Source organism: Artemia sp. Qi Xiang Cuo, chromosome 14 (genome assembly GCF_049724085.1).
Source record: "Artemia sp. Qi Xiang Cuo chromosome 14, ASM4972408v1, whole genome shotgun sequence".
NCBI lineage: Eukaryota > Metazoa > Arthropoda > Branchiopoda > Anostraca > Artemiidae > Artemia > Artemia sp. Qi Xiang Cuo.
Genome location: NC_142807.1, coordinates 34737392 through 35002694, shown reverse-complemented (window position 1 = coordinate 35002694; position 265303 = coordinate 34737392). Strand labels below are relative to the sequence as shown.

At 35.8% G+C, this 265303-nt stretch overlaps 2 protein-coding genes across 3 annotated transcripts; both read left to right on the top strand.

Annotated features, from left to right (window-relative positions):
- The first annotated feature begins 83603 nt into the window (after positions 1-83603).
- LOC148944404 (uncharacterized) lies at positions 83604-194356 on the top strand. Of its 2 annotated transcripts, none has more exons than XM_089099663.1 (8): positions 83604-83733; positions 107815-107990; positions 149466-149720; positions 173015-173191; positions 180057-180709; positions 182907-183128; positions 189978-190100; positions 194124-194356. In XM_089099663.1, exons 2-8 carry the CDS (start codon positions 107850-107852, stop codon positions 194218-194220), a joined length of 1668 nt encoding a protein of 555 aa, XP_088955789.1. In that variant the 5' UTR covers positions 83604-83733; positions 107815-107849; the 3' UTR covers positions 194221-194356. The 2 variants fall into 2 exon arrangements, with proteins under 2 accessions (XP_088955789.1, XP_088955788.1); XM_089099662.1 differs by having other exon boundaries at positions 149466-149828.
- Positions 194357-196668: 2312 nt separating this feature from the next.
- On the top strand, positions 196669-261005 carry LOC148944403 (BTB/POZ domain-containing protein 2-like). The gene is made up of 4 exons (XM_089099720.1): positions 196669-196765; positions 211070-212200; positions 240445-240639; positions 260389-261005. The coding sequence occupies exons 2-4, from the start codon at positions 211105-211107 to the stop codon at positions 260535-260537; spliced, it is 1440 nt and encodes a 479-aa protein (XP_088955846.1). The 5' UTR covers positions 196669-196765; positions 211070-211104; the 3' UTR covers positions 260538-261005.
- Positions 261006-265303: the final 4298 nt, after the last annotated feature.

Genomic DNA, 265303 nt, shown 5'->3' with positions numbered 1-265303 from the left:
TAAACTGACAATGCACATTCCTTTGTATTTTTTTCAGTAAAGTGCCAATTTTATTCTGGCCTTGGGAAGGCATAGGGGTTTTGAGCTTAATCTATGTTAATTTATGCTCCTTTTGAGTTTGACTCGGTTATTTATTTTAATTTCTGTTCGTTTTGGGTTTTATTTATTTATCGATGCTGATTTGTGGTAGTTTTGAGCTTGGTAGATTATTTTATTTTTGCTCATTTTTTGTATAATGGAGTTCTTTACTTTTCTTTGAAAAATTTATTTTGTTGAAAAAGTTTTTTTAATTAATAAGTAGTAAACATAGATATACTTACATTTGAGTATGACATTTTGGCCTATTTATATATTATATCAATGTTAGCTGTCTTTGAACTAAAATTTGACTGGAGAGATTTCATTATAAATTAATAATTCAAGTTTTATAACAGAATAAAATGAATTTTTCATTAGTTGTGAAAGAATTGTCTTTCAAACATTTTTCTGATTTTTTGTTGTTGTTGACATAAAACTTAGATCAAGGAATTAATTTAAATTCTAGGACAATTTAAATATCGATTTTAATTAATGTACTTTAATTTTCAATTTATTTCATTTAAATTTTATTTATTATTATTTTTTTTGTTTTTTACCAGAATGAATAAAAACCGAACATAAATTAGATAAACATGACATTAGATATGGCCGTAGCCTACTAGAAAAATTCAGAAATAAATATGTTAATTATGATTTTAAAACTTACTTTTGTTTTACTAATTAAAAATTCATGGCTTATTTAGATATCATCTGATATTAGATATCAGATATCAGCATGTCCTAGGATGAAAGGATTAGAATGGATTTTGAGTCTTCGACGGAAAGTTAATACAAAACAGAATGCAAACAGGGGTTAATGCTAAACCGTATGAAAGGGTTTAAAAGCCAGAATATAATTATTACTTTATTGATAAAAATTCTTTTAAATATTTTCACTTTTATAACTTTAAGAAATCAAAAATTAGTTAATATTTTAAGGAATAAATATCATCATGTCTATAGAAAATGCATCTAATAGAAATTTTGAGATAGCCGTTCTATTCAAACAAGTCTATATATCATATAACCTGGCTTTTGGGGTTGAAACAAACCCCACAGATAAGGGGCAAGGATTGTAAGTTATGCCCAGGGGGTATTTAAGGTTTTTATGGAAGGGATGGTTGGTTAAAATTAGAAGAGGCTTTGTCTTTCTCTCTGAAAAAAACTATGTCAATATAAAACGAACAGAAATTAATTAAAAAAACTTTTCCACGAAATAAATTTTTCAAAAAAAGTAAAGAACTCCATTGAACCAAAAATGAACAAAAATAGAATCAAATTATATACCAAGAATACAACTACCACAAATCCGAATCGATAAATAATTGAAACCCAAAACAAACAGAAATTAAAATAAGCCAAACTCAAAACGAGCAGAAATTAATATGAGTAGGGTTCTAAACCCCATGCATTCTAAAAGCTAGAATATAATTTGTATTTTACTGAAAAAAATTCAAATGAATTTACTGAAAAAAATGTGTATGGTCAGTTTAATGAACAAAATAGAATCAAATAATCTACAAAGCATGCAACTACCACAAATCAGTATCAATGAATAAATGAAACCCAAAACAAACAGAAATTAAAATATGCCAAACTCAAATCGTGTAGAAATTAATCTGAGTAGGGTTCTAAACCCTATGCTTTCTAAAAACCGAAACATAATTTGTATTTTATTCAATTTTTTTTTTAATGTTTTCACTTTTATAACCTTAAGAAATCAAAAATTAATTAAGATTTTATGGAATAAATATCAGCATATGTAGCCTACATTAAACTGACAATGCATATTTTTTTCAGTAAATTCATTTGAATTTTTTTTCAGTTTTTTATGCGTTTTTTGACTTTTTTTGTAACCCCCCCCCCTCCCCGAAAACAAATCTTTGAGTAAAACCCCCTTCAAAAAATGTCCTGGGTACGGCCTTGGTTCCCAGTCCCCCGACTAATATTAGTTTCTTTTAGGAAAACATTACGCTGCTGAACACAATTCAGAAGAAAGAAGAGAGCAAGTAGATTCTGAATGCTGGTTCAACACCCCAGTGCTTATCCAAAGTCAGTTCTTTGGCTGGTTATTTTACTGTAGTGCTTCACCTGAATTTTAATAGGTTTTGTACTAGAATTTGCTACAAAACAAAGATTAATAGGCAGCGCAATAGCGCTACCTAAGTAAAGAACGGTGTTCGCACAATGTATTATTATTATTTTTTTATATATATATATTTATTTAATTTTTTGTTTTAGACCAGGACACTTTGCCTAGAAGGAGTTGTCGTAGAAACTTCAAAAATGGCTCATTCGTTTGAAAATTGAGAGGGCTAGCGTCCTTTTTAATATTCGACAGTGATTGGAGGGCAGATAGTCCCCCCCCCGCACTCATCATTTCCCCTAACACAATCAATCAAAATCTTGAGATAGTCATTTTGTTAAGCGCAGTTGAAAGGTCCGAAAATTATGTCTTTGAGGATTACGACCCCCCCCCCACCACAGCCCTCAAGGCAAGGATTGTAAGTTATACCCTGGGGTATTTAAGGTTTTTATGGAAGGGATGGTTGTAAAAACTTTGGAGGAGGCTCCTTTGGTTGAAATTGGAAGTTCTAGCTCCTTTTAAAGTCAAAAATGATGGAGGGCAACTAGCTCCCCTCCCGAATACTTTTTTTGTCACCAACGCATCTGATTAAAATTGTGAGATATCCATTTTGTTCAAAATAGTCCAAAGAACATACAACTATGCCTCCAGAGATATACCTTCGGGGTATATAAGGTTTTATGAAATGGCTGGTCGTATAAACTTCAGATGGGGCTCATTTGATTTGAAATCGAAAGCTACAGTGTCCTTTTTGAGAGTTAAAAGTGATTTGAGAACAACCAGCTCTCCCCCCCCCCCCCACGCCCATCATCACATCCAATCAAAATTTTTAGATAGTAATTTGGTTCAGCGTAGTGGAAGCGACCGTAAATTATGTCTTTGAGGGTGACAACCCTCCCAACAGCCCTCAGGGCAAGGGTTGTAAGATAAGCCCGGGGGGCATATAAGGTTTTTTATAGAAAGGGTGGTCGTATACACTTCAGAGAGGGCTAATTGGATTAATAACAAGAAGTTCTAATGCCCTTTAAGAGTCAAAGTGATCTCAGGGCAGCAACCCCGCACACACACACACTAGTCGTGTTTTCCCGAAATGCATCCAATAGAAATTAAATTTTGGTACGGCCATTGTATTCAAAATAGTCCAAATATTATACGACAAGGCTTTTGGGGTTGATATAAACCACCAGATTCTAGGAGCAAGGGTTCTAAGTTATGTTCAGAGGACATTTGAGGTTCTTATGGAAGGAATGGCTGTATAGACCTTGGAGATGGCTCAGTTGGTTGAAAATTGGAAGTTCTAGTTCCCTTTTTAAGAGTCAAAAATGATTTGAGAGCAACCAGCCCCCTTCCCACGCCCGTCATTTCCCAAAACAGACATCCAAACAAAGTTTTGAAACATTCATTTTTTTTCAACATTTTTAAATGGTTTAGTAATTATGGCTGCAAGCTGTGCAATTTGTTCATTGTTTACATATAGTATGTGAAAATTTATAGTATGTTATTGAGAAAAGGTATGCATGTTTGACTTCTACTTTCCCAAAATAAGAAGGGAAGTGTTGAACTAAATCAAAACATGTTATGTGTGTATGGGTTGTCAAAAGGGTGTAACTCAGGAATATCAGAGTATATTATTTCGGAACATTCAGGAAATACCTCTACAACCCAGATTACAAACAGGAAATTCTCTTTGAATTCTTCTTTGAAATAGTAAGGGACGATCCTCAAAGAATCAGGCAGCTAACTAAGTCCATAATTTTCTCTTTAACATGAACTTCATTAATCAGATATTTTAATATATCCTATATGGTCTAGTGGTTGGGATAGCTGGCTCTCACCCAGTTGGCTCGAGTTCAATTCCTGGTATGAGAAATTTCTACTTATGATGGTTTCTTTAGGAATATAATTAAAATAATCATCTATGTAATAATTCCTTTTATTACTTCAGTTACTATGGGCTACAGTTCCTTTCTTAATTTAAATATAATTAAAAGATTCAAATTATTGCTCAGATACCAAAAATATTTTTGTAGTTTACATAATAACTTTAGCGTTCCTGAACTGAGAACAAAAATAAAATAAAAATCTCTTGTCAAAACATAAACGTGTATAAATATTGCATTCACTTATTACGCCATATATGGTTATACGATAAAAATAAATCCCTTTGTGTCTTTTGAACATATTGTAAAGAGTAAGCTTTTCAATGTGATTATAATAACTTTATACTGAATTTATTATCATGTCTTATGCGTAACTTATTTTTCATAAGCCTCCGATGGTACAATGGTAAGCATACTAGTGGATAGGATAGCTGGCATTCATCATGATTGGCAATACAAATTCAGTTTTTAGTTTAAAAAAAATTTTCAATTTAATTTTTTTTTAAATTAATTAAAAAAGACACTATTAGACACTATTATTTATAGGCTCAAGTATTTTATTATTTTTTTCCCTGAGGCACTTCATATAGAAGGGTTGTATAAACCTCGGAGGTGGCTCATTCGATTGAAAATTGGAAGTTCTAGCGCCCTTTCAAAGAGTCAAAAGTGATCGGATGGCAACTAGCCACGCCCTTTTTTCCCAAAATACATCCCGAGAAAATTTTGAAATAGTCATTTTGTTAAAAATAGCTCAAAGATCAGATAACAAAAACTCCGGTGTCGACACAACAACCGATTGGCCGGGGCAGGCGTTGTAAGTTATGCCCTGGGGCATATATGGTTCTTATGGAAATGACGAATGTATAAGCTTCTGGGTGGGCTCAATTGATTGGAAATTGAAAGTTCTAGTTCAATTTTTAAGAGTCAAAAGAGAGCACAGGGTAACTAACCCCACCCCACGCCCTTTTTCCCCAAACCCATCCGATAAAAAATTTGAGATAACCACTTTGTTTAAAATAGTTTGAAATTAGATAACTAAAACATCGGGGTTGGCACAAACCCCCAGAGCCCGGGGCAAGTGTTTTAAGTTATGCCTCAGGGGCATATAAGGCTTTTATGTAATAGTTCGTCGTAAAAACTAAGAGGCGGCTCTTTTAATTTTAAATTGAAAGTTCTAGTTGCCTTATTATGAGTCAAAAGGCATCAGAAGGCATCTACCTCCCCCCCCCTCACCACACGCACACTCACACCCTTGTTTCTCCAAATGCATCTGATCAAAATTCTTAGTTTGCCAGTTTGTTTGAAATAGTCCAACGATCAGATAATAAAAATTTCGGTGTCAAAATAACCCCTCCCCCCGAGCCCGAAGGAAGGGTTGTAACTTATGCCCTGGGGTTATATAAAATTGTTATGGAAGAAGTGGTCGTATTAACCTCGGAGGGAACTTAAATGTTTTGAGATTGAAAGTTCTAATTCTTTTTTTAAGAGTCAAAAGTGATCCGATGGCAACTAGCCCCCCCCCCCCAACCCTCTTCCCCAAATGTTTCCCAAATTTTTTACATAGCCATTTTGTTCAAAATAGAGCAAAGATTATATATAAAAACTCCAGGGATGACACAGCCCTCCAGAACCTGGGAGCAAGTGTGGTAAATTATGCCCCTGGGGATACAAGGTTTTAATGGAAGTCGCAAAAACTTCGGAGGGGGCTCATTACATTTTAAATAGAAATTTATATAGCCCTTTTTAAGAGTTAAGAGTGGTCGGAGGGCAGTTAGCCCCCCCCCCCCCCAAGACCCCTTTTCCCCCAAAAGGATACGATCAAAATTTTGAGATCGCCATTTTGTTCAAAATAATTTAGAAATCAAATAAAAAAACTCAGGGGTCGACATAACCCCCCAGAGCTCGGGGCAAGTGTTGTAAGTTATGCCCCGTGGGTATAAAAGGTTTAATGTAAGGGATGGTCGTATAAACCTCAGAAATGGCTTATTCGATTGGAAATTGAAAGCTCTAGGTACCTTTTTAAGAGCAGTCAAAGGTGATCGGCGGGTATATACCCCCTCCTCGCACCCTCTTTTCCTCAGATGCATCCGAACAAATTTTGAGATAGCAATTTCATCTGAAATAGTTCAACAATCAGATAGAAAAAATTCGGGGTCGACATGACCCCCACCGAAACCAGGGAGAAAAGTTATAATTAATGCCCCGGGGGCATAGAAGGTTTTTATGGAAGAGGCGGTGGTATAAACTTCGAAGAGGACTCAAATGATTAGAAACTGAAAGTTCTAGCTCCCTTTTTAAGATTCAAAAGTGATCCAAAGGCAACTCCCCCCCCCCCCCAACCCTAGGGCCATTATGCTCCAATATTTATTTATTTTTCCCCAGAGCCACTTTATATGGAAGGGATGGTCATACAGACTTTAAAGGGGGCTCATACGATCAGAAATTATATTACCTTTTTAGGTATCAAAAGTGATAAAAGCAGAAAAAGCAAGATCTTGGATTTTATCTGCGGTGCTGCCCTATGGATCTTTCAAAGAGCCAATGTTAACATCTTTGGTAGGATCTCACTTGAGTAGGATGTTGCGTCTGTAATACCCCTAGTCCCCATCGTCTTTGTATTTTGCTGACTTTTATGGAGGCTGACTTCCAAGGCTTTGGCACCATATTCTGGAGTCTGGACCTATGATACCACAGTTGATTTCCAATAAAGCTCTTCTTTAAAGATAAAGGCTGTAAGATAAAAATAACTTTTCAGTAATGGTTATATGAAAGTGTTTTCAGGAAGCAGTGTAGGAATACTTTGGCTGGAAATACTACCGGTAACAAACTTTTGCAATCCGAGCGGAGACTAAGGCCAGTGGATAGTTTGAGGAGAAAAAATAAGGCATTATCTCAAAACATTGATATGAAAAGGGCCGAATTTGAATTTAAAAATCAATAAATAAAAACAAGACAAGCAAAAAACATTAAAAGCAACAAAAAGGAAAGGCTGATAAGAGAATGTGCAAATCAAAACTATCAGAATGAAAATCCGTTCATCAGACAGTTCTTCAAGCTATGACTAATCAAAGAATTTCAAAAAATAAAAACTTGCGTGTTTTTTTTTTTTTTTTTTTTTTTTTTTTTTTTTTTTTTTTTTATTGTTCAGACAGAAGTTTCGCCTGTTATTTTGGATGTTTGTCACATTCAAAGGTTTTTCTTTCCTCGCTATTTGTCCATCTGCGGTGGCAACGCTTGTGATAATGCATCTGAACTTATTGAACGAGAAGTACTTCGTTAGGCGGTGGAGGGCATGCTAGAAAGTAAAACAAACAAACCTGTTCACTTTTTTGAATGCATAAAGAACTAATAGTAGCAGGTAATTATGGTTAGAAACAAGATTGACAGCTTTAGGAGCAAAAACATCATTCCAAATTTATTACGACTGTTGCTAGGCCAGCAACCTTAGCCGAGAGGATAAAACGCTGAATTTCTGATCCCTTGTCTTTTGGGACGAAGATTCGATTTCTGTTGTCGATAATCCTTTGGCTTGGGATGGGGTAAGCGGCGCGACTACGCAAGTTCAGCCACTTTAACTCTGGGGAGCTTTCAAGCAAACGAATTACCACGTAACTTCTGAGTCTCTGATGACAGGTTAGGTGGAAAAACGTATGTTCGTGTTGCAAGTAAACGTAAGTATATTGCATAATTTTTTGCGACTAATTACGACTAATTGACAATCTTTGCATACCTTACAAAAGTGGACAATATCTTGTCTTAGTCCTTTCGACCAAAAACGCTGCAAGATTCTATATCTTGTTTTTTTGGGATCTCATGAGTAGAATGGCCTTATTGAGTCCCACGATGACCCCGTGGTTTATGGTTTTCTCAGTGAGAATGAAAAAACAGGAATTTTCTCACTTTGAAAAACAGGAATTTTGTCACATTTATGGTTGTTTTCATGGATGGTTATGTGTGTTGGTAGATTTATTTTATGTTTTTCTCGGATGTCAACATCAAATTATGGATGTTTTATGGTTTTTGTCAGTGAGAATTTGAAAAACAGGAACTTTGTCACATATATGGATGTCAACAGCAATTCATTTATGTTATATGGTTTTCTCAGTGAGAATGGAAAAACAGGAATTTGCTCACTTGGATTTACATAATCGCTAGGGGAAATTATTGATTCACGAGGGGGGAATTAAGAAACAAACATGGCTTCTTTGATCTTTAGGTGACTCTAGCCTGTAAACTTGATTTACATAATCGCTAGGGGGAATTATTGATTCACGAGTGGGAGAATTAAGAAACATTATGGCTTCTTTAATCTTTAGGCCTGAGGGATTTATTTATTATTGTTGTTTTGGACAAGTGCATGCTAGGGGTGAATGTCAAGGTGTCCTGGAATAGGAAACAGTTAGATCACATGCATCCTTCTCAGCCAATCAGAGAGTCGGATACATCCTCCTTCTCAGCCAATCAGAGACGTGCTTACATATGATTTCCCCGTTACATAACAATTCACCCTTGAGATTTCGTATATAACGGACATGCAATGTGATTAAATTATCAGAAAGTTCCAGAACACAATGGATAGAACACATGAAATTATTGATAAACTTGAAGCATTGGCAGCCAAAATTAGTAATGTAATTTCTGTTTTCATTTTTTATTTTAAAAATAAATTTGTTTTCCGAGGTCACCCTATAACATATTGGGTTAAACCCCCCCCCCCCCTATACAACCGTCCATATATGATGTTCATACTCGATAAAGTGTAAAATATGCTCTTTTTTCGTTACGTAAACCCCATCCTTCCTTCCCACTCTGTTTACGACCACAATTCTGTTTTTGATAAATTCCGTATCTGATCTAAAAGCAACTTTCAACTTTCTATCAACCCCTTAATATAGTATTCGCTATGGCTTGACTTACAGATTTCTCGCAACGATTTAAATATCTGATAATTACTGACACCCCTTTAAAGTACATCCGGCTTTGATAAATATACAAGAATTTGGATAGCGGCTTAACCAAAGAGTTTCTATGAGAAGGTTAGTTTTTCCCAACGAATTAAAAAAAACAGTTTCGCGTGAAAAGAGACATTATTTTTAATTAACATTGTTTGGTTACAGGCTTTGCGTAATTCTATGTGGTATGGTAGCATGGAAATGAGTTATTTCCAAAATTAATGCCTAACAATATTTTTAGGACATTGGTGAATGGGAGGGGGAGGGGGGTTTGACAATGCCTCAAGTCTAACACCTCCATTGTAAGGTGAAAACAAACTGTTTCTTCGCGTGAAAAGTAAGGGGGATGAGTTTAAGAAAAAGATACATTGCTTTATTATGCGTAAATTGAAGAGCATTTGGACCCTATCTTGCGGGGGAGGGAGGGGGAATGGGCCCATGTCTGTTCTCAGGGATATTTTCCGTGGGGGTTATTGTCCGTGGGCTGTTTTTTCTGGGTGTGTGATAAATACCAGCTATCGTAAAAGGATATGGAAAGATAAAAAATACCTTTAATACTTTAAATGCATCAAACAAGGCGTGCACAATGCAGATTAAAACCAGAAAAGAACAGAAACGCCTAAAAATAAGAAATTAGGCCGATTTATATAGGCCGGCTGTTGAATGGCTCAGTGAGCCGTAATTCTCAGATTCAAGAAAGGATACAATTAGTATATTTCACGAAATTTTTTACGTTGTGCATTCTTGGTTATAAATGCTTTGTCTAAACAAAATTGTAGTTACTAACTTTCTTTCTGTAAATAAGGGGCAAATTGTTTAAATACTAACTTTTTTCTCTTCTTTTTAATTACCATTGTGAAGAATGCCCATCGCCTCAACTCGATAATAAAGAGAGGTTGAATAATGCGAAACCTGTAAAGGTTAGTTTCCGGCAATATGGTAGCTGGCAGAAGCCTCCAAAACACGTGCAATCCTCTTTACAAGAATGTAACGACACCGACCCGTCCACCTTCCATCATACGTTGCCTGGGCATTCAAGAGCTGCCCCACTTATGCAAGGTCAGGAAGTGGCCCTCCAGCACGCACTACCTGGTCCTTCGGATGCCCAAGTGCAGCCAGGATATGCAAATGTAAGCATTTTTTCCTACCTTTCTATTTATTCATTTTTCAGTCCTTTTCAATCCCAATATAAACTTATCTCTGTGAGATATTAACCCCTCACCCTCAACCAGTGTTTTAAATTTATATCCCTCGGAGATATCTAAATGTAATTTTTTACAATGAAACCACTCTTTTCTCTGCTCCCCCCCTCCCTCGGAGATATCTAAATGTAATTTTTTGCAAAGAAACCGCTCTTTTCTAATCTTTGCTATCGCTTCGATATCTCATAAGCGAATATTTTAGGTAATTTCTATTAATAATCACTGCCTTTGAAACTCAAAATGCTTTTTTTTCTAATCTTTGCTATTTTCTATGCATTCCCCCCTATCTCTTCGCCGTTATCTCATAAGCGAATGTTTTTCATGTGTAATTTCAATTAATGCTCACCATTTGAAACTCAAAATCTCCATATTTTTCACAATTGATTATCACAAAGTTTCAAGAGAAAGAACTGAGTGAGATGACTCATATTTATCTATCTGTCACATATAAATCCCGTAATTTGTGCAAGGATATTTTAAAATAACTTTTAATCTTACAAACCCATGCCAATATTTTAGTGATGGGGAAACATTGTTGACGATATACTGAGTTAACAGTTTACAGCATTTAATTGTACTGTTTCCTCGTCTGAAGTTCAGGCTTGGAAATCGGAACACTGGTGTTGTGGCCTACAATAATTGTGAGCTAATGAGGAGTTCACCGAACCTGTATGGACTTAGAAATATTTCAACTTTTTTGGGACATTTTGTAAATACCCGGAGCCCGGACTGCGCCGATGGGTCGGGGAAGCGCTGTGGGGCATGGTTAGGGGGGGCGCTGGGGGGAGCGCCGAAAAGAAATTTTTTTTTAACACTTTGAAAATAAACGAACAAACTGTCTCCTTCCATGTCATATCTTAGATTATCTTCATTTGAATTAACCAAATTTTATTAAGCAATAATAATCCAAATTTTAAAAACAGTAGGGGTGATTTGAACACTTTGAAAATAAGCTATTTTTTCATCTATAGTTTGGGCGAGCATTGGTCTCTTATTCGCTGTTCAGTGAAGAAGTGGACGGAGAGGCGGCATACGTGGAGTCCCCAAACAAATCACTATGGAATGATTTACATCAAATTTCAGATCGTATAGACTAGTTTATTGATGATTTTGTAATTTGTGATAATAGTGCTGCTGTGGTGGGAGATTTGAGTCCAAACACTTTGCAATTTTTCGTTCATTTTACCGGGTAATTACCTGGTAACCCTCAAACATCCTTCCCCAACCCGACTCCACTTCGAACATCTGAAGTGGAGCATTCGCCAGATTTTATTGAACAGCGGGGAGGAGGGGGTAATATACAAGAGGGGGAGGGGGGTACAACTCTCCCAGACTTTCAGTTGTCCAACAGAATTTTAAATAATATAGTTGTTTTCACTGCAATGTTTGGTGACCCTTTTAAGTCGCTTTTGTCTGGTAAATTTGTTTATAATCCTATAGAGATTGTACACAACTATGTAGATAAAATTTGTGCACTTATGGAGAATCAGATTAAGTTGTGGGGAGGGAGGGATTCAATTAAGGTGTCCATTGTTCTAAAAGTGTTCTATTTAAATGAGGGAAAAAGTGAAGTTTATTATCATTTTATACATTCCGAGATGCGTTTGGTTTATTCAAATTTAGAAAATTTTGAGGTTGCTCTCATAGATTAGGTCGATCAAATTATATCGCATCTCGAGAACTAGAATGAAAATGGAAGTGGCTCTCTAGTTCTTTTTGTTGAAAATTTAAGCGTAAATATTGGTAAATTTAAGAAAGATTTTATTTTAAGAGGGGGGGGCAGGTGGGGAAAGGGCAGTAGTTTTAAATTATAATCCAGATCTAGTAGGTTGTCGTGGTGTCCAGCGGATCTGTTTTGAAACAGATCAAAAGTGTTTTCGATATGCTTTCCTCATATCAGCCTTTCAGCCTCTAGCAGATGACGCTACCAAGACGAATTTAGACAATTGGGCTATACATGGGAAGGAGGGGTCCAGTTTTCCAGTTGTAGATTTTTCTTGTCTAGAAGCAAAATACCCAGTAACGCTTCGATCTATTAATATTTTTTAAAGGGCTAATGCCCATTTACATATTGGCGTTACTGTGGTACAATACAAAAGTGATTTTGAAGATGGGGTTTGTTTAAAAAAGAAGGGGGTGGTCTTCCCCGTAAGGGGTCCCTCAGTTGATTTGGTTAAACACTGGGTTTGGTTGCTATACACGCCACCTAGTCAACCGAACACAATCGGTCAATTTACCCCTAGCACTGACATGCTGAGAGGTCGGGGGGAGGGTAAGCTGAGGGGGGACTGTTTCTACTGTCCAACATGCCTCTCTAGATTCCGTAGTGATATAAAACTATGGGGACATATGAAGCATTGTAGATAGCATGGCTACCAGACAGTGGAAACGGTTTCATGGGGTAGGGCCATTCTACGTTTCACAAATTTCCAGAATACCTTTCTCCAAAGCAGCAAAATCTCATTATTCTGTGAGGCTAAAACGGTGGAAATGAACGATCCCAAATATCAAAACCGAGTAAAAGAACATCTGGCTATTTCAGTGTCCTTCGCTCACGCGAACAGAGATAATTCTAACACCAGCTAATTGTTAAAAATAGTCGAAACATTGGATGAGGGGCCGGAGTGCATGGACAAGGCACTGACTAAACTGATTGGCACGGCTAATGGTGCTATTTCTTGTTTGAGAAATACCCATTATCCAATGGTGCTGTCTGCAGAGGATCGTCTCGCGATTAAAAATCAAAAAATATGTTGGGTTTGTAAGGGAGAGTTTGCAGAGGAGGGGGATAAGGGGACTAAAGGGAAACGTGGGGGGAGGGGTAAAGTCAGAGATCATAATCACTTGTGGCAGGAAATATCCTGGGGGGGTAGTAATTTTAGGGGGGTTGGGCATCAATCGTGTAATTCAAATGTTAGCCAGCAGTTTTTTATCCCTGTTTTTATTCATAATTCTAATTATAATTTAAAATTTATTTTACCGGCACTGGCACGTATGCATAGGGAGGGAGGGGGAGTAGATTGTCCATGGGTAAATAGTTCATTTATCTACAACATTATTCCCAAATCAGCTGAGAAGTTGTTGCTTCTCGAACTGAAATGGCAGGCAGTGGATAATGAGCGTTTGTGCTGGAATAAAATCAGGTTTTTAGATTCCTTTAGTTTTTTCCCCAAGGCATTGAGTCAATTGATTCAAGTGTAAAAAAGCGACAATTTTGATAGCTTTCCCTTGCTTAAACAGCACTTTCCAGACAGTGAAATGTATGACCCGTTGACCTGCAAAGGTATATATGCATATGACTATTACTGTTCTGGCGCTCGCTTAAGTAAGGAGAAACTACCTCCAATTGAAGCTTTTTACAATTCACTGACCAACAGTGAATGCACAGCCGCGGAGTATGAGTTTGCCAAGAAGGTGTGGTCCAAGGGGGATTGTAAAAATGGGTGGGATTATTATAGACTGTACTTGGCCAGTGACGTTCTAGCTCTGTTGGATATACTCTGTAAGAACACAGACCAGATCCATTCAGACTTCGGGTTAAATATTGGCTCTTATTTTTCCACACCCCATTTAGTGATGGATTTAATTTTAAAAATTAGTAGGGAGGAAATAGGCCTAATCACCGACGTAGATCAGCACCTTTTTGTAGAGCGTTCAATGAGGGGAGGGTATGTTTTTCATGGGGACTGCGTCTTATCAACCGATCCGAGCGGACAAAGCACCGGTGCAAAGTCAAATGCAGTGTTCTTGGACATGAACTCATTGTACCCCTCGGCAATGCCTAACTACTCTTTGACGTGGGGGAACTATCAATGGCTTGAGAATCCTTGTGAGTTCCCCGACATTACCACCGTCCAGAACAATGGGCCACAAGGATGGTTCTTTGAAGTTGACGGTCACATTCCGCTGGCGCTTCACGACTCAGTCAAAGATTTTGTCTTTCCCTGTATCAATCGGCTCGTGAGCAGGGACTCTCTGAGCCCCTACAATCGTTCATTGGTTGAGGATATGGGGATGCATTGGACTCCTCTAAACAGAAACTGATTGCTGATTTGGACCCTAAAGATAATATCGTTGTTCACCATGTGCTTTTGCACTGGATGGTGAGCAACGGCTTCAAGATCACCAAAATAAATAGGGTCCTGCAGTTCAATCAGCGACCCTACTTGAAAACGTTTATCGACACCTTTGTCGATAAACGCTCTAAGGCAAATTCAAAGGTGGAGAAGAAAATGTCGAAGCTTATCCTAAATTCAGCGTTTGGCAAAATGTGTGAAAGTGTACGTAATAGATCTCGCTGCGACGTCGTGACTGACCCTCTAGAGTGTGCACGAATTATTGCCGACCCCAATTTTACATCGTTCACGAGCATAGAGACTGGCATGGTTCTTCTACACAGGCGAAAGCGAAATGTGGTACTGAACAAGAATATTGCAGGCGGCAGTTCAGTACTGGAAATTTCAAAAAAGCTCATGTTGCCGTTCTTTTACAATGTGTGCAAGGTGCAATGGCCACGGGAGAGGGAGGTTCAAGTTTACTAAGGTGATACAGATTCTCTGCTGTTAAAGATAAATGGGACTGATTTGGATTTATTGGGTGATGTGCAAAAGGGGGAACACATCAGCTCGCGAATGGATTTCACCAACTGGAATCCATCTCTCTACCCCGAGCTGGTGAAACGTCAAGCCCCCAACCAACTATTAATGTTAAAATCAGAGACGGGGAGTGATTTGATATCCAGGGGGGTGTTCCCAGGTCCCAAAGTTTATTGCGTTGAAACTCATAGTGGAGAAGAAAAGCAGGCGTGTAAAGGGGTGCCTAAACATTTTGTAAAGAGCAATTTTAACATGAGCGTGTATAGAGAGTGTGTAGAAAGTAGCCTAGTGCCGAGAGCACAAGTGCTTGCAATTCGCTCTCTATAGTATAGAAATTATACTGTGAGAGTAGAGAAGAATGCAATGTCATGTATATCCGACAAGGTCTATGTGCTCGAGAATGGTGTGAGTGTCCTACCCCACAGCCACTACCGTATTTCAGACCGAGTTGAATGCATTGACTATCGCAATCAACTTGGTCTGGATAAATTAACCTAATCTGACTAACTACTAACCACCCCCAACCTGTTCATAAATTAACTAATCCCAATCTCACTACCTTAACCTAACCCATCCACTAACCTGTAGCAGCCGTCGCAGTGACTGGACAACTATTGTAGTGTTTTTTTCGACCGCCGCTCCCGGGGGCTGGAGGGGGGGGGGGTCCCGCCCTTGGCCGGCAGGCCTTCGGCCCCCGTGGCCCTGGGGGGTGGGGGACCCACACCTTTAAATTCACCATAATCATGTTCATCTGTGCTACTTGTTCCCTGAGTGTGTATTTTCTGTTGTACAAAAAGTGTCAGGTACAGAAAAGTGTTTAAGTTGGCAAAAAGTGTTGTACAGAAAAGTGTTGTTGATGATGGACAAAAAGTGTTTTTATTGTACATAAAGTGTTGTACAGAAAAATGTTTTTAAAGACAATAAGTGCTTATTTATAAAGTGTTATCATTGCCCTGTGTTCATGTTGAACAAATAGAGTTTTCATGTTGACCACCATGAAATTTTGTCAATTGTTCTTGTTGAACAAGTGTTATTATTTTTATCGTTTTTCATGTTGACTGCTAATATTTGTTTTAATGCAGTGTCGAAATAAATGCTTCAATTAAATATTGTTTTTTTTTTGTTCTTGAATAGATAGATCTATGGGGAAAATTATTGCTACTTATTCATTGAGCACATATGATTTACAGTTAGTTGTAGTCCGACTGTTGTCAGCAGCATGTATCAATTTAAAACACCCTTCAGATCGTTTCTGTGTGGTCTCTCAATGTCGGGGAAAACAACGCTTTTAGTTAGAATAATTCAAAATTGCAATATAATGCTTTTGAAGAAGCCGAAAAAAATCTACTATTTCTATAGTATTTGGTAGGAATCCTATGATAAAATAAAAGGTATTGCCACAACCATACCAATACAATTCATACGGGGACTTGATGTTTTCAATAGTATTAAATCGAACTCGTGGTTGATTATTGATGATTTGGCTGAATCCATTGAACAGTTCTCACAGGAAATGCTACAACTGTTCACCGTTCGCTCCCATCATGAACACATTTCCGATACTCTTTTTCTACACAATCTGTTTCATCAGAGCAAAAGTATGCGAACCATTGCTTTGAATTGCACTGTCTATATTATCTATCGAGTCGTTCGTGATTCTAGCTCACTCATAACTCTCAATAAGCAGAAATACCCCGGCGCTCCTAAAATTCTTTTGTCAGCATACACTCAAGCGACTAGCAAGACCTATGGTTACATTTTACTGGATCTTAATCAGAGCACGCCCGAGGATCTTCGTGTAGTCACCGAAATTTTCGACAATGAAATTACAGTGTATCTTCCGGTGAACAGTAGAAAAGGCTATTAGTCGCCATTATGACACTGAAGAAACTACACGAACAACAGCATCTGTTTTCCGTTTTAAACACTTCAAAACCATTGCTTATGAAGGCCATACTCAAACATGGCGTTGACAATGATTTCATTAATATAATATCTGAACTTTGTTTAAATTTAACTGAGGGCATTGTTCAACTGCCATAAGGTTTTATAAAACATAAAAAGCAACATCGTTCCAGTTTACGTGCATGGGCTTTTAAAAAAATGGTGAAAAAATTTAAAAGAAAACGGCTCCTTCAAGCAGGCGGTAGCTTTTTCACACTTTTACTACCGATAATTGCAGGACTTGTAAACAGTTTTCTCTAGAGAGATAGAATGGAAAAACCCTATAAATTGACAACATTTGAACTTGTCCTCTCGCCCATCGAACATTTTGAGGACAATCTAAGCAAATTCATTAACGATGAGAATATTGCCGATGACAAAAAACTGCTTTTACTTCAAGATGCATTGCGAAGTGTGGACAAACATAAACCATATCGTGAGAGACCCACTGTCGTCGCCGATCCCCCTAAACATGAAACATCTGCACATGATTCTGCAGCACTGCAATCAAAGGAGAAGGAATTGAATTCAAATGTATTGAAAAGTGGAAACCTATTGCCCCTCACCTATCGAGAACAGAGTAAAAGAGTATTATTATATCTTATGTTGGAAACTGGCGGTGATCAAGTTCAAGTCGAGAGCACAGGGAAACGAATTATAATTCAGGGAAAGAGTTATAATCTAGTTGATTTAATTTGTGATATGGTGACGAATCGTAAAGGCCTCTTATCCTTTGACGATAATCTATACACCTTTCTATGTGTATCAAACTTCCCCAAAAGTCTTATTGGCAATAAGCAAATTCTAAAGAAACTAAGAGAATATAGTCCTCCTCCTTCAACACCATTTAAAAAAGAAGAAGATTCAATATTTGAAGATACTATCAGCAGCAGCAATTATTTTACAACACATGTGGCTGCTAGTCAAAAGCGAAGACGAATTGATTCACCCGCCAGTGTGCACAAGGGGAGTGGACATTACACTACGTGTTTACGCTCAAAATGGATGAAGTTTTGAAAGGTGTCTATGAAAATATTGGCGAGGCGGGGAGTTTAAGTTCCCCCAAAACTCTTTCCAAAGCTGTCTCTGGCACCACCACATTGAAAAATTCAAAATAGTATCTAGAGAGTGAACCGAGTTACACACTGTATCGAAATCACAGGCTTCGCAGTAAACAATATCGACAAACTAAAGCCTTTTTCCCTCTGCATATAATGCAAATGGATCTTTTAACTTTAGACGCAGTTCAACGGCGTCACAATGCCCCCTACAAATATATTCTGATGGCAATCAGTATCTTTAGTCGCTACGCCTATGCCATTCCACTACGATCAAAGAGAGGTGTTGAAGTTGCTAGGGGCATTGAAAGTATTCTTGAACGTGATTCGTGGAGAATAATTTTATCAAGTCGCAGTAATTCATTCTTTACGACCCATTTACAAAAGTTTCTCTTTATATATTATAAAATACTCAATCGTAGTCACAATCCAATATTAGCACATTTGTATGAACGATTAATATGGGCGATATTCCTATTAATTCAAATATCTTGTGTATTGAAGAATACGTTGGCTGTTTTTCATGATTTAGATAAAATCATGTTGATTTATAATCAACGACCCCATCGATCTCTGTCCAACTCAACACCCCCGGATGTTCACTACAATGAAAATACATTTTCTGTTTTTCTAAAGCAATGCTCCACTGACAATGAGAAGAAGAAAAAGAAGAAATTCAATGTTGGGGATACCGTTCGAATTAATAGAACCACCAATATTTTTGAAAAAGGGAATTATTTATGGAGCACTGAACTTTTTAAAGTGTCCAAAATAATGGACACCGAGCCCACGACATATCAACCGCGAGACACCAAAGATGATAAGATTGTCGGCGGTTTTTATGAATATGAATGGCAAAAAGTTAGAAACACTAGTGAAATGTATCAAATTGAAAAGATATCAAAGAGTCCTACACGCCATGGCAAGAGACAGTTGCTTTTTCGCTGGCTAGGATACAACTCAGATTTTGATTCTTGGGTCAGTGCTGAAGATATTGACAATGCCCAATGATTTCTATGTGACTTTCATGTCCAAGGTTTCTGATCCTCTCTACAACGACTTGAATAGAACAAGTGATTTTTGGACGAAACTCTCCCCCACCATCAAATTCGACGGCAATAGAAAGTATGAAGTGGCTCTTGTCGACTGTATTCTCAAAAATACCTATGACATCCTGGGAAAAGATCGTAAATATTATATAAAAATTAGACCATATGATTGGCCGCCGCCACCAACTGGTGATCAAGAACAAATTCAAAAAATCAATTGGATGGATTATCCATATATTGAATTACCCTACGAGGAACTCACCTGTATGAATGATTTATGTCGTTCTATTAATAAAATAATTTCCGCTCGTAAAAAGGGAGCTTTTCATTTCAACTATTCGAAGGAGGAGGGCAAGATCTACATTAGTTCACCTATTGCCAGTGAAAAGGTTATTCTCAACGATAATCTAAAGGATGTTCTTGGTTTTAAGCTCAATATAATCAATGGTAAAAGTGCCGGAAACACTAATTTCATTTTTGCTGACTATCCGCCTGCCTTCTCCACAGATACCTGTATCTTTCTATATGCTTCATTTGCGGAAACATCTTGGGTTGGTAATTCAAATGTTCCACTCCAACGAGCTTTTGAACGAAAAACCACTCAAGAACATATTCACCACTACAATATAAAGCATCTTCAGTATATTCCCGTAAACACTTCCTATCTGGAACTCTGTCAGTTAACACTAAGAACCGAATTAGGTGATCCCATAGCAATATCAAAAGGGTTGGCTGTGATTACATGCCATTTTCAACCCATCGTTGAACAGCAAGATGTCTCATAAAAAAGTGGTATTCACTTGTCCCGATATTGACTGCTATGTTAATACTCTTGGTCCCAGACAACAGGGCAATAGAATGGACTACTACAAAGGTCGCTCGTCAATGTCTGGCTATGGTCTTGGCAGTTGGTTTGCTAAGCTGTTTCGCTCTTCACTACCTCTGGCTAAAAAACATCTTGTACCGGCTGTGACAGATTTTGCATCCTCTACACTATACGATATGGGCTCTGGCAAGGATTTTAAAAAAAGTGCTTCGAAAAATCTTAGGTCCAGTGCGCGAACCCTTGGCGAGATATTAAAACAAAATGGTAAAGGCTTAAAAACGTCAAGAAACAATGCATAACTCATCAGTCTCCACTCAGGTCGGAAACGAAAGACATCATCCCTCTTGTCAAAGAAAAGAAGGAAAAAGCCGACACATGCTGTAAACAGAAGCCCCAGAAAGAGAATTGTTAGATCGAAACTAGATTTCTTCTCCTAAAATGTCCTACCTAATTCATAAGGATTCTCAACCTTCAATCACCGCCTCATTGAATCTATTCAACGCTGAAAATGTTGATGTGAGTGTCAAGCATGGATACTATGAACAATTTTATCCAAAACAACCCCTCTCCGATAATATCCACTTTCAAATTTATTCTAATGAAGACTACTTTATGGACATGTCTTCAACATTTATAGATTTGCAAATGAAAGTCCGGAAATCCGATAATACACTGCCAATTTGGGGCGATGGAATATACTATGAAAATAGTATATTACATAATTTATTTCGTCAAATTAGTGTCTACATCAATGGCACGCTGGTGAGCACAAGCAACAATCTCTCAAATTATACGAGCTATATGCAATTCATGCTGATGACACCCAAGTCATACAAGGAATTGAGAGGCACCTCCAAGGAATATGAATATATTACTAATACTAATAGTACAGATGAACTTAAAAATGCTACAACTAGTGAATTACATCTAGTTTGAAAAATATATCATGAAATATGTAATATAACCCAATGGATGCCAAACAATATTAAAGTATAAATAAAATTGAAGCTTGCACCATCCAATTTCATATTGAGAATAGAACTTGCTGCCAATCCCGATGTAAGTCTCTCTCTCACCTCAGCAATAGTACATGTACGCAAACAACAGGTTATGAGTTCTGTTGCTTTGGCCGTGGAAAAACTGAGAGCCAATGGCAACAATTTTAAACTACTTGTTCCTCATACAATCACCAATCAACGTCATATTGCAATGGGCTCACGCACCTTCACCGATTCATCCTTTATCAATGGCGAAATTCCCTCGAAACTTGCGTTGGCATTTGTAAAAAGCGCCAGTGCAATAGGATCATGGACTGAATGCCCACATAAATTCGAGATGTTTGGACTTTCATCTCTTGTGTGCAAAGTAAACGGTATTCCACTCTACAATCTATCTTTTGATAAATCCTATAGAACATTGTATGAGTTGACCATGCAAACCCAAGATCATGACGCAACTATTTGAAAATGGTATAACCGAAAATATGTTTGCTAAAACACATGGTATCATTGTATTGAATTTGTTGGGCACACAGGATAGGAATATAGTAAGTACAGGGACTGTGCGTTTATAATGTAAATTTACAGAGCCATTGACAGAGATTATTGAATTACTCTCACTAAATCAATCTGACCCCTATTGGGAAATCACCCCCGAAGGCAGTGTTCTACTAGACTTGGCGCCATGAACACCAGTCAAATAATCAGTGTATTTAATATGGACCCCTACATGTCCCAGTACAAATCCTATTGTCTGCCCTCGGACTATCTTGGAAAAATTCAAAGTTTCAACAATGCCTTGATTATTGTTAATAGCAGTCCGTCGACTGTGCTGACGGGTCATTGGCTGTGCATCTTTGAAACAATGAAGACGATTGAATTTGTTGATCCTCTTGGTCTAACCTATACATTCTACACACCCCACATCAGCAGCTATAGTGAAAGCAGCGGGAAAACTATTATTCAAAATTGAACTAGAATGCAGGATCTGGCAACATACAGCTGCGGATCTAATGGAAATCGATCTTGTTTATTCCAATGCTACAGTAATACTTACGTGCTGATTCTCCACAGTTTTGCTCACAATTCAATTCTGACTTACTTTCTAGTAGATAGAATCCTCTCAAACCTATCTGGTACTGATTTCAGTGACATAAGAGTAAAGTGCTTAAAAAATGCTGTGAATTTGTTTATTAATAAAATGCATATATATACAACAATGTCTTTAAATCTTCACTTTAGATTTCTTCCTCTTCGATGTATAGGCAACTGTCGTGAACCACTAATGCTGGTAAATCATTTGGATTCACTGTATATTGATCTTGATTGACTGCAAAGTCAGGGTCACATTTTCTACAGTACAATGTAACTTCACTCTTATCATATCTCTTTGTATAGTCAATGATACTATTTGCATTCATATCATGAAATTCAAGAGTTTCAATCTGTCTATTTGAAGCAATATCACATACAATATTTTCAAATAGTGAATCACATTCCGTCACAGCCAAATAAAAATTACTTGGTTTATAGTCATAGTAGGCAGTGTCATCAAAATGATGACGTAGAAACCAAATTGTATTGTTACCCCAACAGTTGAATCGTAGACCAAATTCCTCTTCCCAGAATAATTTAAATTCGCGACGATACCAATCTCGTAGAAATATACTAAAATCACGGTTGGGATTCTTTCCAATCATAGCGGGGTAAGTATTCTCCCACTGATCAAATTTATCATAGTGACAATTGGAGCACAGGTGCCCTCTAGGATGCGAGTCACACACCTCCTCAAGACATGAATTACATCCTCTAATTTGTACTGCATAGCCTCTATGTAATTTACAAGGATTACATAATTTACACTTTTCACTATAGTCATCAATAATTTTACAATGCTCAAATTGAGTCCACCGGCAAAGAGTGTACATGCAAACTGGACATATAGCGAAAATTTTTTCGGTTTCCGGGGTCAACTCACTCACAGCTAACACGAAACTAATCCTCTTCGTTCGATAAATTCAAGGTGGTGGGAAATGGTGGGAGAGAGGAGTAACTCTGTGATGTTACCTCTTTTGAATGATGGGGGGAGCCATCTACATTGAATCCACTGGCAATGTTTTCAAAAGTATATCCACAATATGATTCTGCATTGTTCCAATTAATATATCAATAAATTGACTATAAGCATTTGAATCACATTTTAAAAGTTTCATACAATAGTCCAATGGAGGAGAATCACTCCTCATTATATTGTCAAGTGTTCCCTGACATGATAATATCCCGCGTTTAAGAGATAACTCGAGAAAATCATCATCCAAAATCAAATGTTTTTCCATAAACACTAGATTTGATCTAATTCTCTCTTTCTCAAATTTATTCATTTTTCAGGCCTTTCACTCTGACTGCTGACTCTAGACTGAGCCTGATTCGTTAGCCCTAACCAGAAAAGAAAGAGAACATTTTTGATTTCGAAACAATTTCATTGAATAATTACAACAACATCAATAATACAGAGCATGTACAATTAGCGATACTGTTTATTGTCTTCAATATGTTTCACCAATGCACTTAAAACACATTGAAGTCTATTCACATGTGCTATATCAACTTTAGCGGCGAAACATAATTGATCCTCCATTTTAAATTTGCTCAAGGATATCACATATCTTGCATATACTGCATCCCATTCCAGACGAAGCCGCGATCCTTTCGTGATTTCCACCGCAATGTTTGGTGCTCTTGTACTATTACCATCAACTCCACTATCAACTTCTAAGAGGGTAAACATTCCACTCAATTTCACAAATATATGTTCGAATGAGTAAAGTCAAAACTATTCTCTTTGAATTCTAATCACAAGCTAATAAAACTATAGCAAAAAACCCCTTCCTCATATTTCCCACCACTACTCCTATGTAACAAGCACTTTGATTGGTTGAAAAGGGAACACGTGATCTAACTATTTTCGGGAAACCCATAACATTTGGCTGGAACAACAACAACAAATACTATTTCTGAATCATCCATAAAACAGACATGAAAAACATCAAATAAATCGAACAACACACATAACCATCCATGAAAACAGACATAAATGTGAGAAAGTTCCTGTTTTTCATATTCTCACTGACAAAAACCGTAAAACATCCATAATTTGATGTTGACATCCGAGAAAAACATCAAATAAATCGAACAACACACATATCCATCCAAGAAAACAACCATAAATGTGAAAAAATTCATGTTTTTCCAAGTGAGAAAATTCCTATTTTTTAATTCTCACTGACAAAAACCATAAAACATCCATAATTTGATGTTGACATCCGAGAAAAACATCAAATAAATCGAACAACACACATAACCATCCATGAAAACAACCATAAATGTGAGAAAATTACTGTTTTTTCAAGTGAGAAAATTCCTGTTTTTTCATTCTCACTGAGACGTGGTCATCGTGGGACTCAATAAGGCCATTCTACTCTCATGTGTCCCCCCGGTGGAATTGAGTGCTCCAATTTTCTTACCACTTTTTTCAGTTCAGGCGGTACCAAAAGTTGTAATTTTCTAGGGTTTTTCCTAGTCTCCACTATTTTGTAAAGAAGCTTTCCATTACTGGAAAATTGAATAGCTTGCAGATTATTTTTATTCCTTACGGCTAGTTTTATTTTTCTGCAGTCTCAGTAGTGTCCCATCACTGCTTTTTACGCCATGCCCTCACTTTTTCCATAGGATTTCTACGGCATGCCCTGTGACATCACGACATGCCCTCCCTTTTCCCATAGAATTCCTTTGGCATGCCCTCTGACGTTACGGCAGCCATAGGGAAATTAACATTGGGTGTTATTGTTGGTTGTTGGTTAAGATTGTTCGTTGTTGGTTATGTTTTTTGCTTGTTGATTATGATGTTTGTTGGTTATGTTTGTTGGTTATGTTTCTTGATGATGATTGTTGCTTGATGCTTATGTTGTTTGTTGGTTAAGTTTCTTGATGATGTTTGATGTTTATGTTGATTATGGATGATGGTTATGTTTGTTACTTGTTGGTTATGTTTTTCATTGATTGTTATTTGTTAGTTATGATTCTTGATGATGTTTGTTGATGGTTATGTGGTTTGTTGGTTTTGGTTGTTGGATGTGATTGTTGTCTGTTTGTTATGTTTGTTCGTTATGTTTGATGGTTATGCGGTTTGTTGGCGATAATTGCTGGATGTTGTTTGTTGGTTATGATTAATTTTTGCTGGTTATGTTGGTAATGATTAATGTTTGTTGGTTATGTTTTGTTGGAGGTGATTGTTGGTTATGTTTGTCGGTTATGATGGTTAGTCATGTTTGTTGGTTGTTGGCTATGTCTGTTGGTTATGTTTGATGGTTATGTTGGTTATGATTAATGTTTGTTGGATGTTGTTTGTCGGTAATTTTTGTTGTTTGTTGGTTGTTGTTTTTTGGTTATGTTTGTTGGTTATGTTTGTTGATGGTTATGTGGTTTGATGGTTATGTTTGTTGGATGTAATTTTTGTTTGTTGGTTATGTTTTTTGGATGTAATTGTTGTTTGTTGGTTATGTTTGTTGGTTATGTTTGATGGTTATTTGGTTTCGTTGGTTATGATTGCTGGACGTTGTTTGTTGGTTATAATTAATGTTTGTTGGTTATGTTGGTTATGATTAATGTTTGTTGGTTATGTTGGTTATGATTAATTTTTGTTGGTTATGTTTTGTTGGATGTGATTGTTGGTTATGTTTGCTGTTTGTTGGTTATGTTTGTGTTTGTGCGTTTGTTGCTATGGATATATTTTACAATGAATGATGTTACTAGCCAATGCCACCCCTTGTTTCTATGCAAAATTCCCAGGTGTTTTTTCCCCTATACATCTCTATCTGAATTTCCAGGTGCTAGAAGCCATTTTTTTTTATCGAGAGTCAGTTTCTTTCTTTTACTATTTAGTTGTTTCTTTTTTTCTATAGTTCTTGAGTTCTTGACCCCGCCAGGGCTCGAAAGGTCAATTTTCTTCCATTAGAAATGCGCCTTAATCAACTCGTCCATGAAAACCTTTTCAATATTGCGTTCCAAGAAATTCTTTTAATATGATATACATTACCTTGCAATAACTCAATCCCCTTGACGTCAAAGGTGTTCCCTTGCAAGTTCCTTTGTTTTTTCATGCACCTACAATAATTGATACGCAGATGGGAATATAGATTACTAGAATTTGCCTCAATTTTGTATCATCTGCTTGTTAAGTAATGCTTTTAGAGAGTGTTTCCTGATAATATTGCGGCTTGCTCATAGCGTATATATTATTAAAAAGGCGAGAGAGGCTAGAAGATGCTTAAATTGCTTAAATGCTAACGTATTGAAGAATCATCCTGGAACAAGGGATCTAAAGAGACACAGAACCTTGTAAATAAAATTTATAGTCAAAAACGCTATAAAATAATGAAATCACAGATAAAGCGCTTAAAACTCAACAAAAGAAAAAAAAACATGAAAGGGTCTATAAGGGATACAAAAAACTATAAAATCATGAAATCTTATAAAAAGCATTTAAAACTCAACAAATGAAAAAAAAACATGAAATGGCCTATAAAGGATACCAAACGGTATAAAATCGTGAAATTCTAGAAAAAGCAGTTAAAATTCAACAAATAAAAAACAAAACAAAACATGACAGGGTCTATGAAGGATAAAAAACGCTATAAAATCATGAAATCATAGAAAAACCCCATAAAACTCAACAAATGAAAAAAAAACATAAAAGGGCCTATAAGGGATACAAAACGCTATAAAGCATGAAATCCCAGAAAAAAACAGTTAAAACTCAACAAATGAAGAAAAACACAAAAACGTTAAAAGGCTTATAAAGGATAAAATATAAACAAAAATATACGTGAATTAAAGAAAGGCGGGGGTCCTAGCAGACAATTCCAGAGGGGCGAGCTGATACTAGTGGTATATTTAAGCCCTGTTATGATACTTTGAGAACTTTTTAATGAAAATATCCATTTCTTTGAGTTAAATTTATAAATATTTCACAATATCCTGACATTATACGGTAGCCCCTGCCCCTTAACAATCATTTTGAGAGGGCGTACTGTTATTAGTGGTACATTTAAAACCATATTAAGAGGTATTTTTGAAGGACTTTTAACGAATTACATCGTTTCTTTGAGCCAAGAATACGACTCTTTCACCTTATCGTGACAAAACACCCCCCACCCTCCCCCAAGAAATCATTTCCAGAGGGCAGGGTTGATATTAGGTGCAAATTTTTAGGCACTATTGAGGTTTTTCAGAGAGTCCGTAACAACACTGCATCGTTTCTTGGAGGACTTGTTAGATTTTCACCCTCCTCCATGGAAAAAATTCTTTAACACATCCAACTTAACTTTCAAGCTGTGGAACATGATATTCCATGTAATTCATCCCTTAATGACATTACGTGATTGTCCCCCTCCCCCTGACATCATGTTTTATTCCTAAGGCATTTTACGTTATTTCATAATAAAATTATGCATTTAAATCCTGTGATTCAAGTTTTTGCAACCCAAGCCTATCATGATGCCCCACAAAACACTCCCCCCCCCTCATTACCCATGTCACACCAGTCCCCCGCACCGAGCGAGCTGTTATTAGTAGTACATTTAAAGCTTTTTAAGATATATCTTTGAAGGACTTTTAATAAAAATATCCTGAGTACTTTTGAGCTTTCAGTCCCCCTCTACCGACAAATTCATTTAACACCTACCACCTTATCTTTAAGCTCTAGAGTGTACTAATCCAAGGTAATTCCTCCCGTAATGATATTACTTGACTGTCCCCCTTGACTTGACGTCGTCATTCCTATGGAATTTTAAGTTATTTCGTAATAAAAATTATGCATTTAAATCCTTTGATTCGAGTTTTTGCAGGCCATTCATACTATATTTTCAACATTCTTCAATATTTTCTCTATGAACCGTACCTGTGTCGATCTCAGCTGGCTTGGCTTTGCCGGGAGTAGTATTTTTATGTTTTCTGCAAGCCATTTTACTATATCCCTATCATTTTCAAATATTTTCCTAATAATACATACCTGTGTTGATCTCAGGTTACTAGTAGTAGTATTTTTGTGTTTTGCAAGCCGTTTATACTATATCATAAACACTCTCCTATATTTTCATGATAAACCATACCCATGTCGACCTCAGGTGACTACTAGTAGTATTTTTGTGTTTTTGCAAGCCCCCCCCCCTCCCCTAGCAGGTGATTCCAGGAGATCTAGCCTTACCTACACAAGCTAGGTTATGTTAAATTAGGTTAGGTTGACATGCCACCTAACCTAACCTAATCTAACTTAGCTTGTGTAGGTAAGGCTAGATCCCCTGGAATTGCCTGCTAGGGGGGAGGAGCTTGCAAAAACACAAAAATACTACATGAGTCACCTGAGGTCGACATAGGTATGGTTTATCATGAAAATATTGGATAGTGTTTGTGATATAGTATGAATGGCTTGCAAAACACAAAAATACTACTACTAGTAACCTGAGATTGACACAGGTATGTATTATTAGGAATGTATTATTAGGAAATGATACATTACACAGGTATGTATTATTAGGAAAATATTTAAAAATGATTATGATATAGTAGAATGGCTTGCAGAAAACATAAGAATACTACAAGTACAAACAGCACCCCACAAAGCCAAGCCAGCTGAGCTCGACAGAGGTACGGTTTATCAAGAAAATATTCAAGAATGTTTAAAATATAGTATGAATGGCTTGCAAAAACACTAAAATACTACCACTAGTCTAGTGCACTAAAATAATACTCCACAAAAATACTACTAACAGTCACCTGAGGTCAACAAGGGTATGGTTTATCATGAATATGTAGGAAAGTGTTTATTTTATAGTATAAACGGCTTGCAAAAACACAAAAAATACTACGACTAGTCACCAGAGGTCGACATAGGTATGTATTATTAGGAGAATATTTGAAAATGATTAAGATATAGCAGAAAGGCTTGCAGAAAACATAAGAATACTACTAGTACTAACAGCTCCCCGCAAGCCAATCCACCTTAGCTCGACACAGGTACGGTTCATCAAGAAAATATTGAATAATATTTAAAATATAGTATTAATGGCTGGCAAAAACACTAAAATCTACTACTAGTCACCTGAGGTATACATGGCTATGGTTTATCATGAAAATATAGGGCAGTGTTTATGATATAGTATATACGGCTTGCAAAACACAACAATACTACTACTAGTCACCTGAGGTCGTCACAGGTATGTATTATTAGGAAAATATTTGAAAATGATTATGATATAGTAGAATTGCTTACAGAAAACATAAAAATATTACAAATACTAACAGCTCCCCGCAAAGCCAAGCCAGCTGAGCTCGACATAGGTACGGTTTATCAAGAAAATATTGAAAATGTTTAAAATATAGTATAAATGGCTTGCAAAAACACTATAATACTACTACTAGTCACTTGAGGTTGACATGGGTATGGTTTATCATGAAAATATAGGAGAATGTTTATGATATTGTATGAACGGCTTGCAAAAACACAAAAATACTACTACTAGTCACCTGAGGTTGACACAGGTACGTGTTATTAGGAAAAGGTGAACTTCTTGCTTATACTTCTGGTAACACGTTGCCTCTTGATAAATCATATCGTCATCTTTCCGGTATTACCATTCAAAAGAGTACAAGAAGAAGATATACATATTGTTGTAACCGTGTCATAAGTCATATCATATCCAAGTGTCAAAACTGTGGCCTATGCAAAAATAATGTTGTAATAGACAATGAAACTGCAAGTAAACTAAAAAGGATATTGATGGATAATATCACCAAGTGGATTAAAGATGAATGAGAAAAAGCAAAGCATCAGCAAACGTTACTGTTATTATCATGTGCTTACCACAGATGCAGTTCAAGAATCCGGTATTATCGTCAGTAAAATGTATGATGAGGTTGCTAAAAGCTGTGTATACCCCCCCCCCCTCTCCATAAAAATTGAAATGTTTGACATCTCATAAGAAAACACGATGACGTATTTTATGAGTAGATTTAAGATGTTCATTTTTATGACGATATTCAACATGCAATTATTTCAATAAAAATATGTTATTGTATTACTCTGTATTGTTTCCACTACTTTTAGGGTACTCTATCAACTCCGGTGGAAATTCAGAGTCGAAGTATAACTTTTCTATCTTCTACGCAGAAATTTGTTAGTGTTCAGAAAAAGTGGCGTGGTGTTGTGAGCGTGTTTTTTGTGTGTGTGTGTGTTTTGTGTGTGTGTGTTTGTGTGTGTGTTTTTGTGTGTTTCTATGTGTGTATTTTTGTGTGTTTGTGTTTTTTTGTGGGTGTGAGTTTCTGTGTGTGTGTGTTTTTGCGAGTGTGTGTGTTTGTGTGTGTGTGGTTTTGTGTGTGTGTGTTTTTGTGTTTGTGTGTGTGTTTTTGTGTGGTTTTGTTTTTGGTTTTTTGTTGTGTGTGTTTGTGTTTGTTTGTGTTTTTGTGTATGTATTTTTTTGGGTGTGTGTGTATATGTGTGTGTGTGTTTCTGTGTGAGTGTGTGTTTCAAACGTTAGAAGACGCTTACAATGATGATGACGGGTGTCGTAGGAGTGTAAGAGAGTAGCTATAGTGTGGTACTGTGGCGTCTGAAAAGTCATTTCATGATGAGGATGGGTGTCTTAGGGGTGTTAGAGAGTACTTAGTGTGGTACTGTGGCGTCTGAAATGTCTGAAAAGTAAAACATATAACAAGAAATGTCTAAAAAGTTCTTTTGGGGAGATGGGACGATGTCAGAGGGGTGTCACCGAGCAGTAATAGTGTGGAATTGTGGGGTGAAATGCTTAGAGTATCAAACACTAGCAAAGAAAGGGGGGCGAATATCACCAAGGTAATATCACCAAGGGGGTTAAAGATGAATGAGAAAAAGCAAAGCATTAGCAAACGTTACTGTTATCATCATGGGCTTACCACAGACGCAGTTCATGAATCCAGTATTATCGTCTGTAAAATGTATGACGAGGTTTGCTAAAAGTTGTGTATACCTCCCCTCTCTCCAGAAAATGGAAATGTTTGACATCTCATAAGAAAACACGATGACGTATTTTATGAGTAGATTTAAGATGTTCATTTTTATGATGATATTCAACATGCAATTATTTTAATAACAATATTTTATTGTATTACTCTGTCTTGTTTTCACTATTTTTAGGGTATGCTATGAACTCCGATGGAACTTCAGAATCGAATTATAACTTTTCTATCTTCAACGCAAAAATTTGTTAGTGTTAAGAAAAGGTGGCGTGCTGTTGTGTGTGTGTGTATTTTTTTGTTTGTTTTTGTGTTTTTTTCATTGTGTTTGTGTGTGTGTGTTTTTGTGTGTGTGTCTGAGTGTGTGTGTTTTGTGTGTGTGTGTGTGTTTTTGTGTGTGTGTGTTTGTGTGTGTGTTTTTGTCTGTGTGGTTTGTGCGTGTGTGTTTTTGTGTTTGTGTGTTTTTTTGCGTGTGCAGTTATATGTGTGTGTGTTTTTGAGTGTGTGTTTTTGTGTGTGCGTGTGTGTGTGTGTGTGTGTTTGTTTTTGTGTGCGCGTGTGTGTGTGTGTTTTGATCGTTAGAAGACGCTTACAATGGTGATGGGTGGCGTAGGGGTGTTAGAGAGTAGTTATAGTGTAGTATTGCGGCGTCTGAAAAGTCATTCCATGATAATGATGGGTGTCGTAGGGGTATTAGAGAGTAGTTAAAGTGTGGTACTTTGGTGTCTGAAATGTCTGAAAAGTAAAAATTTTAACAAGAAATGTCTAAACAGTTCTTTGGGGGAGATTAGGCGATGTCAGAGGGGTGTCACAGAGCAGTAATAGTGTGGCATTGTAGGACAAATGCCTAGAGTATCAAACACTAGCAAAGAAAGGGGGCGAAAATCACCAGGGTAATATCACTAAGGGGATTAAAGATGAATGAGAAAACAAAGCATCAGCAAACGTTACTGTTATCATCATGTGCTTACCACAGATGCAGTTCAAGAATCCGGTATTATCGTCAGTAAAATGTATGAAAAGGTTGCTAAAACCAGGTTGCTAAAACGAGGTGCATACCTCCCCCTCTCCATAAAAATTGAAATGTTTGACATCTCATAAGAAAACACGATGACGTATTTTATGAGTAGATTTAAGATATTCCTTTTTTATGATGATATTCAACATGCACTTATTTCAATAAAAGTATTTTATGGTACTACTCTGTTTTGTTTCCACTATTTTTGGGGTACGCTATCAACTCTGGTGGAACTTCAGAATCGAAGTATAACTTTTTCTATCTTCTACGCAAAAATGTGTTAGTGTTAAGAAAAGGTGGCGTGGTGTTGCATGTGTGTTTTTGTGTATGTGTGTGTTTGTGTGTACTTTGTGTGTGTGTGTGTGTGTTTGTTTTTTTTTGTGTGTGTGTGTTTTTTTTTGTTTGTGTTTGTGTGTGTGTTTGTGTGTTTTTGTGTTTTTTTGTTTTTGTATTGTGTGTGTGTGTCTGTGTGTGTCTGTGTGTGTTTATGTGTGCATGTTTTTGTGTTTGTTTTTGTGTGTGTGTTTTTGTGTGTGTGTGTGTTTGTGTGTGTGTGTTTTGTTTTGTGTGTTTTTTTATGTGTGTGTGTGTTTTGGTGTGTGTGTATGTGTTCTTGTGTGTGTGTTCGTGTTTATGTGTTTTTGTTTTTGCTTTTGTGTTTTTGTGTGTTTGCGTTTTTGTGTGTGTGTTTGTGTGTGTGTGTGCGTTTGTGTGTGTATGTGTGTATGAGTGTGTTTATGTGTGTTTTTGTGTGTGTGCGTCTGAGTGTGTTTGTGGTCGTGAGTGTGTGTTTCAAACTTTAGAAGACGCTTACAATGATGATGAAGGGTGCCTTAGGGGTGTTAGAGAGTAGTTATAGTGTGGTACTGTGGCGTGAATTGCTTGCGAAAATTCGAATGAATGAGTTGAAGTAAAACTTTTAACAAGAAATGTCCTAAAGGTGTTTTTGGGGAAATGGGGTTATATCAGAGGGGTGTCACAGAGCAGAAATAGTGTGGCATTATAGGGTGAAATGCTTAGAGTATCAAACACTAGCAAAGAAAGGGGGTGACTTCTCTGTTTTCATAAATATAGTGTTTAGTGCGATTCTTTAGCCTATTTTCTGAGCGAAAAAAGTCAAACGAATTCTATGGGAAAAGGGAGGGCAGGTCGTGATGTCACAGGGCATGCCGTAGAAATCCTATGGAAAAAGTGAGGGCATGGCGTAAAAAGAAGTGATGGGACACTACTGAGACTGCAGAAAAATAAAACTAGCCGTAAGGAATAAAAATAATCTGCAAGCTATTCAATTTTCCAGTAATCGACAGCTTCTTTACAAAATAGTGGAGACTGGGAAAAACCCTAGAAAATTAAAACTTTTGGTACCGCCTGAACTGAAAAAAGTGGTAAGAAAATTGGAGCACTCAATTCCACCGGGGGGACACATGAGATTCCAAAAAACAAGATATAGAATCTTGCAGCGTTTTTGGTCGAAAGGTCTAAGACAGGATATTGTCAACTTTTGTAAGGTATGCAAAGATTGTCAATTAGTCGTACACAAAAAAAAACAAATTAAAACGTTCAAATGAAAAAATACCCATTTTCGGCAAACCGTTTGAGAGAATTTCAATGAACATTTTGGGTCCACTTTCGAAATCTAGCGCAGGAAATAGATTCATTGTAGTTATTAATGATCTGGCTACAAGATACCCAGAAGCTATCCAAATGCGAACAGTAAAATCATCCAAAAGTCACAGAAGAATCAGCGAAATATTTCTCACGTCACGGAATCCCAAAGGAAAATTTAGCAGATAGTGGAACCGATTTTATATCGACATACATTCAAAAATTATACAAAATTCTCGGCATTAAAAAAGTATTAGCTTCTCCGTACCATCCTCAGGCAAATGGAGTGACAGGAAATTTAACAGAACCCCAATTAGTATGTTCAGAAGTTTTGTAAGAAATGATTGGAACAAAACATTGGGACAAAATTCTCCCTTATGTCCTTTTTGCATATAGGGAAACTCTACTTCCAGGTACAGGGTTCTCGCCATTTGAATTACTATATGGGACAAACCCGAGGGGGTATAAGATATTTTAAAAGAATCATGGGAAAATAATGAGAAAAATGAAGAAACCGTGATAACACATTTAGCTATCGCTGTGAGAAAAATTGAATAAATACCATGAGCTTGCCATGCAAGCACAGGAGGAATGCATGGAAAAAACAAAATATGGTACGATAAATCCACCCGAATGCGTGAATTCACGGAAGGAGATGAAGTCCTCATATTGATACCGGACAGAAAAAATAAATTGGAAGTAAGATGGAAAGGGCAACTTAAGGTGAAAAAGAAAATAAATGATTTAAATTATATGATACAATTACATAGAGCAAGAAAAAAGGATAAAGTTCACCTGGTGAATTTACTATGGAAATTTAACAAAGAGAATAAAATTAGAAGCCAGAAAGTTTCGCAGGAGCGCGGCCTCATGATTTTGACCTCAGAAATTGACGAGGAAAGTGTCCCTTTGGGTACAATAGACCCGGCGGAAACACATATAAATGCCCTTGAAAGAGTTTTGTCAGAAACGCATCTGAGCTGATCTAAGAAATACCAATTAAATAAGTTATTCATGGAATTTGCGGACGTATTAACAGACCGAATCCGAAAAACGGAGATTGCAGTACATAAAATACCAGTAAAAGACAACAAACGAATAAAACAATACCCGTACCGAATACCAGAAGCCAAAAGAAAGAAAATGAAAAACAAATAGACCGAATGCTCGATTTAGGGGTTATAGAACCATCAAACTGAGATTAGTCAGTGCCAGGCGTATTAGTTATGAAGAAGGATGCCTCCATTCGATTTTGCATAGACTACAGAAAACTGAATAGTGTTTCCGAATCAGACGCGAATCCAATACCGAAACTGGACGAAATTTTAGAGTCAGTAGGCTCCGCAAAATGTATATCAATTTTAGACTTGAGAACGGGATGTTGGCAAGTAAAGATGCATCCAGAAGGTTCAGCTAAAAATGCTTTTATTACGCCTTTTTCGTATATGCAGTTTAGGTATATGCCTTTTGGACTAAAAGGGGCACCAGCAACATTCCAAAGACTAGTATATTGTATCTTTAAATCCTTACCATATACAAGAGCCTACTTGGATGACATTATACTATTTTCAGACTCGTTCAATGAACATATAACCCATATGAAAAAAAGTGTTGACCAGGCTTAGGAGAGCAGGATTAACTTTTCATGTAGAAACAAGTAGATTGGTACGGACAGAGATAGAGTGCCTGGGACACAAAATAGGGAACGGTATCATAACCCCATTAAGGGAAAAAATGAAAAAAAATAGAAACGCAGTGGTCCAAATACAAAGAAAAAGTTTAGTCATTTTTGGGATTGGCAGGATATTACCAAAGATTCATACCAAATTTTGCTATCATTAGTAGAAAAGCCTCATGAGCTCGTACGCGACACCCCTGCTGCCATCTACAATTTATTTTAATGCCGACGGGGGTCTATATATGGGCATGGAATCCCCAGGGAGAACACATTTCCGAGAAATTGATTGCGTAACCTAGCCTAACCTCATGAGCTCGTGACGGGGGGGGGGGGGGCACCATATATGGGCATAGTCCCTAGGGAGAACACCTGTGCTGTCAGTTCGACGGGGCACCATATATGGGCATAGACTCCCCAGGGAGAACATGTGTCCGAGAACTTGATTGCGTAACCTAGCCTAAACTCAAGAGCTCGTGACGGGGGGCGCCATATATGGGAATAGCCTCCCTAGGGGAAATGTATTTCTGAGAAATTGATTGCATAATCGATTGGGAATTTTATTGAACCGATAACTCATGACGGGGCTCCATATATGGACATAGAATGACGTAATCGACTAGGATAAATGGATTTCTGAGAAGATTACATAATCGGTAGAACCCTATCAGGAGGTCGTGATGGGGCTCCATATATGGACATTGAATGACGTAATCGACTAGGACAAATAGATTTCTGAGAAATTGATTACATAATGGGTAGAACCCTATCAGAAGGTCATGACGGGAATCCATATATGGGCATAGAATGACGTAATCGACTAGGACAGTTGGATTTCTGAGAAATTGATTACATAATCGGTAGAACCCTATCAGGAGGTCATGACGGGAGTCAATATATGGGCATAGAATGACGTAATCGACTAGGACAGTTGGAATATTTTAGTAGTGGTTTGTCGTGGTTTATCATTTCACAGTTACATTCTCTTGATTTTTCGAAGTTCATTTTCGATTTCTTTCGTTGAAATGCAAGAGTTGGAATATTTCAGTAGTGTTTTGTCGTGGTTTACCTTGCCAAAGTTACATTCTCTTGATTTTTAAAAGTTCATTTTCGATTTCTTTCGTAGAAATGCAAGAGTAGGAATATTTCAGTAGTGTTTTGTTGTAGTTTACCTTGTCACAGCTACATTCTCTAAATTTTAGAAAGTTCATTTTGAATCTCTTTCATTGAAATGCAAGAGTTGGAATATTTCAGTAGTGTTTTGTTGTGGTTTACCTTGTCACAGTTACATTCTCTTGATTTTTCAAAGTTTATTTTGAATTTCTTTCGTTGAAATGCAAGAGTTGGAATATTTCAGTAATGTTTTGTCGTGGTTTACCTTGTCACAGTTACGTTCTCTTGATTTTTAAAAGTTCATTTTTGATTTCTTTCGTTGAAATGCAAGAGTTGGAATATTTCAGTAGTGTTTTGCAGAGGATTACCTTGACACAGTTACATTATCTCGATTTTTCAAAGCTCATTTTGAATTTCTTTCGTTGAAATACAAGGTATGGAATATTTCAGTAGTGTTTTATTGTTCTTTACATTGTCACAGTTACATTCTCTCAATTTGTCAAAGTTCATTTTGGATTTCTTTCGTTGAAAGGTAAGATTTGGAATACTTCAGTAGTGTTTTGTTGTGCTTTACATTGTCACAGTTACATTCTCTTGATTTTTCAAAGTTCATTTTGAATTTCTTTCATTGATATGCAAGAGTTGGAATATTTTTCAGTAGTGTATTGCGTGGTTTACCTTGTCACAATTACATTCTCTTGATTTTTCAAAGTTCATTTTGGATTTCTTTCTTTGAAATGCAAGAGTTGGAATATTTCAGTAGTGTTTTGTAGTGGTTTACCTTATCACAGTTACATTCTCTTGATTTTTCAAAGTTCATTTTTGTTTTTCTTTCGTTGAAATGCAAGAGTTGGAATATTTCAGTAGTGTTTTGTCATGGTTTACCTTGTCACAGTTACATTCTCTTAATTTTTCAAAGTTCATTTTGAATTTATTTCATTGAAATGCAAGAGTTGGATTATTTCAGTAGTGTTTTGTTGTGGTTTACCTTGTCACAGTTACATTCTCTTGATTTTTAAAAGTTCATTTTCGATTTCTTTCGTTGAAATGCAAGAGTTGGAATATTTCAGTAGTGTTTTGTAGTGGTTTACCTTGTCACAGTTACATTCTCTCGAATATTTCAGTAGTGTTTTGTTGTGGTTTATCTTGTCACAGGTACATTCTCTTGATTTTTCAAAGTTCATTTTGAATTTCTTTCCTTGAAATGCAAGAGTCGGAATATTTCAGAAGTGTTTTGTCATGGTGTACATTGTCACAGTTACATTCTCTTGATTTTTCAAAGTTCAATTTGTATTTCTTTCGTTGAAATGCAAGAGTTGGAATATTTCAGTAGTGTTTTGTTGTGCTTTACATTGTCACAGTTACATTATCTTGATTTTTCATAGTTCATTTTGAATTTCTTTCGTTAAAATGCAAGAGTTGGAATATTTCAGTAGTGTTTTGTCGTGGTTTATCTTGTCACAGTTACATTCTCTTAATATTTCAAAGTTCATTTTCGATTTATTTCGTTGAAATGCAAGAGTTGGAATATTTCAGTAGTGTTCTGTTGTGGTTTACCTTATCACAGTTACATTTTCTTGATTTTTCAAAGTTCATTTTGGTTTTTCTTTCGTTGAAATGCAAGAGTTGGAATATTTCAGTAGTGTTTTGTCATGGTTTACCTTGTCACAGTTACATTCACTTAATTTTTCAAAGTTCATTTTGAATTTATTTCATTGAAATGCAGGAGTTGGATTATTTCAGTAGTGTTTTGTTGTGGTTTACCTTGTCACAGTTACATTCTCTTGATTTTTAAAAGTTCATTTTCGATTTCTTTCATTGAAATGCAAGAGTTGGAATATTTCAGTAGTGTTTTGTAGTGGTTTACCTTGTCACAGTTACATTCTCTCGAATATTTCAGTAGTGTTTTGTTGTGGTTTATCTTGTCACAGGTACATTCTCTTGATTTTTCACAGCTCATTTTGGATTTTTTCGTTGAAATGCAAGAGTCGGAATATTTCAGTAGTGTTTTGTCATGGCGTACATTGTCACAGTTACATTCTCTTAATTTTTCAAAGTTCATTTTGAATTTATTTCGTTGAAATGCAAGAGTTGGAATATTTCAGTAGTGTTTGGTTGTGGTTTACGTTGTCACAGTTACATTATCTTGATTTTTCATAGTTCATTTTGAATTTCTTTCGTTAAAATGCAAGAGTTGGAATATTTCAGTAGTGTTTTGTCGTGGTTTATCTTGTCACAGTTACATTCTCTTGATTTTTCAAAGTTCATTTTCGATTTCTTTCGTTGAAATGCAAGAGTTGGAATATTTCAGTAGTGTTCTGTTGTGGTTTACCTTATCACAGTTACATTTTCTTGATTTTTCAAAGTTCATTTTGGTTTTTCTTTCGTTGAAATGCAAGAGTTGGAATATTTCAGTAGTGTTTTGTCATTGTTTACCTTGTCACAGTTACATTCTCTTAATTTTTCAAAGTTCATTTTGAATTTCTTTCATTGAAATGCAAGAGTTGGATTATTTCAGTAGTGTTTTGTTGTGGTTTACCTTGTCACAGTTACATTCTCTTGATTTTTCAAAGTTCATTTTCGATTTCTTTCGTTGAAATGCAAGAGTTGGAATATTTCAGTAGTGTTTTGTAGTGGTTTTCCTTGTCAAAGTTACATTCTCTCGATTTTTCAAAGTTTATTTTGAATTTCTTTCATTGAAATGGAAGAGTTGGATTATTTCAGTAGTGTTTTGTCGTGGTTTACCTTGTCACAGTTACATTCTCTTGATTTTTCAAAGTTCATTTTGAATTTCTTTCGTTGAAATGCAAGAGTTGGAATATTTCAGTAGTGTTTTGTTGTGCTTTACATTGTCACAGTTACATTCTCTTGATTTTTCAAAGTTCATTTTGGATTTCTTTCGTTTAAATAAAAGAGTTGGAATATTTCAGAAATTTTTTGTTCCGGTCTGCCGTGTAGCAGTTACGTTCTCTTGATTTTTCAAAGCCCATTTTGAATTTCTTTCGTTGTAATACTAGATTTGGAAAACTTCAGTAGTGTTTTTTTGTGCCTTACAAGGTCACAGTTATATTCTCTCGATTTGTCAAAGTTCATTTTGAATTTCTTTCGTTGAAATACAAGAGTTGGAATATTTCAGTAGTGTCTTGTCGTGGTTTACCTTGTCACAGTTATATTCTCTTAATTTTTCAAAGTTCATTTTGAATTTCTTTTATTGAAATGCAAGAGTTGGAATATTTCAGTACTGTTTTGTTATAGTTTACCTTGTCACAGTTACATTCTCTTAATTTTTCAAAGTTCATTTTGAATTTCTTTCATTCAAATGCAAGTTGGAATATTTCAGTAGTGTTTTGATGTGGTTTACATTGTCACAGTTACATTCTCTTAATTTTTCAAAGTTCATTTTGGTTTTTCTTTCGTTGAAATGCAAGAGTTGGAATATTTCAGTAGTGTTTTGTTATGGTTTACCTTGTCACACTTACATTCTCTTAATTTTTCAAAGTTCATTTTGGATTTCTTTCGATGAAATGCAAGAGTTGGAATATTTCAATAGCGTTTTGTCGTTGTTTACCTAGTCATAGTTACATTCTCTTAATTCTTCAAAGTTCATTTTGAATTTCTTTCGTTGAAATGCAAGAGTTGGAATATTTCAGTAGTGGCAAAAACATAGAGACCAAACACAAGGATTATTTATATAAATTTGCTTTTTCCCGCTTTTATCTTTTTTAAGCAACTTGAAAGCAGCTCCTTGTGTATGTTTCACAAGAAATTTGTGTAAAGTGATGCTGATCCTGGATGTTTGTACCTGGGTGAAGCTTGGCAAAGGTGCAGATTACCTATCCCTTATGAAATCAAATTATTATTTACTGTATGTTATCAAGTTCATTTGGTTGTAAAGTTGTGCAGATACAGCCCAGTTGAAAGAAGGTAAAAACAAGACAATCTTTACTGCATGTCCTGGTTCTAATGCCAGGAGCTTTAAACCAGGGAGCTTGGCAAATATGCAGACTAGCTATCACTAGTAGAATTGAATTATTCCTTACTGTATATTATTCAGTTCATTGGACAGTAAAGTTGCATAGATACAACCTAGTAGAAACAGGATATAAGCAAGACACTTCTTAATGTAGGCTACATATTGATTCTTTTGACAGGGCCAAAATAACACATTTCTCCATAACATCAATCTAATCATATATTAAACTAATTTTTTTCTCAGCTTAAAATATATCTTGTCATTGGGCACATAATTTACCAAAAATTTTATTTGAAATAATTTAAAGTGAATAATAGCCAAATGGAAAGAAACATGCTAACATGATCAGTAAAACAATCCTCCATATTAAAAGTATGAATTGCATAGTTTTAGTTGTTTTATATATATTCCTTGGGCTATACTTGAGAGTATCAGGAAGAAGGGTACATTTTCAATTGAATTGGTTATTGTATTAGTATTAAGAATGACCATAGGCTACACAAAGCAATTCAGCAGTTTCTTCACCTTGCCACTATATAAGTTATGGGATCTTGTATAAAATTACCCTACTGTTTTAACAACTGGCTGAAATCATTAGAGGACGGTTATATCCCCCTGTGTGTGATATCCCTCCCTGCAGGTGACCATTTGATTTGGTTACACCCTTTGATAACTTAAAAGCAATATAACTAGCCAATATTACATAAACAGGAAATACTGTGACTGTAAATTCTGAAGGAGACTACCAAAGAAATGTTATCTAAAGTAACAAACTATAGCAGGTCAACACAGCCCACAACCTATTCAATATGTCACAACCGCTTTAAAACTACTCAGGCTGCCAAATTGAAAATGTGCATGTGTCTTTAGCTCAATATAATCAACAAAACATGTTATTTTTTATTTTGTACTTCCAAAAGTGTTCACATTAAATATCATATCAACTATAGACAATTGAGGCATGCATCCTGAATATAAAAGCTTATTTAAAAGATCTAATTTGAAAACAAATTTCATTGCCTCATCTTATTTATGAGTTGAGTAGGGTCACATAGCCCAAGGAATAAATTCATTTCTATTCTTTGCATGACTTGGATTTATAATCCCAATTTAGCTGGTTGTTTGATTGCCTACTAACCTGAAATTTCTCCTGGGAATTTCCTCTTGCTATATATTTTTTGGTCAAATTCTCTGTCGTCCAGTCAACCAAATTACTTGCCACTATTGAGCATTTTTCTTTTTGCTTGTTGGTTCAACAGAGCTCTAAAAATTCACTTACAAGCTGATAAGCCTTAAGTCTACACACATTGTTCATGCTAAATGGGCTGATTCTGTCTACTTAGTTGCCTCTCCAGTCATACATCATCTTTAAAGCTTCTAGTGCAATTTCTAAGATAAATCTTTATCAGAACCTCTGTATTCCTTTCTAGAGACTTTTCTTTTTAAATACACATATGTACAAGCTGAGACTGAAGCTCCTGCAGGTTGTTTTTTCTGTCTACCCTGTATTTAGCCTATTAACATAATCTCTGTCTTTTCAGGATCAAAATGGATTTATCCTTCTATGCTCTTGTGCAGTTCTTTGGTGATGAACACTCCTTAATTGAAAGAGGAGAGAAAGCTCTGAAAGCTAGCCATCTGCAGTCCTTCTCTTACTCAGGTGAGATAGGAGTGGCTAAAGCTATGGTCAAAGCATCAATGAAACAAAAAACATATGCAGTGGAAGTAAGTATAAATGACAATGGTGTTCCTAGCCGGAAATGGGAGTGCCCTCGTGGCAAATATAGATGCCACCATATGGCATCAGTGATGCTTCATATGGTCAAGAACTTGACCTGTACAGATACTGTATGCACATGGGAACAAAAAGGACAAACTTCAGCTGAAAAAAAAGTGCTAGTGAAATTTTCGGAGGTGATCAAACTAATCTAACTATTAATCTACCTGACAATTTCTTGGACAGAGTTTCAGAGCGGATAAAGCCTTTAAGATCAAAAGTTTTGTGAATTTTTTGCTCAATACTCCAGAGCCTACACTGGAGATTAACGAACTTGAGTTAATTAGGATTATCAAGGAAGCCAAAGCTTCAGATCAGCTTCAGATCAAAGCTTCAGAATAAAGAAATTCAGTTTAAATATGTTCTGGAAAAGCTTAAGGTTCACCAGGAGACGATTGTTAGTGTTGCTACTATGACTAAAGGACAATCAAAAAATAATCTCCGGTGCCGTTTGCGTGAAGGGTGGATAACAGCAAGCATGTTCAGTGAAGTTGTCTTGTTGCAGTGAAAAATCAAAAAACTCCAAAAAATTGTTGGTGGAACAAATCATTGGGAATAAATGTCCTAAATCAACCATTGCAGCTCTTGAGTGGGGACGGACCCATGAACCAGTTGCACCTGCTGTGTATTGCTCCCAAAAAAAAAGATGTCTCATTGACAGATTTGTGGCTTCATAGTTCTGGCATCATTGGTGTCTCTCCTGATGGCCTTATTGGCAATGACGGTATACTTGAAATTAAGTGCCCTTTCTCAGCTAGGAATAGCTCTGTTATGACTTTAGTTGAATCAGACAACTTTTATATTTGTAAAGACAGCAGTGGTGGTATCTGCTTCAGAGAAAACAATGCAACTGCGCGGAAATACTACCACCAAATTCAGGGGCAGATGTACATGACAAACAGAAAGTTTTGTGATTTTTTTGTTTGGTCACCAGCTGATTCTGTAACCATGCATATAGAACGAGAAGATTCTTGGTGCATGTTTGTACCACACATTGAAGATTTTTATGAACATGAGGTCTTGCCTTCTTTGATGGAATAAGTGCTGGCTGTGTCTAAAATTTTGCTAATTTCTTTATTATATTTTTTATTTATTGTTTTAGACTTGATTAAAGTATTCATATTAATTTGTAATCTTGGAAAAAAAATTCGTGAAACTCATCTAAGTTGTATCAGATTGAAACATAAAGTACATCATTGGAACTGCCATTACTAAAATGATTCTCTGGAGGTTTACCCCCCCCCCCCCTCCAATATTTTGAATGATATTAATGATTCTTTCGGAAGATGAACGTTAGTGGTAAATACTTTAAAAAGCCTATTACAATTTAATTTGATTGCCTGCAGTATAGAATATCTTGTCCCTTGTCAGTACAAACGTGTTAAAAATGTTTTCTGAATAAAACAATATCAAAATTTTTACACGAATATCCTTTATTCAGCAATCAATGCTAAGGTACTAATAAAAACACATAGCAGTTTTATGACCACATAGATGATTTCTGGTGATCCAAATCGAATTTAAGGTACTGACTATTTAAGTAAACAAAGCCTTATAAAAGTTATTGGATAAATAAATTGGATAAATGACTAATTCAGAGATCCTTTGACCTCTTTAAGGTAAAATATTATAGGGCTAGACAGAAAGTGCAAACATCAGTAAAAACTAAAGAGGCACCTAAAATGCATCTGACATGATTAACTAGTTTATAGAAAAAGCTAATAGTAATAAAAAAACCGTATTGGTGCATTATGTGGGCACTGCTATATACTAACAAGAAACAAAACCCGCCAAACGGGTTATTTGCAAGAGACAATTATAGAGAAATGGAGTGCAAAGCGTGGTTTTCATGGTGTTTACAATGTTTAAACTGTTGTTTTTTGGGTTATAGGGGGGGGGGGAGGTACCTAGGTTAGGTTACATATTTAATATATGCTATGCTTCCCCCCCCCTCCTCCACCTCTTAATGTGCAAATATATAGCCTAAATTTTTTTCTAAACTATTACATATTCATCCCATTTTATTTGGTGAAAAAAACACTAGATTCTTTAAAAAAAAACTAAATCAGCACATAAATAACTTGATTATTGAAGAAAATCACTAAATCAATCTAATAATCACTAGAAATATAATACTATTCATCAGTGTAATTAATAGTTATGTTTCTTTACCTATAGGAAAGAGCCGAAATCACTCCCTCCCCCCCCCCATAGATGTGAAAAAATACTTTTAGAAGTGGGTTTTGTTTTTCATCAAGCGAAAATTACCCTTAAAACTTATCAAAATGTCTTCTGGCATCTTTTGTAGAGAACATAACTAAGTCCTTGCTTTGTTCCTCTACTTTCCTGTTTTGGTGGTACTCTAGGCTAATCCTCTGATTTGTGGAAATTGGTTATTAATGATCTCATCAATTATTTCTTTTTTACTTTTTTCTAGAAATTATTTCTTTTTTACTCTAGTTGAGCTAATATAATTAATGGGATACCAGCAACAATTTTGAAAACGACCTTTTTTATATGTTCATGGAAAAAAATTTGTCCCACCCTTCAAAAATTTCAATAAAAATTGGGCTTGTTGTTTCTTTATTAAAAAAGATCCATAGAAAATCTTTTTCTCCCAATACATTTTGTTTATTAGTAACAGTTGTACATTCTATTACGTAAGCTATAAAAGAGTCTGGACTGCTCATCTGAATCTACATTACAGTAAAACAACATAGTTTATGTTTTATCACAATAAAAAAAAACTTTTTATCAATTCCATCCTTACTAAAAATTCCCTACTATCTTCCATAAGATTTCTTGCAGACAACTCAGCCTGAAAAATTCTCATTAGCATACTTTCATTTCAAAAATAACTATAAGCTTTAATCTTTTTCTAATCACTTTGGAAATTTTATTTCCATGGAAATCTTTTCCCAGATATCAAAACATGCTAAAAGTTTTCTTCCTAAAAAGTTAAGGTTATTGCTGATAAAAGTTAGTACATGAAGCTAAAACTTAAAGAATAGGATGTTATATGGGCATATTAGGAATTTGAATCACAAATAATAGAATTTGGAGAATTATTGGAGTTTTGATTATATATTAGTAGTAAAGATTAAACCATTACTTACATTAAAAAGATTAAAATCAGTAGCCAGGAAAAAATCCCTAGAGAACATTAAAAATCACTAGAAACAGTGATGAATCACTTGGGGGGGGGAGGGGGTTACTTTGGTTTTTTAGAGTTTTGGTTACTATTGAGCCATGTTGCTCCATTCTTCCATTTCGTTACCACAAACTGTTTGATATTTGCATAAATCCGAATTAGAACATATTAGGAAGTTAAATGGACCACTATTTTCTGTTTTTTTATTAGTTGGCTTCCTGTATGCTTTATTCAACTGAATTATAATTCTACATGCTATATAACATTGATAAATCGCTAGGGGTGGTAACCCTGGTTATGAATTAACATTCTGTTCCAGGTTGTCAAGAAATATGGTCATTTTCTGTTTCCGCTTTGAAACTTTTGCTTGTTCAGAAGTAGATTCAGTGCTGGGATTTATGGTTGGCGATTGCATGTTTACCAAACTAGCACACAGCTGACATATTGCTGATGAATCACCTCGGAGCTGGTAAGGGACATTAGAGAGAATTTCAAAAGTTTTTATTCTTTGAATCACTCTCTCCACATGAATTCGAGCTCAAGCTATTTTGGTGGTCAGCTTAACCTGTTCCTCTGAAAATTGTCTACCAAACAGAAATGGAGAAATATTAAGGTCTACACCACCAGGTAGCATGTCATGGATGGTGAACCCCTTATTAGCAAGGATCAGGTCTCCGCTTGAAACTTTTTCTAATACTTTTGACTGGCGTGTCGGTTCCTTGTCACTGACAGACCCAGGAAAAGTTCACTTACAAAAATCACAGCATTGGAAGGGGCTATTCTAACAAGGCCTTTGAATATGTTACGCTGCTTGTAATTTGAAAAAGTAAGTTTGTTTTGGTCAAGATTTTTTGGTATATCAATCTCTACCTCTGTTGCATCCAGTATAATACGGCATTGTGGAAAAGGCTTGAAGCATTCTGGAAGTTCCAAGTTATTTTTGGCAACTGATGGTAATTCTCTTTTCTCAATGGCCTCAACAAAGAAGACCCTGTGCAAAACAACCATCAGTGACTCAAACAAATTCTTACAGGTTGTGTTAGACACTCCAAACCGGACAGCTAGGTCGAAAAACTTGAAATTTTGCTTCAACTTCATTAAAGTAAGTAAAAGTTGGTATTCAATTTTAAGAGCTACGACACTCCAGTCCATAACATATTTAAACTTACCAAGCTTCACAACATCAAGAACTGCAATGAATACTTCTGTTGATGGTAATCCTGTATAAAAACATACAAGCCTGTCATCATGCTTGATTTAATTAAAAGTCATGTGGCAGGACTTGTATTCTCTGCTGTTTTGTCTGCTCAGTATTTTCAATCTTCAACTGGTCCAGTTCATGCTCTAAGATACACTTCTCTACTCTTAGCTTGGACTTTCTTGGAGATGGACCTGGGTTCATCCTTATTACTCCAAGATTACCAGTTGAAGTTGAGGGAGAAGGTGATGTTTCAACTAACTCAGTGCTAGTGGCTTCACTAGGACTGAAGACTATATCCACTACTTCTGACTCCTCTCTTTTTCTCTTGCTTTTTCTCTCTTGATCAGGATAGTTCAACTCAAACCTCTTGTTCAAATTCACTCGAAGATTGTAGGTCCATTACTTTTCTTACCATCAACAAAGTGACAGGAGCACAACCTAGAGTCTTGATTTGGTTTGACACCTTCGCGTCGTGTGGCACATTCCCAGAGCTTGTATGAAGCATTGTCCTCTTTAGGGAATCGATAAAAGCTGCAGCTGAAATACCTTGAATGGTGTGTGCATTTAGGAGCAAAACAATGAGGCATCCTGAAAATAAAAGGCCAATTAGAATCAAATAGTCTCTATGACGGTTTCAGTGCATCTTTTTTTTAGTTTCTTTACAGGATCCTGTACATCCCCTGGACAAACTATAAGTATAATTTTGTAAACAAAGTAAAAGTATAATTTTTCGATTTTCACCAAATCACCCAGGACAAATCCTCTGATACACACCCATCTATGAATCAGACCTCTTATGACTTCCACTCATCTTGCATTTCTTATACCTTTATCCCCTCCTGGAGACTGGTTGCCAATCCATTTGATGATTATAAGAAATTAGCAGGGACCTGATACTGGCAGAGCTGTATTGGATTTACTTTTAGTTAAAACCAATTAGCATAGAATTCTAAAAAATAACAGTAGTTTTATACAGTTAAATAAAAAGTCCATACCATGGTAAACCAAAGAGGTATTTTATCAAACAAAAAATTGAATGTCTAAAAACACCTTGACAATTTTCTTGCCAAAATATTTTTTTGGCACTTGCCATCTAGTATTTGTAATTTTTGGTGTTTAATCCATAAAATAAATCACAAAATAATCATATAACAACTGTCTTGTCCTAGAAAAATATAATTTAATTCCATAATCTGGACTCTAAAATAGCAGTTAAGAATGTTCCATAAAAATCAAAATACACTAGCACAGAAACCCAAAACACTCTTGAGTAAGGGAGTAGTGTGTTGGTATGTAAATCACCATTCCAGGTTTATCAATTTTTCCTGAAATATTAATGCATGTAATATAAATCAATGTGTTACCAAGCCCCTAACTCAAGGCTTACCTGCTAGTAAGACTTGGAGATCCTGTTAATAGCTTGATAGGTCAGTTACCAGGCCTCAGGTTAACATAGTGAAAAGCCACTATGCTGTACTTATTATTTGGTTATAGCTTTAAAGATAGTCAGACTGCCACATTGAAATTTTGCATATGTCTTAAGCTCACTATAATCACCAATATATTTTTTTTTAACTTGGTATCTCCAGAAGTGTTCACATTGCGTATCATATCAATCAACTGTAGACAATTGAGGCATGCATCCTGAATATAAAAGCTTATTTAAAACATCTAATGTGAAAACAAACTTAATTTCCTTATCTTATTTATGAGCTGAGATACTCTTTTTTCTATCTTAAATCTATATTTTTTGAAACATCACTATTTTAAATAGCTCAAAAGATAAACTGTAAATAGCTACAACAGAAAAACTGAAACTTTTGCAAATAAACTAATTTCATATCCTACAGTAAGGGGTGTCCCAACGGGGGTCAGGGAGGGGCGCGCCACCTTTCCAACGGTTTTGGCATTCGGTAAAATTTTTGCTGAAGGCGAAAATTTCAGCAGAAATTTTGCAACATTGCCCAAAATTTAGCAAATTTATTGATTTCTGCAAAAAATTTGGCATAAATCAGGTAGTGATTTGGTAAAATTTACAGATTCCCCCCCCCCCAATAAAATGAGTCTTGGAACACCCTTGCCAACAGTCAGTGCAAAAAATTTCCTGTGGGTATGAAAGATTGCAGACTGTGTTGACCTGATATAGTTTGACCCTTTAGATAACATTTGTTTGGTAGTCTCCTTCAGAGTTTACAGTCACAGTATTTCCTGCTTATGCAATATTGGCTGGTTATATTGCCTTTAATTTATCAAAGGGTGGAACCAGACCAAATGGCTATCTGCAGGCAGAGACATCACATAAGCATTGGAAGGGGCTATTCCAACAAGGCCTTTGAATGCGTTATGCTGCTTGTAGTTTGAAAAAGTAAGTTTGCTTTGGTCAAGATGTTTCTTGGGATAACAATCTCTGCCTCTGTTGCATCCAGTATAATATGGCATTGTGGAAAGGGTTCAAGCATTCTGGAGGTTGCAAGTTATTTTTGGCAGCTGATGGCAATTCTCTTTTCTCAATGGCCTCAAAATAGATAATGATGTGCAAAACAACCCTCAGTGACTTGAACACATTCTTTATTACTCATGAATTTATAAGTCAAATTTGATTTTTTAGCCTAGATTTGCAAGTAGGCCTAATTTTAAAGCTTTTGATTTGACAATACCAAGATACTGTAAGCTTTAACAAGCTTGTCGCACAAAACAATTATAAAAAAGTCTATAACAATATCAATGACATAACAAAAACATACAGTAACTGAAAAACATTGGAAAAACAATATTACTGAAACATACAATAACATACCAACTTAACTGATACATATCTGTTAATAATTGAAACCTACGAAAATGTAAGCCTACAAAATAACTGTCACACTGTAAATCAGGTAATACAAAAGTAAAAATAATCTCAAAATGGATTGTGATAGGACCTAGTATAGAAATCTGCAGAGGCTAAACTACTTATCAAAGACTGGACCGTGGTACTTGCAACTATTTCTGATGGAAGTGAATTCCAAGTCTTCCACACTCGGCTAGACAAAGAGTTTTGGCCTAATCTTTTCTGTGAACATGGTGGGTAAATTTTGTGTTGGTGTTGACAGGTACTACTGTATTCTGTAAAAGTGAAAAAGTGAGTTGGGGTGATATTATCAATATTCCTAACAATGCGAAATGTATTTATTACGTCGGCTCTATCACGTCTGAACTCGAGAGAAGGCAACTGTAGTCTTTCCATTTTCTGGTGGTAAGGTAGATGACTCAGGTATGGTATGAGTTTGGTGACCCTACGTTGCACTCTCTCAACCCTCTCTCTATCTCTCTTATTAAGGGGATACCATACTGATGAGCAATACTCAAGTACTGGACGTACAGTGGATACATAAAGTGAGATCAGTGAATAAAGATTACACTTAGAAAAAGTACGCCTTAGACGTAATAATTGGTAATTAGCCTTATGGGTGATATCTGATACATGTTTATTAAATTTGAGACTTGAATCAAAACAAATCCCAAGGTCACGAACATATTCTACACTTACAATTAATTTACCAACAACAAAGTAATGGTAATGCTGAGGCAGTCTATGCAAATAGTGCACAGCATTGCACTTGGTTTCATTAATGAACATAGAGTTTGCAGTACACCACTGGCCAAGAGCAACCAAATCCTCTTGAAGTAAAGAAATCTCATGTTCACTCATGACTGGCTTGTAGATTTTTACATCATCTGCAAACATTTTTATGGTCAAATTCCTAACAACGCCTGGCAAATCATTGATAAAAAGGCAGAAGAGTACTGGCCTAAGACAACTGCCTTGTGGAACTCCGCTTATGACAGACATAGGTGATGACAAAGCATCACCTACTGCAACCTCTTTGGTTCTATTTGTAAGATAATCTGTTATCCATGCTTTAGTTTGTGGGCCTATACCATATTTTTGACATTTGTTTATCAGAAGTGGAATGGAAATTTTCTCGAATGCTTCGGAAAGGTCAATTTAAATACAATCAAACAAAATACCCTTATCAACCATCAATTGAAAATCACGAATCACCTCAAGAAGTTGCGTGTTACAAGATTGTTGTTTATGGAAACCATGCTGAGCAGAATGCCATAAGTTGTTTTCCTCAAAATGTGCTTGGATTCTTCTCACCACAATTTTCTCCATTATACAGGAAAAGATTGATGTATTTGAAATTGGTCAGTAATTATTGAAATGGGACTTTGAACCATCCAGGATCCAGGTACAAACATCCAGGATCAGCATCACTTTACACACATTTCTTGTGAAACATACCTAAGGAGCTTCTTTCAAGTTGATTGAATAAGATAAAAGCAGGAAAAAGCAAATTTATATAAATAATCCTTGTGTTTGGTCTCTATGTTTTTGCCTGCTGCTACATCTTTGATGTCACACTGGAGGTACATTAAAGTCTACACCACTGGGTAGCATGTCATGGATGGTGAACCCCTTATCAGCAACAACCATCTGTGACTTAATCAATTTCTTACAGGTTATGGCAGACACTCAAAACCAGACAGCAAGGTCCAATATAAATATATATATATATATATATATATATATATATATATATATATATATATATATATATATATATATATATATATATATATATATATATATATATATATATATATATATATATATATATATATATATATATATATATATATATATATATATATATATATATATATATATATATATATATATATATATATATATATATATATATATATATATATATTTATATATATATATATATATATATATATATATATATATATATATATATATGTACAATATGAAGTATTACTCATTAATTTATAAACTAGATTTGATTTATATATATATATATATATATATATATATATATATATATATATATATATATATATATATATATATATATATATATATATATATATATATATATATATATATATATACTGAATGATATTTTAATATAATTTCTCGCAGGTTGAGTTTCTAGGGGTTTCAAACAAGCTTGAGGATCTTTAAATTGGTAATTGGTTCCAGATACCAATAAAAGATACATCTGGAAATGTCTTCATTTGTTCCAGAATGGTCTGTTTCAGTGACCTCTGGGATTTGATTATGGAAACATTGAAACACTTTTTGTATGTAATTTTTATTAGCTTGACTAGTATGCATGTATTTCATAGGTTTGACCTGACATAGGGTTACCATATAGATCTTATGGGAGAGGCGCCACCGTGCTGGGTAAAGAATGTAAAGCCTCGAAACCCGTTAAGGCCGGTGGTATTCTTCTGATGAGCCCTAAATGGAAGGTTTTACTTGGAAATATTTTGCTAGATTTAAGGTGCTTTTGCTGGTAATTTTACATCGACTTACATTTATTGATGACAACTTTGCATGGATCTGGACTTTTCTATTTGGTTGATGGTTTGGGTATACTGTTTGGTCCTAGGTAGTTGGATGGATGTGTAAGGTGAGAGCCTCGTTCAAGTGCACATTTGTCTCAATTGCTGGATTAGGACGACAGTTTTTTTTTTTTTTTTTTTTTTTTTTTTTTTTTCTTTTTTGCCAAGTAATTACCTCTTAAACATATATATATATATATATATATATATATATATATATATATATATATATATATATATATATATATAATGAACCCTCACCTACAACAGTCTAATTACCCCTCCCCCCAACTAAATACTTCTATAAGTAAAACAAAACAAAATCTTAGTAATTATTGTCAAATCAAAAGCTTTAAAATTTGGCCTACTTGCAAATCTAGGCTAAAAAAATCCAATCTAGTTTATAAATTAATGAGTAATACTTCATATTGTACATATATATATATATATATATATATATATATATATATATATATATATATATATATATATATATATATATATATATATATATATATATATATATATATATATATATATATATATATATATATATATATATATATATATATATATATATATATATATATATATATATATATATATATATATATATATATATATATATATATATATATATATATATATATATATATATATTTATATTGGACCTTGCTGTATGGTTTTGAGTGTCTGCCATAACCTGTAAGAAATTTATTAAGTCACTGATGGTTGTTTCTGATATGGGGTTCACCATCCATGATATGCTACCCAGTGGTGTAGACTTTAATGTACCTCCAGTGTGACATCAAAGATGTAGCAGCAGGCAAAAACATAGAGACCAAACAAAAGGATTATTTATATAAATGTATTATATATGACACTTATTTATATACTATATATAAGACACTTCTTAATGTAGGCTACATATTGATTCTTTTGACAGGGCCAAAATAACATATTTCTCCATTACATCAATCTAATCATATATTAAACTAATTTTTTTCTCAGCCTAAAATATATCTTGTCATTAGGCACATAATTTACCAAAATTTTATTTGAAATAATTTAAAGTGAATAATAGCCAAATGGAAAGAAACATGCTAACGTGATCAGTAAAACAATCCTCCATATTAAAATATGAATTGCATAATTTTAGTTGTTTTATATATATTCCTTGGGCGATACTTGAGAGCATCAGGAAGAAGGGTACATTTGCAATTGAATTGGTTATTGTATTAGTATTAAGAATGACCATAGGCTACACAAAGCAATTCAGCAGTTTCTTCACCTTGTCACTATATAAGTTATGGGATCTTGTATAAAATTACCCTACTGTTTTAACAACTGGCTGAAATCATTAGAGGAGGGTTATATCCCCCTGTATGTGATATCCTTGCCTGCAGGTGACCATTTGGTTTGGTTCCACCCTTTGATAACTTAAAAGCAATATAACTAGATAATATTACATAAACAGGAAATACTGTGACCGTAAATTCTGAAGGAGACTACGAAAGAAATGTTATCTAAAGTAACAAACTATAGCAGGTCAAGACAGCCCACAACCTTTTCAATATGTCACAACAGCTTTAAAACTACTCAGACTGCCACATTGAAAATGTGCATGTGTCTTAAGCTCAATATAATCAACAAAATATGTTTTTTTTGTACTTCCAGAAGTGTTCACATTAAATATCATATCAACTGTAGACAATTGAGGCATGCATCCTGAATATAAAAGCTTATTTAAAAGATCTAATTTGAAAACAAATTTCATTGCCTCATCTTATTTATGAGTTGAGTCACATAGCCCAAGGAATAAATTCATTTCTATTCTTTGCATGACTTGGATGTATAATCCCAATTTTCCTCTTGCTATATATTTTTTGGTCAAATTCTCTGTCATCCAGTCAACCAAATTACTTGCCACTATTCAGCATTTTTCTTTTTGCTTGTTGGTTCAACAGAGCTCTAAAAATTCACTTACAAGCTGATAAGCCTTAAGTCTACACACATTTTTCATGCTAAATGGGCTGATTCTGTTTACTTAGTTGCCTCTCAAGTCATACATCATCTTTAAAGCTTCTAGTGCAATTTCTAAGATAAATCTCAATCAGAACCTCTGTATTCCTTTCCAGAGACTTTTCTTTTTAAATACACATATGTACAAGCTGAGACTGAAGCTACTGCAGGTTGTTTTTTCTGTCTACCCTGTATTTAGCCTATTAACATAATCTCTGTCTTTTCAGGATCAAAATGGATTTATCCTTCTATGCTCTTGTGCAGTTCTTTGGTGATGAACACTCATTAATTGAAAGAGGAGAGAAAGCTAGCCATCTTCTGTCCTTCTCGTACTCAGGTGAGATAGGAGTGGCTAAAGCTATAGTCAAAGCATCAATGAAACAAAAAATATTTGCAGTGGAAGTCAGTATCAATGACAGTGGTCTTCCTAACGGGAACTGTGAGAGCCCTCGTGGCCAATATATATGACACCATATTTAATCAGTGATTCTTCATATGGTCAAGAACTTGACATTTACAGATACTTTATGCACATGGCAACAAAAAGGACAAACTTCAGATAAAAAAAAAGTGCTAGTGAATTTTTCGGAGTCGATAAAACTAATCTAAATATTAATCTACCTGACAATTTCTTTCACAGAGTTTCAGAGCAGATAAAGCCTTTAGTATCAAAAGTTTTTTTTGAATTTTTTTCTCAATAATCCAGAATCTACACTGGAGATTAACAAACTTGAGTTAATTAGGATTATCAAGGAAGCCAAAGCCTCAGATCAGAATAAAGAAATTCAGTTTAAATATGTTCTGGAAAAGCTTAAGGTTGACCAGGAGACAATTGTTAGTGTTGCTACTATGTCTAAAGGACAATCAAAAAATAATCTCTGGTGCCGTTTGCGTGAAGGGCGGATAACTGCAAGCATGTTCAGTGAAGTTCTGTCTTGTTGCAGTGAAAAATCAAAAAAGTCCAGAAAATTGTTGGTGGAACAAATCATTGGAAATAAACGTCCCAAATCAACCATTGCAGCTCTTGAGTGGGGACGGACCCATGAACCAGTTGCACTTACTGCGTATTGCTCCCAAAAAAAAAGATGTCTCATTGACTGGTTTGTGGCTTCATAGTTCTGGCATCATTGGTGCCTCTCCTGATGGCCTTATTGGCAATGATGGTATACTTGAAATTAAGTGCCCTTTCTCAGCTAGGAATAGCTCTGTTATGACTTTAGTTGAATCGGACAAGTTTTATATTTGTAAAGACAGCAGTGGTGGTATCTGCTTCAGAGAAAATGATGCAACTGCGCGGAAATACTACCACCAAATTCAGGGGCAGATGTACATGACAAACAGAAAGTTTTGTGATTTTTTTGTTTGGTCACCAGCTGATTCTGTAACCATGCATATAGAACGAGAAGATTCTTGGTGCATATTTGTACCACACATTGAAGATTTTTATGAACATGAGGTCTTGCCTTCTTTGATGGAATGAGTGCTGACTGTGTCTAAAATTTTGCAAATTTCTTTATTATATTTTTTTATTTATTGTTTTAGACTTGATTAAAGTATTCATATTAATTTGTAATTTTGGAAAAAAATTCGTGAAACTCATCTAAGTTGCATCAGATTGAAATAAAAAGTACACCATTGGAACTGCTGTGACTAAAATGCTTCTCTAGAGGTTTACACCCCCCCCCCCTCCAATATTTGGAATGATATTAATGATTCTTTTGGAAGATGAACATCAGTGCTAAATACTTTAAAAAGCCTATTGCAATTTAATTTGATTGCCTGCAGTATAGAATATCTTGTCCCTTGTCAGTACAAACATGTTAAAAATGTTTTCTGAATAAAACAAAATCAAAATTTTTACACAAATATCCTTTATTCACCAACCAATGCTAAGGTACTAATAAAAACACATAGCAGTTTCAAGACCACATAGATCCAAATTGAATTTAAGGTACTGACTATTTAAGTAAACAAAACCTTATAAAAGTTATTGGATAAATAAATTGGATAAATGACTAATTCAGAGATCCTTTGACCTTTTTAAGGTAAAATATTATAGGGCTAGAAAGAAAGTTCAAAAATCAGTAAAAACTAAAGATGCACCTAAAATGCATCTGACATGATTAACTAGTGGATAGAAAAAAGCTAATTCTAATAAAAAAAAAACGTATTGGTGCATTATATGGGCACTGCTATATACTAATAAGAGACAAAACCCGCCAAACGGGTTATTTGCAAGAGACCCTTATAGAGAAATGGAGTGCAAAGCGTGGTTTTCATGGTGTTTACAATGTTTGGGGTATAGGGGGGGGGGGGTACCTAGGTTAGGTTACATATGTAATATATGCTATGCTTCCCCTCCCCCCTCCTCCACCACCTCTTAATGTGCAAATATATAGCCTAAATTTTTTTCTAAACTATTACATATTCATCCCATTTTATTTGGTGAAAAAAACACTAGATTCTTTAAAAAAAAAACTAAATCAGCACATAAATCACTAGATTATTGAAGAAAATCACTAAATCAATCTAATAATCACTAGAAATATAATACTATTTATCAGTGTAATTAATAGTTATGTTTCTTTACCTATAGGAAGGAGCTGAAATAACTCACTCCCCCCCTAGATTTGAAAAAATACCTTTAGATTTGGGTTTTGTTTTTCATGAAGCGAAAATTACCCTTGAAATTTTTCAAAATGGCTTTTGGCACCTTTATGCAGAGAACAGAACAAAGTCCTTGCTTTGTTCCTCTACTTTCCTGTTTTGGTACTCTAGGCTAATCCTCTAATTTCTGGAAATTGGTTATTAATGATCTCATCAATTATTTCTTTTTTACTTTTTTCTAGAAATTATTTCTTTTTTACTATAGTTGAGCTAATATAATTAATGGGATACCAACAACAATTTTGAAAACGACCTTTTTTATATGTTCATGGAAAAAAATTTGTCCCGCCCTTCAAAAATTTTAATAAAAATTGGGCTTGTTGTTTCTTTAATAAAATAGATCCAAAGAAAATATTTTTCTCCCAATACATTTTGTCTATTAGTAACAGTTGTACATTCTATTTCTTAAGCTATAAAAGAGTCTGGACTGCTCATCTGAATCTACATTACTGTAAAACAACATAGTTTGTGTTTTATCATCATAAAAAAACTTTTTATCAATTCCATCATTACTGAAAATTCCCCACTACCTTCCATGAGATTTCTTGCAGACAACTCAAACTGAAAAAGTATTATTAGCATACTTTCATTTCAAAATTGACTATAAGCTCTAATCGTTTTTCTAATCATTTTGGAAATTTTATTTCCATGGAAATCTTTTCCCAGATATCAAAACATGCTAAAAGTTTTCTTCTTAAAAAGTTAAGGTTATTGCTGATAAAAGTTAAGTTAGTAAAAAAGTTACTATTGAGCCATGTTGCTCCATTCTTCTAGTTTGTTACTGCCAACTGTTTGATACATTAGTACATGAAGCTAAAACTTAAAGAATAGGATGTTATATGGGCATATTAGGAATTTGAATCACAAATAATAGAATTTGGAGAATTATTGGAGTTTTGAATAGATATTAGTAGTAAAGATTAAACCATTACTTACATTAAAAAGATTAAAATCAGTAGCCAGAAAAAAATCCCTAGAGAACATTAAAAATCACTAGAAATAGTGATGAATCACTTGGGGGGGGGGGGTAACTCTGGTTTTTTAGACTTTTGGTTACTATTAAGCCATGTTGCTCCATTCTTCCAGTTTGTTACCACAAACTGTTTGATATTTGCATAAATCCAAATTGGAAAATATTAGGAAGTTAAATGGACCACTATTTTCTGTTTTATTATTAGTTGGCTTCCTGTATGCTTTATTCAACTGAATTATAATTCTACATGCTATATCACGAGAAATCACTAGATTTAGAAAAAAATCACTAGAGAAAACTAATAATCACTAGAAACATTGATAAATCGCTAGGGGTGGTAACCCTGGTTTAACATTCTGTTCCAGGTTGTCAAGAAATATGGTCATTTTCTGTTTCCGCTTTGAAACTTTTGCTTGTTCAGAAGTAGATTCAGTGCTGGGATTTATGGTTGGCGATTGCATGTTTACCAAACTAGCACACAGCTGAAATATTGCTGATGAATCACCTCGGAGCTGGTAAGGGATATTAGAGAGAATTTCAAAAGTTTTTATTCTTTGAATCACTCTCCCCACATGAATTCAAGCTCGAGCTATTTTGGTCGTCAGCTTAACCTGTTCCTCTGAAAATTGTCTACCAAACAGAAATGGAGGAACATTAAGGTCTACACCACCAGGTAGCATGTCATTGATGGTGAACCCCTTATCTGCAAGGATCAGGTCTCTGCTTAAAACTTTTTGCAATACTTTTGACTGACGTGTCAGTTCTTCGTCACTGACATACCCAGGAAAAAGTTCACTTACAAAAATCATAACATTGGAAAGGGCTATTCTAACAAGGCCTTTGAATCTGTTACGCTGCTTGTAATTTGAAAAAGTAAGTTTGTTTTGGTCAAGATTTTTTGGTATATCAATCTCTACCTCTGTTGCATCCAGTATAATACGGCATTGTGGAAAAGGCTTGAAGCATTCAGGAAGTTGCAAGCTATTTTTGGCAATTGATGGTAATTCTCTTTTCTCAATGGCCTCAACAAAGAAGACCCTGTGCAAAACAACCATCAGTGACTTAAACACATTCTTACAGGTTGTGGCAGACACTCCAAACCGGACAGCAAGGTCTAAAAACTTGAAATTTTGCCTAGACTTCATTAAAGTAAGTAAAAGTTGGTCTTCAATTTTAAGAGCTAAGACACTCCAGTCCATAACATATTTAAACTTAACAAGCTTCACAATATCAAGAACTGCAATGAATACTTCTGTTGATGGTAATCCTGTATAAAAACTTACAAGCCTGTCATCATGCTTGATTTCATTAAAAGTCATGTGGCAGGACTTGTATTCTAACTGTTTTATCAGCTCAGTATTTTAAATCTTCAACTGGTCCAGTTCATGATCTAAGATACACTTCTCTACTCTTAGCTTGGACTTTCTTGGAGATGGACCAGGGTTCATCCTTTTTACTCCGAGATTACCAGTTGAAGTTGAGGGAGAAGGTTATGTTTCAACTAACTCAGTGTTAGTGGCTTCGCTTGGACTGAAGACTATGTCCACTACTTCTGACTCTCTTTTTCTCTAACTTTTTCTCTCTAGATCAGGAAATTTCAACTCAAACCTCTTGTTCAAGTTCAACTCGAAGATTGTAGGTCCATTACTTTTCTTACCATGAGCAAAGTGACAGGAGCACAACCTAGACTCTTGATTTGGTTTGACACCTTTGCGTTGTGTGGCACATTCCCAGAGCTTGTATGAAGCATTGTCCTCTTTAGGGAATTGATAAAAGCTGCAGCTGAAATACCTTGAATGGTGTGTGCATTTAGGAGCACAACAATGAGGCATCCTGAAAATAAAAGGCCAATTAGAATCAAATAGTCTCTATGATGGTTTCTGTGCATCTTTTTTTTTTAGTTTCTTGACAGGATTCTGTACATCTCCTGGACAAACTAAAAGTATAATTTTGTAAACAAAGTAAAAGTATAATTTTGTGATTTTCACCAAATCACCCAGGACAAATCCTCTGATACACACCCGTCTATGAATCAGACCTCTTATGACTTCCACTCATCTTGCATTTCTTATACCTTTATCCCCTCCTGGAGACTGGTTGCCAATCCATTTGATGATTATAAGAAATTAGCAGAGACCTGATACTGGCAGAGCTGTATTGGATTTACTTTTAGTTGAAACCAATTAGCATAGAATTCTAAAAAATAACAGTAGTTTTATACAGTTAAATAAAAAGTCCATACCATGGTAAACCAAAGAGGTATTTTATCAAACAAAAAATTGAATGTCTAAAAACACCTTGACAGTTTTCTTGCCAAAATATTTTTTTGGCACTTGCCATCTAGTATTTGTAATTTTTGGTATTTAATTCATAAATCAGAAAATAATCATATAACAACTGTCTTGTCCAAGAAAAATATAATTTCATTCCATAATCTGGCCTCCAAAATTGCAGTTAAGAATGTTCCATAAAAATTAAAATACACTAGCAAAGAAACCCAAAACACTCTTGAGTAAGGGAGTAGTGTGTTGGTATGTAAATCACCATTCCAGGTTGATCAATATTTCCTGAAATATTATTGCATGTAATATAAATCAATGTGCTACCAAGCCCCTAGCTCAAGGCTTACCTGCTTATAAGACTTGGAGATTCTGTTAATAGCTAGATAGGTCAGTTACCAGGCCTCAGGATAACATAGTGAATAGCCACTATGCTTTGCTTATTATTTGGTTATAGCTTTAAAACTACTCAGACTGCCACATTGAAATTTTGCATATGTCTTAAGCTCACTATAATCAACAATATATTTTTTTTTAACTTGGTATCTCCAGAAGTGTTCACATTGCATATCACATCAATCAACTGTAGACAATTGAAGCATGCATCCTGAATATAAAAGCTTATTTAAAACATCTAATGTGAAAACAAACTTAATTTCCTTATCTTATTTATGAGCTGAGATACTCTTTTTTCTATCTTAAATCTATATTTTTTGAAACATCACTATTTTAAATAGCTCAAAAGATATACAACAGAAAAACTGAAACTTTTGCAAATAAACTAATTTCATATCCTACAGTAAGGAGTGTCCCAACGGGGGGCAGGGAGGGGCGCGCCACCCCTCCAACGGTTTTGGCATTTGGTAAAATTTTTGCTGAAGGCGAAAATTTCAGCAGAAATTTTGGAAAATTGGCCGAAATTTCGTAAAATTCTTGACTTTCGCAGAAAATTTGGCATAAATCAGGTAGTGTTTTGGTAAAATTTACATATCGCCCCCCCCCCAATAAAATGAGTCTTGGAACGCCCTTGCCTACAGTCAGTGCAAAAAATTTCCTGTGGGTATGAAAGATTGCGGGCTGTGTTGACCTGATATAGTTTGACCCTCTAGATAACATTTATTTGGTAGTCTCCTTCAGAGTTTACAGTCACAGCATTTCCTGCTTATGCAATATTGGCTGGTTATATTGCCTATAATTTATCAAAGGGTGGAACCAGACCAAATGGCTATCTGCAGGCAGAGACATCACATAAGCATTGGAAGGGGCTATTCCAACAAGGCCTTTGAATGTGTTATGCTGCTTGTAGTTTGAAAAAGTAAGTTTGCTTTCATCAAGATGTTTTTTGGGATAACAATCTCTGCCTCTGTTGCATCCAGTATAATATGGCATTGTGGAAAGGGTTCAAGCATTCTGGAAGTTGCAAGTTATTTTTGGCAGCTGATGGCAATTCTCTTTTCTCAATGGCCTCAAAATAGATAATGATGTGCAAAACAACCCTCAGTGACTTAAAAGGTGAATATGTAGTTGTGATTTACAATTTTGATTTGACAATAATCACTTTGATCATAATTTGTTTTATTTATAGAAATATTCATCATAGCCTATAGCCTATGATGACCACCATTGCCCCCTCTCAATCAACAAATGGTTGCTGCCCACCCTGTATCTGTGTAGCTACTGATTCTTGAGGAAATTAAATCATCACAGAGGAATCCTGGTACAATCTTGAAGATTTTAGTTGAGAAATGTACCTTTGCCAAGCTTGACCCAGGTGCAAAACACCAATGATCAGTATCATTTTGCATACATTTCTTGTGAAACCTACCTAAGGTGTTGCTTTAAAGTCAATTGAATAAGCTTTAAGCATAAAAAAGCAAATTTATGTAAAATATGCTTGTATTTGGTTCCCATGTTTCACCCAGATTTTGAATTTAACACGTCAAGCTAGCTGTGTGACGTCACACTGACCAGCCCTATTCCACCTGAGAAACAGTAAACCTGGTAACAGGGTTGACAAATATCCCCCATTGAGAGTAAGTTTCTGTTTTTTGCTTATTTATTAGGCTACGAGATGACAGAAGTTATTTTAGCATCGATTCAGGCATTATCCAAAAAGTTACAAGCAATGGATTCGAAGCTAAATAGTCTGCAAGAGGCTAGGAACTCAGCAAGTGGGGCAATACAACATTTTACAAATGAATTAAGAGTTGAAATGACGGTAATAGAATCGGAAATATCTGCATTAAAAAATAGAGTCCAAAACACTGGGAAACTATATACACTCCAGGACTCCCGTACACGAATTCTTGAGAAGGAAGCCCGAAGGAAGAAGTTAGTAATTTATGGGTTGCAGGAAATCAAAGCCGATATTTCTTTTAAAAAAGAGTTAGCACATTATCTTGCAAGAAGGGTGCCCCAAATTAATATCCGGCCTCACGATTAACAGGTTGTTTTCACATTGCCCTCAAAATCGGAACCTTGTCCTATACTTATTCTGTTTTCAAATGCATATCAAAACGACCTTATTTTTAGCAAGGGGATAGTTTTTGGACAGGAAGGGGTGTTTGTGACTCCGGATTATTCACCTGAAGAACGAGAGATTAGAAGTAAATTAAAACCAATTCATCAAGAGGCATGCACCAAGAACCTGAAACCTAAGTGGAAGAGAATGAAGTTAATAGTTAATGAAACCCCCAACGAGTATCATAGAGAAACTAGCACTCTGTGATCATATAATTGACGTACCCAAGTTAAAGCCACAAACAACCCAACAGAGGGAACGAGCTCCCAAACTTGTAGGGAAAGAACAATCAGTTTCCGGTCTCGATCAGGAGACACAAGAATAAGATCCTAGTCAATAGAGACTGTTGTGTCAGAATCTAGCTCATATTCAAACGAATATACTTGGAAACTTATGTCTAAGGAAATGGCTGCTCTACGTTTGAAGTACCCGCGCATGGGATTTATATTGATGGGGGATTATAATGCGTACACGGCCGATTTTTTAAAACAACGTGAAACGTGATGATTTTAATTTTGCGTGATGCTTTTAATTTTGCAGATCCTTCAATTCAAGAAGAAGAAAGTTTGGGGAATTAAGGGGAATACATACAAAGGACAAGGGAAGGAGATAGAACACTTGGGGAAGTACGCTTTTACATTTTTGTGGGGAGTATGGTTTGATTATAGTTAATGGGAAGTTTGGAGAGGATAAGGGGATAGGAGAGTTTACATTTTTGTCGGGTAAGAACCCAAGTTTAATTGATTATATTTTTGTTGATGGTTGTCTCTTGTCGTGCTCTGCGGATATTCATGTTCTGCAAATAGTTGGCTCCGACCATTTGCCATTGCTGTTAGAGATGAGAGCGGAGATCGTCGACAAAAAAATAAGATTATAGAAAAGGTTTTGGAAAATAGTGTACTAGATTTAAAAAAAAATATAAAAATTGAGAAAGTAGTAGACATTTATGATGAAGATTTATTTAAGGTTAATGTAGAAAACGAAAATTTAGAGAAAGAGATGGAGAAGATTATTGAGTTAGTTGAAGTGGGCAAAGTAAGTGAAGCAGTATATAATTTAGAAGAATCACTGAGGCAGATATGCGAACTACGGAAAGAGAAGAAATTTACAAAAACATTTTTCGATTACGAGTGTGAGAGTCTTCGATTCATTGTACAAGAGAGTCTGAAGAAAGTACGCTCATTCCAACCAGAAGGAATAGAGAATAATTTAAGGAATTACAGACAGAATAGAAAACGATATAAGAGGATGATAAGAGAGAAAAAACAATGCGAAGCAGCGAAAAAAGAAAAAGAACTTGTTAAACGATTCAGGGAAACCAAAATACACATCAATTTATAGGTCGCTGAAGGGAGAGGCACACTAGACATGTTCGTTGGAACCTGAACAGTGAGAATAGCACCTCAGGACACAATCGGTAAATGGAAACCGAATGGAAGAAGATCTTCAAAACATTTTACCAGAAATTATACCTTTTGGACTGCTGACAGCAGGAGAAACGAAATTGACAGGCTATGAAATCAGCTAAAGAAAAAGCTACAGGAAGAGACGGAATTCTACTATGAGTATGAAAAAAGGCAAAAGAAAATGCATACCCGCTTTAACTGTCGTTTTCAGCCACATATTTTATTGTGCAGCTGGCCATTAGAATGGACAACATCTATAGCTGTAAGACGAAAGAGGAAGACGGACGACGGAAGAGGGGCATTTGATAATGTGATCAGAGCTATGATAGTTAAGCGAATTCTGGAGATCGGATTGCCAGTAAATTTTGATAGATTTATAATAGGAAAATATAGTTCAGTAGGTCTAGTTGTTAGAATACTAGGTAAGATATTCAGGAGAGTTTTGACGCGAATAGGTTTAAAACAGGGATGTCCATTGTCACCGATTTTGTTCAACGTGTATGTTAATGATATAGTTGATTTCTTCAAGGAGATTAAATAAAAAAAAACAAGTTTTTTTTAACTGAAAGTAAGGAACGACATTAAAACTTAAAACGAACAGAAATTATTCCGTATATAAAAGGGACTGTTCCTTCCTCAACGCCTTGCTCTTTACGCTAAAGTTTTTTATTGTTAAAAAAAATTAGAGTTGTGAGAAACTCAAACTGTAGCGTAAAGAGCGAGGCGTTGAAGAGAGGACAGCCCCTTTCATATACTGAATAATTTCTGTTCGTTTTAAGTTTTAACGTCGTTCCTTAATTTGAGTTAAAACTTGTTTTTTTTTATTTAATTTTTGAATTAATACAGGTTTTGATTTTGGCTCATCGTACATGAATAATTAATATAAAATTTGAATATTAATTTTACTTTTATTTGGTTAAATGACTTTCTCGAAACTTGTTTAATTTTATTTACTAACGTTTTTATTAGTTTTTTTCTTTGGCTTAAAGAGAGAGGTATTGACTAGGGGGTGAATCCAATTATATACGTAATACTTTCTGTTCGTTCTAAGTTTTGATATTGCTCCTTACTTTTAGTTGAAAAAAAAACATGTTTTTTTTATTTAATTTCTGATTTTTTTTTAAAATAACGCTGGTAAATCCGGCACCCCCTTCATAGCAATGTCCCTTCCTCCATGAAAACTTCCTTCGTGGAAAGATCCTCCCGCATAAGCCCAACCAACGACCCTCCCCCACTACCAGAAAAATCCCCCCTGAAAACATCTGCTCCTTACCTTCAGTTAAAAAAACTTGTTTTTTTATTTAATTTTTGAACGTTTTTGAATTAATAAAGGTTTTGATTTTGGCTCACCGTAAACGAATAATTAAAACAAAATTGGAATATTAATTTTACTTTTTTTTTGGTTAAATGGCTTTCTCGAAACTTGTTTAATTTTATTTACGAACGTTTTTATTGGTAATAAATATACGTAACTTATGAATTAACTTACGTAACGAACTTCTATATTCATATATTTTTAATACGTATATTAGGGGGTTCGTCCCCTAGTTAATACCTTGCTCTTTAAGCTAAAGTTCGGATTTTGTTCCCATTCTTTAAAAATGACCCCTTAATCACAAAGGCATTTAATTAGAATAAATATCTCTTATTAAAGTACTAAAAAATCTTTGGCTTAAAGAGCGAGTTATTGACTAGGGGGTGAACCCAATCATATACGTAATATTTTCTGTTCGTTCTAAGTTTTGATGTTGCTCCTTAACTTCAGTTGAAAAACTTGTTTTTTTTTATTTAATTTCTGATTTTTGTTTTAAATAATGCTGGGAAATCCGGCGCCCCCTTCATAGCAATGTCCCTTCCTCCATGAAAACTTCCTTCGTGGAAAGATCCTCCCACATAACACCCGATCTGCGACCCTCCCCACTACCAGGAAAAATCCCCCCTGAAAACGTCTGTATATTTCCCAATAACCAATACTATATGTTAACATTGGGTAAAGTTCATAACTTTCAGCCCTCCCCCAGGGGACTTTGGGGGACTAAGTCATCCTAAAAGACATTTTTATCATATTTCCGACCATGTTGAAGAAAATGGCTATCTCAAAATTTTGATCGGATGATGTTGGGAAAAAATGAGCGGGGTAGGGGGCCTAGTTGCCCTCCATTTTTTGGTCACTTCAAAAGAGCACTAGAACTTTTAATTTCCGTTCAAATGAGCCCTCCTGCGATATTATAGGTTCACTGGGTCGATACGATCACCCCTGGGAAAAAAAAAAAAAAAAAAAAAAAAAAACAAATAAACACGCATCCGTGATCTTTCTTCTGGCAAAAAATGCAAAATTCCACATTTTTGTAGATAGGAGCTTGAAACCTCCGCAGTAGGGTTCTCTGATACGCTGAATATGATGGTGTGATTTTCATTAAGGTTCTATAACTCTTAGGGGGTCTTTCCCCTTTTTTCAAAAATCAGCCAAATTTTCTCAGGCGCCTAACTTTTGATGAGTTCGATAAAACTGGATGAAACTTATATATTTGAAATCAGCATTAAAATCTGATTCTTTTGATGTATTATTTGAAAAAAACTACGTTTTCTAAAGAGTTAAAGAGGCTGAGTTACAAGGTCGAACCTTAAAACGTACAGGGACTAGGACGCACAGTTGAGGGGGCTGCCGCCCCCCAAACCCCCCGCTTTCGGAGCCTTTAAATAAAAAAAAGTTCTTTAAACTGAAAGTAAGGAGCGACATTAAATCTTAAAACGAACAGAAATTATTCCGTATATGAAAGGGCTGTGCCCTCCTCAACGCCTCGCTCTTTACGCTAAAGTTTTTATTGTTTAAAAAAAGAGTTGTGAGAAAGTCAAACTTTAGCGTAAAGAGCGAGGCGTTGAGGAGGGGACAGCCCCTTTCATATACGGAATAATTTCTGTTCGTTTTAAGTTTTAACGTCGTTCCTTACTTTCAGTTAAAAAAAACTTATTTTTTTTTATTTAATTTTTGAATTAATAAAGGTTTTGATTTTGGCTCACCGTACATGAATAATTAAAATAAAATTTGAATATTAATTTTACTTTTATTTGGTTAAATGACTTTCTCGAAACTTGTTTAATTTTATTTACTAACGTTTTTATTAGTTTTTTTCTTTGGCTTAAAGAGAGAGGTATTGACTAGGGGGTGAATCCAATTATATACGTAATACTTTCTGTTCGTTCTAAGTTTTGATATTGCTCCTTAAATTCAGTTGAAAAACTTGTTTTTTTTATTTAATTTCTGATTTTTTTTTAAAATAATGCTGGGAAATCCGGCACCCCCTTCATAGCAATGTCCCTTCCTCCATGAAAACTTCCTTCGTGGAAAGATCCTCCCGCATAAGCCCAACCAACGACCCTCCCCCACTACCAGAAAAATCCCCCCTGAAAACATCTGCTCCTTACCTTCAGTTAAAAAAACTTGTTTTTTTATTTAATTTTTGAACGTTTTTGAATTAATAAAGGTTTTGATTTTGGCTCACCGTAAACGAATAATTAAAACAAAATTGGAATATTAATTTTACTTTTTTTTTGGTTAAATGGCTTTCTCGAAACTTGTTTAATTTTATTTACGAACGTTTTTATTGGTAATAAATATACGTAACTTATGAATTAACTTACGTAACGAACTTCTATATTCATATATTTTTAATACGTATATTAGGGGGTTCGTCCCCTAGTTAATACCTTGCTCTTTAAGCTAAAGTTCGGATTTTGTTCCCATTCTTTAAAAATGACCCCTTAATCAAAAAGGCCGTTAATTAGAATAAATAGCTCTTATGAAAGTACTAAAAAATCTTTGGCTTAAAGAGCGAGTTATTGACTAGGGGGTGAACCCAATCATATACGTAATATTTTCTGTTCGTTCTAAGTTTTGATGTTGCTCCTTAACTTCAGTTGAAAAACTTGTTTTTTTTTTATTTAATTTCTGATTTTTGTTTTAAATAATGCTGGGAAATCCGGCGCCCCCTTCATAGCAATGTCCCTTCCTCCATGAAAACTTCCTTCGTGGAAAGATCCTCCCACATAACCCCCGATCTGCGACCCTCCCCACTACCAGAAAAAATCCCCCCTGAAAACGTCTGTATATTTCCCAATAACCAATACTATATGTTAACATTGGGTAAAGTTCATAACTTTCAGCCCTCCTCCCGGGGACTTTGGGGGATTAAGTCATCCTAAAAGACATTTTTATCATATTTCCGACCATGCTGAAGAAAATGGCTATCTCAAAATTTTGATCGGATGATGTTGGGAAAAAATGAGCGGGGTAGGGGGCCTAGTTGCCCTCCATTTTTTGGTCACTTCAAAAGAGCACTAGAACTTTTAATTTCCGTTCAAATGAGCCCTCCTGCGATATTATAGGTTCACTGGGTCGATACGATCACCCCTGGGAAAAAAACAAAACAAAAAAACAAAAAAAAACAAATAAACACGCATCCGTGATCTTTCTTCTGGCAAAAAATGCAAAATTCCACATTTATGTAGATAAGAGCTTGAAACGTCTCCAGTAGGGTTCTCTGATACGCTGAATATGATGGTGTGATTTTCATTAAGGTTCTATAACTTTTAGGGGGTCTTTCCCCTTTTTTCAAAAATCAGCCAAATTTTCTCAGGCGCCTAACTTTTGATGAATTGGGCAAAACTGGATGAAACTTATATATTTGAAATCAGCATTAAAATCTGATTCTTTTGATGTATTATTTGAAAAAAACTACGTTTTCTAAAGAGTTGAAGAGGCTGAGTTACAAGGTCGAACCTTAAAACGTACAGGGATTAGGAGGCACAGTTGGGGGGCTGCCGCCCCCCATACCCCCCGCTTTCACAGCCTTTAAATAAAAAAAAGTTCTTTAAACTGAAAGTAAGGAGCGACATTAAATCTTAAAACGAACAGAAATTATTCGGTATATATATGAAAGGGGCTGTGCTCTCCTCAACGCCTCGCTCTTTACGCTAAAGTTTTTATTGTTTAAAAAAAGAGTTGTGAGAAAGTCAAACTTTAGCGTAAAGAGCGAGGCGTTGAGGAGGGCACAGCCCCTTTCATATACGGAATAATTTCTGTTCGTTTTAAGATTTAATGTCGCTCCTTACTTTCAGTTTAAAGAACTTTTTTTTTATTTAAAGGCTGCGAAAGCGGGGGGTTTTTGGGGCGGCAGCCCCCCCAGCTGTGCCGCCTAATCCCTGTACGTTTTAAGGTTCGACCTTGTAACTCAGCCTCTTTAACTCTTTAAAAAACGTAGTTTTTTTCAAATAATTTCTGCATGTTTTTGTACAGTTTATTACTTATTATTGCTTGACTAACTGTTAGCTGATCGTGTCAAGAGTTAAAGTTGAGGGGGTGCCGCCCCCACCACCCCCCGCTCTTGAACATTCTTGTGTTAAGGCTTTTAATTCCTGAATACTCAAATCACGTCGTACAGGGTGCCTCCTAATCCCTGTACGTTTTAAGGTTCAAACTAGTGACTCAGCCTCTTTAACAGCCCCCCAACTGTGCCTCCTAATCCCTGTACGTTTTAAGGGTCGACCTTGTAACTCAGCCTCTTTAACTCTTTAGAAAACGTAATTTTTTTCAAATAATTTAAAAAAGAAACTGAGTTTCTTTTTTAAAGATTAAATTCAGTATATAAAAAATTTGCTCTGACGGTAAATCGAACCCGGGTTTTACGCCTGACAGTCTGGAGTATCAACTGCTGGACTAAAGAAACATAATTGTAATTGTTTTTTAGTAAATGGAATCTATTTTCGACTCAAGCAAAGTCCCACAAAACTTGATATTTGGTTTTTGGAAAAAAGGGAAGGAGTGATCAGATTGAGCTGAAATTTCGAGAATAAGCTCCCAGGCACCAGGAAAGCTTATCCTCTAAATTTCAGCCCGATCAGACAACGTTAAAGGGGGGTTGTGGTGGGAAAAATTAACATGGGCTATTATAGGAAAACGAGGTTTTTCGTAAATGTAAATTCGGGGGATAATTTTTTCGGTCTGAAAATATCAAAAGGCCCTAACAGGTCAAATTATGCTTCGAATGAGTCCTCATTCACCCGGATCAGTTGCCAACTGTGGCCTCTAGGCGTGGCTAAGAAAAAAAAAGAAATGAATTGTAAGTGGCTATATTTGGTTTTTTGAAAACAGGGAAGGAGTGATCGGATTGAGCTGAAATTTCGAAGATAAGCTCCCGAGCCTTAGGAAAGCTTAACCTCTAAATTTCAGCCCAATCGAACAACGTTAAAGGGGGGCTGTGGTGGGAGGGTTGAAACTTCCGGCCCAGTTTACCCCATGAAGATAAAGTCGGAGGAGGATGAAATTTTGCAAGTTTCTTAGTTTCAGCTTGGGCTACAAAATGCGATTACCGCCATCTCTCTGCGACCTCTAGGACCTGAAATCACTTAACATTGTGGTGGGTCGCCTCTTTATAGAGGCACAAGTGTGCCTCCTTGATCTATTGGTACAGTTTCCTACAGTTTATGTTACCATTGAGCCGGTACGCTCCTTACTTACAGTTCGTTACCATGAACTGTTTGAAAGGCGCTCCGGAAGTACTGATAAGTGTTTCGAAAATATGCATATTTTTGTTTACTGATGATATTGCTCTCATAGCACAATCGGCAAAAGAAATGCAAACATTATTAAGCATAATGGAGGAATATTAGGATGTGAAAGGATTAGAATTAAACAAGAAGAAAACAGAAATTGTAGTTTTTAAGAAAGGTGAAAAATTAAGGAAAGATAGTGAATTTAGATTTAAAGGTGATTTTATAGAGATTAAAAAAGAATTCGTGTATTTAGGGGTTAAAGTTTTTTTTCGAATGGTAGGTATGCACAGGAGATTAAGCATAGATTACAAAAGGGACATATGTGTATGAATTTAATTCTAAAAAGTGAGGTTGGAAAGATTTGGGACTTAGCAATGCATAAATATTTATTTAGGACTTAACTACTCCCAATCATGCATTACGAGTGTGAGCTGTGGGGTTTTAGAGAAAGTGAGGTGTTGGAGAGAATGCAAATAAATTCTTTGAAGAGAGTTTTTAGGGCCCATAAATCCACTCACAGTGTTGTACTAGAGGGATATTTAGGACTAAGTAGGTTTAAAAAAGATAGGTTAATAAGAATGGTGAAGTTTCGGATAAAAATTTTAAGAAGTAAAAATAGGCTAACGAAAGAAGCATATTCTAGTTTGTTGGAGAGGTAGGGTGGTCGCAAGAAATTAAGAAAATTTTGATGAAGTAGGATGTTCGTATATTTAGTATGAAGGTCAGGGATCGAATTCAGATACAGTGGTTGATAAGGTAAAAGAAAGGTTAAATGAGCAAGCAATACAGCAGTGGAAGGCTCGGAAGGAGACCTCGGGATCGCTGAGTCTACATATTACTGTGAAGGACACGTAGGGGGAAGAAGTTTATTTTAAGTTGGGGTTGAAGGAGAAGATATAAAATGGATTTTGAATTTAAGGGGAGGGTTGATTGATATTGAAGAAAAAGAGAGGAAATTTAGGGGTCATAGTGTTAACCCGGTCCCTTGTACAATGAGTGGGGAAGATGATGAGGATATTTTTCATTTTTTGGAGAATTGTAAGGAATTGGCGGATCTGAGAAATGAGTGTTTTTCGTTAGTGTTGGCAGATAGAAGGTGGGTAGAGGGGATTGCAGTATCACAAGTAAAAATCTGGACACAAATAGTAGTGTTTAATTTAGTTTCACACCTCCTCTAGTTGACCTAAAATGGAAAACTTGATATCATTCGCAAAAAAATCTGTTACAGAAAAATTCCATATCGGAGAACTTGTGATAAGGATACCCGCTTGAACCGTTTTCCTACATGCCCCGTTAAAGTAATAGCATTTCTAACATTTATAGCATTTTTTTTAAGAGAGAGGATATGATGGATTGGTAACTCCAATATTGCTGTACTTGTATTATATAGGACTGTCATAGGAACGCAGGATATGTGTGTCGTCGGAATGATGGCTATGTGTGCCGTCGGAATGATTGGCTATGAGTTTTGTAGAAATGTGAGGTATAGGCTTTCTCAGGAACTTGGAGTCCGTGCTATTGTTGAAATGTGGGGTAGGGCTGTCGTCGGAAAGATTGGCTATGTGTGTCGTAGGAATGATTGGCTTTGTGTGTCGTCGGAATTATTGGCTATGGGCTGACGTAGGAATGTGGAATTTGGGCTGTCGTCAGAATATGGGGTAGGGCTGTCGTCGGAATGGTGGGGAGAGTGGCCCACAAGAATCATTAATACAATACTAATAATATAAACTAAATGATCAGAGGATTGAAGCTGATACGTAATCAAAACGAAATTTCCGATGACTTAATTTTTCATTTTAATTCTCTGAAGTTTCGTCCGTAAATACCAAATATTCAGAATACTTTCTATTAACAAGCTGTGTCTTTGAAAACTTACTAAAGAAAATGAAAAAGACGAGCACAATTACTATATTTATCGGTTACCGAAAATAACTTAGTTGGACATCCATATCATATTCTTTTTATTAATGGTTAGAACCTGTTAGGCCTGAGGGTGGTTCTCGTGAGATTCCCAGAAACACTTTTTTCTCTGTTGTGCTTCTCGAAAACTGCTGGAAAGCGAAAACAAGAGATAATATAATATTTTAGAAACAACATTATGGAAACGACGACAAAGAATTGTAGAAAGCAGGCCACACCAGACGCATTATATTAAAAACCCAACATAACGTAACCTAACCCTTAACCACCTTTATATATCAAACATTTAATAAAAGTATACATACATCGTAGTTTTCCCACTCAAAATAATCAAAGCATAACCGATCCACGAAGGGAAACCGGTTTCTGTTAGATCTTACACGGCATAATTCTAAAGTGGGTTCCATTTCCCTAAACACTTCCAATCAAAATTTTGAGAAAGCCCCTTTTTTCAGCGTATTTGATTTCCAAACAGAAATTATTTTTTGAGGAGAACACTCCCCCCCAGCCTTCAGAGCAAGGGTTGTAAGTTATGCCCTGGGGGCATATAAGTTTTTTACAGACGGCGTTGTCGCATAAACTTCAAAAAGGCTCATTCGATTGGACATTCAAAAGGCTAGTGCCCTTTTTAATAGTCTAAAGTGACTGGAGGGCAACTAGCCCCCCCCCCCCCCACGCCCATCATTCCCTCAATCACATTCAATCAAAATTGTGAGATAGCCATTTTGTTCAGCGTAGTTGATTTCCAGATAGAAAATATGTTTTTGAGGAGGACACTCCCCCACAACCCTCAGGGCAAGGGTTTTAAGTTATGTCATGAGGGCATATAAGAACGCTGTTGGCACAATGTATTATTATTATTATTTTTTCTTTAGAGCAGGGCACTTTGTATCGAAGAAGTTGTCGTAGAAACTTCAAAAAGGGCTCATTCAATTGGAAATTGGAGTGGCGTTTGCCCTTTTTGATAGTCGAAAGTGATTGGAAGGCATCTAACACCCCTTCCACGCCCACCATTTCCCGAAACACATCCAACCAAAATTTTGAGATAGCCATTTTGTTCAGCGTAGTTGATTTCCAGATAGAAATTATGTTTTTGAGGAGGACACTCCCCCAAAGCCTTCAGGACAAGGGTTGTAAGTTATGCCCTGGTAGTATATAAGGTTTTTATAGAAGGCGTTGTCGTAAAAACTTCAAAAAAAGCTCATTCGATTGGAAATTCAAAGGGCTAGTGCCCTTTTTAATATTCGAAAGTGATTCGAAGGCTTGACATTTTTATAGTTAAGATCGATGTGGTTATAATGTATTTTGTTGTTTTTGTTGTTGTTGTTTAGACCAGGGCACTTCGTATCGAAGGAGTTTTCGTAGGAACTTTGAACAGGGCTCATTCGATTGAAAATAGGAAGGGGTGATGTTCTTTTTAATAGTCGAAAGTGATTAGAGGGCAACTAATCCCCCTCCCACGCCCACCCTCTCATTTTTGCATTATGTTTAAAAACTAAATGTTGCCTTAAGATTAAACCAAAATGCACTGTGTTAATGCTAATTCCCAATAAGGCATCTCAGCAGTATCCCAAAAATGACTGAGGGTATAATGTTCAAACTTTCGGGGCTACTTCTGCTATTAAAATTTAACCAAATCAAAATAGCGAAAGTGTGTCCAAGCTATCAAAGAAAGTAAACAGATTTTTTTGCGAATGATGTCAAGTTTTCCATTTTAGGTCAACTAGAGGATGTGTGAAACTAAATTAAACACTACTATTTGTGTCCAGATTTTTACTTGTGATACTGCAATCCCTTCTACCCACCTTCTATATGCCAACACTAACGAAAAACACTCATTTCTCAGATCCGCCGATTTCTTACAATTCCCCAAAAAATGAAAAATATCCTCATCATCTTCCCCACACATCGGACAAGGGACCGGGTTAACACTATAACCCCTAAATTTCCTCTCCTTTTCTTCAATATCAATCAACCCTCCCCTTAAATTCAAAATCCATTTTATATCTTCTCCTTCATTCCCAACTTTAAATAAACTTCTTCCCCCTACGTGTCCTTCACCGTACTATGCAGACTCAGCGATCCCGAGGTCTCCTTCCGAGCCTTCAACTGCTGTATTGCTTGCTCATTTAACCTTTCTTTTACCTTATCAACCACTGTATCTGAATTCGATCCCTGACCTTCATTCTAAAAATACGAACATCCTACTTCATCAAAATTTTCTTAATTTCTTGCGGCCACCCTACCTCTCCAACAAACTAAAATATGCTTCTTTCGTTAGCCTATTTTTACTTCTTAAAATTTTTATCTGAAACTTCCCCATTCTTATTAACCTATCTTTTCTTAACCTACTTAGTCCTAAAAATCCTTCTAGTACAACACTGTGAGTGGATTTATGGGCCCTAAAAACTCTCTTCAAAGAATTTATTTGCATTCTCAAAACACCTCACTTTCTCTAAAACCCCACAGCTCACACTCGTTATTCATGATTGGGAGTAGTTTAGTCCTAAATAAATATTTATGCATTGCTAAGTCCCAAATCTTTCCAACCTCACTTTTTAGAATTAAATTCATACACATATGTCCCTTTTGTAATCTATGCTTAATCTCCTGTGCATACTTACCATTCCTAAAAAACTTTAACCCCTAAATACACGAATTCGTTTTTAATCTCTATAAAATCACCTTTAAATCTAAATTCACTATCTTTCCTTAATTTTCCACCTTTCCTAAAAACTACAATTGCCGTTTCCTTCTTGTTTAATTCTAATCCTTTCACATCCTAATATTCCTCCATTATGCTTAATAATGTTTGCATTTCTTTTGCCGATTGTGCTATGAGAGCAATATCATCAGTAAACAAAAATATGCATATTTTCGAAACACTTATCAGTACTTCCGGAGCGCCTTTCAAACAGTTCATGGTAACGATTTGTAAGTAAGGAACGACCCGGCTCAATGGTAACCGAAACTGTAGGAAACTGTACCAATAGATACATCAAAAGAATCAGATTTTAATGCTGATTTCAAATATATAAGTTTCATCCAGTTTTGTCCAACTCATCAAAAGTTAGGTGCCTGAGAAGATTTGGCTGATTTTTGAAAAAAGAGGAAAGACCCCTAAGAGTTACAGAACCTTAATGAAAATCACACCATCATATTCAGCGTATCAGAGAACCCTACTGCCGAGGTTTCAAGCTCCTATCTGCAAAAATGTGGAATTTTGCATTTTTTGCCAGAAGAAAGATCACAGATGCGTGTTTATTTTTTTTTTTTTTTGTTCTTTTGTTTTGGTTTTTTTTCCTAGGGGTGATCGTATCGACCCAGTGAACCTAGAATAGCGTAGGAGGGCTCATTTGAACGGAAATTAAAAGTTCTAGTGCTCTTTTTAAGTGACCAAAAAAATGGAGGGCAACTAGGCCCCCTACCCCGCTCATTTTTTCCCAACGTCATCATTTCAAAATTTTGAGATAGCCATTTTGTTCAGCATGGTCGGAGATATGATAAAAATGTCTTTTAGGATGACTTAATCCCCCAAAGTCCCCTGGGAGAGGGCTGAAAGTTATGAACTTTACCCAATGTTAACATATAGTATTGGTTATTGGGAAATATACAGACGTTTTCAGGGGGATTTTTCCTGGTCGGGGGGAGGGTCGCGGGTCGGGGCTTATGTGGGAGGATCCTTCCACAAAGGAAGTTTTCATGGAGGAAAGGACATTGCTATGAAGGGGGTGCCGGATTTCCCGGCATTATTTAAAACAAAAATCAGAAATTAAATAAAAAAAACAAGTTTTTCAACTGAAATTAAGGAGCAACATCAAAAGTTAAAACGAATAGAAATTATTATGTATATAATTGGGTTCGTCCCCTAGTCAACACGTCACTCATTAAGTCAAAGATTTATCAGTAATTTCATACGAGCTATCTATTCTAATGCCCGACCTTTGTTATTAAAAGTCCATTATTAAAGAATCGGAACAAAATCCAAACTTTAGCGTAAAGAGCAAGGTATTGACTAGGGGACGAACCCCCTAATATACGTATTAAAATCTATGAATACAGTAGTTCGTTACGTAAGTTAATTCGTACGTTACGTATATTGATTACCAGTAAAAACGTTCGTAAATAAAATTAAACAACTTTCAAGAAAGCCATTTAATCAAATAAAAGTAAAATTAATATTCAACTTTTGTTTAAATTATTCATGTAGGGTGAGCCAATATCAAAACCTTTATTAATTCAAAAACGTTCAAAAATTAAATATAAAAAACAGGTTTTTTTAACTGAAAGTCAGGAACAGACGTTTTCAGGGGGATTTTTTCTGGTAGTGGGGGAGGGTCGTTGGTTGGGCTTATGCGGGAGGATCTTTCCACGAAGAAAGTTTTCATGGAGGAAGGGACATTGCTATGAAGGGGGCGCTGGATTTTCCTGCATTATTAAAAAAAAAATAAGAAATTAAATAAAAAAAACAAGTTTTTCAACTGAAATTAAGGAGCAACATCAAAACTTAGAACGAACAGAAAGTATTACGTATATGATTGGACTCACCCCCTAGTCAATACCTCTCTCTTTAAGCCAAAGAAAAAAACTAATAAAAACGTTCGTAAATAAAATTAAACAAGTTTCGAGAAAGTCATTTAACCAAATAAAAGTAAAATTAATATTCAAATTTTATTTTAATTATTCATGTACGGTGAGCCAAAATCAAAACCTTCATTAATTCAAAAATTGAATAAAAAAATAAGTTTTTTTAACTGAAAGTAAGGAACGACGTTAAAAGCTAAAACGAATAGAAATTATTCCATATATGAAAGGGGCTGTCCCTCCTCAACACCTCGCTCTTTACGCTAAAGTTTGACATTCTCACAACTCTATTTTTTTTAAACAATAAAAAACTTTAGCGTAAAGATCGAGGCGTTGAGGAAGGGACAGTCCCTTTTATATATGGAATAATTTCTGTTCGTTTTTAAGTTTTAACGTCGTTCCTTACTTTCAGTTAAAAAAACTTTTTTTTTTTTTATTTAATCTCCTTGAAGAAATCAACTATATCATTAATATACACGATGAACAAAATCGGTGACAATGGACTTCCCTGTTTTAAACCTATTCGCGTCAAAACTCTCCTGGATACCTTACCTAGTATTCTAACAACTAGACCTACTGAACTATATATTCCTACAATAAATCTAGCAAAATTTACTGGCAATCCGATCTCCAGAAGTCGCTTAATTAGCATAGCTCTGATCACATTATCAAATGCCCCTCTTCCGTCCAGGAACGCTACGTAAATCCTACCCCCTCTTTTCATGATTCCTTTTCTAACTATACTATGCAAAATTAAAACCTGCTCTATTGTCCCCCTTTCTTTCCTAAACCCGCCCTGCTCCTCTATTAGTTTTCCTAATTCTTCTAGCCATTTTTTAGACGACTATCTATTATCTTATAAAAAGTATTGCTAACTGTGGGAGAAATCTGGATCAGTCGGTAATTTGAAAATTCTTTGCTGTTTCCTCTATTATATAATGGTATAGCTTAAGATGTTGTCCATTCTATTGGCCAGCTGCACAATAAAATATGTGGCTGAAAACGACAGTTAAAGCGGGTATGCATTTTCTTTTGCCTTTTTTCATACTCATAGTAGAATTCCGTCTCTTCCTGTAGCTTTTTCTTTAGCTGATTTCATAGCCTGTCAATTTCGTTTCTCCTGCTGTCAGCAGTCCAAAAGGTATAATTTCTGGTAAAATGTTTTGAAGATCTTCTTCCATTCGGTTTCCATTTACCGATTGTGTCCTGAGGTGCTATTCCCACTGTTCAGGTTCCAACGAACATGTCTAGTGTGCCTCTCCCTTCAGCGACCTATAAATTGATGTGTATTTTCGTTTCCCTGAATCGTTTAACAAGTTCTTTTTCTTTTTTCGCTGCTTCGCATTGTTTTTTCTCTCTTATCATCCTCTTATATCGTTTTCTATTCTGTCTGTAATTCCTTAAATTATTCTCTATTCCTTCTGGTTGGAATGAGCGTACTTTCTTCAGACTCTCTTGTACAATGAATCGAAGACTCTCACACTCGTAATCAAAAAATGTTTTCGTAAATTTCTTCTCTTTCCGTAGTTTGCATATCTGCCTCAGTGATTCTTCTAAATTATATACTGCTTCACTTACTTTGCCCACTTCAACTAACTCAATAATCTTCTCCATCTCTTTCTCTAAATTTTCGTTTTCTACATTAACCTTAAATAAATCTTCATCATAAATGTCTACTACTCTCTCTATTTTTATATTTTTTCTTAAATCTAGTACACTATTGTCCAAAACATTTTCTATAATCTTATTTTTTTGTCGACGATCTCCGCTCTCATCTCTAACAGCAATGGCAAATGGTCGGAGCCAACTATTTGCAGAACATGAATATCCGCAGAGCACGACAAGAGACAACCATCAACAAAAATATAATCAATTAAACTTGGGTTCTTACCCGACAAAAATGTAAACTCTCCTATCCCCTTATCCTCTCCAAACTTCCCATTAACTATAATCAAACCATACTCCCCACAAAAATGTAAAAGCTTACTTCCCCAAGGGTTCTTTCTCCGTCCCTTGTCCTTTGTATGCCTTCCCCTTAAATTCCCCAAACTTTCTTCTTCTTTAATTGAAGGATCTGCAAAATTAAAACCATCACGCAAAATTAAAATCATCACGTTTCACGTTGTTTTAAAAAATCGGCCGTGTACGCATTATAATCCCCCATCAATATAAATCCCATGCGCGGGTACTTCAAACGTAGAGCAGCCATTTCCTTAGACAGAAGTTTCCAAGTATCTTCGTTTGAATATGAGCTAGACTGAGGCGGTAAATATACGGAACCTAGCAGAATATGCATTACTGAGCACTTTAAACGAAGCATAATCCACTCAACATTCTCAGATTTACTAGGTAGCCTTTTAAATGAAGCAAACGTTCTTTCTTTCACGAACACAGAAAGCCCCCGGACGTTCTACTATTTTTACTTTTTTCCAGCATGCTTTAAGCTCTTCATATCCCTCAATATTCACACTTTTATCTACACTTTTCCACAACTCTACAATACCCAACACGTCTAAATCGTCTGTTTTTTTAATCCTTTCCAACTTCTCACTTGTGAGACCTTGAATATTCCAATGACCAAACAAAAAACATTCGAATTGGTTCCCATGCCCCGCGAGTTCCTATTTTTCACTGTTTTTTCTATCATTCTCTATTTTTGCTGCCTTACTTGGCTCTTGCTCTACACTACTATTAAGGCTTAGTTCTCATTTATTCGAGTTCTGACAGTCGTTATCTTCACCCTCGCTCCAAAAAGCTGATCCAAATTTCCAAATTCTGACACAACAGTCTCTATTGACAAGGATCTTATTCTTGTGTCTCCTGATCGAGACTGGAAACTGCTTGTTCTTTCCCTACGAGTTTGGGAGCTCGTTTCCTCTGTTGGGTTGTTTGTGGTTTTAACTTGGGTACGTCAATTATATGATCACAGAGTGTCAGTTTCTCTATGATACTCTTTGGTGGTTTCATTAACTATTAACTTCATTCTCTTCCACTTAGGTTTCAGGTTCTTGGAGAGTGCCTCTTGATGAATCGGTTTTAATTTGCTTCTAATCTCTCGTTCTTCAGGTGAATAATCCGGAGTCACAAACACCTCTTCCTGTCCAAAAACTATCCCCTTGCTAAAAATAAGGTCGTTTTTATACGCATTTGAAAACCGAATAAATATAGGACGTGGTCCTGATTTTGATGGCAATCTGAAAACATCCTGTAAATCGTGAGGCCGGATATTAATTTAGGGCACCCTTCTTGCAAGATAATGTGCTAACTCTTTTTTAAAAGAAATATCGGTTTTGATTTCCTGCAACCCATAAATTACTAACTTCTTCCTTCGGGCTTCCCTCTCAAGAATTCGTATACGGGAGTCCTGGAGTGTATATAGTTTCCCAGTGTTTTGGACTCTAGTTTTTACTGCAGATATTTCCGATTTTACTACTGTTATTTCAACTCTTAATTCATTTGACAAATGTTGTATTGCCCCACTTGCTGAGTTCTGAGCCTCTTGCAGACTATTTAGCTTCGAATCCATTGCTTGTAACTTTTTGGATAATGCCTGAATCGATGCTAAAATAACTTCTGTCATCTCGTAGCCTAATAAATAAGCAAAAAACAGAAACTTACTCTCAATGGGGATATTTGTCAACCCTGTTTCCACGTTTACTGTTTCTCAGGTGGGTCCAAATATCCATAAATCAAACAATTTTGCGCACTTCTTTTGACAGAAAATAATCAAGTCTTTATCACCCACAGCCAGCTTATCATTTCCACTAATCTGTTGAAGTTTACTACTACACTTATTGTGAAACTTCTATAACTGCTGAATTAATTAAAGTTCATGGCAGTGAAATAATGAAATTCCGAATTGAGTTTTGTTTTTTTAGAATTCTACATTCTAAGACCAAACTGGCTATACATGACATATCATTCATAGCAGATTAGGACTCTTCGATTCATAAGAAATATGAATTCAAATGCGCGGTTTAATATATATATATATTTTTATATTTATATATATATATATATATATATATATATATATATATATATATATATATATATATTTTTATATATATATATATATATATATATATATATATATATATATATATATATATATATATATATATATATATATATATATATATATATATATATATATATATATATATATATATATATATATATATATATATATATATATATATATATATATATATATATATATATATATATATATATATATATATATATATATATATATATATATATATATATATATATATATATATATATATATATATATATATATATATATATATATATATATATATATATATATATATATATATATATATATATATATATATATATATATATATATATATATATATATATATATATATATATACAGAGAGAGAGAGAGAGAGTGATCTCAATATATATACATTGAGATAGAAGGAGGTATTGGCTCACGAGATAAACAACAGTTTTTTGTCAGTACTGCTAGTGGTTACATGACAGAGCCGTCCAAAATCCCTTCAGTGGAAAGAAATTTAAGTTCTTCTAGTGAAGATATCAATGAGGAATCTGTTATTCCAAATTGTCACTCTCAAAGGTAAAGAAGAAGTTAAGGAAAAAACAAGGAAAAAGTATGCCTTTGATTCTCAAGACCTGCAATCGCTAATACAGTAAAGCTTAAGAAGAAGATAATGACCTTAGAGTATTTATTGTAATATTACCCTATGACAGAAACAAGCCTTGGTCCAGTTTCTGTTTGAAGGAAATCAAAGGAACAAAGTCCAATATGTTGCTTCAATTTCGTAGCAACTAGCATTTAAGAAAAATTCCTGTTGTACAACTCACAGCCAGTATTTCTGAATTTAGTAGAAACAAAATGGGCGCAGAGTCTGAGATCATTAACACTCAAATAAGACTGACAGTATGGTTTTTTAATAAAGACATATTGTTTTTCAAGGAACACAGTTTACTTCCAGTTCTCAATGCTAGTGTTCCTTATTCCCAAATTGTGAAGGCAATGAAGATGAAAAGGACGGTTACTACTGAAACTATTAAGTACGTTTTATCTCTATATTAAAAAGAAGAATTTCTGAAGTTTCTGAGAGTCTCAAAATCCTCCCTTATTGTTGATGAAACAACTGACCAAACAGCTACAAAGTACCCTGTATTAATTGTTAAATATTGGTACTGTTCAACTGAAAAAGTTCGTGAGGAATTTCTTTGTCTATTAGAAGTAGAGGACGCTTCAAATCACCGGCTAAAAACTATCATCAACAATTACCTATAAAAAGAAGAGATGCCAAAAAACAACACGATAGGTGTTGCTTTTAACAACGCTTCAGGGAACACTGGAACTGTTGGAGGTCTTGGAGTAGAGCTTGAAAATAACATACCGGGCTTTTTTTTTTGGTTTTACCAGCAATTCAATTGCACTGTGTGCAAGTTAATTAATGCAAGCTCTATCTGATGGTCTGGAGTCTTTTCTCAGGGACTTGATAATGCATGAGTCAAGAAGTAGTAAGAGGTAAAAAAAAAAATTCAGGAAATGTAAGAATTTACTGAACAGGGGGTCCATAAGCTTTTTCTAAAAACTAGTACACGTTGGTTTTCAATTGAAAAAGCTGTAAACAGAGAACTGGAGAATTTGGCATCTCTTCTGCTCTTATTTACCAAGCATGCGTAAGGTACAGAGGCTCTAAATACACTCGCCAAGGAAAGAGCTGCAAAGATTATGAAGTATATGCAAGACCCACTTGTAAAACCTTACATGTATTTTTTTTTTAGTTTTATGCTACAGAAAGTCCATAGCAAAAATACTGAGTTTCAGTCCTTTGACATGCGGTTTCATCTGCTTCTAAAAAGTACCTGCACACTTTTAAAATCAATACTTAGAAGTTTTATCATAGCTTCTGCGATTGAGAGACACAGCCCATTTTCAGTGAATCTCACCAAAGAGAATTCTTTCATCATGCAAGAGAAAATTTTGGACCAAACACAACGTTGCATTTGGAAAAGCATAATAATGAATTGGGTCCTATGGAAATTTCTGGATTTAAGGAGCGGTGTTTACCGTCCATGTTAGAACTTGTTAGTCAAATCAGAAGTCGAACTGACCATAAAGACGAAACATTGAAGGCACTATCGCTTTTGGATTCTGGATTCGTCCTTGGTGGAGACCATGACAGGAGTGTGTCTCTGACGAGTCGGTTTTCCCACTTGCTCGGAGAAACCGAAATTCAACAAGGGAAGGCCTGTAGCGATCTTGATTAACTTTGGATCTCTATTTTTTACGAAAAAGAACACGATACTCGCCTATCCACTGCAGAAGTGAATCTATCAGTTTTCTTATCTTCCCTAAGAAAATGTAAGGATACCAAAAGGAAAGAAAAATAACAAGGATCTTTGTAATTTCATGCTGACGTTATGTGACCTGCCACACTCTTTGGCAGCTGCTGAAAGACAATTTACGCTACTTGGTAACATCAAGAACAAATGACGCAATCGCCTTCTAACGCAAACAACTAGTTGTTTAATGCATGTGAAGCAATTAATTTTTGGCGTTCGGGAATGTCGCTGGAATTCTGGATTTTACACTTTTTGATATGCACAAGAAATACCCTGACTGGCAAATAGCAAAGAAATAAAAAGGCTGACTCTCTTGCTGAGCGTAATTTACAAGAGGAATATTTTGTTAAAACAATAATCTTAAGCTCCTGCAAGCTATTTTTCAGTGTTTACTTGTTTTTATGAGTTTTGTGCTTGTATTAAATTATGTTTTTGTTTTCATTATATTTGATGTTAACTGGACGCTTTGAAAGAAGGTGCCAAAGTTTCTTTTGGTCAATATCCCAAATGATAAGAAAAATAACATTTAGCTTTTGAAATATCAAAATGGACATATTAGGACACATTTTAGACCAAATATAGACATGTTTTGGCTAAAAATGACATATTTTTGGATGCTCAGGGACATATTTATGCGCCAAAACGTAGGCAACCTTGCAAGTGACACTATATATCGCAAAACGTTTAAAATAAACCAGGACCTGACTCCAAGTAGCTACAACTATAAAGGAAATTGTCAAATCCATGGTTAAAATTAATATTTAGAAGCTTTTTGTCAACTCATAAAGTCGTTGACGGAGGTAATACAGAATTTTAGGAATCATACTACAGCCTAATTTACAGCTTAGGAAGGTAGGCTAGTCTATGGTAAATTTGCAGCTTTCAACATAATTTAGCTAGGATGAAAGTGAATACATCACTTGATGCATTTCTTTACACTATTTTATAATTTGATAATTGCCTCTAGGGGACATAATATTTTGAGTCTTAAAACAGCCCATAGTAAACTAAAGCTAAAAAAATGTGTTTATAAAAAAAATGGCTAGTTTATTGAAAAAAAACCACTGGTAAAATTCTACTTTAGCTACTTTTGGCTATCTTGGGAAGGGGTTAGGTTAGGACAATGAGACTTTCAGGGATGTGTCTACAGGCTAAAGTATGTCCTGGAAAAGTATTTTGAAGTACCTACCTCCTCTCCTTCTCCCTCTAGGGGGTCCTGAAATTTGCCTACATGACAGGTCTATACCTATTGAAATTTTGACAAAACAACATTTTACCTTAATTTTCACTTATCAGTTTCTTTTTCTCTGGCTTTAGCTCTGAAAATGCAATTTCAGTTATTTGAGCTGAATTTTAAGACATATAAATAGTTTATTTTCAAAATTTAGGAAATGTATTTGCATATCTCTAAAACCTTATAAATTGGGATTGAGCAAAGTTGTGAAGCTGAAAACAATTTTGTTGTACTTCGTTTAAGCAGAAGATCTATTTTGCAGGGTTTCACTTCTATAACTCACATATTTTTAAAGGTCATCAAAGGTCGAGACCCTCTAGAGGGAGAAGGAGTGGAGGTGGGTACTTCAAAATATCTTCCCAGGACATACTTTAGCCTGTAGACCCATCCCTGAAAGTTTCATTTTCTTAACCTAACCGCTTTCCAAGATAGTCAAAAGTAACTAAAGTAGAATTTTACCAAAACCACCCTTTGTAGCACATTTAGGGATGTTAATTATTATTTTCATGGTAAATATGTACCAAATCATATTATTGACTTATGCATAAAGTGACTATACCACTCAATGCCTTTTTTTATGCTGATTACGAATATAATAATCATTTCTATTGGAAATGAATATTAGCCCCCCCCCCTATATATACTAATTCTGGGTATTTATTTGTACAGTAGGGGAGTGGGCAAATTTTATTTCTGTTTTAAATGGTACTTAAGTTTAAACTTTAACCCCACCCCACCCCACCCCTCCCCCTAATGTAGAAATATATACCCTGAATTGGCATATATAGGGGAGGGGCTGAAATTCATTTCCAATAGAAATGATTATTATATTTGGAATCAGCATAAAAAAAGGCATCAAGTGGTATATTCACTTTATGTGTAAGTCAATAATATGATTTGGTAGATATTTACCATTTTCATTAGTTTTAATAGGGTAAAAATCAGTAAAATTCTACTTTAGCTACTATTGGCTATCTTGGAAAGGGGTTTGGTTAGGAAAATGAAACTTACAGGAATAGGTCTACAGACTAAAGTATGTCCTGGGAAGGTATTTTGAAGGGTAAATTTTTACCAAGTCATATTATAGACTTACAAATAAAGTGAATATACCACTCAATGCCTTTTTTATGCTCTTTCCAAATATAATAATCATTTTTTTTGGAAATGAATTTTACCCCCACCCCTATATAGACCAATTCAGGGTGTATATTTGAACATTTGGGGGGTGGGGGCAAAATTTATTTCTGATGAAAATGGGAGGTAAGTTTAAACTTTACCCCCACCCCCCTCATCTGCAAATATATACCCTGAAATTGTATATATAGGTTGGTTTAAAATTAATTTTTGACAAAAATGATTTTTATATTTGGAAAGAGCATAAAAATGGCATTGAGTGGTGTATTCACTTTATTTGTAAGTCAATAACATGATTTGGTAAAAATTTACCTTTTGAAGTATTTATCTCCACTCCTTCTCTTTCTAGAGGGTTCTGACCTTTGGTGACTTTTAACAATCTGTGTTACAAAAGTAAAACCTTGTAAAATAGATCTTCTGCTTAAATGAAGCACAAAAAAAAAATTGTTTTCAGGTTCACAACTTTGCTCAATCCTGATTTATAAGGTTTTAAAGATATGCAAATACATTTCCTAAATTAAAAAAAAAATTGATATAGCTTAAAATTCTACTCAAATAACATAACAGGAATTGTATTTTTAGAACTAAAGTCAGAGAAAAAGAAACTGATAACTGATAATTAAGGTAAAATGTTGTTTTGTCAAAATTTCATTAGATATAGACCTGTCATGTAGGCAAATTTCAGGACCCTCGAGAGAGCAAAGGAAAGAGGTAGGCACTTCAAAATACCTTCTATACTTTATCCTGTAGACCCATCATGAAAGTTTCATTTTCCTTACCTAACCCCTTTCCAAGATAGCCAAAAGTAGCTAAAGTAGAATTTTACCTAAAAATCTAGATTGAGGGCTGTAGAAAAGGAAATATTTTGAGAAAACAATACTTACTTCATAATAGCCTATCCATAATAATGTTGCTAGCATATTTTGTATACAACTCTGCTATACTTTGTCCCCAACCTCTCTAAGTTTTACAAACTAATGTTGAAGTAATTCAATAAATAAGGCTAGATATTAGTTTTACAGTAGTTTTATGTTAGTTTTACAAGCTAATGTTGAAGGAAATCAATAAAACAGACTAGACATTAGTTGTACATTAGTTCTTATATTAGTTTTGCAAGCTAATGTTGTAGTAAATCAATAAATTTGGCTAGACATTAGTTTTACAAGCTAATGTTGAGTTATCATAGGCAGCACACTAGCACTACCTAAGTAAAGAACAATGTGGGCATAATGTGTTTTTTTCTCCATACCTGAAAATATGCTTTTGAGGAGGACACTCCGCACAACCCTCGGGGCAAGGGTTTTAAGTTATGCCCAGAAGGCATATAAGAACAATGTTGGCATAATGTACTTGTTATTATTTTTTTCCTTTTGAGTAGGGCACTTCATATAGAAGGGGTTGTTGTAGAAACTTCAAAAGGGGCTCATTCAATTGGAAATTGAGAGTTCTAGTGCCTTTTTGAAAAGTTGAAAGTGATTGAAGGTAGAAGCCTTCTAAGTTTTTATAGAAGGCTTTGTCATAGAAACTTCAAAACAGGCTCATTTGATTGGAAATTCAAAGTCCTAGTGCCCTTTTTAATAGTCAAAAGTGATTGTAGGCCAACTAGCCCCCCCCCCCAACACCAATCATTCCCCCAAACAAATCCAATAAAAATTTTGAGATAGCCATTTTGTTCAGCATAGTTGATTTCTGGATAGAAAATATGTTTTTGAGGAGGACACTCCCCCACTACCCTCAGGGCAAGGGTTTTGAGTTATACCCTGGGGGTATATAAGGTTTTTAAAGAAGGCGTTGTCATAGAAACTTCTAAAAAAGCTCATTCAATTGGAAACTCAAAGGCCTAGTGCCGTTTTTATTAGTCAAAAGTGATTGGGGGGCAACTAGCCCCCCCCCCCCCACGCCCTTTGTTCCTCCAAACACAGCCAATAAAATTTTGAGGGCTAATTTGATTTGAAATTCAAAGGGATAGTTCACTTTTTAATAGTGAAATGTGATTGGAGGGCAACTAACCCCCCTTTTACACCCACCTTTTTCCCAAACACATCCAATAAAAATTTTGAGATAGCCATTTTGTTCAGCATAGTTGATTTCCTGATAGAAAATATATTTTGAGGAGGACACTCCCCCACAACCATCAGGGCAAGGATTATAAATTACGCCCTGGGGGCATATAAGGTTTTTATTGAAATCTTTGTTGTAGAAACTTGAAAAAGGGCTCATTCAATTGAAAATCAAAGGGCTAGTGCCCTTTTTAATAGTCAAAAGGGATTTGAGGGTAACTAATCCCCCTCTGACGCCCACCTTTTCCCCAAACACATCCTATCAAAATTTTTAGATAGTCATTTTATTCAACATAGTTGAAAGTTTTGGATTTTAGGTCTTTAAGGATGACAACCCCTCCCCCCATAGCCCTCAGGGCAAGGGTTGTAAGTTTTGCCCTGGGGGAATATAAATTTTTATTGAAAGCAATGTCGTAGAAACTTCAAAAGGGCTCATTAAATTGGAAATTGAAAGGGCTAGTGCTTTTTTTAATAGTTCAAAGTGATTGGTTAGTGACTAATGCCTGTCTCACACCCACCATTTTCTCAAACACATCCAATCAAAATTTTGAAATATCCATTTTGTTCAATGCAGTTGAACGTTCTGGAAATTAGGTCTTTTAGGATGATAACCCCCTCAGAGCCCTCACTGCAATGGTTGTAAGTTATGTCCTGGGGGCATATAAGGTTTATATAGAAAGTTGTTGTATAAATCATAGGCAGCATGATCATGCTGCCTAAGTAAAGAATGTGGACACTTGAGAAAAATACAAGAAATGGGGACTAAGTAAAGAGGAGGACACTCCCCCAGAACCCTCAGGGCAAAGGTTTTAAGCTATGTCCTGGGGGAATATAAGAACGATGTTGGTGCAATGTATTATTTATTAATTTTTTCCTTTAAAGCAGGGCACTTTGTATCAAAGAAGTTGTTGTAGATACTTCAAAAAGGGCTCAATCAATTGGAAATTGGAGTGGCTTGTGCCGTTTTTAATAGTAGAAAGGGATTGGAAGGCGACTAACACCCCTTCCATACCCACCATTTCCCGAAACACATCCAATCAAAATTTTGAGGTACCCATTATTTTCAGCGTAGTTGGTTTCCAGATGGAAATTATGTTCATGAGGAGGATAGTCCCCCACAGCCCTTAGCGCAAGGGTTGTAAGTTATGCCCTGGGGGCATATAAGGTTTTTTATAGAAGGCATTGTCGTAGAAACTTCAAAAAAGACTCATTTGATTGGAAATTCCTAGCTAATTTATCTATTACGGGTTGCCTCCCCGTAGTAGCATAATATTTGTAGGCATGAATATATAATGAGTTGGAGGTAATAGGCTTGAGATTGTCTGTGCAGGATTTTGACTCTTGTTGATAGAAGAGCATTGCCAAGTGCTGAAAACCATGTTGTGACCAATATGGGCCCAGGATTGCACAAAGCCTCCATTCATGGAGGTCCCAGGGACTTCTTGCTGTCCGGTTCTAAGCCGGCTTAAGCACTTCGGTGTAGGCTTGAGAAGATATGTGATCCCTGTCCTGCACTGGTATCCGGGATCATTGCTTTTCCTGAGGCGAAAATAATTTCAGTCATTTAAAGAACATGAAAATTGGAATTTGGATTGTTACAACATTAGAACATGACTATCGTACCGACATTTTGACTGACGAATTCAGGCGATTCGAACTGGATTTATTAGGAGTTTCGGAAACTCATATCCCAGGGGTAGGAAGTATGAAATTAGGTGATATAGAATTTGTTTACTCAGGCAAGAAGGATGGGTTACATAGACACGGAGTAGGGCTCATGATGAATAAGGAAGGTGCTAAGTCTTATTTAGGCTGGGAAGGTATTAATAATAGAATACTAATTGCTCATTTTATGACTAGAAAGTTCAGAGTATCAGTTATAGTAGTATACGCCCCTGTAGAACCGACTGATGGAGATACTAGTGACTCAGATGAATTTTACTTACAGTTACAGGAGCAAATAGACAAGGTCCCAGGTAGAAATATGATGTTATTGCTGGGAGATTTTACCGCCCAGGTTGGTAGAAATAAGGATAGATGGTATCCCAGCTTAGGTAAATTTGGTGTAGGAAAAGAAAACAGTAATGGATACAGACTTTTGCAATTTTGTAGGTATAACAATCTAGTTATAACCAATACGGTGTTTGGTCATAAAATGGCTCATAAGTTAACATGGTATTCACGTGATGGTCAGACAGCAAACCGTATTGATTATGTTATAGTAAACCGAAGACTGGCAGGATCAATACAAGATACTAGGGTATATAGGAGTGCTGTTATTGATGTTAAAAGTAAAGATCACCATCTAGTAGTGTCAAGGGTTAATTTAAAGCTGAAATATCGGAAGGGTAATTACCTCCCGGGAAGTTATGATGTTAGTAGGCTCCAGGATGAGAATTTGAGAGAAACTTTCCAGGAACAGTTGAATACTAAACTTGAAAGTTTAAAATTTGATAATGTGGAAGATGGTTGGAATAATTTTCAAAAAATAATTTTTGAATTTGCGGAAGGCATCTTGGGGAAGAAAGCTAGAACAGCAGATATGAATATTAGTAAAAAAGCTTTATGTTTAATAGAAAGGAGAAAAGACTTGTACAAGAATTATCTGAGTGATAGATCATATGAAAACAAAAGGAATGTGAAGAAAGGGGAGAGAACATTAAAATAAGAAATAAGAAGGTGTGAAGTGGAGGCTATGGACAAAATTACCGAGGATTTAGAAGATGCAGCTAGACGGCATAATAGTAAAATATTGTACTGGCACGTTAACAAATTGAGAGGTAGTAGTCAATCCGAACTTGACCCAGTTAAAGATAGGAAAGGGGTCGCAATTAGCGATAAGGAAAAAACTAAAGAGAGATGGGCCGAACATTTTGAGAATTTGCTTAACCGAGATAGAGTGTAGGAAAAAATATAGAGGAAAATAAAAAAGTTTGTGATACCTTGGATGTAAAGGAAGATTTGTTTTTGTGAGGAGGAATTAGCAACAGTACTAAAAAAATTAAAGAACAATAAGGCTCCAGGTATTGATAGGGTAGTAAAAGAGTTTCTTAAATATGGTGGCGTTGAGGTTAGAAATAAGCTACTGAAGATTATGAATGAAATATTTGAAAAAGGGGAAGTACCTAACGCTTTTAGGAAAACCTTAATTAAGCCACTTTATAAGAAAGGTGATAAAAGTGAGTGTGGTAATTATTTAGGCATTAGTCTGGTCTCTATAGGTAGCAAATTGCTTAGTAATATGATACTTTTTAGACTGAGATGTCATAGACAAAGTTTTAAGAGAAAAGCATTGTGGTTTTAGAAAAGGTAGAGGAAGCATCAACCAAATTTTCACTCTTAGGCTAATAATTGAGAAGTGCCCAAGATTCCAAACACCTTCGGTTCTCAGTTTTATAGATTGTGAGCAAGCGTTCGATTTTGTTGATAGAGGAGCTTTAGTAAAGGTTTTATCCTTGTATGGTATGCCAGACAAATACATTAAAGTGATTAGTGCTATGTACGAGAATAACACTGCTGCGGTTAAGGTAGGAAATGAGGTTAGCAGCTGGTTTTGTATTAAATCAGCAGTTAAGCCGTTTTGTGCTCTATCCACCTTTATATGGATTATTTTGATGGACTTTGTCTTCAGTAGCACAGGAAAGGCAATGGGAGACCACGGACTCAAATGGGGAGCAAAAAGTCTCCTGGACTTGGATTATGCTGAGGATTTAAGCATCCTAGATGAAAGTGTGAGCAAAATGAATGAAGTTTTAGAGGTTTTGCGATTTCAGGGTGCTAGTATTGGTTTGAAAATTAATGTTAGGAAGACTAAGTCACTAAGGCTCGGAATAAGTGAAGATGAAAAGGTGACGTTGGGTAATGAAAAGATTGATCAGGTGGGTAGCTTCACTTACCTTGGTAGTATTATTAGTAAAGATGGTGGGAGCAGTGAAGATGTTAAAAATAGAATAGCCAAGGCTCAGGGTGTTTTTTCACAGTTAAAAAAAGTCTGGAAGAATAGGAAGATAAGTCTGCAAACCAAGATTAGAATCTTATAAGCTACAGTGATGACAGTGGTAAAATATGGCTCTGAAGCATGGACGCTCCGAAAAGCAGATGAAGATTTGCTAGATGTTTTCCAGAGAAATTGCTTAAGGATTGTTCTGGGTACCCGGCTGACTGACCGTATATCAAACAATAAGCTATACGAAAAATGTTGTTCAATACCGCTCTCTAGGGCTATAATGAAAGAAAGTTTGAGGTGGTTAGGGCACGTTTTATGGATGTAGGATGACAGATTGCCAAAGATTTTTCTTTTCGGCCAATCATCTAGGGCTAAATAGAAAGCAGGTTGTCTCCGTCTGGGGTGGGAGGACATCATAAAGAAAGATTTAAAGGAAATGGAAACTTCGTGGTCAGGTATAAAAATGGACGCTATGAATAGATTGGGGTGAGGGAGGATCGTGCGTAGCTGTGTTGGCCTCAGGCGGGTTGGTGCTGCGATGAGTTGTTAGTAGTAGTAGTAGTATTTCAAGAAATAAGGTCTTAAAGGAAGACAACCCCCCCCCAAGCCCACAGGGCAAGGGTTTTAAGTTATGCCCTGGGGGCATATAAGGTTTTTATTGAAAGCATAGAAACTTCAAAAGGGCTCATTCAATTGGAAATTGAAAGGGCTAGTGCCTTTTTTAATAGTTGAAAGTGATTGGAGAGCAACTAACACCCCTCTCACGCCTACCATTTTCTCAAACACATCTAACCAAAATTTTTAGATATCCATTTTGTTCAACGTAGTTGAAAGCTCTGGAAATTAGGTCTTTTAGGATGATAACCCCATCAGAGCCCTTAGTGCAAGGGTTGTAAGTTATGCCCTGGGGGCATATGAAGTTTATATAGAAAGTTGTTATAGAAATTTCAAAAAGTACTCATTTGATTGTAAATTGAAATTGCCCTTTTTAATAGTCAAAAGTGAGTGGAGAGTAATTAACCCCTCTCTTACGCCCACCTTTTCCCCAAAAATATTCAATCAAAGTTTAGAGATAGTTATATCTAGTTATCTCATTTTGTTATCTCTCATAACATGATGTGGGCACAATGTGTTTTTTTTTCTTCTATACCTGGGCACTTCATATCAAAGGCGTTGTCATAGAAACTTTGAAAATGGCTCATTTGATTGGAAACTGGAGTGGCTAGTGCCCTTTTTAATAGTCAAAAGTGATTGGAGGGCAACTAGCCCTCCCCCCCATGCCCATAATTCCCCCAAACACATCCAATCAAAATTTTTAAATTTTGATTTGATTTGAAATTCAAAGAGCTAGTTCCCTTTTTAATAGTCAAAAGTGATTAGAGGGCAACTAGCCCCCCCCCCTGATGCCCATCATTCCCCCAAACACATCCAATCAAATTTTTTGGATAGCCATTTCGTTCAGCGTAGTTGATTCCCAGGTAGTAAATATGTTTTTGAGGAGGACACTCCCCTGCAACCCTTAGGACAAGGGCTTTAAGTTATACCCTGGGGGCATATAAGGTTTTTATAGAAGGGGTTGTCGTAGAAACTTCAGAAAGGGCTCATTCGATTTGAAATTTAAAAGGCTAGTGCCCTTTTTAATAGTTGAAAGTGATTGGTGGGCAACTAGCACCTCCCCCCATGCCCATCATTCTCCTAACACATCCAATCAAAATTTTGAGATAGCCATTTTGTTCCGCATAGTTGATTCCCACATAGAAAATATCTTTTTCAGGAGGACACTCCCCCACAGCCCTTGGGGCAAGGGTTTTAAGTTATGCCCTGGGTGCATATAAGGTTTTTAAAGAAGGTGTTGTCATAGAAACTTCAAAATAAAGCTCATTCAATTGGAAATTCAAAGGGCTAATGCCCTTTTTAATAGTCAAAAGTGATTGGAGGGCAACTAGACCCCCCCACCCCCACGCCCATCATTCCCCAAACACATCCAATAAAAAGTTTGAGATAGCCATTTTGTTCAGCATAGTTGATTTCCAGATAGAAAATATATTTTTGAGGACACTCCCCCACAACCGTCAGGGCAAGGGTTATAAGGTATGCCCTGGGGGCATATAAGGTTTTTATAGATAAAGTTGTCATAAAACTTCAAAAGGGGCTAATTCAATTCAAAATTGAGAGGGCTAGTGCCCTTTGTAATGGTCGAAAGTGATTGGAGGGTAACTTACCCCTCTCTCACGCCCACCACTCCTCCAAATACATCCAATATAAATTTTTAGATACGCATTTTGTTCAACATAGTAGAAAGTTCTGGAAATTAGGTCTATGAGAATGACACCCTCCCCCAGCCCTCAGGGCAAGGGTTGTAAGTTATGCCCTGGGGGTATATAAGATTTTTATTGAATGTTTTGTTGTAGAAACTTCAAAAGGGCTTATTTGATTGGAAATTGAAAGGGCTAGGGCCATTTTTAATAGTTGAAAGTTATTGGAGAGCAACTACCACCCCTCTCACGCCCACCATTTCCCCAAACACATCCAATCAAAATTTTGAGATAGCCATTTTGTTTAACGTAGTTGAAAACTCTGGAAATTTGGTCTTAGAGGATGACAACCACCCTAACAGACCTTAGGGTAGGGGTTGTAATTTATGCCTGGGGAGCATATAAGCACAAATTTTGCACTTTACTGAAAAATAGAAATGAATGTGCATTGCCAGTTTAATATACATATACTGATATTTAGTAATCAAAATGTTAATATTATTTGATTTATTAAAGTTATAAAAACATTTATATTTTTTCAGTTAAGTGCAAATTTTATTCTGGCCTTGGGAAGGCATAGGGATTTTGCACCCAACATATGTTAATTTCAGCTCATTTTGAGTTTGGCTTGGTTATTTATTGTAATTTCTGTTCGTTTTTGGTTTCATTTATTTATTGATGCTGCTTTGTGGTAGTTTCACGCTTGGTAGATTATTTGATTTTATTTTTGCTCATTTTTGTTCAATGGAGTTCTTTACTTTTCTTTGAAAAACTTATTTTGTGGATAAAGTTTTTTTTATTAATATTAAATAAGAAAACCAAAAATTCTTCCTTATAACTTTGTTCATTCTTCTCTATAATAATTTGATTTTTAAAAAGTCATACAGAAGACTATACGATTTTCCATGTTTAAAGGAAACAAAATATTTTTAATTAAGTTCATTTTTATGTTCCTGGCCTTCCCCAGGCCATTCAGCGTGTCCCCAGGTGGCGATAGGGGAACGCTCTACAGATAGGTGGGTACCTTCATAGGAGGCACAGACAAGGGGGGACCTTGTCCCTGGGGGTCCATAATAGAAACTGGGGCGCCCTTGCCTGGGGTCATAAATACAGGCGAAGGAGGAAGAAGGCCCCTCAAATGTACACTCAAAAGGGCCAACTGCTTTGTTCACAAGTCCCATGAGTTACAAACATTCTCCCAGTAATGGGTTAAATTGCATGGTGATGCAGAACACCATTGCAGGAGGATCCTCTATAGGAGGACAACTGCAGCAGGGCGTAAGATCTAGATCTATGGACAACAGCCTCTGCAAAGGGCTGCCTCGACCTTTTTGAGGTACCTGCAAGTCTGGGGACCTTGCGGTCAACTGTATACCCACTTGAGGAGTGGTGCCCCTCGAGGAAATTATAGCCTAGTAAACGACACAGCATTTGCACAGGATTCTGACGAATGGACTATTCTTCTGGGCTTGATCTGTTTTGATGGGCATTTTCGGGCTGAAAAACCTCTTACTAGTTAATTTATCTATTATGGGCTGCCTTCCCATAGTAGCATAATATTTGTAGGCATGAATATATAATGAGTTGGAGGTAATAGGCTTGAGATTGTCTGTGCAGGATTTCGGCTCTTGTTGATAGAAGATCTTCAGCAAGTGCTGAAAACCATGTTGTGACCAAGATGGGCCCAGAATTGCATAAATCCTCCATTTATGGAGGGCCCAGGGACTTCTTGCTGTCTGGTTCTAAGCCGGCTTAAGCACTTTGGTGTAGACTTGAGAAGATATGTGATCCCGTCCTGCACTGGTATCCGGGATCATTGCTTTTCCTGAGGCGAAAATAATTTCAATGATTTAAAGAACATGAAGATTGGAACTTGGGATGTTACGACGTTAAAAAATGACTATCCTATCGACATTTTGACTGGCGAATTCAGACGATTCGAACTGGATTTCTTAGGAGTTTCAGAAACTCATATCCCAGGGGTAGGAAGCATGAAATTAGGTGATATAGAATTTGTTTACTCAGGCAGGAAGGATAGGGTACATAGACAGGGAGTAGGGCTCATTTCAAATAAGGAAGCTGCTAAGTCTTGTTTAGGCTGGGAAGTTATTAATAATAGAATACTAATTGCTCATTTTATGACTAAAAAGTTCAGGGTATCAGTTATAGTAGTATACGCCCCTGTAGAACCAACTGACGGAGATACTAGTGACTCAGATGAATTTTACTTACAGTTACAGGAGCAAATAGACAGGGTCCCAGGTAGAAATATAATGTTTTTACTAGGAGATTTTAATGCCCAGGTTGGTGGAAATCGGGATAGATGGTGTCCTAGCCTAGGTAAATTTGGTGTAGGAATACAAAACAGCAATGGATACATACTTTTGCAATCTTGTGGGTACAGCAATCGAGTTATAACCAATATGGTGTTTGGTCATAAAATGGATCATAAGTTAACATGGTATTCACAGGATGGTAAGACAGCAAACCTTATTGATTATCTTATAGTAAACCGAAGACTGGCAGGATCAATACAAGATACTGGGGTATATAGGAGTGCTGTTATTGATGTTAAAAGTAAAGATCACGATCTAGTAGAGTCATGGGTTAATTTAAAGCTGAAATATCGGAAGGGTAACTACCTCCTGGGAAGTTATGATGTTGGTAGACCCCAGGATGAGAATTTGAGAGAAACTTTCCAGGAAAAGTTGAATACTAAACTTGAGAGTTTAAAATTTGATACTGTGGAAGATGATTGGAATAATTTTAGAAAAACAATTTGTGAAGTTGCTGAAGGTACATTAGGAAAGAAAGCTAGAACTGCAGCTAAGAATATTAGTGAAAAAGCTTTATGTTTAATAGAAAGGAGCAAGGACTTGTACAAGAATTATGTTAGTGATAGATCATATGAAAACAAAAGGAATGTAAAGAAAGTGGAGAAAGTATTAAAATATGAACTCAGCAAATATGATGTTAGGACCATGGATAAAATTGCAAAGGATCTGGAAGATATAGATCGGCAGCGTATATAGTAAAATATTACACTGACATCTTAATAAATTTAGAGGGAGTAGTCAGTGTAGATTTGGCCCATTTAAAAACAGGAACGGGGCTACAATTAGAGATAAGGAAAAAACTAAAGAGAGATGGGCCGAACATTTTGAGAATTTGCTGAGATAGAACCGAGATACCGAGATAGAGTTGCAGGAAAAGATATAGAGGAAAATGAAAAAGTTTGTGATACTTTCGATATGAAGGAAGATTTGTTTTGTGAGGAGGAATTAGCAACAGTACTAAAAGAATTAAAAAATAATAAGGTTCCAGGTGCTGATAGGGTGGTAAACGAGTTTCTTAAATATGGTGGCTCTGAGGTCAGAAATAAGTTACTGAAGATTATGAATATGATTTTTGAAAAAAGGGAGGTACCTAACGATTTTCGGAAAACCTTAATTAAGCCACTTTATAAGAAAGGTGATAAAAGTGAGAGTGGTAATTATCGAGGCATTAGTCTGGTCTCTGTAGGTAAAAAATTACTTAGCAATATGATACTTTTTAGACTGAGAGATGGTGTAGATAAAGTTTTAAGAGAAGAACGGTGCAGTTTTATAAAAGGTAGAGGATGTGTCGACAAAATTTTCATTCTTAGGTTAATAACTAAGAAATGCCCAAGATTTCAAACACCTTTGGTTCTCAGTATTGTAGATTATGAGCAAGCTTTCGATTCTGTTGATAGAAGAGCTTTAGTAAAGGTTTTATCCTTGTATGATATACCAGACAAATACATTAAAGTGATTAGTGCTATGAACGAGAATAACACTGCTGCGGTTAAGGTAGGAAACGAAGTTAGCAGCTGGTTTTATATTAAATCAGGAGCTAAGCAGGGTTTTGTTATATCCCCCTTTATATGGATTATTTTGATGGACTTTGTTTTAAGGAGCACAGGAAAGGCAATGGGAGACCACGGAATCAAATGGGGAGGTAAAAGTCTACTGGACTTGGATTATGCTGATGATTTAAGCATCCTAGTTGAAAGTGTGATCAAAATGAATGAAGTTTTAAAGATTTTACGAGTTCAGGGTGCTAGAATTGGTTTGAAAATTAATGTTAGGAAGGCTAAGTCTCTAAGGCTAGGAATAAGTGAAGATAAAAAGGTGACGTTGGGTAATGAAAAGATTGATCAGTTGGGCAGCTTCACTTACCTTGGTAGTATTATTAGTAAAGATGGTGGGTTTAGTGAAGACGTTAAAAGTAGAATAGCCAAGGCTCAGGGTGTTTTTTCACAGTTAAAAAAAGTTTGGAAGAATAGGAAAATAAGTCTGCAAACCAAGATTAGAATATTAGAAGCTACAGTGATGACAGTGGTCAAATATGGCTCTGAAGCATGGACGCTCCGAAAAGCGGAAGAAGAGTTGCTAGATGTTTTCCAGAGAAATTGCTTAAGGATTGTTCTGGGTACCCAGCTGACTGACCATATTTCAAACAATAGGCTATACAAAAAATGTGGTTCAATACTGCTCTCTAGGGCTATAATGAAAGAAAGGTTGAGGTGGCTAGGGCACGTTGTATGGATGAAGAATGACAGATTGCCGAAGATTGTTCTTTTTGGCCAACCGTCTAGGGCTAAGCGGAAAGCAGGTCATCCCTGTCTGGGGTGGGAGGACGTCATAAAGAAAGGTTTAAAGGAACTGGGAACTTCGTGGGAAGGTGTAAAAAGGGAGGTTTTGAATAGATTGGGGTGAAGGAGGAGCGTAGATAGCTGTGTTGGCCTCAGGCGGATTGGTGATGCGATGAGTTGGTAGTAGTAGTAGTAGTATTTCAAGAAATAAGGTATTAAAGGAAGACAACCCCCCCCCCAGCCCACAGGGCAAGGGTTTTAAGTTATGCCCGGGGGGCATATAAGGTTTTTATTGAAAGCATAGAAACTTCAAAAGGGCTCATTCAATTGGAAATTGAAAGGGCTAGTGCCTTTTTTAATAGTTGAAAGTGATTGGAGAGCAACTAACACCCCTCTCACGCCTACCATTTTCTCAAACACATCTAACCAAAATTTTTAGATATCCATATTGTTCAACATAGTTTAACGTTCTTGAAATTAGGTCTTTTAGGATGAAAACCCCCTCAGAGCCCTCAGTGCAAGGGTTGTAAGTTTTGCCCTAGGGACATATAAAGTTTATGTGGAAAGTTGTTAAAGAGATTTCAAAAAGGACTCATTGGATTGGAAATTGAAATTGCCCTTTCTAATAGTCAAAAGTGAGTGGAGAGTAATTAACCCCTCTCTTACGCCCACCTTTTCCCCAAAAATATTCAATCAAAGTTTAGAGATAGTTATCTCTAGTTATCTCATTTTGTTATCTCTCATAACATGATGTGGGCACAATGTGTTTATGTGTAGGATATAGCTGAAATTAGACATTTCTTATGTATGCTTCCAAAGCATAATCACTTCTATTGAAAATTCAAATTTCCCCACCCCCCTAATGTGTAAATATATACCCTGAATTTTAACCCCAAAAAAAAGTTATCAACACCAGTTAAGTTATTGAAAAGTGGTTAAAAACATATCACTAGTTTATAAATAAGTTGTTCAAGAGTAGCCTAACATGTTCCAAAAATAGTTATTTATGACAATTCAAACCTCATTTATTAGGCAACTCAAATATAAAGCATTTTTCTATTATTTCAAGTTTTTGAATGCTGTTGGCAAAATTGCACTGAATTTTGCAATTTGAAACTTTGCTGTTGATAATTCATCGTATATTCTAATTCAGGGTATATATTTGCACATTAGGGGGAGATGGGGATAAGTTTGAATTTGTAATAGAAGCAATTATTATATTCATCAAGAGCATAAAAAAAGGTATTGAGTGGTATGTTCACTTTATTTGTAAGTCAATAATATGAACTGTAAAATATTTACCCATAATTTGTGCTAGGCTATATACTTTACCCATCACCCCTCCCTTATTGTGTAGAGGGGGTAAAGTATAGCAGGGTTGCATGCAAAATGTGTTAGCTACAATTATTATGCATATTGTAAAGTAAGAGTTGTTTTCCTTACATGTTTCCTTCTCAATAGCCCCTAATCTACATCTTTACCCTTAATAATAAAGTTTGATGTGATTTTTAGGGGTTTAGGACTCTTTTTAATAATTCCTACAAATTTGTTGTCAAAATAATATTTTACTATTGAGACTAAGGAAAATAATAATTATTATTCCCAAGTCAGCAAGAAATCGCAATTTTTTTCTAACTGGACATTATTATTTTTAGGATCATTACCTTAATTACCTTAGTTTGCACTTTGGAGCAAAATTAAGGTCTGCACTAGATCTGTTGTGCTCTGTGTTGAAGATGGTGAATTTTTGTCACTATTTTAGTGCCCAGTGGCATTGTGTAAAATTGGTCTTTTAGAGAGATGCAATTTAAGAACACTCAGTAGGCTAATGATGACCACAAGGTAGGTATGGCCTGTGATAACCATGCTCCAGTGGTTCAAAGCTGACACCACAGCATAATAGTAACTCTGGATAGAGTAAGCAAGGTGGTTAGGTATGTTTAAAAATCAGCATCAGCCTCCAAGCAAGGCACTTGCATAAGGTTGGTATCAGTGGGTAATAAATAGGATGGACAGTCCCACTCATATTTCCATGACTATGATTCCATTCCTGTCAAGTCTGAACTCAAAGGACACAGCTGTGGGTCAGTGGCAGATCCAGGGGGGCAAGCCCTCCCCCTCCCCTAGCTTAGTCTAAAGTAGTGTTATTTACTTAGTTAACTCAAGTTTCCATTAATTAAACTTGCTCCTAATGCAAGTTTATCAGATCAATCTATTTTGCGCCCCACCCTCTAATTTTTTTTTTATTGGATCAACTTATTTTGCCCCCCCCCCCTAAAAAAGATCCTGGATCCGCCCCTGCTGTGGGTGCAATCACTATTGCAGCTTGAAGACTATTCCAATCATTGACACCACTCTTGGAGAAGAAATTTCGCTTCCCTTGTGTATTAACAAGATGTTTTGACAGCTTATGTGAGTGGCCTTGTGTATGTTGCTAGATTCAATGTTTGGTAAAGTGGGGGTTATTTGGTTGTGTTTAACGCTTGTAGACCATCATGTCCCCAAAATGGCATCTGAAAACAAGTGTTGGCAGCTATAGGCACTCCAGCTGTTGGAAACATGTTTTTAACTTATGATTGTTTTACTGTGGACTGTTTTATCTTTTGGGGCCCTGTGAAGGGCTCAGAATGTTATTTCTCCCAATGTTAAAAATTTAATTATTGAATTATGAAAGAGCAAAAAGGCATCAAATAAAGTATTTACTTTCATCCAAGCTAAATTATGTTGAAAACAGAAAATTTACCTTGGGTATTTTTAGTTAATTTATTGTAGGATAGTAATGAAATACAAAAGAAATAAACTATTTAATTTTTGATTCAATGTTGTTTCCTCTTAAAGGTTAAGAATAGCAGTTTTCTAGAAAGAGACATACTAGAACAAAAGAAAGACATTCTTATATTGCTCATTTTTATGATTTTGTTCATGTTTTGACAATTCATCCCCTCATTTAACAGAGTATTTTCTTACCCAATATTCAGCACAATCCCTCAGAATAAACTGGATATCTACAAGTCCACACAGTGTAACCAGTCTTAAACCTGATCAATCAATGAATAAAACTACAAACATCATATTATTGCCACTATATATCATATATAGGGGGGTACATTGTCAGGATAATGACTATTATTTTTAAAAGGAACAAAATAAGGAATCAAGTAGTGCAACTATGCTTTTATGTCTAATTTGTGCATCACCTAGGGCTATTTAGAGGAGGTGGCGGGATGAACTATCAAAAATGTATACAAAACCATGAAAAAGAGTACAAAATTAGCAATCTAAAAATGTCTCTTTTTTCCTAGCATATCTTCATGCAGAGAGCTGCTATTCTTGACCTTTTCCTCTTTCTAAATATGATACTTCTTGCTGTTGTAGTTACATCTCAGTCCCTTACTGGGGTATAAATATAGTAGTTGGTCCCTTCTGAAAGAAACATGCTAAATACATGAAACTGGTACCATTAGATTCCTTATTTATATTATTTCCATTTACCATGGTCAAACCTATGACAATGGGCCCCAGTCCCCTGATAAGATCATGGATGCATTAATAGAAAACAACTCACTTTTATTGTTTTTAGGTATTTGGTTTTAATTCTTAAAATTGTTTGGCTTTTATTTATTTTTATTCATCTTTTAATTTTTTTTTTTTTCTCATTGTTTTTTTTTTCACCTTTATGTTGACTTTTCGCGTTTTATTTGTTGGTTTTTTCTTTGGTACTTGCACTGATTATATTTTTTCGTTTCACGCTGAAGAAGAGAGGCGTTTGTCTCCTCAAAATATTCGCTTTGTTGTGTTTTTTTCAGTATTTTCATTTGGCCTTCAAAAACCCCATTTTTGCTCGTTTTTCTTTCTTTATGTTATGTCGTGCCAATGTGGTTTAAGAAATTATCTTAGAAAACAACAGTTAAATGTATTATTTAGGGCTACATCTGGCCCCATTATAAGGGGTTGCTGAGGTCCAATTTTGAGAATAGCAACTAGCCTATTATATTTGGAAAGAATGTTGACTGAAAAACTAAATGGGGATAATGATGGAGCTATTATTATTATTTTTTTTAAGAAAATGGCTTACTAAAATAAAAGTATTAACATTAGATTCCTTATATTATACTATTTCCAAATATCATGCTCACTTTTCAGATAATGTGGATCATCTGGGGGTGACCACACCCCCAGATGGTCCCATATATAGCCTTAGGACATAAATGATATATATACAAATATGTGTCACACTAAAATAAAGCGCTAAAACAACAAAATTCTTACTTTATGATACATATCACGCTTATATTAATCAGATTATCAAGTTTTCTTCCATTATTATTCACATATTTACACTGTTTAAATAATATTTTTATCCAATATTCAAATAAGTTGCTTAGGCTAAACTGAGCATTTTTGAGTCTACACAGGAGGTATCCATTTATGCAATGAATCAGAACATGTAAGTGGCACCAAAGAAATATATTATTAGGGCTATATATGGGTCCATGAGGGAGGTGGGAGGGAGTTGCATTGTCAAGGTATTGACTATTATGTTGAAAAGGAACATAAAATGAGGAATCTAAAAGTATGCTTACTGCTTTTATTCTATGAAGATGTTTCCTTCAGAAGAGGCATAACTCTCCAGTATCCCAAAACTTACAGAAGCTGACCCCTGGCCCTCCATACCCCCCCCCCAAAAAAAAAACATACAAACCATGTTTTATTCCAAAGCTTATGGGCCCCTGGCCCAAGCCTTCCCCCCCCCCGAAAAATAAAAATAAAATAGTAACAATATTTTACTCCAAAACTTGTGGGAGCCCTGGCCCTCCATGGCCCAACTTCGGAATATTGGTAGAATGTACCAAAATCGACTCTTTTCATTATTTTTTATTTGTAATATTTTCTCTGTGGCTGCTTTGTTATGCATATGATGGAGGATGATTCTACAGGAAGAATTTTCTGGGGGAAATACACCACTAGATATTTTGGAAGATTTGGTATTGCACAGGTGTGACAACTGTTAGAAAAGGTCACTAACTATTTGTGTCTTGAACAGTCTTGGAAATAACTAATAAAATTAAACTGAATGTTTGATATTTAATAATAATAATAATTACTGAAAGCTCATCAGTTCAAGATTGTATTATTCTCTCACTCAACAGCCATGCTTAAAATGAGGTTAATATACTTACTTTGCACTAAATTTTAAATTAGTTTTGGTAATTTACAAATAAATCCAATAATGGTTAAATCCTAATGATCCTCTTCCTTTAAGTCACAAATGAAATAATTTAAAGAATCACAGTTATGAACAACTCCATTATATTTATTGAATCTCTTTTTCCTGTTTCATTCAATCACTGTAAATTATCCAATTTTGTCCATTTTTAACATGTAGGATTGTTTGATCATGGGTGCATTCAAAAAGACCTTTAGTGTAATATAAGGGTAATAACTTTTTATATAATGTTTAACATCACTGGAACACTATCATGTATTTTTTAATATTTAAGTATCTGAATATATAAAAAAAATATTTTGGGATAGAGGATTTTGAAAGAACTTGAAACCTTGACAATCAAGACAAACAGAAATTAATGAAAAAAAAAGATCTCAAAAAGAATTTTTTCAAAGAAAAGTAAAGACCATATTAAACTTAAGATCAGAAGAAATAAAAACCTACAATGGTTCAAACTCAAAACAACCAGAAATTACTATTAAATAATAAATGGAACTCTAAACAAATAGAAATTAAATCAACAATCATAGCAAAAAACATGCAACAGGTACTAATAAAAAAGAATAATTTAATCCTAACAACAAGTAAAGTTTAAATTGAATATGCAAATCAAGCTTAAAACAAACAAAAATCTTTTACTATTGAAGTATAACACAACAGTCAAATAACATATAAGATTAAAAAGAGAACATACCTGAGGCCTGACAGCCAAATAACATATTAGATTAAAAAGAGAACATACCTGCAGCCTGGGAGTCCAAACACAGGGAAGACAATCATACACCATGAAATAAACACTCAGGGGACATCAACTCCTCAGAGGAAAAAAAATATGCTATTCTGTTTGACTCTTAACTAAATAGTCCTTAAGAATCGTTTTAAAAGTCCCAAACGAGTGGCATCTCTGTACTGAAGAAGGTAGGGAATTCCAGACCTGTTGACAAGCAATGAGACGATTGAAATCTGGCGGCATAGTAGGGGTAGGAGGAATGCATATATTAAGTGAAGAACAAAGGCTATATTTAGCTGAATCAGAAATAAACAGGAGTTTTTTGAAGAGATTTTGAAAGATTGCCATGAAGCTGATAAAAGACAAAAGAAGCACAAGAAAGTATGTAAATAGACTTTAGGTTTAAGAACAGTTTAGGTGAGAAATGGTTGGTGTCCATAACCAGACTCTATGCTTTATTATGCATGGCAGAAAGTGACCGCAGTTTATAAGGAAAAGTAGACATCCATACAATGGGGCAATACAAAACATATAACTGAACAAGGCAGAAAAAAAGAAGCTTCAAAATACATCCAGGAAATGTGTGTCTGAGTTTTTGAAGGATACTCAAACTCCATGAGACTTTAACCCGAATCATGGCTACATGGTTTCTAAATGAAAGGTTCTCATCAAGCAGTATACCAAGAAACCAGACCACCCGATTCTCTAGTCTACACAAGGAACCTTGTGACACCTAAAGGTGTGCAAGCTGAGGGAAAGCTATACCAATTCGAGAAAAAAAGAAAATATGACTTGCCAGCATTCAAGACCAAGTAATTCGCATCAAACCATGAAATAACTCTCTCGAATGTTGTCACAAGGTTAGACTTGATATCACAGTCTTTCTTCCCAAGGGTCCCAAGAGTGGTGTCAACTGCAAAAGCAACAAGAAAATCTTTATTAGAAGTGGTATTGGAACACAAACGAACATCAGGATGACATAGCTTGCAGCATGCTAGAGGCTTGATATTTTTGACAGCCAAAATCAGATCATAAACATAAATCGGAAATAAAACGGGGCCAAGAACAGACCTTGGAGGGACACCATAATCTACTTCAGAAGGGCTTCAGAAAAGTGAATCAATTGAAATAAGCCTACCAGAAAGATATGATTCAAACCAAGAGAAAGCATTTGATCTAATACCAGCATGCAATAGTTTCCAAAGAAGAATCCAATGGGTCAAGGAATTGAAAGCTTTATGAAAATCCAAAAATAAAGCTGCCAGGATATGACCAGAATCTATTGCTAAATAAATCAAATTCAAGAGAGCGACGCAAGCATGCTCTGTAGAGTGACTTGCTTGGAATCCAAACTGGAAATCATGCAAAAATTCTTTTGCATCTAAGAAACCCGTATAGCATAGCCTTACAAAATTTTTTGCTGAAAACAGTATGGAGAGAAATTGGCCTATAATAAGCAGGATCACTCCAAGAACCACCTTTATACAGCACTATAACCTTATTGCTAGCCCAGATGAACACAGTGTCTTTTGGTTTAGTTCAGCATCCTCCTCAATTTTTTTTGGAAGTTTACCTTTAACGACCTTAGCTTTTTCTGACACACCCACGATTAAACATCTTTCTTTTTGCAAGGGTAAATCCTGCATGTAAACAATGGGCAAATTGCATAATTTACAACCCTTGCCCTGTGGCTGTTGGAGGGTCGTCATCCCGTGAGGCTTAGTTATTAGACCTTTTGACTATATAATATACACAAAATAATTTTTCAAAATTTTCGATCAGTGTTGGGGAGGGGCATCTAAATAAGGCAAGTAGGGGAAAAGCTGGCTGCACTCCGGTCATTTCCAAGATTTTCCCCTGAATATGCCCTGAAAGTATCACCTTAATGCCCTGAGATATTGCTGATATACCCTTTTGACAACCAACATGCGCTTAGCATGTTTTGATTTTGTTTGATATCCCCCTCAGAATTTCCTGAAAGTAGTCACAAGTTAAAATAGTTGCATTCACAGTCGCAAGATGTCACAGCTACCCATAGCTGCACTCACAAGTAATCTTAGTCAAAGAAAGTCACAAGCAGTCACAGTTGCAACTATTCACCATTGCAGATAATCTTTAGTTGCAGTTGCAAGTCTTCACAGTAGCAGTTGCAGTAGTTGTGTGCCTGAAACTTTCAAGTTAATACCTTGTTCTTAAGATATTGCAGATATGCCTTTTTGATAACCTGAATGCACATAGTGTCTTTTGATTTAGCTCAACATATGCATCAACATTTTCCAAAATTTACCTCAATACCCTTAGCCTTTTTGGACACCCCCAAAATCAAGCATCCTCCCCTTTCCTAATGAAAAATCCTGTATGTAAAAAATGGACAAATTACCTAATTTACATTGTTTGCCCTGGAACTGTTGGGGGCTTGGAATCCTTGGAGGCATAATTGTTTGACATTTCGAATATTTTGAACAATATCAATGTTCCAGAATTCTATGAATGTTTAGGAGGGCACTTAAAGGGGCTTGGGGGGTTGTCCTCCAATCACTGTTCAAACATCCTCCTCAAAATGCCCTGAAAGTTGCATTTTGATACCCTCAGCCGTTCCTTAGATATTACTGGTACACCCTTTTGACAACCATCCTGCATGGAACCTAGTGTGTTTTGATTTTGTTTGGCATCCCCCTCAACATTTTCTGAAAGTTTCACCTCAATACCCTAATCCTGTTTGGAGACACAGAATCAAACCTGTCTTCTTTTCCCAATACCCAACCATATATATTAACATTGGGTAACTTATATAACTTACAATCTTTGCCCCGGGGGCTGTGGATGATTGTGTTATCCCCAGGAAAATGATTATTTGACCTTTAGACTATTTTGAACAAGATGCCCATTTCAAAATTTTTGATCAAAAGTCTTCGGGGGGGGGAGTGAATTTAAAAAGGGCATGGGTGGGAGATGATTACCTCTGACCATTTTTCAACATGCCCTGAAACTTTTAACTTGATACTGTCAGCCATTCTTAGTTATTGCAGATACGCCTTTTTGATAAACTGGATGCACATAGTGTCTTTTAATTTAGTTTTACATACCATCAAAATTACCTGATGTTTCACCTCCGTTTTGCCAAAATTCCCAGCGTTTTTGGACATGCACAGAATCAAACATTCCTTCTTTTTATAATGATAACTCCTGAATGTAAAGAATGGTCAAATTACATAATTTACAGTCCTCGCCCTGGTGCTGTGGGTGGCATCCCTGGAGGTATAGTTATTAGACCTTTTGACTATTTTGAACAAAATGCTGTTTTCAAATCTTTGCAGAGGGGAAGGGACATCTTAAAAGGGCAAGGGGTGCTGGTTGCCCCCTGATCACTCTTCAATATCCCAAAACATACCCTGAAAGTTTCAACTTAATACTCTCTGCTGTTCCTTAGATATTGTTGATACGCCTCTTTGACAACAAGCATGCACATAGTGTGTTTTATACAATGTCATGCACATAGTGTGATTCCTTAATACAGTGACTTGTGAGATTCGTTCTGCATTTTTCTGTTGTTCTGTGCTTATTTCACAAGGTATCCTGGAACTTAGGGCTAACATTAATATTGATAAAAAGATATTTTTTTTTCCAGCTAAATAGTTCTCAATATTTATAATTGTCAAGTCATACATCTAATTTTTCAGGTTATATTGAAAGATTGCCATATCTGTCTAGGAGCATGGATGGGCAAGATGGAGACCCTGCTGTCAGGTTTTCTTCTTCTTCTATTATTTCGCTCTATTCTTCTTTCGACAATATTACTTCTAACGAGACTGCCGATGATACACTGGAAGTGGTTTATGAGTCTAAAACCCATAAAGTAAGCTATATTAATCTAACTCAATATTTTCTCCGTTGTCATTTTTTCTTTCATTTACATTTATTTAAGGATGTAATTTCTTTATTTTCATCAAATCATGCAAAAAAAAAGCCTGTTCAAGGAAATAACTACAGTTACACCACCTGTAATTGAAATTACGCTTTTTCGTCAATAGTACATCAGTCTTGCTATTTTGTACCGTTATTACCAGTAAAATGGAACCACAACCACTAGCTTCCGAAACTGTACCAGAACAAAAGCATGGCTTTTTATAGGCGTTCTATTTTTCGGTATAGGTTTAGACACTTTCAATTTTTAATAAATAAGTAGGCATTGCGAGCATGAGGCGTAATGTCTTGAAGGAAGGGCCTGATTTAATGTGTGGAAGTTCTCCAGAGGTGCTTTTTACATGGGCGCCCATACGGGTGGGGGGAGCACCAGCCCACCCCCCCCCCCCTCTGGCTGAATGATGCTGCCTTATGTTTTCATATTTTTGTTTTGAGATATCTATCATACAGCATTAGAAGTGCCGATTAGACCAGGTAAGCCCCCCCAAAATTCAGCTTATTGGCGCCCATGGCTATTTATGTCAGTTTGAGTAAATTAGTTCGAAATGTCTGCAGGCCATTACGTAATAGATGTCACTGGCAGTCACTAGGCAATAGGCAATCACTGGTTAATTTTTCTTATAGGACAGAAATCAAATAGAATAAAGACATATACTGTTTGACTCTCTATTTAGTAGTCTTTCTAATCACTTTTTGGTTGCATTTCTTTAATATTTATGTAGAAAATAATTGATCTAGGTGAATAAGACTTTCAGAGATTTTCAGGAATTTATATTTGAATTGATTCCTAGAATTTTCATTTATATAACTCAACTTCTTTCTTTAAAATATCAGAAAAAAATCATAATTGATTCAGAGTCCCTATTTCTGTTATCGAGCTTTAATTAATGGAAAGATTCAGGAGATAAATTCTTAGTGGCTTCTTGAGGTCCATCCAGCCAGTGTGTGTTAAGGTATATTAGGGTGACTCCTTCCGAAGCTAAGCTGTCCTCCATGCTACTAGGCAGCGTGTATAGTCCAATAAAGTATGTGTAAATTGAGTGCTGGGACTAATTTGAAAAATATTCCATTTTTGGAATGGGGAATACCTAGATATAGGAAGTTACTTCAAAATTTTAGTAAAACTTAAATAGTAGCATGGTTCTGGATCTTATTTTTCTAAAACAACTTTTTAAGATATTTCTTTTAGCATATAAGTTCGGTTCCATATCAGTAAGAAGTGAAAGGCAGTTTGCCAAGGTCTGTAAATAAGCTAATCTTCATAATCTGTCCATTTTCAAGTTCGGGTAAGCAGTTGCTTTTCAGACTGATTTCTGAAGTTTCGCTTGCTTTACTCTATTACTCTCTTAAAATGCCAAAGAACTTAAAAATAAAGGAGCTTAGGGGATCCAATGAGGGGGTGAACAAAGCTGGCGATCATTTGGTCCTTTGTTGGATGTGTATGTGTAAAAAAAAAGTTATTATCAATAATGTTAAGAGACATTTTGCATTTGAGACCATGTTATAGGTGGACACAGGTCTGATACTTTGAAAAGGGGATCAGAGGATTTTTCCTAGAAGGGAAGGTCAAAGTATGAAGAAAGTGTATTTCTGAGCCACGATTTCTAATTTTTTTTTGTGGAGGAGAATTGTTCAGGCTAGTCTTGTCAGGAATCTCCCCTTTTTTGCAAGTACGAAAAGGGTCAATGGTTATTAATGACCATTGATTTCTTGTGACTAACCCTTGGTTAGACTGACAGTGCCAGCTCCCTAATGTTTGTAGGATATAGCCGTTTTTAAATTTTCTAATTTTGAGAAAATCTGTGAAAAGAATGGGAAATCGAATAGAGGGCCTCTCATCATTGTGCCCTACTAGCTACAGTAATGTCTGTTTATTCAGTATTCTTTTTAGAGTAACATACAGTTTTGTAGGAAAGCATATGCTAGTTTATAGTTAAATATTGCCTTTTCTGTATCAACGAGTACAACGAAGAAACGACAAATGGACTGGGAATCTACTAGAATTTGCTGAATTTATAACATTGCGTGAAACAATTTGTCGATGTGCAATTTACTTTGAGCACCCTGGAGGCCATTTAAGCAGATATGAAGCATGTTAAAACTGAAATAGGTGAGGTTAAATTTGGTGTCATTAAATGACACCTTTTGGGCCTAACAAAGAGACTGGAGCGCTCGAAATAAATTTTCAATCTCATGAGTCATGATAAGGGCGTACAAAATCTAGTTAATTAAGTATGTAAGCTCAGAGTGAGCTATTCATAAGGAACATAGTCTGGATTTGCTCACTTCTAAAGTCCTGATCTAGGAAAGATAAACGTATCAGATCATTGTACATACCAGCACAGGAGAATGAGATTGGCTGCCTCTGGCTATTGAAAATTAATTGGAAGTACATATTTTAGTGTTATAAGAATAATAGTTTTTTTTTAGTTTTATTTATTTCTTCAAAGAATGATCAAACTAGGATTCCTGAGTAGGCCTTTACTCGTATTTTTCATCTGGGCGGCTAATTACTGAACTGTTTGTATGCTCGTAAGCAGTTCATGTGCTCACCGTGTTAATTGCTCAAGTAGCCTTGAACTAAAATAAAGTGACATTTTTATTGCAGAATAAAAGTTATCCTTTGGTTGAAGCTTAATAACTCAATCTTAATCTTTGACTAGAATCAGTATCAGATTGCATAGCCGAAAGAAAAAATACATTCAAAATCTTTCTGGGACTAGTCCATCGCCTCCATATTTTGTTATGTCCAGCTCATAGGCGCCGGCAAGGGGGGCGGGGGGCCATGACCCCCCCGCCCTGGAAATTTGGGACTATAAAGTAATTATAAGGAAACCAAAGGAAAGAGAGCAGAATAGCGAAAACCATGGAAAAAATGTTTGTTGCCCCCTTGTTGGTTGCCTTCCATTAGATTTTGACCCATAATAAGGAAAATATAAGTTCTGCTTTGTGACTGAGTAACCCTTAACCAGTTTTACATAAACATTTTTTTTATATGAATTGATTGGAGCAAAAGAAAAATCAAATTCTTCATAGTAAATAACGATCCTTGTCAATAACGAAAGCATAAGAGCTAAACTATTGATAACATTCATATGTTTATTAGTAATTAGTGCAGTTATTAGAACACAAGAAAGTTCGTATAATTATAGAAAACACAAGGAAAACAACTTAATAAGGTGCAATTTCGGTAAGAATATGCCGTCAACTTTCGCTTGCATTGTAAGAGTACCCATGAGCTGATATATGAAGCCACTATAATCAAAAATGTTTCCCCTGAACGGAATTCTGGGAATGTTTGTATTTTCCCCTTGTATAAAAACGTTTTTTGTGTTTTATTATAGTTTTTATTCCAGGAGTGATTGTATTTATCTAGTTGTCACTTTGAAAAAGATTTGAATTTTTACAGTTATGAAGTATAAAGGTATCCAATATACTGGCTTTTGGTATTCAGATTATATTAAAAATATTTAATTAAAAATCTAAATATTTTGGTGTTTGATAACCAAGTTCAAAACTGTCGATATTGTTAAAAAAGTATCTGTCCAACGCTTCGGCATTGCTAAACAAGACTAAATTCTGGGAGTTTATATCTTAGTTTCTGTAAGTAGACTATTGTTTTATTTATTTTTGTGCTTACTTAATTTTATGATTTTTATATACTTTTACTTTAATTGACATTCTTTTTCCATTGCCTTTAGAAAATTGTTTGTCTTTAAGCTTCATTAAATGAAAAAAAATAAGTTTTTTCAACGGAAAGTAAGGAGCAGTATTAAAACTTAAAACGAATTGAAATTATTACGTATATGACGGGTTTGCCCTCCCCCCTCCTTCTACACCTCACTCATCACGCTAAAGTTTTTTGGTACTTTAAAAAAAAAGTTACTTATTGTTCTAATAAAACGACCCTTGTGTTTCATGAGTCGTTTTCAAAGAATTAGGACAAAATTTATACTTTATCGTAAAGACCGAGGTGTTGAGGACGGGGGGACCCCCCTCATATACGTAATAATTTCTGCTCTTTTTAAGTATTGATGTTGCTCCTTACTTTCAGTTGAAAGAACTTGTTTGTTTTTTAAATTCTGATCGTTTTTTAAATAAGGCCAGGATACCTGCCTCCCCCTCCACGGAAAAATCCCCCTCCCCATAGAAATATCTTCTGGACAATTCAATCCTGGCGAAAATTTACCCCGAACAATTACCCTTAACATCCCCACGCGTAAAATTGAATCGGCAAAGAGAAAGCAAGACATATAAAGAAATTTCGTATATGAATTCAGGCAAATTCACCCAGTGTAAAATTTCCTCAAAAAATATCCCCCCTGGAAACTATCCTCTCCATTGAAAATTCTCCCGGCAGAAAATTCGTCCTCCCCTCACCATCCGAAAAATGTATGCTTACTTCCCAATAACAAAAAAAAACAATGGGTGAATTTTATAACCTCTTCCCAGGGGCTGTAGGGGGTCATTTTATCTCCAAAGATATATTTATTGGGCCTATCAACTATGCTGAAAAAAAGCTTTCTCAAAATTTTTATGGGACGATTTTGGGAAAAAGTGGCATGGGAGGGGGCCTATTTGCCCTCCAATTTTTCTGGTTACTTAAAAAGGGCACTTGAACTTTTCATTTCCGTTAGAATGAGCCCTCTCCCGACATTCTAGAGCCACTGGGTCTGTACGATCACCCCTAGGAAAAAAACACGAACTGTTTAGTAGGGAAGCCATAACGACTCCCATCCCTCACCACTGCTGCCATCTACAATTGAGTCTAACTCCGTACGAACACCATATATGGGCATAGCCTCCCTAGGGGAAATGGATTTCCGAGAAATTGATTGCGTAATCGAAGGGGAAGTGAATTTCTGAGAAATTGATTTGTTGGAGTTCGTCCAGGAGAATTGTCTCCGGGCGAAGTTTATTAATGTATGACGGATGATGTCAATGTTGATTGATTTGTCACGAAAGGTGAATTAATTTGTTGTTTCTAAGGGGAATTATTGATCTACGAAAGGGGAATTAATTTGTTGTTTCTAAGGAGAATTATTGATTCACGAAAGGGGAATTAATTTGTTGTTTCTATAGGGAATTATTAATTTACGAAAGGGGAATTAATTTGTTGTTTCTAAGGGGAATTATTGATTCACGAAAGGGGAATTAATTTGTTGTTTCTAAGGGGAATTATTGATTCAAGAAAGGGGAATTAATTTGTTGTTTCTAAGGGGAACTATTGATTCACGAAAGAGAATTATAAATGACATCACTTGTTTCCTAGGAATTTTACGGGACTCTAAAGAGATAAATTAATATTCTATTTTTAAATACGGCTTCATTGATCTTTATGTCTGAGGGATAAAATTAATATTCTATCGAATCCATAATAGTGTAACCAAGAATATCTTAGAGATGAAGAGATTAACGCGGGAAAGAGTTTCCTAGGAATTTCAAATGTGACAGCGCAGGGATGCCAAAACAAAAGGAACTCGCAGAAATTACGTTTAGGGATTATTTGGGCGAAACCGTTTTGAGACATTTTAGAAGACAATTTAAGCGAAACCGTTTGAGGCATTTTAGAAGATGATTTTAGAAGATGATTTAGAAGAGGATTTGAGGGTGAAACTCTGTGGTTGTTATAATACACAAGTTCCATTTGAACAGTCATGTGAGGTCCCTTACCCCAACAACCCCCCTACCCCAATCCCAAAGGACCCTCTACCCCAACCCCAAAGGGTCCTCTACCCCAACCCCAAAGAGCCCCCCCAGCTTTTTTGCCCCCCCCCCCCCATTTTTTTAATACTTTTTTATTTGCGCATTTGAGACACAGAAGTGCCCCATCCCCCCAACCTTTTGGTTCCCCTCGAATATATTTTTTCAGAACAAGTTCTTTACGTAATGACCCTCCTAAACCCATTTTATCACTTGAAGTACCCATCCTTTTCACCCACAACTTTACTTTACAGCTTTTTGGACACCTCAACACCAAGCAATACTTTCAAAAGGCATTTCAGAGCAAGTTCATTTATTAATGTCCCTCCTAAACACATTTTACAAGTTGAAGTATCCATCCTTTTCACCCACAACTTTACTTTACCGCTTTCTGAATACCCCAACACCAAGAAATACTTTTCAAAAGACATTTCAGAGCAACTTCTTTTCTTAATTTCCCTCCTAAACCCATTTTATAAGTTGAAGCATCCATCCTTTTCACCCACAACTTTACTTTACAGCTTTTTGAATGCCTCAACACCAAGCAAAACCTTTCAAAAGGCATTTCAGAGCAACTTCTTTTCTTAATGTCCCTCCTAAACCTATTTTCCAAGTTGAAGCATCCATCCTTTTCACCCACAACTTTACTTTACAGCTTTTTGAATGCCTCAACACCAAGCAATACTTTTCAAAAGGCATTTCAGAGCAAGTTCTTTTCATAATGTCCCTCCTAAACCCATTTTACAAGTTGAAGCATCCATCCTTTTCCCCCACAACTTTACTTTACAGCTTTTTGGATATCTCAACACCAAGCAATACTTTCAAAAGGCATTTCAGAGCAAGTTCCTTTCTTAATGTCCCTCCTAAACCCATTTTACAAGTTAAAGCACCCATCCTTTTCACCCACGACTTTACTTTAGAGCTTTTTGGATACCTCAACACCAAGCAATACTTTCAAAAGGCATTTCAGAGCAAGTTCCTTTCTTAATGTCCCTCCAAAACCCATTTTACAAGTTGAAGCACCCATCCTTTTCACCCACAACTTTACTTTACAGCTTTTTGGATATCTCAACACCAAGCAATACTTTTCAAAAGGCATTTCAGAGCAAGTTCCTTTCTTAATGTCCCTCCTAAACCCATTTTACAACTTGAAGCATCCATCCTTTTCACCCACGACTTTACTTTACAGCTTTTTTGATACCTCAACACCAAGCAATACTTTCAAAAGGCATTTCAGAGCAAGTTCCTTTCTTAATGTCCCTCCTACACCCATTTTACAAGTTGAAGCAACCATCCTTTTCACCCACAACATTACTTTACAGCTTTTTGAATACCTCAACACCAAGCAATACTTTTCAAAAGGCATTTCAGAGCAAGTTCTTTTCATAATGTCCTTCCTAAACCCATTTTACAAGTTGAAGTACCCATCCTTTTCACCCACAACTTTACAGCTTATTGGATACCTATACACCAAGCAATACTTTTCAAAATGAATTTCAGATCACCTTCTTTTCATAATGTCCAGCCTAAACCCATTTTTCAAGTTGAAATAGCCATCCTTTTCACCCTACATCTTACTTCACCGCGTTTTAAATACAGCAAAAAAAAGCATTACTTTTCAAAAGTCATCTCAGAACAACTTCTTCACACAATGTCCCTCCTAAACCTATTTTATAACTTGAAGCATCCATCCATTTCACCCACAACTTTACTTTACAGCTTTTTGGATACCTCAACACCAAGCAATACCTTTCAAAAGGCATTTCAGAGCAAGTTCCTTTCTTAATGTCCCTCTTAAACACATTTTACAACTTGAAGTACCCATCCTTTTTACCCACAACTTTACATTACAGCTTTTTGGATACCTCAACACCAAGCAATGCTTTTCAAAAGGCATTTCAGAGCAACTTCTTTTCTTACTGTCCCTCATAAACCCATTTTACAACTTGAAGCATCCATCCTTTTCACCCACAACTTTACTTTACAGCTTTTTGGATACCTCAACACCAAGCAATACTTTTCAAAAGACATTTCAGAACAAGTTCTTTTCTTAATGTCCCTTCTAAACCAATTTTACAAGTTGAAGCATCTATCCTTTTCACTCACAACTTTACTTTACAGCTTTTTGGATATCTCAACACCAAACAATACCTTTCAAAAGGAATTTCAGAGCAACTTCCTTTCTTAACGTCCCTCCTAAACCCATTTTACAAGTTAAAGTACCCATCCTTTTCACTCAAAACTTTACTTTACAGCTTTTTGGATACCTCAACACCAAGCAATACTTTTCAAAAGGCATTTCAGAGCAAGTTCTTTTCTTAATGTCCATCCTAAACACATTTTATAAGTTGAAGTACCCATCCTTTTCACCCACAAATTTACTTTACAGCTTTTTGGATACCTCAACACCAAGCAATACTTTCAAAAGACATTTCAGAACAACTTCTTTTCTTAATGTCCCTTCTAAACCAATTTTACAACTTGAAGTACCCATCCTTTTCACCCACAACTTTACTTTACAGCTTTTTGGATACCTCAACATCAAGCAGTACTTTTCAAAAGGCATTTCAGAGCAAGTTCTTTTCTTAATGTCCCTCCTAAACCCATTTTACAATATGAAGAACCCATCCTTTTCACCCACAACTTTACTTTACAGCTTTTTGGATACCTCAACACCAAGCAATACTTTTCAAAAGGCATTTCAGAGCAAGTTCTTTTCTTAATGTCCCTCTTAAGCCAATTTTACAAGTTGAAGCATCCATCCTTTTCTCCTACAACTTTACTTTACAGCTTTTTGGATACCTCAACACCAAGCAATACCTTTCAAAAGGCATTTCAGAGCAAGTATGTTTCTTAATGTCCCTCCTAAACACATTTTACAAGTTGAAGTACCCATCCTTTTTCACCGACACCTTTATATTACAGCTTTTTGGATACCTCAACACCAAGCGATACCTTTCAAAAAGCATTTCAGACCAAGTTCTTTGCTTAATGTCCCTCATAGATCAATCTTACAAGTTGACGCAACCATCCTTTTCACCCACAACTTTACTTTACATCTTTTTGGATACCTCAACACCAAGCAATACTTTTCAAAAGGCATTTCAGAGCAAGTTCTTTTCTTAATGTCCCTCCTAAACCCATTTTATAATTATAAGCACCAATCCTTTTTCACCCACAACTTTACTTTACAGCTTTTTGGATATCTCAACACCAAGCAATGCTTTGCAAAATGCATTTCAAATCAAGTTCCTTTCTTAATGTCCCTCCGCAACCCATTTTACAAGTTGAAGTACCCATGCTTTTCACCCACAACTTTACAGCTTTTTGAATACCTCAACACCAAGCAATACTTTCAAAACGCATTTCAGAGCAAGTTCTTTTCTTAATGTCCCTCCTAAAACACTTTTTACAAGTTGAAGCACCCATCATTTTCACCCACAACTTTACTTTACTGCTTTTTGGATACATCAACACCAAGCAATACTTTCAAAAGGTATTTCAGAGCAACTTCTTTTCATAATGTCCCTTCTAAACCAATTTTACAAGTTGAAGCATCCATCCTTTTCACCCACAACTTTACTTTACAGCTTTTTGGATAACTCATCACCAAGCAATACTTTTCAAAAAGCATTTCAGAGCACGTTCCTTTCTTAATGTCCCTCCTAAACACATTTTACAAGTTGAAGCATCCATCCTTTTCACGCACAACTTTACTTTACAGCTTTTTGGATACCTCAACACCAAGCAATACCTTTCAAAAGGCATTTCAGAACAAGTTCATCTCTTAATGTCCCTCCTAAACCCATTTTACAACTTGAAGCATCCATCCTTTTCACCCACAACTTCACTTTACAGCTTTTTTGATACCTCAACACCAAGCAATACTTATCAAAAGGCATCTCAGAGCAAGTTCTTTTATTAATGTCCCTCTTAAACCCATTTTACAAGTTGAAGCATCCATCCTTTTCACACACAACTTTACTTTACCGCTTTTTGGATACCTCAACACCCAGCATTACTTTTCAAAAGGCATCTCAGCGCACCTTCTTTTCTTAATATCCCTTCTAAACCCATTTTACAAGTTGAAGCATCCATCCTTTTCTCCCACAACATTACTTTACAGCTTTTTGGATACCTCAACAAAAAAAATACTTTTCAAAAGGCATTTCAGAGCAAGTTCTTTTCTTAATATCCCTCCTAAACCCATTTTACAACTTCAAGTACCCATCCTTTTCACCCACAACATCACTTTACAGCTTTTTGGATATCTCAACACCAATCAATACTTATCAAAAGGCATTTCAGAACAACTTCCTATCTTAATGTACCTCCTAAACCCATTTTACAACTTGAAGTACCCATCCTTTTCACCTACAACTTTACTTTACAGCTTTTTAGATATGTCCTCTAAAGTTGATTCAGATGTTTGTAACGCTTTACGTCTTACCACTTTAGAAATATTTAAAACAGCTTCTTAAGTAAAATTTTGGAAATTTTGAGTTTGGGGGGAAGGGGGATTTCAAAAACATCTTCCCATGGCATAAATTTTACTCTAAAGTTGATTCTGATATTTTTAGTGCTCTATCTATTAGTGCTTTAGAAATATTTAAGCCGTTAAAAGTTGGGGTGGCGTGCGCCACTATGAAATTTATACATAAAGCCGGTAAAAGTTGGGAGGTTAGGTTAGGTTAGGTTAGACAAGATTAGTAACTTACATTAGGTTAAGTTGCGCACGCCACTGAAATTTATACATAAAGCCACTATGAAATTTATACATAAAGCCAGTAAAAGTTGGGAAGGTTAGGTTAGGCTAGGCCAGGCTAGATTTGGTTAGGTTAGGTCAGGCTAGATTAGGTTAGGTTAAGTGGCGCTTAGGTTAGGCTAGATTAAGTTAGGTTATATTAGGTGGCTAGGTCAGGCTAGATCAGGTTAGGTTAGGTTAGGTCAGGCTAGATTAGGTTAGGTTAAGTGGCGCTTAGGTTAGGTTAGGCTAGATTAAGTTAGGTTAGATTAGGTTAGGTTAGCCTACGGACGCGCGCGTATGTAGGCTAAACTAATCTAACCTAACAATCTAAGCCACTTAACCTAACCTAATCTAGCCTGACCTAACCTAACCTAATATAGCCTGACCTAGCCTAACCTATCCTTCCCAACTTTTACTGGCCTTATGTATAAATTTCATAGTGGCGCGCGCCACCCCAACTTTTACCGGCTTTATGTATAAATTTCATTGTGGCGTGCGCCACTTAACCTAATGTAAGTTACTAATCTTGTCTAACATAACCTAACCTACCCTCCCAACTTTTACTGGCTTTATGTATAAATTTCATAGTGGCGCAAGCCACCCCAACTTTTACCGGCTTAAATATTTCTAAAGCACTCATATAAAGAGCGCTAAAATATATCAGACTCGACTTTGAAGTAACATTTATGTCGTGGGAAGAGGTATTTGAAATCCCCCGTCCCCCCAAACCCAAAATTTCCAGAATTTTGCTTTAGATGCTGTTTAAAATATTCCTAAGGTAGTAAAACATAAAGCTTTAGTAACATATGAATCAACTTCAGAGGACATATCTAAAAAGCTGTCAAGTAAAGTTCTAGGTAAAAGGGATGAATGCTTCAACTTGTAAAATGAGTTTAGGAGGGACATTAAGAAAAGAACTAGCTCGGAAATGCCTTTTGAAAAGTATTGCTTGGTGTTGAGATATCCAAAAAGCTGTAAAGTAAAGTTGTTGGTGAAAAGGATGGATGCTTGAAGTTGTAATATTGGTTTAGAAGGGACATTAAGAAAAGAACTTGTTCTGAAATATCTTTTGAAAAGTATTGCTTGGTGTTGAAGTATCCAAAAAGCTATAAAGTAAAGTTGTGGGTGAAAAGGATGGATGCTTCAAGTTGTAAAACTGGTTTAGAAGGGACATTAAGAAAAGAACTTGCTCTGAAATGACTTTTGAAAAGTATTGCTTGGTGTTGAGGTATCCAAAAAGCTGTAAAGTAAAGTTGTTGATGAAACGGGTGGGTACTTCAAGTTGTAAAATGGGTTTAGAAGGGACATTAAGATAGGAACTTGCTCTGAAATGCCTTTTGAAAAGTATTGCTTTTTGTTGAGGTATCCAAAAAGCTGTAAAGTAAAGTTGTGGGTGAAAAGGATGGATGCTTCAACTTGTAAAATTGGTTTAGAAGGGATATTATGAAAAGAAGTTGCTCTGAAATGTCTTTTGAAAAGTATTGCTTGGTGTTGAGATATCCAAAAAGCTATAATGTAAAGTTGTGGTTGAAAAAGGATGGATGCTTCAACTTATAAGATGGGTTTAGGAGGTACATTAAGAAAAGAAGTTGCTCTGAAATGCCTTTTGAAGGGTATTGCTTGGTGTTGAGGTATCCAAAAAGTACTAAAGTAAAGTTGTGGTTGAAAATATGGGTACTTCAACTTGTAAAATGGGTTTAGGAGGGACATTAAGAAAAGAACTTGCTATGAAATGCCTTTTGAAAAGTATTTCTTGGTGTTGGAGCTTTCAAAAAAGCAGTAACGTAAAGTTGTGGGTGAAAAGGATGGCTACTTCAAGTTGGAAAATGGGTTTAGGAGGGACATTAAGAAAAGAACTTGTTCTGAAATGCCTTTTGAAAGGTATTTCTTGGTGTTGAGGTATCCAAAAAGCTGTAAAGTAAAGTTGTGGGTGAAAAGGATGGATGCTTCAACTTGTAAAATTGGTTTAGCAGGGACATTATGAAAAGAACTTGCTCTGAAATGCCCTTTGAAAAGAATTGCTTGGTGTTGAGGTATCCAAAAAGCTGTAAAGTAAAGTTGTGGGTGAAAAGGATAGATGCTTCAACTTGTAAAATGTGTTTAGGAGAAACATTAAGAAAAGAAGTTGCTCTGAAATCCCTTTTGAAAAGTATTGCTTGGTGTTGAGGTATCCAAAAAGCTATAAAGTAAAGTTGTGGGTGAAAATGATGGGTACTTCAACTTGTAAAATGGGTTTAGGAGGGACATTAAGAAAAGAACTTGCTCTGAAATGCTTTTTGAAACGTATTGCTTGGTGTTGAGGTATCCAAAAAGCTTTAAAGTAAAGTTTTGGGTGAAAAGAATGGATGCTTCAACTTGTAAAATATTAGGATGGATGCTTCAACTTGTAAAATGTGTTTAGGAGGGACATTAAGAAAAGAACTTGCTCTGAAATGCCTTTTGAAAGTATTGCTTGGTGTTGAGGTATCCTAAAAGCTGTAAATTAAGGTTGTGGGTCAAAAGGATGGTTACTTCTACTTGTAAAATGAGCTTAAAAGGGACATTAAGAAAAGAACTTGCTCTGAAATGCCTTTTGAAAGTATTGCTTGGTGTTGAGATATCCAAAAAGCTGTAAGGTAATGTTGTGGGTGAAAAGGATGGGTACTTCAACTTGTAAAATGGGTTTAGGAGGGACATTAAGAAAGGAACTTGCTCTGATATGCCTTTTGAAAAGTATTGCTTGGTGTTGAGGTATCCAAAAAGCTGTAAAGTAAAGTTGTGGGTGAAAAGGATGGATGCTTCAACTTGTAAAATGGGTTTAGGAGGGACATTATGAAAAGAACTTGCTCTGAAATGCCTTTTGAAAAGTATTGATTGGTGTTGAAGTATCCAAAAAGCTCTAAAGTAAAGTTGTGTGTGAAAAGGATGGTTGCTTCAAGTTGTAAGATAGATCTAGGACGGAAACTAAGAAAAGAACTTGGTCTGAAATCTCTTTTGAAAAGTATCGCTTGGTGTTGAGGTATCCAAAAAGCTGTAATGTAAAGTTGTGGGTGAAAAGAATGGCTTCTTCAAGTTTAAAAATGGGTTTAGGAAGGACAATAAGAAAGGAACTTGCTCTGAAATGACTTTTGAAAGGTATTTCTTGGTGTTGAGATATCCGAAAAGCTGAAAAGTAAAGTTGTGGGTGAAAGGGATGGGTACTTCAAGTTGTAAAAAGAGTTTAGGAGGGCCATCATGAAAGGAAGTTGTTCTGAAATTCTTTTTGAATAGTATTGCTTGGTTTTGAGGTATCCAAAAGCTGTAAAGTAAAGTTGTGGGTGAAAAAGGATGGGTACTTCAAGTTGTAAAATGGGTTTAGGAGGGACATTAAGAAAAGAAGTTGCTCTGAAATGCATTTTGAAAAGTATTGCTTGGTGTTGAGATATCCAAAAAGCTGTAAAGTAAAGTTGTGGGTGAAAAGGATGGATGCTTCAAGTTGTAAAATGGGTTTAGGAGGGACATTAAGAAAAGAAATTGCTCTGAAATGCCTTTTGAAAAGTATTGATTGGTGTTGAGGTATCCAGAAAGCTGTAAAGTAAAGTTGTAGGTGAAAAGGATGGATGCTTCAAGTTGTAATATGGGTTTAGGAGGGACATTAAGAAAGGAAGTTGCTCTGAAATGCCTTTTGAAAGGTATTGCTTGGTGTTGAGGTATCCAAAAAGCTGTAAAGTAAAGTTGTGGGTGAAAAGAATGGATGCTTTTACTTGTAAAATGGGTTTAGGAGGGACATTAAGAAAGGAACTTGCTCTGAAATGCCTTTTGAAAAGTATTGCTTGGTTTTGAGATATCCAAAAAGCTGTAAAGTAAAGTTGTGGGTGAAAAGGATGGGTACTTCAACTTGTAATATGGGTTTAGGAAGGACACTGAGAAAGGAACTTGCTCTGAAATGCATTTTGAAAGTATTTCTTGGTTTTGAGTTACACAAAAAGCTGTAAAGTAAAGCTGTGGGTGAAAAGGATGGATTCTGCAACTTATAAAATGGGTTTAGGAGGGACATTATGAAAAGAACTTGCTCTGAAATGCCTTTTGAAAAGTATTGCGTGGTGTTGAGATATCCAAAAAGCTGTAAAGTAAAGTTGTGGGTAAAAGGATGGGTACTTCAAGTTGTAAAATGGGTTTAGGAGGGACATTAAGAAAAGAAGTTGCTCTGAAATGCCTTTTTAAAGGTATTGCTTGGTGTTGAGGTATACAAAAAGCTGTAAAGTAAAGTTGTGGGTTAAAAATATGGATGCTTCAACTTGTAAAATGGGTTTAGGAGGGACATTAAGAAAAGAGGTTGTTCTGAAATGCCTTTTGAAAAGTATTGCTGGGTCTTGAGGTATCCAAAAAGCTGTAAAGTAAAGTTGTAGGTGAAAAGGATGGGTACTTCAAGTTGTAAAATGGGTTTAGGAGGGACATTAAGAAAGGAACTTGCTCTGAAATGCCTTTTGAAAGTATTGCTTGGTGTTGAGGTGTCCAAAAAGCTGTAAAGTAAAGTTGTGGGTGAAAAGGATGGGTACTTCAAGTTGTAAAATGGGTTTAGGAGGGTCATTACGTAAAGAACTTGTTCTCAAAAAATATATTCGAGGGGAACCAAAAGGTTGGGGGGATGGGGCACTTCTGTGTCTCAAATGTGCAAATAAAAAAGTATTAAAAAAAATGGGGGGGGGGCAAAAAAGTTGGGGGGGGGGGCTCTTTGGGGTTGGGGTAGAGGACCCTTTGGGATTGGGGTAGGGGGGTGTTGGGGTAGGGGACCTCACATGACTGTTCAAATGGAACTTGTGTATTATAACGACCACAGAGTTTCACCCTCAAATCATCTTCTAAAATCATCTTCTAAAATGCTTCTAACGGTTTCGCCTAAACCGCATTCTAAAATGTCTCAAAACGGTTTTGCCCAAATAATCCCTAAACGTAATTTCTGCGAGTTCCTTTTGTTTTGGCATCCCTGCGCTGTCACATTTGAAATTCCTTAGAAACCCTTTCCCGCGTTAATCTCTTTATCTCTAAGATATTCTTGGTTACACTATTATGGCTTCGATAGAATATTAATTTTATCCCTCAGACCTAAAGATCAATGAAGCCGTATTTAAAAATAGAATATCAATTTATCTCTTTAGAGTCCCGTATAATTCCTAGGAAACAAGTGATGTCATTTATAATTCCCCTTTCTTAAATCAATAATTTTCCTTAGAAAAAAAAAATTTATTCTCCTTTCTTTAATCAATAATCCCCCTTAAAGACAACAAATTAATTCCCCTTTCGTAGATCTATCATTCCCTTCGGAACAACAAATTAATACCCATTTTTTGACAAATCAATCAACCTTGACATCATCCGTCAGACATTAATAAACTTCGCCCGGAGACAATTCTCCTGGACGAACTCCAACAAATCAATTTCTCAGAAATTCTCTTCCCTCGATTACACAATCAATTTCTCGGAAATCCTTTTCCCCTAGGGAGGCTATGCCCATATATGGTGTTCGTAAGGAGTTAGACTCAATTGTAGATGGCAGCAGTGGCAAGGGATGGGAGTCGTTATGGCTTCCCTACTCTGTTTTTTACCCATCAAAATCCAAACATTGAAATATTGATCGTTTTTCTGTGTTACCAAAGTTATTGTATTCATAAAACTTTACGGTTTCACGAAATGTAATTAAACAAATCGAAAAGGTTTTTCAACTAAAGTAAGAAGCAAACTTGAAACAAATATAAATTACTCCGTATTTAAGGGGTACTCCATCCTTCTCGACACCTTGTTCATTGAAAAAAAAAGTTTTTTAGTGCTTTAATTTTTTTTTTCAATTGCGAGTTTTCTTTAAAAACTTGAATAAAAAGCCAAACTTCTCAATAAAGAGTAAGGAGCTAAGGAGGAGACAGTCTCCTTCATATAAAGAATAGTCTGTTCAAATAGGTTTCAAATCTGTTCCTTGCTCTCAGTTGAAAAGCTCTTTTTTCTATTTAATTTCTGATTGCTTTCCAAATCATACCCAGGCCTAACCAAGATATAATTTGAGGTACCAGTCCCTTAAATCCCCGGTAAATTGCTTTTAAAATATGTAAATCAATAATTGTACGTTGGTTAGTACCGTCCAACGTTTAAATTTGTAATTTCAATTTCGGATAAAATTTGAAGATACTTAAAAAAAAAATTGGCGATGAATAGTAATTTTGGTGAAAAGTCCTTGCTAATATTACTACTGAAGAATTTTGGTTGGATGGAAAGGAGTATTATTGTTTGTGTGGATGGAAATTCTGTGAGACTTTTGATCTTCCACCTAACTGAAGCCATCACTACCTCTATAATATGATTTACTTATCGATACGTACATTACATATATTTTTTTTAAATACATTGAAGTACTTCATATAAATAGAAAAAGAAAAATATTACCATTTAAAATTGCTGAAAACTAAGTTCCTAGCTGTATTTGCCACCCCAAGGAAATTTCATGGGGGGGCTGATGATGACCTACCTTGCCTTTTCCACTTCTGCGCTGGTAGATATGGGAATGTAACATATTAGTTGTATAGAGAAACATTCTAATTAATTCCTAATCCCCCCTTCTTCTTTCAACGTTTATCTTAAGCCTCATGAAGAGCAAGTAGTTTGTCCATTAAAATGTACTTTGTAGGAATCTACCCTACCCCCACCTAAAAAATGAACCCCCCCCTTCTCATTATAGCTGATACGCAATTACAGATGTCCAGACGTAGCCTAATTTCATTACAAATAAAGCGAATCAATTGGGTTGAATCCTGCACTATCACCGTGTGGCATTACTGCTTTTGCAACTGGGAAGCCTAAAATATAGTTATTGATACTTTTAAATCAATTAGCTTCGCAGGATTTTAAATTGATGACAAATTCGTTCTCTTCGGGGTAAAGTCGTATTTTGGTGCCCTAAACCCCCCCTAAACTGTCATCCAACCAACACTGCTATTTTGGTGTTTGCTCCCCCCCCCCCTGGAAAATTTTTTGCCGGCACCCTTGGTCTAGCTGTTGCAGCAAGACACAATTTTGCATTTTTAATTGCAATATTGCATGTCATGTCGTTTTCTCAACTTGAGCACTGGTTGCTATTGCAGTCCCTGCAAGCCCACTTCACTGTCAGTAGAAACTTAGATTGGGATTGGTAGGTGTTCTGTCATTACAGGCATATTTATTTGCCAGCCCCAATCCGCGGTTACTCGGGCTGGGTTTCCTAACTACTTCTGCATCTGTGAGGGAAAGCATATAATGTGGAATTTGGGCACTTGGGATATGGTGGAGCCTCTTTATGAGTTAAAAAGCTAGAGGACACTGACACTTTTTTTTAGGCCCTTCTGCCCGAGCTTGTTTGAGCCTGATGACTGCGGAAGAGCAACAACGTGCTTTTGTTGGCCTGAATTACGTCTTATTTAGACGTTCGTGCAATGAAGGACTCCATAAGAATAAAGAATGTTCCACTCCCTCCTTCCATAAACTTTTGACTGGGCTTCTGTCTTTTCAAAAACAGCCTATTACCTTTAATCGCGCTCTCTCTGAAATATCCATAGTTTTGCTGCTTTTAATTGCCCTGGGAGTGGTCATTGCAGTCCTTAACTGTAATTCGTCATCATAGGTAGCGCAATAGTAAAGAACCTAAGTAAAGAACGATGTGGGCACAATATATTATTTTTTTTTCCTCCATATTCGGGCAATTTATATTAAAGGAGTTCTCGTAGAAACTTCTAAAAGGGCTCATTCGATTTGAAATTGGAGTGGCTTGTCGCATTTTTAATAGTTGAAAATGATTGAAGGGCAACCAGCCCCCCCCCCCCCGCCCCACGCCCATCATTCATCCACTCAAAACTGCTAGATGGCCATTTTGTTTCTCAAGGTTGTGATTCTGGTATAATAAGCGTTTTTGAGAAGGACCCTTACCCAATTAACCTGAAGCAAGGGTTTTGAGTTACGAACTGGGGGCTAATGAAACTGATGTGGAGTAACCGTATTATTTATTATTTTTGTCCTTTAGAGCTGGGCATTTCGAGTCGACAAAGTTTCCGAGGAAAATTCGAAAAGGGCTCATAGAATTGGAAATGGAGTGGATTATGCCCTTTTTAATAGTCAAAAGTGATTGGAAGGCAACTAACACCCCTTCCACGTCAACCATTTCCCGAAACACATCCAGTCGAAATTTTGAGATAGCCATTTTGTTCAGCGTAGTTGATTTCCAGATAGACTAGCCCCCCGCCCCCACGCCCATCATTCCCCCAAACACATCCAATCAAAAATTTGAGACAGCCATTTTGTTCAGCGTAGTTGATTTCCAGATAGAAAATAATTTTTTGAGGAGGACACTCCCCCACAGCCCTCGGGGCAAGGGTTGTAAGTTAGGCCATGGGGGCATATAAGGTTTTTATAGAACGTGTTGTCGTAGAAACTTTAAAAAGGGCTCATTCGATTGGAAATTGAAATGGCTAGTGCCCTTTTTAATAGTCGAAAGTGATTGGAAAGCAACTAACACCCCTTCCACGCCCACTATTTCCCCAAACACATCCAATAAAGATTTTGAGATAGACATTTTGTTCTACGACGTTCAAAGTTCAGGAAATTATACCTTTGATCAGGACACTCCCCCCACAGTCTTCAGGGCAAGGGTTATAAGTTATGCCCTGGGGGCATATAAGGTTTTTATTGAAAGCGTAGAAACTTCAAAAGGGCTTATTCAATCGGAAATTGAAAGGGCTAGTGCTTTTTTTAATAGTCGAAAGAGGTTGGAGAGCGACTAACGCCCCTCTCACGCCCACTATTTTCCCAAACACATCCAATCAAAATTTTGAGATAGCCATTTTGTTCAACGTATTTGAAAATTCTTGAAATTAGGTCTTTTAGGATGATAACCCCCTCAGAGCCCTCAGTGCAAGGGCTGTAAGTTATGCCCTGGGGGCATATAAAGTTTATATAGAAAGTTGTTATAGAAATTTAAAAAATGACTCATTTGATTGGAAATTGAAATTGCCTTTTTTTGATAGCCGAAAGTTAGTAAAGAGTAATTAACCCCCCTCTAACGCCCACCATTTCCCCAAAAACATTCAATCAAAGTTAGATAGCCATAAAGGCAAAGAGATAGCCATTTTTTTCAACGTAGTTGAAACTTCTAGAAATTACGTATTTAAGGATGACAAACCCCCTCGGATCCCAAGGGCAAAGGTTGTAAGTTTTGTCCTGGGGGCATATAAGGTTTTTATAGATAGAGTTGTCGTAAAACTTCAAAAGGGGGTCATTCAATTAAAAATTGAGATGGTTAGTGCCCTTTGTAATAGTCGGAAGTGATTGAAGGGTTTCCAAACCCCCTTCTCACGCCCACCGTTCCTCCAAACACACCCAATCAAAATTTTCAGATAGCTATTTTTACAACTTAGTAGAAAGTTCTGGAAATTAGATCTTTGAGAATGACCCCCCCCCCCCAGCACTCAGGGCAAGGGTTGTAAGTTATGCCCTGCTTGCATATAAAATTTTTATTGAAAGTTTTGTCGTAGAAACTTCAAAAGGGCTCATTTGATTTGAAATTGAAAGGGCTTCGGCAATTTTTAATAGTTGAAAGTGATTGGAGAGCGACTACTCTCACGCCCACCATTTCTCCAAACACATCCAATCAAAATTTTGGAGATAGCCATTTTGTTTAACGTAGTTGAAAGTTCTGAAAATTAGGTCTTAGAGGATGACAATCACCCTAACAGACCTTAGGGTAAGGGTTGTAATTTATGCCCTGGGGGCATATAAGATGTTTCTAGAAAGCGTTGTGGTTTCAAAAAGGGCTCATTCGATTAGAAATCGAAAGGCCTAGTGCCCTTTCGATTTCGACTTCCAGTCGAAAGTGATTGGAAGGCTTGACATTTTTATAGTATCAATTTAAAAAACTTTTTCCACAAAATAAGTTTTTCAAAGAAAAGTAAAGAACTCCATTAAACAAAAAATTAGCAAAAATAAAATCAAATAATCTACCAAGCGTGAACTACCACAAATCAGCATCGATAAATAAATGAAACTCAAAACGAACAGAAATTACAATAATTTACCGAGTCAAACTCAAAACGAGTAGAAATTAACATAAGTTGGGCGCAAAACCCCTATGCCTTCCCAAGGCTAGAACAAAATTTGCCCTTTACTGGAAAAATATAAAGGTTTTTCCTTTTTAATAAATCAAATAATACAATTATTTTGATTACTAAATATCAGTATATGTATATTAAACTGACAATGCACATTCATTTGTATTTTTTCAGTAAAGTGCAAATTTTGTTCTAGCCTTGGGAAAGCATAGGGGTTTGCGCCAAACTTATGTTAATTTATAGATTATTTGATTTTGTTTTTGCTAATTTTTTCTTTAAAGGAGTTCTTTACTTTTCTTTGAAAAACTTATTTTGTGGAAAAAGTTTTTTAAATTAATTTCTCTTCGTTTTATATTGACACAGTCATTTCTAGGGAAAAAAATAATACTTTATATCTTTTCGTTTTTTAAGACTTTATAGTTTGGCCTGCAAAATTTTGACTGGTTCCAATCAGTCGGTATCCAATCACTTTCAACTATTAAAAAAGGCACTAGCTTTTTCAGTTTCCGACTGAATCAGCCCTTTTGAAGTTTCTACGATAACGCTTTCAATAAAAACTTTATATGACCCAGGGCATAACTTACAACCCTTGCCCTGAGGGCTATGGGAGGAGGGGTTGTCATCCTTAAAGACCTAATTTCCAAAACTTTCAACTACGTCGAATAAAATGGCTATCTAAAAATTGGGATTGGATGTGTTTGGGGAAAAGGCGGGCGTGAGAGGGGGGTTAGTTGCCTTCAAATCCGTTTCGACTATTATAAAGAATACTATCCCTTGGAACTTCAAATCTAATGAGCCCTTTTTCAAGTTTCTACGACAAAGAATTCAATAAAATCCTGATATGCCCCCAGGGCATAACTTATAATCCTTGCCCTGAGGGCTGTGGGGGAGTGTCCTTCTCAAAAATATATTTTCTATCTGGACATCAACTACGCTGAACAAAATGGCTATCTCAAAATTTTTATTGGATGTGTTTGGGGAAAGGTGGCAAGAGGGGGGCGAGTTACCTTCAAAACACCTTCGATTATCATAAACACTAGTGACCGTTTGAATTTCAAATTCACTGAGCCCTTTTCATCGTTCTTGCAACAAAGATGCCCATAAAAATCTTATAGTCCCCCAAGGCAATACTTATAACCCTTGCCCTGAGGGTTGTGGGGGAGTGTCCTCAAAAATATATTTTCTATCTAGAAGTCTTCTAAGGTGAACAAAATGTCTAACTCAAAATTTGAGTGGATGTTTTTGGGGAACTGATGGGCGTGGGGGGGGCTAGTTGCCCTCCAATCACTTTTGACTTAAAAAAGGCACTAGCCCTTTGAATTTCCAATCGAATGAGCTTTTTTTGAAGTTTGTACGACAACGCATTCTTTAAAAATCTTATATGTCCCCAGGCCATAACTTAAAACCCTTGCCCTGAGAGTTGTGGGAGAGCTTTCTCCTCAAAAACATGTCTTATAGCTAAAACTCAAATACTCTGAACACAATAGCCGTTTCAAAATTTTGATTGGGTATGTTTGGAAGAATAATTTGCATGGGGGGGGGGGCTAGTTGCCCTCCAGTCACTTCAGACTATTAAAAAGGGCACTAGAACTCTCGATTTCCAATCGAATGAGTCGCTTTTGAAGTTTCTACGACGACCCCTTCCATATGAAGTGCCCTTCTTTGAAGGAAAAAAATAATACATAGTACAGTGTGCCAACATCATTCTTATACGCCCTCAGGGCATAACTTAAAACCCTTGCCCAAAGGGTTGGGGGAGTGTCCTCCTCCAAAACATATTTTCTATCTGGAAATCAACTACTCTGAACAAAATGGCTATCTTAAAATTTTGATTGGATGCTTTAGGGGGAATGATGGGTTTGGGGGGGGGGCGCTAGTTGCCCTCCAATCAATTTCGACTATTAAAAGGGTAGTAGCCCTTCGAATTTCCAATCGAATAATCCTGTTTTGAAGTTTCTACGACAACGCCTTCTATAAAAACCTTATATGCCCCAGGGCATAACTTAAAACCCTTGCCCTGCGGGTTTTGGGGCAGTGTTCTCCTCAAATACAAATTTTATATCTGGAAATCAACTACGCTGAACTAAATGGCTATCTCGAAATTTTGATTGGATGTGTTTGGAGGAATGATGGGTGTGGGGTGGGGGTTGCTAGTTGCCCTCCAATCACTTTTGACTATTAAAAAGGGTACTAGCTCTTCGAATTTCCAATCGTATGAGCCTGTTTTGAAGTTTCTACGACAACGCCTTCTGTAAAAACCTTGTATGCCCCCAGGGCATAACTTAAAACCCTTGTCCTGAGGGTTTTGGGGGAGTGTCCTCCTCAAAAATAAATTTCCTATCTGGAAATCAACGACGCTGAACAAAATGGCTATCTCAAAATTTTGATTGGATGAGTTTGGGGGAAGTATGGGCGGGGGGGGGCTAGTTGCCCTCCAATCACTTTTGAATATTAAAAGGGGCATTACAACTCTCAATTTCCAGTCGAATGAGCCCCTTTTGAAGTTTCTACGACGACCCCTTCCATATGAAGTGCCCTTCTCTAAAGGAAAAAAATAATACATAGTACAGTGTGCCAACATCGTTCTTGTATGCCCTCAGGGCATAACTTAAAACCCCTGCCCTGAGGGTAGAAGGGGAGTGTCCTCCTCAAAAACATATTTTGTATCTGGAAATCAACTACGCTTAACAAAATGGATATCTAAAAATTTTGATTGGATGTGTTGGGGGGAATGATGAGCGGGGGGGGGGGGGCTAGTTGCCCTCCAATCACTTTCTACTGTTAAAAACAGCAATAGCCCTTTGAATTTCCAATCAAATTACCCTTTTTTTAAAGATACTACGACAACACCTTATCTAAACACCGTATATGCCCACAGGGCATAAATTAAAACCCTTACCCTAAGTGTTGTGGGGGAGTGTCCTTCTCAAAAACATATTTTCTATCTGGAAATCAACTACGCTGAACAAAATGGCCATCTCAAAATTTTGATTGGATGTGTTTGGGGGAATGATGGGTATGGGTGGGGGGCTAGTTGCCCTCCAATCACTTTGACTTAAAAAGTTCACTAGCCCTTTAAATTTCCAATCGAATGAGCCTGTTTTGAAGTTTCTATGACAACGCCTTCTATAAAAACCTTATATGTCCCCAGGGCATAACTTAAAACCCTTACCCTGAGGGTTGTGGGGGAGTTTTCTCTTTCAAAAACACATTTTTTTTTTGGAAATCAACTACGCTGAACAAAGTGGCTATCTCGAAATTTTGATTTGATGTGTTTGGGGGAATGATGGGCGTGGGGGGGGGCTAGTTGCCCTCCAATCACTTGTGACTATTAAAAAGGGCCCTAGAACTCTCGATTTCCAATCGAATGAGCCCCTTTTGAAGTCTCTGCGACGACCCCTTCCATATGAAGTGTCCTGCTCAAAAGGAAAAAAAATAAAGGGTACTTTGTGCCAACATTGTTCTTATATGCCCTCAGGGCATAACTTAAAACCCTTGCCCCGAGGGTTGTGGGAGTGTCCTCCTCAAAGAGATATTTTCTAACTGGAAATCAACTACGCTGAACAAAATGGCTATCTCAAAATTTTGATTGAATGTGTTTGGGGGAATAATGTCCGTGGGGGGAGGGGGAGGCTAGTTGCCCTTCAATCACTTTCGACTATTAAAAAGGGCAATAGCCCTTTGAATTTCCAATCGAATGAGCCTTTTTTGAAGTTTCTATGACAATGCCTTCTATAAAAACCTTCTATGCCCCCAGGGCATAACTTAAAACCCTTGCCCTGAGGGTTGTGGGGGAGTGTCCTTCTCAAAAACATATTTTCTATCTGGAAATCAATTACGCTGAACAAAATGGCCATCTCAAACGGTTGATTGGATGTGTTTGGGGGAATGATGGGCGTGGGGGGGGCTAGTTGCCCTCCAATCACTTCCGACTGTTAAAAAGGGTACTAGCCCTTCGAATTTCCAATCGAATGAGCCTGTTTTGAAGTTTCTACGACAAAGTCTTCTATTAAAACCTTATATGCCCCCAGGGTATGACTTAAAACCCTTGCCATGGGGGTTTTTTGGGGGGGGGGTCTCCTCCTCAAAAACACATTTTCTATCTGGAAATCAACTACGCTGAACAAAATGGCTATCTCGAAATTTTAATTGGATATGTTTGGGGGAATGATGGGCGTGGGGGGGGGCTAGTTGCCCGTCAATCACTTTCGACTATTAAAAATGGCACTAGAACTCTCGATTTCCAATCGAATGAGCCCCTTTTGAAGTCTCTACGATGACCCCTTCCATATGAAGTGTCCTGTTCTAAAGGAAAACAATAATAAAGGGTACATTGTGCCATTATTGTTCTTATATGCCCTCAGGGCATAACTTAAAACCCTTGCCCTGAGGGTTGTGGGGGAGTGTCCTCCTCAAAAAGATTTTTTTTTTCTGGAAATCAACTACGCTGAATAAAATGGCTATCTCAAAATTTTGATTGGATGTGTTTGGGGGACTGCTTGGCGGGGGGGGCGGGGCTAGTTGCCCTCCAATCACTTTCGAATATTAAAAAGGGCACTAGCCAGTCCAATTTCTAATCGAATGAGCCTTTTTCGAAGTTTCTACGACAACTCCTTCGATACGAAGTGCCCGGGTATGGAGAGAAAAAAAAAACACATTGTGCCACATCGTTCTTTATATAGGCAGCGCTGCCTATGAAAGATCGATGTGGGTATAATGTACTATTTGTTGTTGTTGTTGTTTAAACCAGGGCACTTCGTATCGAAGGAGTTGTCGTGGGAACTTCAAAGGGGCTCATTCGATTGAAAATAGAAAGGGCTGATTTTTAATAGTCGAAAGTGATTGGAGGACAATTAATCCCCGTCCCAGTGCCACCCTCCCACGCCCACTCTCCCATTTGCCCATTATGTTTAAAAACTAAATGTTTTCTTAAAATTAAATCAAAATGCACTGTGTTAATGCTAATTCCCAATAAGGCATCTCAGCAGTATCCCAATAACAACTGAGGGTATTTTGTTACAACTTTCTGGGCTGCTTCTGCTCTTAAAATTTAACCAAATCAAAATAGCGTAAGTGTATCCAAGCTATCAAAGAAAGTAAACAGATTTTTTTGCGAATGGTATCAAGTTTTCCATTTCAGATCAACTAGAGGAGGTATGAAACTAAATTAAACAGTACTAATTGTGTCCAGATTTATAAAAGGTCGTATGTTGTTAAAAATTGCTGAAAATTATTCTCCAGCATACAAATAGCAGGCCAAACTATAAAGTCTTTAAAAAAAAACGAAAAGATTTAAAGTATTATTTTGTTTGCCTCTAAAAATACTATGTCAATAGAAAACAAATAGAAATTAATTAAAAAAACTTTCCACAAAATAATTTTTTCAGAGAAAAGTAAAGACCTCCATTAAACAAAAAATGAGCGAAAATCAAATCAAATAATCTACCAAGCGTGAAACTACCACAAATCAGCATCGATAAATAAATGAAACCCAAAACGAACAGAAATTACAATAAATAACCAAGTCAAACTCAAAACGAGCAGAAATTAACATGAGTTGGGTGCAAAACCCCTATGCCTTCCCAAGGGCAGAACAAAATTTGCATTTTACTGAAAAAATACAAATCTATGTGCATTGCCAGTTTAATATACATATACTGGTATTTAGTAATCAAAATGTTAATATTGTTTGATTTATTAAAGTTATAAAAGTAAAAATATTTATTTTTTCGCAACTAGCCCCCTCTCACGCCCACCTTTTCCCCAAACACATCCAATAAAAATTTTGAGATATCCATTTTGTTCAGCGTAGTTGATTGCCAGATAGAAAATATATTTTTGAGGAGGTCACTCCCCCACAACCCTCAGGGCAAGAGGTTTTGCGCCCAACTTATGTTAATTTCTGCTCGTTTCTAGTTTGACTCGGTTAATTATTAAAATTTCTGTTCGTTTTGGGTTTCATTTATTTGTTGATGCTGATTTCTGGTAGTTTGATACTTGGTAGATTATTTGATTTTATTTTTGCTCATTTTTTGTTTAATGGAGTTCTTTACTTTTCTTTAAAAAACTTATTTTGTGAACCCCTCCCCCCCCCAAAAAAAATTTTAACTCCGGCTTTGCCCTATCCTATCCCCAGTTGCTAATGATTGATCTGGATAAGTTATCTGTGATGTTAGGAATAAACCAAAAACTCATAAGCAGCTCGTAGTCGCTTCCAGATGTCAAACTGTAAGGTATTGTAAATATAATACTTTCGGAAGCCGATGTCACCAACTCGAATGTGTATATCTTTCAATGCTTATGAGTCAAAGCGCTTGATAGAGTCTTAATTTCACAAAAGTGCACAGATATTCCATAAAACCAAAGATTAATATATATATATATATATATATATATATATATATATATATATATATATATATATATATATATATATATACATATATAACACAAGGTATAAGATTGGAACGGCCATGGCTGGAAACCCTACTCAGGAAACTTACGACCCCCTGGATAAAATAATAAAATTTATTTGGATCGATCATGGGTTACCAGCCTCTTACAGCAAAGGTAAGATACGTCATCCTTCTCCTAGCTTCCAAAACAATCGGACATTTTTTAGGGTCAAACTGAACTTTGGCTGAAATTTGCAACGATAAATGATTCCCATAAAAAATTTGAAAAATTTCAAATGAATGTTTATTGTTGCACAATGATTTTAATGTTCATGGAGTGTTGATATTGGTTCCTGAGCAAAACCGTGGAAAGCAGCCTTAAGTGTGTTTAAAAACGGACTTAATTGAATCGGCTTCTACAAAAATATTTAGTAAATAATGGCACAGAGTTTACTTTTCATTATATATGTATATATATATATATATATATATATATATATATATATATATATATATATATATATATATATATATATATATATATATATATATATATATATATATATATATATATATATATATATATATATATATATATATATATATATATATATATATATATATATATATATATATATATATATATATATATATATATATATATATATATATATAGCTACCGCTGCAGCCTAGTAAAGATCTTGTTCGATCTAAGATATCATGGCTGCAGCGGTAGCTGCAGCCATGATATCTTAGATTGAACAAGAAGAAGGCTCATTAGGTAAAGGTGGATGTAGAGCAAAATCTGGTTAATGGGGGCATATGTGACAAGAGTGTCAATAATTGACCAAACTGACAAGTTTATTTCAAAAAGAGTAAAGAAGAAAAAAAGAATTAAGGCGCCATAACAAATCTTGGGGGAAGGGCTTGGAGTCCTTCTGTCCCCTTGGATCCGCCCCTGCATTGTACAAGATAAGTGTATTCTTGTTGATACCAAAGCACAGACGAGTAATGTGCAAATAGTTTAGCTTCATAACCTATTTCTATCTGACAGAAACAGAGCAATCTGAAACATTTGAGTATTATCATACTTTTAACTGAAAATAATTTTGGGGATTTAATTTGAACTAGTACCCAATTCTAGTAAGCTTCATTTTTGGCCCTGAATCTTAATTATTGAGGAATTATAAGTTTTCTTATAATTTCCTCTTTTTATGTTTTAGATTCTCTAAAAAAAGAGTCGTTAGAGAACGGATCGTGTAGTCCTCAGGCTTTTTTTGGTGTAATCAATCTATTTGTTTCTTTTACTTGTATCTTAGTAGTGACATTAGTATTATATCATTTTTAGTTATGAGACAATTTCGAAATGTATAAACATCATTGCAGTACGGATGATATGACATCATTTTTAGTTGTAAATATACTGTCAGTGCAGATAGTACAACGTCATTTGGTTATTGACGTCATAACAGTGTGACAATTGTGATGTCATTTTTACTATGTAAAGTGATTGTCTAGACAAAAACAATTGTTAACAAAATACAACTCTTATGCATAAAATGTCACTTATTAAGTGTCTTGTCATTGGAATTCCTGTCTCATTTGTTGGAATAGCAGTCTGGTGGTCAGTAAAGAAGTATAGAGAATCCAAAACGGAATTGTCTTCAAGTAATCCTGGTAATGAGATTAAGCACAAACTAGTTAGTGAGGCTAAAACTGGTGCTGCTCCGGCTTCAAAGGGGCATGTAGGAGTGGAGCGACATATTATAGGTGATAATGGCAATCTGGTTGATTCAAAAATGCAATAGAAAGTAGAAAAAATTCAAAGCCTCATTTCAAAATTTTCCAAGAATGAAACCCCTTCAAAAAATACACTGAAAAGGCGACAGAAACAAGAAAAGAAACTAGCAGAAATATTGGCCAAAGAAAATGAGAGAATAAACCAGCAATAAAAGCCATCAAATAAGAAGAAATCGCTCCCGAGAAAAAAAAACCGCCGAGAAATTGACCTGTGGCAACAGTGGTCAATCAAAAAGAAATTACGTCCAATAAATGTTTGAGACTACGAAGAAAGCTATTCATGTTTTTAAAGATACTAGCAAATTTAATTCTCCTCAAATTTATCTACAGTGTTTTTTTGACAGAATCTATTTGGAACTAAATCCAGTTATGAGACTGGGCAATCTTTTGAACAGAAAATGTCTGTTGCAAGGCATAGTTCAAGCAGTTTAACAGTTTGGATCTAAAGTGATATTTCATTATTTTCGCAACGGGGTGACTAAACTCCAAGTGATGATCTAACTCTTTGTCATTTGTCAATATGAACTTGGCTTTCAAATGTTTATAAGGATTTCTCCAGACCTATTTTTTTAAATGTTATTCTTTTATGGTAATGACTGATTTTATGAAATTTGAAAACAATTCAGGAATCAGAGAATATGTTTTACGGCTTGAATTCACAACTTGTGAGTTTTATATGACCTAACCTGATTAATATAAAACTATTAATTGTAGAGATCTGAATAAGGTTTTAGCAGATCAGTTTGAGCTTGCTGCTTGCAAGAGAAAAATCTGTGAAGCTTACACAGAATTTGAATGCAGCGAGAAAAATTTGTTAAGCAGACTATAAGGCTGCCGAAGTCAATCTAGTGATAATGGTTGATGAAAGTTTCTTTACGGGTTTGGAATCCGGCCTCCTTCCTATGGTTGGCTGAAGTATGGGTATTGGCAGGGTTTTTATGTTCCTAGCAGAATCAAACATTATCCAGGAAGTGCTGTTTTCTAGATTTTCCAGGACGCTGAAAAAACATGCTCAAGAGTATGGCCAACTGTCTGAAACGTTATCATTTTACTTTAAGTTTTTTATGTTATATAAAGACTCGCTTGGTATGCATCTTATTTTTTAATGCTATCACTTGACCAGAAAGTTTCCACTTGACCAATTTAATGAATTAGTTTTCATTTTAGGTGTCCTTGATACTAGATATCTAGAAAAATATATTTTGATAACAATTAACACATTGCTGGAGATTAGGAATGCTAAACTGAGGTAACACTGTAGATTTAGAATTCTTCTGAAGGAAATAATGTAAAACAAAAGGAGTTAGAACATGATTTAGGTTATAAGTTGGTTATAGGTTATATATTATAAGTTATACTATACATGATAAAGTGTATAGGTTAGAACATGATGTAATTTATAAGTTGGTTATAGATTTTAGATTATAAGTTATAGGTTATACATGATAAATTGTATAGGTTAGAACATGATGTAGGTTATAAGTTGGTTATAGGTTATAGTCTATAAGTTATAGGTTATGCATGATAAAGAGTATAGGTTAGAACATGATTTAGGTTATAAGTTGGTTATAGATTATAAGTTATAGGTTATACATACCATTTATCTAGGATGCAGAGTGTATTTACCATTTGGCAGCTTTAAGGAGCCTCCCCCAGGCCACTCAGCGTGTCCCCAGGTGGCAATAGGGGAACGCCCTACAGATATCTAGGGTACCTCCATAGGAGTCACGGACCAAGGGGGGAGCTTGTCCCTGGGGGTCCATAGCAGAAACTGGGGCACCCTCGCCCGGGACCATAAGTACAGGCGGAGGAAGAAGAAGGCCCCTAAAATATACACCCAATAGGGCCCACCGGTGTATCCACTCGTCCCATGAGTTACAAACCTTCTCCCAGTAATGGGTTTAATCGCATGGTGATGCAGAACACCATCGCGGGAGGATCCTCAATAGGAGGACAACTGCGGCAGGGCGTAAGATACAGATGTTTAGACAACGGCCTCTGCAAAGGGCTGCCTCGACCCTTTCGGGGTATCTGCAAGACTGAGGATCTTGCGGTCAACTCTATTCCAACTTGAGTAGTGGCGCCCCTCGAGGGAATTATAGCCTAGTAAAAAAACGATACAGTATTCGCACGGGATTCTGATTAATGGACAATTCTTCTGGGCTTGGTCTGTTTTGACGGACGTTTTCGGGCTGAAAAACCTCTTCCTATATAATTTATCTACTATGGGTTGCCTCTCCGTAGTAGCATGATATTTGTAGACATGAATATATAATAAGTCGGAGGTAATAGGCTTGAGATTGTCTGTGCAGGATTTCGACTCTTGCTGATAGAAGAGCATCGCCAAGTACTGAAAACCATGTTGTGGCCAAGCTGCGCCCTGGATTGCATAAAGCCTCCAATCATACTGGAGGTCCCAGGGACTTCTTGCTGTCTGGTTCTAAGCACTTCAGTGTAGACTTCAGAAGATATGTGATCCCCGTCATGCACTGGTTTCTGGGATAATTGCTTTTCCTGAGGCCAAAATAATTTCTATGATTTAAAGAACATGAAAATTGGAACTTGGAATGTTACGACGTTAAAAAATGGCTATCATATCGACGTTTTGACTGACGAATTCAGACGATTCGAACTGGACTTATAAGGGGTTTCAGAAACTCATATCTCAGGGGTAGGAAGCATGAAATTAGTTGATATAGAATTTGTTTACTCAGGTAGGAAGGATGGCATACATAGACAGGGAGTAGGGTTCATGATGAATAAGGAAGCTGCTAAGTCCTGTTTAGGCTGGTAAAGTATTAATAATAGAATGCTAGTTGCTCATTCTATGACTAAAAGTGCAGGGTATCAGTCATAGTAGTACATGCCCCTTTAGAACCGACTGACGGAGATACTAGTGACTCAGATGAATTTTACTTACAGCTACAGGAACAAATAGAAAGTGTCCCAGGTAGAAATATGATGTTTTACTAGGAGATTTTAACGCTCAGGTTGGTAGAAACAGGGATAGATGGTATTCTAGCCTAGGTAAATTTGATATAGGAAAAGGAAACAATAATGGATACAGACTTTTGCAATTTTTTAGGTATAACAATCTAGTTATAACCAATACGGTGTTTGGTCATAAAATGGCTCATAAGTTAACATGGTATTCACAAGACGGTAAGATAGCAAACCTCATTGATTATGTTATAATAAACCGAAGACCTTCAGGATCAATACAAGATACTAGGGTATATAGGAGTGATGTTATTGATTTTAAAAGTAAAGATCACCATCTAGTAGTGTCAAGGGTTGATTTAAAGCTGAAATTTCTGAAGAGTAACTACCTCTCGGGAAATTATGATGTTGGTAGACTCCAGGATGAAAATTTGAGAGAAACTTTCCAGGAACAGTTGAATACTAAACTTGGGAGTTTAAAATTTGACAATGTGGAAGAGGGTTGAAATAATTTTAGAAAAATAATATATGAAGCTGCTGAAGGTGTCTTAGGGAAGAAAGCTAGGACTGCAACTGAGAATATTAGTGAAAAAGCTTTATGTTTAATAGAAAGGAGAAGGGACTTGTACAAGAATTATCTGAGTGATACATCATATGAAAATAAAAGGAATGTAAAGAAAGTGGAGAAAGCATTAAAATATTAACTATGGAGGTGTGAAGTAGAGGCCATGGATAAAATTGCCGAGGATCTGGAAGATGCAGCTAGACGGTATAATAGTAAAATATTCTACTACCATGTTAGGTAGTAGTCAATCCGGACTTGTCCCAGTTAAAGATAGGAACGGATCCACAATTAGTGATAAGGAAAGAGTTAAAGAGAGAATTTTTCAAAGCATTTTGAGAATTTGCTAAACCGAGACAGAGTTACAAGAAAAGATATAGAGGAAAATGAAAAAGTTTGTGATACCTTGTATGTGAAGAAGACTTGTTTTGTGAGGAAGAACTAGCAACAATACTAAAAGGATTAAAAAATGATAAGGTTCCAGGTCCTGATAAGGTGGTAATTGATCTCCTTAAATATAGTGGCTCTAAGGTTAAAAATAAGTTACTGAACACTCTGAATATGACTCTTGGAAAAAGGGGAAGTACCTAGAGATTTTAGGAAAACTTTAATTAAGCTACTTTATAAGAAAGGCGATAAGAGTGAGTGTGATAAGAGCGTTCGATTCTGTTGATAGAAGAGCTTAAGCAAAGGTTTTATCCTTGTATGGTATACTAGACAAATACATTAAAGTAATTAGTGCTATGTACGAGAATAATACTGCTGCGTTTAAGGTAGGAAATGAGGTTAGCAGTTGGTTTTGTATTAAATCTGGAGTTAAGCAGGGTTGTGTTCTATCCCCCTTTATATGGATTATTTTGATGTACTTTTTCTTAAGGAGCACAGGAAAGGCAATGGGATACTGTCATCAAATGGGGAGGATAAAGTCTCCTGGACTTAGATTATGCTGATGATTTAAGTATCCTAGATGAAAGTGTGTGCAAAATGAATGAACTTCTAGAGGTTTTGCGAATTCAGGGTGCTAGAATAGGTCTGAAAATTAATGTTAAGAAGACTAACTCACTAAGGCTAGGAGTAAGTGAAGATGAAAAGGTGACGCTGGGTAATGAAAAGATTGATCAGGTGGGCAGCTTCACTTACCTTAGTAGTATTATTTGTAAAGATGGTGGGAGCAGTGAATATATTAAAAGTAGAATAGCCAAGGCCCAGGGTGTTTGTTTCACACTAAAAAAAAAGTTTGGAAGAATAGGAAGATAAGTCTGCAAACCAAGATTAGAACATTATTAGCTACAATGATCACAGTGGTCAAATGTGGCTCTAAAGCATGGGCGCTCCGAAAAGCAGATGAAGATTCACTAGATGTTTTCCAAATAAATTTCTTACGGATTGTTCTGGGTACCCGGCTGACTGACCATATTTCAAACAGTAGGCTGTACGAAAAATGGGGTTCAATACCGCTTTCTAGGGGTATAATGAAAGAAAGGCCGTAGTGGCTAGGGCACATTGTGCGGATGAAGGATGACAGATTGCCGAAGATTGTCCTTTTCGGCCAACCGTCTGAGGCTAAACGGAAAGCAGGTCGTCCTCGTCTTGGGTGGGAGGATGCCATAAAGAAATATTTAAAGAAAATGGGAACTTCCTGAGAAGGTGTAAAAAGGAAGGCTTTCAATAGATTGGGATGGAGGAGGACCGTGCGTCTTTTTTGGCCTCAGGCGGCTTTTTGCTGCGATGAGTTGTTAGTAGTAGTAGTAGTAAGGTCATCCAAGGATGAACAAAGGGATACCACGCTCCGAGCTTTCAGCGATGAAGCATTCCGAGCATGTTGTTTGACTTGAAGATATGTCGTCAGTAGCCTACTTAGCAGTGAGTATATAAACGAATCAGCCTCTGAGTTTTGCTTGTCGCCGACAATCACTAACAGGGTGGCATTTTCCGTCGCAGAAAAGGAGGAAGGACCTTGCCCCAGAATGACATTGGATGATTCCAAGTCTTATAAAAATATACCCATCGGAAGTCGCATCTATTCAGGTTGGCCTGTCAGAGTCGGGATACTAATGATTTGGTTAGATATAAGAAATAAAAAATTTTTGACCAATTCTTTAAGGTCTACAAAGGAGCAGTATTTTGCACAGAAAAATCCAGGATTATAGAGGAAAATTACGTAAACTATGGAATTTTATTAATGTTCTCTTCACTAGATAATTATAACTCCGACGACTGTCGTATAGAAAGGGAGTGTGCAGCAAAAAATTCTAATGAGTATTTCTCAACCATGCCTTCTGCATCTGCCTCACCTGACTAAGTGGCAAAAGGCATTTCCCTGACAAATCAGTGCTTATTTCGTTCTCCTTATGATCTAAATTAAGTAACTAATGTACGTGTCTCATCTGTGTTGATAGTCGGCCTGCAGATACATCTGATTTAAATGCAACCATCCTCAGAAAAGTTTTTCTTTTGTTTCCAGAGCCCGCAGTGCATCTGATGAACTATCTCTTACATAAGGTATTTTTCATGCAATTTGGAAAGTAGCCAAAGTCATTCCATTACATAAAAAAGGAGATACTTCACAGGTTTTGAATTATAGACTGATTTCCTTTCTTTCTATTGTGTCAATAATACTCGATAAGATTGTTTTCAGAAGACTATTTGTGGTTTGTGCCAGGTGTGTTTTCGGTACTTTCCCCCTTTTCTTGCACCATCAGTATGGCTTTGGCCTTCTGTCTCAACCTCGCAAGCTCTCTTAGATGCCTCTGAGATGGTGCGGATTATTCTTGACAAAGCTCTGTGTGTCCTAGGTATCTTCTTAGATTTTTCTGAAGTGTTTGAGATGGTTGATCACGTAGTTCGTCGTAAAAAGCTTTCCTCTTTTGGTGTACATGGAGTACCTCACTGTTAGTTCAAGCCTTACCTGCATGGAAGGCTACAGTATGCATCAGTTGGAAGTTTCTCTTCTGTTCTGACTGCAATATATAAAAGTGTACCATAAAGACTGTTACTTATACCCCTTTTGTTTTTGATTCTCTTGTTTTCAGCTTTCTTCCTAAAGATGTCAAAATGGATATTTGTCTCTGTTTTTTCCCCAGTAGGCCAACGGGTTTATGTCCTCGTCCGATAGCTCTTCGCTTAGATATTTTCAGACTTTATCATCAGCTAATATACGTTTTGATCTATTGACGCACAAACAGCGAAGATGCTTTGGTGGCGGTGGCACAAAATTCTTTCCAGGAGCCCTATCATTCCTATCTCCGGTTTAGCCCTCACAGATTCGAAAGCAGCTTGTAAAAGAGAGTGGTTTTCTCTGCATCACCTCCACTGCAGCATCTGATCGAGAAATGAGGATCAAATATTGTTAAAAGGATAAAGTTCGTGTTGCTAGTTTAACTTAACATTCTGCTGTTCGTGGCTATTTTGAATGAGTTGGCTAGCTTTTCAACAAACCTTTTCTGTGGATAGCTCCTCAGATCCATGATTGATGGGATAGACATAGACGATGTAAAACCTGCTTCAGATTTTACTCTAATTGTCAGATCTTCAATGTCCTCATGCAATGACACTAGCTCTTGTAACGGGAGTCGTTTGGACCTTGCTATATCCATCATTTGACGAGCTTTTTGAAGAATAGCATGAGAGAAACTTCGAATGGGACAGACGGTCATTAGGTGTGAGTTCCAGCGTGTTTGATTGTAAGTAGCTAGAATATAATAATGCTCATTGAGAAGAATGGAATCTATCTGACTGCTTCTAACAAATCTGACGATACTGATGACCTTGGCTAGGACTGAAAAAATGCCGTCACCTTCTTTGAATACGTCCCATATGACGAGGCACAGCGTATGGGCAAAATAACTAAGCCTTGTTCATCTTCCTTGTTTATCTATTTCTAAAACTTCTTCCTAGGTAAAAGGTTCTTCGTCTCTTTTGTCTTCATCTTCCGCCTCTGTGTCTCCAGGCAACTTAAATTGGAATTCACGGATAGCCTATTCGCAGCGTTATCAGTGATAGCATGCTTCATTTGTGCGATCAGCTTCATGCCTCTCAGGGAATGATTTACAAGCTACGAGACGTGCACATATCATGCTCTTGAGGGGAAATGAGGCTGTCCTTCCCATGTAGGCTTTCATCTGTCGGCTCGACCGTAAATCACGCAAATGGCCACGGTATCCGCTAAGGAGATTTTGCTATGGATTATGTTCTCGGTCCTTTTGGCAGCTGATGGTTTAAGTGTGTCCATTACTGTTTTCAGCTTGGGGCTTTAAGCCTGAAACATAAAGAGTCGAATCACCTGAATTCTCAATTCTGAAGATAGCTAAGAGGACACATTGACCTTGCAATAAATTTCAAGATATATATTTACCTGGTAATTATATTTAAGGTAATTTCAGTTCGTTTTAAGTTTGATTTAAATTAATTTGTTAATTGAACTTGCTTAGGTTTGACATGACGTAGTTTTTGCTCGTTTAGGTTTTAATGTCGCTCTTATATTGTCTTTGAAACTTTTTTTTCTTTTTTTTTTACATTTTGGAAATGATTCGCTGTTTGATTTCTTTTTTATTTTCGTAATTATATTATGTGTTAGATGTAGGAATATTTTTAAAGTTTGTTTTTCAGCATTTTTTCTCACAAACTAAAAGGTTGGATTGCAAGTTGGAACATCATGACTTTTAATATTCAATCAAAATGTTGGATCAGCCGTTGAGTTGTACAAAAAAAATTATGGTTCTCCTATAAAGTTTGTGGTGGTTGAGAAGGGGTATTTTCATCATAAAGATTTAAGATTTCTGTTGAACTTACTGGTGTAAGTTTCGTTATTCGGAAAAAAAATGTTGTTTGATCCTTTCTGGGCTTTATTTTTGGGAACTCGTTCCTCAACATATTTTTTTCACTAGCGTCCCCTTGGCCCATAAACGAAGGGTCTTTGGATTTCAAGAAGTTTGGAAAAAGCTTTTGGTCCTTTTTTCTCCCATTTTCTGACTAACATTTTTTTTTTTTTTTTTTGTTTGTATTGGGATCCTCTTGGCCCATGAAGTTTCAGATGTAAGTTCCAAATCAATCGAAACACAGGTCGCCTTGACCCATGATCTCTGAAAGTATCATTCTAATCGGACAACCAAGATCTTACATGCCTGTCTTTTTCTTCTATAAAATCTACTCATGAAAAAATGGTATTTTTTATAAATTACATCCCCTGTTCTTAGGTCTCTGTGGGTCATGTCATCCCCAGAGCATAGTTGTTGGATCTTTTGACTGTTCTTTGCGAAATGGCTATCTGAAAAATTTTATTCGATTCTATGGGTGGGTTACGGGGTTGCCTAGGGTGAACAAAGGGTACAGGAGAGGAGGGCTGATTTCCATTCAATTACTTCTTCCTTTAGAAGGACGGCAAACTTTCCATTTCCAATCAAATGACTCCCTATTTCCAATCAATGTAAAGTCCATTCGACCACCCCTTCCATTTGAAGTGCTCAGTGAAAAAATTTATAACACATGAAACATTTCGCTCTTCACCAAGTCAGAGCTTATGCACAGACTCTGAAAAGATAGTGAAAAAGGGACAAAAAAAGTTTTCTTCAAAATAAACCGCGTTGTGGGGGAAAGCGATATCAATCTCGATGTTTGACACAGTATTCGTCTTTATTCCTTTTTATGTGTCGAATGATACCAAAAACGTTTCTTCTGCAATTTTTCAATAAGTTCTCTCCCCACTCACTCTTTTATTTGTTTAATCTGTTTAACTTTTACTTTTACATGTTTAGATTTTTTTTATTTATGCACTATTAATTTGAGCTTCCTAATACTCATATATTTTAAATTAGGAATAAAATATTTGAAATTAGAAAGACAATTTAAATATAAAGAAAGCATACGAGCTACGCCTGTTTTTGTAAGCAAAATTCTGTTATATGGTGTTTATTTTTCCTTTTCTTGTTCGTTTGTTGTTGTTTTTTCTAGATCAAAAGACCCATCCTTTGAATTGATCTTAGTAAGTGAAATAATAATAATAATAATAATTTATTTTTGACCCACTATACAGAAAATGAAGTGGAGTAACACAAGAAAAGCGAAAAAAATAATAAATAAACAAACAAAAAAAAACACAAAGATACATTTAACAACAACACAATAAATAAATATTACACTCAATGCGCTGTGGCTACCCGGATAAGTGGGTGGTTAACACCCAAAGTAGCATAAATCTCTTGAAGACGGCTACTTTGTCTGACAAAACAATTTACAATATCCGGAGCGCCAAAAATCCGCATCATCTTTCTATTACTGTATCTGCGAGGTAGATACAATAAAAACTTGCAATATCTAAAATACATAATTCTAATATCGCTAATATCCCCTGGCTGAAACAGGATGTAATTGCCAGCTGTTAACAAACTGAGTTGTCATAAACTTTCGAGTACACTGGATGCGAGTATTTTTTTTTTAACCTTCCCCTTTGTGTGAATATGTGTTTGTAAACCAGTTTCTGTATCTCACGGTTATAACTACCTTTTTATACCAGACCTCCATTAAGCGCGTTTTAAACACTGGTCCCAAGCTCGCGGACAGATTCAACACTTTTTACAGAAAATACGCCGCAATCAAGCGGCGCTGCTGAAGATTTTGAATAAAACACTAAATATTCGCATTTATCAGTGTTGAGGCTTAATCCGATTTCCCCATACAGCCGCGATACAAGTAGCACAGACTTCATTAATGTAAACTTTGACCTGCTAACAAGCAGAAGATCATCCGCATATGCAATATAGGAGACGTTTGACAACCCCGAAGAGTAAGAAAGCGGTATCATATTAAGAACACTCAATAAACAAGCTTTAAAAATATGAGGTGAAAGCACACTACCCTGACGGACCCCAGATCTAACTGGGATTTTTCCAAAGGCCGGGGAACCCTGCCTCAACTGAATAAATGAATTCTGGTACCAAAACTAAAGTACACAAATAATTGAACTAATCACACGCCAAACGTGCCAGAGAAAACCATGCCTGAGAGTGACAAACAGTATTGAAAGCTTTAGATAGGTCTAACGCACAAAAGTGAACTTCTGTTTTTAAACGTTGTGCTTCTTGTAACACCTTTGCAAGTATACGGTGGGCATGCTGGCATCCTATACGAGACTAAAAACCGAACTGATTTGCGTCATAATCCACCTTATCTTGAATAAATGGGAGCAGTACATATTCAAATAGTTGGCTTAAATTACACGGTAAAGTGATAGGGCGGTAGGATCCACAATTAACCAGATCCTTCCCTCGCTTCAGAACAGAGGTAACAGTACCACACAGGAAAGAGTTAGGCACTAGTGATCTACTAAGACACATCTGAAAAAGTAGTTGCAGATGGCTAATTAACTCAGGAGAATCAACTTTTAAATGTTCAACACAAATTCCATCCAAATCAACAGACTTAGATTTTAGTCTTTTAATACTTTTCACAACAGACTCAGCACTAATAGGGATAATATCTTTCTGGCGTAGCCTACGCAGAATAACTGAGTCAAGCAGTCTAGAAAACCTGGAATGGACTGCATAATTTACTGTACCGAAAATTGTCGAGTAATGACTAACCCATGAATCACCGGGAATTAAACTGGACGAAACAGTCGGGTTTAGCTTACTAGAATTCACCACTTCACTCCATTGCCGAGGACTTTTCGGAAATTCCTTCCCCTTATATCGGACGCTTCGCAAGTAAGATTTGAATTCAGATTTGGTTTTTTTTTTTTAATATTAAATACATGACCCGAAGTGGGGTGGCCACACGCATTGCATATCCGAAGCCACATTTTTGCCCGATTTTTCACAATTTTTAACTGAGGGTCCTCTTTCCATAAAGAACTTCTAGTTTTCGAACGAATACGTGAAACAGGGACAGCTATGGCCTCGGCTTGTTTAAGGCAGGCAACAATCTGAGAATAGTAAGAATTAAGTTGTGATCGAGCATTAGGCGAGAGGACACTGGTACAAAGTAAATGGTAAGGAACTGTCACAGATGAGAGCAGAGTTGCCAAAGTACAGATATATAATGTCCAGTTAGCTTTATTCCATTCACGCTTATCATACCATTTCGTGCCCCGAGCAGAGGATTCACACTGATTCAGGCCAGAAGAATGCGAAACAGAGACGGTAAAAGAGAGGGGGAGGTGATCATAATCTCTTTCTTCATCATGAACCTCGACACTCGAGCATATCACACCAGCCGAGCAAACACAGTGGTCTATATCAAACACATATCCACTATTATTAATATACGAAAAATCTGCACTTTTGGCTACTATCTGATATCCATCTGGCAAAGACTGAACCACAAGATCAGACCGAGTTGACTCTCTATTTATGTTACAATTCAGGTCTCCCACTATGATCCACTTAAAGCTATGTCTTTCAATATTCCGAAGGAAATTCTTCAGAGAAGACACAATTTTTGTGAATTTATTAAATGACAAAACTGTTTTTTTTATCATGAGGTAGGTAAGTATTGATAATCACTAGATCTGCAATTTGAAGGGCAATGAAATTATCGCAAGAGTGTATGCACTGGGGAGAGAAGCACGAAGGTCTATTACTCACAATACATGCAAGCCCTCCGGAAGGTCTGCCCTCGTCCGTCTGGCACTAGTTGTATAAACTAGATGTTAATCACTTCTGTTTAGTGAGCTGACAATTACAACTGGCAAAACATGTTCCTGTAGCAACACGATGTCAAAATCGATCATTTTCTGATTTATTGAATAATCTTTGTCTTTGGTGCCATTTATGTTAAAAGAACACACAGAAAACGTTACTGTTCCAGTCATTTCTTATTCGAGGCACGCTTAGCTATGGCACTGCGGATTACGCGGCACTTTAGACTGAATGCAACATGGCCTTCACCACATAGGACATATTCACCAAATGGACATATCATGCTGTCTTTTCCCCAGAATTTTAAGATGCCGTCTATATGTTTAGCTTTTACTATTTTATTTTTTGAATTTGATCATATCTGTACTGAGGAGCGGTAATTCCTCTTGAGATCGGCTAAAAGGAGCCCGCCCTGTGATATTAAAAGAATGTGGCTAAAAAAAATTTAGCCTTTATCTCAAGGGATACAAATATTTTTGTTAGACCTAGATTTTGTTACAGGATTACCATGAATCATTTTTTTTCTGAATTTGTTTTCTATATTTCAGGACAATGTATCCCCTGTGTCTATGAAAAATAGCGATGGGATTGATCAAGAAAGAGAATTTATTAAACATTTTGCCGGTGGAAACGACAATGGATCTGCCTCGAGTCAATCTAATAATTTTGCAAAACCATATCGTCCCCTTAACAATTGTGAGAGGACAAAATCCAATCCAAGGGACTGTATCAGTGTGCAGAAAAGTTATGGGAGATCTGGTTCTTCAAATGGCAAAAGTAATGTCGAAGCAGTACAGAGTGAGGTAGGACCCTCAAAGATTGAACATATGTTAGGCGATAGTTCAATGACTGTTACGATAAGTAATGGAGAAGAAAGGAAAATCAACTTGAAAGATATCAAAGCTTTGTTGGTAAGACCCAAGCAGTTCTTGATACGTGTTTGTCCTTCAAAAATACTAACCAAACCTGAGCATTGGATGTTTTCTTATTTAGAAAAAAATATGCTAATTCATGTTAATGGTGTCACTAACTTTAACACTTTTGTGCAAGTTGTTCTTGAATTTTACTTTAAAGTTACTCCAAATGCTAGTTAACTAAAATGGATTAGTGCTCGGGTGGAATCAGGGATTAAGAGAGTCTGGATTGCTTAAGCTGAGGTGCAGATAGTCTATGAATCGTTCGTTGGCAAAACTAGTCAACTTTACTCCTCAGTTTTGAAGACCTTAGCACCAAATCAGCTGATTGACTTTGCATATCTATAAAGTGGTAGTAACCATGTAATTCTTGGTAAAATGTGACATATAAGGCCAAGAAGTTAGTACGAAGTTCATCCAATTAGGTTAAAGGCGCAAAAGTTTTCACTTGGCATTTTTTTTTTTTTTCAACTTCATATTAAAATTTTCTTAAATACAATATCTATATTCAAACATATACGAACAGACAAAAACCCTGAATAGTATCCCCTACTAAATGACGGTTACAGCGTAGCAAAAACTAGCAATGTAGCTGCTTTACTTTTCAACAAGGTTTTAATTAAGGATTTAATCAGTTTGGCTAATAAACCTCTTCTTATCTATTTTAGGCAGTAATTCGATAAACGTTGTCGCACAATGTAAGTAGCCTGGTCAATTTGACTGAAATTCAGGCGCATGATCCCTTTGATAGGGGCATAAAGGCTTGTCCCATTAAATATCACACCAGAATTTCATGGAATTGCACCGCTATCCATGGAACTATGTTTAGTAATTCAACATATAGAGAATTTTCTAAAGGAAGAAGCAATAAAAATTGCTGTCAGACTAGAGATTGCTGGCCAATGGACTCAGAGACAGCAGTTGCGGAATGGGAAAATGAAAAGCCTTTTGGACCCATGCAACTCACTACTGCTTAAGTGCAGGGAGCTGCAGATGCCCAAGGATAATATTATCCCAGATGTAAAACCAGTAAGGCAATTTCAGACTGTCCTAAAGGCAAGGAGTGAAATAGAGCAGGGAATCCCACTCTCCACCAATAATGCAATAATCTACTTTATAGATGAATCGCAATCCCATGGAAATTCTGGGAAAGAGTGGTGATTTACCATAATGCCCCTGATTTGAATGAAGAAATTACAAGCTTTCACTTAGGGGAATTTGTAACGGTCTGCTAGGCTGAATTGTTTATAATAGGACAGGCAGCTAAATACTGGAGCAATCAAAGAGATAGACAGAAATATTTGTATCATATCTGATAACCAAGTATGCCTTAAGGCTCTTGAAAATACTAAGAGCAAACAAAAAAGAGAATCAGAGTGCTATGAAGCCTTTAACAGACTATCATCCAATCGTAAATATTTTGCACTGAAGTGGGTTCCAGGACTCTGGGATCACTGGTAACGAATTGGCAGATTAAAAAGCTAATGCCGGAGTACCAATTACTTGTTATGGACCGAAACCTTTCTTTTAGGATAGAAGAAAAAGCAGAGAGCCAAATACTCTAACAATAAAGTATATACGGGTGTATTAAAGAAAAATAAAGATGGCGAAGGACAGACTTAGGAAAACAATGTTGGAGTTTCTTCATTATACCGAGATTTCTTGCCAAAATTTTGCTAGTTAAAGTTACATGTTCCTTAAAAGATAGAGTTTCATCTATTACAATCCCAAGGTATTTAAAAGACGCAGTTCGTTTTATAACGTCATTGGACATATCTAATTCCTTCACCCATGGGTAGAAGTTTGGTGATCGTGAGAAAATAATAAAGTTAGACTTAGCCATTTTGATCCTTAGTTTATTTAACCTCAGCCATGCTGTATTTTTATTAACTGATTCCTTCATTGGCACCTACAGCAACTCCTCTGTCTTAGCTGTGCTAATGGCTGTTGTGTCATCAGCAAAGAGTGAAACTGTTTCATTAGTCGGGTTTACCGTTACTTCATTTATTCTATAGGAAAAATTATTCAGACAATTTGGTAAATCATTAATAAATATCAAGAATAATATAGGACCGAGAAGTGATCCTTGCGGAACACCTACTTCACTACGCTTTTTTTCGGAAGAAGAATCATTTAGTTGGACATACTGATAACGATTACTTAAAAAACTTCTTAAAAAATATTAAGGATTTCCCCCTCAAACCATACACCTTACACTTACTAAGTAGAAGTTAATGATCCAGAGGGTCCAAAGCTTTCATGAGTCTACAAAATATAGCAACTATTTTAAAACCTTTTTTTAATACCTCAAAAATAATAGTTGTCAAATAAATCATCGCCTGTTCCGTTGTCCTTTTTCTATACAACCCAAATTATGTGTCTGCCAGTAACCTATGATCTTCCAAAAAAGTGATCATTCTAATGCTAAAACACTTCTCTAAACACGAGAAATGATGGGTAAAACAAATATTGGCCTATAGTTTCCTGTGTCATTTTGAATACCACCCTTATGAAATGGGGTTATACGGGCAACTTTAAAACAGTCTGGGAATTTTCCTTGACGAAAAAACTCATTAATTAACCCACATGAAACTGCAGCTATAACAGGAAAAATACATTTAAGTGTTTTTAGAGTAATATGATCGCTACCAGATGAATTACTACGCAAGCCATAAATATTTTTTTTAATTTCATCAAGTGTTGCAAGTCTAAGGTGAAGAGATACATCAATCGGGTCCCTCAGTAAGGACTCGAACGTCGGATCGCCTCTATCAGGTACATCTGACATAACTAGATTAAGACATTCGAAAAATAACTCTGAAACTCATTACATATATCCTTTTCAAATTCAACGTCTCTCCATTGCACTAATTAATTCATCAGGGAAACTATTTATTTTTAATCCAATCACTTCTTTTATTAGTCCCCAGGTTTTCTTAGGGCATCCTTCGACCTCCTTAAACTTTTTCTCGAAATATTTCTTTTTTTCATTTCTTAAAATTGTATTCAACCTATTTCGACAAATTTTATATAATTGCTTATTTTCTCGTGTCGGGTTAATTATTTGAGCTCTAAACAATTTATCTCTTACATTTATTTGCTTTAAAATCACAGGACTAATCCAAGGTTTTTTACTTGAGTGCTTTCTATTAAACGGTTTCAATATGACTGCTTGACTTATCAAACTCTGCAACTTTTCATAAAATAAAACAAACTTTGAATTTGCGTCCTGAACTGCGCCTAGAACATCATACCAATTCACCTTTTCTATATCATTTTTAAGTTTTACCATCGCATTTTTACTGATCACTGGAATCCTTGATTGTTTGCCTTTAACCACCTTCGTGACAGTTCTAAAGCTAGCTGAAACTCCAAAGTGGTCAGATACATCGTTGATAAGGACCCTGGGAAGACTCAAGGGTACATTAGAAAGAATGTTATCCAGAAGCTTAGCTAATGTTCCCGTAATTCTTGTAGGGATATTTACACAAGAATGAAACCCATTAGATAAAATTCTATTAATAAATTCAGTGCAAGCAGATGACTGATCTATAAGGTCAATATTGAAATCTCTCATTATAAAAAATGGCGTAGAGTTAATCGAAAGTTGCAATAGTTATTCTTCAAATACTTTCTTAAGGTCTTGGAGCAGGCTCTGTGGAGGTCTATATGCTACAACAATGCAAAAATTCAAATTCTCTCTAGTTGTATGTAAAACAAAACACTCGTAAACTTTCTCTCTATATATTGTAAGATCTTCTCTCATTGAAACCCTTTAATCAGCCTAAATATAAGCTGCTAGGCCTCCATGTTGGTAATACTCTCGATCACTAACACATAAATTATAACCAGGGATATGTAGTAATTGCGAGTTATTATCATTTAACCATGTTTCAGTTAAAGCGATCACCTGAAAGACCTTAGTATTTATTAATTCCGATAAAAAATTATGCGCAGAATTCAATCCCTGACAATTCAAATGAAAAATGTTAATGCCAAAATGGCCCCTATCACCATACAAGGGTAATGCCCCTTCTTTAAAAATATACCTTGATGGTTCATTTGTGAAAATCTCAGTAGCATTAATATCTAAATTTCTAGTTATTCTTTCATTAAACTGGCTGGAAAAATCAACCCTTCGACTTTCAAGTTGAAGGACATTGCTGTTCCCAGGATGTAAAACAATATCTCTAACCATCATCAATAAAAGTTAATGTATGTGACGGTAGAGGGTGGCAGTGGCGAAAAAAATCATTATCTACTAAACATATATCTAGACCTAGATAAATACAAAAAAAAATAACAAAATATATTCCGTCAAAGTGGACATACGAAACAAAAATTAAACAAAACAAATAAACAAACCCTTCGATATGTATACGCATATCAACTCCCAAAATAAAAACCTAGTGGGCTTAATATGGCTCACAACTTCATTTATAAGCAAACCAATTTTATAACCTTAATGCTTAATAACTTTTCATATATTCTCTAAAAAAAATGATTGCCAAACACTATAAATAACTAGCTCAAAACCACTCTTTACATTTTTAACGCTTTGAACCATTCAACCTTTTCAACATTACCTGCAGATTTAATAGAAAGAACCGGCGGTACCACGGGTGGTATCCAGCACTCAACACCTCTCTCCATCAAGTATTTTCTTTTCACCACCAATTCCTTTCTAATTTGGCGCACCTCTCTAATAACATCATCACTAATAAAACTGGTTTTCCAAACTGCAAGTCCTTTCCTCTTAATTTCTTTGCATTTTTCAGTACGCGGTATTGGTCCTTATAATCAGTAACTTTGATTTTGATAAAGTCACTCGCTTCATGTACCACTGAAAATGGAGGAATATCCTTCACTTCCATTTCTAATCCCTCATTTAGCACTCTTTTAAGGGTATTTTTTGTATCTGACAATGAACCAGTCGTCATTTTCCAGAACAATAAGTTGTTTTTTCTTTCCGTATACTGCAACACAAGAGAGTGATTTTTTAATTATGTAACTTATGCAAATAAATCGTTCACGAGTTAATCCTGATTTTCCATCTTAGACTTCAAACTATCTACCCGATAATTCATTTCTCTTGCATCACCTTCCACACGCGTGCATCTTTCTCCCAATTCACGAACAGTTTTTTGTATATTTTGCACATCAGTCTTCACACTATGAAGGGACTCTAATTTCTATTACGTCTGATAATAAAGTTTCCAACAGCTCCAAAATTCTTATGATATTTTCTGCATTTGTTTTCTCATATTCCTGTCGTAAGCATTCGCCACTCGAATCCAGAATAGAATCTTCCGGCGAAGGCCTTTTCTTCCCTGTTAGAGTTTTTGGGGTTGCCGTTAGGCTTTCATTTGATTTATCACCACTCTTATTCTCACCCTAACTTTTTACTGTCCGATCATTTCTCTTTCTCCCCATTCTAATGGACGATTACGGCAAAATAAATTTCCAAAAAAAGGCAATCTTCAATCAATATATGCCACACGGTTCAAAAGTTCTTTATATTTTCATATTTGCTGTGACATTTGGTTATTATTTATTCGTTCATTTCACTGGCCACTACTAACCCACTTCATTAACTATATTAACGGAATGATTGCATAACCACAATCTTCAAAATAAAGGTAAAGTTTTTTCAAGGTCATTCGTTACTTGTGTAATCACATATTAGCTTAACATATTTCTTTCATTCCACGCAAAAATCAATAGGCTCCTTGTCTAGATTTGTCACAGGCAAACAGGTTGTCAGTGAGATGTAATTTATCACATGTAAACAGTTAATCCGTGAAATGTACTTTTTATTTAAGATGTTAACTGTCCAAAGACTGAATGAAGACTGAAATATTAGATCAGGGTTACCACCCTGAGCCCGAAGAATTTACTAATTCAGAGAGGAAAAATTTACTAAATCGCATCTGTTTTTACTAAATGGTCAAAAAAAATTTTGGCGAGTGCGGCTACGCTGCACACGCACTAGGAAACATTGATTTTTACTATAGGATGATAATCAATTTCCTTTTTTCTCCTTTCCTCTTTTCTTTTTCCTTTTTTTCTACTTTCCTCTTTTCTTTCGTTTTCATAGTATGATTGAAAATTCCCGAAACCTACAAGTTCAAAAATCTTTATATATATATATATATATATATATATATATATATATATATATATATATACAAGTAGTATCGGTATACGCACTTTCACACCTACAAGACCATGCACACTTTCACACCTACATTCACACCTACGAGACCATGCACACTTTCACACCTACATTCACGCCTACAAGAATATGGTCAAAAGTGTAATAGATATGAGGCGTACAGGAAAAACCCACGCAGATTTTAAAAGTTGGCACGCTACAAAGTGCCCCAGCATGTTATGAAACAATAGTCAAGGTTCTATTGCACAAGAAATTTCACAAGAATGTGCGTCGTAAGTTCACGTGGATATTTTTTTTTTTTAAGCTGGCATGGTATAAAGTGGTCCAACATGGTTTGGGAGTATAGTCGAAATTATATAACTAAAGCAGAGGGTTTTTTGAGCCAACATCCATTTTTTAAGAGCCAATCAGAGACATTAGAGGTTGCTCAATATACGGTAAGTTGATTGGTGATTGGTTAAAAATAAAAGGACTGGTTTTGTATTCGTCCTTGAGATTCTGTATATAATTCCCATATCTTAAGACTTAATTTACATTATGCTTTAACATATCATAGATAGTACATTAAATATTATTGACTTTGAAACAATGGATACTTCAATTTTCAGCGTGAGTACAGTTTACTGAATTTCTTAATTTATTTCCAAATAAAATAATTTTATCAGTAAATTCGAATTTCAGGGGCATAGGCACCCGTCCCCTACAACAATACAAACCATACAATAGTATAAGTATACTCGCTAGAAAACGCAAAGTACGCTCTTTTTTCTATTATGTAAACAAAAACCCTCCCCCCCCAGCTCTGTAGAAATAGTTATTTCGTTCAAAAATTTCCATTTTCCAATTATCAAAAAGCTTTTTCCGGTCTAACTAAAGGCATCTGTGTTTGTAATTAGAGAAAAGGTCTCTTTTGGAAGCATAACTTCGCACGTGTCGTATCTGAAAACAAAAGCCTGGTGATTAAGACGGGTTTTGTGTAATTCTAGCCAGAAACTCAGAATTGATAGGGAGCAAGATGGAACGATGCCACATTGACTGGGTGTGTGTGTGTGAGCAGTGCATGCGCTGTTTATTTTTCTGTCTACTCAATAATTCATTGAGATAGTATAATGAATATTGCAAATTCAATAACAACGTAATGATTTTCACTATTTTGTTTTGTGTGTGTGTGTGTGTGTGTGTGTGTGTGTGTGTGTTTGGGTGTGTGTGTGTGTTTGTGTGTGTGTTTGTGTGTGTGTGTGTGTGTGTTTGTGTGTGTTTGTGTGTATGTGTGTGTGTTTGTGTGTATGTGTGTGTGTGTGTGTGTGTGTGTGTGTGTGTGTGTGTGTGTGTGTGTGTGTGTGTGTGTGTGTGTGTGTGTGTGTGTGTGTGTGTGTGTGTGTGTGTGTGTGTGTGTGTGTGTGTGTGTGTGTGTGTGTGTGTGTGTGTGTGTGTGTGTGTGTGTGTGTGTGTGTGTGTGTGTGTGTGTGTGTGTGTGTGTGTGTGTGTGTGTGTGTGTGTGTGTGTGTGTGTGTGTGTGTGTGTGTGTGTGTGTGTGTGTGTGTGTGTGTGTGTGTGTGTGTGTGTGTGTGTGTGTGTGTGTGTGTGTGTGTGTGTGTGTGTGTGTGTGTGTGTGTGTGTGTGTGTGTGTGTGTGTGTGTGTGTGTGTGTGTGTGTGTGTGTGTGTGTGTGTGTGTGTGTGTGTGTGTGTGTGTGTGTGTGTGTGTGTGTGTGTGTGTGTGTGTGTGTGTGTGTGTGTGTGTGTGTGTGTGTGTGTGTGTGTGTGTGTGTGTGTGTGTGTGTGTGTGTGTGTGTGTGTGTGTGTGTGTGTGTGTGTGTGTGTGTGTGTGTGTGTGTGTGTGTGTGTGTGTGTGTGTGTGTGTGTGTGTGTGTGTGTGTGTGTGTGTGTGTGTGTGTGTGTGTGTGTGTGTGTGTGTGTGTGTGTGTGTGTGTGTGTGTGTGTGTGTGTGTGTGTGTGTGTGTGTGTGTGTGTGTGTGTGCGTGTGTGTGTGTGTGTGTGTGTGTAGATTCTTTTTATTGTTAAATTAAAGGTGAGTAAAGCCTTTGAAATGCGATGCATAAGTGATGTTTGAACAATGTTGTCAATTTAAAATAGGGTCTAGCGTTATGGTATACTAAAAAATTGATATTAAAATCATTAATTAAAGAATATTACACTAAACTCAGAATTGACTTTAGGGGGTAATTTATATCGTGGGAAGATGTTTTTGAAATCCCCCTTCCCCCAAAACGCATAATTTTACTTTAGAAGCTTTTTAAATATTTCTAGAGCGCTAAGACATAGAGCGCTACAAACATCAGAATTGACTTTAGGGGGTAAGTTCTATCATGGGAAGATGTTTTTGAAATCCCCCTACCCCCCCAAACTCCAAATTATCCAAAATTTTACTTTAGAAGCTTTTTTTTAAATATTTCTAAAGCGCTAAGACATAGAGCGCTACAAACATCAGAATCAATTTTAGAGGATAAATTATGTTATGGCAAGATGTTTTTGAAATCCCCTTCCCCCCAAACTCAAAATTTTACAAAATTTTACTTTAGAAGCTTTTTTTAAATATTTCTAAAGCACTAAGACATAGAGCGCTACAAACATCAGAATTGACTTTAGGGGGCAATTTATATCTTGGAAAGATTTTTTTGAAATCCTCCTTCCCCCCACAAACTCAAAATGTTCCAGAATTTTACTTTAGAAGCTTTTTAAATATTTCTAAATCGCTAAGACATAAAGCGTTACAAACATCAGAATCAACTTTAGACGACAATTTATTTTATGGCAAAATCTTTTTGAAATCCCCCTTCCCCCCAAACTCAAAATTTTCCAAAATTTTACTTTAGAAGCTTTTTTTAATATTTCTAAAGCGCTAAGACATAGAGCGCTAAAAACATCAGAATAAACTCTAGAGGGCAATTTATCTGTAAAAGAGAGGTTATTATTTCCTTACTAAATTTTTCTTCTTTTTTAAGGAGGAGGTGGATTCATACAATTACTCTCCCCCAGAAAAGAGACCAAGATGGAACGATACCACATCGATGCAAACTGCACGGGCATCCATTACAAGTTCTCTGGACCAACCAGGACCCTCTCACGCCAGTGTCAGCTCTGCACAAACCTCTATGGAATCTGGCAGAAAATTTAAAAGCGAATGAATGCTTTCTCATAATGCAACAGTCTTGTCTACTCAAGATGGTGAGGGGGCCCCCCATCATGCTTTGCCGGGGGCTTCAGGTATACAAATGCAGTTTGAATTAGTAAATGTAGGTATTTTGCCTCTACCTCATACCGTATTATTTACTTAAAAAATGCTAGGAGGATTTGAGTTTTGTGGGAGATGTGGAAAATTGGTACGTATTGAATATTCGGGTAAACATACGAGTGGAAAACTGCTTCACTATAAATAAGGCTATTGTATTTTTCTGAACTTTCTGTGGGAGATGGGGGGGGGGGGTAAGTATTTAGTTTAAATAATTCTAGGAGGAATTGAGTTTTGTGAGTGGTGCGGAAAAATGGTACGTGTTAAATATTCAGGTAAACATACAACTAAAAAAATGCTTCAGGGTAAATAGGGCATCATGTCTTTCTGAACTTTCTGGGGGCGGGGGTAACTATTTACTTTAAATAATGCTAAGAGGAATTGAGTTTTGTGGATGGTGCGGAAAAATGGTACGTATTAAATATTCGGGTAAAAATACGACCAGAAAAATGCTTCACTGTAGATAAGGCTATTGTGTCTTTCTGAACTTACTGTAGAAGATGAGGGGTAACTATTAATTTTAGATAACTCTAGGAGGAATGGAGTTTTTTTGGTGGTGTAGAAAAATGGTGCTTATTAAATATTCGGGTAAACATGCGACTAGAAATGAACATGATTTTTCAACTTTATGAAATAATGCTTATTTCACATAGAAAATAAACCTTTTTTCTATAGATTAATGAAATAGCAGCACCATTGGGTCATGAAACATCAGCATTTACTGAACCTGAACCAATTCTAGTACCACCAATGGAGTTCAGAGATGAACCTACATTAGTTCTAGACAAATGGAGTGGCATAGGGGTTTTCTTAACGATTGTTTTGGGGACATGGCCAGCATAGATGATTTAAATTGTGACATTGACTTGATAGAGGACACGGAGTGGGCAGATAGATTTATGCGTGAGCATTTAGGGGATGTTACTAGTGCATCTGAACCGGGTCCTCATAAAGAAATTCCATCACAGGACAATACAGGCTGGCTTGATCAGCTATCCCCAAACACCTTGGAATACGTACTAACAGGCCTAGGGGATTTCATGCCATCTCAAACCATTGCAAATGAACAGACTGGGGGTGATGCTATTGACAATTCTGTGTCACCCCCCACCATTCCGCTTAATGATATACCTAGTGCTATTAATAGTAGTAGTAGTAATCCAGCAACAACAACACAAGTAACCCATCTTCCTGATTTTTTTATCAAACTCTGCCTTACATCCCACACAGGTCTACAGTACCAATTTCGGTGATCCCTTTAACTCTATAGTGTCGGGGGATATAATAACAGATCCCTCGGCAATTACACATTTATATACTAATATGATCCGAGCCATTCTTGAACAACAGATGGGGGGGGGGGGGTGGGGGTCAGTTTAAAAGCATCAATAGCACTAAAAAGAATTTTTTAATGAAAATGCGGGCGAGGTGTATTCGAAATACTTGCACACAGAGATGTTGGCAATTCGCCCGCATTTATCAAATTACGGGGAGGTTTTTCTAAACTGGGCTAATAGTATTCAAAGTAAGTGGGAAAATTATAACGAGGGGGGTATTGGATCTGTGGTTTTATATATTGAAAGTTTAAACGTTAATATTTATAGATTTAAAAAGGATTTTATTGTAAGAGGTGGGGCTGGGGGAGAGAGGGCAATTGAATTAAAATACCATTCAGATTTAGAGAGATGTAAGGGGATACAACGAATCTGTTTCGATACGAGGCTACAGTGTTTCAAGTATGCATTTTTAATTGGCGCCTACAGACCTCTGCGCGAGGATACCACTAAGAAAAAGTTGGATAAAATGGCAGTTAATGGTTGGGAGGGTTCAAATTTCCCCAAAGTAGATTTTAATTGTTTAAATGGTCAATTTCATGTGACACTAAAAGGAATAGATATTTTTGAGTGGGCTAGTGGACATTTTAAGATTGGTGTCACGGTGTTACAGAATGAAACATAATTTAAGGGGGGCCAGTGTTCCGATAAAAAGGGGGTATTATTTCCAGTGCGGGCTCCTTCAATTGAATCAGTAGAACATTGGGTGTGGCTTCTATACACTCCACCCATAGACCCTGATTCAATTGGTCATTTTAATCCAATTACCGATATTAGTAGGGTTTTGAGGGAGGGTAAAAAGCGAGGTGGTGTGTGTTATTACTGTCCAACATGCTTCTCAAGATTTCACTCTGATTTAAAGTTAAAGGATCTTATGAAACACTGTAAACGTCATGGATACCAGGCTGTGGAGACGGTAAGCGGAGATAGAGCGATCTTACGTTTTAAAAATTTCCAAAACACGCTCCTGCAGAGCAATAAAATCGCTTTAGACTGCGAAGCGAAACTGACAGACGTGTGCGATCCGTCAAATTCAAATCGTGTTAAAATACATGAAGCCATAGGGGTCTCTTACGCTCACGCGCAACGAGATTCCAATAATACCATGCAAGTGCTGGATGTAGTTGAGATGTTGAGTGACGGTGAAGACTGCATGCGCTCGGCATTGGTCAGTCTAATCAAAACAGCGATCGGTGCAATTTCGCGCCTTCGTTACACAAACTATCCTATGCTCCTATCACCAGATGACATAATGGCCTATCAAACTCGTTACATGTGGGGTAGGTACATTTGAGATTTCGATTCGTATGGAGGGAATAGAGGATAGAGGAAATTAATCAACATCGATCTTGTATAGCAGGAAATTCTGTCGGGAGGGAGTAACTTTCGGTATGTTGCAAACCAGTCATGCATTTTAAAGGTTATACAACAATATTTCGTAGCTGTTTTTATACACAATTCCAATTAAGACTTAAAGTTTGTTCTACCGTCGTTGGCCCGCATTGCCTAGGGTGGAGTTGTAGATGACGCATGGATAGATGGTTCTTTTTTCATATAATTTCATACCCAAATCATCGGAGAAGCTACTGCTGCTAGAATTCATGTGGAAAACAGTTGACAAGGGTAACACGTGCCTGAATAAAATCCGTTTTTTAGACTCTTTCAGCTTCTTCCCCAAATCTTTAAGTCAATTGATTCAGGTACAGAAAAGAGACAATTTTGATAGCTTCCCCCTCCTTAAACAGCACTTCCCCGATGATGAAATGTATGATTTATTAACATGTAAGGGTAAATATCCATATGATTATTACAACTCTGGCTTGAGGCTAGATGAGGTGTCACTACTGCCCATTTAAGCTTTTTACAAATCTTACTGAGAGTGATTGCACCACTAGCGACTACGAATTTTCTAAGAGGGTTTGGGCAAAGGGTGGATGTAAAAATGGGAGGGATTATAGTAAACTATACTTGGCCAGTGACGTACTCACTCTTCTGGACATTATGTTTTAAACTACGGATAACATCTATTGGAAATTTGGGTTGGATTTAGGCTATTATTTTTCCACTCCACATTTGGTTATGGACTAGATACTTGATATCAGCAAATAAGAAATAGGTTTGATCGCCGATTTGGATCAGCATCTGTTTATAGAGAGATCAATGAGTGGTGGTTATGTTTTTCACGGGGATCGTATCATGAAAATTGATCCGACCGGACAGCACACCGATGAAAAGTCGGACGCAGTTTTTTTGGATATGAATTATCATTACCCATCGGCAATCTCTCACTACTATTAGCCGTGTGGCAATTATAAATGGCTCGAAAATCCTTGTGCTTCTAATTTCCCCGACATTGCCAGCGTTGAGGAGAATGGGGCACAGGGATGGTTTTTTTAAATGGACGGTGAAATACACATGGAAATCCATGACTCGGTAAAAGACTTTGTTTTTCCGTCCATAAATAGACCGGTGGGAAGGGCCTCTCTGAGCCACTACAATTTATCTCTAGTAGAGGATGGGAGCATGCACCGGGTACCTTCAAAACAAAAACCAATTGCCGACCTCAACCCGAAACAGAATATGTTCATCACGTGCTATTGAAATGGATGATGTCCAATGGTTTCAAAGTCACAAAGATTCATAGAGCCCAATAATTTGATCAAAAGCCTTACATGAAAACGTTTATTGACACCTTTGTTAGTAAGCGTTCACAAGCGAAAACGAGAGTTGAAAAAGAAGTCTATAAACTCATTTTGAACTCAGCCCTCGGTAAAATGTGCGAAAGCATACGAAACAGAAGTCGATGTGGCATTGTAACTAACACCAAAGATTGTGCTCGAATCATTGTGGATCCAAACTTCACATCGTTCACAATCATAGACTCTGATATGGTGCTCCTACACCGCAAGAAAAGGAACATTATTTTAAATAAAAATATTGCAGGTGGGAGTGCAATAACTGAAATATCCAAGAAACACATGTTGTCATTTTATTATAATGTATGCAAGGTACAGTGGCCGATTGAGGGACAAGTTCAAGTGTATTACGGGGACACTGATTCACTCCTGTTAAAAGTCAAAACTGAAAATCTATTGAATAATTTGGAAAAAGGCGAGTACATTAGCTCACGAGTAGAATACACTAAGTGGGATGAATCCCTCTACCCAGAGTTAGTGAAACGTCAGGCCCCAAATCAATTGTTAATGCTAAAATCTGAAACGGGTAGCGATCTGATATCCAGTGTTGTATTTCCTGGTCCGAAGGTATACTGTGTGGAAACGCACAACAAGGATATCAAACAAGTTTGCAAAGGGGTACCTACACACTTTGTAAAAAATAATTTCGACATGAGTATGTATAGAAACTGTGTCGAACGTAGTTTAGTGCCAAGAGCGAAAGTGATGGCGATTCGCTCTTTACAATTTAAAAACTACACAGTTAGAGTTGAGAAAAAGGTCATGTCGGCCATATCGGACAAAGTATATGTACTTGAGGACGGTGTGAGGGTACTATCATACGTTCATTATTTAATTTCATACCTAGTTTATTATATGGATTACATAAAACAACTCGGTTTAGGAAAATTAACTTAAGTTCATTAAAAAAAGTCCAAATTGGGTAAGAGGATTTTTTGGGTAATGGGGTGTTTTTTTTATTATCTTTTCTTTATCACAACCAATTTTCAATGTGTGTGCAAGGTATAGCAATTTCCACTATTCAATGCCCCGGCCCGGGCCCACCACAGCGGGCCTCCCACTTCCCTGCCCCGCGGCGCTTCTTAGCCCACCGCAATGGACCCCGCGGCCGCCGCCGCTGCTGCGCCCGGGGGGGTGGGGGATCCCAAAATTTAAAATGCTGTAAATAATAAGTGTTTTTTCTAGTGCTTATGTAAATGTTGTATTTTTTATTATAAATAAATTTAAAAAAGTGAATTTTTTCATGTTTAATGTGTTTTTTTTTCAATGTAATATTTTTTAAGTGTTGTTAATTTTCTATGTATAATAAAAGAAAATATGATTCTTTATTCGTCTTCTTATTATTCTTGAACGGAGTAGTAATAGGGAAATTATTTAGTCATTAAACAGCCAGAGTCTACAGTTAGTTGTCTGGGTGAACTGTTGAAGGGAAGATGTATCAATTTAAAACACCATTCAGATCGTTTCTGCGTGGACCGTCAATGTCAGGCAAAAAAACACTCTTAACTAAAATAATTAAAAATTGTTATAAAATGTTTGTGGAAAATCCGAAAAAAATCTACTACTGTTACAGTATTTGGCGGGAGTCATACGATAAAATAAAAGCAATTGCCACGACGGAACTGGTGCAGATACAATTCATGCAGGGACTTGATGTTTTCAGCATTATTGAACCAAACTCTTGGCTGATTATTGACGATCAGGCTGAATCTATTGAACAATGGTCCCAGGAAATGCTACAATTGTACACTGTTCGCTCTCATCATGAACAGATTTCCGTTACTCTGGTTCTACAAAATCTCTTTCATCAGAGCAAATGTATGCTAACACTTGCATTAAACTGCACCTACTATATCATCTACAGAGTTGTTCGTGATTCTAGCTCCCTAATAACTCTCAATAAACAAATCTATCCAGGTACCCCTAAATTTCTGCTCTCAGCATACAATCAGATACGAACTATTTGACTTTTAATTTCAAGATATTGTACATTGAAAAATACACCGGCTTTTATTCAGGATTTAGATAAAATCATGTTCAACGGAATCCAACTCATCCCCAACGGAAGTTCATCATTCTGATCATGATACAATTGACACCTTTCTTAAACAATATTCCAATGGAACGATTGTCAAGAAGAAAAATAAATTCAATGTTGGTGATACTGTTCGAATTAATAGAACAACTAATTTTTTTAAAAAGGGAAATTACTTGTGGTCCACAAAACGTTTTAAAGTGGCAAAACTCCTAGACCCTAAATCCGAAACCTTTCGTCTGTGCTATACCAAATATGAAGAGAATATTGGCAACTTTTATGACTATAAACTACAAAAGTTTAAAAATAATAGTGGAATATATAACATTGAAAATATATTAAAGACACGTACTCGCAGGGGTAAGAAACAGTTACTTGTTCGGTGGCTAGGATACAACTCTGATTTTGATTCTTGGATCGGTGTTGAAGATATTGACAATGCCCAGTGATTTCTATGTAACTCTTATGTCCAATTTTTCCGATCCTCTCTCCAACAACTTGAATACGAAAAGTCATTTTTGGACGAAACTCTCCCCCGCCATCAAATTTTACGGTGCGTATGAAGTGGCTCTTGTCAATTGTATTCACAAAAATACCTATGACATCCTGAGAAAGGATCGTGTGTATGATATAAAGGTTATACCATTCGATTGGACACTCTTTGTCGACTATGAATGGGTTGAAGCACTTAAATCTAGCGAATATCCACATGCCAAATTGAAATATATTGAATACAATAATATGGGAGATTTGTGTCGCACAATCAATAGAAAAATCTCATATCGTAGGAATGGTACATTCCATTTTAATTATTCATTGGAACACGATAGGATTTACATTACCTCACCTGTTAACATTGACATAATTATTATCAATAATAACCTGAGAGACGTTCTTGGCTTGAAACAGAATATGATCAATAGGAAAAATGCTGGCACCGTTTACGGGATAGATCAAGTTATTTTTGCTGATTATCGACCTGGTTTCGCCTCAGACTCTTGCATATTTCTCTATGCATCCTTTGTGGAAACATCGAGAGTTGGTAATTCAAATGTAACGTGTTCTTTAACGAAAAATATCTCATGAACTTGTTCATCACTATAATATAAAGCATCTTCAGTATGTTCCTGTAAACACTTCGTATTTGGAACTCTGTCAGTTAACACTAAGAAGTGAATTGGGTGATCCTCTAGCAATAACAAAAGGTTTAGCAGTGATTACATGTCATTTTCGACCCATTTTCGGAGACAGCATAAACACCTAAAATGAAAAATGGAAGAATTCCATTTGTCTGTCCCGATATCGATTGTTATGTTGGTGCTTTGAGTCCACGTCAAATAGGCAATGGATTGAACTTCTACAAGGGACGTACTACAATGTCTGGCTATGGTCTTGGTAGCTGGTTTGCTAGGATATTTCGTTCTGCGCTACCCCTTGCCAGAAAATATCTTGTACCTGCTGCATCAAATTTTGCTGCCTCCACACTACAGGACTGGGGGTCAGGCAAGAATTTCGAGGAGAGTGTTAAGGAAAATATTAGATCTTCAGCAAGAACCGTTGGTGAGCAACTAAAATCTCGGAACAATGGGGAGGAATTGAAAAGGATGCTTGCGCGTCATTCACTCATCAGTCTCCACCCAGGCGGGAAGCGAAGGACATCAACAAAGACTTTGAGGAATAAAATAAGGAAGACCAATAAGCAGCAGAAGAAGAAGAAAAAGAAAAAGATTGTTAGATCAAAAGAGGACTTCTTCTCTTAAGATGACCTTATCTCCCCCACAAGGAATCATATCCATCAATTAGTTCCTCATTGAATCTATTCAATGCTGAAAATGTTGATGTCAGTGTCAAGTATGGCTGCTATGAACAATTTCATCCCCAACAACCCCTCTCGGAAAATATACACTTTCAAATATTTCCAATGAAATATTTTCATTGATTTGTCATCAACATTTATTGATTTAAATGTTGAGGTGAAAAAAAAGTCAGATAATACAACTCCAAATGCTGCTGATGGTCTCTCCTATGAAAACTGTATTCTACACAACCTATTCAAACAAATTAATGCATTTATTATATTGGTGCATTGTACATTGGTGCATTGGTGCATTTATTACATTGGTACATTGGTGAGCACTAGCAATAATTTATCCAACTATGCAAGCTACATACAATTTATGATGATGACACCAAAGGCATACAAGGAGTTGAGAGGACAATCATTGGGCTATGAATATCAATCAGGTGTTGATACTGACGGCGAGTTGACTCCTGCAGTGACCCAGGAGTATCATCTGGTTGGAAAATTAAACCAAGAGATATTCAATATATCCCAACGGCTACCCCCCAATTTAAAGATTGACATAAAGTTACAGCTGGCCCCATCAAATTTCATTTTGAGAAAAACACTTCCTGCAGCACCCGATGCAAATGTCATTATCACATTGACAATTCTCCACGTCCGAAAACAACAGGTTATGAGCTCTGTTGCATGGGCAGTGGAAAAGCTAAGAGCCAATGGTAACAACATTAAACTTCTTGTCCCCCATTCGATCACCAATCAACGTCACATTGCCACCGGCTCTCGTAGCTATAGCGATTCATCATTTATCAATGGAGAAAACTCATCAAAATTGGCTTTGGCCTTTGTGAAGAGTGGCAGTGCCGTTGGATCCGGGACTGAATCCCCCCATGATTTTAATTTTTTTGGTCTATCTAGCCTTGTTTGCAAAGTGAATGGTATTCCACTGTACACTCTTTCATTTGACAAAGAATCCTATAGAACTCTGTACGAGTTGACCATGCAATCCCTAGATCATGACTCTCAACTATTCGAAAATGGAATAACCGATTCAATGTTTTCAAAAAATCATGGGGTAATTGTTTTGGACTTGTCGGGGACTCAGGATATGAGCATAGTACGAACAGGGAATGTACGTCTAGAGTGTACATTTGCCGATGCTTTTACTGAGAGTATCACGCTAATATCACTGAGTCATTTTGAAACCTATTGGGAGACCACATCCGACGGCAGTGTTCTACTAGACCTAGCACCATGAACACAAACCAAATAATCAACGTATTTAGTATGGATCCATACATATCCCAGTACAAGTCCTATTGTATACCGTCGGACTTCATTGAAAAAATTCCAAGTGTTAACAATACCCTAATCATTGTTAATAGCAGTCCATCGACTTTGAAAACTGGCCATTGGCTATGCATCTTTCAAACAGCGAAGAATATTGAATTTTTTTTATCCTCTTGGCCTATCGTATAAATTCTACACGCCATACATCAGCAACTTTATTGAAAGCAGTGGGAAAACCATTATTCAAAATCAACCAAGAGTACAAGATTTAACGACTAAGACATGTGGCTTTCTTGCGCTACTCTTTTTCATGTTCATATATCGTGGCCACGCTTACAAACAGTTTCTCTACATCTATGCTGACTTAAATCGATTGAGCGACGTTTTAGTGGAAAATATACTTACAAACGTGTTTAAGATTGATTTTAGTACTCCACGAATAAAATGTTCTACAAATGTATGGGAAATTGTTTATCAATAAGTGATAAAAATTTATATACATGATTAAACTACTTTTCTACTCTTTAGATTTCATCTTCTACTAGGTATAGGTCTTTGTCGAAAACAACTAGTGCGGGTAGATTATCTGAATTGACAGTGTCCTGATCCTGATGTACTGCAATTTCAGACTCCCATTTTCTGCAGTAGAGTGTGACTTCACTCTTGTCATATCTCTTTGTATAGTCAATGATACTATTCTCATTCATTCTATAGAATTCACATGTTTCAATTTGCTTATTTGAAGGAATTTCACAAACAGTGTCCTCAAGTGTTGAATCACATTCCGTCACAGCCAAATAAAAATCAGTGGGCTTATAATCGTAACACCCATTGTCTTCACAACGATGACGTAGAAACCATATTCTTTTGTTGTTCCAACAGTTGAATCGCTGACCCGGCTCCTCCTCCCAGAACAATCTAAAACCACGGCGATACCAGTCTGGTAGCAATAAAGTACAATCACGCTTAGGATTCTTTCAAATTATACCGGGATATGTATTCTCCCACTGATTACATTTATCATAGTGACAATTGGAGCATAGCTGGCCACTAGGATGAGAGTCACACACCTTTTCAAGACAGTAATTACAACCTTTAATTTGTACAGCATATTCTCTAAGCAATTTACACGGGTTGCATAATCTACACTTTTCATCATACTCATCAATCACTGTGGAATTCTCACATGATGACCAACTGCCCAGTGTGTACACACATAGCGGACATGTATGGAACATTTTTTTTATGTGTTGACACTCACTGCCACAATGAAACTGAGCTAGAAACAACAAAAAAATTGTCTGTGAGAAAGAAAGAGGAGTAAATCATCCTTGAACACCAGCTTTCTCATGTGAAAAAAGTCCTAAATTTCTAAACTAATGTTTAAAAGCATATCGACAATATTATTTTGCCATTTCTTTATCAATATATTAGTAAATTGTTTAACTACACTCGGGCCACAATATAGAAGCTTCATGCAAAAACCTAACGATGGAGAATTAGTTTTCATTATATCGACAAGCATTCCCCGAGAAAATATCTTCCTTTGAATAGACAGCTCTAGAAAATCGTAATCTAGAATCAAAGTTTTTCCATAAGCACTAGATTCCTCATGATTCGCTCTTTCTCAAATCTATCCATTTCTTAGAGTCCTAACACTCACAACCAACTACAGACTAACCAGAATTTTTTCTACTCTAAAAAATAAACGCTAATCTACTATAGGAAGAAAAACACCTTTGATTTAGAAACAATTTTATTGAGCATAATTACAACAATAATATTCACTGATGCATTTTGTTCTCATCAATATATTTCGATAGGACATCTAATGCTGACCGAAGTTTATTTATATGGAGAATATTCCCTTTTCCAGCAAAGCATAGTTGCTCCTCCTGCTTAAACTTGCTTAATGATATCACGTATCTAGTATACATATCGCCTCTTTTAAGGCACAGTCTACAACCTTGGGTTATTTCCACAGCAACATCGGATACTCGTATATCATTACTGCTGCCAACTCCATCATTAATCTCCAACAATGTAAATGTAACACTTATTTCTCTCTACTATTATCCTCGCCAATAAACTATTCTATTTAAATTAAATTTTCCTACTAATATGAATTTTAACGAAAACCCGTCCTTTTATTCATATCCAATCACTAATTAAGTTATCGTATATTGAGCAACCATCGCTGTCTCTGATCGACTCTTAGAAAATGTCTACGTCAAACGGTACAATCTTGTGCAATTCTTATCAATAACAAAAAAAAACAGTTTCTTGTACGCTTCATATCTATTATACTTTTGACCATATTCTTGTAGGCGTGAATGTAGGTGTGAAAGTGTGCATGGTCTTGTAGGTGTGAATGTAGGTGTTAAAGTGCGTATACCGATACTACTTATATATATATATATATATATATATATATATATATATATATATATATATATATATATATATATATATATATATATATATATATATATATATATATATATATATATATATATATATATATATATATATATATATATATATATATATATATATATATATATATATATAATGTTACATTTCTACTTACTTTTAATTTCTCTCAGCATGCTCCTTTTTTCTCTATAAAAATTTTCAAACTGAGGAGATTCACCTAATCACCTTGGGTGGTTGGCTTTTGTTTTGATTCCAATAGATTCCCAATCATCACAAATCCAAGTGTCATTATAGCTTCATTTTTAGTTGGTAAGATTTGATACGCAGAAAGCTGATTTTGTCGGCCTTTAGAATCCGGAAGTGAAGTGTCTGTTTATGAAAATAGGTGACTGCTTGTCTGTCTCTGAGACGGACAAGTAAAATTGTAAATTGTAAAACAGACAAGCAAAAATTGGAAATTGTCATATGTTTACGATAATTTTTTTCCCTGAATTCATGGAAAATAAAAAAAAGTTTTGTTTACTATAAACTTTTTACTAGTTTTTACTAGATTTCGGGAAATTTACTAGATCCTCTAAATTTACTAAAAAAAAATTTTCTAGATCTAGTAAAATCCTACTGACGGTGGCAACCCTGTATTAGATACACATTGATTAGATACACATTTTAAATTCTCACCGAGGTTTTTGCCAGCATAACTTTTTGATTTTTCACCATTATAATGTTTCTTGATTCTGCATTATTAATGCCCATTTGCTGTTTTGTTTGTATAAACTTATTCTGGTTTTCTTCTTAATTTTTTATTATTATTATTATTGTACTTCTAAGCTACTGTAACTGTTATATTTTTTTCCCTTCATTGATAAAAACTCAGCACTTGGTGAATTTTTCTGATCGTAAAACTATTTTTATACTTGTATCAATCTTAAATTTAAAATAAGAACTTTTTCGCATTCTGACCAATTATCTACATAGCGCAGATACAGATCTCCTGATTCTCTGCCTTCGGCCAGGAGTGCAATGCGTGGTAGTGGCAAATCATCCGTCACCTCCCGTCGTTTTTTCCCAGGTTTCTCCAGGTACCCATTTATAGATGGGTTAACTCTGGCTGAGCTTGCAGAGTCACACCACCAATACCCGTTCCATAAGAAATAACCAGCGACACCAGGACTCGAACTCCTGTCCTGACGGACAAGGGATTTCCAGTTTAGTGCACTAACTACTTGACTAGGATGACTCATAGGTGCCACATGCAGACCTTTTTGCTAAAAAAAAAAAGCTGGTGTAGTAGGCACAGGAGGAGTCCTCCTTGCAAAATTCTGGTTCGAGCAAACCACGCCATTCCTACGTTTCTGCTAAAAATCTGACCATGGAATGAGGACGCTAGAGTGACCACTGGTCCGGTTTGGCTTACCAATTACATATTTTAAATTTCTTACGTGCTTCTGGTTCAACCAAGGCTCAACATGTCTATCTTTTATTTAAAAATGGCGGTAGGCTGGGTAGGACGCCCGAGGGTGGTATTACCACTTTATTTCTCTAATCACACAGATGAAAAATTATTGCTAGTTTCCGATCTAAACAAAGTGTTATCAGGCTAAAAAAAATTGCTAAAAAAATTTGCATTGGGGGGGGGGGATAAGTACAGCTCGACCGAAGCTGCTTTAACACCGACTCTGGACTTTGTTCGATTTTGTACCGAATCAATTAGGGTATAACTTATTTTTCATCGAGTCAGGACTTGCTTGTTTTAGCACTGAGTCATTAAGTAGCTGGGATATAGCTAAGTTTTGCACTTATTCACGACTTCGCTCATTTCCATCCGCGGGAAAAATTGCAGCGTGAACTTGGATTGTTTGTATGCCAAGTTGCTACGTTTTTGCGCCTTGTCAGGTCATAGCTCCTTTTTTTTTTTTTTTTTTTTTTTTTTTTTTTTTTTTTTTTTTTCAGGCCCAGATATCAAGGTTCCGCACCTTGTCACATACTTTTCATGTGTTTTTTTTTTGGGGGGGGGGGGGGGCATTCATCTGTCTCTTTTTGTGTGTATACATGTTGTCTTGCTTTTGGGTTTATGTGTTGGTAGTTTTTATTTTTTCTACTAAGAATATCTATGGAGCAAATATGTGGTACTTAATAAATAGTATTAATTAAAAATTAATTTTCAGGATGAAGATGAAGAACTAGAAATCATTGCGGAAACAATTAGAACGCCTGGTATCATTGAGATCCCGAAACTATGTTCCACTGTTAACAGTTTTCTAAAAAGTACTACAGAACGTGTAGCAAATATTGATCTTGCTGATGAGTCAGTTGAAGTTATTTTTGAAAATACTGCTGAAAAGGTAAAAACTGCAAAAATTGAGTGTTTTGCTTTTTCTATTACTAGTTGAGTTTGTCTATTTAGCTGTTTCCAGTAACGAGGGTCTATATACCAACGAATGATGTTCTAAGAATCTGACTTTTTTTGTAAACATTGTCTTTAAGGAAATGTACATAGGGTTTTTATTTCCCCAAACTGTTCGAAATTCTGTTTCGAAGAATTAAGACAAAACTGTCTTAATTCTTGAGCACTAGATAAGTTAAACTTTCACTGAACTCATCGTAGAGGAGGTGCTGAAGCTTGAATTCAGGAGATATACTACTACTGCTACTATCAACTCACCGCAGCACCAAGCCGCCTGAGGTCATCACAGCTACGCACGCTCCTCGTCCATCCCAATTTATTCAAAGCTTCCCTCTTTACACCCTCCAAGGAACTTCCCGTTTCTCTTAAATCTTTCTTTTTGACATCCCACCCCAGCTGCGGACCACCTGCTTTCCGTTTAGCCCTAGACGGTTGGCCGAAGAGGAAAATCTTTCGGCAATCTGTCATCCTTCATCGCAGAATGTGCCCTAGCCATCTCAACTTTTCTCTCATTACCGGCCTAGAAAGTGGCATTGAACCAAACTTTTCGTACAGCCTACTGTTTGAAATACGGCCAGTCAACCGGGTACGCAGAACAATCCGTAGGCAATTTCTTTAGAAGACATCGAGCAAATCTTCATCTGGTTTTCAGAGCGCCCATGCTTCAGAACCATCATGCTTCAGAATCTCATTCAATAGTAACATTCCTTTTGTTTTCATAATATCTATCACTCAGATAATTCTTGATAAACATAAATCTTTTTCACTAAAATTCCTAGCTGCGCTCCAAGCCTTCTTCCCTAAGACGCCATCAGCAACTTCACAAATTGTTTTCCTATAATTGTTCCATCCATCTTCTACATTGTCAGATTTTAAACTCTCTAGTTTAGTATTCAACTGTTCCTGGAAATTTTCTCTCAAATTCTTATTTTGGAGTCTACCAGCATCATAACTTCCCGGGAGGTAGGTACCCTTCTGAAATTCCAGCTTTAAATTAACCCTAGACACTACTAGATGGTGATCTTTACTTGTAACATCAATAACAAGAGATATGGAATTTAGGATATGGATAAAACGGCTGAGGTTCTAGGAGATGTAGCTTAGAGGATATAACTGTAAGATACGACTGCTTGACTGTCCAAGTGCCTAAACTAGTCCCAGATAAAAGTAGGAGTGGTTACCTAAAGGAGTAAAAAGAGAATTTTAAGGAAATTTTCTGAAAATGGTATTGAAATTAAGTATACTTTGCATTGATGTGGAGTATGTACTAATGGGAAGATATAAATACTTATAAATCTTGACTAACTTCTTATGACTAAAAATGCTTTGGTTTTATATATAATTTAAACATTTCTCATTTTATAGGGTTTTACATTTGAAATTTTAACCCACTTCATGGGATTGTCTTGAAATGTTAAGCTGTCTGAAAGGTCTAAACTGTGTTGGATGTTTTGGTTCTACATATAAAATAAAGTATATTTCATGTAAAACGATACTTAAATATGATCGTGTCAAGCTCAGCAATCATTTGAGAACTATAAATTGATTTGGTAATAAGAAAAAAACACTTTGTTTTTGTATATTTTTTTTTAGCATATTTCCTTCTTTTTCTTTTTTTAGAAATGAATTTAGTGTTATGCAATTTTGCAATATTGTTATTGTTCACTTTAAGTAAAGTTCTAACGTAGGGAATCCAATAAATTGGATTCCAATATTTTTTGTACCTTAGTTCATCTACTGGTACATCTGAGTCAACTCAGAATTTACTTATTGCCCGAACCGTACGTAAGATCCGTAATGCTTATGCTGGTGCAGTTGAATCACAGCTGAATCTTGGTAAATGCCACCTTACGAAAGTGTATATTGCTGTTTCTCTCCCTCATGTTCTATACCTGGTTACTTTCTGGGACATTTTCAACCAATCAGATAAAATAAAATTCAGGAGGGCTTATTTCCTTATTCGGGTTCCTTTTTGGACTATGGTAGACTGCGGGAGAGATGCAGCATACCGGATCCTCTTGATGCTGCAGATAAGGTTTTTTCCAAGCTTACAGATTATCTGTCGAACCACCCTTGGAAGGATTTTTTGTTTTAATGCTAGTTTTTTTTTTTTTTTTTTTTTTTTTTTTTTTTTTTCTGCTTGGTTATCATATTTTATATTGTATATATGTATGATATATATAGAGAGGTTTGCCAACCTTGGAGTGGTTTACTTTTCCAAAATGTTTAGTTTATTCTAGTTTTAATTTGCACGTATTTGCTCCTGTTTTTGTGTGTGCTTTTTTTTGTTTCATTTTCTTTCTTTTTGTTATACTCCATCGTCATGCTCTGTATTTTTGATGGGTTGTAAAATAATCAATTAATTAATTTACCTCTTATTTGAGCTTAGTTATTAGAGACGAGAGGTCCCAACCTAATCTCTACATTCCCAATCTAAGCTCTGCCTTTTACATAAGGGACCTCAATTGAGAATCCCTTATATATGTTGCTGATTAAAGTTCATTTTCTTATTTCAAAAAAAAGAACCTAAGAAAAAAACAGACATTTAGGGGTAGGAGTGCTCTGCTTGAAAGAAAGTTCAAATTTTTAACGTAATTAACTTTTTTTTTTAATTAAGTACTGCGTTTTGCGCTTTTTACTGGTAATCCATAATAAAAGGGGTAAAAATATGATGACGGTGCTGCGAGTTTCTTCTTCTCGTTGGTCTCACATTAAAGGGTCTGTCTAAAAGCTATTCTGCGTAAACAATCGCTTTCAGGACATGCTTTAGTTACCACTTAAAAGAAAAGTAGCGGAACTAGATCAATGAAACTTTCTGATATAGTCAAGATTTTATATTTGCACTAATTCCTGAAAGCTTCATTCACCAAAGCCTACTACTTTCCTTTATATCAGAAAGGGTACGCATTTAAAAGTTGGATGTAACTTCAAGAAATAGGAAAACTTTACAGAAAATATAAAATATTTTAATACAAATTGGAAAAATCTCAACATTCCTGGAGCAACTTGTCTGCAAACCACTTTCATCCAGATTGATAAGCTAACTGAAAATTTTGGGATAAACGAGCTATAACAAGAACTAATTGCAAACTGCAAACGAATTTGAATAGGAGTTATAAATCTTACTTTTTATTTATTTTTATTTGCATGATTTTACTAACTTGGAAATGTTCATTTTTTAGTCTATTTTTATTTTTTGTCATTTTAAAAGCCTCGTTATAGACCAGACGAGGTTCCCCGGGGCTTTGAAAAGGAATTGACCTTTATTGATTTAAAGGAGTAGTTTATTGAAGCGTGATCTTATTATTAAACATAATAATAGACCCTACAATATCAGTGTAATTAGCCCTCATTCAGTTTGTTGTCACCATCAATTTGATATTATTGTTATTCGGAACGGTGGACCCCTGCAAATGAAATTCCTGTACGAGTTAGTATTCAACTATTGTTGAATTTACTTTGTATACGAAAAAGAAAATTTTCGCATTGCAGTTTTTCTAGGGAAGGAGTCTTTATACCATTATTTGGATTTGTTGTATTTCAGGTTTTCAAGAAATCTCTAATTGTTTAAAATTATCGAATGTTTTTCATAAATTTTCAATTTCTTCTGTTTATTTTTTAATTTGACCCCTCACCTGTACAGAAACGTTGTGCAATACTTGCTTAGCTGCAACTTAAAGCTTCCCATATTGAGTGGATTTTTTTTTACGAATATACTTATTCTTTTATAATACATATTCGCCATATAAAGTTCATGGTCGTAGAACATCGGAAGAGGTCTTGTATCCCATCGTGGTAAACCATAATGTGAGGTTGGTAGTAATTCCAACGAGAAAGATTGAAATATACAAAAACTGCCTTCTAGCGGAAAACTCTTTGAGACAACTTGAAAAATATATTAAAACCGAGTAAAAATTGATATTAAAAATAGTTGTTCCAGATGAAAGTAAAGAGCAACATTAAAACTTAGAACGAATAGAAATTATTTTGTATTGCGGGAGGGCTGTCGCCACCCTTAGCCCCCGCTCTTTAGCCTATGCTAAAGTGTGATCTTTTTCAATGGTTCAGAAACGAAGGCTCTAAAAGAAGATCGATGTTAATTTTTTTGTCTTTGCTTTACCGCAGTGCTTTCGGAGTTGAGGGTTAATTTATTTGCAAATTGTCTTAAATAATACAATTTCCAGGCCCAATGTTCAGGAAGACAATTGGTAAATAAAATATTCGGAATTACCAGCTGGCTATATATTGTGCAATCTGAAACGAGTTCAATAAAACCCCAAGTCAAAATTTAGCCTAAAGATCTTGGGTTTGAGCTTGATGGAAGTCCCCCTCAAATGTAGGATATTTTCTGTTCGTTTTCAGTTTTAATGTTGCCTATTATTCTCTTCACTTGTTCACTGTCACTTTACTCTTTCACTTTTTCAGAGAGAGAGATTATTTAATGTCAAAAATAGAAAATGCCAAAAGGAAGTTTGCAAATACGTTTATAGCTTGTGCGGCCATCACTAAACTACGAATCAGAACACAATATTAGAGTCCCCTAAATACACAGGATAATTTCTCTTTGTTTTCAGTTTTGATGGTGCCCTTTTTTAGAGAGAGAGCGAGAAGCTATATGAAATTTTCAAAGTAAAAACTTGCCAATAAATATTATAGTTTGTGGACCCAAGTCTAAATACACCCAATAATAGACTCCGCAAAATGATATTGAGGAAAGAAACAATTTAAAACAAGCCCTGATGATCAGATCTCTAAAAAGATCAGATCAGAATGTTGAGATTGCGATTTTGCTCAAAATAGTCGAAAGGTCCAACAGCTATACCTCCCGAAATGACATGACTCCTCAAAGCTCCTGGTGCAGTACCTGTAAACTATAAAAGTCGCCCAAAAATTGCGTATGGGTTTTGTTATTAGGAAGGGGGGATATACTTGCCCCTGGATTTCTAAAAAGCCAAAGGGTACTGAGATGAAACTTTCACGAAAGGCTTAGGGGGATGTTGAACTATAGCAAAAGACAGTCTGTGCATCCAGGTTGTCATTAGGGCGTATCTGTTGTATATCACGAACGACTGATAGTTTTGAGTTGAGACTCCAAGGGAATTCTCGGGGCTGTTGAATAAAATCAAAGCACCTTATATGCATCCAGGTTGTCAAAAAGGCGTATGTGCAATATCTCATGAACGGCTAACAGTATTGAGTTGAAACTGTCAGGGAATGCTGAGGGGGATGTTATACTAAATTGAAAGTCATTAAGGGTAGGGAATATCTGCATTATCTCAGGGTTGGCTGTCGGTATTATGTACTTTCAGGATAAGCTGAACTAAATAAAAATACATTGTATCCATTTAGGTTGTCAAAAGTACGTTTCTGCAATATCTCAAAAAACGGCTAAGGATATTAAATTGAAACTTTCAAAAATATCTTGGGGATTGTTGAACTAAATCAAAAGGCACGGTGTGTATCCAGGTTGTCAAAAAGGCGTATATGCAAATATATGAGCAGCCACTAAGGATATTAAGAAATAACTTCCAGGGAAAGTTGAGGAGGATGTTGAACTAAATCAAAAGACGCTAAACACATCCAGGTTCTCAGGAAGGACTATGGGTATTAAGTTGAAGCTTCCAGGGCATGGTGATGGAGACCTTGAACTAAATCAGAAGGCACTATGTTCATCCATGTTGTAATAGCTTGTACCTGCAATATCAGTAACGGCTAGGGGTATCAAGTTGAAACTTTTAGGACATGTTAAACTTAATCAGAAGACACTATGCGCATTTAGGCTGTATAAATTAAAGGCTTAAGAGAACCAACTAATATTTTTGAGGGAATATTTGCCCAAGAATTCAGGTAGATTTAAAATTTTGATTGGAGGGAGGGCAGAGAGGAGCTTGTGAAATACGAATTTTTTTTTAAGAAAATCTTATCCCATCGATTCAGTTCGCTTTTTTTTTTTTTTTTTTTTTTTTTTTTTTTTTTTTTTTTTACGATGATCTCCTTAAGATTTTAGGACATGAAGACACCTCAATAAAAGTTTCGATTTCAAGGGAATCTTAGCCGAAAACAAATCTGGTTTTGTTTATTTAACTGAAATCTTTTCTAATCAAAAAAGGCTTAAATTGTTTTTATTTAAGCAAATAAGCAGTTAAACCAAAATATAATACCCTATAATAAGATCCTTTTAAGGAAATGGCTGATCAGTATTTGTCTGTATTTAAGGCTGCAACAAGATAGTTTTATAACCCCTCTTACTGTGGAAGACAATTTCCTATTTTGGTTTGGGTACAGTTTAGCATGCATTTTCACTTGTAAATCTTGCAAAAACAGCACACGAATTGTACCCCTCTACACTCACATATATATATATATATATATATATATATATATATATATATATATATATATATATATATAATGTGTGTATGTGTATCTGTATGTATATATAAACTACTTTTATACTTTTTCTCTTTTTTCCCAGAGATTATGTAATTTAAAACTTTCTGTAAGAAGCAATAATTTTGGTACGTCAGTAGACCGAGTATTTGGTTATGTCCATTTATTTGGTATTTATTTTGATTTATCATTGTTAATTTACAAAGTCTATTCTATTAAGCATTTAAATATCGATCTTTAATAACACTTATTTGTATATACTACAAATTGATGCTGGAAGCCGACTAAATTTGAACTAATTTTCCTGGACATATCGATTTAGAAGGCCATTTTTAAGTGCTTGTGAATGTAGAATGCTTGACTTTAAATTGACTTAACAGTTACAATTTTTTACATAATTTCTTTTCTGATAGGACAAAGTCTTCACAGATAAATTTTCTGTGTCAAGAAGCCCAGTTAAAAGTTGCCCTTCTACCCACCAATCTGTCAAAAAGAGTGCCTCTGGAAGTGAAAAAATTGAAAGTAACTCCAAAACGAATTCCAACATGGGTAGTGTAAAAATGGATGAACCTGTTTCTAGTTTATGGTCTATATCAACTCTGCCTGATTTCATACCGATATCTTCGAGTACTCCAATGAATCCCTCTGTTAAAAGAAAAAGAAGGAGGAAGTCTCTTGATTCTCCTGTGCAAAAAGACAAGAAAAAATTGAAAGGAAGCCCAGTTGCCAACAACTTAGGAAGCCCTTTGTTACTTTCTCCTGTTGGTGCCTCTAGGACACGAAAACGGAAAGTGATGTGCCGGGGAAAGACTAATGAAAGTGATGTTGAAACTATCGAAACATTGGATGATGATGGGAGTTTGAGTAAATCAAAGGTACAAGGACCTTCTGTGAAGTGTTCTAAATTGCGAGGACGAACCCCAGTGAGAAGACCAGCAAAAATGTTAAACAGGCAAACTTCAAAAATCAGCAGTCTGAATGTGAATGTGCAGACCACTTCCCGAGTCGGGGCTACTCAGTTACGTGAAGTGATTGTTGATGGGGCAAATGTAGCTTATCGGTATTCGTAAGTAGACCATTTTTATATCTATACATATTTATGTATAATATATTAAATGTAATTATAGGGTAAAAAAAAACATGTCTTACTACTTTATCAATTAGAGAAAACAAGCACTTGAACAAGGCCTTGGCACCCGTAGCATTTTCATTGTTTATTACTCGATTAAAAAAACTTGCTTTCCTACTTTAGCAATTAGGATAAATAAGCACTTGAACAAGCAACAAGCCCTTGGCTTCCGGAGTTTATTTTATTTTACACACATTCATGTTTTTTTTTTTTTTTTTTTTTTTTTTTTTTTTTTTGCTGTTTTCCTTTGGACATGCGAATATGGCCACTTTCAAATATAAAGGATTTTTCCACTTTCTTTATATGTTTCGGTAAAAATCAACGAAATGCTTAATTCATTAAAACGTTACATTATTCTATCTAAATATATTATCAATTTTTAATCAGTTAAGAAATTTATAAAGTCTTTTTTTATGTCAGTTTACAAATTCTGCGAATTGTGTTCTTACTTCAGATTTAGTAAAAGAAATCGTTGAAGGCTTGCTTTAAGTACCCTTTTGAGCTAACATCCAGCTACATTTCACTCAACTAGATGTTGGCTTCCATTGTGAAAATATTTAGCTTTAAACTATTTTCAGTAATCTCTACAACGATGATGTATGAAAGTTAGAAAAGGCTATAAAGAAAAATAAATGAATTTGCACCGTCAGTATTAAATATTATGAGCTAGTAACGTGGACAGATGTAAAGAGTGTTAGAAGTAAAGAGGTAACTAGTGGATCTTAGAGGGGTGACACCCTCGCCATTTCATAAAAACTAATATCTACTGATTTTGTTTTGCCTTCAACAAGTACATATTCATCAAAGGAATTCATGTTCCTTTTGATTCATCAAAGGAGGGGGGGGGGTATTTCAAGTACCCTACTGCTCTTTTTGTGTGTTCTCTTTATATGTTTGGGTATGTTGGTTTGAATTCTTCAGTCCTTAAAAGATAGGCAAGATGTTATCACGTTTTACGGTATTCCTTTTTGTTTTACATCTTCTTATCCTAGGATTGAGATAAATACCCCTCCAGATCCATTGATGGTGAGTAGGATGTCAAATCTGCAGTTCAGTTGCTTGGCTTTTTTACAGGGACATAAAGCAATCCTGTTGACCAGTCTTATGGCAGCTGGAATAGAGCCCCAGGCCCTCTATTGCCAAGCAAAGCATCAATCCACTGCATCGCCACAGGGCTAGCCTGTTATCGACATAGAAATAAAACTTGCGTCGAGTCGCGTCATTCTTGCTTACTCGTGGGATAGGCCACATCGCACATCCGAAAAATGTTTCGACTATTTTGAGTGTGTAGCGTACTTCGATAAAAACATTCACGAAACGTCTGATAAGTTAGTATTTCAAACACTCTGATTGTGATACAAAAATATTGTAAGTTATCACAGTAAAATTTGGCTTTTATTGCAAGAATTTATTGCGTGTTATGTCAGCGCATCTTGCCAAGCGGCTAATCTCTCTATCCGCCATTAATTTTCATGCACGATTTACATATATACAGCAATGAAAGCACCTATCCTCTCCATGGAAAGGTACCTATGTGCCAATACAAATCTTTCGATTGGAATTCAACCAAACCTCTGCCAATCAAAATTCAATCCAATATTTCCTGGTCTGATTACTTTCCTCTATGGCCCTAATACTGTTGTGCCTCGTCTTCAAAACAAAATTGCATGAATATATTATATCTATGCTGTGGCTTTATGAGTTATTTGACTTTTAACTGTAAAAAAAAGGTTCGTCCTGCTGAAAATCACAGCCATCTTGTAAAGGCTTAATAAATCATCAAAATGTATGTAAAGGGTTTAGGCTATTTGATGAAGTGAGGCTAAATGTTAATGACGGAGAAAGATGCGGACGGCTTAGTGTGATGAATGAAGATTAGAAACAAAAACCTGATCAGCTCGATCGCCTAGAAGAATAAACATGCAGCCCAAAAAAGTAATTCATTTAAATATTTAATTGTATATTTTATACTATCGCTTTCTTTTCTCTCATGCTGCTAAAATGATAATTTGTGAAATATAATTTTGCTAAAGAATAATACATCCTAATATGAATACTATTTGGCCTAAAAAAATAGCAGTTGTCTCTTGAATTTTTTCATTGCCTATTTAAGACCCACACACTTATGTTTTAGGTTGCGTGGAAACCGGAGGGACTTTGACACCAAGGGTGTGCTACTGGTTTATCAATATTTCGCTAAACGTGGACATAAAGTGTGTGTTGTCTTCACCGACACTTTGAGTAATAGACTGTCAAACGATCCTGTAATGAGTGAGATATTCAAAGCCAATGCTGTTGTTTTCACACCCCATGTTAATCAACCAAAATTCAATAACTTTGTTTTGAATGATGATCGGTAAGTTTAAAAATAAAAGACGTAAATTTAGTTATTTTGTATGGAGGGGTTGACCTAAGTTTTGTCAAATAGTATTTTTTTCATCATAAACAAAAGTTGTCATTACTTACGTTAAGTAGATCATGTTGTGAAATTTGCAGTAAAATGAAAAAATACCCACTCCTACTGTCAATTCATCCTATAAGTGTAAGTATACGGAATTTGTTTTTATTTTGAATTGCCGAAGTTAAGGTTGTTAATTGGACTATTTTATGTCGCCTGGGCTTGTTGACATCAGCTATATCAAATATATTGCAGACGGCGTTGTAGAGTCACTTTATTACTTGCATAGAATTTACTTGATTGCTACCCTTCTGATATCGATCCATGGTAAAAGTTCAGTTGGAGGATCGTACATAAATTTTCTATAAGTATAGGCAGAATACCTTTTTTACCTAATAGGCTATTTCAGTATGTAGCCTAAAACTATTCTCTTGATTACCTTGTCTATAGATAAAAGTCATGAATGGTAAACAATACAAAAATTCTTTGTAACATTCTGAAATATTTGCATTACTGAATAAAATAAGACTGTCTTTCAATTGAAGGAAAATAAATGCATACATATGCTACAAAAAATAGCTAATAAGCAATGCTGGTAGTCGCGAAGACAAGATAGTATCTCCACTAGCAAACAAAAATAAAAACAAAAGCTGCAACGAAAGAATAAAAATAAACTGAATATGCCTCTTGTGTAGAGTATGTTTTTCTCAAAAAATAGCTTCTTTATATTTGTAAATAACGTAAAAGGAATCAAAGAGCTCTACTCGGCAATCCCAGGGATCGGCCGCAGTCACTTTTTGTCACTTTTTTTGGGACCCGTCACTTTTTGTCACTATTTCTGTCATTTTGTCACTAAAGTTAATTTTTTCGACGTTTTGGACCTAATTTTTTTGGTTAAACAGTGTGTTATAGTTGACTGTCGACTGTGGCATAATTCATAAAAAAGATAAGTCTTTTTTTGATAGTGTGGACTGTATTTCAAGACGCACAATGTATATGGCTGTAATAAACGTGGTTAGTGTGTGTGTGTGTTAAGATCTAGGCTTTTGCAGATAAGATGATAGATTGAATTAGTTCTACGATACCTTAACTGCCTATGGTTCTTTTCAGGCCCTTGGTTTACTTAGCATACTTTCTTGTCTGGTTGCTTAGCAAATGGACAGTTAGGCCAAGATTCCTTCTGTATGATCTCAATGTTAGCCAGTTTCTTTGACTTTAGACCATTTCCTGCAAAAGGCATGCATGCCCACAGGTCTGAGGACGTCAAAATGTAAGATTAAATTCGTGTTTTCATTGGTTTTGTCAGTTTGTATTTGTATTAGCTTTATATGTTTTCGAATTCCATCCTAAAACCCATTCTTATACCAGGTTGCTGTAAAATAATGGGCAAGACGAAATTTTTGGAGAGCTGGCTCAGTAGGGAAGACGGTGCTGGGCATAAATTGAAAGAGTGGTGCACAAAAGGGAGTGACAGCTCGTTCTATTGTAAAGTTTGCAAAAAAACACTCAGCTGCCAGAAAGGATTCCAGTCCCTTCTTCAACATGCAGGCGCACAAGATCACAAGAAGAGAGCTTCTGTCATGTTAAACCAGCGTCAGTTGAGAATCGCTGCATCAGCTCCAACCAGAAACCACCCAAACTCACAGAGTGACGATAGCATACCATTAAAGAATCTGAAAATGCTCCACGAGCGAGATGCACCGTCAAGGGCAGAGATAGTTTGTGTTTTAAAGACTATTGCTAGTTCTTTTGCTGCAGCTTTGTGTGATCATATTGCCGAGGTGTTCCGAACAATGTTCCCTGATGCTGTACCAGAAGGCTTGTCGTTAAATGCTAAAAAAAATTACATGCTTGTTGACGGAGGCTATTTATCCGTACTTTTGAGAAATTCTAGTTGAAGACATCCAGAAATCTGACTTTGTGCTGGAATATGATGAAACAACGAACAATAGTGGGGTGGAGGAGCTCCAAATAAGAGTTCGATAGTGGTCAAAAGAGCAGAAACAAATGGCTAGTTGGCATTTTCGGACATATTATATGGGACATGCAACCAGTGAAGATCCAGAAAATCCTGCAGAGTACTGAAGATGTAGAACTTTCATTTGAGAGATTGCTGATGCTTGCAAGTGATGGCCCAGTGTCAATAAGAAAGTGTGGCGAGAAAAAGGTATTCAAAAAGGCCTATTGAATATGGGAACCTGCAACATTCATGCCGTGCATAATGCATTCCTGAAAGGGCTACAAGAACTCGGAGAGGAGTGCTCTGATATAATCATCGCTGTTTACCACTTTTTCATGGGGTGGCCAGCTCGTTCTGACGATTTCAACCAGTGCCAAGGGAAAGTTAAAGTTCCTCAGCGTAAGTTTATGAAACACTTCTCCACAAGATGGCTCGCCATAGGGGAAGCGGCAAGCTGCTAAATGGAACATGCCTGCATTGATTGAATATTCTTGCCCACGAATGCTAAAATTCGTGCCAAAGAAAAATTGTCTGGAATACCTGATGTCAAAGGCAAAATATTTGAAAATTGTAAAATGGCTAAAACAGCAAACAATGAAAGCCGAAATTAAGTTTATTGTAAGATCTGCAGCAACTTTCACCGCTTTTACTGGTGTATTTCAACAACAAGAGCCGTAAATTCATGTGGTACACTTTGAGCTGAGATGTTTATGCACAGTTCTTTTGGGGCAGATTGTGCTGGCTGATTATGTCAATCTCCGGATCCCTGGTGGTTTTGAAGTCTTAGTTCGTATTGCAGATGTTTACCTACAGCAACCCTTGTGTGATGATTGCTGCCCTGGATTCTTAGATTGAATCCGTTATTCTGAAAGACAGGAAATTTTTTTCTGAGAATTTGAAAGCGTATCAAAGCTGCTGTACAGTACCTGCTTACAAAATTCCCTGTGAACAACGAGTTTTTCCGAAGCCTTGCCTGCCTAAGCCCTACCAGTCCAGATTACCAAAGAACGAGTTGCAGTGATATCTTCGACATCGCGAGGGAACTTCCATTTGAGACGGACATCGAGCAAGTCCAGGGAGAATGGTTCTTATTACAGTCAGATCCTGTGCCGCTACCCACGGAGAGTACTCGAATCGACAGCTATAGGCAAAAGATCCTGGAACTAAAGACGCCATCTGGTGAAACCAAATATCAGACCTTAGGTCGGATCGTCCGGGCAGCTCTGTTGCTCTGTCATGGAAGTGTAGACGTAGAGAGAGGATTTTCTCGGTCAGCTCTGCTAATGATTAGCCTTCAAGCGTGTGCAGTAGAGCGGACACTGAATGCTAAGGTTTTTGCTGTGGATGAGCTCCGCGACTATGAGAACAGACTAGTGTGTACTGATCACAAAGAAGCTGCTTTGTCTGGGTAGATCAGCTAGAGCCAGCTTTGAACTATTCCTTATTGAATGAAGACAATAAGAATCAGAGAGAGAGAAGCTTGAAGCTGAGAAGGAAGATGCTTAACAAGAAATCCAGGAGATGGTGCGGAAGAAGCAGAAAATAGCGGCCATAGAGTCAGACATTGTACGAAAAAAAAGTGATGGTTAAGCAGAGGAAATAGGCGATACCCTTCTGAGAGAGGCAGGGGAACGGTTGAAGAAAGCTGTGGAAGAGAAGGACTTCCTGAACATTGGTCTTGCTCAAAGTATGCTGGAAGCAGCATTAAAAGCTCGTTCTGAAGAAAGGGAAAGGGTAGATGATGCTGAATCGGTTGAAGTACTTGTTCTGAAGAGGAAATCCTAACTAATTGATCGCCTTTCGAAAAAGTCAAAGAAGGACGCTTGTTATTCAATAAATCTATTTAGCTTCGGAGTTACCATCATGTTTTTCAGGAATCTTTAGTCTTGCGTCTACTACTCACGATCATTTGACACGATCTTCTCAGTTGGTGTGAAGACCAGCTATGGTCACGTCTAGGTCTAGGTTTTCAATTCGCCATGTTGTTCCGTTAGTTTGGAAGAGTTTGCCAGAGGATTTGAGGAATAATGGGGGTTTGCAGGATTTTCGTAAGTCGCTAAAGAACCATTGTTTTGATGTGTATATTTTGAATGGATTATTCCACGCCACTTAAGTTTTGTTTTTGAGGAGGGCTTAGTTGCAGCTGAATATGATTATAGTTATTATAATTTTGTTGGGTGTTGTTTGGAGGTTCGTTGGTTTTCGGGTCCGGTAAGTTGAGCTCTAATTTCTTTTTTTTTTTTTTTTTTTTTTTTTTTTTTTTTTTTCTCTATTTCTTTTTTTTTTTTTTTTTTTTTTTTTCGGTTCTTTTTCTTTTTTTTTTTTTTCTCTTTTTTTTTTTGGTTTCTTGGTTTTTTGATTTATTAGGAGGGTTTTCTCCCGCACAAGCATTGCTTCAGGGAATCGATGATGTATATATTTTTTTTTAAATAAACCCATTGTTACTTAATCAGTTTTCGTTCCTAGTGCCATAATTGAAAACGTACATTTACCGAAGTTATCGTTTGTATAAGTAAATAAAATCGGTTGAAGAAAAAAATAAGGATTTCAGCCCTTCTGTCCGTAACTTCTCGGGCTCTCATAGGCCTGTGATGATCTTACGGTAGTAATTTTGATCCTTGTAATCCATCTGACTATGCTCAGACGGCTTCTGAGCAGTCACTTTTTGTCACTTTTTTGGTGTCCTCAAGTAACTAAAGTCACTTTTTTCGTGCACCTCGTTGCGGCCGACCCCTGCAATCCTTTTTCTTAAAGTAGTTTGATGCTCCGTATTTTAAATAAGTCATCACTTTGGGGTCCATATCTGAAACTCTGTTGATGTTCCTAAAGCCCACTAAGACCATAAAAGTTCAAGGTGGAGCTTGAACAAGATGGACTGATACTATATCTTTAGAATTTCGTAAACCTAGTTGTCATCAAAGGTAGTAACCCTTTTGATTTGTTGCCAAAGTTGTTTCTGGGTATTGAAATCCGTTCCAGGTGGTTTAGGGCAGTGGAGTTGGAATTCAGTTTAAATCAATGGAGTTGCAATTTAATTAAGCTGTGGTTTTAAATATGTATTGGTGAGATATTAGCCCTGGTCATTTTTAGTGCTGCCGCTCAGCCTCATGGACTTTTACTCTTGTATTTTTTTTTATCCCTTTCTTCTTTTTTTTAAGTCGTATCTTCAAAATAATATTTAAATTATACCTTTTAAATGCCACCCAAAACATATGGAAATGTTGGTAAAGATTTAGAGGCTATTAAATACTATATTCTAAATACACTGATCATGATTTTCTAATTTTAAAATAAAAGTAAAATTATTCTAAAAACAAAGGTAAAATTATTCTAAACATAACCTCTTAAATAAATTTGATAACCTGTTGTGATATCGCTGATAAAGCCTGATTTTGGCTTTACCATAAGAAAGGCTACAAGGAGATCATTGCGTCCTGTATCCAGTCAAGATACTTTCCATCGCCGCTTTACACTTACAAACTATTTTAGGGCTTAAAACTTTAAAATTCCCGATAACTTTTGCATTAAGCTGCAAAATCATTCAACTCAGCTACTGTAAAAGATGCTGCTTTTATAAGGATTTCATAAGCACTGTGGTGCCCTGGGGTCGATCTGTCAATGGGAGGTATTGTCGTGTTCCTTAAACTTGCCACTCTGGTGCGTTCAAATAAGACGCTAGCCTAGTGAACAGAAAGTGTGAATTTAGATTTCATTAACGTTGGGTTCTTCATGACTTTCTCTGAATCATTGTTTTTAAGTTCTAATGGCTAAATGTCTATATTATATGCCGTGGGTCTTGGTATGCTTGCGGTAAGAAACAGGACATCTCATGCATTCTTCGACTATGGGACTTGTTTAACAGTCTCAGCTCAGGTCCGAATACTATTATCTTTGGGGAGCATTTGAACTAACACGCTCTTGGAGTTTTTATGCATTTCAAATGAAAAGTGTATCTAGTCACTGCCTCAAGGGGAGGAGTAATTTTGTCCTCCATTCCTCCTACTCTGAATGTGAACAACGTTTTATGTCACAAAAACACTTTGGAGGTGATCCGTGGTTGGTAGGTATGTCTAGGCTGCATTCTATGCAGTAATAGGGAACTTGTTAGATCCGGTCCCATAAGTCCCTGATGTATGGGGGCGCCTAGGCCGTGGTCTATACGGCAAAAGGGCCCTTGTTGGAGTTGATCTTAATTAGACGCTGAGATAAGAGTTACTGAAACATCGCCAATTGAAATCTTGTAGGGAAGTACTGACTTGGAAAGAAAGCCAAGGGATATTACCCAGAGATATGAATTGAAAATCTGACTGTCCAACATTTTGGATATCTGTAAATCCAGAAAATTTGAAGATCCAAACTTGGGAAAGGTTCGACAAAAGAAAAATATTTAGCAAATCTTAGTAAAATCATAGTAAGAAATTGGTGAATTTCTAAAAAGAAAAAGTAAATCTAGCTTTTGAACCGAGTCAATATCTGTCATTTTACTTTTGGAACGGAACTAACCATCGGAAACTAACAAGTCTTAATGTCTTTCCTGAAATAAATAGAGTTCTTTGTTCTCTCTGTTTGTTTTTTTATGTTTTGAGTTCTTTATTGTTGTTTCTTTTAGAATTCCTTTCTGTTAGTAATTGTTTTTTTTTTTACTTGTTTCTTTTATTCTGACTGATTTTTAACTCATTACGTGCTTGTGATTCGTATGGATTTTAAAGATTTTCACCTAAGCCGTTATTTTGTTTTTTTTTCTGCTTGTGATTGTCCTTTATAAAAAAAAAAGTAGTCTATTAAATTACAAACTTACAATGATGATTCTTGGAAGTACATTGGATATCAAAGTCTATTACTTTAAGGTTTATTGTTCAACTTGCAAGTGAAAAACAAGGAGTGATCGTTACTAGTGACTTTTATAGAGATGTTATACAATATGCAGAGGAAAACAAACTTCGAGATTGGCTGGTTACTATGACTTCAAGGTAACTATTGAATCATTTGAATAATATACCTAGTTTAGTTCTCAAAGAAAGTAGGAAACTAAAATGTCAGGATTTGTGTTGCTTTAACATGGCTCCTAAAAAGTTAAACATTACCAGCACCACAAAATGTACGCTGGCTAATCAGCTTTTTTTTTAAGTGCCTTTTGAAAAAGCAATCCAAGCAGCAGTGGTACTTCTGTTTGAAGTTAAAGTATTTTACAATGCAAGGGAGATCATATTGAATGGGAGGATTGTGCTACTACTACGATTAGTGCTCTTACTCTAAATACTATTAGTTACTGCTACCAATAACAAAACTGCGTCAATTAAAATAAGAGAAGTTTTCAACGAAAAGTAAAGAACGCTTTTAAGCCATGAATATTTATCTCAATTTTTTGTAATTTTTGATATTTTTTACTCCGCTACTAAGCTTCAATAAAGAAAGTCCCATTTAATTATATTTATTCTAAACAATAAGATTGTTTGTTCAAATATTTAAAGTATAGTTAATAAATAAAACACTTGCAATTAATAACTGGCTGTGTTTTTGCATTCTAACTTGGCCTACATGAGTGCACTTGTCAAACCTATGCCGAAAAGTCGACGGGGTGGCTGTCTCCTTTATAAATAGGATAATTTATGTTCCTTTTGTTGTAATCTATGCTTTTTACTGTAATTTTGAAAAAAGCTTGTTTTTTTTTATTTTAAGATATAGTAAGTAAAAGTAAGTATGACGGGACTAGACCCTTAAGGTCCAAACCGGCGGTGCTGATCTCCGTTTCGTGGCCCTCAGCCAGGAAGTGCAATGGGGGGCTGGGGGCCAGCCATCCTATGCTTTCGCACACCCTTCCTGTTTACCTTCTCCGGATTTCTTCAGGTACCCATTTAGAGCTGGGTCGACTCTGGCTAAGCTAACAGAGTCACACCCCTGACCCACGTCCCAAACCCAAATAACTTGCCACACCAGGGATCAAATCCGTGCCCCTTGGGACAAAGAATTCTCAACCCAGCTCACGTCCACTTAGCCAGGACGGCTATTAAGATATAAATTACTAATAAAGATAAATTAAAATATTTTTTACAACGTTCTAGCCTTGTGCCTTCAATGTATCTTCTTTCCCTGGCCATATCGTATGGAAAGGGTAGTCATAGAAACCGTGAAGGGGATTCAGATTGGAAACTAAAAGTTTTTTTGCGTCGAAAACAGTTGTAGGGCCCCCCCCCCCCCTCATGACCCCTGTAACCCCTATAAAGTCGAATAAAAATTCTAAGATACTGATTTTGTTCGGAATAGTCGATTAAATGTAATTTTGGAGGTGATACAACCCCTTGACAAGTAGCCCCATGGCTCCTTTACACTGCCGATTGTTTACAGATAAGTTATATAGTGAAGGGGGGGGGGATATATAAGTCTAAAAATTGTCTTTTTATGCATAAACTTTTTTTCTTTTTTCCAGAATTTAAGTAATGTTTTATATTTTTGTTCTTATGTATGTTATTCAGTTATTTTTATTAAGCCTGTTTTAAATCAATGCTTTGTTTAGTTTGTTGAAGTATTCCCTTTTTTGCAGTGTCATTTATGTATTTTATATACTCCTCGATTTTGAGGGAAATAAAAAAATACTTGTTCGTGGGTGTCTGATTGGCTCGAAACTTTCAAGTATACTTCTCTGGGTCAAGATCATCACACATTTTGCTGGTAGGAGGTGTTAGGAACCAAGGAACTTTCTATCTAATAAGTTGGAAATTTACAGTCGTAGGTTTTTGGGTCAATAGGGACGTAATTTAAAAAGAAAGAATTTTATTTGGGATTATGGGCTCCCCTAAAATGAGGCCAAAAACTTTTGTTTTTCGATCTGCTCGAGTCATATCGGCAAGTCCTTAGGCTAAGGGGAAGCTAAAGCAGAAGGAAAAACTAAAAAAAGAAAAAAACTAATGGCTCCCCCGTAAACAGGATCTGACAGATGTCCGAAAAACTGTTTTTTCTAAACAGCTTCAAGTTTTAAACCGTTATTCCCTAGGCCAAAAGAACCCTGATCAAATAATTTGTTTGGGGGTTTGACCCCCCCCCCAAAAAAAAGTAAGAATATTTTTTGGTCAGCTTGGAACCTATCACCTCAAGTCAATGGGCCGTGAGGCTTAATTCGGCTCACCCAAATTTGCGCCCATAAAAAAAATAATTAGTTGGGCCACGGGCTCTTGAAATATGAGACTCAAAATTATCCATAAAACTTTTTTCGATTAGCTTGTAAGAAGCGTTGCCTTCTCTAATGGACTAAAGATTTTGTAAAGAGGGGGAAGGATGCTAGGGGGCCTGAAAATGAGTAAAAAAAAACTTGTTACGCATGATGATTTTCAAACTTACAGTCGTAAGTCCCATACCCATCCACTACTAATTTCAGTATAATTTTTGTTTTCATAATTAAACTAATCTGTGGCTAATTGAACATTTTGACTGAATATTCAAATTATACCCAAAATTTAAATTACTCTCCAACCTTTTAATCCTTAAGCAGAAACACTGAAAACGCGTTACAGGTATTCCTTCATTTGCCTAGTATAAAACTATGGCGATTAAAAAACAAACATAAATAAATCTAAATTAACAGGTTCCCAAAAGGAATCTTTTCAAAAAAAAAAGGTATAACCGAATAGAAATTGAATATTACATCAAATATAAAAACAGAAGATACTGCTATGGATGAATAGATGAATGTTGAAACTAACAAAAATTAAAATTATTAATAAACTCAAGCTTAAAACGAACAGAAATTACCACAAACATGAGTAGAGTTAACTCTCTAACTCTCTACTCAGATATTTTCTCTTATTCAAGTTCTTTTAACTTTCATACTAATCCCACTGCATGACAAATTAACAATGAAAAGACGATACAGCGGAAAAGAAAAATTTTACAGATGGTGTCTAAAAAATGAGTTATAGTCGAAAACCGGCACTCTTGAACATCAACAAAAATAAATAACTAATAGCATAAAAGTAACGAAAAAATAAGTGATGATAAAAATAAAAATATTCAACATAGAAAGCAAATGAGACACCACGTTCAAACCACAATCCACATTCCAAATCAAATATTAACCCTAATACAGAAAAACCTTTTTCTTTTCCTTTTATCATTTCAACTTTGATAAGCAAATAGCAATGAGAAGTGCAGGAAGTCACACAGTTGTATTCTAGAAAATCAGTCTGTTTTCATTCGTTTTTTTTATTTAGTCTTTATTATTAGCGCGATTGTCTTTTTTTCTTTTTTGTTGATGTTTTGACAAATATGAACCACACTCTTCAAAAATACTATCGTTTTCAGTGAAACGCAAATAACTGAGAAAGAGAGGGGGGTAGACCCGCTCTTATATCCGGTATCTTAATTTTTAAACCCTGATTAACCTTGTGATATTTTTGTATGTTGTGACAAATAAAAATCACGCTGTTCAAATCAAAAATCCGGTTTTTGTAAGTTGCAAAAACTGCTCTGATCTTTAAAGGATTTAGAAGGACGGTAGTTTTGACTCTTAATTGTATTAATTTCTGTTCATTGTAAGTCTGATTTGGTTTTTAATTTTAATTTTCGTTTGTTAAATGAATCATGATCTCAACCATAGCAGTAACTATTTTCTTTAAGTTTAATCTGAGTAAACATTTTAATTTATTTTCGTTTTTGTTTTCATTTATTTATGGAATGTAATAGCTGTTTGATTTAAGTTCGAAATATTAACTGGCTTTATATATGCTCATTTTGTGTTTGAATATGACTTTAATTTATCTTTACAAAACTTCATTTTTGGAAGATGTTTATGAAAATTGATCATGGGAAAGAAAGAGATATAGTTGTAAAACTTTTCATTTTCAAAGCTCAACTAAATTGGTATAAAAAAAATGAAGCCGAGAAAGAAAATGAAATCAGTATTTTCTTTGTATTGGTAATTTTTGTTTTTTGTCCATAGTTAAGGATATGCTGAAAGGTTACTTTTTTCTAGGTCAGATTTTATTTTCTATTCTTTACAGACTTCTGGTACCTACCTTTGCAACCGATACTGTGTTGTTTGATCCTTTGCCATATGGACTCTCAGGACCTCCGCTTCAAAGTATCCTCAGGATGTGAATAATACCATATACCAGCAATGATAATAAAACTGGCGACTTAAGACTTGATTATAAAATTTTTTGTTTTGTTGATAGGCTATCTGTTTTATAGTCGATTTTCTTTGCCCTGAATGAATACAGGTGTTTTTGGCAGATTAGTAAATCGTTTTTTGTTTTTTTTTGTTTTTTTTTAGTTCGAAAGCTATGGTAATTAAAGAGATCTTAAATTAAAAGACATAGGTTTTACAGAAGATAAGAAAACTGCAAAATAACTTTTTCCCTTTATATATGGTGTTCTCTAACCTTTAAGTCATGGTAAAACAATTTTTGTTGTCAGTAGCTTCATTTTCTAGCTTTTTGTAGAGGTAAAAAGAATATGTACCATAGATTAGAAAAAATAACAAAAAACTCAGACCATCTTGGAAACACAGTTGATGCTAGAAAATTGAGTGTCATCTGTCTTGGAGCATCGAAGCCATAAATCTCAATTTTACAGCAGGAATAAATTGTCAAATGCCTCTCAGATTAGCACAGAATAGTAAATTGTGCAATTTACCCATTGTTTAAATGCAGGATTTATCATTGCGAAAAGGGGTGTGTTCGAAAAAGCTAAAGGTGTCATGGTGAAACTTCGGGGAATGTTAAGAGGCTACTGAAGTAAATCAAAAGGTGCATTATATATAGGCTAGTAAAATGGAGAATCCATAATACCTTAAGAAGGGCTCAGGGTAGAGACTTGATATTTTCATGTTTCCCATATTTGCTCGTTTATTTGTTTCCACAAAATAGGTGCTTGTGGGGAGATTTGGCGTACTAAAACCATATGCTGCCGGGCAGACTTGATGTAAGATGGACAAACTTTCGGTTCCTTAACCGCATTGAAAAGGATTTAATTTCCATCTGCGTCTTCTTATAGTAACGCAATAACAAAAAGTGAAGACATCTTAACAGTGAAAGAAGATCAACTTTGATCAAATAAATTAACAAACATGATCCAATTAACGGTCCAGCTTCAGCTTTGACTCATTTTTGTGATGGTCCCTTTCAACAAAGAGACATGATTTTCCCTTAAAGTAACGGGTTTATTCCAACACCCCTTTCCCCGCATGTAGCTTTAGAGGAGAGGGATTGAGGGGGCATTCCGGCCGGGTGCAAAATTTTACGGGTGTAAATCTGAAATAAATAATCTAACATTTATAATCATTTGTGGTTTTTGAAATTGTATCTTTATTAAAATAAAGCAGAGGTCGTAGTTGGCAGTATGTAACTTACTTACTGTAACACTTAGTATAAGCAAAATGAAACGGCAAGAACCGCCACTGCCTTCCCCTAAAGAATAGCCCATGCGCATTGACCATCCGGATGTGGACCCCCTCCCCCCCCCTAATAAAAAAAAACTGGAGGTACGTCCCTGCCTAGGGCTGATGGTACCCAGAATAAAACTAACTATGGTTCCCTCTATCAATTAAATGATGAAACAAATTCTATAAAATAGGTCTTTGCAGCAGCCCCCTCCCTCCACCCGGTTTTGGCCCTCAGGATAGCCTACCCTGGTTGATGGTTGATTGAGTATCTTAGATTTGCCGCTGTGCTTCTTGTCGTGAAGCCACTAAAATATAAAAATAGTGTAAGCTTCCTTGTTAAACATTGAACCAATGGCTTGACTTACAATATCTCCAAGAGTTTTAGCTATCATCAAAATGTCACTGTTGCGAATTTTAAAGCTATTTTTTATTTTGAGTCTTTCTGTGTTTAGATTAACCTCAACTAGAAAGTAAAGTTGGACCAAAAAATACTTTTGGGATGAGAAATTTAATTTTTTTTGTTTTGAGTGGTTTTATCCAAATATTGCCAGTAACATCTCGTGGTTGATTAATTTGTTTGTTTTAATTTGCCGCTAATCTTAGCATTTTTATGTGATAATAAAACAAAGATATGATTTGTCTTCGGCTTTTGGTTGTTGTATGTATAGACCAGCGTATCCCATAGGAATAGGCTATACTGAGATCTAGAAACCGATAAAAATGTTTCACAGCCACTGAATCATCGACACAGAAACCTGCAGCCAAAAACAGATGAAATTCGGCAGGTCACAAAATATGGTTGTTTTTCCACGAAAGCAGAGCAGAGCGAACCAAGGGCAAGCAAGCAAGGTAAAAATAGAGTTAGATTAGGGGAAGAACTTTGTCTGGCTTATTTTTCTAAGACTATCCAAGGATAAGCAAAGTAAAAGCAGTGTTGAATTTGGGGCAAAACGTTGTCTGGCTTATTTTTTTTTTTTTTTTTCAAGGGCTCAGGTTTTATTTGTGCATTATTTATATTATTTCTGACTTATTGGGGTAAAACGTTGTCTTACTGTTATTTTGCTTGTGTTTTCAAAGGCTTTGGCGTGTGCATCAAAAGGTCTGGCGTATTTTTTGTATCACCTTCTGGCAACATTGCTATTGTCACAGCAAACGAGAAGACGAAGAAATTGTAATAACTTTTTGTATGCTGCCATGCCAAGTGGGTAGTCATGGAAAGACTAACTTAATGCTCTTGCATTAAAACTAGGCTACTCTTTAGTAAGCCAAATATTCCTCATCCTTTTTCAAAATTCATATTTTAGTAATGTCTCCTTAGGCCTATTTCCCAGAGGTTCATTGCTCCCTGATGGTGTCAATGGCTTCAACCAAAATTAGGCCAGGCCTAATGTCACCTATTTCAAGTATATTTTGGTAGTTAAAAGCTTGAGGGTAAAATTCTATTGTAGCTAATTTTTGCTGTAAAATTCTAGTTGGCACTATAATTTAGCTAGCCTAGGACAAAAGTGAAGACATCATTTGATTGCTTTTTTATGCTCTTTTCATAATGCAATTATGAGTTATTTCCAAATTTATCCAACTAGTTAGGTATCTGAAAAATTCTTTTAAGCAAATAAGGAATTATCCAACTAGGCAAATAATTAAAATTTAAAAGAAAAATTGTTTTATATAGCTAGCCAAATACAATAAAGCATAAGAGCCAAGTTAGTATCTCTAACTAGGTGGATAATATTTTAACTTAATGCTTCTGATATATATCTAACTAGACAGATAAGTAAATGCTTCATGCAGACTAGTGATAATATCCACAAGCAATAACAAACTAGCGATAATATCCTCGAATATCCAACTAATCAGACAATTTTTTCTCTCAGACATAGCATGAACATCTAACTTGGTGGATAACACTTTGTCCTATCCCTTTTGATATTAATCCAACTAAGCAGTTAAGTAACTTCCTGTCTAATAAAATATATATAGATGATTTAAGACTCAGCATTATCCATCTAGTTAGATATTCTTGCTGTGCCTTAGAGAAACAATTTATCTGGTTATTTGGATATTATCCCTAAACTGTATAGCCTAATGGAATTTACTTCTCCTTTTAGTTGGATATATGTCAGGAAAGTTAAGACTTGATATTATCCACCTAGTTAGATGTTCATGATGCGCCTAAGAGAAATGAATTATCTGGCTAGTTGGATATTAACCCCAAACTGCTTAGAGAATCTTCTTATCTGCCTAGTTGGATATATATCAGAAACACTAAGCAACATTATTATCCAACTAGGTAGATATTCTCTCTGCCTAAGAAAAACAATTTATCTGGCTAGTTGGATATTAACCAAAACTGCTTAGAGAATCTTCTTATCTACCTAGTTGGATATATATCAGAAACACTAAGCTACATTATTATCAACCTAGTTAGATATTCTTGGTGTGCCTAAGAGAAACAATTTATCTGGCTAGTTGGATCTTATCACAAAACTGTATAATAGAATTTACTTATCCTCCTATTTGGATATGTATCAGGAGTGTTAAGACTTGGTATTATCCACCTAGTTAGATGTTCATGCTATGCCTAAGAGAAATGAAATATCTGGCTAGTTGGATATTAACCCCAAACTACTTAGAGAATCGTCTTATCTGCCTAGTTGGATATATATCAGAAAAACTAAGTGACATTATTATCAAACTAGGTAGATATTCTGTCTGCCTAAGAGAAACAATTTATCTGACTAGTTTGATTTTATCCCAAAACTGTATAATGGATCTTACTTATCCTCCTAGTTGGATATATACATGGGCGCCCATAAGCTGAATTCTAGGGGGGGGGGGGCAAACTTTGTCTAATTGCTACTTTTAATGCTATATAGTAGAAATCTCAGAACAAAAATATAAAAATAAGGCAGCATCATTCAGCCAGGGGGGCAAGAGCCCCCCCTGCCCCCCCCATATGGGCGCCCATGGATATATATCAGGAATGTTAAGACCTGGTATTATCCACCTAGTTAGATGTTCATGCTATGCCTAAGAGGAATGAACTATCTGGCTAGTTGGATATTAACCCCAAACTGATTAGAGAATCTTCTTATCTGCCTAGTTGGATTTATATCAGAAACACTAAGTGACATTATTATCCAACTAGGCAGATATTCTCTCTGTCTAAGTAAAACAGTTTATCCAGCTAGTTGGATATTAACCCCAAACTGCTTAGAGAATCTTCTTATCTGCCTATTCGGATTTATATCAGAAACACTAAGTGACATAATTATCCAACTAGGTAGATATTCTGTCTGCCTAAGAGAAACAATTTATCTGGCTAGTTGGATATTAACCCCAAACTGCTTAGAAAATCTTCTTATTTGCCTAGTTGGATTTATATCAGAAACACTAAGTGACATAATTATCCAACTAGGTAGATATTCTGTCTGCCTAAGAGAAACAATTTATCTGGCTAGTTGGATATTAACCCCAAACTGCTTAGAGAATCTTCTTATCTGCATAGTTTGATATATATCAGAAACACTAAGTGACATAATTATCCAACTAGGTAGATATTCTGTCTGCCTAAGAGAAACAATTTATCTGGCTAGTTGGATATTAACCCCAAACTACTTATAGAATCTTCTTATCTGCATAGTTTGATATATATCAGAAACACTAAGTGACATTATTATCTAACTAGGCAGATATTCTCTATGTCATGGAGAAACAGTGTATCCGGTTATTTGGATGTAAACCCAAAGCTGCTTAGAGAGTCTTCTTGTCTGCCAATTTGGATATATATCTGAAATACTAAGCTACACTATTATCCAACTAGGTACAAATTCTTGCTGTGCCTAAGAGAAACAATTTATCTGGCTTGTTAGAAATAAACCCCAAACTGCTTAGAGAATCTTCTTATCTGCCAATTTGGATATATATCTGAAACACTAAGCTACATTATTATCCACCTAGTTAGATATTCTTGTTATGCCTAAGAGAAACAATTTATCTGGCTAGTTGGATATTATCACCAAAGTGTATAATGGAACTTACTTATCCTCCTATTCGGATATGTATCAGGAGTGTTAAGACTTGGTATTATCCACCTAGTTAGATGTTCATGCTGTGCCTAAGAGGAATGAAATATCTGGCTAGTTGGATATTAACCCAAACTGCTTAGAGAATCTTCTTATCTGCCTAGTTGGATTTATATCAGAAACACTAAGTGACATTATTATCCAACTAGGTAGATATTCTGTCTGCCTAAGAGAAACAATTTATCTGGCTAGTTGGATATTAACCCCAAACTGCTTAGAAAATCTTCTTATTTGCCTAGTTGGATTTATATCAGAAACACTAAGTGACATAATTATCCAACTAGCTAGATATTCTGTCTGCCTAAGAGAAACAATTTATCTGGCTAGTTGGATATTAACCCCAAACTGCTTAGAGAATCTTCTTATCTGCCGAGTTGGATATATATCAGAAACACTAAGCTACATTATTATCCACCTAGTTAGATATTCTTGCTGTGCCTAAGAGAAAAAATTTATCTGACTAGTTGGATTTTATCACCAAAGTGTATAATGGAACTTACTTATCCTCCTATTCGGATATATATCAGGAGTGTTAATACTTGGTATTATCCACCTAGTTAGATGTTCATGCTATGCCTAAGAGAAATGAATTATCTGGCTAGTTGGATATTAACCCCAAACTGCTTAGAGAATCTTCTTACCTGCCTAGTTTGATATATATCAGAAACACTAAGTGGCATAATTATCCAACTAGGTAGATATTCTCTCTGTCTAAGAGAAACAGTTTATCTGGCTAGTTGGATATTAACCCCAAACTGCTTAGAGAATCTTCTTATCTGCCAATTTGGATATATATCAGAAACACTAAGCTACATTATTATCCAACTAGGTAGATATTCTTGCTGTGCCTAAGAGAAACAACTTATCTGGGTAGTTGGATATTAACCCAAAACTGCTTAGAGAATCTTCTTATCTGTCTATTTGGATATATATCCAAAACACTAAGCTATGTTATTATCCAACTAGGTAAATATTGTGTATATTGCATACAGTCAAATATTCAGATAGGTAGGTAAAGGTGTAAGAGTCTTAAAAATGTTATTATCTCTCTAGCATGATATTTTATCTTGATGCTAAGTATAGTTAGATATTATTTTTACAGTCTATAGAATGTAATTTTTTAAAGAATATCCATTGGGCACCTTCCCAATCATTTTTGTTGGAGATGAATTTTACCCCCGCCCATAGATATACCAATTCAGGGTATATATTTGCACATTCGGGGGTGTGGGGGGGGGGGGTTAAACTTATCTCTCATTTACATCAGAAATAAAGGTAAAATTCTACTTTAGCTACTTTTATCTATCCTGGAAAGGGGTTAGGTTAGGAAAATGAAACTTGGAGGGATGGGTCTACAGGCTAAAGTATGTGGGTATTTTTTTGCAAATCATATTATTGACAAACAAATAAAGTAAACATACCACTCAATGCCTTTTTTATGCTCTTTTCAAATATAATAATCATTTTTGTTGGAAATGAATTTTACCCCACCCCTATATATACCAATTCAGGGTATATATTTGCACATTAGGGGGGTGAGGGTAAAGTTTAAACTTACCTCTCATTTACATCAGAAATAATATTTACCCACCCCCCCTTAATATGCAAATATATAGGCTACCCTGAATTGGTATATATAGGGGTGAGGGTAAATTTCATTTGTAACAAAAATGATTACTATATTTGGAAAGAGCATAAAAAAAGGCATTGAGTGGTATGTTTACTTTATTTGTAAGTGAATAATATGATTTGCAAAAAAATTTCCAAAGTATGTCCAGGGAAGGTATTTTGAAGTACCTATCTTCATTCCTTCTCCCTCTAGAGGGTCCTGAAATTTGCCTACATGACAGGTCAAAACCTGTTGAAATTTTGACAAAACGATATTTTACCTTGCAATGTTGTGAAGCTGAAAACAATTTTGATGTACTTCATTTAAGCAGAAGATCTATTTTGCAAAGTTTCACTTTTATAACACACAGGTTTTTGAAGGTCATCAAAGGTCAGGACCCTCTAGAGGGAGAAGAAGTGGATGTAGGTACTTCAAAATACATTCGCAGGACAACTTTAGTCTGTAGACCCATCCCTGAAAGTTTCATTTTCCTAACCTAACCCCTTTTCAAGATTTCCAAAAGTAGCTAAAGTAGAATTTTACCAAAATAAAATTTATCCCCACCCCCTAATGTGCAAATATGTACCCTGAATTGGTGGCCTATATATAGGGGTGGGGGTAAAATTCATTTCTGACAAAAATTATTATTATATTTGGAAAGAACATAAAAAAGGTATTGAGTGGTATGTTTACTTTATTCATAAGTCAATAATATGAATAACAAAAAATTTACCGCAATAATTGCTTCAGTTGCAAATTGAATCTTGAGCCCTTAAAGGGGCCCCAAAGGTATTTCGGTTTTGTAACCACACAAAGAAGTTATAACATAGCCTACAAAATACTTGATTTGCAATTCAAACCATTTTTCTACTCTTTCAATTTTTTAGAATGCTATCAACAAAAATAGAGCTGAATTTTGCAATTTGAAACTTTGCTGTCAGCAATTCAGGGTATATTCCAGTTCAGGGTATATATTTGCACATTAGGGAGCTGGGGGGGGGGGAATTAATGGCAAATTTGCAGTGGGCCATATAATTTAGCTTGGATGAAAGTGAAAACATCTTTTGATGCTTTTTTATGCTCTTTCATAATTCATATAAAATACCTTTGGGGCCGCTTTAAGGGCTCAAGATGTTATTTTCAACAGAAGCTAATATTATAATATGAAAAAGCATAAAAAAGGCATCAAATGATGTTTTCACTTTCATTTTAGCTAAATTATAGTGCCACCTAGAAATTTACCCTTTTTGCTATCTTTGAAAGGGGTTAGTCTAGGAAAATGAAACTTTCAGGGATGAGTCTATATACTAAAGTATGTCCTAGGAAGGTATTTTGGAGTACCTACCTCCACTCTTTCTCGCTCTAGAGGACAGTGACCTTTAAAGATCATTGTGTTATGAAAAACTTTGCAAAGTAGATCTTCTGCTTAAATGAAGTACAACATAACTGTTTTCAGCTTCACAACTTTGCTCAATCCCAATTTATGAGGTTTCAAAGATCTGCAAATACATTTCCTAAATTTTTAAAAACTCAACAATATGAATTCAAATTCTACTCAAATAACTGGAATTGCATATACCTTCCCAGAGTATGTTTTTTGGCTTTGGATTCATTACTGAAAGTTTTATTTTTCCTATCCTAACCCCTTTCCAAGATAGCAAAAAATGGGGTAAGCAATGTTTGACTATTATAGTCATTGGTAAAGTCATCATATAGTAAAGGCCATATGGCTCCAATGTTTTATTATTATTTATCTATTTATTTATTATTATTTTTTTTTCCCAGAGGCACTTCATATGGAAGGGGTCGTTGTAGAAACTTCAGAGGGGGCTCATTCAATTGGAAATCAAGAGTTCTAGTGCCCTTTTTAATGTTCAAAAATGATTGGAGGGCAACTAGCCCCCCCCCACACCCATCATTCCCCCAAACATATCCAATCAAAATTTTAAGATAGGCATTTTGTTTTGTATATTTGTTTTCAAGACAGAAATTAGATTTTTAAGCACGATGTTCCCCTACAATCCTAGTGGCAAGGGTTTTAAGTTATGCCCTGGGGGCATATAAGGTTTTTATAGAAGGTGTTGTTGTAGAAACTTCAAAAAAAGCTCATTTGACTATAAATTCAAAGGGTCAGTGCCCTTTTTAATAGTCAAAAGTGATTGGAGGGCAACTAACCCCCCTCTCACACCCACCTTTTCCCCAAACACATCCAATCAAAATCTTGAAACAGCCATTATATTCAATGTAGGTTTAAGTTCTGGAAATTAGGTCTTTGAGGATGACAACCCCTCCCCAGCCCTCAGGGCAAGGGTTGTAAGTTATGTCCTGGGGGCATATAAAGTTTTCATAGAACACATTGTCATAGAAACTTCAAAAAGGGCTCATTTGATTGGAAATTGAAATGGCTTGTGCCCTTTTTAATAGTCAAAAGTGATTGGAAGGCAACTAACACCCCTTCCACGCCCACCATTACCCCAAACACATCCAATCAACATTTTGAGATAGCCATTTTATTAAACATAGTTTTAAGTTCCGGAAATTAGGTCTTTGAGGATGACAACTCCCCCACAGCCCTCAGGGCAAGGGTTGTAAGTTATGTCATGGGAGCATATAAGGTTTTTTTCTCATAGAGACTTCAGAAAGGACTCATTTGATTGGAAATTTAAATGGCTAGTTCCCTTTTTAATAGTTGTAAGTGATTCTAAGGCAACTGACACCTCTTCCACGCCCACCATTTCCCCAAACACGTCCAATCAAAATTTTGAAATAGCCATTTTGTTCAATGTAGTTTAAAGTTCTGGAAATTATGTTTGAGCAGGACACTCCCCCCACAGTCTCCAGGGGCAAGGGCTGTAAGTTATGCCCTTGGGGCATATATTTTTCTTATGGAAGGAATGCTCATATAAACTTCAGAGAGGGCTCATTTGATTGGAAATTGAAAGTTCTAGTTCACTTTTTAAGCATCAAATGATATTGGAGGGTACCCAGCTTCCCCCCCCCCCCGAAAAAAAACCTTTTTTCCCAAATGCATTCAATAAAAATTTTAAGATAGCTATTTTGTTAAAAATAGTTCAAAGATCATATAACAAAAATTACGGTGTTGACACAACCCCCTGGGGCAGGCATTTTAGGTTATGCCCTGGGGGCATATATGGGTCTTATGGAAGGGTTGCTTGTGTTAACTTCAAAAAGGGCTCATTTGATTGGAAATTGAAAGTTCTAGTTTACTTTTTAAGAGTCAAAAGAGATTGGGGGGTAACTAGCCCCCCCCCCCCCGCCCCCTCCATGCCCTTTTTTCCTCAAACTCATCTGATAAGAACTTTGAGATAGTTTTTTTTTATAATACTTCAATGACCATATAATAAAAACTCAGGGGTCAACACAGCCCCCCAGGGCCCAAGGGCAGGTGTTGTAAGTTATGCCCTGGGGGAATATATGGTTCTCGTTGAAGGGATACTTGTAAAAAAATTTAGAGATGGCTCATTTGATTGGAAATTGAAAGTTCCAGTTCAGTTTTTTAGGGTCAAAAGAGATTAGAGGGCAACTAGCCCCCCCCCCCCCCCCACGCCCCTTTTCCGAAAATGCATCCAATAAAAGTTTTGAGATAGCCATTAAGTTAAAAATAGTAAAAATAAAAACTCAGGGGTCAACACAGCCCCCCAGGGCCCAAGGGCAGGTGTTGTAAGTTATGCCCTGGGGGAATATATGGTTCTCATTGAAGGGATGCTTGTAAAAAAATTTAGAGATGGCTCATTTGATTGGAAATTGAAAGTTCCAGTTCAGTTTTTAAGAGTCGAAAGAGATCAGAGGGCAACTATCCCCCCCCCTTCTCCATGCCCTAAATGCATCAGATAAAACTTTTGAGATAGACATTTTGTTAAAAATAGTTCAAAGTTCTGATAACAAAAAACTCTGGGGTTATGTATGGTTGTTATGGAAGGGATGCTTTTATAAACTTCCTTGAGGGATCATTTGATTGGAAATTGAAAGTTGTAATTAACTTTTTAAGAGTCAAAAGTGATTGGAGGGCAGCTAGCCCCCCCCACACTCCATTTATTTTTTTTCCCAGAGGCACTTTAAACAGAAAGCGTCATTGTATTAACTTCAAAGGGGGCTCATTCAATTGGAAATCGAGAGTTCTAGTGCCATTTTAAAGAGTCAAAAGTGATAAGAGAGCAACTGGCCCCCCAAGCCCTTTTTCCCCAAATAAATCTGATAAAAAATTTGAGGTAGCCATTTTGTTAGAAATATTTAAAAGATCATGTAACAAAAACTCCTTTACGTATGGCTATTTCATGAAAAATAGCTTAAAGATCAGATAAGAAAAACTCCTGTGTCAACCCCCCCCCCCCAAGGCCAGGGCAGGCATTGTAAGTATTGCTCTGGGGACATATATGGTTCTTATGGAAGGTATGCTCATATAAGCTTCAGAGAGGGTTCATTTGATTGAAAAGTAAAAGTTTAGTTCATTTTCTCAGAGTGAAAAAAGATTGGAGGGCAACTAGCCCCTCCTGACCTCCACGCCTTTGGGTGTATTTGATGGATAAACCCATACAATAAAAATTTCAGGTGACCATTTTGTTAAAAATAGTTCAACCATCAGATATTAAAATTCCAGGGTCTACACAACCCCCCAGGGCCCAGGGACAGGCGTTGTAAGTTGTACTCTGGGGATATATATATGGTTCTTATAGAAGGGATACTTGTACAAGTCCAAGAATATATCTTTGTTGGTTTGAATGTCTAAAGTGTCTATCTCTCTCTGTTTGTATGTTTGAATCTATTTGTTTGTATGTCTGGGTTGATGTTTGCAAGTCCAAGAATTTGTCTTTGGTGGTTTAAATGTCTAAAGTGTCTATCTTTCTCTGTTTGTATGTCTAAATCTATCTGTTTGTATGTCTGGGTTGAAGTTTGCAAGTCCAAGAATTTGTCTTTAGTGGTTTAAATTTCTAAAGTAACTGCCTCTCTCTGTTAGTACGTCTAAATATATTTGTTTGAATTTCAGTTCTGGTGTTTGAAAGCCCAAGAATATGTCTATGTTGGTTTGAATGTCTAAAGTGTCTTGTCTTTCTCTGTTTGTATATCATAATCTATTTGTTTGCATGTCTGGGTTGGTTTGTACATGTCCAAGAACTTGTCTTTGTTGATTTCAATGTCTAATGTGTATGTCTTTCTATGTTTGCATTTCTGAATATACTTGTATGTAAGTATGAGTTGGTTTTTGTAAGTCCAATAGTGTTTTTGTGCTCTCTTCAATATATTTCGTGTATGTCTGTCACTGTTCTTATTTCTGAATATTCCTGTTCTCATTTTCAAGCTTGTGTTTCAAGTCCAATAGTTTGTCTTTGCTGGTTTGAATGTCTAAAGGACATGTGTTTCTCTGTTTATATGTCTGAAAGACATGCACTTCAGACATTCAAACCAGAAAAGCAAAACATTTGGACTACCAAACGACGACTCATTCATGAAAACAAATCTATTAAGTCGTACAAACAGAGGAAAGCAAGCATTTTGGGTTCTCAAGACAAAACAGAAAATTTCTTTGACTTGCAAATTTAACCCAGACATACAAAAAAATAGATTCAGACATACAAACCGAGAAATACAAACAATTTAGACATTCAAACCAAATTTTGGACTTTCGAACTCCAACCCAGACATACAAACAAATAAAGTCAAATATACAAACGAGAAAGACATGCACTATAGACATTCATACCAGCAAGGAAAAATTCATAGACCTTCAAAAACCAACCCAGACATGTCAACAAATTGATTCAGACATACAAACAGAGAGTGGTATGCAATATAGAAATTCATACCAACAAAAGAAAATTCATGAACATGAAAACAACAGCACAGATGTTCAAACACATAGACTCAGACATACATACAAATAAGGTTATACTCTGTAGGAATTCAAAACACCAAAGACTATCATATGGATATACCAACACCAACCCAAACATCAAAAAAAATAGATTCAGAGATAAAAATAGAAAAACGCATGCAGTTTAGGCATTCAAACAAACAAATACAAATTCTTTGACTTGCGAACACCAACCCAGACATGCAAACAAACAGATTCAGGCATACAAACAGAGAAAGACAGGCACTTTGGACATTCAAACCAACAAATACAAATTCTTCGCCTTGCAAACACCGACTCTGACTTACAAACAAATAGGTTCAGACAGACAAACAAAGAAAGACAGTCAATTTAGACATTCAAACCAACAATGACAACCAACAAAGACTAATTCTTGAAAATGCAAACATCAAGACAGAAATGCAAACAAATAGATTCAGGCATACAAAAAGAGAAAGACATGCACTTTAGACATTCAAACCAATAGATTCAGACATACAAACAGAGAAGGACAGTCACTTTAGACATTCAAACCAACAATGACAAATTCTTTGGCTTAAAAACACCAACCCAGACATGTATACAAATAGATTCAGTTATACAGTCAGAGAAAGGCAGGCACTTTAGGCATTCAAACCAACAAAGACAATTTCTTTGACTTGCAAAAACCAACCTAGACTTTCAAACAAATAGATTCAGACATGCAAACAGAGAATGGCAGACACTTTAGAAATTCAAACCATCAATGGCAAATTCTTTGACTTGCAAAAACCAACCCAGACATGCAAACAAATAGATTCAGACATACAAACAGAGAAAGGCATACACTTCAGGTATTCAAATTACCATAGACAAATTTTTGGACTTACAAACACCAACTCCGACATATAAACAAATAGATTCAGACAAACAAACAGAGAAAGACAGGCACTTTAGATATACAAATCAACAAAGACAAATTATTGGACTTGCCAACGCCAACCCAGACATGCAAACAAATAGATTCAGACATACAAACAGAGAAAGACAGGCACTTTAGATATTCAAACCAACAAAGACAAATTCTTTGAGTTGCAAACATCAACCCAGACATGCAAACAAATAGATTCAGACATACAAACAGAGAAAGACAGCCAATTTAGACATTCAAACCAACAATGACAAATTCTTGGACTTGCAAACATTAACCTTGGGGGAGAGGGAGGAGAGGAGGGGATAGTAGGATGGTGGAGGGGGCCCGGGTGGAGGGGGGCCGTGGGGGCATTAGGGGGCCCCGGGGGAGGGGGCCCGGGTGGATAGGGCCCTTTGGGGTTGGGTAGGGGACCTCACAACATTGTTCAAATGGAACTTGTGTATTATAACGACCACAGAGTTTCACCCCAAATCATCTTCTAAAATGTCTCGAACTGTTTCGCCCAAATCATCTTCTAGAATTTCTCAAACGGTTTCGTCCAAATAATCCCTTAAAAGTAATTTCTGTGTGTTCCTTTGTTTCGGCATCCCTGCGCTGTCACATTTGAAATCCCTAGGAAACCCTTTTCCGCGTTAATCTCTTCATCTCATAGGTGTTCCTAGCTACACTATAAAGGCTTCGATAGAATATCAATTTATCTCTCAGATCTAAAGATCAGAGAAGCCATATTTAAAAATAGAATATCAATTTATCTCTGTCACTAAATATCAGAGTAGCCATATTTAAAAATAGAATTTCTATCGCTTTAGTGTCCCGTATAATTCCTAGGAAACAAGTGATGTCATTTCGAATTCCGATGGCTTCGATAGAATATTAAAGAATTTATCACTAAGTCTAAAGACCAGAAAAGCCATATTTAAAAATAGAATTTCTATCTCTTTAGAGTCCCTTATAATTCCTAGGAAACAAGTGATGTCGTTTCTAATTCCGTTAGTGGATCAATAATTCCCCTTCCCCGTGAATGCGCATGTGCAAACTTCGCCCCGGAGTCATTACACATAGAAACAACAAATAAATTCCCCTTTCATGGATCAGTAATTCCCCTTAGAAACAACAAATAAATTCCCCTTTCGTGGATCACCCCTCGATTATGTAAATCAATTTCTCGGAAATCAATATCCGAGAATAAATTATGTACGTTTCATAACTCATGACCCCTTCCTACTGTCAGCCACACATTATAATTTTAAATGTCCTTCGTTATTCAAACCCTGAAAATAGGTATTTGGAAAAAAAACTTAAAATCCTATTTTGTCCTTCTGTAAAATTAGGGTCATGTCCATCTATTTTGCACACTCAACAATTAAAACAGTATGGGCTAACTATTTGGAAAAATACTTAAAATCCTATTTTGTCCTTCTGTAAAATTAGGGTCATGTCCGTCTATTTTGCACACTCAACAATTAAAACAGTATGGGCTAACTATACCAAGTATTTTGGCAAGCAAATCCTGTGGTGGATTCTCATAAACATCTAGAAGTTTGACATCAACTAAATTCTATTTTTGAGGTATAGAAAGAAGTCCAGAGGTGCGAAATATATCCAAATTTTTGTGAGGAAGAAAAAAATAGCAAAACCACAAACATCATGCAAAATTATAGTCAACTGCAACTTGACCATGCTGTTGGTAAAATATAGGAGTAAAATTACTAATCGAAGAAATAATTTGGAGCAGAGGATTGAAACTCTGTCATTTACTTTTCAACAAACAATAAGAACCCCTTTCACCAGTATGTATATATTCTTTTTGAATGCATATTACTCAAATAAGTATTTGTTCAAGGATCAAATAGGGCAATGACCAACAAAATAAACTGGGAATGAATTTTCGTAAACAGTTTCAAATCATATGTCTATCTCTGTAAAAATAAGATTCAACTGATTATGTTAGAAATATAGTTTTTCTTAACTTTATTGATAGATTCAAACCCATTTATAATATAAATAATAAAACTTCAGTACACAAGCATTCTCTCCAGAGCCAGTCCTGACACAGCTGTTTGATTGACATTAATGAATTTAGACTTCAGATTTTGCCAAACAGCATTTAATTAGATTTTTTGTAATATTTTAAATGCTGCATAAAGCAGAAATTACTTTCCTCCTTTCCAAGTAAAAATTGATTAAACTCTGAAACTAAAACGAAATCTACAACAAAGAAGTAAGCCGTAACATTAGCCTATTTTGGGGTTTGTCTATTTTTATCAAACCTGGATGGGTCCTTAAACCTGAGTCTCCCAACCACATCTATGTCAAAAGGCTTTGCCGCTTTCAAATTTATTAAATAGAAAATGACCTCTATTACTAACACTCAAATTTTATTATATATTTAGTAGAGGTGGATGTGTTGTGCTGTTTTAAAGTAGGAATCGTGTCTGGATTGATGCTCACGGTAGTTTGACCCCAAGCTAGTGCATGAGGAATCTAGCCACCTATCCCCTCCAGACTTGCCAATATAGATGTGTTCTAGCTTAAACTGAACAAGTATCAATCAGGAAATATTCCATGATATTCAAGCGCTCTTGCCCTCATAGTTAATAGATAGATTATTTTGAAGTGAACATATTGCTCTGCATTGGAATCAGAATCATGCAAAGAGTAATAGTATGTATTATGAGGATCTGGTCCACCCTTCTCATATACAGACATGTTCTTAATACAGACATGTTAGATGTCTTTACGATCAGGTTCATTTCTGGGAACGGTCTCAGAAGGATTCTGGATAGACTGTTTGTGACTTACTTACATTCTAAGCCCCTTAGGTTTGCATGGAATTTGTAAGTCTAAATCTTGTTAAGCTTAATAATATAAAAGAAATCTGTGCAAGCAAAGAACAAGTCTTAAATTGAAGCACCTAGAAATAAAATATTACTTTCGTTTCTTCAATTCTTTTTTAGTTGCTCTCATATGCTAACGCTAGGCTAATAGGTCTAGAGGCGTGAGTTTGAAACATGCATGAAAGATATGTCTTTAATAAGATTTCTTAAGTTTGTTTTTTTTCTTTATGAGTCATGTTTATATTTTATAGGGCTTTATTAGATGCTAAAGTAGCATTTACTGAAAATGACTGATAGACCCGGACCTTCGCGACAAAATGAAGGCGAACTTGTTCCATTTCCGAGACTTGGCCCTGCAAGAAATGCTGCTGGCTTATTAAATGCAAATTTACAATTAGATCAAGCCACTCCAGCTAATCTTAGCTGGCAGTCAACAAAAGCTAGTGTCAAAGAAAGAATTGCTTTTCTTTTCAACAATGAAATTATGAGTGATGTCATCTTCAGTGTTGGGACAGAAAACTCAACTCGCCAAAGGATTCCTGCTCATAAATTTGTTCTTTGTGCTGGTAGTGTTGTTTTTGATCGAATGTTTAATGGACCCCTGTCATCAAGCGTTAGTGAAATTGAATTGACTGATATAGAACCGCAAGCTTTTCTTGTCCTTCTCCGTTTTTTGTATTCAGATGAAGTTAGAATTGGACCAGATACAGTTATTGCAGCCTTATACACAGCAAAAAAATATGAAGTGCTTCCGCTTGAGCACCATTGTGTTGTATATCTTAAAAACAATTTGACAGTTAGTAATGCATTTACCTTATTAAACCAAGCTCGCTTCTTTGATGAAGAACAACTGGAAGAGTTGTGCTGGGATGTCATTGATAAATCAACACCTGAAGCTGTTGAATGTGAAGGATTTTTTGATATTACAAATGAATTATTATGTGCCCTCTTAAAAAGAGACACATTAAGAGTATCTGAGTTGAAACTTTTTCAAGCAGTGAAACGTTGGGCAGAAGTTGACTGTGAAAGAAAAGAAATTGAGCCCATTTCCCTCAATGTAAGAGCTGTCTTGGGTCAAGCTTTACTTCTCATTCGTTTTCCGCAAATGTCTTTGGATGATTTTGCACACCATGTTGCGCAATCAGGAGTCCTGACAGATAAAGAAGTGGTCTCTATGTTTCTCTATTATAGTGTAAATCCAAAGCCAGAAGTTCCATTCCCTGATAGTCCTAGGAGCGTAATGACTTCACGTCTTCTTGTTGCCAACCGTTTTGGCACCGTCGAAACTAGATGGGGATATAGTGGCACTTCAGATAGGATTCGATTTGCCACAGATAAAAGAATATATGTGGTTGGTTATGGACTCTATGGCTCTATACATGGTAAGCTGTTTCTTTTTTATTGACACTTTAAAAATACATTTTAAGCCAAGTTCAGAAAGCTAAAGGGACTCAGCTTTTTCATTTTCATTATGGCATTATGCTCTTAAGCTTTAACAGGTTATTACTCTCTAAAGTCAAGGAAAGATAATGATGTATAGGCTACATTCAGAACACGCTTGATTACATTCATGCATGAGTAATTTAGGAAATAAAGAGCACTTTCAGCTGTCAAGTGAGTGCACTCCCCCACCATTACTGGCACCTGGTTAGTGCCCTTGGCATTGGTTTGCTTCAGTCTTGCACTAGCACTAATCTCCCCCAGTTGATTATTACCCAGCTACACAACTTTAAAATGTGTTGTCCTATAAATGATCCTGGCACAAATCAAGCTTGTAGTATCATAAGGTTTTTGAATGCAAGAAAACCGCAATCAATAAAAATGTACAGACAGATTGTTGGAATGTTTGACAATGGGATGAATGAAGTTCAGTTTAAAGGGGTGCCAAATGTTTAACAGTGGATGGACGAATGTTCATGATGAGAAATGTTAGGGCGGGCTTCTGTTGTGACTGGTGAACTCAAAGGGATAATTAAAAGATGTGAGAATCGTTATTGGGATCCCTCTGCGCTAATTGTAAATGTTGTGGATTAAGACAACACAATAATTTTATTTTTTATAAAATAGTATAGATTTTGTTTACAAGTTCAGCATTTTTTTCTAAAGCTGTATTTTACGCAAAGAACGATACACAATCTTGACAGGACTGTTATATTGACAGTTTTCTGATGAAAACCTGATTTTTGGGGCAATTTTTGTTTGTATTTCAAAATGCAATTAGCTCCATAGAAGAAATGTCAGTTTTACTTAAAAATCTGCATTACCCCAAACACACATATATCCCCATCCAATGGTGTAACTAGGGGGTGTGGACCGCCCTGGGTGGCACTGAAAGAAGCGAACAAAAAAAGTGGAGGGTCACTTCTAAAGTATATTTCGACCACGGAAGATCGAGCTCTGATCTGTGAAGACATCGGAACAATCGTTAACAACATTGTGTTAGAACGTGGTTTGGATTCAGAATTGTAAATTGTTGGTACCAAAGTTGAATGTGCTACTGTGGAATCCTCAGGATCTCCCGACTAAGCTTTGTTGCAATAAAAAAAAACTCTACTTAGTAAATTATAATCACCTGCTAATCCCAATACAACTCCAGAGCTCGCAATTGAGGACCTGAAGAAGGTTGGACAATGGCCCATAAAAACTTCATTCGTGATAGCTACCTCCTAGTTAAGAGTTAACCATGACCTATAGTATTCAAGTTCAAAAATACCGTACGTTAAAAAAAAGAAACTGTCTAGTGAGGAAGAATTGCAAATTGAAGCTAATTCACAAATGGTAACTTTGATTTCAGTTAACCTACCACCCACACTTTAAATCCCAAGTTATATTTGACGCACTAATTCATACTAAATCACGTACCCCCAACTCAAGTACAAGTACCCGCCTTCCCACGTCCCACACACTGCGCAAGTATTGATCCCTTCTACTCCATGGCATTTCGTCCTTTCCTTCTAAGCTGTCATGAGAAAAGAAAACTACGAAACTACTCTGAAACTACGGTCCCACACACAATGAGTCACAAACCTGGAGTTCAGAGTATTAATATACTTTCATCCTAGACCATCATGGACATAATACAATCCTTTATTATGTTTTATTATTTGTGTATATTGTTTTTCTACTCTCTTGTAAGTATCGTGTTCAGAAAAAAAATTATGTAGTTGAATAGTGTTAATGTTATTCCCATCATTTTCTAAAATAGCCTTTTTTAATGCATGGAAGGGGGAGGTTATTCATTAGACTCAGAAAGGGAGTGGCACTTTTAGAGCCCTCCCCGAACGGCACCCGTGCTAGTTACGACACTGTCCCGCCATCAAAGCTCTGCTACCCAATCAACTACACGGCTGAGTAGGGTAAAGTGCTTTGGGTGATTGTTCAAAAGCGATGCCAATTGTCTCCACAAATTTGTGATAAAGTTTATTTTACAAGATTCTAAATTTCAAAGGAGGGCGTGCTGCCTAGTGCCGCTTCTGTTATCCATAAAGTAAGCTAAAAATGAAACTAAAACGGTTTTAAATGGAATCATGTTTTGTCCATCCAAATCCCCCCCCTCCGCCACCAACAAATTTTACTCCCAACACATTGTGTGCTGCTCAGTGATCAACCAGGCGTTGTAATCAACTTAGCTGTTGTTGTTGTTGTTGGTTTTTTTTTTTTTTTTTTTTTTTTTTTTTTTTTTTTTTTTTTTTTGATTCGAAGTATTTCGAAATTGAAAATTTGTAACGTTAAGGCATTTCAAGTTTTTGTCAGATCTGCTGACTGGTGCTTGATGCAAGCAGCAAGTGAACCTTGGAACAGAGCAATAGTTACATACTGTGAATTAGTTTACAATGCTTGTATTGTAACTTTAGCCTTATATTTATAATTAGTCGCCCCAATAAACCTTAAATATCTGTTTCGGTGGAAATTAAACTCCAACTACAGAGTGTATGTTTAACATGTTTTTGATTTCAACCCTATAAATTGCAATGTTGGTCTTGTAATCAACCAGCTAATAAACCCTAGGATACAACACATGGTGGGAACTGGAAGTCATTCGTGAATTTTTATAAGGCTATTCTACCAAAAGCTATTCCAGGACGGAAAATATTTGGAACAGTAAGATGTTTTGAGTTTCTACTCATAGGCTACTAGCTACAGGGTGCTCTGCGCAGGGAGCAATTAAACATCTGGTGGAACAAAGGCTACAAACTCTGTTTTGCTTTGCGAAACTTGTATTATTTTATCTACGTATTTGTTATTGGCGTCTGCAAAACCCTTAAATTCCCACTTTGTGGAAATCAAACACTATTTATGAAATATACTTACATTACTTATATGAAATTTACCTGATTTGAAATGATTGTCTGCTTTCTTTATCCCTTGAAGTAGTAGAACTGGTTTCTTCTCAGCTGTTGAAAGTCAAAATGCCTTCAATGCACACAGATCGCCTTCCCTACAGATTTTCAACCCATGAGCATCTACTAAGCGTCCTGTCTTCTGTTTTATCAGTTTAAAATACAAGATTTGTCATTAAATCTAGTGGTAACTTCAAAAACCAACTTTTCGGTAATCATTACCGTAATTAAGTATTTTGGATTTTTTACGGCCAAGCTATAATATGTAGAAAGGCTGATCAGTGAATGGTGTTCTTATTTTTTTATGCCACTTATCCTGTCCGTTCAACAAATGGACCCCTTATTTGGGCTTTAAGACTGAGGTATCCGGGAAAGATTTAAGGTTTCTAAAAGCCTACCAGAAGATTTTTGATTTCATCCACGTGACATCCAAGGGTGACTTAATACCTAGTTTAGTTTGTAATTATTTATGCATCCAAATTGAACATCCTTTTACTTCCCTTTCTCTGCCTTCTGGTACCCTTTCACCATCTATGACTATAACACAGTTGTCATAAAATTATTTCATCTCATTCTTGGGTCAAGACAGGCCACCAATTCTTCTGTTTCACTTTCATTATCTTCTTTTCGTTTCCAGAAAAAAAGTCGCTTCATTTTCTGTACTGATATTTCCAATATCAGAGGCAGCAATCTAGCGTTGCCTTAGTACAGTCATCTGCGTTCTATGTATAAATCAATATCAAGTTATGGAACCCGGGCAACCGTCCCGGTTAACCCCCCCCCCCCCCATAGGAACAGCTCTGGGTATAAGAACTCAATTTTTCCGCTTTGGTGAGCCCCTTGTCAATATTCTATGATCGTTGATATATACACCATCACCCCGGGGGAAAAATTAAGCAAATAAACACAGATCCTTAAATGCCTGTGTCAAGAAAATGCAAAATTTTCCATAAATACAAAATTTGCAAAATTTGATTTGATTGACATCCACGTGACATCCAAGGGTGACTTAATGCCAAGTTCAGTTTTTAATTATTTATGCATTCAAATTGAACCTCCTTTTACCTCCCTTTCTCTGCCTTCTGGTACCCTTTCACCATCTTTGACTATAACACAGTTGTCATAAAATTATTTCATCTCCTTCTTGGGTCAAGACAAGCCACATGTTTCATACAAGACAATACAAGACAAATTTTTTCTTCGGTTTCACTTTCATTATCTTCTTTTCGTTTCCAGAAAAAAAAAGTCGCTTCTCCTTCTGTACTGATATTTCCAATATCAGAGGCAGCAATCTAGCGTTGCCTTAGTACAGAGTCATCTGCGTTCTATGCATCAATCAATACTAAGTTATGGAACCCGGGGCAACTGTCCCGGTTAACCCCCCCCCCTCCCCGTAGGAATGGTTCTGGGTATTAGAACTAAATTTTTCGCTTTGGTGAGCCCCTTGTCAATATTCTATAATCATTGGTATATACACCATCAACCTGGGGGAAAAAATTTAGCAAATAAACACAGATCCTTAAATGCCTGTGTCAAGAAAATGCAAAATTTTCCATAAATACAAAATTTGATTTGATTGACATCCACGTGACATCCAAGGGTGACTTAATACCAAGTTTAGTTTTTAATTATTTATGCATCCAAATTGAACCTCCTTTTACTTCCCTTTCTCTGCCTTCTGGTACCCTTTCACCATCTTTGACTATAACACAGTTGTCATAAAATTATTTCATCTCCTTCTTGGGTCAAGACAAGCCACATGTTTCATACAAGACAATACAAGACAAATTTTTTCTTCGGTTTCATTTTCATTATCCTCTTTTCGTTTCCAGAAAAAAAGTCGCTTCTCCTTCTGTACTGATATTTCCAATATCAGAGGCAGCAATCTAGCGTTGCCTTAGTACAGAGTCATCTGCGTTCTATATATCAATCAATACCAAGTTATGGAACCTGGGGCAACTGTCCCGGTTAACCCCCCCCCCCTTAGGAATGGTTCTGGGTATTAAAACTAAATTTTTCGCTTTGGTGAGCCCCTTATCAATATTCCATGATCATTGGTATATAAACCATCACCCCGGGGGAAAAATTTAGCAAATTAACACAGATCCTTAAATGCCTGTCTCAAGAAAATGCAAAATTTTCCATAAATACAAAATTTGGTAGAAGCAAATAAACACAGATTCTTAACTGCCCGTCTCAAGAAAATGCAAAATTTTCTATCTCTTTTGATAAATGAAACTCAGAGAGGAAAGAAGATAACAAAATGAAAAATGAAATAAAAAAAGGTGAAAAAACGAGGATTTTGTCAGCCAATGGAAAACCATGCATAAGGAGAAATAAGCAAATATTTCGACAAGGACCTCCGCCAAGTCTTCCTCAGTCCAAAAAAAAAAAACAAAAAAAAACGAAAATCTAACCTTTCGAAGTTTACCCGACAAAGACAGAACAGACACTAAATAAAACCAAGGCAGGAATCAATGAAAAAGAATTTACCAAGATGATTGAACAAGAATCCTTTGCCTTGCAATAGTTTTAGCTGGTCTACAGTTTCGGTTTTCATTAGATAGATACCGGGTGAAAATATTGATTGAGTCCTTCAAAATTAAACTGTCGTAAATTGGGCTTAATGAAATATCTCCAGTATCTCTATTTATTGCTAAATTTTGGTTCATGTATATTTTTATCTCAATTACCTCTTTCAAAGTTTGTGGTAGGCCGTTTACAGTTGATATTAAGGTCGCCTCGTCAAAAAGAACCAGATGGGTCGGATTTACGAAAATATGCGAAGCCAATTCCAGTAGAGATGGGGGTACCAGCGCGGACAGCACACCAAATATGGGCATTAACTCCGAACAGCACACAAAATATGGGCATAGAACTCCGAAAAGCACACCATCTATGGGCATAGAACTCCGAACAGCACACCAAATATGGGCATAGAACTCCGAACAGCACACCAAATATGTGCAGAGAACTCCGAACAGCACACCAAATATGGGCATAGCCTCCCTGGGGAGAACACGTGGTTAATGGGGTCAATGACCTAAATTTCCAAGGTCGATGTTGTTGTTGTTGTAAGTGCACGCTCTCAGCGAATGTCAAACACCTGTGCTGTCGACCTCAATTCGCCCATCGTGAATCAATAATTCCCCTTAGAAACAACAAATTAATTCCCCTTTCTTGACAGATCAATCAACCAATGACATCATCTGTCAGACTTTTTCGCATAGAAACGATTTTCCAGGAATAGATCCAAGTCATTAATGTCTTTGCCTCGGAAACAACTCTTTTGGTCGAACTCCAAAGGATATTAATAGCCAAAGGCCATGGAAACAATTCTCCAAGAAACATCTTAGCGATGAATTGTTTTAGCGCGGGAATCAGGTTTCTTATTAATTTGAAATGCATTAGCGCAGAGATGCCAAAAACAAAAGGAACACGCTGAATTACGTTTAGGGATTATTTGGGCGAAACTGTTTTAGACAGGTTATGGAACTATTTCGGCGAAACAGTTAGAGACATTTTAAAAGATGATTTTTGAAGAGATTTTAGAAGAGAATTTAATGGTGAAACTCTGTGGTCGTTATAATACACAAGTTTCATTTGAACAGTGTTGTGAGGTCCTCTACCCCAACCCCAAAGGGTTCCAATCCTCCTACCCCAACCCCGAAGGAAGCCTCCGGGCCTCCCAGGCCCCCCCCGCGCCCCACGGGCCACCGGCGCCCCCCCCGGCCCCCCCAGACCCCCCAAGGCCCTCCCCGGGCCCCCCAAAGGCCCATCGAGCTCCCAAAGGACCAACGGGGTCCCAAAGGCCCTCCACCGGTCCCCAAATGTCCCCCAGGCCCCCAACTGTCCCCCCGGACCTCCAAAGGCCCTCCCTGTGCCCCCAAAGGCCCTCCCCCGGCCCCCAAAGGTCCCCGGACCAGAGAAGCGCCGCCGGGATGCGCCGTCGGCCAGGAAAGCGCCGCAGGATGGGCCTCAGGGGGGCGCCGCGGGTCAGAAAAGCGCCGCAGGGGATGCGCCGCAGGGAGGCACCACGGGAAAGCGCCACAGGATGCACTGCAGGGATGTGCCGCAAAAAAAAGTAAACTAAAAAGTAAAAATTTCGAAATGTTATCCCCCACACGCCCTCCTCAGACCCCCAAAGGTCCTCCTCTGGTCCTCAAAGGTCCCCCCGGCACCCAAAGGGCCAACCGGCCCCCAAGGGTCCCCCGGGCCCCCAAAGGCCCTCCCCCGGTCCCCAAAGGTACCCCGGGCTCCCAAAAGACCACTCAATCTTCAAGGGCCCCCGGATCCCCAAACGCCCTCCCTGGGCCCCAAAGGTCCTCCCCCGGTCCCCATACATGCACACGAAAACTTACACACACACAAAAACGTACACACACACACAAAAAATTACTCACACACACGAAAACTGAGACACACACACTATAACTAACACACACACTCCAATAATTACACACACACACACACAATCTTACACACACACACACACACACAAACTTACACATGCACACAAAAACTTACATGCACACAAAAACTTACATGCACACAAAAACTTACACACACACACACAAAAATAAAAAACACACACAAAAACGAAAAATCACACACACACGCAAAAACTTACACACACACAAACACTTACACACACACACAGACACAAAAACTTACACATGAACAAAAAAAAAACTCACACACACACACACACACACAAAAACACAAACATACACACAAACACACACACGAAAACTTACACACACACGCCAAAACTTACACACACAAAAAACTTACACACACACACACACACACACACACAAACTTATACACACACACAAAAAAAAAACTTACACACACAAAATCTTCACACACACACACACACACACAAACTTACACACACCCAAAAAAAACTTACATACACACACAAAATCTTAGACACAAAAAAAAATACACACACACACACACACAAAAACTTAGACACACACTCAAAAACTTACAAGCCCACAAAAACTAACATACACACAAAAACATACACACACACACAAACTTACACACACGCAAAAAAACTTACACACACACACAAAAACTTACACACAAACACACATGAAAACTTACACACACACGCCAAAACTTACACACACACGCAAAAACTTACACACACACACACACAAAAACTTACACACAAACACACACACAAAAACTTACACATGCACACGAAAACTAACAAGCAAACAAAAATTTACATGCACACAAAAACTTACACACACACACACACACAAAACTTACACACACAAACACACGAAAACTCACACACACACGTCCAAACATAAACACACACAAAAACAGACCCACAAACACACACAAAAACAAAAAAACAAAATTAAAAAAGAACACAAAAAAAACTCTCAAACACAAGCAAAAAAACTTACACACACACACACACACAAAAAACTAAAACACACACACACCAAAAATTAAACACACACCCCAAAACATACAAACACACAAACTAACACACACAAAAAAAAACTTACAAATGCACGCTAAAACTTACATGCAACACAAAAACTTACACACACACACACACAAAACTTACACACACAAACACACGAAAACTCACACACACACCCCAAAACTTACACACACACAAAAACTTACACACACACACACACAAACTTACACATCAAAACAAAAAAACTCCCACAAACAAGCACAAACACATACACACACAAAAACTCAAAAAACTTAAATACACACACACGAAAACTCACACACACAAGTCAAAACTTACACACACAAAAACTGACACATGCACACGAAAAATTACACACACACACAAGAAAACTGACACACACACTCAAAAAATTACACACACACACACACACACACAAACTTACACACACACACACACACACACACACAAAAACTTACACAATCACATCAAAACTTACATTCACACAAAAACTTACATTCACACAAAAACATACACACACACAAACAAAAAAAACTAACACACACACACACACACACACACGAAAACTTACACACACACGCCAAAACTTACACACACACAAAAACTTACACACACACAAACACACACACAAAAACTTACACATGAACACAAAAAACTCACACACACACGCACAAAAAAATACAAAGACACACCAACACATTAAAAACAAACACAAACAAACTATAAAAGACAAACACAAACGGAAAAACAAACAAAAACACAAACATACACACAAAAACTCAAACACAAAAAAATACACACAAAAACAACCAAAACTTAAAAAACACCACAAATAAAAAAAAAAAAACAAACAAAAACAATCAAAAACAAACACAAAAAAAAAATAAACACACGCAATAGCATACACACACAAAAACTTACACACACACACAAAAAAACTTAGACACACAATCAAAAACTTAAATGAACAAAAAAAATTACATTCACACAAAAACTTACACACACACAAAAACTTACACACACGCACAAAAACTTACACACACGCACAAAAAATTAAAAACACAAACGAAAACTTACACACACAAGAAAAAAAGTACACACACACAAAAAAACTCACACACACACACACACAAGAACTTACACAACTAAACGAAAACTGACAACCACAAACAAACTAATACCCACACACACTAAAACATACACACACACTTAAAAACTAACACACACAATATATTAGACACACAAAAAATTACACACACACACACAATAAATCTTAAACACACACTCAAACAATAACATACAAACACACACACACTAAAACACCCACAAACAAATAAAAACAAACACAAACCCAAAAAAACTTACACACACAAGAAAACACTTACACACACACACACACAAAAACTAAACCACAAACACTAAAACAAACGCACAAACACAAACTGAAACACACACACAAAAAATTAAACACACACACACAAAAACTTACACACACACACACACTAAAAATTTCTCTCACTCAATAAAACTTACACACAAAAACGAAAAAAAATAAAAAAAAACACAAACTTACACACACACACACACACACAAAAACTTAATCATTCACATTAAAACTTAAATGAACACTAGAACTAAATTTCACACAAAAATTAACACAAAAGCGCGCAAACTAACATGCACACACAAAAACTGACACACACACACGAACACTTACGCACACACGCCAAAACTAACACACACACGCCCAAACTTACACACACACAAAAACATACACACACACACACACACACACACACAAAAACACAAAAAAACACAAACAAACACAAAAACAAAAAAACACACACACACACACACACACACAAACTTACACAAACACAAACAAACACACAAAAACTTACAAACACACACACAAAAACTTACATACACACACAAAAGCTTAGACACACAAAAACTTACACACACACACAAAAACTTACACACACACACAAAAACTTACACCCACATGCAAAAACTTACATTCACACAAAAACTAACATTCACACAAAAACTTAAACACACACAAAAACTTACACACACGCACAAAAACTTACACACACACACGAAAACTTACACACACACGCCAAAACGTACACACACACACAAAAACTCACACACACACACACACAAGAACTAACACATGTACACGAAAACTTACATGCACACACAAAACTTATACACACACACACGAAAACTTACACACACACGTCAAAACTTACACACACACAAAGCTTAGACACACAAAAACTTACACACACACACACACAAAAACTTACACCCACACGCAAAAACTTACACACACACACACAAAAACTTACACACACAAAAACATACACACACAAACACACACACAAAACTAACACACACTCTCAAAAACTTACACACACACACAAAAACTTACACCCACACACGAAAACATACGCACACACAAAAACTTACACACACGCACAAAAACTTACACACACACACACAAAAACTTAAACACACACACACACGAACACTAACACACACACACGAAAACTTACACACACGCAAAAACTTACACACGCACACAAAAACTTACACACACACACACACACACAAAAACTTACACATGCAAACGAAAACTTACATTCACATAAAAACTTACATGCACACAAAAACTTACACACACGCGCGAAAACTTACACGCACACACACAAAACTTACACACACACACACACACACACACACACACACACACACACACACACACACACACACACACACACACACACACACACACACACACACACACACACACACACACACACACAAACTTACACAACACACACACAAAACTTACACCCACACAAAAAAGCTTAGACACACAAAAACTTACACACACACACAAAAACTTACACCCACATGCAAAAACTTACATGCACACAAAAACTTACATGCACACAAAAACTTACACACACACACACACAAAACTTACACACACAAAAACTTACACACACACACAAAAACATACACACACACAAAAACTAACACACACACACACACACACAAAACTAACACATGCACAAGAAAACTTACATGCACGCAAAAACTTACACACACACACACACACGAAAACTTACACACACACACGTCAAAACTTACACACACAAAAGCTTAGACACACAAAAACTTACACACACACACACACAAAAACTTACACCCGCACGCAAAAACTTACACCCACACTCAAAAACTTACATGCACACAAAAAATTACATGTAAACAAAAACTTACACACACAATAAAACTTTCACACTCGCACAAAAACTTACACACACACACAAAAACTTACACACACACACGAAAACTTACGCACACACACACACACACACAAAAAACTTACACATGCACACGAAAACTTACATGCACATAAAAACTTACATGCACACAAAAACTAACACACACGCACAAAATCTAACACGCACACACAAACACTAACACACACACACACTAAAACTTACACACACACACGAAAACTTACACACACACAAAAACTTAAACACACGCAAAAAAACTTACACACACACACGAAAACTTACACACACACACAAAAACTGACACACACACAAAAACTTACACACACACACAAAAAAACTAACACAAGCACACGAAAACTTACATGCACACAAAAACTTACATGCACACAAAAACTTACACACACACACACACACACACACACACACATACACACACACACACACGAAAACTAACACACACACGCAAAAACTTACACACAAAAAAACAATCACACACACACAAACACACAAAAAAAAAATTACACATGCAAACGAAAACTTAAATTAACAAAAAAAATTACACACACACACACACACACACACACAAAACTCTCACTCAAAAAAACAAAAACTAAAAAATTCACACTAAAAATTACACTCACACAAAAACTTACACACACACACACACACAAAAACTAACACAAGAACACAAAAAAAACACACACACACACTCAAAAAAACTTACACACACACACACACACACACACACACACACACAAAACTCACACACACACACGAAAACTCACACACACACGCCAAAACTTACACACACACACACACACACACACACAAACTTACACACACACACACAAAAAAAATAACAAACAAAAAAAAACAAACACAAACTTACAAACACACACAAAAACTTACACCAACACACAAAAGCTTATACACACAAAAACTTACACACACACACAAAAACTTACACACAAGAACGAAAACTTACGCACACACACACACATGCACACAAAAACTTACACACACAAAACTTACACACACGCACAAAAACTTACGCACACACACACAAAAACTTACACACACACACACACACACACACACACACACACACACAAAAACTAACACAACAAAACTAAAAATAACACTCCCACAAAACTTACACACACACACACACGAAAACTTACACACACACAATACAAAAATAACACACACAAAAGATAATACAAATAAAAAATTAGACAAACAAACACAAAAAAACTTAAACCCGCACGCAAAAACTTACACCCACAAGCAAACACTTACATGCACAAAAAAACTTACATTCACACAAAAACTTACACTCACACAAAAACTTACACAAACGCACAAAAAATTACACACACACACAAAAACTTACACACACAAATGAAAACTAGTACACACACACACACGAAAACTTATGCACACACAAACATACATACAACACACACATACACACAAAAACTTACACATGCACACAAAAACTTACATGCACACAAAAACTTACACACACGCACACAAAACTTACACACACACACAAAAACTTACACACACACACAAAAACTTACACACACACACACACACAAACACTTACACACACACACACGAAAACTCACACACACACACGAAAACTTACACACACACACCAAAACTTACACACACACACACACACAGAAACTTACACACACACACACACAAAAACTTACACACACACACGAAAACTTACATGCACACAAAACTTACACACACGCACAAACTTACACACACACACAAAAACAAACACAAAAAAAAAAAAAAAAAAACACACAAAAAAACAAACACACACACGAAAACTTACACACACACACCAAAACTTACACACACACACAAAACTTACACACACACACAAAAACTTACACACACATGCACACAAAAACTTACACACACACACACAAACTTACACACACACACACACAAACTTACACACACACACAAACACACACACACTTACACACACACACACACAAAAACTCACACACGCACACACAGAAAACTTACACACACACACAAAACTTACACACACACACACACACACACCCACACACACACACAACAACTGACACACACACAAAAACTTACACACACACACAAAACTTACACACACACACACACACACACACAAACTTACACACACGCACACACACAAAACTTACACACACACGCAAAAACTTACACACATGCACACAAAAACTTACATGCACACACAAAACTTACACACACACACAAAACTTACACACACACACACAAAACTTACACACACACACAAAAACTTACACACACACACACAAAACTTACACACACACACACACACACACACACACACACACAAAAAACTTACACATGCACACAAAAACTTACATGACACACAAAAACTTACACACACACAAAAACTTACACACACACGCACAAAAACTTACACACACACACACAAAAACTTACACACACACACACACAACACACACACACACACACACACACACACTTACACATGCACACGAAAACTTACATGCACACAAAAACTTACACACACACACACACACACGAACAAATACACACAAACACTACAACACAAAAACACACAAAAGAGAAGAAAAAAACAAAAATAACCCAAAACAAACACAAACTTACACACACACGCAAAAACTTACATGCACACAAAAACTTACATGCACACAAAAACTTACACACACAAAAACTAAAACACACGCACAAAAACTTACACACACACAAAAAAAAAACACACACACCCCCCAACACGTACCCACACACACGAAAACTTACACACACACGCAAAAACTTACACACACACAAAAACTTACACACTTACCATATCGCAGTTACATTGTCTTAATTTTTCAAATTTCATTTTGAATTTCTGTCGTGAAATGCAAGAGTTGGAATATTTCAGTAGTGACTTGTGGTGCTTTACCTTCTCACAGTTACATTCTCTTGATTTTTCGAAGTTCATTTTGAATTTCTGTCATGAAATGCAAGAGTTGGAAAATTGGGGTCTTAGTCCACCAGCCCGAATGGTGGAAATCCACTAGCTCAGTATTGGGGTCCCAGTCCACCAGCCTGAACGGTGGAAATTCACTAGCTCAGAATTGGGGTCTTAGTCCACCAGCCTGAATGGTGGAAATCCACTAGCTCAATATTGGGGTCTCAGTCCACCAGTCTGAATGGTGGAAATTCACTGTTTAAGTTAGGTTAGGTTAACTTATCATGAGCGCTCATGATAAGTTAACCTAACCTTTTCCGGCAGTATGGTTAGGTTAGGCTAGATTAAGTTAGGTTAGGTTAAGTTAGGTTAGGTTAGCCCATGTACGCTTCACTTAGGTTAGCTTAGGTTAGGTGAGAGACAGGCAAAAAGTTAGGTGTATGATTAGGTTAGGTTAGGTTAGATTAATTTAGGTTAAGTTAAGTTAGGCTAGGTTAGCCTAACCTAACTTAACCTAACCTAACTTAATCTAACCTAACCTAATCAGACATCTAACTTTTTGCCTGTCTCTCCCCTAACCTAAGCTAACCTAAGTGAAGCGTACATGGGCTAACCTAACCTAACCTAACTTAATCTAGCCTAACCTAACCATACTCGCCGAAAAAGGTTAGGTTAACTTATCATGAACGCTCATGATAAGTTAACCTAACCTAACTTAAACAGTGAATTTCCATCATTCAGACTGGTGGACTGAGACCCCAATATTGAGCTAGTGGATTTCCACCATTCAGGCTGGTGGACTAAGACCCCAATTCTGAGCTAGTGAATTTCCACCGTTCAGGCTGGTGGACTGGGACCCCAATACTGAGCTAGTGGATTTCCACCATTCGGGCTGGTGGACTAAGACCCCAATTGTCCAACTCTTGCATTTCATGACAGAAATTCAAAATGAACTTCTAAAAATCAAGAGAATGTAACTGTGAGAAGGCAAAGCACAACAAGTCACTACTGAAATATTCCAACTCTTGCATTTCACGACAGAAATTCAAAATAAAATTTGAAAAATTAAGAAACTGTAACTGCGATATGGTAAGTGTGTAAGTTTTTGTGTGTACGTAAGTTTTGGTGTGTGTATGTGTAAGTTTTCTTGTGTGTACGTAAGTTTTCGTGTGTGTGTGTAAGTTTTTGTGTGTGTGTGTCATATTTTGTGAGTGTGTTTTTTTTTTTGTGTGTGTATTTGTTTTTTTTATTTTTTTTGTTTGTTTGCATTTATGTTTGTGCGTGTTTTTCTTTTTTTTTGTGTGTGTGTGTGTAAGTTTGTGTTTGTCTTAGCTTTTGTGTGTGTAAGTTTTGTCGTGTATGTGTGTAAGTTTTCGTGTGTGTGTGTGTGTGTGTAAGTTTTTGTGTGCATGTAAGTTTTCGTGTGCATGTGTTATGTGTGTGTGTGTGTGTGTGTGTATGTAAGTTTTTGTGTGTGTGTAAGTTTTTGTGTGTGTGTGTAAGTTTTTGTGAGTGTGTGTAAGTTTTTGTGTGTGTGTAAGTTTTTGTGTGCATGTAAGTTTTTGTGTGCATGTGTAAGTTTTTTGTGTGTATGTGTGTGTGTGTGCGTAAGTTTTCGTGTGTGTGTGTAAGTTTTGTGTGTGTGTGTGTAAGTTTTTGTGCGTGTGTGTAAGTTTTAGTGTGTGTGTAAGTTTTTGTGTACATGTAAGTTTTTGTGTGAATGTAAGTTTTGGCGTGTGGGTGTTAGTTTTTGTGTGTGGGTGTAAGTTTTTGTGTGTGTGTGTGTGTAAGTTTGTATTTGTCTTATCTTTTGTGTGTGTATGTTTTATAGTGTGTGTGTGTAACTTTTAGTGTCGGTGTGTGTTTAAGTTTTTTGTGTGCGACTATTTTTACGTTTGCCTGTGTAAGTTTTTGTGTGTGTGTGTGTGTGTGTATGTTTTTGTGTGTGTGTAAGTTTTTGTGTGTGTGTGTAAGTTTTTGGGCGTGTGTGTTATTTTTGTGTGTGTGTGTGTAAGTTTTTGTGTGCATGTGTGTGTGTGTGTGTGCGTAAGTTTTCGTGTTTGTGTGTAAGTTTTTGTGTGTGTGTGTAAGTTTTTGTGTGTCTAAGCTTTTGTGTGTGGGTGTAAGTTTTTGTGTGTGTTTGTAAGTTTGTGTGTGTTTGTGTGTGTGTGTAAGTTTTTGTGTGTGTGTGTGTAAGTTCGTGTTTGTGTGTGTTTGTGTCTAAGTTTTTGTGTGTGTAAGTTGTGGCATGTGTGTGTGAGTTTTCGTGTGTGTGTGTGTAAGTTTGTGTGTGTGTGTGTGTGTGTGTAAGTTTTTGTGTGTGTGTGTGTGTTTTTGTGTTCATGTGTAAGTTTTTGTGTGTGTGTGTGTGTGTGTGTAAGTTTTGTGTGTGTGTGTAAGTTTTGGCGTGTGTGTGTGAGTTTTCGTGTGTGTGTGTGTGTGTGTGTAAGTTTTGTGTGTGTGTGTGTGTGTGTATGTTTTTGTGTGCATGTAAGTTTTCGTGTGCATGTGTAAGTTTTGTGTGTGTGTGTGTAAGTTTTTGTGTGTGTGTGTGTGTGTGTGTGTAAGTTTGTGTGCGTGTGTGTGTAAGTTTTCGTGTGTGTGTGTGTGTGTGTGTGTGTGTGTAAGTTTTTGTGTGAATGTAAGTTTTTGTGTGAATGTAAGTTTTAGTTTGCATGTGTATTTTTTTGTGTGTGTGTGTGTGTGTGTGTAAGTTTGTGTGTGTGTGTATGTTGCGTCGTGCGGTTGTATTTTTGCGTGTGTGTGTGTGTTATACCATGTGTGTGTGTATTTGTTTGTGTGTGTGTGTGTAATATTTCGTGGTATAGATTTTTTGTTCGTTTTTTTTTTAGTTTGTGTTTGTGTGTGCGTGTCAGATTTTGTGAGTGTGTGTAATTTTTTGTGTGCATGTAAGTTTTTTTGTGCATGTAAGTTTTCGTGTGCATGTGTAAGTTTTTTGTGTGTGTGTGTGTGTGTGTGTGTGTGCGTAAGTTTTTGTGTGTGTGTGTAAGTTTTTGTGTGTGTGTATGTTTGTGTGAGTGTGTGTAAGTTTTAGTGTGTGTGTAAGTTTTTGTGTGGATGTAAGTTTTTGTGTGCATGTAAGTTTTTGTGTGTGTTTGTGTGTGTGTGTTTAAGTTTTTGTGTTTATTATTTTTTTTGTGTGTAAGTTTTGACGTTTGTTTGTTTTAGTTTTCGTGTGTGTGTGTGTGTGTGTGTAAGTTTTTGTGTGCATGTATGTTTTCGTGTGCATGTGTATGTTTTTGTGTGTGTGTAAGTTTTTTTTGTGTGTGTGTAAGTTTTTGTGTGTGTGTGTAAGTTTGTGTGCGTATGTGTTAGTTTTTGTTTGAATGTAAGTTTTTGCGTGTGGGTGTAAGTTTTTGTGTGTGTGTGTAAGTTTTTGTGTGTCTAAGCTTTTGTGTGTGGGTGTAAGTTTTTTGTGTGTGTGTGTAAGTTTGTGTGTGTTTGTGTGTGGGTGTAAGTTTTTGTGTGTGTGTAAGTTTTGGCGTGTGTGTGTAAGTTTTTGTGTGTGTGTATGTTTTCGTGTGTGTGTGTAAGTTTTTGTGTGTGCGTGTAAGTTTTTGAGCGTGTGTTTAAGTTTTTGTGTGTATGTAATTTTTTTTGTGCATGTAAGTTATCGTGTGCATGTGTAAGTTTTTGTGTGTGTGTGTGTCAGTTTTTGTGTGTGTGTCAGTATTTGCGTGTGTGTGTGTAAGTTTTTGTGTGTGTAAGTTTTCTGTGTGTGTGTGTGTGTGTAAGTTTTTGTGTGTGTAAGTTGTGTGCGTATGTTTTCGTGTGTGTGTGTAAGTTTTTTTGTGTGTGTGTGTAAGTTTTTGAGTGTGGGTGTAAGTTTTTTTGTGTGTGTGTGTGTTTAAGTTTTTGTGTGTGTAAGTTTTTGTGTATGTGTGTGTTTGATTTTTAGAGTGTGGGTGTTAGTTTTTGTGTGTGTGTGTGTGTAAGTTTTTTTGTGTGTAATCTCTTGTGTGTGTAAGTTTTTAAGTGTGTGTGTAAGTTTTAGTGTGTGTGTATATAAGTTTTTTTGTTAATGTAAGTTTTAGTGTGAATGTGTATGTTTGTGTGTGTGTGTGTGTGTGTGTGTAAGTTTGTGTGTGTGTGTGTAATTTTTTGAGTGTGTGTGTAAGTGTTCGTGTGTGTGTGTAATTTTTTGTGTGTGTTTGTTAGGTTTTTTGAGTGTTTGTTAGTTTTTGTGTGTGTGTAAGTTTGTGTGTGATTGTAAGTTTTTGTGTGCATGTAAGTTTTTGCGTGTGGGTGTAAGTTTTTGTGTGTGTGTGTAAGTTTTTGTGTGTCTAAGCTTTTGCGTGTGGATTTAAGTTTTTTGTTTGTGTGTGTAATTTTGTGTGTGTGTGTGTGTAAGTTTTTGTGTGTGTTAGTTTTTTGTGTGTGTGTGTGTAAGTTTGTGTGTGTGTGTGTGTAAGTTTTTGTGTGTGTAAGTTTTGTCGTGTGTGTGTAAGTTTTCGTGTGTGTGTGTGTGTAAGTTTTGTGTGTGTGTGTGTGTGTGTAAGTTTTTGTGCGTGTGTGTGTGTGTTTTTTTTGTGTTCTTGTGTTTGTTTTTGTGTCTGTTTTTGTGTGTTTTAGTTTTTGTGTGTTTGTTTTTTTTTGTGTGTGTTTTTGTGTTTTCGTGTGTGTGTGTGTGTGTGTGTAAGTTTTGTGTGTGTGTGTGTGTGTGTAAGTTTTTGTGTGCATGTAAGTTTTTGTGTGCATGTAAGTTTTGGTGTGGTTGTTTTTGTTTTTTTTTTTGTTTTTTTTTGTTTTTTGTTTGTGTGTGTGTGTGTGTGTGTGTATTTTTTTGCGTGTGTGTGTTAGTTTTCGTGTGTGTGTTTGTAAGTTTTCGTGTGCATGTGTTATTTTTTGTTTGTGTAAGTTTTGGCGTGTGTGTGTAAGTTTTCGTGTGTGTGTGTGTGTAAGTTTTGTGTGTGTGTGTGTGTGTTAGTTTTTGTGCGTGCGTGTGTGAGTTTTTTTGTGTTCATGTGTTAGTTTTTGTGTGTGTGTGTGTGTGTTAGTTTTTGTGTGTGTGTAAGTTTTGTAGGGTGTGTGTGAGTTTTCGTGTGTTTGTGTGTGTTATTTTTGTGTGTGTGTGTGTGTTTGTTAGTTTTTGTGTGAATGTAAGCTTTTGTGTGATTTTAAGTTTTAGTTTGCATGTGTTATTTTGTGTGTGTTTATGTGTAAGTTTTTGTGTTTGTAAGTTTTGGCGTGTGTGTGTGAGTTTTCGTGTGTGTGTGTGTAAGTTATGTGTGTGTGTGTGTGTGTAAGTTTTTGTGAGTGTGTGTGTGAGTTTTTTTTTGTGTTCTTGTGTAAGTTTTTGTGTGTGTGTGTGTGTGTGTGTGTATGTTTTTGTGTGTGTGTAAGTTTTGGTGTGTGTGTGTGAGTTTTCGTGTGTGTGTGTGTGTGTAAGTTTTGTGTGTGTGTGTGTGTAAGTTTTTTTGTTCTTGTTATTTTTTGTGTGCTTGTTAGTTTTCGTGTTCTTGTGTTTGTTTTTGTGTGTGTGTGTGTGTGTAAGTTTTTGTGTGTGTGTGTAAGTGTTGTAGTGTGTGTTTTAGTTTTGGCTTGTGAGTTTTAGTTTTATTGTGTGTTTGTGTGTAAGTTTTTGTGTTTGTTTTTGAGTTTTTGTGCGTGTGTGTAAGTTTTTGTGTGTGTGTAAGTTTTTGTGTGCATGTAAGTTTTTGTGTGCATGTAAGTTTTTGCGTGTGGGTCTAAGTTTTTGTGTGTGTGTGTGTAAGTTTTTGTGTGTCTAAGCTTTTGTGTGTGGATGTAAGTTTTTGTGTGTGTGTGTAAGTTTGTGTGTGTGTGTGTGTGTGTGTGTAAGTTTTTGTGTGTGTGTAAGTTTTTTTGTGTGTGTGTGTATACGTGTGTGTGTGTGTGTGTGTGTGTGTAAGTTTTGGTGTGTGTGTGTAAGTTTTCGTGTGTGTGTGTGTAAGTTTTGTGTGTGTGTGTAAGTTTGTGGGTGTGTGTGTGTGTGTGAGTTTTTTTTGTGTTCATGTGTAATTTTTTGTGTGTGTGTGTGTAAGTTTTTGTGTGTGGGTGTAAGTTTTTGTGTGTGTGTGTGTGTGTGTGTGTAAGTTTTTGTGTGTGTAAGTTTTTGTGTGTGTGTGTGTGTGTGTAAGTTTTTGTGGGTCTAAGTTTGTGTGTGTGTGTGCGTGTCAGTTTTTGTGTGTCTAAGCTTTTGTGTGTGTAAGTTTTGTCGTGTGTGTCTAAGTTTTCGTGTGTGTGTGTATAAGTTTTTGTGTGCATGTAAGTTTTCGTATGCATGTGTAAGTTTTTTTGTGTGTGTGTGTGTGTGTAAGTTTTTGTGTGTGTTTTTTATTTTTTGCGTTTTTTTGTTAGTTTTTTTGTGTGTGTGTAAGTTTTTTTGTGTGAGTGTAAGGTTTTGTGAGTGTGTGTTAGTTTTTGTGTGTGTGTAAGTTTTTGTGTGCATGTAAGTTTTTGTGTGCATGTAAGTTTTTGAGTGTGGGTGTAAGTTTTTGTGTGTGTGTGTAAGTTTTTGTGTGTCTAAGCTATTGTGTGTGGATATAAGTTTTTTGTGTGTTTGTGTAAGTTTGTGTGTGTGTGTGTGTGTGTGTTAGTTTTTGTGTGTGTAAGTTTTTGTGTGTGTGTGTGTAAGTTTGTGTGCGTGTGTGTGTGAGTTTTTGTGTGTGTTTGTTTTTTTGTGTGTGTGTTTGTTTTCGTGTGTGTGTGTGTGTTAGTTTTGTGTGTGTGTGTGTGTGTGTAAGTTTTTGTGCGTGTGTGTTTGAGTTTTTTTTGTGTTCATGTGTTAGTTTTTGTGTTTGTGTGTGTGTGTGTGTGTAAGGTTTTGTGTGTGTGTATTTTTTTCAGTTTGGGTGTTAGTTTTCGTTTGTTTTTTTGTGTGTGTGGTTTTTTTGTGTGTGTGTGTGTGTGTGTGTAATTTTTTTTGTTACTGTAATTTTTTGTGTGATTGTAATTTTTAGTGTGCCTGTTTCAGTTTTTTTGTGTGTGTGTTTGTTTGTGTGTGTGTGTGTGTGTGTGTGTGTGTAAGTTTTGGCGTGTGTGTGTAAGTTTTCGTGTGTGTGTGTGTAAGTGTTCGTGTGCTTGTTTTTTTTTTTGTGTGTGGTTGTTTTGGCGTGTGTGTGTTATTTTTTGTGTGTGTATGTGTAATTTTTTTTAGTGTGTGTGTGTGTAAGTTTTTTTGCATGTTTACGTGAGTTTTTTTTGTGTTCATGTGTTAGTTTTTGTGTGTGTGTGTGTGTGTGTGTGTAAGTTTGTGTGTGTGTGTGTATGTTTGGGCGTGTGTGTGTAAGTTTTGGTGTGTATGTGTGTGTAAGTTTTGTGTGTGTGTGTGTGTGTAAGTTTTTATCTGCATGTAAGTTTTTATCTGCATGTAAGTTTTTGTGTGCATGTGTAAGTTTTTGTGTGTGTATGTGTGTGTGTAAGTTTTTGTGTGTGTAAGTTTTGGAGTGCGTGTGTGAGTTTTCGTGTGTGTGTGTGTAAGTTATGTGTGTGTGTGTGTGCAAGTTTTTGTGAGTGTGTGTTTGAGTTTTTTTTTGTGTTCATGTGTAAGTTTTTGTGTGTTTGTGTGTTTTTGTGTGTGTTAGTTTTTGTGTGTGTGTAAGTTTTGGCGTGTGTGTGTGAGTTTTTGTGTGTGTGTGTGTGTGTAATTTTTGTGTGTGTGTTTGTGTGTAAGTTTTGTGTGCATGTAAGTTTTTGTGTGCATGTAAGTTTTCGTGTGCATGTGTAAGTTTTTGTGTGTGTGTGTGTGTGTAAGTTTTTGTGTGTGTGTGTATGTTTTGGGGTGTGTGTGTTAGTTTTGGCGTGTGTGTGTAAGTTTTCATGTGTGTGTTTGTGTAAGTTTTTGTGTGTGTGTGTAATTTTTTGTGCGTGTGTGTAAGTTTTTGTGTGTGTTTAAGTTTTTGTGTGCTTGAAAGTTTTTGTGTGCATGTAAGTTTTCGCGTGTGGGTCTAAGTTTTTGTGTGTGTGTGTGTGTAAGTTTTTGTGTGTCTAAGCTTTTGTGTGTGGATGTAAGTTTTTGTGTGTGTGTGTAAGTTTTTGTGTGTCTAAGCTTTTGTGTGTGGGTGTAAGTTTTTTTGTGTGTAAGTTTTTTTTGTGTGTGTGTGTATAATTTTGTGTGTGTGTGTGTGTGTGTGTTAGTTTTTTTGTGTGTAAGTTTTGGTGTGTGTGTGTTAGTTTTCGTGTGTGTGTGTGTAATTTTTGTGTGTGTGTGTGTGTTAAGTTTTTGTGTGTGTGTGTGTGAGTTTTTTTTGTGTTCATGTGTAAGTTTTTGTGTGTGTGTGTGTGTGTGTAATTTTTTGTGTGTGTGTAAGTTTTGGCGTGTGTGTGTGAGTTTTCGTGTGTGTGTTTAAGTTTTGTGTGTGTGTGTAAGTTTTTGTGTGCATGTAAGTTTTTGTCTGCATGTAAGTTTTCGTGTGTATGTGTAAGTTTTTGTGTGTGTGTGTGTGTGTGTAAGTTTTTGTGTGTTAGTGTAAGTTTTGGCGTGTGTGTGTAAGTTTTCGTGTGTGTGTGTAAGTTTTCGTGTGTGTGTGTAAGTTTTTGTGTGTGTGTGTCAGTTTGTGTGTGTGTGTAAGTTTTTGTGTGCATGTATGGGGACCGGGGGAGGACCTTTGGGGCCCAAGGAGGGCGTTTGGGGATCCGGGGCCCTTGAGGATTGGGTGGTCTTTAGGGAGCCCAGTGGACCTTTGGGGACCGGGGGAGGACCTTTGGGGGTCCGGGGGACCCTTGGGGGCCGGTTGGCCCTTTGGGAGCCCGGGGACCTTTGAGGACCAGGGAGGGCCTTTGGGGGTCTGAGGAGGGCGTTTGGGGGATAACATTTCGAAATTTTTACTTTTTAGTTTACTTTTTTTTTTGCGGCGCATCCCTGCGGCGCATCCTGCGGCGCTTTCCTGCATTGCCTCCCTGCGGCGCATCCCCTGCGGCGCTTTCCTGACCCGCGGCGCATCCCGGCGGCTCAGCCGGCGGCGCTTGCCTGGCCCCCGGCGCAGCCCGGCGGCGGTTGGCTGGGCCGGGGGCCCTTTGGGGGCCGGGGGCGGGCCTTGGGGGCACAGGGAGGGCCTTTGGGGCACAGGGAGGGCCTTTGGGGGTCCGGGGGGCAGTTGGGGGCCTGGGGGACATTTGGGGACCGGTGGAGGGCCTTTGGGACCCCGTTGGTCCTTTGGGAGCTCGATGGGCCTTTGGGGGGCCCGGTGATGGCCTTTGGGGGTCTGGGTGGGCCTTTGGGGGCGCCGGTGGCCCTTTGGGAGCTCGATGGGCCTTTGGGGGGCCCGGTGATGGCGATTGGGGGTCTGGGTGGGCCTTTGGGGGCGCCGGTGGCCCTTTGGGAGCTTGGGGGACCTTTGAGTACAGGGGGCTTCCTTCGGGGTTGGGGATAGGAGGATTGGAACTCTTTGGGGTTGGGGTAGAGGACCTCACAACACTGTTCAAATGGAACTTGTGTATTATAATGACCACACTCAAAACCTCTTCCAAAATCTCTTCAAAAATCTTCTTTTAAAATGTCTCTAACTGTTTCGCCGAAATAGTTCCACAACCTGTCTAAAACAGTTTCGCCCAAATAATCCCTAAACGTAATTTCAGCGTGTTCCTTTTGTTTTTGGCATCTCTGCGCTAATGCATTTCAAATTAATAAGAAACCTGATTCCCGCGCTAAAACAATTCATCGCTAAGATGTTTCTTGGAGAATTGTTTCCATGGCCTTTGGCTATTAATATCCTTTGGAGTTCGACCAAAAGAGTTGTTTCCGAGGCAAAGACATTAATGACTTGGATCTATTCCTGGAGAATCGTTTCTATGCGAAAATTTTTAAAGTCTGACAGATGATGTCATTGGTTGATTGATCTGTCAAGAAAGGGGAATTAATTTGTTGTTTCTAAGGGGAATTATTGATTCACGATAGGTGAATTGAGGTCGACAGCACAGGTGTTCCAAATTCCGGGAAACTCATAACATTTGCTGAGAGCGTGCCAAAAACACACCTGGAGAAAGAGGTCATTGACCGATTACGCAATCATTCTCCCTAGGGATTCCATGCCCATGTATGGTGTGCTGTCAGTATTCTATGCCCATATTTGGTGTGCTGTCAGTATTCTATGCCCATATTTGGTGTACTGTCACGAGTAACACCCCCCCTTCTACTGGCTTGACATTTTTATAGTAGAGATCGATGTGGGTATAATGTATCATTTTTTTTGTTGTTGTTGTTGTTTAGACCAGGGCACTTCGTATCGAAGGAGTTGTCGTAGGAACTTCGAAAAGGGCTCATTCGATTGAAAATAGAAAGGGCTGATGTCCTTTTTAATAGTCGAAAGTGATTTCCATTTGCCTTTATGTTTAAAAAGTAAATGTTGCCTTAAGATTAAATCAAAATGCACTGTGTTTATGCTAATTCCCAATAAGGCATCTCAGCAGTATCCCAAGAACGACTGAGGGTATTATGTTCAAACTTTCAGGGCTTCTTCTGCTCTTAAAATTTGACCAAATCAAAATAGCGTAAGTGCATCCAAGCTATCAAAGAAAGTAAACAAGTTTGTTTGCGAATGTTATCAAGTTTTCCATTTCAGGTCAACTAGAGGAGGTATGAAACAAAATTAAACACTATTATTTGTGTCCAGATTTTTATAAGGGTCTATGTTGTTAAATTTTGCTGAAAATTGTTTTCCATAATACAAACAGCAGGCCAAACTATAAATTCTTAAAAAAACGAAAGGATTTAAAGTATTATTTTCTTTTTCCCTAAAAAGACTGTGTAAATATAAAAAAAACAGATATTAATTAAAAAACTGTTTCCAAAAAATAAGTTTTTTCAAAGAAAAGTAAAAAACTCCATTAAACCAAAACTGAGCAAAATTAAAATCAAATAATCTACCAAGTGTGAAACTACCACAAATTAGCATCGATAAATAAATGAAACTTAAAAAGAACTGAAATTACAATAAATAGCTAAATCAAATTCAAAACCACCAAAAAGTAACACTAGTAGGGCGCAAAACCCCTATGCCTTCCCAAGGCCAAAAAATAATTTGCACTTTACTGACAAAAATACAAATGAATATGCAATGTCAGTTTAATATGCATGTACTGATATTTAGTAATCAAAATGTTAATATTATTAAGTTATAAAAGTAAAAACATTTATATTTTTTCAGTTAAGTGAAAATTATGTTCTGGCCTTGGGAAGGCATAGGGGTTTTGAGCCCAACTTATGTTAATTTCTGCTCGTTTTAAGTTTGACTCAGTTATTTATTGTTATTTTTGTTCGTTTTGGGTTTCATTTATTTATCGATGCTGATTTGTAGTAGTTTCCTGCTTGGTAGATTATCTAGAGCTTGTATAGAAACATATCTATAGGAATGAATTACATTTTTTTGCACAGTTAGCAGAGCACACTGAAGTTGAAGTAGCCTTAAATTTTGACTTAAAACGTTATATATTGACCACTTCTTTCAGAAAAGAATTTTGGAGGGTTATTCCCTGTTGATAGGAAAAGAGGGTCATGGTGCAGTTTAGTTTCTCCTTTAGTGTAGTGCGCAGGAGCCCAATGGTGAAGGTGCAGGTTTGCTTTCCCTTACAAAACAAATTATTTCAGCAGATGCAAAGAAGAAACCCCTTTGAGGCATTCTGAGGGACCCCAAGGTCCAATACTAGTATCAGATCCCGCAAGTGGCAGTTTATGCTCGTCAGGTTCTGGCTGTACTAGCCAAATGTGCCCCAGCTAAACGGCTTTTTAGCACGACAGGACTGATAGTGACTGTAAAAAGATCTATGGCTCCAGGCGGAGTGAACAAACTCACTTCTGTTACATCAATTGTAACTGAAGTGATGTAACCGCTGATTTAAAATTGTTGGTGTTGTTAAGCCATGGTATCTGATTTGTATACAGTGTTTTTTCGATGTTGTTATTTGTTTTGTTTTTTTTTCACTTCCTTTTCGTATGTATTTGATGAACAGGAGATGTTTGAACTTCAAACTTTGAAAGTTATACACACATTAGCCCAAATCATTAACAAGAAGGAAATGACTAAACAGGGGAGTTTATAGGAACAATGCGATGTTAAACATAAACACAACATAGGTTTCCCTGGGTCTAGTGGCTAAAAATGAGAATTCTACTTGGTCTGATCGACGGTGAACATAAACACTTTCCGCACGGCCCAAAAAATTCTTGTTTTGTCATATTGTTCTTGTATGTTTTTAGCCAACCATTTAAAAATCCTTACTAAAATCGAGGTTGAACGTGCTTGGTGAAGTGGAATTTTTATTATTATTTTTAATTAGAAAAATGGGCGCGCCGTGGCGCGCCGCCGGTCTAAAATCGGCGGCGTGCCGCCAAAAAATTTCGGCACGCCTGGCGGCGCGTCGCCGCCGATACTGAATCACACATTCGCCGCCGTCATTTCGGCGTGGCGCGGCTTCGGGGACTAGTTTTAAGTGAAAACTATTCAAAGCAGACTGTTGAATGAAATCCATGTAAAAGTTTGCCAAATAAGGAGACAAAACAGTGCCCATGGATAAACCCATGATTTGAAGGAAAGCAATTTTTCGGAATTGAAAATACGAGGAGAACTTGTTGCAAAGATGGACGAGGGTGATGATTTTATCAGTTTCCAAAACCTTGTTATTCGACCAAGCTGAATTCTCCTCAAAATTTCTTTTTAATGCTTATTCACAATTATGAACATCGCATGAAGTGTACGTAGAAACTGCATTAAAACTAGATAAGTTAGTTTTTTCTGTTGTACTTTGATTTTTTAACTTCTCAACATGATCTATGGAGTTTTTTTTATATAGGATTTCTAAGTGCTTAAACAAGGCTTAAAAATGGTGGCTAAAAAACTTCCTATACCCGTAGCTGGAAAACTATAACATGCTACAATAGGACGTAACGGAATATCTTTCTTATGGATTTTAGGCAGACCAAAAACTTTGGGGGTGAACAACCTTTGGGGTAAAATTGTCTTAACATTTGAGGGGTAATTAGTCTATTATCTTTTAAAATTACTAGTTCATTTTTCAATTTCTCTGTGTATTTGTCTGTGGGATCAATTTTTATTTCTTTGTAAATATTTTTATCCATTAAAAGGGTGTTAGCTTTTAATTCATAATCTGCAGAATTCATAATTACAGCTGTGTTTCCCTTGTAGTTTCGGAGGATTTGAATTTCTTCCTTTGAGTGAGTTGAAAGTGACAAAGATGGCCTATAATCAAGAATACTCTAAGAATGTATTTATATCTTTTGATAGAAGTATGAAGCTTGTGCTTCCAGACAAACCAAGTAAAATGGTGTAATTTTCATAGATATTGCTCTGCTTTTTGGGAACATTTTTACTTTTTCAAAAATTCTGCATATTCTCTTTAGCTGATAATTTTCGATACGTGTCTCTAAATTTGAGAATTTTTACATATTTGGTATCTGAATGAAAATTATACATTCGACTTAAGCATTCGTTAAATTCGTTAGTTTACATCATTTTGATTGAACTATCTATCTCACGCTTTCTTTTCTTTTTGTTTTACTTTTCAGGCAAAGCAGAATACGAGGCTAATATTGCACTGATTAATTCAGCATCGAACCAAATTATTACGCAGAATGATACAACGTTTACATGCGATGGATCCCCAAACACATTCCGAGTTTATTTTAAAGAAGTTGTCGAAGTAAAAGCCAAATGTCAATATATTGCTGCAGTTACGTTGAAAGGGCCAGATTCGTTTTATGGTTAGTATAGAAACTGATTGAAATTAGAAGATAGTGACATTGATCCATGAAATTTGAGAAAGCTTAGGTCATAAATAAAATTTGTGATCAGTCCTGCCTAGTGTGCAAAATGTAAGCTACCACACGGTAAGTTACCACTGGGTAAATTACCCAGTAATGTTAAGTTTTAGGTCAAGCTTAGTGGTAGGTTTTATAGGTGGTAAGTTTAAGTTTTTTATGAACAAAAATGTTTTCATTTGAAACAAACCTATCCCTAAGAGAGCTCCCACTTCACTAAAAATCTATCGTAAAAAAACTTCATTCATCAGATTCAATGCATGAGTCATAACCCTTCGAGCGTATGCTGATATCGCTCTGTCGGACTACCTCTTTGTCATTTCCTGCCTGAGTAAAAAAAAAAATAAAAAAAGGTAAGCGACGAGTCACTCAGTCTGAATAAATAAAACGCTCATAGCAGAAGCCAATTTAATTTAGTGAGTTTTTTATTTTTGACTCGAATTTTTTGACTGTCAATCTTTAACTATAGAAGAAATAATCAGTTAATTATATATCCGGCTATAATGTGGGTAGTAAGGCCTATTAATACAAAATATTCTCGTCCAATATCTTCTAATCTAGCATTGTGATGCTGACACAGCAGCAACTAATGCCCAAGCATAAATCTTTCCCATCACCCCACTAGATTCTGAATTATTTCTGGATGAAATGTCGTTTCTCTGAAACATCATTTCGTCAACAGTTACTGAAGATTATGAATATGATTTTTGAAAAAGGGGAGGTACCTAACGATTTCAAGAAAACCTTAATTAAACCACTGTATAAGAAAGGTGCTAAGAGTGAGTGTGGTAATTATCGAGGTATTAATCTGGTCTCTGCAGGTTGCAAATTACTTAATAATATGATACTTTTTAGACTGAGAGATGCTGTAGACAAATTTTTAAGAAAAGCAGAGTGCAGTTTTAGAAAAGATGGAGGATATGTCGACCAAATTTTCACTCTTAGGTTAATAATTGAGAAGTGCCTGAGTTGTCAAACACCTTTGGTCCTCAGTTTCATAGATTATGAGCAAGTGTTCGATTCTGTTAATAGAAGAGCTTTAGCAAAGGTCTTATCCTTGTATGGTATACCAAATAAATACCTTAAAGTGATTAGTGCTATGTACGAGAATAACACTGCTGCGGTTATGGTAGGAAATGAGGTTAGAAGATGGTTTTGTATTAAATCAGGAGTTAAGCAGGGTTGTGTTCTATCCCCCTTTATATGGATCATTTTGATGGATTTTGTCTTATGGAGCACAGGAAAGGCAATGGAAGAACACGCAATCCAATAGGGAGGAAAAGCTCTGCTGGACTTAGATTATGCTGATGATTATGCAACCTTGATGAAAATGTGAGCAAAATGAATGGGTTTTTAGAGGTTTTGCGAGTTCAGGGTGCTAGAATAGGTTTGAAAATTAATGTTAAGAATCCTAAGTCACTAAGGCTAGAAATAAGTGAAGATGATAAGGGGACGTTGGGTAACGAAACGATTGATCAAGTGGGCAGATTCACTTACCTTGGTAGTATTATGAGTAAAGACGGTGGGAGCAGTAAAGATGTTAAAATTAGAATAGCCAAGGCTCAGGGTGTTTTTACAGTTAAAAAAAAGTTTGGAAGAATAGGAGGATAAGTCTGCAAACCAGGTTTAGAATATTAGAAGCTACAGTGATGACGGTGGTGAAATATGGCTCTGAAGCATGGGCGCTCCGAAAAGCGGATGAAGATTTGCTAAATGTTTTCCAGAGAAATTGCCTGCGGATTGTTCTGGGTACTCGACTGAATGACCGTATTTCAAACGGTAGGCTGTACAAAAAGTGTGGTTCAATCCCGCTTTCTAGATCTATAATGAAAGAAAGGCTGAGATGGCTAGGGTACGTTGTGCAGATGAAGGATGACAGATTGCCGAAGATTGTCCTTTTCAACCAACCGTCTAGGGCTAAACAGAAAGCAGGTCGTCCTCGTCTTGGGTGCGAGGACATCATAAAGAAAGATTTAAAGGAAATGGGAAGTTCCTGGGAGGGTGTAAAAAGGGAGGCTTTAAATAGATTGGGATGGAGGAGGAGCGTGTGTAGCTATGTTGGCTTCAGGTAGCTTGGTGCTCTGGTGAGTTGTTAGTAGTAGTAGTAGGAACGTCGTTATAAGGAGGTTTCCACAAAATAAAATTCAATCTTTTCTTTGGAATCTTTGTTTTCAAATGGATACTTTTGCTGGCTTTTGCCAGTGTTTTGAATTTTTATCTTATTTTACGATCTTAGACAAGTCAGCCACAATGTCTTTAGTTGTTTTCCATGTCCTCTACCCGTCTCCCTCACTGTGTATGTTTATCAAATACGTTTCATGATGCATTGCATTTGTTAGTATCAGGTAAAAAAAACGGAAATTTGATTTGTTAAACTGCTATTGTTACCAGCTTTTATTCTGCTAGGTGCAAGGTAGCCTAGAAAAGTTTTCTTTTTTGTTGTTTTTTATTACGTAAGTTTTTTTTTTATAAAGGATATGCCATTTATGTATCAAAAAGGAAGATTTGGCATATAGGATTTTATGAATGTAAAATTATTGCAGCTTTTTCTTAAAACTAAGATTACATAATGGATAAAACCATGCGATTTCGAATAAATTGCACAGTTTAGCGCATGGATTCGAGCCAGAAAAAAGTCTAGCAAACCAAACTTACGTGTATCCAAAAATTGACCATAGAACAACAGGAAGCCTGCGACAAAGCTTGGGCTCGTCCATTTTATGCATGCAATATACCATTCGCTGTGGTCAAAAGTGAATATTTTGCAGAGGCAATAAGAGCTACAGATCCAGCTATGAAGGAAATTTCGGGTCACAAAGTGCGAATCAAGTAACTGGATGAATTCTTTGCTGAATGCGAGTAGAATAGATCTATGCAGTTTGCTTGCGCCCCCGTACAAACAGGTTTTTTCTAGTAGTTACAGGTCATCACACTCTTTGCCAGGGGAATGACGCGGTTTCAAAGTTCACTGCCTTTTTGGTGATAAGCTCAAAAAACCAGCACGTCTTGTTTCATAGTTATGCAATTATTTTTTTATATAATCAGGTTCAATATTTGTTTCTCCATCAGTAACTTGTAATGCTAAAATGTAATTAATTTAAAAAAAAAAACTCGATATAATTGTGATGATAAAATAATGGTTTCGCTTCAGGGGTTCATTAATAGAAGGACTAATTTTTATGAAAAGGGTAATTAATTCTTTAGTTTACGAGATTTGCGAATTTTTTTGCGAAAAGATATTTGCGTAGACGCTTACAAGGGACATTGCTAGAAAGTATTCAATAGCTTAATTGAAAAGTAACGATAGAATGACATTGTGACTTGACCTAGCTTTACCTCGCCGATGTGGTCTGTATAATACTTAATTAACGTTTGAAAAATATTGTAAATTTAAAAAGAAAGGGCTGAAAAGTGTTATGAGGGGGGGGGGGTGCATAGAGGAGTGAGGTGCACGAGGGTTCAGTTAAAGAGGATACAGTTGCACGGAGGGTTTCGGTTATACACGGGTTCAGTTACAAGGGGGGTTCAGTTGCACGGGGGGTATCCCTTTTTTTTTCGTAAATCGGGCTCCCTGTTTTCAAAATCCCTTTTTCTTCTGAGGCTTGGAGCATTTGGTGACTGGATATTAAACGTAATGAAATTAAGCACGGAGGTTCAGTTGTACAGGGGTTTCAGTTATACAGGGGTTCAGTTACATGGGGGTTCTTTGTGTTAAATAAGTAGTATTTGTATCTTTTAAAAGAGCTTTACGGGGATTGAGAGACTGTGGTTCATTTTTCCGTGTGATTTTTTTTTACTTGATGCTATTTAAATAGTTATTTTTTGTGTTAAATAAGTAGTTTTTGTATCTTTTAAAAGAGCTTTACGGGGATTGAGAGACTCAGTTGCCTAATTCCGTGTGATTTTTTTTTACTTGATGCAAATTAATTACGTATGTTGTGTTATAACGTAGGTGTTTTTGTATATTTTATCAATGCAGGACGGGGATGGATGGATTCTGTGTCATAAGTCCGCGTTATTTTTTTTTTACTTGCGTATCATTAAAAACTAAATATTTGTTTTATTTTATTATTTTTTTAAAATTTATTTTTTGAATGAATGGGATATTTATAGTCTGTTGACTAATTCCGTGTGATTTTTCTTTACTTGATGGTCATTAAAAACGAAATTTTTATGTTAAATAAGTAGTTTTTTTATCTTTTAACAGAGCTTTACGGGGATTGAGAGACTCAGTTGCCTAATTCCGTGTGATTTTTTTTTACGTGATGGTCATTAAAAACGAAATTTTTTTGTTAAATAAGTAGTTTTTTGTATCTTTTAAAAGAGCTTTAGGGGGATTGAGAGACTCAGTTGCCTAATTCCGTGTGATTTTTTCTTTAATTGATGGTCAATAAAATATAAATTTTTTTTTTACATAAGTATTTTTCGTATCTTTTAAAATAGATGTACGTGGATTGATAGACTCAGTTTCTTAATTAAATTTGTAATATCAGAAAATTTTTTTAAATAAAAAACGAAAATATCGTTATATTTTTGGATATTTATTTTCTTTTAAATTATATTTACGTATCTTTAGAGACTCAGTTGCATAATTCAGTGTGATTTTTCTTCTATTTTTAGTCATTAAAAACGAAATTTTTGTGTTAAATACGTAGTTGTTGTATCTTTTAAATGATCTTTACGGGGATTGAGAGACTCAGTTGCCTAATTCCGTGTGATTTTTCTTTACTTGATGGTCATTAAAAACGAAATTTTTGTGTTAAATAAGTAGTTATTGTAACTTTTAAATGATCTTTGCGGGGATTGAGAGACTCAGTAGCCTAATTCGGTGTGTTTTTTCTTTACGTGGTGGTCATTAAAATCGAAATTTGTGTGTTAATTAAGTTGTGTTGTATATTTTAAAAGAGATTTACGGGGATTGAGAGTCAGTTGCAAAATTACGTGTGATTTTTATGTAATTGCTTGTAATTAAAAAAGAAATTTTAGTGTTAAATAAGTAGTGGATTTATATATTAAAAGAGCTTTAAGGGGTTTGAGAGACTCAGTTGCCTGATTCCGTGTGATTTTTCTTTACTTGGTAGTCATTAAAAACGAAATTTTTGTGTTAAATAAGTAGTTTTTGTATCTTTTAAAAGAGCTTTACGGGGATTGAGAGACTCAGTTGCCAGATTCCGTGTGATTTTTCTTTACTTGGTTGTAAATAAAAACTAAATTTTTGTGTTAAATAAGTAGTTTTTGTATCTTTTAAAAGAGATTTAAAGGGTTTGAGAGACTCAGGTGCCTAATTACGTGTGTTTTTTAATTAATTGTTTGTCTTTAAAATAGAAATTTTTTTGTTAAATAAGTAGTTTTTCTATCTTTTAAAAGAGCTTTAAGTGGTTTGAGAGACTCAGTTGCCTGTTTACGTGAGGGTTTTGTGTAATTGGTGGTCGTTAAAAACGAAATTTTTGTGTTAAATAAGTAGTTTTTGCATCTTTTAAAAGAGCTTTACGGGGTTTGAGAGACTCAGTTGCCTAATTCAGTGTGGTTTTTCTTTACTTGGTAGTCATTAAAAACAAAATTTTCGTGTTAAATAAGTAGTTTTTGTATCTTTTAAAATAGCTTTAAGGGGTTTGAGAGACTCAGTTGACGGTTTCAGTGTGGTTTTTCTTTACTTGGTGGTCATTAAAAACGAAATTTTTGTGTTAAATAAGTAGTTTTTGTATCTTTTAAAATATCTTTAAGGTGTTTGAGAGACTCTGTAATGCACTAGTTTTTCAGTAAAGACACTCGATATCCTAAAAGTGTTTAATTCAAACTTTTTTAAAACTTCGAAATTTTTCAACTTTATTTATTTTTTTATTTATGTAAATAACTTAAAATGTCAAAATATGCTTACAGTTCTAACAATTGCGCTCTGTGATTGGTCAGAGACACGATGTGACTTTCCCACTAGCATTCTATGACCGGTTATTTACTGCGCTCTGTGATTGGTCAGAGACACGATGTGACTTTCCCACTGGTATTCTATGACTGGTTATTGACACAACCTAATCTATTGCATGTATTAAATCAGTATTTTTTACGCAGTGGAACGATAAACACATAAGTCATATCTTTTAAAAAAAAGTGAAGATGGAACATTTTAATAAAGTGTGTTTACATAACAAGGTTATTGTAGCATTGAATGCCGACAAAGAGAAATATTTAAACTTTGAAACAAGTACAGGTGGTAGCACTATTGGAAATGTATGCATGCATTGTCATGACAGTAAGAAATTAAATTTCTTTGGAATACCAAAAAACACAACTCTTAAGTTGGTGGTTATGCGAGATTGAGATCTCCAGAGATGATTGCACTAAAAGAGAATGCCAACATAAAAATAATCATTGATGATATAGGATAACTCCTTGCTACTGTTGCAGGTAACACATTACCTACTGATACATCCAATCGTCACCTTTCAGGTATTAGCATTCAACGGAAGATCAATAAAAGAAATGCCTACTCTTCTACTAATATCGTAAACCATATCTTGTCTACGTGCCGAAACTGTTACCTGTGTAAAAATAATGTGATAATAGACAGTGAAATTGACAGAAAAATAAAAATGGCATTGTCAGAAAATATCACGATGTAATATAAAGATGAATCGATGAAAAACAAAGCACCAGCAAACGTTACTGACATTGGTCAAACAGTCATTGAACCAGATAATACCAAAGACGAAAAGCATATTGAGCCTGTTGATGAGACACCAGTAAAAATTGTGTATGACTCAAAATTGAATAATGATTATTCTACTGATTACGAACTAAGAGAAGAAAATAGCTATAATATCAAGAGAGAACATTGTGAACTATTTTATGGAACAGATTCAAAATGTCCAAAGTTAATTGTTGATATTAATAATGTATCATAATATATTTATTGTATTAATATTCTACATAGCATTATTTCATTAAAAATATATTTTGCATTACAGTGTTATGTGTTCATTATTTTTAGAGTAAGCTAGCATATCAAACGTTTAGAATGTCTAATAAAACGTCGGAGATGTAAGAAAAGGAATTTGCATACATCTATTGTCAGACACATGGGGACAAATTTTTTCTTTAATTAACCTCCTGGATAAATAAAAAAAGGACATTTCATTCAAGAAATTATGACGAAACTCTAAGTAAGCTACAAACTCTGTCATGAAGTTACCTCATGGATACACAATGCAGAAATTTCATTTAAGAAATTATCAAAAATTGTAAGTCAGTAGCAAATTCTTTCAAAAATATGTTAATACGTTTAAGCAATAAATATCTTTAAGCTTAACCCGTCTTTATTCTTTAGAATAGTTTTATTCATTTCATTAAATTAGGAAGAAATTGTAAGTAAGTAACAATAGCTTTCTTGAATTCGCTTCCTGGACACAATACAGATATTTAATTCAATAAATAATAATAAAATCGCAAGTAAGTAATAAAGTCTTTATTGTTTTCCCCTATTGGATACACAATACTGAAATTTCATTCAAGAAATTATGAAGGACTTCTAAATAGGTAACACACTCATGTTACCTCATGGATACACAATGCAGAAATTTCATTTAAGAAATTATCAAAAATTTTAAGGAAGTAGCAAATTCTTTCTTGAATTCGCCTCCTGGGTAAATAAAAAAGACAGTTCATTAAAGAAATTATGAAAAAATTGTAAGTAAGTAGCAAATTCTTTCTTGAATTCACCTGCTGAATAAACAAAAAAGACATTGCGTTCGAGAAATTACGACAAAATTCCAAGTAAGTAACAAACTCTTTATTGTTTTCATGACTTAGATACACGTTTTATAAATTTAATTCAAGAAATTATGAAAAAATTATCATTAAGTAGCAATTTCTTTCTTGAAGGAAACTCTTGGATACACAATGCGGAAATTTAAATTAAGAAATTATGAAAAAAAAACAAGTTCTTTCTTGAAGTCAACTCTTGGATACACAATACAGAAATTTAATTCAAGAAATTATGAAAATATTTGCAAGTAAGTAACAATATCTTTTTGTTTCAACCTCATGGATATAAACTAAAGATACTTCATTCAAGAAATTATGAAAAAATCGCAAGTAAGTAACTTTTTTTCTCTTTATCAAAAACAATTCTCACTTAGCTACACGATGTAGAAATTTAATTCAAGAAATTAGGAAAAAATTCTCAGTAATTAACAATTTCTTTCTTGAAGTAAACTCATAGATACAAAATACGGAAATTTCTTTCAAGAATTTCATGACTTAGATAAACGATGTAGAAATTTGATTCAAGAAATTATGAAAAAATTCTCAGTAAGTAACAATTTCTTTCTTGAAGTCATCTCTTGAATACACACTGCGTAAATTTAATTCAAGAAATTATGAAAATATTTGTAAGTAAGTAACACACTCTTTATAGATTTCACATCTTGGATATACAGTACAGATGCTTCATTCAAGAAATTTTGAAAAAAATCGCAAGTAAGTAACTTTTTTTTTCTCTTTATCACAACCAAAGTTCACTTATATACTTGATGTATAAATTTAATTCAAGAAATTATTGAAGAATTCTCACTAAGTAAGAATTTATTTATTGAATTCAACTCTTGGATACGCAATACGGAAATTTGATTCAATAAATTATGAAAAAATTGTAACTAAGTAGCAAATTCTTTCTTGAATTTACCTGCTGTACAAACAAAAAAAGAAATTTCGTTCAAGAAATTATGACAAAATTCTAAGTAATTAACAAAATATTTATTGTTTTAACTATTTATATATACTAAATAGAAATTTAATTAAAGAAATAATTAAAAAATAAACATTATAATTTTAAAATAATTTATTTAATTAAACGTCGTTAAAAACAAAAAAAAAAGGGAAAGAAAATAAATTACTTAAAATAAATATTTAAAAAAGAAAAATAAATAAAAAAAATTTTTTTTTTTAAAGATTTATAAAAAATTTTTATAAATTAAATTAATTAAATTATTAAAAAAATTATCAGTAAGTAACCATTTCTTTCTTGAAGTTAACTCTTGGATACACACTACGTAAATATCATTCAGGAAATTATTAAAATATTTTTAATTAATTAACAAACTATTTATTAATGTCACCTCATGGATATAAATTAGAGATAATTAATTCAATAAATTATGAAAAAATCGAAAGTAAGTAGATTTTTTTTTATTTATAAAAAAAAAATATAAATTAGCAACAACAAGTTTGAAATTTATTTCAATTAATTATTAAAAATTATTATTGAATTAAAAATATATTTCTTGAAGTCAAATCTTGGATACACACAATACGGAAATTTCAGTCAAGACATTATAAAAAATATTTGTAAGTAAGTAACAATCTATTTATTGATTTCACCTCTTGAATATACAGTACAGATACTTCATTCAAGAAACGTAATTAAACACGTTTTGAAACTACATGCTATTTGTATGCCTTTCCTTGGCACCTTTCCAAACGAACAGGGATTCCCCACTGGTTCCTACACCTTGCCAAAAAAGTGAGCATTACTAAAACTCCACGTTTTCAACCTGCCGGGTTTTTTAGGTACCAATAAGGAGAGATATGCAAATTCGACATAGCTTTTTTTCTTTTTTTTAAGGTTCTTTTAGTCGAAGTTACGGGGGGGCACGTACGGTGGGGTAATTGAACCTTAAAATAATGAAATAAAGCTCGGTCGAAGTTGCATTTCTATCCGTATTGGTGGCTCACAAACCCGGCTGGTTGAAAACGCGGAGTTTTCGTACTGCTCACTTTTTGCAATGTGTAGGAACCAGTGAGGAATCCCTGTTCATTTGGAAAGGTGCCAGAAAGGCATACAAATAGCATGTAGTTTCAAAACGTGTTTAATCACGTTTCTTGAATGAAGTATCTGTACTGTATATTCAAGAGGTGAAATCAATAAAGAACTTGTTACTTACTTACAAATATTTTTATAATTTCTTGACTGAAATTTCCGTATTATGTGTATCCAAGAGTTGACTTCAAGAAGAAATTGTTACTTACTGAAAATTTTTTCATAATTTCTTGAATTAAATTTCCCACATCGTGTAGCTAAGTGATAATTGTTTGTGATAAAGAAAAAAAAGCTACTTACTTGCAATTTTTCATAATTTCTTGAATGAAGTATCTGTACTGTATATCCAAGAGGTGAAATTAATAAAGAGTTTGTTACTTACTTACAAATATTTTCATAATTTCTTGAATGAAATTTCCGTATTGTGTATCCAGAGTTAACTTCAAGAAAGAAATGGTTACTTACTGAGAATTTTTTTTCATAATTTCATGAATTTAATTTCTACATCGTATATCTAACTCGTGAAAACAATAAAGTTTGTTAGTTACTTAGAATTTTGTCATAATTTCTTGAATGATATGTCTTTTTTTTTTTTTTTTTTTTTTGTTTATCCAACAGGTGAATTCAGAAAGAATTTGCTACTTAGACTGAGAATTTTTTCATAATTTCTTGAATTAAATTTATAGGTCGTATATCTAACTCGTGAAAACAATAAAAGTTTGTTACTTACTTAGAATTTTGTCATAATTTCTTGAACGAAATTTCTTTTTGTTTGTCCAGCAGGTAAATTCAAGAAAGAATTTGCTACTTAGTTACAATTTTTCATAATTTCTTGAATCAAATTTCCGTATTGCATATCCAAGAGTTGACTTCAAGAAAGAAATTTTTACTTACTGATAATTTTTCAATAATTTCATGAATTAAATTTCTACATAATTTATCTAAGTGAAATTTGTTTGTTATAAAGAGAGAAAAAAAAAGTTACTTACTTAAAATTTTTTCACGATTTATTGAATTAAGTATCTGTACTGTATATCAAAGATGTGAAATAAAAAAAAAGTTTGTTACTTACTTACAAATATTTTCATAATTTCTTGAATGAAATTTCCGTATTGTGTAATCAAGAGATGAGTTCAAGAAATACATTTCTACTTACTGATAATTTTTTCATAATTTATTGAATCAAATTTCTACATGATTTATCTAAGTTATAAAATCCTTGACTAAAATTTACATTTTGAGTATCCGTGAGTTGACATAAATAAAGAACGTGTTGCTTAATGAGTCTTTTTTCCTAACTTTTTGTATTAAATTTTTACATCGTGTAGATAAGTAAAAATTGTTTTTTATAAAGAGAAAAAAAAAAGTTAATTACTTGTGATTTTTCATAATTTCTTGAATGAAGTATCTGTACTGTATATCCAAGAGGTGAAAACAAAAAGAGTTTGTTACTTACTTACAAATATTTTCATAATTTCTTGAATGAAATTTCTGTATTGTGTATCCAAGAGTTGACTTCAAGAAAGAAATTGTTTTTTTTCATAATTTATTAAATGAAATTTCCGTATTGTGTATCCAAGAGTTGACTTCAAGAAGAAATTGCTACTTACTGAGAATTTTTCATAATTTCTTGAATTAAATTTCTACAACGTGTATCTAAGTCATGAAAACAATAAAGAGTTTGTTACTTACTTGGAATTTTGTCATAATTTCTCGAATGAAATGTCTTTTTTGTTTATTCAGCAGGTGAATTCAAGAAAGAATTTGCTACTTACTTACAATTTTTTCATAATTTCTTTAATGAACTGTCTTTTTATTTACCCAAGAGGCGAATTCAAGAAAGAATTTGCTACTTACTTAAAATTTTTGATAATTTCTTAAATGAAATTTCTGCATTGTGTATCCATGAGGTAACATGATTGTGTTACCTATTTAGAATTCCTTCATAATTTCTTGAATGAAATTTCAGTATTGTGTATCCAATAGGGGAAAATCAATAAATACTTTATTACTTACTTGCGATTTTATTATTATTTCTTGAATTAAATATCTGTATTGTGTCCAGGAAGCGAATTCAAGAAAGCTATTGTTACTTACTTACAATTTCTTCATAATTTAATGAAATGAATAAAACTATTCTAAAGAATAAAGACAGGTTAAGCTTAAAGATATTTATTGCTTAAACATATTAACATATTTTGAAAGAATTTGCTACTTACTTACAATTTTTGATAATTTCTTAAATGAAATTTCTGCATTATGTATCCATGAGGTAACTTCAAGACAGAGTTTGTAGCTTACTTAGAGTTTCGTCATAATTTCTTGAATGAAATGTCTTTTTTATTTATCCAGGAGGTGAATTCAAGAAAAATTTGTCCCCATGTGTCTGACAATAGATGTATGCAAATTCCTTTTCTTACATCTCCGACGTTTTATTAGACATTCTAAACGTTTGATATGCTAGCTTACTCTAAAAATAATGAACACATAACAATGTAATGCAAAATATATTTTTAATGAAATAATGCTATGTAGAATATTAATACAATAAATATATTATGATACATTATTAATATCAACAATTAACTTTGGAGATTTTGAATCTGTTCCATAAAATAGTTCACCATGTTCTCTCTTGATATTATAGCTATTGTCTTCTCTTAGTTCGTAATCAGTAGAATAATCGTTATTCCATTTTGAGTCATACACAATTTTTACTGGTGTCTCATCAAAAGGCTCAATATGCTTTTCGTCTTTGGTATTATTTGGATCAATGACTGTTTGATCAATGGCAGTAACGTTTGCTGGTGCTTTGTTTTTCATAGATTAATCTTTATATTCCATCTTGATATTTTATGAAAATTAACTTTTTATATTAATTCAAATTTAAATTTATAGAATCAAATTATTTTTAAAAAGGTAACAGTTTATGCACTTATACAAGATATGGTTTAAGATATTAGTAGAAGAGTAGTCCTTTCTTTTATTGATCTTCAGTTGAATGCTAATACCTGAAAGGTGACGATTGGATGTATCAGTAGGTAATGTGTTACCTGCAACAGTAGCAAGGAGTTGTCCTCTATCATCAATGATTATTTTTATGTTGGCATTCTCTTTGAGTGCAATCATCTCTGGAGATCTCAATCTCGCATAACCACCAACATAAGAGTTGAATTTTTCGGTATTCCAAAGAAATTTAATTCCTTACTGTCATGACAATGCATGCATACATTTCCAATAGTGCTACCACCTGTACTTGTTTCAAAGTTTAAATATTTCTCTTTGTCGGCATTCAATGCTACAATAACCTTGTTATGTAAACACACTTTATTAAAATGTTCCATCTTCACTTTTTTTTTTAAAGATATGACTTATGTGTTTATCGTTCCACTGCGTAAAAAATACTGATTTAATGCATGCAATAGATTAGGTTGTGTCAATAACCAGTCATAGAATACCAGTGTGAAAGTCACATCGTGTCTCTGACCAATCACAGAGCGCAGTCAATAACCTGTCATAGAATGCTAGTGGGAAAGTCACATAGTGTCTCTGACCAATCACAGAGCGCAATTGTTAGAACTGTAAGCATATTTTGACATTTTAAGTTATGTACAGAAAGAAAAAATAAATAAAGTTGAAAAATTTCGAAGTTTTAAAAAAGTTTGAATTAAACACTTTTAGGATATCGAGTGTCTTTACTGAAAAACTACTGCATTACAGAGTCTCTCAACCCCTTAAAGCTCTTTTAAAAGATACAAAAACTACTTATTTAACACAAAAATTTCGTTTTTAATGACCACCAAGTAAAGAAAAACCACACGGAAACAGGCATCTGAGTCTCTCAAACCCCTTAAAGCTCTTTTAAAAGATAAAAAAACTACTTATTTAACACTAAAATTTAGTTTTTAATTACTACCAAGTAAAGAAAAACCACACTGAATTAGGCAACTGAGTCTCTCAAACTCCGTAAATCTCTTTTAAAAGATGCAAAAAATAATAATTTAACACAAAAATTTCTTTTTTAATTAACAAAAAGTAAAAATACACCAAAATTAAAAAGTAAACTTAGTATCTCAAACCCCTTAAATAAATTTTAAAATTTACAAAAACTACGTATTAAACACATAAAGTTCTTTTTTAATTACTACCAAGAAAATAAAAACCACAATTAAATTGTATTAATAGTAAATAAAACCACGTAAATATATAAATTATTTTACTAACAATACCTTAATAACAAAAAAAGTTATTGTTTAACTCCCAAAAAGTAAAGAAAAATCACACTGTATTGTGCAACTGTGAATATAACTCCCCTTAATTCAAATATATTTTTTGCAAAAAATCCAACTTACAAAAACAAATTACTATTATAATTACTACAACTTCAATAACATAAACGATGACTAATTCCCCTGTGTCGCTAACTCCCAGAAAAGCTCTTTTAAAATTTACAAAACTACATATTTAAAACGCAAATATCGTTTTTAATGAACCTCACGTAATTAAAATACACGCTGAATTTGGCACCTGACTCTATCACTCCCATTAAATATATTTAAATATTTAAAAAAAAAATTAATTAAAAAACAAAATTAGTTTTTTATTAAAATCTCTTAAAGAAAAATAACACGGAATTAGGCCAGTGAGTATCTCAATACCCGCAAAGATCCTGTAAAATTTTCAATAACTAATTATTTAACACAAAAATTTCGTTTTTAATGACCATCAAGTAAAGAAAAATCACACGGAATTAGGCAACAGAGTCTCTCAATCCCCGTAAAGCTCTTTTAAAAGATACAAAAACTACTTATTTAACAAAAAAATTTCGTTTTTAATGACCATCAAGTAAAGAAAAATCACACGGAATTAGGCAACTGAGTCTCTCAATCCCCGTAAAGATCTTTTAAAAGATAAAAAAACTACTTCTTTAACAAGACAATTTCTTTTTTTTTATGAACATCTATTTAAGAAAAATCACACGGAATTAGGCAACTGAGTCTCTCAATCCCCGTAAATCTCTTTTAAAAGATACAAAAACTACTTATTTAACACAAAAATTTCGTTTTTAATGACGAACAAGTAAATAAAAAATCACACGGAATTAGGCAACTGAGTCTCTCCATCCCCGTAAAGCTCTTTTAAAAGATACAAAAAAACTACTTATTTAACACAAAAATTTCGTTTTTAATGACCATCAAGTAAAAAAAAATCACACGGAATTAGGCAACTGAGTCTCTCAATCCCCGTAAAGATCTTTTAAAATATACAAAAACTACTTATTTAACACAAAAATTTCGTTTTTAATGACAATCATGTAAAGAAAAATCACACTGAATTAGGCAACTGAGTCTCTCAATCCCCGTAAAGCTCTTTTAAAAGATACAAAAACTACTTATTTAACACAAAAATTTCGTTTTTAATGACCATCAAGTAAAAAAAAAATCACACGGAATTAGGCAACTGAGTCTCTCAATCCCCGTAAAGCTCTTTTAAAAGATACAAAAACTACTTATTTAACAAAAACATTTCGTTTTTAATGACAATCAAGTAAATAAAAATCACACGGAATTAGGCAACTGAGTCTCTCAATCCAAGTAAATATATTTTAAAAGATACAAAAACTAATTATTTAAAACAAAAAATTAGTTTTTAATGACCATCAAGTAAAGAAAAATCACACGGAATTAGGCAACTGAGTCTCTCAATCCCCGTAAAGTTCTTTTAAAAGATACAAATACTACTTATTTAACACAAAGAACCCCCATGTAACTGAACCCCTGTATAACTGAAACCCCTGTACAACTGAACCTCCGTGCTTAATTTCATTACGTTTAATATCCAGTCACCAAATGCTCCAAGCCTCAGAAGAAAAAGGGATTTTGAAAACAGGGAGCCCGATTTACGAAAAAAAAAGGGGTACCCCCCGTGCAACTGAACCCCCCTTGTAACTGAACCCGTGTATAACCGAAACCCTCCGTGCAACTGTATCCCCTTTAACTGAACCCTCGTGCAACTCACCCCTCTATGCAACCCCCCCCCCGCAGAACACGTTTCAGCCCTTTCTTTTTAAAATTACAATATTTTTCAAACGTTACTTACGTATTATAAAGACCACATCGGCGAGGTAAAGCTAGGTCAAGTCACAATGTCATTCTATCGTTACTTTTCAATTAAGATATTGAATACTTTCTAGCAATGTCCCTTGTAAGCGTCTAAGCAAATATCTTTCCTCAAAAAAATTCGCAAATCTCGTAAAATAAAGAAGTAATTACCCTTTTCATAAAAATTAATCCTTCTATTAATTAACCCCTGAAGCGAAACCAGTATTATAGCATCACACGTATATCGAGTTTTTTTTTTAAATTAAGTACATTGTAGCATGACAAGTTACTGATGGAGAATCAAATATGGAACCTAAATATATACAAAAATAATTGCATAACTATGAAACAAGACGTGCTGGTTTTTTTGAGCTTATCACCAAAAAGGCAGTGAACTTTGAAATCGCGTCATTCCCCTGGCAAAGAGTGTGTTGACCTGTAACTACTAGAAAAAACCTGTTTGGTACGGGGGCGTAAGCAAACTGCATAGATCTATTCTACTAATGCGTGCTTGACATTAAACTGGAAATTTAGAACTGCAAAACAGCCAAAACTCTTTGTTCCGATGGATGAACAAATATTAGACGGGAACCCATTGTTAACTGTGTCCATGGCACTGACAAAGCTCTTCCTTAAATCAGTAGAAATTGGCGAAAAGCGGCACACTGAGCAGTTTGTAGCTGATGAACTGAAACGAGTTGCTAAAGTTTGGTGCCCGGTTATGACTGGACTGCCCTGCTATGACTGCAATGATAAGGATTGACGCCATTTTCCTGAATAATCCTTGTGTAAATAAACTTGCTACCTCGTTATTGAAGCAAAAATATCCCCACCTTCAAACCATTGGATGCATCCTCACATTTTGAATCTACTAGTCTTAGATACTATGAAAAGCTTAGACCAGTGTGTCAATAATATCTTTAAGGTCATCAAATTTGTCAGGTCTCATCACATGGCTCAAGGTGTCCTTAACAAAATGCAGATTGCACTTCTTGGCAAAACTTATCAGCCCAGAACTACTTATCAAAACTCGCTGGTGATCTATCTACCGATCTATGCGCTTCATGAAAGAGTTGTCGATACCTTTACAGTCTATGTCAATCGATAGAAGGTGTGATATATATGAGGGTATTTACGATATCAGAAAAGTGCTTTTCAATTATGTGAAATTGGATCAATTAACAGTTTGTCTGAAGTTCTTGAAGCCAATTTTACTTGGCTTCCACTTCCTTGAAGGAAAGGAAGCTCTTGCTTTGTGTGTCATCCGGTTCCTGAATTTGCTACAGCAGCGTTTCCAGGACACTACACCTTCTTTTCCAGTCTAAAATGCCGAGGGAAGGAAAATCCGGAAATAACTAGGAAATCAGGAGAATATTTCCATGTAAACCCACCCTAGCTGCACTCCTGCATTTGATCTGCTTTTTAGTGTAAACGTACTGACATAGGATAAGTTTACGGGTGCAATAAGTCGTATCAATGAGCTTAGTAAATTCTCCTACCAAGTTTGGAAGGATGGTGATCCATTTAACGAAAGATCTGAAGCTGACTGTTTAGATCTTGGACACAAAACTCTGTAGCTACATCTCCAAAAATGGCGCATTTCCAAATCATTGTACTTTGAGACTGCAAAGGCTGTTGAATTGGCAGACAAAATTCTAATGGTCGGTCAGTCAATCAATAGCCAAAAAACTGAGCATCGCCGTGCAGCTTCAAAAATGCCTGGAAATCGACGTGAAAGGCCGGAAGGAATATTCATGCTGCCATCATGTCTTTCTATCAATAGTACACTGCCACATGATAGTGGGGATGGTCTGGTGGAAGATGATCTGCCAGATATAGCGTTTTAAGATGCACCAGATGAGGAGGAGGAGAAGTAGCTGCAACAGCTCTAGGTTATCTCTTATTATCCCTTATGAAGAATTATCTGAAGCCTAAAGTGCAATTTTTTATAATTTTATAAGCGAAGTAGGGAATAAATAAATGAAAATGATGCAAAAATTATATTTGTTCTTATCAGTCTGTCAGAGAAGAGAGAATCTTTTCTTTTAAATTCATGAGCATTTGAAACTTACCACTTATGCTGTAACTTACCAAAGTTACCAGTAACTTATTTGGTAAGAGTAAGTTTCGAAACTTACCGGTAAATTTTGCACACTAGTCCTACCTCTCCCTTTCTCACTTATTTCAATCTTCAGTTCTCTCTTTATCTCTTTCTCTCTCTCTCTCTCTCTCTCTCTCTCTCTCTCTCTCTCTCTCTCTCTCTCTCTCTCTCTCTCTCTCTCTTTTTTTTTTTTCTTACTTAATAGGGTAGTAAATCAGAACAAAACTGAACTGTATAAGAGTCATGCTTGGTGTTTGTCTTCTTCAATCCGCTGCATGATCTGAAAAACAACTAAAACATGATTTTAATCTTGTTTTAAAAAACTACACTAATAGTAGAAGCAAAATTTGAACGTTTGGCGCTTCAGTAGGTCAGGAAAGGCAAGTAAGCAAGAGGGTTCTTTGGATCCACAAGAATTCTCACGATTTTTGTGCTTTTTCTTACTATGTATTTAATTTTCGATTTAATTTACTAAAAAAAATTCATCGAAATTCTGTCCCCCTCCCCACCCAAATGTTGGGTTCTTCCATGAAAGTTGTTTTAATTAAGGTAAATCCCTTATCTCTTCCTTCTTTCAGAGCCAACCCGGTTATCCATGAGGAAAGAAAATTGTTTGCGTTTTGCATTTCATGGTTTTTCGTTCTGCTTCAGGAAAGCTCCACATTTTCATCCCAACAAAATTTCTCCCTGGAAGATGTAGAAGAACTTTTTCCCCATGTATAGTAGATGTGATAAAAAAAGAAAAGCGAATTCCCTCCTCTGTTTCATTTTTTTTTCCAAGTATTGCGTAAAATTTTATTTTATTAATTTTTCGGCACGATATATCATATGCTATATTTTACTATTTATTTAATTTTTATATGGATCGTTTTATGTATTTTACATCGTGATGTACATCAATACGCTTTATCACTTTATTAGTTAGTTTAATTAACTGAATTTGATTAATTTTCAAGTTTTTTTTTCATGACGATTGAAGCTAATTTGGCCCTTTAGAGCTTTTGATAGTCATTGGAAATAAATATCCAAAAAAATGTACTTGCCTATGATTAAAAAGGTTTTTTGCATACAAATAAATCGTTTTATAACTTTAAATTAGCAAAAGTGCTGGCCGTTAAAGAAGCTGGTGCCTAATAGGATGTAATTATCCTTCAAACACTTGAAATACTAGCATTAAATAAATTAAAATAGGATAAGTCGTAAATTGAAGTACATGTCGTATATATTTTCGAATCCTTGTTCTTGGAGCAAGAGCGAATGTTTAAGTAAACGCTTCTGTTTTGTTAGTCGAGTATTATCAAGTTGGTTCCTCCATTAACGTTTTAAATAAACTTTTAATGTCTATTTAATGTAAAGGCATCTCCATCCCTTAGTAACTTTTGAGATTGTTAGACTCTAATTTTTTTTTTTTTTTGGGGGGGGGGGTATTCCGTTTTGTTGAATGGTTTGTTAACGAAGTCAAAAAAACTTTTTTTTTTGCTTTTTTGATCAAATATGCATTAAGGGGTATACAAACTGTTAATACACAAATGACTATATATTGGCGATTGAAACCCATATTGTCATGGCTCTGTTGTCATTGATTCTGTCTCTAAAAACTTGGTTTATATTTTTTATTTTATTTATTTAATTTTTTCTATTGTAAAATATTTTGATGTTGATCTTCTTTTTTTCAGGTACAAAAGGTCAGCGTAAAATAACGATTGAATGTCCTGGACTTCCTGGGCCTGAAAAAGTTAGCTTTCAATTCTATTACGTTACGGGCAACAACAATGGTACGTCTGTGGAAGATGGTCAGATAGCCGAAATTCTATTTTTTATTTGATTTTTCAGTATTTAAGTTCATCATTCATTTAGAATTTATTGGTTACTTTTGATCAATTTGTTCTAGAATATTTAAAGTACTTTCTATCTACTGTTAAAGGTAGGTGTATATAATGTTGTATAGTTTTCTGCTTTTTGGATTTACGGTATGCCTAAACTAAAAGTTTATTTTCAATTGGAAGGAGTATTTATTTTTAAGAATTTAGCATTCAGGACGTTAGAAAATATCGAGATGTATTTTCTTTTGCGTAAGAATCTGGTTTTTAATTAATAATTCAGATAAAAATGTTCAAATTCCGTGAGTCTTGAAATACTTTTCTCAAATGAGAAGAGGGATTTTTAGACTTTTTCAGCGGGAGTAAAATATAGTTTATAAGACCTTGTTGGCTTCGCTTTAATCTTGACTCTAGGTAATTTTCGAGTGCTTCAACCTCAAGTCTCCCAGGATAATAAACAAATGCCTGTTTAACTACGTGTTGGCTAGAAATTTTATATTTACAAAGACTTTTCAGAAGAAAAAAACTGGTTTAGGAATAAAAAAGAAATCATGTGAAAGGATTTTTTCTACTCAATATCAGCAAACTTTATGAAACCATCATGAAACTGAATACAATGTAGAATTTACAAGAGCATGGAACGGTAAATATTTTCACACACATACGAACAGTCAATTCGCACTGCTACTGGATCGCCCCTTTTTAGAGATCGCCCCTTAGGGATTTCTAAGTCTAGTCTTGCCAGGTTGGCACTTTTTAAACCTTACTTGTACTTTTAGTACAAGTAGAGTTTAAAGGGTTTCTATTCACGATTAATAATTCCAGACCTGTTTAAGGCTTTGAAATGTAAAATCCAACAACAAAAACGTTCGGGGATCACAATTTAGCTAATTTTGTTTTGTAATCTGATTAAGAACAGCCGTATTACCCAAAGCAGGAGAGCTCTGATCATTTTAGAGTATTTAAAGTATTCACAGAGGATATTTAGAAGCATCATGTCCAGGTGCTGAAATCATGTTTGGACTTTCAGTAGCTTCACGAAGTTCTGTCATAAGGAAAGGCTGTAGCAGAAAATGTTTGAACCTGGTGTATGAGAGGAGAACAGATACAGAAGGACGATGTGTTGGGATTGTTTCATCGTTGTTTTTTGTTCCTGATTGTCCTGAGATGTTGAGATTGTTCCATCTCAAGGATTGTTCCCCGTTCTGTAGGCTATATTTTTATTTGCCTAAAACTTTATTACTACCATTAGATCTACTAATGAAAGGCTAAATAAGTTATGAAACCCTACTGGCTAAGCATGACACTTAACAGCTAGGGTAACGAGGAACGTGGCCAGCAAAAAAATAATGCACATATTTTGTCCTAGACCTTCGCTTAACCATTCTCAATGCATAAAGAACACAAACATAGGGTTGAATGAATGAAGTCGACGAAACAAAACAAAATGTTCAGGATGACTGATTTTTCAGAAAAGGTTTCCTGGCTTAATTATTTTAATTTTTCCCTATCAGTTTTTTACTTTAGCCTTTGTCAATTTCAGTTGCAGATAGACCAATGTCCTACATCAAAGCTCACTGGAAATTTGACACTAAACTTAATAAGTATAAAAGAAGAGTTTGTTCACATATACTAATTTAGCCAAACCGTATACTGTCAAACATTAATATTACGCAGGAAAAGTTAAAATGAATATTATAAAAGAAAGACTAATTTGAATTGGCATGATTCTTATAGTCAGAATTGCTGTGAGAACTTGTGCGGCGTAATATTTCTTCTTTTGTTCCTTCGTGTGTTTTTAATCATTGCAAGCTGTAAATTCGTCCATATGGAATTGTGGAAGTGTCAATTCTAGCCCTGAACTTGTCTGGCGTTCAATAAGCTTATTGCGAATATTTATTTTTATTTTTGCGTTCAATAAGCAATCGCAATTATTCAATTGTGTTTAATAGTGCTAATAGAAACCTACTAAATTAATTATTTTCTTATTGTGCATCAGAACTTTATAAGCTAAAACTCATTCTTTTCTAAATAGAAAATTCCTGGTATGTTTATATATCAGGATAAATTATAAATCTTTCATAAATAGTGCTATTGAACTGCAAGATTTTAACTCTTTTTTTTTCATTTCAGCTATAAATTTTGGTGCAATAAAACAATACAGGTGAATAGAAATGGAAAGTTAGACCATTTGTATTTTAACAGTTTCTGTCAATTTTTTAATTACTCACGTAAAATTAGTTTTGTTGTCCAAATGACGTTATATAAAGCGCAAAAATTGCGCTTATTCAATAAGAAATTCTAATTAAATACAATAACCTATATTGAAGACGGGATTGATCCACAAAATTCAACCCGACAAGGCTCATTTATAGCGTAATTTGACCCAGTGAAACTCGAGCTGGTAAAAATCTACCTGGACAAAATAATTGAAACCGGCCAAACTCAACCGACGTTAGGTTTATTCCAGGAAAAATATATTTACTTAATGCCAGAAAATTAACTATTCAACCGACGAAGATAATGTTATGAAACTTCATACTGAAGACGGATCATACCAACTTACAAGGACTTTTGACTTTGCTTTATTTAATATACTTAAAAGTAAAAAAAAAATATTCACTCCCAACAGAGAGCAGAGCTCGTAAGGTTGGGTGTGTAAATTATGTGACATACACAAAACAAAACATCTCGTCATAATAATAGCAAAATTAACTTAGGCTAATTAACAAAAAACTAAAATCTAGAAAATAAGGAATAAAAGAAAGGAAGAGGGAAAAGAAATGCTGGGCAAGGGGACATGGGAGGCCGTCCCATTGTGGATACAAAACACGTAAAGAAAAATATTATAATTTTTAAAAATTCCATCATTAAAGGTAAACAAACAAACATTAAAAAACAATCTTTAATAACTGCTTTTTAAATACAGCGGAGATTTTTGGGATTAATCAATCTGAGTTTTATCATTTAGCTTATATTTATTCACAATGAATGGTATTAGGTACCTAAGTGAAAACCTTGACCTTTCACATCTTACAAAAGGAATTCGGTATAATCCCGCCCATCAACGAGCCGAATGAGGGGGCAAAGAGATTTATTATACAAATAATTTTTAGGATTTTGAATTTGGAAATGCCATAAGAAAATATTTACATCATGTATACGTTTTAAATCCGACAGATTTAGGAAAAAAAGAACACCGTTTTCGTTTCAGATGTATTTTCAAGTTTCGATGATCGATGTAAAAAAATTCCAAGTATTCTTACTGCCCTATTTTGTAGTACCTCTAACTGTTTTAAATGCATCCAGAAGGTATTGAGATAAACAATTGAGCAGTAATTTAAATACGAAGCAATTAAAGAGTGATAAATTATTTTTAGTGGGGAAAATGGTAAAACATTTTTCACATGGTACATCGACCAATATTTTGAGCAAGTTTAACCCTTAAATGATCAACGTGATTACGAAAAAACAACAATGGATCAAGAAAAACTCCAAAATAACGATATGACTGAACCCTCCAAATTTTATTCTCACCAACCTGAAGCTGCTGACAAGAAATCAATTGAGTGGTGCGTTTTGAACACAATATAAAGATATAGCAGTAAGTTTACCGCAGATAATTCCTGGCTCTTCATTCTCGGTGCGAACAAACAGCTCCTCCCACTTCTTCTTGCATTAGCGCGTACAAACAGCTCCTCTCATTTGATCTGCAATCAGCGGTCCAATTACCCTGGAACGCGTATGTTGGCAGAAACTTTCTCAAAATGCCTTTGAAACCAACTTGAGACTTCGAAACCTACTTTTAATTCCTAAAAACATCTAATAATACCATTGCACTACTAATTATCGATTTTCATATATGTATTGGAATAAATTAATTTATAATTAGCTTCATCAAAATTTAGTGTTCCAACGTTGGAGCCAAGTTTCTCGTTAAAGAGAAATCTGACTTGTCTACCCGTGAAAAGATCTAATGTCGCTTATGTTTCTACGTTCTCTGGAGCACTTGCACCTCGGTCCGGGTTTTTCTAGTGGGTGAGATAGGGAAAGATCATACTGCCTATAATTTATATACTATGGTTTTGAACGACCAAAAACCATAAATTCAGGTTTAGTAAAATTTGGTATAGATTATTAGAAGCAAACCATCGATTAACGAAGTAACAGTTGCAATCAAATTTTCAATTAATGCAGTTGAATCCCGCCCTTGAACAGATATAGCTGTGTCATCTGCAAATAGAACAGCAAGACTAATATTCCCCTGCAAACTTTGCGGAAGATCGTTAGTATAAATTAAAAATAAGAGTGGACCTAATACTGAACATTGACGAATACCAATATCGTTGAGGTTTTTTAAATTAGAGAGTTTCCCACCGACATTTATCGCAATAATACGTCCAAACAGGTATGATTTTTACTGGATCTAGTCCTATCCCTCTTATGCCTGCATTTTCCATTTTGTGAGACAGAATTTCATGGTTTAATGTGTCAAATGCTTTCTTAACGTCGTAGAAAACACTAGCCACATAGAAATCATTATCTAAACAATCGTTTAATTCTAATTAAAGAGCCGCAACTGCTTGTTGTGTTTAATGGCTTGCCCTATATCTAAACTGGTATTTGTAAAAAAAAAACATAACTTATCCCAATAATTAGAAATCCTTTCTTTAAAAATTTTTTCAAACACTTTAGATAAAGGCGATAAAATTGCAATGGTACAGATTTATCACCTTTTTTATGTAACGGAATTACCTGGGCAATTTTCCAT

Excerpts from the sequence above, each read along its gene's own strand:
- LOC148944403 (XM_089099720.1), top strand. The coding sequence starts at position 211,105 with ATGACTGATAGACCCGGACCTTCGCGACAAAATGAAGGCGAACTTGTT. Across the intron at positions 212,201-240,444 it reads ACTCTATGGCTCTATACATG|GCAAAGCAGAATACGAGGCT; the intron begins GTAAGCTGTTTC and ends TTTACTTTTCAG. Across the intron at positions 240,640-260,388 it reads AGGGCCAGATTCGTTTTATG|GTACAAAAGGTCAGCGTAAA; the intron begins GTTAGTATAGAA and ends TCTTTTTTTCAG.
- LOC148944404 (XM_089099662.1), top strand. The coding sequence starts at position 107,850 with ATGGATGGGCAAGATGGAGACCCTGCTGTCAGGTTTTCTTCTTCTTCT. Across the intron at positions 107,991-149,465 it reads ATGAGTCTAAAACCCATAAA|GACAATGTATCCCCTGTGTC; the intron begins GTAAGCTATATT and ends TCTATATTTCAG. Across the intron at positions 190,101-194,123 it reads CTGGTTACTATGACTTCAAG|ACTTCTGGTACCTACCTTTG; the intron begins GTAACTATTGAA and ends TATTCTTTACAG.